Source organism: Mytilus californianus, unplaced genomic scaffold, assembly GCF_021869535.1.
Source record: "Mytilus californianus isolate M0D057914Y unplaced genomic scaffold, xbMytCali1.0.p SCAF_4, whole genome shotgun sequence".
NCBI classification, from domain to species: Eukaryota; Metazoa; Mollusca; class Bivalvia; order Mytilida; family Mytilidae; genus Mytilus; species Mytilus californianus.
In genome coordinates, this window is record NW_026262690.1 from 87,747,942 (window position 1) to 87,985,926 (window position 237,985).

The window sequence follows — 237,985 nt, forward strand, 5'->3', positions numbered from 1 at the left end:
AAAAACATTCAGTACTAATAAAAGTAACTTGCTAAATAAATTTTTTGGATGAAAATAATTAAACATTTCAAAGAGAATTTAGAATGTTTTGTTGCTTTTTTTTTATATATTTTATTAGTGTTTTTCCATGTTTGGTTCCTTGCTGCCTGAATCAACTTGACAGAAATAAATATATATATATATGACACGTTCTTATTTGTTAACAAACTTATGTTTCACTATGCAAATTGATGTTGCTTCATACGTTCGTATTCCACGTTGTTTGCCTTTTCTTTTTTTTAAATACGAATGAAAGAACCAATACAGATGGTTTTAATGTCGTTGGGTTAATGTCCGATTTTATTCATATTAAACTTTAATTATTATAATTGATAATGATAAAACTAGTCGTTGATGTTTATTTGGTCATCATTTTCTAGCTGCAAAATTACCTTTTATCATTATAGATTCCGTAATGCTTTCAAACGAGTTCGTCAAAACATTGCAATTTGTTAACCACGTCCTTAACAATGCAAATTCAGCCAATGACGTATTGGTATTTCCACTTTGGTATTCAAACAATGAAATTACTCATATAGTTCTTTAGATTCTGAAACAGCGAATTCGGTTGCTTTACAGGGTGATTTACATGTGTATATTGGTGTTACAACTCGGTCCACTCATTCAGAAACTGACAAAAGTCTGAAGGTAACTAAATTGCTGCATAAGAAAAAATCATTCTATGATATCAAATTATTCCTGGTATTTCTAAAGTTAGGGGTATTCAGTGTTTTGTTTTAACTCCTCCCATAGGTATCGCATGGCGTCATGAGATGAATGATAATTGTTATGTAATAAAGGATATTCGAAATAGACAAATATAAAGTTTTAGTTGTAATAAATACAAGAGCCACCTGATGACTTTTTGTGACCCTTTTTCTATCAATCCAGTGATATAAGATATGAAAGATACAAATTGAAGAAAGAAGATATAGATCACCATATTTCTACTTTAAAAGAATACAATCGGAATGTTTGCATTACACCGTTTATTTGAAATAACGGAAATAATTTTTTTTAAATACTGATCGCGCAATCTGATAGAGTCATTTCATGTCCAGACATATCATTTACAAAATTTTAATGAAAAATAATAAACAAATGGTGGTATACATTTATTCATCTCGATTGCTTAATTAAACGGTCACACTTCACTAGAGTTGAACGTATTTAATCGATTTAAATGAAAAATAGTACAGACATATGAATATAACCATACGCCATAGTGTCCTGTAAATTCTTTAGATTCACCCTATGTTCACTGACGAAGACATAACGTCTGTGAATATGGGACACCATGGCATCTAAACTCTGTTACCAAACAGCAACAGCAGCAGCAGCAATACCTTATCCGAAGCACCAACTGTTGCTCAACCCCTTTAATCACCATGAACAGCATACGAATTTCCATAACAGCAGTCATAGTATCGCTTATATCACAAGTACAACCTGCAGTAGCAGCAATAGCTCTTCTCTTGCAACAACAGCAATAATACCCTTTCCCGAGCAGTAGCAGTTACAGAAGCAATACACCTTTTTCCAGCAACAGCGGTAACAGTAGCAGCATCAACTATTTACATTTTGATCACACGTGAACATAAGACCTGCGAATATTGGCCACTGTGACGTCTTAACCCCAATCTGAGACAATTCCCATCGCATAAATCTATAAGGGAATTACCTCAGGAAGGCATAGCTTGTATAATATGCATTTTTGGGTCAAATGGAATGAAACATCTATAAAAGACTCCTTTTAATCAAAAACATTGGATTTAATGAAATATATATGATATATGTAATAGTTCCTACCGAAGGTCGGTGATTCTCTCCGAGCACTCCGGCTTCCTCTACCAATAAAAGCTAGTCGCCACAAAATAGCCAATAGTGCTGAAAGTGGCGTTAAAACACGAACAATCAAATCAAATCATATGTAAAGAATAGTAAAAACTTGAACAACAATTGTTTAAGGCCAAACTATGTCCACATAGTACAAGTTTCTATAAAGTTGAATATATAATATACAACAAAAATAATAATTTCAATGTGTTCAGGAGGACATTTGTTTTTTAAATTCGTATAAACTTACATAAATTTTTGAGATCTGTCCTGTTTGTAGAAGACATTATTTCAGGAAAGAGTATGCTATTTGGATTTCTATTTTAAACTTTTTTAATTTGTGCATTCATTCTTCCACAAAATGTAAACAACTACTAATATTTATCAATAATGGACTTTTGACGAGGTCAATACGTTAAATATGGACCTGTTCGGATTATATTGACCGAGGACGAAGGCCGAGCTTCAATATAATCTGACAGGTCCATATATAACGTATTGACTGAGTGAAAGTCCTTAATTTATATATTACATATGTTAATCATAGTGTAAGTTTGAAATTGATATTGACTCGATGTTGGACAGTTACTATTTTTAGTAACATGGAGTCAATAGCATTTCTAAAAAAAGTAACGTCGAGTCAATATGACAAAATAGTGAAAAAATACAAAATATATTTTGGAAAACACGTGACCAAATAAACCAAAGAGAGACAAGAAAAATCAAACCATATGTAATATACTGAAATTATCTTCAATGTCTAGATTACAAAATTTCCATTTTCTATTTCCTCGTTCTATATTGAACCATCTTCAAAGTTCAACTGGAAGTTAATTGATACATATACTAAATTTCTAAAATATTCTTCAAAACAAATAAACATTTCTTCAAAATACGGTTATTGAAGGCGTTTTGAATAGTCCCAAGCAATGTCTGTTTGAATTGATCATATACTTTCAGGTGATTTAAACAGGGAATGTTTATATTTTTATAAATGTTGAAACATTTGTTTCCTTTGTGTTCTAATTAGTTTATATTACTTTTAATGTATGTCAAAATTCTGACAATTGATACTTTCGACATTTTTGCACCTAAATGCTTAAATAATTTTATTGTCATTAAAAATTATCACATAAAAATAATACTTATAGTAATACTTAGATTACTTGAGGAAAATGTGTCGCCTTTAAAAGAAAAGCTTATATTTTAATAGATTAATGCTAAAATTTTATTATATTTCTTGAATGTTATGCAGTTACCATGAACCAGTCAGACTTTATCGCCCCAGTTCTTGGTGGGGTTCGTGTTGCTCAGTCTTTAGTTTTCTATGTTGTGTCTCTGTACTATTGTTTGTCTGTTTGTCTTTTTATTTTTAGCCATGGCGTTGTCAGATTATTTTTCGACTTATGAGTTTGAATGTCCCTCTGGTATCTTTCGCCTCTCTTTTACGTCAAATAAGTTATTTAGACAGAACTGCTCGATTTGACAACACTACAAATAACCCTTTGAAAATTCACAAACTGGTTTAGTAAAGCACACTGTAATAATGTTGATAATAGTTAATAATATATACAGGTTATATAAATTACAAAATAAAGCAATGTTACACAATAAGAAATTAAGGTAACATGATACCGAATGGCATATCTCCCGATTTCTAAAATTTTTGGCATACTTGTTCTTTTATTCGAGTTACATCGGAATATGAAATAAAAAATGGGGGTCACGATTTTTAATTTTTTGTAATTTTCATAAGAAAACGTCAATTTTGTCAACGAATTTACATAGTTATATAGGGAAAATGCCTTTTTTTACTTATTTTTTTAATTATTCACTGGATGGCTATGTTCTTATATACGGAGAAAGACTAAAAGCTAACATAATATCCAGGATTGTATACTGCATCCGTGCATGTATAGAAACGCATATGTCACCATCTTTGTTTTTTAGATAAATTGCTTCAAAGTTGACCGATATGCAAAGAATTTGACAGAAAAAGGGTGACTTTACTGAATACTGTATAACGTTATTTTTACTCAGAGGAAACGGGATCTGAATGGTGTTTGTTATTTTGTTTTCGTTTCCTCTGTCCGGTTTCGTAAATTTCCTATTAATTTCTACTGATTTAATTCTATTCCGGGTGAACATTAAGCTTATATAAAAATGAATCTTCAACTTAACCCTATCAAACTAGAGAAAGGTGATGCCACCGCTACTTCCATCCATGAATAAAGTGCTTCAAAAATTTGATTAAGTTAACAGTGATTTTTTAGTACAATTTAAATTGATTGATTGGTGGTTGCTTAACGTCCGGTGGCAAATATTTCATGCATGTTCAGGACGAAAAAATACAATTTGAAATAGTTGTGTTTAAAAGACAAAGTTAATGCAGCCATCAAGAAAGGTAAAACATTATGTTAGTTGTAAAGATAATAGAATCATGTGCAAAACAGTGTAGGCGAGACCATTGATTGGCACGCTAAAATATCCCATTGACTGGGTCAGATTAGGTGAACGTTCGTCTGTAACGCCCACAACTCACGACGTATTTATTATAAACATTTAAACTGTGGGGTTGCCAAAGGGTTTCAGTATATATACGAACTACAGTGCACAGTATATTATATACATATTTTATTTGCGATCATAAAATGTACGAAGTCGTCCATTACTATGTAAATTGGGTCGATTAAAAAAAAAGCTGAAAATGTTTCTGTTGCCAAGGGTTTTTCACAAGTATAGTAGTTAGCAGAAAATTTCACCAAACTATACATTTTACCTATTCAAAAACGTAAATGCAAATTCCACAAGGCTTGATCCAAATAGCCTTTTTATTGTCTAATAACTTGCAAGTACGAAAAAGACAGGACAGAAGTATATTTTGTCTATATGTTTTGTGTACGCACACTTTTTAAAGTTGATCATGCATTCGTTCTAAAATAAAATTTTGACCAGATAAAAGTTAAAAGATGACATAATTGGACATGCAACCGCTTTGACGTCCGAAAAAAAAGATAATAATCAACACATGCATTGTAACTTTTAAAGCCAGTTAAATCCTTTTTTTTTTTGTTGAAAGAACGTGCGATGTCATAAAAATTGATTATCAACACATAACGAAAACACAAGTAAAGAACGTTTACACTGAAATGCAGTCAAGTTTAGCGATTGATAATTCATTGATAACATTCTGGCGTATCACAAACAAACAACTTGTAACGTCTCACTTCATTGGCCGAAAGATTTAAATACAACAACAATTGTTGTGTGCACGTGAATTGACACAGGTGACCGACAATGGAATGTACTATGTTACTACGAACGTAAAAAACAATGATTTTTGGTCGAAATAATTAAATAAGTATTTTGTGAATTTCAAATAGTGGGGTCGAAATATTATACTAATAATTTGTGTTAAGTAATATTCTTTATGCATGCAGCACTTGTACCGCACTATGAAAAATATAAGGATAAAATAAAATACATGTGCCGCTTTTATACGGATGAATGTATGAACCACATTAATTTCTTTCATATTGACGCTAGGTTATTATCCAGACAATGTCGTAGTTACTTATAATAAGGATCTCATAATACTGATCCATTTCAAATTTATGATGGGTTGCACATTCCTCTTTTATTGTTTTCATGCTATAAAACGAAAATAAAGAAGCTAAGCGTTTGTTCTTCAGAAATGACGTGTCATAAACGAGCAAACTGTCCCCGAAAGATCGTACCATGTGTGCACGTGAATATAGATGTACTATGCAATGTACTATCATGGTCACCACGAAATTCAAATGAATTCAGTGAAGGCATGTTGGTGTAAAAAGGTTTGAAATGTTTCATCGGCGAAGATTTTATTTTTGCATGTGTTGAACTAAAAAATAAATAAATACTTGTGAGAAATGTCGTAGTTTATAAGGAACTATATAAATGTACTGTTTTCGATTTTGATTGGTTGAAAATTTATCCTTTAATTTCATACCGTAAGAATAGAGCTTTGCATAACATTGTTGAACAATCCGCCAAAGTAACGTGTGGCATGCGTGCGTATTAAAATGAAATACAAAATCATACATGTATGATAAACTTATAAACGAAATATTAAGAAATTAAGGATGACTACTGTAAAAGTATGTACAAAAATGGAGTCACCTTTTATCAATACATTTAGTGAATAACCACACTGTTTAAAACTGATTGTTTTCTATGCAACTATTCAAATATTTACAATATATAATTTTCAACCGAGGATAGCAAAACAGTTAATTATAAATTAAGAAAGTATATCGCTGGAGTTTATAAAGTACATTTCCTTCCACTGTGCCATGGTTTGCCATCTCCATTTTTTCTCTAAACAAAGCATGGCTGGTTACATGTTCTGAATTTACTTAGAATTTCGGGATTTTTTTTTTCAAAATCAAGTAAACTAAATCAGAAAAAAAATCACACTATCCTAAAACTTATGAAAGAATATGAATAATGAACATGACAGTTTATAACACAAACCCATTTACTATAAAAATCGAGCAATATCTTTAGTATGTAATTTGGTTATTTTTGTAGTTAAGTACGGTTTCATTTCAAGTACAACGTTAATTCATCAAGTCCATTGAATAAAAGATAAGGCAGGGTGAGCAACTTGACAAAAAAAAGGCAGGATGACGATTTATGTAAAAAATCAGGATTAACGAATAAATATAGTCAGGACCTAACAGACTGAAAAATAGAAAGACAGGACAGAGATAACAACTAAAAAAAATGAAGGACAAAATGTTTCATCCAAGTCCTTCACCCCCAATCAAAATAAAATGGTAGCTCCCTTAATCCAGGACCAATTGAGAGGAGACTGTTGAATTAAATATTTCGACGTGACTGTTAAGATTAAAGTTTAAAATTTTACATGCACATGTATAAAAGCTAGAATTGCCATGCGATAATCAAGAACACAATCATGTTCGGGAATACGACGATGGAAGTTTTTAACGACCTTGACCGGCTACGTGAATACTGATCAGTCCATTCAGCTTTATAGTACGTGTGTGTTCTATTTTCGCAGGTGTGAGGTCGAAGGTTTGAATTGACCAATGAAAACGATCGTTCCTTAACGAGTTAATCTAATAAAGTTTGTTTGACTGATTATGTTGCACGACCTTTCGCTAAGCTTGACCGCAGTTCAGTGTAAGTATTCAATATAAATCAAAACACAAAGGTTATTCCTGATTAGTTTTTCGAATTATTTTATTTAGGCGTTGAGACCCTTTGGTGACCTCACAGTTTAAATGTCTATAATAAATACGTCGTGAGTTTTGGCCGTTACAGACGAACGTTCACCTAATCTGACCCAGTCAATGGGATATTTTTGCGCGCCAATCAATGGTCTCGGCTACACTGTTATGCACATGATTCTAGATAAAATCAAAATCTTGATGAAATATATAATTTTATTCTTAATATAGTATACTCTGTATGGTGTAAACGTGTGAATTGTGTGTGTAATTAATCGGACAAACATTGCAAGCTGTATGCAAAATTTCACTTGAAAAGACAAAGTTCAACATTTCGTGGACAATTATACAATAAAAAATCCTGAGAATATAAATTATATGCACCCTCTATATAAGTAAAACACTCGGCGCAATATAAAAGTGCAAGCTTGAAATTGTACATGTAGAAGGAGTAAGCCGACTATGTACTCTGGTGCCTTTATATATTATCAAAATACCAAATTTAGCAACCTGTCATTTAAAAAAAAGCAAACAAAAAAAATCTTGACAATATGTGCACCTTTGGTATATATATATATACTAACACCAGGTACGTAATTTAAATTTGAAGCTTAAAAACTATAGTCCTAAGAAAAAAACCCGTATAAACCTTTAGCTATATACCAAATGAGGGACGGGCGGTCAAACGGACATGGGTAAAACAGTATGCTCCCGGCATTTTGTCGAGGGAGCAAAATATATATTAAGCGTATATGATGATGTTCAATTTTATCAGGCATTTGGTGACAAAATATCTTTTTGAATAAGCAGTTAATAATTGAATGTAATTGGGAAATCTCAAATGTAGCAATGTAAGCAAGCTAAAATCTACATCATTTTGTCTTTGATGGAAAGTTGTCTCATTGGCAATTATACTACATCTCATTATTTCATAATGGTTTGACACTTTCTTCTGAAATACAAGAAGTTTAAAGACTAACAAATATGTACTACGAGTCTGACATATGTTACTATTATAATTAATATCTGACTAATGTTGTGAACACGTGGTGTTATAATTTGATATATTTTATACTTGCTATAGTAAATATACTTATTAACTTTCAAATTCAAGGGAGCAAAGAATCTTTACTAAATCTACGAATTAGCATGAAAAAAAATACTCGTCCATCCTGCATTTGTCACGTGTTAATATCTAGATGTCTTTGGTTTTGTGTGTCGTTAATTGGCCAGTTGCTGTCTTATTGTATTTCCCACATCTCCATTTATGCACACAAAGAAATACCAACACTTTATTTAATATACATAAAATTGAGAATGGAAATGGGGAATGTGGCAAAGAGACAACAACCCGACCATAGAGCAGACAACAGGCGAAGGCCACCAATGGGTCTTCAATGCAGCGAGAAATTCCCGCACCCGGAGGCGTCCTTCAGCTGGCCCCTAAACAAATATGTATACTAGTTAAGTGATAATGGACGTCATACTAAACTCCAAATTATACACAAGAAACTAAAATTAAAAATGATACAAGACTAACAAAGGCCAGAGGCTCCTGACTTGGGACAGGCGCAAAAAATGCGGCGGGGTTAAACATGTTTTTTGAGATTTCAACCCTCCCCCTATACCTCTAGCCAATGTAGAAAAAACAAACGCACAACAGTACGCACAGTAAAACTCAGTTTAAGAGAAGTCCGAGTCCGATGTCAGAATAGGAAACAAAATGACAATAATACATAAATAACAACAGACTACTAGCAGTTACTGACATGCCAGCTCCAGACCTCAATTTAACTGATTGAAAGATTATGTCTTCATCATATGAATATCAGGCACAATCCCTCCTGTTAGGGGTTTAGTATTATACCATCATAAAATATATGAGAAGAACATAACCCGTGTCATGCCAACAACTGGTTTTAGAATAAATATGTTTAATTCCGATGCAAAGACCCTATAAGTGAATCAATATTAAAGCCAAAATATGCAATCTTTAATGACCTGACAACAGTATCGTAACTATATCCCTTCTTAATAAGTCTGTTTAAAGGTTTTGTTAGCTTTTGAGGTGAATATACTTGTATAGGTACTTGTTATTAAATCTCCTTAAAAGGTTGCATATACCCTCGGACTTTTTTCGACGCTCATGTCAGCAATGTGCCCCTCCCCAAAAAGACACCTTTGTTAATAGTTTGTGAGTCGTTTTGTCACACCACTTTATGAAATGGTACTTGTACATAATGTCCAACTCTCACAACAAAACTCATCCTTTCCTCTACACCCAAGCGTAAATTAACAGGAATCTAAAATCAAAATAATTTTAAAATCTCATTGGTTTTTTCAGTTTGTTAATATAGGTTAACCAAAATATCTCTTTGTAATTTGTTTGCGTTCGAAGCGATTTTCTGGGTTTACCTTCATCAAAGCACCGACTATTCATTTAATGTGGGGTCACATGTTTTTTAATGAATCGTGTGATTGTAAATTTCGAGAAATAATTTGTTACGAAATGGAATTGAAAAAAGTATGTAAGGGGATCTGAATGATTTGATTTTATTTCGTTCCACCGTGTTGACATCCCATATTTTCAAGCCTTTGTTACCTTTTTCCTCATTCCGATGTTGCAGTCCTGTGTAGACTGCGCTCATACGACTACAATGCTGGCAATTTATTTTTTACAAGCTTCCGAAACCATATCGGATTTCTTCTGTACAGTCCAATAATTTTCAGAAACTTGTAATACTTGGAACATAGGAAAAGTTGTCCGGCCAAATAACCAAGTTCAATTATTCTTCTTTGTGTATTTCATTCCAACTAACCATTGCTAGCAGCGTTTTTCGGCAACCATTTTAAAACTTATGGGTTTCTTAACGAAATTGCACTAATAGTGGCACAATTCCCCGTATTTTCACACATTATCTTGCGTTTCTATAATTTGGATTTCTACTTAAAATAAAATGCTCCGCAGGGCGCAGCTTGATACGACCGCAGAGGTCAAACCCTGAACAGTTGGGGCAAGTATGGACACAACATTCAAGCTTGATACAGCTCTGAATTTGGATTGTGATTAAATATTTGACACAGCATAGGTTTCTGACACAGAATGAATGTGGTCTAAGAACTTAAAAATTTTAAATTGGACATTCACCTATTATGGTCCAATATCCAAAATCTAAATAAATGGTTAGATTCAGCATATCAAAGAACCCCAAGAATTCAATTTTTGATGAAATCAAACAAAGTTTTATTTTAGACCCTTTTGACCTCAATGTGGACAAAGTTGATAAGGGGGCCCAAAAATCAAAAATCTAAATACATGGTTAGATTCAGCATATCAAAGAACCCCACATATTCAATTTTTGTTGAAATCAAACAAAGTTTAATTTTGGACCCCGATTTGGACCAACTTGAAAACTGGGCCCATAATCAAAAATCTAAATACATGTTTAGATTCAGCATATCAAAGAACCCTAAAAATTCAATTTTTGTTAAAATCAAACTAAGTTTAATTTTGGAACCTTTGGACCTTAATGTAGACCAATTTGAAAACGGAACCAAAAATTAAGAATCTAAATACACGGTTAGATTCGGCATATCAAAGAACCCCAATAATTCAATTTTTGATGAAATCAAACAAAGTTAAATTTTGGACCCTTTGGACCTCAATGTGGACCAATTTAAAAACGGGGCCCAAAATCCAAAAACTTAATACACGGTTAGATTCAGCATATTAAAGAACCCCAAGAATTCAAGAATAAAACCCCATTGAAATTGATCAAGAAATAAGCAATTTATACGAAGTATCTTCTTTTGCACAATACTGTGCAATTGAATATTTCTTGCTATTGCGCAATACTGTACAATTGACAATTTCTTGCTATTGCGCAATATTGTGCTATTGGATATTTCTTGCTATTGCGCAATACTGTGCAATTGAAGATTTCTTGCTATTGCGCAATACTGTGCAATTGAAGATTTCTTGCTATTGTGCAATACTGTGGAATTGAAAATTTCTTGCTATTGCACAATACTTATTATATAATAAATTACACATCCTGTTTGGTGTGTATCTCCTACCATATCATTATTATTTGCTTTTAAATATAAATCAGAAATAACCAACTTAAAATGGAAAATTTTAAAAGAAAAAAAAAAAGGAAAAAAAGAAAAAAAAAGAAACCCCCCCCCCCCCCCAAATTTTTTGAACCCCCTTATGATTCATCACCCCCAAACTCAATCCCAGCCTTCCCTTTGTGGTATGGTACCTTGCAGTACAATTTCAGAGAGATCCATACACAAGTTATTGTCTGGAAACTAGAAAAATGCTTATTTTTGGCCCCTTTTTGGCCCCCAATTCCTAAACGTTTAGGGCAATTACCCCCAAACTCAATTCCAGCTTTCCCTTTGTGATATGGAACCTTATAGTACAATTTCAGAAATATCCAAACACTTACACACAAGTTATTGTCATGAAACTAGAAAAATGCTTGTTTTTTGCCCCTTTTTTGGCCCCTAATTCCTAAAATTTTCAGGCAATTACCCCCAAAATCAATTACAGCCTTCCCTTTGTGATATGGAACCTTGTGGTACAATGTCAGAGAGATCCATACACTTACACACAAGTTATTGTCTGGAAGTTACAAACATGCTTATTTTTGGCCCCTTTTTGGCCCCTAATTCCTTAACTGTTGGTACCATAACCCCCAAAATCAATCCCAACCTTCCTTTCGTGGTATTGAACCTTATGGTAAAATTTTATGGAGATCCATTCACTTAAACTAAAGTTAGAGTACGAAAACCAATGTGTCTTCGGACGACGCCAGACGACGCCGGACGACGACGACGACGACGACGACGACGACGCCAACGTCATACCAATATACGACCAAAAAATTTTCAATTTTTGCGGTCGTATAAAAAAATCATCGGGGAAACGGCGTGCATCATAAATAAGAATTGTTGCAAAAAAACTCAACCAAGAATAAAAAAAACTCAGTCTATTCGGGATAAGAACATATAATATATAGATAAACCGTAAACATGCTTACTTACTAATAGATACAGAACATTTAAAACATATATAATTATGATTAAATGTAAAGAATGAAAAGAAGAAAGGGATAAAGACGATTGAAGCAATTAATGTCAAATAACAGGTTTTACGTTTGCCGTCAATTTCATGGATGTCGACAACAGCAGGAACGATAACTCGTGGCGCAACGTCATTCCGTATCATGTAACCTTAACGATTTAGCTTATAACGGAATCTGTGCCTTCTTTTTAGGAAAATACTTTTGCCTGATAATCATGATAATAGAGGGGGGAAATCGTAAGATAGTGGTAAAAGTCATTAATAATTTATTTTTGTTTTCTTAAGAAATTGACGTTCAGAACTGTCAACTTGTTAGGGACATTTTCCCAAGAGCTTTAGTCAGAAGAAAACAACTCCCACAAATTGACAATTCTAAATGTCCATCGACCAAGTAGGACGTAATAACTCATGTTAAACAATGAAGAAAATTAGGGAAGCAACCAGATTGTAACAACTATTAGATATCTGCAATGTGAGGAATTTTATATTAAAGCGACCAATCGAATGACATTGGATTTTCAAACAGGTGCACATGACTATCGGTATCGACTGGTGTAGGAAATTTAGGATTGTCACGAGGATAATAAAGATATATTTAATCAGAAATCGATAGATCTGTGAAACAACAATTTTTATTTTAAAATGCTTTCAATAAAATGAAAATTCGTTATGTACTCATATGACAAATTCAGTAAATACAGCCATTTTAGTTGATGTGAGGAAACAAATGAAGAACATCTATATTTCGTACGCAATAAATAAAAATGTTCCTAAATTCGATCAGTCCAAGTTTACCTTAACGGGACTCGGCTATGCTTTAAATGTCCATTCGATCATAAAGCTCTTCACGTATCCGGGTATTTATAAATCTTTGGCTTTCAATTGATTGGGTTTGGACGTTCTTATTGAAGGTCAGTCATGAAAAGAGATTCGGATGCACGAATTTTTAAAGTGTTATTTTCATTAGATAGTAGTAACTTTTAATCTAAAAAAAGATTCCTTTAATGTACATTCCAAACCTGTTCTATGTTAAGTTCTTTTCAGTATTTGAATCTTTCAATAAAGTGCAATTACTCTAGATTTTGGAGAGAAACACAAATATGATATGGCAAAGAAATTATCGGTGGAACATTCTTGCTAAAATAATTTGGTCAAAATCATTATTCAGTCAGAAGTTTTAAAGATATTCCCCCGCATATATAGCATTGGCCAATTTGTTTGACAAACCGAAATCCTAGGATCCGATTACAGATAGCAATATGTTGTATAGTGATGTTACTAAGTTACTTTGTAGACGTACAGTTCATAATGTTAATATAAAATCTTCTAACGATTATTATGACAAGACACGAAGAATTTCGATAAACAAGAAATAATTGATTACATTGTATCGCAATGATGTTGAAGATCTGTCATCGCAGAAACTTATTCAAATTGGTTATAACAATTAGGATATTTTTTCTTATTTTTTAAATCGCTATGTATAGTATTCAATCATTTAGATTGCACGCCGACGGCTTTAATCCAAAGTCAAGGTTTTTGTAGAAAAAAGCGTATATACTTATTTTGATTTCTTTACGGTAATGCTCAAAAACTGATATATGATTGAACATGATAAATGTAAATATATCGATGATCGATGATTTTATTTTTTATTAAATTCACACGTCACGTGACATCCGCGTGTAAATTTCTGGTAAATAATGACATATCTATTCCAAAAGGACAACACATATATAATAAATAAAGCTATTTTGGGCAGACAACTGCACGGACGCCCTTTAACGAGTTCAAATTGGTCAGACAAATTAATTATTAAACATATTGTCATAGTAATAAGTGGCCATTTTGTTCAGTCAAAATATGTTGATCCTTCCTTTCAAAGTCATATCGTATTGTTCGTGATTCTTGAAATATTCTTTATTTAATATGACGAAATATTTCCAGTTATGCTATAATAAGCTACAGCGAAAATAGATATATCAATAGTACATTGAAAAAAAATAATCCACTTTACTCTTTCAGATCACGATACAAGTGGTCTGAATATCCCGTCGTTTGAAGAATGTTATAAGGGTTAAGGTAATAATCATCTCTTTTCTGGTACGCATAGTCGTACTCTTTCTTGTCATTGTAATATGATGGAGGCTCGCAGCCCTCAAGATTACCAGAATGTTGTTTTGATAACGGAACGTGAGTATTATCGTTGTAGTAGCCAAATTTCTGGGGACTGACAACTGGACGGTTGATCGCCACGTCACTTTGCAGCAGATCTTCTGGTATCTCATCATAGAGGATTTGGTCAGTCTTATAAATAGGTACAATTTTAGAACTGCCCAAACGTTTGAAAACGAAGAACATTCCTACTATGAAAAGAAGTATGCAGGCAAAAGCAAGAGCGCCACCGCTACTATATATAATATAAACAACTCTTGTTTTTTCTTCCCTATTCTCTGAACTGTATAATACTACTGTGTCTATGTCTGAAAAATAAATGTACTTTAAAATCAGAAACTTCCTTATACTAGTCAGTATATATTAGAAATGGAGTTTTGGGAATAGCTACATATGTTGAATGTTGAAATAAAACGAGAATGTAAAAAATAAAAAAAATATTTACGGAATAAAAAACTGATTCAAATACAAAAACCTTTGATATAATTCCACTGTTTAAACATATTGATAGTTTAATCAATATTTGATTGGGTCAGACTATCCCACGTGTCATTGAACAAACCTTCATATTCCATTCTGAGGATCATATTCCCCTCTGAAATGTCGGGATTACTTCGTGCGACGTTACGCGCGGTTAATGTACATAACGTTTTGAACTTCTTATTCTTCTTAAAATAGCGATAGCAAAAATCATTATCATGTTCAAATTTATTTCAGACGATAAAACAAAAAGACTTATATTTAAATTTTGATCCTTACTGTTTATCAATGGGTATGTCGTGTTTAGTTTGACTTACAAAAACAAGCGGATAAGAAAAAAAAATGTATGCAAAATAATATTTAATGTATTGATAGTAAACAAAGCATAGGCAGTGGAATAAATCATTCATTTCCCTTTCCCTCGGGAGAGCCCTCGTGAAATATGAATATTCTTGGGTGAACAAATCTTCATATCTCCCTCCGGCACGGGAAATAAATGTATAATATCCTATAATTACATAAAAGGATTATAGGAATTTTGACCAATATAAGAGAAATAAGACTTATAATCGAAAACAAACAACAAGGAACAACACATGTTCATATTTTCAATGTGGCATTATATTAATGATAAAATAAGTCATATTTTGAAACTGTAGACGGCATGAATGTTTTTATTAACATTTATCTGATCTGTGCATTTCAAAATCCGGATTTGTCTATATAGTCTGAGTTAGTAGATATAAAACAACATGCCTTTATTATATTTAAAAAAAAAGATGGATATCTTCAAATGTTTTAGCCCACACGTGTTTGTATCCGTTGGATCTATTAGCATTAAAACATTTGGAATTCTAGGACCGATATTTGCTTCATCTTGACCTTAAAACAGCCAATTAACGTGGAAGTAGTATCATAATGTAGTACCTGATGTTCCCTCGTCAATGGCCGTAGAGGGTCGTTTTGTCGTTTGAATTTCTGTAGAGTATTGCGTCGTCTTCTCTTTTCTCTGGCCCGTGGTTACCAAAGCTTTTTTAAAACACGTTAAACAGTTAAACAAAAATGAGATGATAGAAATTTTGAAAGGATGGATCGTAGGAGAAGTTGACAAGGGCGTGTTAATTCTCAACTACTTCAGTAATTTCCAAAATGTATAGTAATCTAGTGTTCGAGTAATTGTTAATTAAAGTAAACGATATCAACTGAATACTTTAAATGAAAGCACATTTCTGAATCTGTTCATTTATGCAAATAGTTATCAAATTATATTCAGAATATATAATTTATTCAGAAATCTTTTGGCATTTTTGTGCCAGAGTTTTGCCAGAATGTTTGAAAGATAGATGAATATAAATTCACTATTTAGGAACACAGAACATGATTTATTTTTGTTTTGAACCTACATTTAAAGTACTATGAAATATCTGTAACTACCTTTGGACTTTTTGCTTCAAAAGTACGAGTTGAAATATTGATGCTAACTATTTCATTCAAGTTTGTTTTATTGAATTTTGTACAGTTTGGCTCATATTGGTACTTGCACAATAACCAAAATGACCATCAACATTAAATTTTTTCATAAAAATTCATAAAAAAGCAATATCAAAAAAGTTATTAACCTTATTTTTGGCAAAAGGTAATGATACTGCGTAGGACAAACTGCAAAACCATTTTTTTTCTCTCTACTTCCTTTGTGCCACTTAATTTTTCTGTCCAATTTATACAAATGTTAAATAATTTGTAATGTATGCATGCTCTTATATATTGTATTGTTAAATATGTTAAATGGAGAAGATTTCATACTTCTGTAACTTTGACTTGTGTCTCATCCAATTTGTGTTTATGCAAATAAGATATGTTTAAACCAAAAAAAAAAAACAAGTTTTACTCCTCCAAAGAAACAAACTAGATACATTGGGTTTCCGAAAATGTCCGATGTTTGTCGAAGTAGAGACGTCTGTTGTTCCTTTAAAATAATCACGTGGTAACTTATGATCAAGAATACAAACAGAAATGAAGATTACACACACATCGCATTTTACTTGATTTAATTAAGTTCAATAAACACATTTTACAAATTTAACACTTAGTATGTCTTATCTCAGCGACATGTAAATACATTATCATCACTGGAGCAACATTGCTTTGCTGGCATGCTTACACTTCCTGGCAACATGAATTTACCCCTGGTATTTGATGAGATAAATGCGACTCATTCGTTTAGTTTCTGTGTTGTGGCGTATGAACTAATTTTGGTCTTTACATATTTTTCTTATGTCCTTCGAAATCTCAAAATCTCATTATCCCCTTATCATCTTTTTTTTAAATATATATATGAATATGTTTGTTGTTTGTTCAGTGTTCTAATTTAATTTGCATATTCATGAACTCATTATATTGATCATACCTTTAACGAAACGGGTTTTCAATTTGCATCCCTCGACTCTATCACAAATTTGCTTCCCTGAACAAGTGCATTTGGAGTTGCAACGAACCCCGTATTGTCCATATGGACACTTATATGAACAGCTATTACCATATAAACCGGCTGGGCAATCTACAACATAGCACATAAAAGAATAGTTTAAAAAAAAGTATTTAAAGTCATGCGCATTCAAACATTAATGTATCAGATATCAATCCAACATCCGAAAATAGATATTGGAAATAAATATTAACTTCTATAGGCCATGTGATCTCGCTCTCTACTATTTTTATTTCAAAATTTCGGTATTAGTAGAATTCCGCTTAATTGACTATTTTTCCCTTCAATTTTTGCTTCACTTTTCCTAAAATCAGTCTTTACAAAATTAATTTAAAAAGTTAACTTATCACAACAAATTCATCTCAAGATAATGTCTTAAAAAGATCGTTGAACGAAATATTGCAGATTTACTACTCCAGGAATAAATTGCAAAAGCTGTATTTGGATAATCTTTTTCAGAATTTGGGGTCCTCAATGCTCTTTAACTTCGTACTTTATTTAGTCTTAAAACTACTTTAATTCGAGCGTCACTTAAGAGTCTTTTATATATGAAACGCGCGCCTGGTGTACAAAATTATTTAATGACAAAATGGTGTGCCTTTTCAACTTTTGTGGATTGCAATATTTACTGTTTTCCAACTTCTGACAGTAAAAATCAAAAGTTCAAAGGACATGCGTATGTAAAGTATGTTTCTTTTCGATAAAGATGAGAAATTTTATATTGTTCTTAGAACTTCCGTGGTCAATAGAGCATTCTCTGTTGGGTGTGACTGAGCCACCTATACCATTTCCTATTGCAAGGAAAATAGCTTGGATTACAGATGCGACTGTAGTTCATTTCTGAAGATGAAAAAATCAAACATAATTTTGTATGAATTTAAATGTACCATTAAACATCATTATCTTATTGCAGAACAATACATGGAGATGTTTTTTTTTTGTGCCTCTTCTTCCCAAAGAAAGATTTAAAGAATCTGTTACTTTTTGACAGATGTTCTAATTGACCTATTCCATTTGACAGATATAACATTTGACCTATTTAATATGTCATATATTACATTTGACCTGTTTCGTTTGACAGATATTACATTTGACCTTTTTCTTTTGACAGATATTACATTTGACCTATTCCATTTGACCGATACTCCATTTGACTTAAGGTTCCACTAAAGTCAAAATATAGGACACTTCATAAACATCTAAATTTTGCCTGTATTTTTCAACCTATAATGAGTAAAGTCCTAAACTATGAGAACATATGTTCATTTATAATAAACAAACTTAACATATACACACTGTGTAAATTCTAAATAAACTTGAAATTGTTATGTTGTGGCCAAACCGGTTCTTTGGGTGAACACTAAATTTTCAAAAAAATCTGGAGGCCTGCGAGACGACTTAATTTGTTTAAAATTGGAATGGACGAATACTGTTATATCTAATGCAGGGCAAGCTCATGTTGATTTTTCAGAAAATGTATTGATTTTTGAGTTTCAGTTAATTTCATATATCTAGGTGAACAAATATCGAAGGTGCAATACAGAAATTGGACAAATATGCCATTAAAACATATGCATGTGACAAATCAACACGAGCTTGACCTGCATTACATGTAACAGTATTCGTCCATACCAATTTTAAGCAAATTAATTTGTCTCGCTGGCCTTCAGATTTTTTTGAAAATTTAGTGTTCACCCCAAGAACCGGTTTGGCCACAGCATAACAATTTCAAGTTTATTTACAATTTACACAGTGTGTATATGTTAAGTATGTTTAAATGAACATATGTTCTCATAGTTTAGGACTTTACTCATTATAGGTTGAAAAATACAGGCAAAGTATAGATGTTTATGAAGTTTCCTATATTTTGACTTTAGTGGAACCTTAATATATTGTTTGACAGATATTACATTCGACCGATTGCATTTCACAGATATTCATTTTGACATATTCCATTGAAAGTTAGTCCATTTGACCTACTAGTATTTTGACAGATATTCCATTTGAGCTATCATTTTGACAGATATTCCATTTGAGCTATCATTTTGACAGATATTCCATTTGAGCTATCAATTTGACAGATATTCCATTTGAGCTATCAATTTGATAGATATTCCATTTGACCTAGACCATTTGACCTATTCTATTTGACAGATTTTCCATTTGACAATTCTATTTGTCAGATATTACATTTGACATATATTACATTTGACCTATTCCATTTGACCTGTTCCATTTGACCAATTTCATTTGAAAGGTATTCAATTTGAACTATTCCATTTGACAGATATACCATTTGACATACATTACATTTAACCAATTCATTTTGGCTGATATTGCATTTGACCTATTTCATTTGACAGATATTACATTAGACCTATTCTATTTGACCGACATTCCATTTGAGCTATCCATTTGATAGATATTTCATTTGACCTATTCCATTTGACATATCCTCTATGACAGATACATTTATTCCATTTAACCAATTCCTTTTGATTGATAAAGCATTTGACTTATTTCATTTTAAAGATATTTCATTTGACCCATTCCATTTGACAGATATTTTCGCAAATAAGAATAGGTGGGAGTTCTGCGCGAACTGGTGGGTGGTCAGGGATAGGCACAGAAAGACTCTCTTCAGCATGGTCATCACAATCACCCTCCTGGTCGTATTCGTTCTGAGAGAATCGCAGATTATAGTGGACATTCTATCTATCATAAATTCCATTTGACAGCTATTTCATTTGAACTATTCCATTTATCAGCTATTTCATTTGATCTATTCCATTTGACAGACATCTCATTTTAGATATTCTATTTGACAGCTTTGTGTATTATATCATTAGACCCATTCAATTTGATCTATTCTATTTGTCAAAAATCCTATTTGACAAATGTTCCATTTGACAGATTGTCCACTTGACAGATATTTCATTTGACAGATATCCCACTGACATATATTTCATTTGACCTATTCCATTTGACAGAAATTTCACATGACAGTTATTCAACACGACAGATATTCCAATAGACAGATATTCCACTTGACAGATATTCCATTTGACAGAAATTCCACATGACATATATTTCATTAGACAGATATTCTATTTGGCCTATTCCACTTGACAGATATTCAATTTAACAGAAACTCCATGTGACTGATAATCGACTTGACAGATATTCCACTTGACTGATATTCGATTGCTGGACAGATATTCCATTTGACTGATATTCGATTTGACAGATATTTCATTTGACTGATATTCGATTTGACAGATATTTCATTTGACAGGTATTCCACTTGCCAGATATCCCATTTGACTAATATTCGACTTGACAGATATTCCATTTGCCTGATATTCGACTTGACAGATATTCCATTTGACGGATATTCCACTTGAAAGATATTCCTTTCGATAGATTTTTCATTTGACTGATATTCTATTTGACAGATATTCCATCGAACATGGTTTAAAGTGGAATCTCTGTGAATTTTTAATCAATAACAAACAATAAAAACTAGAACAATCTAACACGAAAATGTGTAACCAATAATACAGAAAAGTCTTTCTGATATTTTTTAGATAATGAACTTTCAATGTTTTTTTTTTAAAACGGCACCTACATTCGACTTCTAACTTACAGGGTTTGGAGAGCTAATTTAGATGTAATTACTCTAGTACGTTTAAAAGGTAATGTATCAGTCATAAGAGTATGGATTGGGTCTTTAATTTCTGCATTCTTTAAATATCTAGGGCATTTTTCTTTATCTCTAAAGTTAACGCTTATTCTGTAAGATTATCATGGAAATGTTTTAGTATAGATTTTTCTTATAATTATGTATTTCTTTATTCTGTAGATCTTTCATTTCAGTAACCAGAATTTCATTACCTAATTCGTTTATTTGCCAGGGTTATTCGTTATACTTTTGCAACCCGTTTTATTCTCTTTTTAATTTTTTTTTTTGCTAATTTTTCTCTCTTCATTATATTTTTTAGATCATTATTCTATATCTGTAAACAACATCAAGACCCTCAGTCATATGAGATAAAAATATGATACTCGCAGACTAATCGTTTTCATGGTAGATTAAAATAATTTTTATTTCTCGGTTATAAATTGATTGACATTTCTTCTATCATGTCTATTGAGTTTCATTTCATGGAACGCGATAGAGCAATCAAATTATACTTTGATAAAAAAAAAAAGATATATTATAAGTTTTTAATGTGATGAAAATAAGATAAGGTAATTATCCTATCGTTTATTTTTACAATTCACAATAAGGTTTCATTACTGATTTAAAATGCCAGTCATACAATGTATAGGTCGACAGATATGATTCTTAGAATTACTATTCTTGGAATTGCATTTAAATTTTTTCAGACGAATTATTTCCCTTATACTTGTTATGCTGTTTTTATTGTTGAACACAAATAAATTGTTCAACTGGACGGAAAAACACGACATAAGACTTGGCATAAGTGTAAATTAAATGCACTGCGATATATGTCTCCACATGGCGATGTTACAAAAGAACATAGACAATAAAATCTCCGAACCTTCACATCTTGATCGATCTTTTGAAAGTATATATCCATAACAACATTCTATCCTGAAAAAAATATTAAAGATCAATATTGACAAGTCTTCTAATAAATTCAAATCGAAAGAGAAAGTTCACATCACGGTATTTGAGTGGTAGTTTATAAAATGATAAAATACTGGAAATATTAAACACATACGTAGAATATCCGCATGCATTCGACACAAAATGAATGTTTTATTTGTCACGTACATATATATATGTATGTATTCTAAACATCTGTGTCTAATTAATAAATTAACATTACCCTGTATCCGATTTGCAAGCATTCTTATCTGTTGTAGATAACTGATGAGAATCTTTTACATTTCCGTATATAAAAAGTAAAAATAAGGTGTGTCTATAATAAACACACATGTTTTCTTTTTTAAACTACACTGAATTGCTGATTGATTTTTGTTTTCCTGTTGCGAATATCAGAATGGAATTTCCATATATCATATACATTCAAACAAAAACTGAAAGTTAATTTCAAACCTGGATTGGTCGGAAATGAGATCTTTAAACTTTTATAGATATTTATATATATATATCTCGTTGAAATTTCGTGACATATCACTTCCCGGTTTACTTAAATTTTAGTGGTGAATAATATAATCAAAGTACTGAAGTACTGAACATCGGATGACCGCAAATTCTGGTGGATGGTCTCAGACAAAAATCATATCTCTATACCTGAAAATTAGGTTAAGGTACATAGATATATTTTTTTCTGAGACAAGTTCCTGTGTGGATGATGAATAAATGACAGGGAATTTAACCTCGCCGGAACATTAACCTGATATGCATTTAAACCCTTTCATGATTTGAATCATGGATATTTATTTTTTTAACCAAAAGTCCAACTGATTAGTTTTACTTAATATAGTACAATTTGTTTTAAAATCTTCCGTCATTCGTGCACTGAGAAAATCGGTGTATTGAAGTATTCTGCAATGTTTTGAAAAGGGTATTTTTAAGTGTGTATGTACATGTGTAAAATATATGTTAAGGACTACTTAACTTCAAAGAGGTCTGGGGTTTGTCTGGTTTTTTTTTAATATTTGTTTGAAAATTTTGTTTTTAACAGATGGACACAATTAAAAAAAAAAGGATTTTTAACAACATTACAATCAAACCATTTTTTCCCTTACCAAGTCAAACAGAATACTTTAGTAAAAAATGTGTACACACAAAACAAAAGTATTTTTTCATACTAGTATTAATTTGTATAACAGAATATTGTGTTGGCCAATGCTATCACAGTCGCTTGACTCTGAAAACTTTTTACCTATATACTTGTTATAGTAACGTCTATAGGTAAAAAGTGTCAGTCAATGCTATATATAAAATTATTTCAAATTTATTTATTTTTCCCTTTTGAATCATACTTTTTTATTCTTAAAAAACTATATCCCCTTTTTTAAAATTAATATGGGTGTTCCTTTTGACCAATGCATGTCAACTTTACATTATATAAAGTCCTTAATCGTTTTACACTCATAATAAAACATCGATATTTAGTTAGCTAGATACAATTTTTGAAAAAGAATAATTTGGGTGTTAATAGTGGTGTAAATGTTAAAACTTTTGGTATGTTTTTATTTGTATGTGTGACTGTGTGTTTTTTTCTCCGTGTTTTCTTCAATGCTGGCTGGTAGCTAGGATAAGAAGAATAAGCTTGACGCAAAACAAAGAGAGAAAAAAAATACGCGATATAATTAATTATATTCTTCTCCTTCTTTACACATACTGTATACCATCAAGCAAGTTGATAACTGGGGGTCTGGATGGAATTTACAGAATAGAGAAAAATGAGCAATACATATAAAGAATAGAGAGTAATGGGGTGCAAAAGTATAAAGAATAACTGTGGAAAATAAAAGAACTGGAAAATACAATACTGATTACAGAAATGAACGATGTGCAGAATAAAGAAATCACCAAATTACATAAAGTTCAATAGTACAGTAATTTTCTGGCGAATTTTACAGAATATGGGTTATTTGTAAAGATAAAGAAAAATTCCCTAAGAATTTAAAGATTGCAGAAATTAAGGACCCCATCCAGACCATCAGAATTAATAACTGTTAATTACTAAGTTATTGTGAACTATGAAAATATTCTGTATTATGATGCTAATTTTTATGCCCCCGCCGTTGGCAACGGGGGCATTAAGTGTTACCCTTGACCGTCTTTCCGTCCGTCCGTATATCCAGATAAGATATTTCATCAACATTTACAGAACTATTTCAATTGTGTATAAGTGCATATTATGACCTCATAACTAGGCGAACATGATATTTATTAGTTGTCATCAGATTTGAACTGACTTTCATTAACTGCGAGTACTCTTATATCGTTGCTATCTGTCTATTGTTTTTAAGTCAGCTGGTTTATTTTTTTTGCTTCGTACCGATCGTTTGAGTTAAGCCATTTGCAACTGATTTTACAGTTTGTTGTACTGTTACACCACTTTCACAGGTTAGGGTAGGATTGAACTCTTGCAAACATGGTTAACCCCACACATTCTCCAAGTGCATGTCTCAAGACAGGAGCCATTTTGTTTAGTGGTTGTCGTTGGTTGTTGTCTGTCATATTTGTTTTTTATTTATTGTTTTATCACAAATCAGGACTTTGGTTCTCTCGCTTGAATTGTTTTAGTAATACATTTTGTCATGTCGGTGCCTTTTATATCTTACAATACGGTATGTTTTTTTTTTGTCATTACAGTACCATTCAGTTGTTAACATCCTTGTTTTAAATTTGTTATCCTGTGGATGGTTGCCTCATTGACAATCATACCAATCTCCTTATGTTTATATTATACACGTATAACATTTTCGGTCATGTAAGACTTAACATACAAAATTGAGTTATTATTGTTTCTTGTTAAATGGATAGCGGCTTCAGATTTAGCAATAGACAGAAACCAAATAACAACAACAAACATTATTATAATTATAATAATGAGATATGTAGAACCAGAATGAATTTCCGATGGCATCTCAAAGAAATGTACCCTGCAAGGAGTAATACATGTATTAGTTTTCTGTTCGTATTTCATTTGTTCCGCGGTGATACGTGCCACGATTTCAGGCAAAATAAAAGACACAATAGCTCCATCTGAATAGTCGATCAGCTTCTTGAAGTATACCCTTTTCGTCTACCAACCTAAAAGTTTTACACACTAAGAGTATTTTTTTCAATCAGTTTTATTTATTCAACTATTTAAATATCAGGCTTGTCTTTATTGAAAATCTTTAACTAGTTGCTTCATAATAATTTTCAACCGGTATTATAAAATTTTTTCATGTATTTTTGTTAAGAATGTTGTGTAACGTAGATCCCATATACCCCTCTCCTTCTTTTCCAATGTTTTGGAAAAAGTTAGCATGGAACTTTGATTCAGATGAAATATCATTAATGTTTTCATATAAGCAGATGATATAAGCTCGAGAGAGGGACAAGGAACTGGTTTATTTGCATGATATTTGTTGCATTTTAAATAAATTTCTCTTCCAAATAGAAAACCCCCTTTAACTACCATTAAACTAGTGTTTGCCTATCCTGTCCGAGATTTGAGATTTTATCTCTAGATTTCAGCAATATAATTTTATGTACAACTGATGAACTACCTAACAATATTTACAAGTATATTTTTTTTACAAAAACTCCAATTAAAATCAGTAAGACTCCGAACTTCCATCATTTTACTTATTTTATTACATAATTTCCATCATCAAAGCATTAAGGATGTTATAAGTTTTATTTAACATTCAGGAAAAGAAGTAATATGGCATGGACGTATACTTGCAATTTTTTTTTATATAAATTCACCCTTCCTCTGTCATACATATCATATTCTGCAACTAATTTTTTTAATTCATATATTGAATGGTTCGTTAAAAATAAGTTAAATGCTATCTGTTACATGACGTAATATTTGAAAATAGATTCGATGGAAAACTATTTTGTTTTGATTACAATTTATATTTATGTTCAGGTTACATTCCCCAAACAAGTTCAAACCACAGTGACTATGAAAATTATTTCGAGTCTTTAAAAAAAATATTAAAGTAGTTTTACAAATAGAGAGAAAATTTTTATCATAAACTTGGTGGTATTGTCTGAACCCTGATTATAACAGTAAATGATAAGTATCTAAGAATAGGTGATTTAATGGGCTTTTTGACTTGTTTGACTCAAAATTGTTTCAGTGGTATTTATCATGCCATAATAAGTAAACATATTCTTTCCTCAGTTCTCTTTTTTTTATTATTACCGATGATTTTAACAATTTTTTTGACCATGCTCAAATAAAAGTGATAATGAAATGCATATGCAAGCAAGAAATATAATGTTCAACAATTTTTACTGGCTGGAAGTCACCAAAAGGTTGCAAGTGGTCAATTGAATAATCTAAAAGTTATAAAATTATTGATGCACTATCTATAGTGAAATGGGAAAACACACATTATTTTGAATATTATCTAAAACATAAATAATACGAAGAAAATGAATCACGTGAGTTAAAAGAAAAAATGTGATAGTTATACTAGAAAATAGAATTAGGAAACTAAAAACTGAACAGTATTGTGGCAATGCCCCCTCCTTGAGACACAAAAATTGCAATTTCCATTTGCCTACATACTATTGTAAGCCCCAAGGGTTGACAGGGGTACATGTATATAAAATGGTCAACAGGATTTTCACCATTCGGCTTTTAAGACTAAAGCTAAAGAGGGGCCTCCATTTTGCTGTGTTATTTGTATGAATATGCAGCTTTGTCCGGACTGAAATGAGAAGGTATGCATTGTGCAGGGAAAAGGTTATTCTCAGCTGTATGCATGTTTAATAGTGTTTGCAATAACTCTTTGAGGGGCCGTAGGTGACCCTTTAATTCTACGTCTATTCAATGTTTTTCTTTTTTTAAATTTCTGCCCTTCATACGTACAGATGAATAAAATTTGCAGAACCGACTGTCCTGAATATGCTTGAAATATTTGTCACTGGACGTTTAGTAAACAACAATAAATAAAGCATACTATTCTACATTTTGATACAACGAATAATGATATACTTAGTAAATACACATGACTAAAGGAAGAATCTTAACTAAAAGCACGAAGGCAAACCTTGCTAAAACAAATAGAAGTATGAACATCATAGAGAGAAAATCAATTTTTTAATAAGAAAAAAGGAATCCATGATTATAAATTAGGATATTTAACTTGAATTATAGCAAGGCCTCCATAGAACTATGGTGGGAAACCCCACAAGGCATCTTTCGTTCCAATGGAAATTTTAAGGACACATATCCAATCATACAAATCTGTATATATTTCAAACTATAATTTCGGAAATTAAACACAAGATTGATTGAGTATTGGTTGCTTAACGTCCAGTGGCTAATATTTCATGCATGTTCAGGACGAGGAATTAAAAGAATTAAACACAAGCATTTGTTATTAACTAAATGGTTTATAACACCAGTAAAAATATCTAACGTACATGTAAACACATCATGTATAGATTCTTATTTTCCAATATATGGTGGCCTCATGTATAGGCATAGCAAGATAATAAATTCAAGCTATTAGGGTCCAAGTTAACTGGCTGAAACCTTTCGACTACATGCTGTGTTTGAAAATTTTGAGCACTCCTCTTCCAAAAATATACGGCAATATATGATTTGCACAATTCATGGAACTTTCTAAAACTACGTTGAACCTCTCACCAGATCTTGCTACATGTATCAACAAAAAGAGGCACATAACCATTACAGACAAATTTGCGTTAAATAAAAGAAGATTGCTAAATTGAACAAGGATGTTCGGTCTTAATAATTGACGGATTCAACAAACACATGTTTGTTATAATAATTAATAAACACAATGAAAACAATGAAAACAATGAAAACAGGACACTTGTTAAATTCAAACCTTGAACTCATGCATACAAAGCGTGTTGTGTTTACTTCGTACTTTGTTTACTTCGTACTTTGTTTACTTCGTACTTTGATTACTTCGTACTTGTCTTTTTTTTCTTTTTCTTTACAAAGTGTGTCATATTATACTAAATGTCTTGCATATGTTAAATACCGAAGTAAATGAAGTTATCTACTTTACAATGTGTTAATATATACATGTTAAAATCCGAGGTAAATGAACGTTTTCTCGCACAGCGAAGAACCCTTATATGTCTGATTATGATTCGAACACAAGAATTATGGAAGAATAGAAATTAAATGCATAAAGATAAAACTGTATATTGAGTACTAAGTAGAAAAAGACACAGGGGATACCAAGGAAACAAACAAAAATCACAAGTCGACGAAAAACAACGATACTATGGCCAAAAAGAAAAATGAAAAAGCGATCACTATAACTTATTAAGACAAACAACATTCTAACAAAACACAACACGGAAAACTAAATTTGATTGAGCAACACTAACTCCACTGAAAAACCGGGGATGATATCATATGTCCAGGAAAGGTACATGTAAGCCGACCTAGCTCCCCTTGTGGCATCCACCGTGTTGAACATTGCAAGTAAACATTTCACATTCATGACGGAGGAATTTACTAAATGTGTAATAAGCAGAACAGAAATCCATCCCACACTTCAAAATTTCCCTGCTTTCTTTTTTTTCGGACTTTTACAAAAAATATATTCCAACGTACGTAGTGTCAATTTCTCACTTTAATGACTAAAACGGCTAAATTATATGTAAATATGTATCATAATGCTATCACTTTCCGAGGGGCTTTAGGAGTTTGATAATTCGGATATTTTGATATTAAAGGACTTTTAGGAGTTTGATAATGGTTTCCAGGAATTTGGTAATGAGTTTTATCATTATCTTGTACCACTTTTGTTGACCTAGGCACTTGATACTCATTCGTTGTATTTTTTGGCAGATCTGTTCCGGCGATTTTGTCTTGTTGTATCAAGACTTCGTTTGCAAGGTTGTTTTTGGTAGCGTTGTTTGGCAGTGTTGACGGCAAAATAGTTTTGTTTTGTTGCGTCGTCAAGTTTTCATCCACATTCACATGCATTTTAGTTTTATTGCTATTTGGCAGTGTTGACTGCAAACTAGAACTGTTTTGTTGCGTCGTGTTTTCGTTCACAGGAATGCTGTTCGGTAATGTTGGCGGGGAAATAATTCTGTTTTGTTTTGTCAAGTAACCATTGGCGGGAATACTATTTGTAGAGTTATCTGGCAATGTTTGTGTTAAATGCATCGGATTAACGCCGGTTGAGTCTTTGACCTGCGTAACACTGTGATTTGCTGTTTCAGTCATTAATTTTGTACCCGGGTGCTCAGTTTTTGGCGGTTCGCCAATGATCGGTGGTGGATTCAAATTATCATTTACAACTGAAACAGCGTATGGGACGACTGACATCCGATCAAATCGACTTGCTTCATGCGAATCTTGTCTGAAGTATGCCGTATTCCTCGACTGTCCGGGAGCACGTGACATCCTTCGTTTGTTTCCGCCATCAAATACATCCGAAATTCGTATGTTAAAATCATTATTACTAGCCATTCTGACCGGTTCTGGGGGTCGGGTCTTATGTCGTAGTCTACGCAAGACATGGCACATGATTATAAAGGCTACTGTCATGACAACGAGCATCGTAAAGGTCAATGCACCTATATAATATACGGTTATTGAGTACACATAGTCGGAAGACGTTGTACCTGAAAGAAGAATAAGATGAATGATAAAGTTGTAGATATATAGATTATGCCACTGCATCAAGTGTGATTCGATATGTATCCACTCAAGACAGTTAAAATTTCAAATTTAAAACGCGAGGCTCGCCGACCGCTTTAAATATTTAAAGTTTAACTGTCGAGAGTGAATAAATATCGTATTGCACGAGATTTGGTGGTGTAATCTGTTTCTCTAATGATTTTAAAATTTGGAAATCATCCCTTTAAAAATTTTACCAACGCAATCATGATTTGGTTGATCGGTATGTAATGCGTTTGTAGTTTTGACATAAATAACCACTAATATTTTCCAATTGCCGTAGCCATTATCCCGTCCTCTTTTTCCTGATTAAGACCTAATTTACACTTAAGATTATCCCTTGGTTGCCTCAAGTGCGGTAAAGCGTGGGTTGAATTGCCGGCCAGATAAAACAAGACTTTTAAATCGGTATGTGCTGCTTATCTGTCATTCACGTCACATTTAGAAGTAAGAGCAAAGGCTGTTCGGCTAACAAAAATATGTCACGGTAAGGTTACACATCTCCTGTGTCTGTACCAAATCAGGCTATCATGAACATTTGTTGTTGGTTGTATTTGATTTTCTTTGTACGTCTTGTTTTAGAGGAATACATGTTGGTGTGGTCTATTGTACTAGCTGTTCAATATTTTTGGTAACTCCTGTTATCCTTATTATGCATTGTCATATCAAATTAGCATGTTTTATACATCCTTGTATACCACATGTGGAGCAGGATCTGCTTACCCTTCCGGAGCACCTGAGATCAGTCCTTGGTTTTGAGTGGGGTTCGTGATGCTCAGTCTTTAGTTTTCTATGTTGTGTTTTGTGATCTGTTGTTTCTCTTTGATTTTTTCGTTTTATGCCATGGCGTTGTCAGTTTACTTTCGACTAATGAGTTCGAATGTCCTTTTGGTATATTTCGCCTCTCTTTTATATCTCTGTATATTAGTATATAAGCATGGAATATCTGCCTTGACATTTGGTATATTTCGTCTCTCTTTTATATCTTTGTATATAAGTATATAAGCATGGAATATCTGCCCTGACATTTGGTATATTTCGCCTCTCTTTTATAGTTCTGTATATTAGTATACAAGTATGGAATATCTTCCTTGGCATTATGCAGTCACCAATCAATCAGTCAGTAAGTTTAATATATATATTTAAAATGATCTTGAAGATTCTGTTAGCCTACTTATATTGAAGTCTGTGCTTGTAGAGATTGGTGGAAAATTTGTGATGTTATCGTCCGGTGTCGATATTTCCATGGCTACCTGTTAAATATGAATATATAATTTAGTGTTTAATTTAGTGTTTACATACATACATGTACAAATATTGAATGTTTAAATATTTACAGGAAAAAGTACTTGATACAATTAATTCAATAATTTCCTAGAACTTTAATTCTATTTTAATAGTATTATTGCGAACCCAATGAAAGTTTTCCACAGTGCCATCTCTATCTTGACCAGGTATTTAAACTTTTGCAAGTTCACCTGTCCTATTGAATGAATACAATAGCTATTTTTCTCTGTGTAGTTTATTCACTGGGACCTTTAAATTTCTTCTAAGAGAAATCTATCATTCATTGATTAAATTACCTGTGTAAAAAAAAATTCTTATATATAGACAAAAATACTTTTTTTATACTCATTAACTGCGTGTGATGATGTAGTTATTCAATATTAATAATATATTTTCATTCAGTTTAATATAAACATTGATTCAATCATAAAAATTTGATTTCTGACAAAACTTTCAACATTGTTCCTTTTAAAAAAAAATTTGTTTGACATGAATAAGAACTTGAAAATAATGATGTTTCAAATTAAGATCTTCTTAAATGTATTCTATAACTAAACAAAAAAAAATCAAATTTCAATAGGAACATTGATAAAACTTTTGTTAGAAATCAACTTTTTATGATTGAATCAATGTTTATATATGTCTCTGCTTCTATCAAATCCAACGCTTGCCACAAAATGTCGTCCGTCTTATACCCGTCCATATTGACAACTGTATACAAGGAGCATGATGTATTTTTTGTTTGTAATAAGAATACACGAAACAGTCAACCTTGACCTGCTGATCCATATTAGCACATGGTTTAACGGGAATATGCAAAACAACAACTTTGACATTTGTAAAATATACTCACTTGTCAAAGTTTGAACAAAGATAACAAAAGAAAGGTTTCTAGTGGGGTTTCATGTAATATAAAAATATTCTTATAAATCATGGTTTGATATTTTCAATAAATATGCTATCTTTTTTTTTTTGTTTTTTCATTTTATAATCAATGTTAACAAATATAGGGTTTAGAATAGGGTGTAAGTTAGTTATACACCTCAGGATACGGCCAACAAAAGTTTTATCAATGTTCCTATTGAAATTTGATTTTTTTTTGTTTAGTTATAGAATACATTTAAGAAGATCTTAATTTGAAACATCATTATTTTCAAGTTCTTATTCATGTCAAACAAATTTTTTTTTAAAAGGAACAATGTTGAAAGTTTTGTCAGAAATCAAATTTTTATGATTGAATCAATGTTTATATTAAACTGAATGAAAATATATTATTAATATTGAATAACTACATCATCACACGCAGTTAATGAGTATAAAAACAGTATTTTTGTCTATATATAAGAATTTTTTTTTACTCAGGTAATTTAATCAATGAATGATAGATTTCTCTTAGAAGAAATTTAAAGGTCCCAGAGAATAAACTACACAGAGAACAATAGCTATTGTATCTATTCAATAGGACAGGTGAACTTGCAAAAGTTTAAATACCTGGTCAAGATAGAGATGGCACTGTGGAAAACTTTCATTGGGTTCGCAATAACTAAGGTTAATATAGTGTCCTTCCTTCAAGGAAATTATATTTTTTGGCAACCATTTTGTTACATTTAATGAATATTTTCTTTCAGTTGAACTACAATGTATTATAATTAAATCATAAAATGTATATTCAATACAACAATTTTAAATTCATTCATTTGTTTTTGTTGAATTGAATTTATTGAAATTTCTCTATATTTCAGTTAGAGAAAACCTTTTTCTTGTGTCTATGTAGTAGAGTAGCTCCTTCTAACGTGTAGATTTTCAGTCCATATCCTTTATAGGATCAAATAGGATGATTAGATATTCGACAAATGTGCGGAACCAGTATTTTGAGAAGGGGGACTCTCAAAAGCCAACGTTGGGAGTGATAATTTAAAAAAAATATACTCATTTATCATATATGAACCCGAGCCACTTGTCCCCTCTAGTCCACCTCTGCGTCGATGAGACAGATCAGAATCTCCAGACCAACATACTTTTAATCAAATAAGACACAAACAAACAACATTTCCATGTTCTCAGAATTTCATTCATTTATAATTATTCTTTCTGTTTGTTTTTTCAATTTTTTTCATCATCTTTTCTAATTGTGGTTTTTTTTCCTTCACATTGTGTGTTATATCCTCTACTTACTACTACCTTAAGAGATTAAATCAACTTCGCATGCTCTGCTTAATTATTGTACTTGTTATATTATAAAAAGGAGAATTAAGCCTTAATAAGTTGGTAAACTTGTGTTCGATAATATATGTCTCTTTGAACAAATAAAATAGTTATAAACTAAACAATATATCATCAAAAGCGCTGTAAAAAGTATAACAAAAATACCGAACTCCAAAGTAAATTCAAAAGGGAGGAAGTCCATAAAAACTGACAAAGTCAAACGTAAAACTTTATTTTAAACCTGGTTTTAAAGCTAGCTAAACCTCCCGCTTGTATGACAGTTGTCTATACTGTTCCATTATATTAACAAATTTGGGTGAGCAACCAGAACAGACATAATAAGTGAATGAGACAATAATTGGGATCCTTCAGCCAAAACTGTGTAAACATACATTACATACAACACAAATGACAAAAAATTCAAACAGACCTGAACAAAATTTCAAAATAATTTTGTAATAATTTAAAAAATAAAACGTTCATGTACATACAGTATATAGTATACTCTTTCTCGATAAAGTACAAATTAAGTAAAATATAAAGACAAGCTAGGGTAAACAAAATGAAAACAAAACTGTAAAAACCTCTTGCTTCTGAATCGCACATCTGGACCCACCTGCACCAAGCCAAAAACCCGATGGCTTTAGATAGACAAAGATAAATGTAGGGGAAACAGTAAATTAAATAAAAAGATACACAACTTCAGCACCTATAACTCGAGACCACCTTGTATTATTTGTAGACTCTGAATATTTATCTCTTAGACACAAAATCCAACACAGACAAGTTGTAAATTTGAACAGAGAATATTGTGAATCAGCCATCGAAATCAAGACTTCATTTTTTAATTTTTTTATTATCTAATTATTTTTTTTTTTTGTTATTTGTTATTTTCTTATAGACATGATAAGACAAACCAGAAAAAAAGAAGAAGATAAGTGACCAATGACAACTTATGGCGTGGTTCCCGCCTTTGAACAGCCAAATTAGTGCTTAAATTTAACGAAATAAAGTACTGAAAATACTGTACAGAAATCATGCATTCTTACATGTATATTATTACGCTCAATTTCGGAGTATATTCCATATATATATAGCAATGTCATTAGTTTTTAATGACTTGTTTGGTCCAATACATTTGGTTGAAAATATCAAACAACCGGTATATCTGGAAAAAAACTACATTTCATTATCACCACCATTAAACCAAGCAATAACTGGAACTTCAAACATACAGCGACCGATATTTAAAAGGGAAGGATTGAGATATAATTAGATCGATTGATTGGTTTGTGTTTAATGGGTACTTTCAGCATTATTGGCTATTCCATAGAGGTCAGTTAATATTGCTGGAGTTTCCCGGAGAGAACCACCGACCTTCGGCAGGAAAATAAAAGACAATCCTTGTCAATTAAGGTTGGAGCGCACCTGTCACATGTAGGGTTCGAACTCTTAAACTCAGTATTGATAGACTAGTGATACAGTAGTTGAACTACTTGGATCACTCGGCCACCTAGATATAAATAAAAACTAGTTTAACTCACACATATGAGTAACCTTGTAGATAATTTACATTTGTTATGTCTCAATGGGTTTGCCATTGGGGGAGTTTGGTGTTGTAGGAAGATATTTTGATGGCTATTTTGTATTCATCTTTTAGAAAATAGAACACGATCATGTATTAACATTTTCTTTTTTAAACATGATAATACTTGTGTCGTTGGGTTGCTGTGTCACTTCATCTTCATCGTCAACAATTACCTTACATATATGATACAATGAACCGTTCATAAGATCATAAAAACTTCCAAAAGCCAGAATTGGACTGTAATAATTGCGATACTTTGATACTTTGATACTTTGTTAATTGTTGTTTCTGTATAATGGGACATGATATCATAATCATATTAAGGTCAGTACTTTGATTTGTGATTAAAAAAAATGAAAAAACAAAAAACAAAAAGCATACTTAATGAAAACACTCTTAAAGTTTAAATTATTTAAAAGTCTATTGCTAGTTTGTGTTGTTGGGTTTTTGTCTCACGGAAGTATATCCAACAACTATTATTTCATTTGAATTGTGTTTATGAACTTAGATTCAATATAAATAAAGCTACTTACAATACCAATACGGACAGAAATGATCACGTGTAATGTATAAGACCATTCAATTTTGATCAAAAGCCTACATTATTTCTGGTGAAGTTTAACTACAGGCAATATTAAGAGATACACATATAACAGATCATATATAAAGAAATGGTATTTATATAATATTTCAACAAGTTGTAAAAAGGTTTTGATGTAAGTGGTACTTGAAATTTAATTAACAAGTCGTTCATTTATAAACAAAATTAAGCATTAAGTATATCACGCTATCTTTTTTCATTTGATACGCACTTAGCTATGAAAAGAAATAGATATTCTGTTTCGAATACTGATGTATCAAATGGTTGTCAAAACGGAAGTACTTGGTGATGGTTTTCTATTCGAACTTCCGGTGTTTATGTAGATTGAATGCTACATCTGTATTCATTTTAGTTTTCTGTCTTGTGTCTTTCGTACTGTCTGTCCATCTTTTTCTATTGGATTGTCTTAATTTGACTTATTTTTCTCATTTCACCCTTGGTACTTTGTTTTATTTTTGAATTCCTACCCGTTGACTAACCTAGAAGACAGTTACAAGGACAATTTCAAAGAATGCTTGGAAGACGATTATTTGTCCATCTCCGTAGTAATACATTTACTTTGTGAATATGCTCATTACGTTGTGCAAAGATTTATTTTCACAAAAGCGCATAGGTCCACTTCATATAAAACTGAACTGATTAAAGTAAAGTGTCACAGATTCAATTGCATTCAATCAAATGGTCATTTTGATCCATCTCCTATTTCAAAAGCTTTTTCGTCCAGTCTTACTATATCTTTTCAATCACTTATAAGTTCATATGGTAAATATGTTTGTGTCATATTTTCAGCATACTTAAACAACAGCTACTGCATATTCAAAACATGACTAATCATTATAAGGAAACTATTGATAGGATCATTGCAATACCGTCATTTGGGCTATTTACATCTGCATGTAGGAGACATACCTATTCTGAGGTAGATGCATAACAATTTTGCTTTTTTCACAGATAACTTACTATTTATATGAATGGTAATTTGTTAAAATAACATAAATAGTTAGATATAGTGGTGCATATTTCCCAAAGATCTTCATGTTAAGGTCCCTTCAATATTATACGGGAGATGCTTTTTACCGGGTTTTCAAATCACTTGAGCTGATTGATTTTTTAATGAAAAAAATGCATTTTGTTTCAAATCTGATGCAAGGAAAACACTTTGAAAAAAAAACTGATTTACATAGAATCGACGTAAAATCGACAGAAACCATCAGTATTATTTGTTTGTCCTTCTAAACCAGTTCATAGACTTTCTGAAAAACTGATATGTTGTTGCCAGATAAATTTCCGTTCTATTAACATAAATAATTACAGGATCAACTAAACGAATTTTCATTCAAGGTTGAGGTTTTTGGATTTAAAAATAACGTTACGTTGAAATAAGAGCAGACTTGTAATGCCATAAAGCCGTTGATATATGGAAAAAATGATATAGTTGAATTATATTCATTATTTTTTTCCAATTTAGTTTAAATTCAACATAACTAGATTGAACACGTGTTTAAAAGTGTCGAATATTTGTTATATCGACATTTTCTGTTATATTGATATAAGAAGATGTGGTATGAAAGCCAATGAGACAACTCTCCATCCAAGTCAAAATTTATAAAAGTAAACCATTATAGGTCACAGTACGGTCTTCAACACGGAGCCTTGGCTCACACCGAACAGTAAGCTATAAAGGGCCCCAAAAAATAACTAGTGTAAAACCATTCAAACGGGAAAACCAACGGTCTAATCTATATAAAAAACGAGAAACGAGAAACACTTATGAACCACATCAACAAACGACAACTACTGAACATCAGATTCCTGACTTAGGACAGGTGCAAACAAATGCAGCGGGTTTAAACGTTTTAATGGTACCAAACCTTCACCCTTTTTCTGAAACAATAGTGTAACATCACAACATAGAAAGACACACTATAAAATATCAACTGAAATAGCTTAACTCAATCAAAGGACATATTAACACCATTGAACATACACTGAACAAATAAATTTGACCTATGACACAATGTAAATACAAAATAAATAAACTAAGGGAAGAATAATAAAAGTAACATGTTATATCGGTAAGAAATGTTAAACAATTAAAGAAAAACAAAATGCTCGAACAAAAATACCATCCATTTGCAATAACTTTAAACACAGGTAAATGAAAATAATTTTGTTGTTAGGTATACGTGTACAATACCAATAGAGAAAGAAAATATTTTTACAAAATAAATAATATTGATACAAAATAATATGTATATCATGACTTAAATATATATCTGAATTTCTTCGATTCACCCCCATAAAACGATATGTTTATATTATAATTAATTTGAAAAAAAAATATGAATAGTTGTCCATTCAATGGTCAATATGACTGAAAAGTGTTTTACTTAGAGAAAGCCATGAATTATTATTGTTTACTAATGAAAAGATGGAGAATAAGGACACAATAAACTGGTTAAAATGTAGTTCCAGACTTCTGTATAATTTTCTTGTAGCTATGAAGAATATGACGTTTCTTTATGCCTCTATTACAGGACCTACCTATTGTATTTTGTTATCGTCCTGAACATGTATGAAAGATTCTGACTCATTGCCTTCATGAATTCACCCGTTAAATGCTTTTAGGGAGCTACCATTTGATTTTTAGGGGGGGGGGGGGGGGGGGGGGATGAAAAATTTTGTCCTGCATTTTTTTTAGTTGTAATCTCTGTCCTGCCTTTTTATTTTTCACTCTATTCGGTCCTGCCTTTTTTTAAAAGTTTATCCTGACTTTTTTTTACCAAAATTGTCATCCTGACTTTTTTTTTTTGCAAGTGTCTCATCCTGCCTTTTTTTTTTACTCAAAACTCCTGTCCTGCCTATTTTTTTCAAATTTCATCCTAGACCCTCCATAAAAATCAAATGGTTACCCTTAGTTCGATATTCAAGAAATAGGAAAACGAAATATTTCACAATGATAATTTTGTTTGCTATACGTTCAGTTGGGAAAATATCAGCAAGTAACATCCCAAAATTGGCGGGACCGTACCAATTATGCGAAAAAGTTTGATTTATTATTAAAAAAAAAAGAAATATAAGACAAGATAACAAACATGATTGTCATATACGGACCTATTGAAGAGTTGGTTATTTTCTGTAAAGTATAAAGAGTGTGGCTTTTTTCTTACATGTGCTTATATTTGACTTTCCTACCTTGCCAAAAGTGATTGTGTATTACTTTGTTGCTTGATCATTAACTATCAAAAGTAACTTCAATCATCCCAAGTCTTATCGCTATAGATGTAAAATATCTCGATGGTAATACTAAGTAATATATCTCAGCTACCCTCAGTAGCTCTGGCTCTCACTTATAAAGTCATACTAGGGTTCTGCAGTACCACTTTTTACACAGATTAATGTCTACATACTGTCTGGCGAGCGAATTCATAATAAAAACGGCATTATATGACTTTTTAAAACAAGTTCTATTCAAGAACAAATAAATACGGATACTCGTCATTAAAAATTTCCCTATTTTTAATCCCCAGCTTCTTGTTCTGGGGATAGATTAATTCGAGAAAAAAAATTGAAAAGACGCAAGACTTCGTACAGTTTTAAAATCTATTCACAATTTATTAATAAACAGTTGTCGTTTGTTGCTTGACCAATAAAGTCCAACGATATCAAAGATCTTTTATTAGTAAAGGTTGTCATTATATAAATAACACATAGCTGAGAGGGTAATAGAGCAGATTGTAACTCCGAGAAAACATTGTCAACTGAGGCGAAGCCAAGGTTGACAATGTCTTTTCGAGGAGTAACAATCTGCTCTATCACCCTCTCAGATACATGTATGTGTTATTTAATTTATTATACTGAATGCTCTGTTATAACTGTCTATTAAATTTCAAATTCCATGTAATAAACTATGTCGTCTTGTACATAACAATCATCCGTATTTATTAAAGCGCACACTTAAGCAAGAGTCTGCGTGAAGGGTAATAGAGTATTTGCCATGGGATAGAGTAAATTGTCTCCCTCGTAAAAACCAATCAAAATCTGGCATTTTCACATGATGTATAATAAATTATAACAGATTTCAATTCAAAGTAAAACAAGACATAAAAGGGACATATTATGTCATTACAATAATTTTGTAGCTTTTGACCCTCTCAAGTCTGTAGAAAGATATAAAATAGTTGTGAATAAATGTTAAAAAATATGGCAAAAATAAATATTTCAAAATTCAAGAGTCTATCCTTAATTGAAGTAAATTATATGGCCTTCCAAATACCGTTTCGATTCCTAACATCACTGAAAAGACATTAATTGTCGAAATGCAGATATGGTGTACAAATTTTTGAACCTCATGTTTGCGGTATACCATCTTTTCCGCAAGTTTATTGTTTTCTGTTTGGTAATAAATTAATAATAAGATCTATTTTGTTAAATCTTGTGATCCGTTTATTTGGCAATCGCCAATGGCAGTAAGCAGGGTTTAAGAACATTAGTTGTTCGACCTGCTAGTCAAATGCGTTTTGTTAAAATATACTTTTTCACTCATTTGGTCTTTTGGAAAATGTTGTTTGTGCTGTATTTAGACCCCTCTACCAAGAAATTTGTTTTGCATGCAAACGTATAAAAATTGCGGTTTTTATCCCACGCAATCATAGGTTTGAACGTTGTTTTCAATTTAAACTTGTTTATATTTTTTCGTTTGGGCTTGTATTATATTTGCCTTCGGGTTTATATGATCCGTTCAACCTATTTTGACTCTTTAAAAATTCAAGAGTCTATCCTTAATTGAAGTAAATTATATGGCCTTCCAAATACCGTTTCGATTCCTAACATCACTGAAGAGACATTAATTGTCGAAATGCAGATATAGAGTACAAATTTTTGCACCTCATGTTTGCGGTATACCATCTTTTCCGCAAGTTTATTGCTTTCTGTTTGGTAATAAATTAATAATAAGATCTATTTTGTTACATCTTGTGATCCGTTTATTTGGCAATCGCCAATGGCAGTCAGCAGGGTTTAAGAACATCAGTTGTTGGACCTGCTAGTCAAATGCGTTTTGTTAAAATATACTTTTTCACTCATTTGGTCTTTTGGAAAATGTTGTTTGGCATTGGATTGTTTGAAAATGGATGTTTTCTAGAGGAAACACATACAAACACTATGATAATAAAACAGAAAGACATCTACATGTCAACATATAAACGCTCTCCCACGAAAGAATATGTTAATTCATCATGTTTAGCTTTGAAGGGTAAGTTAGATAAAGGCCTTAGTGAAATAGAATGAATTTTGTCGAACGTTTCGAAAGTGACGTTGGAATGTAAACCCGAAAAAGGCTTCAAAAACACTCTCAGGTGAAATTTTCCAAATCTTACGGATTTCAACGAAATTTAGTCTTGGGCAGTAATTGACAAACTATCTATTTTAGTCAGATACTGTATTTATCATAACATGTATTATAAGCATAATGTTGCAAGATTTTCTTGTTGAGGTGTGCGCTAGCGCTGTTTCCAGTTCTGAAAACGAACGGAAAGTCTCCTGTTTTCTTTGTGTTTGTTAGTAAATTGAATTTGAATTCATGCTAACTGTGTCGTATTGCTTTGAAAATGTTTCATTGTTATAACAGCCATCAACCAAATTTTTGAATTTTAAGCTCGATATACTAGTAATATTTTGGCCTTATCCAACTTACTCCTTATCCTTAGCCTTAACATGTTGATGAGTTGATTTATTGAGATTATCATGACGAGGGACCAGTATATTAACTTTATTAGGTCAATGCTTAAGATAAGTTTTTCTAGATCTCATCACTTCTCGTTTTAATTAGTTTTGAATGACAAAAGGTAGATACAAGATTGTTCAATATAAGTTTTAAGGATCATTTTGAAACGATGTGAGAAATCTTTTGAAAAATATTTTTGTGTTCTTTAATGTTTAAATTCTACTACGTTTCACACTCTATACACTTTTCGAGACCTACCATGAATGCAACAGATAAAGGCGGAAGTGGCCATACTTTTCTAACACAAAGAAATAATCAATGATCTAGGAAGAAGTAAATGAATATAATATCTTTTTGAAAAAAAAACCCAAACTAATCGATAAAAAGATACAAACGCAGATAATTGAGCAATTATTTCCCTTTTGTCGGTGTTTATACATTCCCCCACAGGCATTTGTCTCTGAAAAAATAAATGTAAATGGACAAAACCAGAGACAAGTGCCTGTGATTCCCCCAAATAAGAAACTGGAAAATCTCAAAATTGGTATTTGCCGTTTATTTTATTTTGTAATTTACAATGCTATCCTGCGTGGAAACAAACATTTTCAAATTTCATCAGCAATGAGACGGCTAGTTTTTTTTTAGAAAAGCTATTACTTGATAATGATATTCCAATTGATTTTATAATGATTTGTCAACCATCCACTTAGACATCGGATTTTATTACAAGCACATCATCGACTGAACCTGTCGACTGGTAATACTGTATATGTTCATACTTTCACTTATTCTTAGAATTCGAATAATATGCACTTAAATGATAAACAAAGATAAAAAAATAATATATAAAAAAAATATCTGCACTTACCATCACTAAACTCTGAATCAACATTTTAACGGAAACGGAATAAATTACGTATAATTTCAAACAAGGAAATTAGAAAGTTTAAAATGAAAACGAAAGGTCATCTTCTAAGTCAAGTGTAATTATTGATTATGAATACATAACGTTTTTAAATGATAATGTAGCCTAATGATATAAAACTTAAATAAAAAATTTCAGCACTTTGCAAATAAAATCGTAATATATTAATATGATATTTTTTTAATGAGAGGGCGGAAGCTGTTATATTTCATTGATATGCATATTAAACAGCATCGAATTTTAATACTATATATGGACTTCTTTCATCCGGTATATACGTAGTAAGAGCCATTCATGTTTATGGTCGTCCGTTTGGCATTTAGGGATGTATGAATACGCATCCAAGTTAGATCGGAATCTAAAGGATGGACTATATGTCTGCATATTGACAAAATCAACCCTTGCAACAACTCATAAGTGACTTTTGCAGGCCCCTTTTTTGCCGTATCAAAAATATATAGTTTTTTTTCAGATGCAGTCCAAATTTCCTGCCCTTCATCCCGGTCCATCTATCTGGTATGTTCTATCTATGTCGCGTCTGCGTTTACATTTGCTGTTTAGTTTGTTTTACGTCGAGTTTATCAAATTTTCAAAAATCTACAACCCAGCAATAAAGAAAAACGCACCTATAACATGAATATCTTGATCACGTGTCATAGTTGTTTGTCTTTCTTGTAAGTCAATTTTTCTTCTTTGGAGGAGCAGGATGTTGGTGAAGTTGGTATGTTTATAAGAAAATTTTGTGTTTTTGGTTTTTGAACATGTTTGAATTGTCTTTATTTAAAAAGTACCCGCCAAGAGGAGGAAGATCTATTGTTTAGGTAAAAACTAGCAGTAGCCCAGCAACACAAAGAAAAAAAACCAGATGACATCTAGAGGCATCATGCAGTCCTCAATAGTAAAGATATTTATATAGTATGTTAAGTTCTAAATCTTCCCTAGTCAAAAGAAGATAACTATCTCGTATACGCCAATGAGACAGCAACCAACAACAAAAAATTACTAAAAGTGTTAGTTGATACTAAATTCTGATAATAATAAAAAAAACTGAGATCATCTATATTTAATCTATTCGAGGCCTAGATATAAAGTTAGGCCAAGATTTCATGTCTAAGGCTACAATCTAAACAAGTACAGGTTTAGTAGTCAATCGGCAATCCTCGAATGAAACCGCTACTCTCCTAGATAAAGGAACGGAATCGGCGGAGCTTAGACGAGTTGTTTAGCAGTAAGTTTTCTCGAACATTTGCAGCAAATTAAAACTAGATCATATAATTTGATTTACACAAACAAATGAGTAACTTATAGTCCTATAATATATGAACTCGAGGGCATTATTTTCTATTTCTGTTAATTTCTGATATTTTCTTTTAATTATTTTGATATTTTCCTTTTTTATTTACCTTTTTTTTACTATCAATGTGCCACCCGAGAAGATTAGACGAGACATTTCATATCCCATATAGCTTATTCATTGGAACACATTAAACGACGACCAATCTTCGTTTAGACCCTCCCCACACCGGATATCCCGAACGGAAATCTGCGGAGGGATCCGAATCCCGAAGAGCAATAATATGCAACGCAAATGGTGGGTAAGTGAAATCTGGATCAGATTCCCACGGTGCATAATCCTCAGCTCCCGCCAGCCACTAAGTTTATCTTGCTCTCAAGCTATGGTGAACCATTTTAAAGATATAAGAAGACAAAATATAATTTTCAATGAGATAACTATCTTCCAGAGATTGAATGACACAGATGTTATCAACAATATGTCTCCGTACACAAAATCCATACCGCATAGCAAGCTATAAAAGGCCTTGACATGACAAAACCTAAAACAATTCAAACGAGTAAATATACGGCCTGATTTATGTATAAAACATTAAAGGAAAAACAAATACGATATACAGGAACAAACGATAAGCACTAAGTTATAGGCTTCTTACTTGGGACAGGCATACTAGTATACAGAATGTGGCGGGGTTAAACATGTTTGCAAGCGCTCAACCCTCCCCTTAATCTGCATTGACCAGTGATGGAACAGCACAAATAAAAGTTAAAATCAGTTAAAAATGGCTTGACTCACCAGATCAATACAAACTTAAAGCACACTAAACAACTAACAAAATGACAAAAAGTTCCTAACTGAGAATACTCGCACTAACTGAAAGCTAGTTCACAGCCAATAACAACTAATTCAAATATCCTGTATCCAAGACAACATATTAATCAGTACACCATATTTACGAATTGAAATGAGAAACAAATTCTGTGTATTGGACTTTTATATGAAATATGAATATAAGGAGATGAGGGGTTTACGTCAATTATACAGCAACCAAACGACACAATTAAGTAAGGGAGACGGATTTATATATATATTTTTTTGAATCCCTGTATTTCTATTGTATGTTTGTTATTTGTGGACTTTTGTTAAAAAATGTTTAAACTAAATGAAAGACCACCAGAGGTCAAAATACAGTAAGTATGGTTAGTAGGTACTAGTAGTAGTGAAGGTTTGGTACCATTAAAACGTTTAAACCCGCTGCATATTTTGTTTGCACCTGTCCTAAGTCAGGAATCTGATGTTCAGTAGTTGTCGTTTGTTGATGTGGTTCATAAGTGTTTCTCGTTTCTCGTTTTTTATATAGATTAGACCGTTGGTTTTCCCGTTTGAATGGTTTTACACTAGTAATTTTTGGGGCCCTTTATAGCTTACTGTTCGGTGTGAGCCAAGGCTCCGTGTTGAAGACCGTACTGTGACCTATAATGGTTTACTTTTATAAATTTTGACTTGGATGGAGAGTTGTCTCATTGGCACTCATACCACATCTTCTTATATCTACTTTTTACATCACAGTAAAAATCTTCTAGCATGCTTTTCACATTTGCTAAATGATAACAAATCGAGCGTTGAACGTTTGGCATTACACTGAATATTATAATGCTGGAAATAGTTCGTCTTATAAAACTTATTAAACTTACAGATGTCTTAATTTACCATCTCTTCCTAACATATCTTACTTTCGAATCTTTTGAAAATTAGAATATCCAGAAAATACTTGTAATATTTGCGACTGGACGTAAGGTGTTCGACTTTAAATGTCCCGAAAGTTGATAACCTGCATATTATTTAGTTTTGAAATGGAAACCATAGCCCAGGTTTGGTGTTGCGGACTTTACTTGGGTCAAAATAATTAAATAAAGTACTGCTGATTAATAAAAAAAACAACATTTTAGATCTGTACATATACATGTAGCAGCCGCAAATGTTCAAATCCTAAACACCTAACAAAGTTTGGTTTGAAATTCGTGCTTAGCCCACCTCTTTTCGGAAGAAATTTAAATTACATTAAGCGGAAATATTCAAAGCAAATTTCTTATTTTTGATTAATTAAAGATTACTTTTTTAAATTCCCAAAACGGACTTTTAATAAAAATCAATTTCATTTAAAGAAAGCAACAACATTCTAACAGAAAACCAATTAGTCGAGTATCATATTGGTATTCGATATTCGGTACTACATAGCGATACTCAGTACTCAGATACACGTAAACATCCTTCTTTTAAATTTTTTAAATGATCTGGACAAATGACACTCACGATTCTTATTATCTATAACAATTAGAGACAATGTACATGATTTGACCGTTTTAATGACATTATTAAAGTAAAATTTAGAATTTCTGACTCAAAACGTCCAAATCTGGACATTTATGTATGACACTTGTCATGGATTGTAATCGTAAACATGTAGAGACATATGACACTCTTCACTTTTATACAGATTCAAAAACATATAGGCAAATTTATGGAACTCAAATGTTATTTAATCAAGACCAAGTCCACGACGGGTACCACATACGGAGTATGATCTGCTTACCCTTCAAGAGCAGCTGTGATCAACCTCGATTTTTGGTGGGGTTCGTGTTCCTCAGTCTTTAGTTTTTTTTATGGTGTGTTGTGTACTGTTGTTTGTCTTTTCGTCGTTTTTCGTTTTTTGGTATGTCATTGGATTTCGTCTCTCTTTTAAAACATATGATGACGGTAAAAGAGAGAAAAGTTACAGAAATAAAGAGAAGCTATTGTGCTCGACAATTAATTAACAATAATGACACACAAAAAAAACGACAATTAATTAACAATAATGACACAAAAAAAAATATTGTTGCTACTAAATAATGATATTATATGCTATACATATTGATTTAGGGGATTTAAAATAAAAATTATTTTCTCCCTCGTTTCACTCCTCCGAAAATAAAGTTTTTCTTATGTAACTAGATATCGTAGAAAAAACCAAACACAGTATAAGGTTACAAGTGCGTTTGCTACAAGATCGCATTTAATATATTAACATATTTAACATATATAACATATCTATATATAATCAGACATACATAAATGCATACCCTATCTAATCTAAATATAGAAACCCGTTATGTAAACCATAGGACCGTAAAGAAATATGAATAATAGCTAAACTTACCACACATAGGTATCTGACAATATTCCCAACGTTTGGTTTTATAAGTTGTATGACACCATGGTTTTCCAGTATTGTCGGGATTTCTACAGTAATTATGTTCCGTCTTTAACTTGCTCAATCTGTGTTTTTGTGGATACTGCCGTTCCCAGTATTGACAGGTCCGCCCAGTTTGTATCTTATTAATTCGGCCAATGTAATCTTTACCCTTCGCAGATTTTCGACATTCTGAAATATATATACGTCATTTAGGTAGAGACCAACAACATAAACAAAACATCAAGAGGTCAATTGTCTTCAACAATACACCGATTTCATTAATATTTATAAATAATTATGTAAGTCTATTTATTTATATTTTTTAAACTTAGAATAGCCTTTTTCTATATATCACATTGTTATTTTGTCTTCTTTCGTTTTCGGTCAAAGGTTAAATCTGACATATAATCGAACACCAGTCCTTTCAATACCGAACAAATCTACAGTTTCTGTCGTTGTTCAGTGAATCATAGATAAATTCACCAGAGAATTTTGATGATCTTCATTTACACACACAAAACTATCAAAATGATGAAAAACGTAAAAAGAAGGCCGAAGATACCATAGGGACAATCAAATTTCGAAAAGAAACAGACTAAACCATGGCAAAAAAATAGAAAAAGTGAAGCAAGGACAAACAACAGTCTACAAAACACTGCATGGAAAACTATAGAATGAACAACACGAACACCAACAAAAAGGGGGGATGATCTCAAGTGTTCCGGAAGGGTAAGCAGATCCTGCTCCACATGTGGCATCCATCGTTTTGCTCATGAAGTAGATAACCACTGACAATGTTCTTGATAATAATATTCCATAAGTTACTAAATTGGCATTCGGTGTAAATATTTTGCTTCTGTAATTTACTACAGAAACTTTTTATAACACCGTGCCTTTAAATATTTTCAGACTCTATGCTTGAGGATTTTGATGGGGTTCAGAGAATAGAGAATAATGGGAAAACAGTGGGGGAAAAGTGCGGAATAAAGGACCAAATCAAACAAAGAATAGAGAAAAATGGACAAAAAAATAAAGAATAATAGAGGACTAATATATAAAGGATAGAGAATATCAGTCAATATAAATAAAGAATAGATAAAAATGATCTAAAAATTTTAAGATTGCAGTAAGGAATAACCACAACCCTTTTTACACCCATCGTGCTTGATTCAGACATAAAACTGCAGTTCTGTGATGAAACAAATCGACTGTAGCATTCCATATTTAAGCGCCTGTTCTTTTTTATGATATTAAAAAGGTTATATAAAATATAAATACAGAACCCCTGCAGCCTTTTTTTCTGTTATTTCATTCGTAATTGTGACAGTGTAATCAGGACAAAAGGACAGGTCGTTATGCCCAGCAGATAAACCATCAGAATGTCCTCTCTTTGTATTGGATTTGGAGTTGAAGAGTTGTAAATTTATATGCGATTAGAAAAACTTTGAATTTTTCGATATTCTAAGGATTTGTCTACCACAGGAATAAATTACCTCAGCTGTATTCGATGCAACCTTTCGGAATTTTGGGTCTTCAATGCTCCTCAACATCGTATTTTATTTGCATGGCCTATTTAAACTATTTTTGATTCGAGCGTCACTGATTTTGTAGACGAAACGCGCGTACGGCGTTCAAAATTTTAAGCCCGGTATTTATGATGAGTTTATGTGTATATGGAAAGACTGCAGACTATATCGTTACAATCCCTGACCTCTTCTATGCATGTGTACATAATTTTCTACAAAGCTCGAATTGACCATGCATGAACTTTCACTACTGGACGCTAATAAAATAAATCCAGATTATTGAATCAATCTTATAATGACCTGTTCGAAAGATGCACTTGCTTGGAGTTATTTCAAAGTGTTTAAGAATGAAGAAACTCTTTTGCATTAAGGAGGTTCGCTACTCAGTTTCAAAATATAAGCTTTTCATAACACTAGTATAAATTGATAGGGGATTATTAAAGGAAGCAAAAGAGCAACAGAAAAATATAGGTCAATGTGCTTGTTTTCGAGATATTAGCCATTGAAATTTTGGCGGGAAAATGTTCTCTCTTGATTTTTCATAGCCTTATCATTGAAAAGTTCAAGTTCTCAAAAACTATTAAAAAATAACAAAGATTTTATAAGACTTTTACAGATGGCTTATAATTATACATGTAAAAGATTTATAAAAAGAAAAATGGGGGTCAATGGGCAAATTTTTTTTAAGGCATTCACATGGATAAAACCAGGGGATTCCGAAAATCTGACAAAAATTCCAAAACATGACAAGCGAACATCCTTAAAGGTTTTATAATTAAAAAAGATAACGGATTTCTGTTTTAGTCGACATAGTTAAAAGTCCATCTTAAAGTATATATATTTTTATTTCTCAATAAACCATTTACATTGGAATGGTACAGAGAACACATAATATTAATAACAAATCAACATGTATGAGAGAGATGTCACAGTAACACACTAATGTTGATTGCAGGAACATATTGACATAGCGATACAACTTTTATTTGATTACATAAATGGTATTTATGTCTCTCCTACCGATAAGCAAAACCATATTGTTATGTCAAGTCCCGCAGTGTATGCCCGTTACAAAAGTTTCACGATGCAAAATCTACAATTTTGGAAATTAAACTAAAAAATTGACAAAATTATTTCCAACCATGTTCAGTTGTGGGCCACATTTTTTTATTATTTTGGTTTGATTTGTTATATAATGACATATTACGCAACATATTTCCTTTTTCACACTACAGCGGAAGTTGTTAAACAAACACTCCCTTTGTTTGTACAATTTGGACAATAATTTGACAAAATGTATTGTTGTGATCTCAAACATTAGTTATTGATCAAATAAAATGTCCGGTTTCAAAATGGCCAATCGTGAAATAAATCATTTTTAATAGGACAGTTTCTATATATTTAACAATTTTGGACAGAAACACTTTAGTTCTGATAATAATCATTTATTTTTATTCATCATCTGTGAACATTTTATTTCATGTAACTAAGTATATTTATTTTTGAGGTTTCCCCTTCTGAAAACATGGATTTTGCCATTTCTACATGTAAAGACGTTTATAGTTTTAGTGCTCAATTTCCCGTATTTAAACTACCACTTTAAACACTTCTTTGTCTAACCACGTAACTTGTGAATTAAAATAGATTCCATTTATTGAATTACAGTAGTAAATTACAATAAATTTCCTATAAGAATGTTTCAACTACTGTATCACTAGCCTGTCAAAGTTTCGAAGGTTGTGAGTTCGAACCCTGCACGTTGCAGTTGCGCTAAACTCTAATAAACTTAATTGACTAAGATTGTCAGTTTTCCTGTCGAAGGTCGGGGTTCTCTCCGAGCACTCCTGCTTCCTCCACCAATAAAACTGACCGCCACGTTATAGCCACTAGTGCTGAAATGGCGTTATGGCGTTAAACATCAACCAATCAATCAATCCGAGTGAGATATCCCACTTTGAATTGTTGTAAAGTTGATACCTACAAAGAAAGAGATAAATACTCACCGTCTACTTTTTTTGGTATGTTTGAAGCTCCTAAAAAAAACTAGCTCAACCATGCCACATGATAATGTCACAAATTTTCGAAACAAATTAAGTTGAACCAGAGACTATGACAGTGGCTTCAAAAGCTTGATTTTATATGATATGGACCTGTTTTGTTTTATATGATGTTGCCCCCTTCCTTCCACCCCGTGTATATAAAACATTTTTTTGTAATGAAAACGACGAAAAATTGAAAATCTATGAAAATAGAACTATCAACTTTTAGATCCTTTTTCAGGATTTTAAGCATATTTAAAGAATTATCTTATTATGATGTTATCTAACCATACAATAAGATTCCTCATCTCTTTTGTTGTTGGTATTCATTTTGGAAAGTAAGTTAATTACAATTATTGTATTTATTTTTCCCTGTAGATGTCCTTAATAATGTATGTTTTTTTAAGAAATAAAGCAATTTCGAATTCTACGATTTTTAATGAAAGAAGTATGCCATGAATTTTACATTTTGTTTTGACATACATTTTTGAATTGCAACTTATTGATTGATTGATTGATTGTTGATTCTCCACTGGCAATGGACTTAATTAAAGTCCTTTTTTCAGTTGGATAGTACTGCAGCTGTTTGATTCAAATTATACTGCAGACATGTGTCAAAGGTTTAATTAAAAAAATTCATCATGAGTTTCCGGGACTAAACTGAATAATATTCGTTCAACCATTATAGCAAACAAGACTTATCAAGTGAACATCTTGTTCAGTTACAATTAGTAACATGATTAACAATACAGTTAGCAGCTGAATTAAAATAAATATGATACTTCTTACATTTGTCTTATCAAATCAACTTGTTGTTATTTATACATCTAGTACACACTTATTGTCAATTTATCGAAACTAAACTAACATTCATGGCTCTACGATCTGTCGATACCTGTATCTTGGCAATGCACAAGGTCATGTTTATTTCTCTGACTGTTAATGACGTCTTTTTGAAATATTCAGCTTGAATACTTTTTCGAAAGACATGGTTATATTTGCCTTTGGAATTTTCCCATACTTTATTGTTTCATGAAAACAACTTACATAAGACAGTTTATATTATTAATAAGATAATTTTGGACGTGGAGGGAATGCTACCATGCCATTTTAGATGTATTAAAATATTAAAGCAATAATAATTAAAGTAATCCTATTAACGCTTTATTGTTTGCTGAAAGTACAGTCGCAATACTAATAACTAACACTAAATGTATAAAAACCAAGAAGAATTTAAAAAAAAAATTACATTATTATGTAGAAATAAGGCTTGACTCATAGAAAATTAAATTATTCATTTGAGTGCAACCTTATATTTTTAAGACGATAATGATATTTATAAAGTTTTGTTTTTAGTTTTTTTTAGCAATTCAGGTCCTGTTTGGATATAAAAGCTCTGATTCCTTGCTCGTTTTGGCTAAACTTTTTTGTCCTTTTTTTATTATAGCTTCTTCTTTTTAATAAGCTTTGGATTTTCAAAAATTTTGGCCTCGAGCATCACTGAATAAATATTTATCTGGTGCAGAAAAATTGGTACCGTTAATGTTATTAACTTATTATAGGTATCAAAATGTAAACACAAAAGTAAAACTTATGTTACATACGTTAACGCGGTGCAGATTGTGAAGAAAAGTGAATATTAATGCTCGAAATATCAGTTTTCTCTAAGAAAGAGGCAAAAGATACCAAAGTGACATTCAAACTCATAAGTTGAAAATAAACTGAAGCCATGGCTTAAAAAGGAAAAGACCAACAGAAAAACAACAGTATATATACAAAAAACTAAAGACTGAGCAACACGAACCCCTCCAAAAACTGGGGGTGATCTCAGGTGCTCCGGAAGGGTAAGCAGATCCTGCTCCATATGCTGGGTTAAACAATTATCATTTTCTGCCTCAAACATTTTATGTATGAAAAATATGTTTTTATTTTTATATAAAGATCGTATCTTATTAGCAATTTTTGATTTTGTTTAGGCTTTTATTGGCTCTGTATTTTTGACTTCACAATAATAAAAGAACACTAGAAACTACATTATCGTGCATTATATATTTTCTTTGTATACCTAATGTTTTTGTCAAGTTTTTGTCAAGTATCGTCATATGATGAACCTCAGAAGAATTCTCTTCGTAAGGTCTTTATAGAAATTGTGTGTTTAAGGTTCAATATTTCTAAATTACTGAGCGAACATTCTGCATAATTGAATGATCAAAATTCATACCCATCGTTCCTTATATCATGTTATATTTTATATTTGTGTAGTTATACATATGTGATGTTTTAATTAAATTACTACAATAGAGGTGACTTTTGAATTGAGGTTGAAAATGTACAAATGTAAGGGTATTACTTCAGTGGGACAAGAAAAAGGTTAGCTGACAAGACAGGTTCTCTCTTATTAGGGGATAATTTTATAGGCTGTTTAACTGTGTATATATATATATATATATATATATATATATGACGATTATATCTGTTATAGATATAGATAATTTTACTCAGAAATGTAATGGTCTGAATTTGATTTCATTATAAATTGTAATTTTATACTTTGAAGAAGAAGAAGAAGAAGAAGAAGAAGAAGAAGAAGAAGAAGAAGAAAAAAAGAAAGAAAACAGTAACAAACGAATAACATTCAACCACATTGATTTCAAAATGTAAACTTTATTTATCCGATTCCTGCAGTTGACCCTGTACCTTATCATGAACGGAGTTTATCATTGGAGAACAGCTTATGTACTTTACTCAGAAAAGTTTAATGTGCATAACGCACCTGACAGGCCACATTTGTGAAAAAATGAAATACGTTTTCGCCGAATATTTTTTTGATTAGTAATTTTTATTCAATATGCAAAATAATTTTTTTTTTAAATCTTATTTTCATGTTTCATCCTATCTTTCTTATTGATAACATAATCATATTTAAGTGAAACTTGGGAATTAAAAATAAAGACTTAACTATATGATTTTTACCATACTTAAAATCGTCGTGTCTGATGCATATATATCATATGTAATATACATGTGGGTCTGTGAGAAAATTGTACTGTTGTGTTTAGTAAATAATAATATATCTTCGAATTTTAGACGCCGTTGTGGCTGGCTCCTGAAGCACGAGAAGTAATAAATGAAGAAGGTGTGTATCATAACATCAAAAACATATCGCATATTACTTAAGATTTTGTTGTAGTTCAGTGTTTCTGTTGATCCGTTGTTTTCCTCTTATAGTTGATGTGTTTCCCTCGGTTTAAGTTTGTTACCCAGATTTTTTTTTTTGCTTAATCGAATTATGACTATTGAACAGCGGTATATTACTGTTGCCTTTATTCAAGGTTCCCTCATGCTTGATATGTTGTTCAAAATGCACACACGAATTCTTAATTTTCAATCAATATTCAAAACCCTTTTTTATAAATAAAAACTCTTCAAAGATACTTTATAACTCTTATTAGGGCCCCCGCCGAATGGCGGACGCCCTACAGTGATCAGTCTGTCCGTCCGTCCGTCTGTACGTCCGTCCGTCCGTCCGTCCGTCCTTAACAAATTGTGTCCGCTTTATATCTAGAGAACCGTTATGATTTCAAAGTTTATACTTGACATGTATATTAACCAACACCAGAGGGTGTGTCATAATGTATTGTTACAGGCGGGCGAGTAGGGGTCGTGTGTACTTTTAATTCAGTATTGATTATCGATAGTATTCCTCTGGATAGTCTTGTTTTGAGTGTAGTTGGTTGACTCCAGCATAATCATACATTAATGAATCCAGCGTAAAAGAATGACTTTTATTCTTGTCCGGTATGTATTTATCTCAATAAATAACTGATATAACAGCAATAACATAGTTAGTATAAATTAGAATAGTAAGATGCTGTCTGGCCTTCCGAACCCCAAATGTAACTTAATATATATCTTTTCAAGACTTTATTCTATCCATCATACGAGTTCAACAATGAGAAAATGAAACACACTTATTTCATTAAAATACGGAATTATATAATGTTGTCAACGTGGTGGGACATCGTATCTATACATCTTTAATAATTGTTATAATTTGCCAAAAACTACTAACAGAATTTGTAAACATTGAACTGGTTCCGCATCTTGTCTAATATGAAGCCACTTCCTGTTGAAGACCTGCGTAAGCGGGAATATTTGTAAAACGGTATTTGGTTCCTGGAAGTCTTTGAGTAAGATTTTGGTTCAATATTCCGAAAGATGTAAAAAGATTAATAATAGCTTAATATAGAACTTGAAATGCTATCGCATAGCTTAAGGTAAAATAGCTTTATATCGAAATGCATCCTGTACCTAGATAGCTTTGTTAACTTGAAGGTTTGTTTGGTTTTACGTTCTGTTCAGCTTGACAGCCAGATACGATATACCGAAGTGCTAGTGAGACGCTGTATTTATACTTGAGGGTGAAATATATATATGCGCGACTAACAGAACTGAAAATCTACTATAACTTTGAAGTACTAACGAAAACTCTGGCTCATGTCACAAAATGGCGTTATAAATCCATAAAAAAAGTTTGCCCATATTTCCAAAAGACAAGTGACATATTAAATATAAACCTTAAAATTCCATACTCGTAGCCTTATCACCCACGTTTCTATCTGACGTCATTGAAATCAGAAAATAGTTCCTTAACGGCGCTCGACAAAAACGTATCTAGTGTATATTATATCATATTATTCAGTACCCTAAACAATAAAAGGAAGGCCAGCAAGTAATTTGATTATATCTTAATAATACTTTTGTGTATATTATTGTAACTTTATAAAGAAGTACCGTTACCCGGAAGTGGCCATTCATTGGAATGGTAACTTCTAGTACGTAAACAAGCACTCGCCACGATGGAATTTAAAGGGAAAACTACACCAACGACGTGTCAAACAACTATCAGAATGAATGAATAGAGAGCAACAAACATGTTTTATAAACCCCTTACCCCCCAAAAGTGTGAAATTAATGTAGGCCCGTTAAAATCGTGATCAAAGTACCTGTTCACTGACAGTTGATTTTTACCGCTATGCTAACTTGATAATTTGATAGACGTTATGTTAAGTGTTATGATATCTGCTAAAAGTGGTACAAGTTATGAAAATATGCAATTTAATCTCCCTAAATTGAGTTTGCCAAAGTTGTCTTAGTGCATAAAAATCATCTAAGACCGTTATTTTTCAGGTTTTCAGATATTGGTCCAAATAAATTTTGAAATATAAAATGTGTTGTTTCTTTATGATAATTATTAAGACCCATTTATAACACTTTCCCCACCCAATAAAAAAAAAATTCTCCCGAATTCGATTTCATATCATATAAATATATATGAAATGAAATATAAGCATCAAAATACAAAAGAACAATAACAATATTAAAATTAAACAGTTCTAAGTCTCTCTGGATGATCTTTATCTTTAGTCTTCTGAACTGAGAGCCGTCGTCAATTACTATTAAATGTTCTTATACACTGGAAGGTTTCTAAAGTTAATTAAAATTTCATTTGTCCTTCTTTACATCTTCTGATAGTCTTAGAGGTACACGTTCTAATATTTTTACTAGGTGGTTTGGTGTTTTCGATCGAGTGGCAGGTTCCAACATAGTAACCAATTCCTGAGATTGATTGCCAGAAAGTTTACTCCTCCATGACTCAATGTACCATTTCTACCCTACACCATATCTCAGCTGATGACTCCTTCATTCTAAGATATGCGATGTTCCCTCTGGAGGATAAGTCTATCCTGGCCACTGAAAGTTCTGGAAGGTCCACTAGAGGCCAAGATGATTTGAATGATAAACATGGTAAGACCCAAGGGGTCATCCCCACCCCAAATCATTTGAATGTGTTCAAATATCTTGTTAATGTGGTCGAGATCCCCACCCCTAAACCATATATATTCTGGTTTTCATGCCAAGATGATTTGAATGACAAACGGGGTTAGTCCTCATGGGTCGTCCCAACCCCCTGCCATTTTAAAAAGTTCTAATATCTTGTAAGTGGTTAGGATCCCTACCCCTAAACCATATATATGCTGGTTTGTCATGCCAAGATGATTTAAATGATAAACATGGTCATCCCCACCCCCTGTCATTTGAATATGTTCAAATATCTTGTTAATGGTCGAGATCCCCACCCCTAAACCATATATATTCCTGTTTGTCATGTCATGAAGATTTAAATGATATATAGGAAAGGTCCCCAGGGGTTCCCCCACCCCGAATGTTATAATATCTTGTAAATGGTTGAGATCCCCATCCCTAAACCATATATATTCCTGTTCGTCATGTTCCAAAGATTTGAATAATATATAGGGTCAGTCCCCAGGGGTTCTCCCAATCCCAAATGTTCTAATATCTTGTAAATGGTCGAGATCCCAACCCCTAAACCATATATATTCCTGATCGTCATGTCACAAAGATTTGACTGATATATAGGGTCAGTCCCCAGGGGTCACCCCCACCCAAATGTTCTAATATCTTGTAAATGGTTGAGATCCCCACCCCTAAACCATATATATTCCTGTTCATCATTTGACATAGATTTGAATGACATGCAGGGTCAGTCCCTAGTCGTCACTAATGCATATCACTTTACTGGACTAAACCAATTTGTACTGGACTTTGCCCAATGTCAGGTGACCATAGGAATGACGAATTATGGGAGCTTCGTTTGGGAGACTTCGTAACAGCATCCTGTTACAATCATTTCTTGTTGTATACGTGTTGTATATCATTTTATGTCGGTTTTAAAGCCAATAATAGCCATATGTTATTTTATCATGTATGTTACCGACTTTAAATAAGATTTTTACTTATCTTGTTGATTAATTTTGTTAACCGGTACTATTTGAAGTTATCAATCGTCGTTTTCGTGTAGTCTATTTAGTATGCAATTCTGTGATGGTGACAGTTTCATTGTTTTTTTACACTTTTTTGTTTATTTTATTCGAATCATAATAATGTTAGTTTTTACTTAAGTAATTTTCTTGTCTGTTTGCCTTAGCTTGGTAAATATGTATGTTTACTTCTAGAAATGAAAAAAAAAATTCTTACAAAATCCTCTCAATTCATTAACAGTGTCAGAATATTCCTAAGAAAAAAAAAAAGAAAAAAAACTCATACCCCATCCATTACGTTTTCAAGTCATTCAGAAAACGATGGGGTAGTCGAATGAATTACTAAAATTGAAGTTTTCAAATATTTTGGACGACAAGAAAACGACTGGTTCGTGTAACATCCATTTCCATTTTGCCAAATAATAACCTCAGTGGCGGATCCCCCAAAAAAGGGGGGGGGGGGTCCAGGTGTTGGAACCCGCTTTTTTTTACGATTAATGCTTTTGAATGGAGACATATGAATTACTTAATTTGTATCCGCAAAACTATTTATATCTTTACTTTCAAAGAAATAGTGGTTTTGATTAACGATGTCCTTGTACACTTTTGGGGAAACTTCAAAATTTACAAGTCAAAATCACGATTTTGGTCTATCTTCAGGCATTTATAATTTAGATATGGAAACAAGCCATAATAGTTTGTTCTTATGTTGTCCTTTTCAACAATTGTCCCAGGTTAGGGGAGGGTTGGACGCCCGCTAACATGTTTAACCCCGCCAGATTCTGTATGTCTGATTGTATGTGCCTGTCCCAAGTCAGGAGCCTGTAATTCAGTGGTTGTCGTTTGTTGCTGTGTTACACATTTGCTTTTCGTTCATTATTTTGTACATAAATTAAGGCCGTTAGTTTTCTCGTTTGGATTATTACATTTGTCCGTTAGGGGCCTTTTAAATTGGCTATTCGGTATGGGCTTTGCTCTCATTGTTGAAGGCCGTACGATGACCTATAGTTTATTTCTGTGTTATTTGGTCTCTTGTGAATAGTTGTCTCATTGGCAATCATAGTACCATATCTTTTTATATAATAATATTGTAATAACCTTAAAGTAGATACTTGCATGGGCTCTGCTGCTATGGAATAAGTAAAGATTGAAATACTTTTTGAAAACGGTCATGATGTGAATCAAATTCTGGGGATACTGTCCCTACCTCTTACTATAATGCCTAATGACAGTTCTCAGGAAAACATAATTGACCGATGAATGGAAAGCCGATTACAGTATTATATTAGTTCCTTAATGTCATCTTAAAAAACAGGGACATTCCGGTGATAGGATGGGCGATTATTTTAGTACATAAATCATATTTTAAAACCCCTTCTAAACAATTTAAGGATCAAGGAGTGCTGTACAATATCATAATTGGAAGAGTCAGATTTGAAAAACTGTGAGCAGAGATCCCGAATGCATATACCACCGTTACTCTTATATTTGTGTAGATCTCGAAAATCGAAAACAAACTAAAGGTTTATACAAACAAAATTAATCAGGTGGCGAGGCGCACCATGCCAGTTTGATTGATTGATTGGTGTTGAACGCCAATTTCAATTCTATTTTGCTATTTCGTGGCGGTCAGTTTTTATTGATGGAGGAAGCCGGAGTTCCCGGAGAGAACAAACGACCATCAGTTGGAAAACTGACAATCCTAGTCAATTAAGATCGGAGTCGAGCGCACCTGTCACGTGCGGGATTCGAACTTACAACCTCAGTGTGGACTGGCTAGCACCATGTCAGAGAGTCATATAACATATAACATCTCTTTTTTTTCGCTTTCTACGTTTTAGGCATTTTTACTGTTATATTGAAATGCGAAGTCATAGCGGATATGGCCTTTTCCCGCCATGATTTCAGGGTGAAAGAAATGACTAAAAATGTGTACCATTACGCCATGAAGGTTGTTAAAGTATACATGTAATCATTTTAATGAAATGTGATGAAACAAAAGGCAAAATGTCAATTATTGCACAATATTCAATTGTATTGCATACACATGCATTGAGTATTCAAACTCTGAAAAAATTACCAAATCGGTAATCTTGAAACTCACAGTTTTAAGTTAACCGATATTCAAAATTTCATAATTTCTTACAAAATGTATACTTCATTTATACAAAATGGAGATTAACGTGGTTAATTTTACTAATTAAATCGTCAAAATAATTCGGTTCAGTCATTCAGTTCAATTCGCTAATTTTTCAAATTTTGCTACGGGAAAATATCGACTTCCGATAAGGAAAATTACTAAATTGAGATGTGCAAATATTAGATTTCCTGTAGAAACTGAAAGATGGGCCACGATGGGCCACGATAACTAAAGAGAAAAGAATTTGCAATCTTTGTAAAAACGGAATCTGGAATGAATTGTTTATTTATTCCAATGTGCATTTCCACCACTTGAACAACTTTGAAAAAATATGTACCTAGTTACTATAGTACAAATCCAAATGAGATAAAAATGAAAAATATGTTATCATTATGCCATGTTCGACTATACAAAAAAATCTGTCCTTGTTCCTGAAAAAAAATCTCAAAGTATTTTTTAGAAAAATCATGTTTCAGATTGTGCTTTTACAGCACTCAATAATTTGTTGAAACATGATATCATATTTTCGATCTGGGTGTATGTTCTCTGTATTTTTACAGTCTCGCCTGCCATCATTTATGTATATAATGTTTGTTTATTGTCCTCTTATACACTCAATGTGTCTGAGGTTAAATAAAGAATTTTGAACTTTGAACTTTGATAGACCTCGGGTTCATCAATCGATGTACATGTAAGATAGCGAAAATGATTCTTGGAAGATATTCTCATTCGGTGGTTTTGGAGACGTTACGAATGAAAAGTATATCTATGCAAAACGACTAATGTTTCTGACTGGCAATGTATTCATCAAAGTTGTACAAAAATCGAACATGTAAAAATGTTGTTTGTTTATAGTTGACACGTGTTTGGTTATTAAATTTATAGTAAGGTCGGTTCGATTTGGATATTGAGTTCATGCACGAGTCGAGTGAATTAAGTTGGTCATTCGAGCCATTGCAGTCAAAGTGAACAGTTGTATTTTGCCAAATAAATAATATAAAAATTTATATCGTTTATTTTAGATTTGTAGACCACTAGTATGAGGAAAACAGTACCAGCTGCTTAATTACGTTGTATTTACATGAACTTTCCACATTACAATACTCATAATAATATGAGCGCTTGTCTCTGCAAGTGGTGTCTCCCATGTGAGAGTTTGTGGTTATTTTATAAATATTTTATGTTCGTTTGAGTTTACGAATTAGAATTTAAGATTAAAAACACGCACATTACGCAATTGGATTGAAAAGGCATAAACAAATAATTATAATTTTCGACAGAAGTTCTGTTTTGGAACCCATTTTCAACCCATAAAACCGAACACACGTTGTAAAAATAGAAAATTGAAAGAGGCATAAAACTGACCTTTGAAAAGAATCTGAATACACTAACTTTAAAATCCTTTGCAATGAATGGCTAGATATGTCTTATTTTCGATGCAAAATATAGTTAGCATGCATTTTGTGTCCAGGATACACGTATATGTATGGGGTAAACAAATTAGTACAAATCTAGACACCGCGATAAATTTATATATAAATAGCGGACACAAGTGCACTCAAATCTATTTCCATATATTATTAAGAATTAAAGAAACAAAGGATACAGGCGGAAACAAATGGACACAAGGTTATTTCTATATAAAAATTATAGAGGCTACAAGGTTTATTTTTGTGGTTCAAAGAACAATGCCCCCTATTTTGGACATACAAAAAGGTGCAATAAAAGTATTCTCACCTCTGTGAAGAGTATTACGATATTAACAAACCGCCCACAAAAAGTAGTAAAAATTTTCCGAAAAGGGTCGCAATTACTCAAATAAGAAATCGTCAAGACAACTTCAGTCATGTTGACTTTTCTATTTATAGATCTTGCTAGTATTTTCTGCTTTTAAAGTTTCTATCTATTTTATTTTTCAAGATAAAAGGCAAAAATATATTAATGAAGATTTTCTCTATGTATAAGAGTTTTCAAGATAAAAACAGATGTGCATTTGACACCTATGTTCTATTGTAAGCCATGTCGACCATGTTGGTTGGACAGCACTCAACTAGATACCCCAATGAATAGTTTGGTCAAGTTTGGTTAAATTTGGCCTAACAGTTTCAGAGATATTTTTTTTCTAAAATTAACAACGACGCACACATTGATGAGAATAAATAAATAAGGTAACTAAGGGACACTCGTGTACTGTCAATGTCAAAACCATTTATGTGGACATTGACCTGTACTCGATGATCAATGAAACTGAACAAATTTCTAAGGATTGGATCAAGTGGTACTATAATCACCATCCAGAATGCAAAGAAATGTAGTTTTTAAGCAATCCCAAGGCAGGTCTTTTGAAGGTTAAATGTCAAAACCATATCGAAAGCAAACTAGACCTGTGTTCATTTCAAAAAATGAGAGCATGCAGTATTATCATAGAAAAGATGAAACCCATAATACAGGTGTAAAACCACCAAATTATAGTGCGTCACATCCAGTTGCATACGAAGAAGGTTCGAAAAAAAATATCCCCTTGAAATTGCCAGTTGAAGGAAATTTATCTAACATTTCATTGCAGTAAAAAAAAATTCCGAGTCATAAACATAGCATGGGGGTTTCAAAGCACCATTCTTTTTTTATTAGCTCACTTGGCCTTTTAGGCTAGGTGAGCTTTTCTCATCATTTGTCGTCCGTCCGTTCGTCTCAACTTTTTACATTTTGAACTTCTAAGGATCATTAATTGGAATGAAACCAAACATTGCATTGATATTCTTATGAGGTGCTGACCAAGTGTTGTTACTTTGAAGCTGATCCATCATCCAAGATGGCCACCAGTGGGGGACTTCGTTTAACATAGGACCATATGGACAATACATACCCTTACTGCAAAATCAGCCTTCTGGCGAACTGTTGCGACAGATCTTTGGCATAACCTTTGTACCAATAATAACAAATTAACATGCAAAAAATGTCTAAAATGACTTACAAAGAGATGATCAATGATGCATGGCTGTTTCAGGAACTAATTGAATCATATATAACTCGGACATCTATCATATATAACATCAGAAGTCCATTTCTAGTAATGGACTTCTGATAACATCCATTTACTTTTTACATGAAAACACCTACATTAAAACTTCCCTCCTTTTTCAAATTTAAAGAAGCAGGAAGTCTGAGTTTAGTGCAGGGAGCATGCTCAGTATGCTATAAAGTTTGCGGCGAAGTTCCAGCAAACTTTAGGACTACTTTAAAAAAAATTTACAAAATTCCTTCAATTTTAAGAAAGTTAAGTTTGCGGCAAACTTGCGGCAAACTTTTACATTTGTTTGCCGAAAGGTCACTGCTATCGGCGAACACTGGTGAACAACTTTCAGGTCTTATGGCGAACTCAAAAGATTGCCGCAAGTTTGCTGCAACCTTACCTCAGGGTTGCAGCAAAGTTTCTCTTTTCATAAGGGTACAAATGTTTTCTTTTAGAGAAACACTGAATGAAATGAAACCAAACATGACATGAATGTTCCTAATGAGGTGCTGACCAAGTGTTGTTACTTTGTAGCCAATCAATCATCCAAGATGATTGCAGCGGGGAACTTAGTTTAACAAAGGACCCTATGTGAAATACATACAAAAGTCTTCTTTTGAAGAACCACTGAATGTGATGAAACCAAACTTGGCATGAATGTTCCTTATGAGGTGCTGACTAAGTGTTGTTACTTTGTAGCAAATCCATCAACCAAGATGGCTGCAAATGGGGGACTTGCTACTTTGTTGCCGATTTACTGTTCAAGATGACCACCATGATTTTTGATTAAATTACGGGGCCAATATTAAACCAAACTTGGCCTCAATTATTATTAGGGTATCTGTTATGATTTTAATCTATTTTTACATGATTCCCACAATCAAAGTAGAACCAGGTGAGCGACACAGGATCGTCAGAGCCTCTGATTTGGTGTTTCTATAGAATATTTAGGAAACTTGAGGTTACATAAGCTTGAACACAGGACAAAAAGGGGAGAACATTTGATTGGTGAACTTCCAGTGATGGTAATCATCGTATATGCAACGACATGTTATTTGAAATTTTGTCTGTAGCCATACAGCTATAAAGAATAAAACTTGACTAAAGCCAAGTATTTCTTTATTTGGAACAAAGATAAATTTTTAGAAGAGTGCAAATTTAACAAAGACTAATTGGGGGAAAACAATTGTAATATCACACCTCTAAAAGTAACTAAGACAAAATCGAACTTGACCAGCATATTATTGTTGTTCAAGACATTAGGCAAATTGTAATTAATCAGAATGGAAAGCAAACTTGAGACAGGACAAAGGGATGGATGAACATGTGCATCACCATGGAAGGGGTTAATGAGCTGTAACATAGGTTTTGTTAAGGATTTGCAAATCCTTGGTTTATTTGCAAATCCTTGGTTTATTTGCAAATCCTTGGTTTCCTCAAAAAAATTTCATTTACGAATCTTTCCAAATACTTGGGCTTAAACAAAACAAATAATATATTCATATTGCCGATAACCTGGACATCGGATTTTATCTTTATTAAAACAATAAACATGCATACAAGGATAAGCATAAATACATAAAGAAAATCGTAGCAATTATAATTGATGAAATGCTCTTACATTGTATTTTATGTGAAATATCAAATAATGGCAAAAATTCTATCATCGACGACCTCGCTGACATGGAACAACCAACTAAAACGAGTTAACACGGCGAATTGAATTTAAAACTGAAAATGTAGTGGGGAAAATTTTTAAAAAATTCCAATATCTAATGCTAGGAAGATTGTCGAAGGAGGTATACATTGAACAGTTTTAAAGAAATCTTATTATTCAAAACAGACTGCTGGTTAGAAGTGTTGACTTATAAATTATTTTTCAATGTTATTCCTTGAAACGTGGGGAAATTTGATTCTAATGCATCATGATAATAAATACCAAAATGACACTTTCTAAACCTATCGTAACTACTTTTATGCCACTGTAGTACATCATCATAGTATTAGATGAAGACAAATCTGCATCATGAATAAGGTGTAATTAGAAAAATATTATTGTACAAAATACATGAAAGTATTGTTGATTCATTTTAATTTCCTGGATACCAGATCTCAGTGGGTCTGTTATAAAAAAAAAACCTTGATAACTGAAGATGTCCAGTACGGCCCTGTTTGCACCTTTTTGTGCGAGGCATACACAAATATTGATTGTAATACTAACAAACTCAATTCAATTAATTCAATATTTTATGAATGTATCATCTCTCGACAATCGATATTTATACATTGTAAAACAATACTAAATAAAATGAGCCATTCTTTACAGAATTATAAGAGACTATTAAAATGCATAGATATAATATATTAAACAATATGAAATAAAGTACTACATGTATTTACCATATATAAATTTTCTACGCCTTTTTAAAATCAAATAACAGGTTTTGGATCACACATGTATCATATTTACATCTGAGAATAAAAACACATATTTACATCTGAGAATAAAAACACTAACTTTTGGTTATTATCTAAAGTATTAAAATTTTCATTATAAGTTTCAGCAACATAATATAAATGGTTTCTAAAATCTTCATAAAGAGGACATCTTAATAAAACATGTGCTTCGTCTTCAATAAAACTATAACATATATGGCACACTCTAAAACAATATTTACATATTTCCCAGTTTAAATCCTTAGTGGAGCAACACCACATCTAAATTTGAGAAAAGCACTTCTGTGACTGAAATGTATTTTGACATTAAAAGTTTAACATTATTAGTGTCCATATTTTCAGGACACGATAAATGACTTCAGAGAAGGTTTTCCTTACTAAAAAGTTCGTTTTCAACACACTTATGCTTAATACTCATTCTATCAGCCCACTAATGAACTTTTGCATTTATCCGACTTGAGCTCATATTATTAAATCTACACCACAAACAAATAATACTTTTCCACTGCTTATCAAAAAAAGGTGGTATTTACTACATACTCATGCCAAATATAAACAACGCAAACATAATCTTAGTTTGCCGACCGACAGCCCGTCATGCTCGATGGACGCCAGATTGTATTATAAATATCCACAAATTCAATAAATCATTATTATTGCAATGCATATATAATTCAAAATCATACCATTCCTATGTATATATATTATCCCATGGAAGTAAAATATAATACTTCCATGATTATCCTAACCACACCAAAACCAATTTTTGACTAAATGCACCCCTTCATAGACAGTCAGGGCCGGCCAGGAACAACTAGAGATAAAAAAAAACGATATAATCGATCAAAAAGCTCTAGAAACCTGTGTCAGTGGATGCCAAGTGCGCAATCCTGTCTCCAGGGTCAGGTGCTCTGACCTACACCTTAACACATGTGTGTATTGGTAAATCAAAATGCAATACAAAAATAAAATTATCAACGTATATACATCAAAAATGCAAGGTGAGTGTTCACTCGTTTCACGACACATAGAAAGTGACCCTATGCTTTATTACCAGAAAGTACACCCATTAGTCACTATAAGTGACCCTATTATATATTCATACGACCTGTGCCCGTCAATACAATATTTTCCCGCTATACGAAATGCGGGAAAATACAATTATACCCAAGTCTCCAGTAACTGCAGCATTTAGTGCATATTTTTTTACTTCTAGAAAAAATCTACAGGCCCCATTATGTATGAAATTTATACAAGAATATGTCTTTACACCCCATATACCTTTTCATATTCTATTATAGGACAAACCAAACTTTCATATAATTTTACAAATACATCAAAAACAAACACCACCTAAAAGTTTACACTTGGCTATTACCATCCCTAAAGCTCTATTTGCTGAAGATGCAACGGCTTTTATAGTGATATTATAGTCTAAATGCTTGTTTAAAACGAGACCAAGATAAGTATCATTACTAGAAACTTAATAGTATGACCATTAAAATTAAAAATTACATCATATCTAGGTATAGATGGTGGTCTAAATTGTACAATGTTACTCTTGTTTGAATTAATTGTCAATACAATTGTCTTTAAATCATGTAGAAAAGGCATTTAAGAAAAGTTGTAAGCTCTTTTTCATTGTTTGCTATAAAAATGTCATCAGCATATAATAAAATACAGTTTTTCATCACCAATTTCTATTCCGCAGTCAAAGGACTTAAAAAATGTTACTCAATCATTAATATACAAGTTGAACAAAATGAGCGACAAGGGACATCCTTGTTTCAAGCCAGTGTTTACATCAAGCTAGTCTGTGAAATGACTGTTTATTCTTACAGAACATTTGTATAAATTGACTTAATAGCAGAACAAAAAGTCTGTGCAACACCAATTTATTTAGTTTATACCATAAAATATCTCTTTGTAGTGTCATAAGCCTTTTTAAATTCAATAAAGGTGCAAAAGATTGATTTAGGAAGTGTTTTTCTCACATCTATCAAATTAGTAAGAGTAGATAATTGGTCTATTGTACTGAAAAATTGCCGTAAACCATTCTGTTCCTCAACCAGTACATTGTTATCATCTACCCACTGAGCTAATCTATAGTTCAGTATATTACAGTACAATTTGTAAGACACTGATGCAAGGGCGATCCCTCTATAACAAAGGGGGGTCTCTGGCGTCTGACATGTTAGATTTAGGAATAGGATTTATAATACATCAATACTTTTAATAGGATATCAACAGGATTCATTAGACTATACTTAACGACACTATCTAATTAAGTGGATTAACCATGTTAGCTATCAGTGATTTTGCAGATCCATTTAACCAAAAGTTTTAATGAAGCAGAAATTTATATTTGAAATTTTATTTTCACTTGTGCTTAAATTTAGAACATAAATTAAGTTTGTCCAATTTTCAATTTCCATCCATCAAACTGTCAAATACAATTTAATTTTGATACAGTAAATTTCCAAAATAGATTTAAAAATTATAAATTATAAAGTTTAAATATTATATATTCACAGTTCAAATGTTCATGCACTAATATTGTTTCTTTTTCAATGACAATAAAATACCAAATGTATATCATTTCAGAATTACATTGACAGTTCCCTTTGAATGAAAAAAACCATATCCTGAAGACAGAAACCACTGATTCCTCTGTAGAAAAAAAAAGAAACACCTCAATAAGAACTACCTCAGCAACTCCAAAACCCACTATGTTAAATGTTAGTGAAGATATTACCATGCAAGCAAAATGTACTTCTGAAATGATAATTTGATATTTGCTTAGTCCACAACAAAACTTTTAAGATATACATTAAAGGGTGCATGAACTAAACCATAAGTTAAAGTAAATTTTGTTTGTGTTAATTTGAAATTGAATTTTTTAATTTAAATATATTAAACAAAACTGCATATACATTTTTCTTTTTATCTTACAAAAGCAATGATAGATATAACAGGAAAAAGTATTTCACAAAATTGGGTGTTCTGATTTGGTTACTCAAAAGATGATGCAAAAAGGAAAATACAGAATATTTACAGACTATTCTAATTTATTCATATGTAGATATGGTAACTTGTCAAATTTGAAGATAGTTTCTATTTTAAAATCTTATTCAAAGCTGGCATTATTTACAACCAACAAATGATCTTTTGGCTATACTATAATACAACTGAAGTTGCTGGCAAACCCAAACTATCTGATGTAAATACATTTTGAACTTGAATTTCAAACAATCTAAATAAAGACATATTGTTCCAATTACTTAATAAAATTTAAGGTAAATAAGTAAATATCGAAATTGACAATCTACTTCCTTTAATATGAATATTGAAAAAGAGGTTTACAATACATTCGTAATTATGAATGTTATATCATTGTAGACATATTGAGGGCACTTGGCAAATTCTCATCTGATATTTTGAACTTTAAAGAATTTATAAACTATAAATCTATAAACTATAATATTATTTATCCTCTAAAGAATTAAACTGTCTCTTCACGATTCTCCATGTAACATCTTCTGCTGCCATGCTGCACCTTATACTATTGAAATATCATATTGCTGCCATGCTGCACCTTCTACTACTGAAATATCATATAAGTAGCATCTGTAAAAAAAACAATTCAGAAAATTAATGTGATGCATGTTTTATGTCAAATCCTAAATTGGAGACTAGTATATTTACAATTACTTTACATTCTTATGAAAAATATACCTCAGTACAGTAAATATTTGAATAAAAGAAATGTTAGACAAATTTGTAATAAAATTTCAAACTGTTGTTCAAGGGGAAAACTGATTTTTGTTACCTAACACATATAAAAAGAGTTAAAAAGTACAATTATAATGACCAAATACTTACATGATATGTATCTTTGTGTGCTATGTACCATGAAAGCATCTTCATTGTCAAGGAGTGTAACATATCTAGTCTGTATCTAACAAAAACAAAAATTCTAAATCAGTATCAGCTTTAAATAGAGAATATTGATTGTTGCAATTAATTCAAAATTAATAAGATGCATTTTTATGACAAATCCTAATTTGAAGACAAGTATATAAACAATTTCTATACATTATCATTAAACTTATCTTCATAAGAGTATACATTTGAATAAAAGAAATTTTAAACCAATTTGTAATCAAATCTAATGTAAGCTGTTGTTCCAGGGAAAACTGATTTGTTACCTGAAAACCATATAAACATAGTTTAAGGAACAATTAAAAATACCAAATACTTACATGCTATGTATCCAGAGGAGTGATCAATCTACCATGAAACCATCTTCATTGTCTAGGAGTGTAACATATTTAGGCTGTATCTGAAAATATCAAAATCTAGTTTAAAATGTCATTTCCAATCTTAGATTATAGCTGAGTGCCGATTCCAAAAATATATGGTTTCTATACACTTTTGTCCGCAATAAGGGAGATAATTTGTTACTTTCGGTTTAAAAAATATTACTTCTGGTATAATGATGATAGGTTACTTAGACACGGATTCCAAAAATATATGGTTCTATATACTTTTACATAAATAAGTAAAGAAAATAGCTACTTCCGGTTCACACAAAGTCACTTCTGGTTGGCTTTTTCAAGGTCATATATCTTGCAACTAAATGCAAGAAGTCCTATGGCTCTATCGTTTATAAAAATAAAGTTAATGCTAGTCAAAATATAGAACGTCAAATTTACCTATGACCTTGACCTATATTTTAAAGTCATAAAGTAAGGACCTCAAATAAAAAACCCTAGGTCTATACTATATATGGTTAATGAGTAATATCACCATACAGCTAGTTTTAAATATGAGAGGGGAAGAAACTCCCATTTTATGTCAGGGTACGCGTTCAACCAAAAATCATGTGTTACGACAGTTTGCATATAACAATTTAGTAAAAATATTTTGTCAATATCTTATACGGCCTCTGATAAGAAATAAGCCAAAATAAAAATTTAGAAGATGACCTTGACCTAAATTTTCTTTAAGTTGACCAATGACCTCAAACCAAAACACCCTAGGTCTCTATCATTTATGGTTTACAAGTTACAAATACATATCACTTATTTCAAATACATAAGGGGGAATAACTCTCATATGGAGTCTTCGCAACGCTTCAGTCAAAATGAAACGTAACATCCAGGATATAACGAGTAATTTGAAAAAATAAATTAGTCGGTTTCTTCTAAGGTTGCGAAGAATAAGAAATATCAAGAAAAACAGTGTTCGGGGAGATAACTCTTACATAGAAAAGTATTCGGTTAAGCAGTGTCAGTTTCAAGAGCGTATAAACTGTTTGATATCATATACCAAATATCTAAGCGACATCTTGCAAAACAACCAAACAGTGAAGGAAAAAAATTAGGCGGAAGAAAAAACAAATTATAATAATCACAACAAAAGCATTAAGTCTTTTCACGGAAAAGTGGAAAGACTTTACCAGCTTCAAATAGAGACTATTGGCTGTTGCAATCAATTATAAATAAATGTCACTCATATTTTATGTCAAATCCTAAATTGGACTCGAAGTATATTTACAATTACTATGCATTCATGTTAAAATTTACTTCAATAGACTATAAATTTGAACAAAAAAAAAAATATGTACACTAATTTGAAATAAAATTTTATTTTAGCTGTTGTTCCAGGGAAAACTGATATTTATTACCCAACACATATAAAGTCTAAAGTACAATTGTAATGACTAAATACTTACATGTTAAACATCCTAATGTGCCATCTACCATGAAACCATCTACATTGTGTGGGAGTGGAACATATCTGGGCTGTATGTGTTACAAAAGAAAAAATTTAAATTAGCATCAGCTTTAGATAAAGAATATTTAATGGCTGTTGAAAAAATTAAAAAATTAATGTGATTCACGTTTTATGTTAAATCTTAAATTACGGACAATTAATTTACAATTACTCTTTCATTCTTATTAAAATATACCACATTTGAAATTCGAATAAAAGATATTTTAGACCAATTTGTAATAAAATTTTAAGCTATTGTTTCAGTGAAAACAGATTTTTATTGACTTCCAAATATTAACATAGTTTTAAGTACAATTGTAATTACCAAATACTTACATGTTGACTCTTCCTATGTGCCATGAATCCATCTTCTTCTGTCTAGGAGTGCAACATATTTAGGCTGTATCTTTAACAAAAACTATCACTTAATATCAGCTTGAGAGTCTATTTGCTGTTGCAATTTTTTCAGAATTTAATCTTTTGCATGTTGGACAAGAATATTTATAATTACTATACATTCCATTAAGAATATATTTCAATAGAATGTAAATTTGAAAAAAATATTTTTAGACCAATTTGTAATAAAGTTTCAAATTGGTTGATAATGAAATGGAGCCAGACAAAAAACTAAATACATTTCACCATAAACACAAGTTTTCATCATACTATGTAATCAGCTCTGTTGGGGGATCTGTTTTCACGAGATTAGCGCCCATTAAATTCATCAATGTTATATCAAAATCTAAAGTTTGCTCTCTGCAGAGGTCTGCTTTTACGAGACCCATTTTAACATAAAGCATCTTTTTGTCAAACTGTTCAGGAAAAAAATGGATTTTTATTACCTAACAAACATAAACATAGTTTTAAGAAAAATTGTAATGACCAAATACCTACATGTGCAACATCTTAATGTGCTATCTACAATGACAGCATCTTTCATGGTATAGGAGTGTTACATATTTAGGCTGTATAATCTGTAACAAAAACAAAAATTATAAATTAAGTTTCCGCTTTAAATCCAGACTTTTTGCTGTTGCAATCAATTCAGAAAATAATGTGATGCATGTTTTATGTTAAATCCCAAAAAGTATAAAAACAATTACTATACATTCTTATCAAAATATTCAGCATTAGAGTATAAATTTGAATGAAAGAAATTTTAGCCCAATTTGTTATAAAGCTTCAATCTGTGGTTTCAGAAAAAAACCAATTTTTATTACCTAACAAATATAAATATTGTTTTAAGAAAAAATTGTAATGACCAAATACCTACATGTGACTATTCCTAATGTGCATCTACAATGGAAGCATCTTTCATGGCATAGGAGTCTTACATATTTAGGCTATCTGCAACGAAAAAAAAAAAAATATACATTAATTTCAGCTTTTAATCCAGACTATTTGCTGTTGCAATCAATTCAGAACTTAATGTGATGCATGTTTTATGTCAAATCCTTCATTGGAGACAAGAATTTTTACAATCACCATACAAAACCAAGAGTTCCAAATGGTAAAGTTGAAATCATCACTTCGTGTTCCTTATGTCGTAACTACAATCCCATTCCCTTTTCACGAATGTGACCTACCGAATTAAGACTATTTACCAGCTTTGTTATAACATGAGCAACACGGCGGGTGCCACATGTGGAGCAGAATCTGCTTACCCTTCCGGAGCACCTGAGATCACACCCCGTTTTTGGTACGGTTCGTGTTGCTGTTGTGCCCCTATTTGTGACATGTTTACCTATTGTGTCGGTTTGTTTTGTTCACACATCACTGTCAATATAATGGAATTTGATGAGACTGTCATACAAGCGAGAAGTTTAGCTAACTTTAAAACCAGGTTTAATCCACCATTTTCTACATAAGAAAATGCCTGTACAAAGTCAGGAATATAACAGTTGTTATCCATTCATTTGATGTGTTTGAGCTTTTGCTTTTGCCATTTGATTAGGGCTTTCCGTTTTGAATTCTTATTAAAATATATCTCATTACAGTGAATATTTCAATAAATGAAATGTAGGACCAATTTGTAATAAAATTTCAAGCTGTTGTTCCAGGAAAAACTGATTTTTATTACCTAACAAATATAAACATAGTTTTTAAGAACAATTGTTATGAATAAATACTTACATGTGACTAATCCTAATATGCTATCTGCAATGGAAGCATCTTTCATGGTATAGGAGTCTTACATATTTAGGCTATCTGTAACAAAAACATATATTTGAAATTAGTTACAGCTTCAAAATTAAAGCTATTTGCTGTTGCAATCAATTCAAAAATTAATGTGATGCGTGTTTTATGTCAAATCCTAAATTGGAGACGTATATCTACAATACCTATACATTCTTATTAAAATATACTTCATTAGGATATAAATAAAAATAAAAGAAATTTTAAACCAATTTGTTATAAAGCTTCAATCTGTTGTTTCAGTGAAAACTGATTTTTAATGCCTAACAAATATAAACCTAGTTTAAAGAAAAAAATTGTAATGAATAAATACATACATGTAACTAATCCTAATGTGCTATATACAATGAAACCATCTCATTGTCGAAGAGTAATATATTTAGGCTGTATCTGTATAAAAAACAAAAATTGTAAATTAGTATCAGCTTTAAATAGGGAATATTTGCTATTGCAATCAATTCAGAAATTAATGTGATGCATGTTTTGTCAAATCCTAAATTTGAGACTTAGTATATTTACAATTACTTAACTTATTACAGTAAATATTTGAATAAAAGAAATATTAGACAAATTTGTAATAAAATTTTAAATGGTTGTTCAAGGGGAAAACTGATTTTTGTTACCTTCCACATATAAAAAGATATAAAAGTACAATTATAATGACCAAATACTTACATGATATGTATCTTCGTGTGCTATATACCATGAAAGCATCTTCATTGTCAAGGAGTGTAACATATCTAGTCTGTATCTAACAAAAACAAAAATTCGAAATCAGTATCAGCTTTAAATAGAGAATATTGATTGTTGCAATTAATTCAAAATTAATATGATTCGTTTTTTATGACAAATCCTAATTTGAAGACAAGTATATAAACAATTTCTATACATTATCATTAAACTTATCTTCATAAGAGTATAAATTTGAATAAAAGAAATTTAAAACCAATTTGTAATCAAATCTAATTTAAGCTGTTGTTCCAGGGAAAACTGATTTTTGTTACCTGCAAACCATATAAACATAGTTTAAGGAACAATTAAAAATACCAAATACTTACATGCTATGTCTCCAGATGAGTGATCAATCTACCATGAAACCATCTTCATTGTCTAGGAGTGTAACATATTTAGGCTGTATCTAAAAATATCAAAATCGAGTCTAAAATGTCATTTCCAGTCTTAGATTATAGTGAGTACCGATTCAAAAAAATATATGGTTTCTATACACTTTTGTCCGAAATAAGGGAGATAATTTGATACTTCCGGTTTAGAAAAATATTACTTCTTGTATAATATGATAGGTTACTTGACACGGATTCCAAAAATATATGGTTCTATATACTTTTACATTAAATAAGCACAAAAAATAGCTACTTCCGGTTCACACAAGGTCACTTCTGGTTGGCTTTTTCAAGGTCATATGGCTTGCAACCTAATGCAAGAAGTTCTTTGGCTCTATCATTTATAAAAATAAAGTTAATGCTAAGGTCAAAATCTAGAACGTCAAATTTACCTATGCCCTTGACCTATATTTCAAGTTCATAAAGGACCTCAAATAAAAAACCCTAGGTCTCTACTAAATATGGTTAATGAGTAATATCATCATACAACTAGCTTTAAATATGAGAGGGGAAGAAACTCCCATTTCATGTCAACGTACGCGTTCAACCAAAAATCATGTGTTACGACAGTTTGCATATAACAATTTAGTAAAAATATTTTGTCAATATCTTATACGGCCTCTGATAAGAAATAAGTCAAAATAAAAATTAAGAAGAGGACCTTGACCTAAATTTTCTTTAAGTTGACCAATGACCTCAAACCAAAACACCCTAGGTCTCTATCACTTATGGTTTACAAGTTACAAATACATATCACTTATTTCAAATACATAAGGGGGAATAACTCTCATATGGAGTCTTCGCAACGCTTCAGTCAAAATGAAACGTAACATCCAGGATATAACGAGTAATTTGAAAAAATAAATTAGTCGGTTTCTTCTAAGGTTGCGAAGAATAAGAAATATCAAGAAATACAGTGTTCGGGGAGATAACTCTTACATAGAAAAGTATTCGGTTAAGCAGTGTCAGTTTCAAGAGCGTATAAACTGTTTGATATCATATACCAAATATCTAAGCGACATCTTGCAAAACAACCAAACAGTGAAGGAAAAAAATTAGGCGGAAGAAAAAACAAATTATAATAATCACAACAAAAGCATTAAGTCTTTTCACGGAAAAGTGGAAAGACTTTACCAGCTTCAAATAGAGACTATTGGCTGTTGCAATCAATTATAAATAAATGTCACTCATATTTCATGTCAAATCCTAAATTGGACTCGAAGTATATTTACAATTACTACGCATTCATGTTAAAATTTACTTCAATAGACTATAAATTTGAACAAAAAAAAAAATATGTACACTAATTTGAAATAAAATTTTATTTTAGCTGTTGTTCCAGGGAAAACTGATATTTATTAACCAACACATATAAACAGTCTAAAGTACAATTGTAATGACTAAATACTTACATGTTAAACATCCTAATGTGCCATCTACCATGAAACCATCTACATTGTGTGGGAGTGGAACATATCTGGGCTGTATGTGTTACAAAAGAAAAAATTTAAATAAGCATCAGCTTTAGATAGAGAATATTTAATGGCTGTTGAAAAAATTAAAAAATTAATGTGATTCACGTTTTATGTTAAATCTTAAATTACGGACAATTAATTTACAATTACTCTTTCATTCTTATTAAAATATACCACATTTGAAATTCGAATAAAAGATATTTTAGACCAATTTGTAATAAAATTTTAAGCTATTGTTTCAGTGAAAACAGATTTTTATTGACTTCCAAATATTAACATAGTTTTAAGTACAATTGTAATTACCAAATACTTACATGTTGACTCTTCCTATGTGCCATGAATCCATCTTCTTCTGTCTAGGAGTGCAACATATTTAGGCTGTATCTTTAACAAAAACTATCACTTAATATCAGCTTGAGAGTCTATTTGCTGTTGCAATTTTTTCATAATTTAATCTTTTGCATGTTGGACAAGAATATTTATAATTACTATACATTCCATTAAGAATATATTTCAATAGAATGTAAATTTGAAAAAAATATTGTTTGTAATAAAGTTTCAAATTGGTTGATAATGAAATGGAGCCAGACAAAAAACTAAATACATTTCACCATAAACACAAGTTTTCATCATACTATGTAATCAGCTCTGTTGGGGGATCTGTTTTCACGAGATTAGCGCCCATTAAATTCATCAATGTTATATCAAAATCTAAAGTTTGCTCTCTGCAGAGGTCTGCTTTTACGAGACCCATTTTAACATAAAGCATCTTTTTGTCAAACTGTTCAGGAAAAAAATGGATTTTTATTACCTAACAAACATAAACATAGTTTTAAGAAAAATTGTAATGACCAAATACCTACATGTGCAACATCCTAATGTGCTATCTACAATGACAGCATCTTTCATGGTATAGGAGTGTTACATATTTAGGCTGTATAATCTGTAACAAAAACAAAAATTATAAATTAAGTTTCCGCTTTAAATCCAGACTTTTTGCTGTTGCAATCAATTCAGAAAATAATGTGATGCATGTTTTATGTTAAATCCCAAAAAGTATAAAAACAATTACTATACATTCTTATCAAAATATTCAGCATTAGAGTATAAATTTGAATGAAAGAAATTTTAGCCCAATTTGTTATAAAGCTTCAATCTGTGGTTTCAGAAAAAAACCAATTTTTATTACCTAACAAATATAAATATTGTTTTAAGAAAAAATTGTAATGACCAAATACCTACATGTGACTATTCCTAATGTGCATCTACAATGGAAGCATCTTTCATGGCATAGGAGTCTTACATATTTAGGCTATCTGCAACGAAAAAAAAAAAAATATACATTAATTTCAGCTTTTAATCCAGACTATTTGCTGTTGCAATCAATTCAGAACTTAATGTGATGCATGTTTTATGTCAAATCCTTCATTGGAGACAAGAATTTTTACAATCACCATACAAAACCAAGAGTTCCAAATGGTAAAGTTGAAATCATCACTTCGTGTTCCTTATGTCGTAACTACAATCCCATTCCCTTTTCACGAATGTGACCTACCGAATTAAGACTATTTACCAGCTTTGTTATAACATGAGCAACACGGCGGGTGCCACATGTGGAGCAGAATCTGCTTACCCTTCCGGAGCACCTGAGATCACACCCCGTTTTTGGTACGGTTCGTGTTGCTGTTGTGCCCCTATTTGTGACATGTTTACCTATTGTGTCGGTTTGTTTTGTTCACACATCACTGTCAATATAATGGAATTTGATGAGACTGTCATACAAGCGAGAAGTTTAGCTAACTTTAAAACCAGGTTTAATCCACCATTTTCTACATAAGAAAATGCCTGTACAAAGTCAGGAATATAACAGTTGTTATCCATTCATTTGATGTGTTTGAGCTTTTGCTTTTGCCATTTGATTAGGGCTTTCCGTTTTGAATTCTTATTAAAATATATCTCATTACAGTGAATATTTCAATAAATGAAATGTAGGACCAATTTGTAATAAAATTTCAAGCTGTTGTTCCAGGAAAAACTGATTTTTATTACCTAACAAATATAAACATAGTTTTTAAGAACAATTGTTATGAATAAATACTTACATGTGACTAATCCTAATATGCTATCTGCAATGGAAGCATCTTTCATGGTATAGGAGTCTTACATATTTAGGCTATCTGTAACAAAAACATATATTTGAAATTAGTTACAGCTTCAAAATTAAAGCTATTTGCTGTTGCAATCAATTCAAAAATTAATGTGATGCGTGTTTTATGTCAAATCCTAAATTGGAGACGTATATCTACAATACCTATACATTCTTATTAAAATATACTTCATTAGGATATAAATAAAAATAAAAGAAATTTTAAACCAATTTGTTATAAAGCTTCAATCTGTTGTTTCAGTGAAAACTGATTTTTAATGCCTAACAAATATAAACCTAGTTTAAAGAAAAAAATTGTAATGAATAAATACATACATGTAACTAATCCTAATGTGCTATATACAATGAAACCATCTCATTGTCGAAGAGTAATATATTTAGGATATATCTGTATGAAAAACAAAAATTGTAAATTAGTATCAGCTTTAAATAGGGAATATTTGCTATTGCAATCAATTCAGAAATTAATGTGATGCATGTTTTGTCAAATCCTAAATTTGAGACTTAGTATATTTACAATTACTTAACTTATTACAGTAAATATTTGAATAAAAGAAATATTAGACAAATTTGTAATAAAATTTTAAATGGTTGTTCAAGGGGAAAACTGATTTTTGTTACCTTCCACATATAAAAAGATATAAAAGTACAATTATAATGACCAAATACTTACATGATATGTATCTTCGTGTGCTATATACCATGAAAGCATCTTCATTGTCAAGGAGTGTAACATATCTAGTCTGTATCTAACAAAAACAAAAATTCGAAATCAGTATCAGCTTTAAATAGAGAATATTGATTGTTGCAATTAATTCAAAATTAATATGATTCGTTTTTTATGACAAATCCTAATTTGAAGACAAGTATATAAACAATTTCTATACATTATCATTAAACTTATCTTCATAAGAGTATAAATTTGAATAAAAGAAATTTAAAACCAATTTGTAATCAAATCTAATTTAAGCTGTTGTTCCAGGGAAAACTGATTTTTGTTACCTGCAAACCATATAAACATAGTTTAAGGAACAATTAAAAATACCAAATACTTACATGCTATGTCTCCAGATGAGTGATCAATCTACCATGAAACCATCTTCATTGTCTAGGAGTGTAACATATTTAGGCTGTATCTAAAAATATCAAAATCGAGTCTAAAATGTCATTTCCAGTCTTAGATTATAGTGAGTACCGATTCAAAAAAATATATGGTTTCTATACACTTTTGTCCGAAATAAGGGAGATAATTTGATACTTCCGGTTTAGAAAAATATTACTTCTTGTATAATATGATAGGTTACTTGACACGGATTCCAAAAATATATGGTTCTATATACTTTTACATTAAATAAGCACAAAAAATAGCTACTTCCGGTTCACACAAGGTCACTTCTGGTTGGCTTTTTCAAGGTCATATGGCTTGCAACCTAATGCAAGAAGTTCTTTGGCTCTATCATTTATAAAAATAAAGTTAATGCTAAGGTCAAAATCTAGAACGTCAAATTTACCTATGCCCTTGACCTATATTTCAAGTTCATAAAGGACCTCAAATAAAAAACCCTAGGTCTCTACTAAATATGGTTAATGAGTAATATCATCATACAACTAGCTTTAAATATGAGAGGGGAAGAAACTCCCATTTCATGTCAACGTACGCGTTCAACCAAAAATCATGTGTTACGACAGTTTGCATATAACAATTTAGTAAAAATATTTTGTCAATATCTTATACGGCCTCTGATAAGAAATAAGTCAAAATAAAAATTAAGAAGAGGACCTTGACCTAAATTTTCTTTAAGTTGACCAATGACCTCAAACCAAAACACCCTAGGTCTCTATCACTTATGGTTTACAAGTTACAAATACATATCACTTATTTCAAATACATAAGGGGGAATAACTCTCATATGGAGTCTTCGCAACGCTTCAGTCAAAATGAAACGTAACATCCAGGATATAACGAGTAATTTGAAAAAATAAATTAGTCGGTTTCTTCTAAGGTTGCGAAGAATAAGAAATATCAAGAAATACAGTGTTCGGGGAGATAACTCTTACATAGAAAAGTATTCGGTTAAGCAGTGTCAGTTTCAAGAGCGTATAAACTGTTTGATATCATATACCAAATATCTAAGCGACATCTTGCAAAACAACCAAACAGTGAAGGAAAAAAATTAGGCGGAAGAAAAAACAAATTATAATAATCACAACAAAAGCATTAAGTCTTTTCACGGAAAAGTGGAAAGACTTTACCAGCTTCAAATAGAGACTATTGGCTGTTGCAATCAATTATAAATAAATGTCACTCATATTTCATGTCAAATCCTAAATTGGACTCGAAGTATATTTACAATTACTACGCATTCATGTTAAAATTTACTTCAATAGACTATAAATTTGAACAAAAAAAAAAATATGTACACTAATTTGAAATAAAATTTTATTTTAGCTGTTGTTCCAGGGAAAACTGATATTTATTAACCAACACATATAAACAGTCTAAAGTACAATTGTAATGACTAAATACTTACATGTTAAACATCCTAATGTGCCATCTACCATGAAACCATCTACATTGTGTGGGAGTGGAACATATCTGGGCTGTATGTGTTACAAAAGAAAAAATTTAAATAAGCATCAGCTTTAGATAGAGAATATTTAATGGCTGTTGAAAAAATTAAAAAATTAATGTGATTCACGTTTTATGTTAAATCTTAAATTACGGACAATTAATTTACAATTACTCTTTCATTCTTATTAAAATATACCACATTTGAAATTCGAATAAAAGATATTTTAGACCAATTTGTAATAAAATTTTAAGCTATTGTTTCAGTGAAAACAGATTTTTATTGACTTCCAAATATTAACATAGTTTTAAGTACAATTGTAATTACCAAATACTTACATGTTGACTCTTCCTATGTGCCATGAATCCATCTTCTTCTGTCTAGGAGTGCAACATATTTAGGCTGTATCTTTAACAAAAACTATCACTTAATATCAGCTTGAGAGTCTATTTGCTGTTGCAATTTTTTCATAATTTAATCTTTTGCATGTTGGACAAGAATATTTATAATTACTATACATTCCATTAAGAATATATTTCAATAGAATGTAAATTTGAAAAAAATATTGTTTGTAATAAAGTTTCAAATTGGTTGATAATGAAATGGAGCCAGACAAAAAACTAAATACATTTCACCATAAACACAAGTTTTCATCATACTATGTAATCAGCTCTGTTGGGGGATCTGTTTTCACGAGATTAGCGCCCATTAAATTCATCAATGTTATATCAAAATCTAAAGTTTGCTCTCTGCAGAGGTCTGCTTTTACGAGACCCATTTTAACATAAAGCATCTTTTTGTCAAACTGTTCAGGAAAAAAATGGATTTTTATTACCTAACAAACATAAACATAGTTTCAAGAAAAATTGTAATGACCAAATACCTACATGTGCAACATCCTAATGTGCTATCTACAATGACAGCATCTTTCATGGTATAGGAGTGTTACATATTTAGGCTGTATAATCTGTAACAAAAACAAAAATTATAAATTAAGTTTCCGCTTTAAATCCAGACTTTTTGCTGTTGCAATCAATTCAGAAAATAATGTGATGCATGTTTTATGTTAAATCCCAAAAAGTATAAAAACAATTACTATACATTCTTATCAAAATATTCAGCATTAGAGTATAAATTTGAATGAAAGAAATTTTAGCCCAATTTGTTATAAAGCTTCAATCTGTGGTTTCAGAAAAAAACCAATTTTTATTACCTAACAAATATAAATATTGTTTTAAGAAAAAATTGTAATGACCAAATACCTACATGTGACTATTCCTAATGTGCATCTACAATGGAAGCATCTTTCATGGCATAGGAGTCTTACATATTTAGGCTATCTGCAACGAAAAAAAAAAAAATATACATTAATTTCAGCTTTTAATCCAGACTATTTGCTGTTGCAATCAATTCAGAACTTAATGTGATGCATGTTTTATGTCAAATCCTTCATTGGAGACAAGAATTTTTACAATCACCATACAAAACCAAGAGTTCCAAATGGTAAAGTTGAAATCATCACTTCGTGTTCCTTATGTCGTAACTACAATCCCATTCCCTTTTCACGAATGTGACCTACCGAATTAAGACTATTTACCAGCTTTGTTATAACATGAGCAACACGGCGGGTGCCACATGTGGAGCAGAATCTGCTTACCCTTCCGGAGCACCTGAGATCACACCCCGTTTTTGGTACGGTTCGTGTTGCTGTTGTGCCCCTATTTGTGACATGTTTACCTATTGTGTCGGTTTGTTTTGTTCACACATCACTGTCAATATAATGGAATTTGATGAGACTGTCATACAAGCGAGAAGTTTAGCTAACTTTAAAACCAGGTTTAATCCACCATTTTCTACATAAGAAAATGCCTGTACAAAGTCAGGAATATAACAGTTGTTATCCATTCATTTGATGTGTTTGAGCTTTTGCTTTTGCCATTTGATTAGGACTTTCCGTTTTGAATTCTTATTAAAATATATCTCATTACAGTGAATATTTCAATAAATGAAATGTAGGACCAATTTGTAATAAAATTTCAAGCTGTTGTTCCAGGAAAAACTGATTTTTATTACCTAACAAATATAAACATAGTTTTTAAGAACAATTGTTATGAATAAATACTTACATGTGACTAATCCTAATATGCTATCTGCAATGGAAGCATCTTTCATGGTATAGGAGTCTTACATATTTAGGCTATCTGTAACAAAAACATATATTTGAAATTAGTTACAGCTTCAAAATTAAAGCTATTTGCTGTTGCAATCAATTCAAAAATTAATGTGATGCGTGTTTTATGTCAAATCCTAAATTGGAGACGTATATCTACAATACCTATACATTCTTATTAAAATATACTTCATTAGGATATAAATAAAAATAAAAGAAATTTTAAACCAATTTGTTATAAAGCTTCAATCTGTTGTTTCAGTGAAAACTGATTTTTAATGCCTAACAAATATAAACCTAGTTTAAAGAAAAAAATTGTAATGAATAAATACATACATGTAACTAATCCTAATGTGCTATATACAATGAAACCATCTCATTGTCGAAGAGTAATATATTTAGGCTGTATCTGTATGAAAAACAAAAATTGTAAATTAGTATCAGCTTTAAATAGGGAATATTTGCTATTGCAATCAATTCAGAAATTAATGTGATGCATGTTTTGTCAAATCCTAAATTTGAGACTTAGTATATTTACAATTACTTAACTTATTACAGTAAATATTTGAATAAAAGAAATATTAGACAAATTTGTAATAAAATTTTAAATGGTTGTTCAAGGGGAAAACTGATTTTTGTTACCTTCCACATATAAAAAGATATAAAAGTACAATTATAATGACCAAATACTTACATGATATGTATCTTCGTGTGCTATATACCATGAAAGCATCTTCATTGTCAAGGAGTGTAACATATCTAGTCAGTATCTAACAAAAACAAAAATTCGAAATCAGTATCAGCTTTAAATAGAGAATATTGATTGTTGCAATTAATTCAAAATTAATATGATTCGTTTTTTATGACAAATCCTAATTTGAAGACAAGTATATAAACAATTTCTATACATTATCATTAAACTTATCTTCATAAGAGTATAAATTTGAATAAAAGAAATTTAAAACCAATTTGTAATCAAATCTGATTTAAGCTGTTGTTCCAGGGAAAACTGATTTTTGTTACCTGCAAACCATATAAACATAGTTTAAGGAACAATTAAAAATACCAAATACTTACATGCTATGTCTCCAGATGAGTGATCAATCTACCATGAAACCATCTTCATTGTCTAGGAGTGTAACATATTTAGGCTGTATCTAAAAATATCAAAATCGAGTCTAAAATGTCATTTCCAGTCTTAGATTATAGTGAGTACCGATTCAAAAAAATATATGGTTTCTATACACTTTTGTCCGAAATAAGGGAGATAATTTGATACTTCCGGTTTAGAAAAATATTACTTCTTGTATAATATGATAGGTTACTTGACACGGATTCCAAAAATATATGGTTCTATATACTTTTACATTAAATAAGCACAAAAAATAGCTACTTCCGGTTCACACAAGGTCACTTCTGGTTGGCTTTTTCAAGGTCATATGGCTTGCAACCTAATGCAAGAAGTTCTTTGGCTCTATCATTTATAAAAATAAAGTTAATGCTAAGGTCAAAATCTAGAACGTCAAATTTACCTATGCCCTTGACCTATATTTCAAGTTCATAAAGGACCTCAAATAAAAAACCCTAGGTCTCTACTAAATATGGTTAATGAGTAATATCATCATACAACTAGCTTTAAATATGAGAGGGGAAGAAACTCCCATTTCATGTCAACGTACGCGTTCAACCAAAAATCATGTGTTACGACAGTTTGCATATAACAATTTAGTAAAAATATTTTGTCAATATCTTATACGGCCTCTGATAAGAAATAAGTCAAAATAAAAATTAAGAAGAGGACCTTGACCTAAATTTTCTTTAAGTTGACCAATGACCTCAAACCAAAACACCCTAGGTCTCTATCACTTATGGTTTACAAGTTACAAATACATATCACTTATTTCAAATACATAAGGGGGAATAACTCTCATATGGAGTCTTCGCAACGCTTCAGTCAAAATGAAACGTAACATCCAGGATATAACGAGTAATTTGAAAAAATAAATTAGTCGGTTTCTTCTAAGGTTGCGAAGAATAAGAAATATCAAGAAATACAGTGTTCGGGGAGATAACTCTTACATAAAAAAGTATTCGGTTAAGCAGTGTCAGTTTCAAGAGCGTATAAACTGTTTGATATCATATACCAAATATCTAAGCGACATCTTGCAAAACAACCAAACAGTGAAGGAAAAAAATTAGGCGGAAGAAAAAACAAATTATAATAATCACAACAAAAGCATTAAGTCTTTTCACGGAAAAGTGGAAAGACTTTACCAGCTTCAAATAGAGACTATTGGCTGTTGCAATCAATTATAAATAAATGTCACTCATATTTCATGTCAAATCCTAAATTGGACTCGAAGTATATTTACAATTACTACGCATTCATGTTAAAATTTACTTCAATAGACTATAAATTTGAACAAAAAAAAAAATATGTACACTAATTTGAAATAAAATTTTATTTTAGCTGTTGTTCCAGGGAAAACTGATATTTATTAACCAACACATATAAACAGTCTAAAGTACAATTGTAATGACTAAATACTTACATGTTAAACATCCTAATGTGCCATCTACCATGAAACCATCTACATTGTGTGGGAGTGGAACATATCTGGGCTGTATGTGTTACAAAAGAAAAAATTTAAATAAGCATCAGCTTTAGATAGAGAATATTTAATGGCTGTTGAAAAAATTAAAAAATTAATGTGATTCACGTTTTATGTTAAATCTTAAATTACGGACAATTAATTTACAATTACTCTTTCATTCTTATTAAAATATACCACATTTGAAATTCGAATAAAAGATATTTTAGACCAATTTGTAATAAAATTTTAAGCTATTGTTTCAGTGAAAACAGATTTTTATTGACTTCCAAATATTAACATAGTTTTAAGTACAATTGTAATTACCAAATACTTACATGTTGACTCTTCCTATGTGCCATGAATCCATCTTCTTCTGTCTAGGAGTGCAACATATTTAGGCTGTATCTTTAACAAAAACTATCACTTAATATCAGCTTGAGAGTCTATTTGCTGTTGCAATTTTTTCATAATTTAATCTTTTGCATGTTGGACAAGAATATTTATAATTACTATACATTCCATTAAGAATATATTTCAATAGAATGTAAATTTGAAAAAAATATTTTTAGACCAATTTGTAATAAAGTTTCAAATTGGTTGATAATGAAATGGAGCCAGACAAAAAACTAAATACATTTCACCATAAACACAAGTTTTCATCATACTATGTAATCAGCTCTGTTGGGGGATCTGTTTTCACGAGATTAGCGCCCATTAAATTCATCAATGTTATATCAAAATCTAAAGTTTGCTCTCTGCAGAGGTCTGCTTTTACGAGACCCATTTTAACATAAAGCATCTTTTTGTCAAACTGTTCAGGAAAAAAATGGATTTTTATTACCTAACAAACATAAACATAGTTTCAAGAAAAATTGTAATGACCAAATACCTACATGTGCAACATCCTAATGTGCTATCTACAATGACAGCATCTTTCATGGTATAGGAGTGTTACATATTTAGGCTGTATAATCTGTAACAAAAACAAAAATTATAAATTAAGTTTCCGCTTTAAATCCAGACTTTTTGCTGTTGCAATCAATTCAGAAAATAATGTGATGCATGTTTTATGTTAAATCCCAAAAAGTATAAAAACAATTACTATACATTCTTATCAAAATATTCAGCATTAGAGTATAAATTTGAATGAAAGAAATTTTAGCCCAATTTGTTATAAAGCTTCAATCTGTGGTTTCAGAAAAAAACCAATTTTTATTACCTAACAAATATAAATATTGTTTTAAGAAAAAATTGTAATGACCAAATACCTACATGTGACTATTCCTAATGTGCATCTACAATGGAAGCATCTTTCATGGCATAGGAGTCTTACATATTTAGGCTATCTGCAACGAAAAAAAAAAAAATATACATTAATTTCAGCTTTTAATCCAGACTATTTGCTGTTGCAATCAATTCAGAACTTAATGTGATGCATGTTTTATGTCAAATCCTTCATTGGAGACAAGAATTTTTACAATCACCATACAAAACCAAGAGTTCCAAATGGTAAAGTTGAAATCATCACTTCGTGTTCCTTATGTCGTAACTACAATCCCATTCCCTTTTCACGAATGTGACCTACCGAATTAAGACTATTTACCAGCTTTGTTATAACATGAGCAACACGGCGGGTGCCACATGTGGAGCAGAATCTGCTTACCCTTCCGGAGCACCTGAGATCACACCCCGTTTTTGGTACGGTTCGTGTTGCTGTTGTGCCCCTATTTGTGACATGTTTACCTATTGTGTCGGTTTGTTTTGTTCACACATCACTGTCAATATAATGGAATTTGATGAGACTGTCATACAAGCGAGAAGTTTAGCTAACTTTAAAACCAGGTTTAATCCACCATTTTCTACATAAGAAAATGCCTGTACAAAGTCAGGAATATAACAGTTGTTATCCATTCATTTGATGTGTTTGAGCTTTTGCTTTTGCCATTTGATTAGGACTTTCCGTTTTGAATTCTTATTAAAATATATCTCATTACAGTGAATATTTCAATAAATGAAATGTAGGACCAATTTGTAATAAAATTTCAAGCTGTTGTTCCAGGAAAAACTGATTTTTATTACCTAACAAATATAAACATAGTTTTTAAGAACAATTGTTATGAATAAATACTTACATGTGACTAATCCTAATATGCTATCTGCAATGGAAGCATCTTTCATGGTATAGGAGTCTTACATATTTAGGCTATCTGTAACAAAAACATATATTTGAAATTAGTTACAGCTTCAAAATTAAAGCTATTTGCTGTTGCAATCAATTCAAAAATTAATGTGATGCGTGTTTTATGTCAAATCCTAAATTGGAGACGTATATCTACAATACCTATACATTCTTATTAAAATATACTTCATTAGGATATAAATAAAAATAAAAGAAATTTTAAACCAATTTGTTATAAAGCTTCAATCTGTTGTTTCAGTGAAAACTGATTTTTAATGCCTAACAAATATAAACCTAGTTTAAAGAAAAAAATTGTAATGAATAAATACATACATGTAACTAATCCTAATGTGCTATATACAATGAAACCATCTCATTGTCGAAGAGTAATATATTTAGGCTGTATCTGTATGAAAAACAAAAATTGTAAATTAGTATCAGCTTTAAATAGGGAATATTTGCTATTGCAATCAATTCAGAAATTAATGTGATGCATGTTTTGTCAAATCCTAAATTTGAGACTTAGTATATTTACAATTACTTAACTTATTACAGTAAATATTTGAATAAAAGAAATATTAGACAAATTTGTAATAAAATTTTAAATGGTTGTTCAAGGGGAAAACTGATTTTTGTTACCTTCCACATATAAAAAGATATAAAAGTACAATTATAATGACCAAATACTTACATGATATGTATCTTCGTGTGCTATATACCATGAAAGCATCTTCATTGTCAAGGAGTGTAACATATCTAGTCAGTATCTAACAAAAACAAAAATTCGAAATCAGTATCAGCTTTAAATAGAGAATATTGATTGTTGCAATTAATTCAAAATTAATATGATTCGTTTTTTATGACAAATCCTAATTTGAAGACAAGTATATAAACAATTTCTATACATTATCATTAAACTTATCTTCATAAGAGTATAAATTTGAATAAAAGAAATTTAAAACCAATTTGTAATCAAATCTGATTTAAGCTGTTGTTCCAGGGAAAACTGATTTTTGTTACCTGCAAACCATATAAACATAGTTTAAGGAACAATTAAAAATACCAAATACTTACATGCTATGTCTCCAGATGAGTGATCAATCTACCATGAAACCATCTTCATTGTCTAGGAGTGTAACATATTTAGGCTGTATCTAAAAATATCAAAATCGAGTCTAAAATGTCATTTCCAGTCTTAGATTATAGTGAGTACCGATTCAAAAAAATATATGGTTTCTATACACTTTTGTCCGAAATAAGGGAGATAATTTGATACTTCCGGTTTAGAAAAATATTACTTCTTGTATAATATGATAGGTTACTTGACACGGATTCCAAAAATATATGGTTCTATATACTTTTACATTAAATAAGCACAAAAAATAGCTACTTCCGGTTCACACAAGGTCACTTCTGGTTGGCTTTTTCAAGGTCATATGGCTTGCAACCTAATGCAAGAAGTTCTTTGGCTCTATCATTTATAAAAATAAAGTTAATGCTAAGGTCAAAATCTAGAACGTCAAATTTACCTATGCCCTTGACCTATATTTCAAGTTCATAAAGGACCTCAAATAAAAAACCCTAGGTCTCTACTAAATATGGTTAATGAGTAATATCATCATACAACTAGCTTTAAATATGAGAGGGGAAGAAACTCCCATTTCATGTCAACGTACGCGTTCAACCAAAAATCATGTGTTACGACAGTTTGCATATAACAATTTAGTAAAAATATTTTGTCAATATCTTATACGGCCTCTGATAAGAAATAAGTCAAAATAAAAATTAAGAAGAGGACCTTGACCTAAATTTTCTTTAAGTTGACCAATGACCTCAAACCAAAACACCCTAGGTCTCTATCACTTATGGTTTACAAGTTACAAATACATATCACTTATTTCAAATACATAAGGGGGAATAACTCTCATATGGAGTCTTCGCAACGCTTCAGTCAAAATGAAACGTAACATCCAGGATATAACGAGTAATTTGAAAAAATAAATTAGTCGGTTTCTTCTAAGGTTGCGAAGAATAAGAAATATCAAGAAATACAGTGTTCGGGGAGATAACTCTTACATAAAAAAGTATTCGGTTAAGCAGTGTCAGTTTCAAGAGCGTATAAACTGTTTGATATCATATACCAAATATCTAAGCGACATCTTGCAAAACAACCAAACAGTGAAGGAAAAAAATTAGGCGGAAGAAAAAACAAATTATAATAATCACAACAAAAGCATTAAGTCTTTTCACGGAAAAGTGGAAAGACTTTACCAGCTTCAAATAGAGACTATTGGCTGTTGCAATCAATTATAAATAAATGTCACTCATATTTCATGTCAAATCCTAAATTGGACTCGAAGTATATTTACAATTACTACGCATTCATGTTAAAATTTACTTCAATAGACTATAAATTTGAACAAAAAAAAAAATATGTACACTAATTTGAAATAAAATTTTATTTTAGCTGTTGTTCCAGGGAAAACTGATATTTATTAACCAACACATATAAACAGTCTAAAGTACAATTGTAATGACTAAATACTTACATGTTAAACATCCTAATGTGCCATCTACCATGAAACCATCTACATTGTGTGGGAGTGGAACATATCTGGGCTGTATGTGTTACAAAAGAAAAAATTTAAATAAGCATCAGCTTTAGATAGAGAATATTTAATGGCTGTTGAAAAAATTAAAAAATTAATGTGATTCACGTTTTATGTTAAATCTTAAATTACGGACAATTAATTTACAATTACTCTTTCATTCTTATTAAAATATACCACATTTGAAATTCGAATAAAAGATATTTTAGACCAATTTGTAATAAAATTTTAAGCTATTGTTTCAGTGAAAACAGATTTTTATTGACTTCCAAATATTAACATAGTTTTAAGTACAATTGTAATTACCAAATACTTACATGTTGACTCTTCCTATGTGCCATGAATCCATCTTCTTCTGTCTAGGAGTGCAACATATTTAGGCTGTATCTTTAACAAAAACTATCACTTAATATCAGCTTGAGAGTCTATTTGCTGTTGCAATTTTTTCATAATTTAATCTTTTGCATGTTGGACAAGAATATTTATAATTACTATACATTCCATTAAGAATATATTTCAATAGAATGTAAATTTGAAAAAAATATTTTTAGACCAATTTGTAATAAAGTTTCAAATTGGTTGATAATGAAATGGAGCCAGACAAAAAACTAAATACATTTCACCATAAACACAAGTTTTCATCATACTATGTAATCAGCTCTGTTGGGGGATCTGTTTTCACGAGATTAGCGCCCATTAAATTCATCAATGTTATATCAAAATCTAAAGTTTGCTCTCTGCAGAGGTCTGCTTTTACGAGACCCATTTTAACATAAAGCATCTTTTTGTCAAACTGTTCAGGAAAAAAATGGATTTTTATTACCTAACAAACATAAACATAGTTTTAAGAAAAATTGTAATGACCAAATACCTACATGTGCAACATCCTAATGTGCTATCTACAATGACAGCATCTTTCATGGTATAGGAGTGTTACATATTTAGGCTGTATAATCTGTAACAAAAACAAAAATTATAAATTAAGTTTCCGCTTTAAATCCAGACTTTTTGCTGTTGCAATCAATTCAGAAAATAATGTGATGCATGTTTTATGTTAAATCCCAAAAAGTATAAAAACAATTACTATACATTCTTATCAAAATATTCAGCATTAGAGTATAAATTTGAATGAAAGAAATTTTAGCCCAATTTGTTATAAAGCTTCAATCTGTGGTTTCAGAAAAAAACCAATTTTTATTACCTAACAAATATAAATATTGTTTTAAGAAAAAATTGTAATGACCAAATACCTACATGTGACTATTCCTAATGTGCATCTACAATGGAAGCATCTTTCATGGCATAGGAGTCTTACATATTTAGGCTATCTGCAACGAAAAAAAAAAAAATATACATTAATTTCAGCTTTTAATCCAGACTATTTGCTGTTGCAATCAATTCAGAACTTAATGTGATGCATGTTTTATGTCAAATCCTTCATTGGAGACAAGAATTTTTACAATCACCATACAAAACCAAGAGTTCCAAATGGTAAAGTTGAAATCATCACTTCGTGTTCCTTATGTCGTAACTACAATCCCATTCCCTTTTCACGAATGTGACCTACCGAATTAAGACTATTTACCAGCTTTGTTATAACATGAGCAACACGGCGGGTGCCACATGTGGAGCAGAATCTGCTTACCCTTCCGGAGCACCTGAGATCACACCCCGTTTTTGGTACGGTTCGTGTTGCTGTTGTGCCCCTATTTGTGACATGTTTACCTATTGTGTCGGTTTGTTTTGTTCACACATCACTGTCAATATAATGGAATTTGATGAGACTGTCATACAAGCGAGAAGTTTAGCTAACTTTAAAACCAGGTTTAATCCACCATTTTCTACATAAGAAAATGCCTGTACAAAGTCAGGAATATAACAGTTGTTATCCATTCATTTGATGTGTTTGAGCTTTTGCTTTTGCCATTTGATTAGGGCTTTCCGTTTTGAATTCTTATTAAAATATATCTCATTACAGTGAATATTTCAATAAATGAAATGTAGGACCAATTTGTAATAAAATTTCAAGCTGTTGTTCCAGGAAAAACTGATTTTTATTACCTAACAAATATAAACATAGTTTTTAAGAACAATTGTTATGAATAAATACTTACATGTGACTAATCCTAATATGCTATCTGCAATGGAAGCATCTTTCATGGTATAGGAGTCTTACATATTTAGGCTATCTGTAACAAAAACATATATTTGAAATTAGTTACAGCTTCAAAATTAAAGCTATTTGCTGTTGCAATCAATTCAAAAATTAATGTGATGCGTGTTTTATGTCAAATCCTAAATTGGAGACGTATATCTACAATACCTATACATTCTTATTAAAATATACTTCATTAGGATATAAATAAAAATAAAAGAAATTTTAAACCAATTTGTTATAAAGCTTCAATCTGTTGTTTCAGTGAAAACTGATTTTTAATGCCTAACAAATATAAACCTAGTTTAAAGAAAAAAATTGTAATGAATAAATACATACATGTAACTAATCCTAATGTGCTATATACAATGAAACCATCTCATTGTCGAAGAGTAATATATTTAGGCTGTATCTGTATGAAAAACAAAAATTGTAAATTAGTATCAGCTTTAAATAGGGAATATTTGCTATTGCAATCAATTCAGAAATTAATGTGATGCATGTTTTGTCAAATCCTAAATTTGAGACTTAGTATATTTACAATTACTTAACTTATTACAGTAAATATTTGAATAAAAGAAATATTAGACAAATTTGTAATAAAATTTTAAATGGTTGTTCAAGGGGAAAACTGATTTTTGTTACCTTCCACATATAAAAAGATATAAAAGTACAATTATAATGACCAAATACTTACATGATATGTATCTTCGTGTGCTATATACCATGAAAGCATCTTCATTGTCAAGGAGTGTAACATATCTAGTCAGTATCTAACAAAAACAAAAATTCGAAATCAGTATCAGCTTTAAATAGAGAATATTGATTGTTGCAATTAATTCAAAATTAATATGATTCGTTTTTTATGACAAATCCTAATTTGAAGACAAGTATATAAACAATTTCTATACATTATCATTAAACTTATCTTCATAAGAGTATAAATTTGAATAAAAGAAATTTAAAACCAATTTGTAATCAAATCTAATTTAAGCTGTTGTTCCAGGGAAAACTGATTTTTGTTACCTGCAAACCATATAAACATAGTTTAAGGAACAATTAAAAATACCAAATACTTACATGCTATGTCTCCAGATGAGTGATCAATCTACCATGAAACCATCTTCATTGTCTAGGAGTGTAACATATTTAGGCTGTATCTAAAAATATCAAAATCGAGTCTAAAATGTCATTTCCAGTCTTAGATTATAGTGAGTACCGATTCAAAAAAATATATGGTTTCTATACACTTTTGTCCGAAATAAGGGAGATAATTTGATACTTCCGGTTTAGAAAAATATTACTTCTTGTATAATATGATAGGTTACTTGACACGGATTCCAAAAATATATGGTTCTATATACTTTTACATTAAATAAGCACAAAAAATAGCTACTTCCGGTTCACACAAGGTCACTTCTGGTTGGCTTTTTCAAGGTCATATGGCTTGCAACCTAATGCAAGAAGTTCTTTGGCTCTATCATTTATAAAAATAAAGTTAATGCTAAGGTCAAAATCTAGAACGTCAAATTTACCTATGCCCTTGACCTATATTTCAAGTTCATAAAGGACCTCAAATAAAAAACCCTAGGTCTCTACTAAATATGGTTAATGAGTAATATCATCATACAACTAGCTTTAAATATGAGAGGGGAAGAAACTCCCATTTCATGTCAACGTACGCGTTCAACCAAAAATCATGTGTTACGACAGTTTGCATATAACAATTTAGTAAAAATATTTTGTCAATATCTTATACGGCCTCTGATAAGAAATAAGTCAAAATAAAAATTAAGAAGAGGACCTTGACCTAAATTTTCTTTAAGTTGACCAATGACCTCAAACCAAAACACCCTAGGTCTCTATCACTTATGGTTTACAAGTTACAAATACATATCACTTATTTCAAATACATAAGGGGGAATAACTCTCATATGGAGTCTTCGCAACGCTTCAGTCAAAATGAAACGTAACATCCAGGATATAACGAGTAATTTGAAAAAATAAATTAGTCGGTTTCTTCTAAGGTTGCGAAGAATAAGAAATATCAAGAAATACAGTGTTCGGGGAGATAACTCTTACATAGAAAAGTATTCGGTTAAGCAGTGTCAGTTTCAAGAGCGTATAAACTGTTTGATATCATATACCAAATATCTAAGCGACATCTTGCAAAACAACCAAACAGTGAAGGAAAAAAATTAGGCGGAAGAAAAAACAAATTATAATAATCACAACAAAAGCATTAAGTCTTTTCACGGAAAAGTGGAAAGACTTTACCAGCTTCAAATAGAGACTATTGGCTGTTGCAATCAATTATAAATAAATGTCACTCATATTTCATGTCAAATCCTAAATTGGACTCGAAGTATATTTACAATTACTACGCATTCATGTTAAAATTTACTTCAATAGACTATAAATTTGAACAAAAAAAAAAAATATGTACACTAATTTGAAATAAAATTTTATTTTAGCTGTTGTTCCAGGGAAAACTGATATTTATTAACCAACACATATAAACAGTCTAAAGTACAATTGTAATGACTAAATACTTACATGTTAAACATCCTAATGTGCCATCTACCATGAAACCATCTACATTGTGTGGGAGTGGAACATATCTGGGCTGTATGTGTTACAAAAGAAAAAATTTAAATAAGCATCAGCTTTAGATAGAGAATATTTAATGGCTGTTGAAAAAATTAAAAAATTAATGTGATTCACGTTTTATGTTAAATCTTAAATTACGGACAATTAATTTACAATTACTCTTTCATTCTTATTAAAATATACCACATTTGAAATTCGAATAAAAGATATTTTAGACCAATTTGTAATAAAATTTTAAGCTATTGTTTCAGTGAAAACAGATTTTTATTGACTTCCAAATATTAACATAGTTTTAAGTACAATTGTAATTACCAAATACTTACATGTTGACTCTTCCTATGTGCCATGAATCCATCTTCTTCTGTCTAGGAGTGCAACATATTTAGGCTGTATCTTTAACAAAAACTATCACTTAATATCAGCTTGAGAGTCTATTTGCTGTTGCAATTTTTTCATAATTTAATCTTTTGCATGTTGGACAAGAATATTTATAATTACTATACATTCCATTAAGAATATATTTCAATAGAATGTAAATTTGAAAAAAATATTGTTTGTAATAAAGTTTCAAATTGGTTGATAATGAAATGGAGCCAGACAAAAAACTAAATACATTTCACCATAAACACAAGTTTTCATCATACTATGTAATCAGCTCTGTTGGGGGATCTGTTTTCACGAGATTAGCGCCCATTAAATTCATCAATGTTATATCAAAATCTAAAGTTTGCTCTCTGCAGAGGTCTGCTTTTACGAGACCCATTTTAACATAAAGCATCTTTTTGTCAAACTGTTCAGGAAAAAAATGGATTTTTATTACCTAACAAACATAAACATAGTTTCAAGAAAAATTGTAATGACCAAATACCTACATGTGCAACATCCTAATGTGCTATCTACAATGACAGCATCTTTCATGGTATAGGAGTGTTACATATTTAGGCTGTATAATCTGTAACAAAAACAAAAATTATAAATTAAGTTTCCGCTTTAAATCCAGACTTTTTGCTGTTGCAATCAATTCAGAAAATAATGTGATGCATGTTTTATGTTAAATCCCAAAAAGTATAAAAACAATTACTATACATTCTTATCAAAATATTCAGCATTAGAGTATAAATTTGAATGAAAGAAATTTTAGCCCAATTTGTTATAAAGCTTCAATCTGTGGTTTCAGAAAAAAACCAATTTTTATTACCTAACAAATATAAATATTGTTTTAAGAAAAAATTGTAATGACCAAATACCTACATGTGACTATTCCTAATGTGCATCTACAATGGAAGCATCTTTCATGGCATAGGAGTCTTACATATTTAGGCTATCTGCAACGAAAAAAAAAAAATATACATTAATTTCAGCTTTTAATCCAGACTATTTGCTGTTGCAATCAATTCAGAACTTAATGTGATGCATGTTTTATGTCAAATCCTTCATTGGAGACAAGAATTTTTACAATCACCATACAAAACCAAGAGTTCCAAATGGTAAAGTTGAAATCATCACTTCGTGTTCCTTATGTCGTAACTACAATCCCATTCCCTTTTCACGAATGTGAACTACCGAATTAAGACTATTTACCAGCTTTGTTATAACATGAGCAACACGGCGGGTGCCACATGTGGAGCAGAATCTGCTTACCCTTCCGGAGCACCTGAGATCACACCCCGTTTTTGGTACGGTTCGTGTTGCTGTTGTGCCCCTATTTGTGACATGTTTACCTATTGTGTCGGTTTGTTTTGTTCACACATCACTGTCAATATAATGGAATTTGATGAGACTGTCATACAAGCGAGAAGTTTAGCTAACTTTAAAACCAGGTTTAATCCACCATTTTCTACATAAGAAAATGCCTGTACAAAGTCAGGAATATAACAGTTGTTATCCATTCATTTGATGTGTTTGAGCTTTTGCTTTTGCCATTTGATTAGGGCTTTCCGTTTTGAATTCTTATTAAAATATATCTCATTACAGTGAATATTTCAATAAATGAAATGTAGGACCAATTTGTAATAAAATTTCAAGCTGTTGTTCCAGGAAAAACTGATTTTTATTACCTAACAAATATAAACATAGTTTTTAAGAACAATTGTTATGAATAAATACTTACATGTGACTAATCCTAATATGCTATCTGCAATGGAAGCATCTTTCATGGTATAGGAGTCTTACATATTTAGGCTATCTGTAACAAAAACATATATTTGAAATTAGTTACAGCTTCAAAATTAAAGCTATTTGCTGTTGCAATCAATTCAAAAATTAATGTGATGCGTGTTTTATGTCAAATCCTAAATTGGAGACGTATATCTACAATACCTATACATTCTTATTAAAATATACTTCATTAGGATATAAATAAAAATAAAAGAAATTTTAAACCAATTTGTTATAAAGCTTCAATCTGTTGTTTCAGTGAAAACTGATTTTTAATGCCTAACAAATATAAACCTAGTTTAAAGAAAAAAAATTGTAATGAATAAATACATACATGTAACTAATCCTAATGTGCTATATACAATGAAACCATCTCATTGTCGAAGAGTAATATATTTAGGCTGTATCTGTATGAAAAACAAAAATTGTAAATTAGTATCAGCTTTAAATAGGGAATATTTGCTATTGCAATCAATTCAGAAATTAATGTGATGCATGTTTTGTCAAATCTTAAATTTGAGACTTAGTATATTTACAATTACTTAACTTATTACAGTAAATATTTGAATAAAAGAAATATTAGACAAATTTGTAATAAAATTTTAAATGGTTGTTCAAGGGGAAAACTGATTTTTGTTACCTTCCACATATAAAAAGATATAAAAGTACAATTATAATGACCAAATACTTACATGATATGTATCTTCGTGTGCTATATACCATGAAAGCATCTTCATTGTCAAGGAGTGTAACATATCTAGTCTGTATCTAACAAAAACAAAAATTCGAAATCAGTATCAGCTTTAAATAGAGAATATTGATTGTTGCAATTAATTCAAAATTAATATGATTCGTTTTTTATGACAAATCCTAATTTGAAGACAAGTATATAAACAATTTCTATACATTATCATTAAACTTATCTTCATAAGAGTATAAATTTGAATAAAAGAAATTTAAAACCAATTTGTAATCAAATCTAATTTAAGCTGTTGTTCCAGGGAAAACTGATTTTTGTTACCTGCAAACCATATAAACATAGTTTAAGGAACAATTAAAAATACCAAATACTTACATGCTATGTCTCCAGATGAGTGATCAATCTACCATGAAACCATCTTCATTGTCTAGGAGTGTAACATATTTAGGCTGTATCTAAAAATATCAAAATCGAGTCTAAAATGTCATTTCCAGTCTTAGATTATAGTGAGTACCGATTCAAAAAAATATACGGTTTCTATACACTTTTGTCCGAAATAAGGGAGATAATTTGATACTTCCGGTTTAGAAAAATATTACTTCTTGTATAATATGATAGGTTACTTGACACGGATTCCAAAAATATATGGTTCTATATACTTTTACATTAAATAAGCACAAAAAATAGCTACTTCCGGTTCACACAAGGTCACTTCTGGTTGGCTTTTTCAAGGTCATATGGCTTGCAGCCTAATGCAAGAAGTTCTTTGGCTCTATCATTTATAAAAATAAAGTTAATGCTAAGGTCAAAATCTAGAACGTCAAATTTACCTATGCCCTTGACCTATATTTCAAGTTCATAAAGGACCTCAAATAAAAAACCCTAGGTCTCTACTAAATATGGTTAATGAGTAATATCATCATACAACTAGCTTTAAATATGAGAGGAGAAGAAACTCCCATTTCATGTCAACGTACGCGTTCAACCAAAAATCATGTGTTACGACAGTTTGCATATAACAATTTAGTAAAAATATTTTGTCAATATCTTATACGGCCTCTGATAAGAAATAAGTCAAAATAAAAATTAAGAAGAGGACCTTGACCTAAATTTTCTTTAAGTTGACCAATGACCTCAAACCAAAACACCCTAGGTCTCTATCACTTATGGTTTACAAGTTACAAATACATATCACTTATTTCAAATACATAAGGGGGAATAACTCTCATATGGAGTCTTCGCAACGCTTCAGTCAAAATGAAACGTAACATCCAGGATATAACGAGTAATTTGAAAAAATAAATTAGTCGGTTTCTTCTAAGGTTGCGAAGAATAAGAAATATCAAGAAATACAGTGTTCGGGGAGATAACTCTTACATAGAAAATTATTCGGTTAAGCGGTGTCAGTTTCAAGAGCGTATAAACTGTTTGATATCATATACCAAATATCTAAGCGACATCTTGCAAAACAACCAAACAGTGAAGGAAAAAAATTAGGCGGAAGAAAAAACAAATTATAATAATCACAACAAAAGCATTAAGTCTTTTCACGGAAAAGTGGAAAGACTTTACCAGCTTCAAATAGAGACTATTGGCTGTTGCAATCAATTATAAATAAATGTCACTCATATTTCATGTCAAATCCTAAATTGGACTCGAAGTATATTTACAATTACTACGCATTCATGTTAAAATTTACTTCAATAGACTATAAATTTGAACAAAAAAAAAAATATGTACACTAATTTGAAATAAAATTTTATTTTAGCTGTTGTTCCAGGGAAAACTGATATTTATTAACCAACACATATAAACAGTCTAAAGTACAATTGTAATGACTAAATACTTACATGTTAAACATCCTAATGTGCCATCTACCATGAAACCATCTACATTGTGTGGGAGTGGAACATATCTGGGCTGTATGTGTTACAAAAGAAAAAATTTAAATAAGCATCAGCTTTAGATAGAGAATATTTAATGGCTGTTGAAAAAAATAAAAAATTAATGTGATTCACGTTTTATGTTAAATCTTAAATTACGGACAATTAATTTACAATTACTCTTTCATTCTTATTAAAATATACCACATTTGAAATTCGAATAAAAGATATTTTAGACCAATTTGTAATAAAATTTTAAGCTATTGTTTCAGTGAAAACAGATTTTTATTGACTTCCAAATATTAACATAGTTTTAAGTACAATTGTAATTACCAAATACTTACATGTTGACTCTTCCTATGTGCCATGAATCCATCTTCTTCTGTCTAGGAGTGCAACATATTTAGGCTGTATCTTTAACAAAAACTATCACTTAATATCAGCTTGAGAGTCTATTTGCTGTTGCAATTTTTTCATAATTTAATCTTTTGCATGTTGGACAAGAATATTTATAATTACTATACATTCCATTAAGAATATATTTCAATAGAATGTAAATTTGAAAAAAATATTTTTAGACCAATTTGTAATAAAGTTTCAAATTGGTTGATAATGAAATGGAGCCAGACAAAAAACTAAATACATTTCACCATAAACACAAGTTTTCATCATACTATGTAATCAGCTCTGTTGGGGGATCTGTTTTCACGAGATTAGCGCCCATTAAATTCATCAATGTTATATCAAAATCTAAAGTTTGCTCTCTGCAGAGGTCTGCTTTTACGAGACCCATTTTAACATAAAGCATCTTTTTGTCAAACTGTTCAGGAAAAAAATGGATTTTTATTACCTAACAAACATAAACATAGTTTTAAGAAAAATTGTAATGACCAAATACCTACATGTGCAACATCCTAATGTGCTATCTACAATGACAGCATCTTTCATGGTATAGGAGTGTTACATATTTAGGCTGTATAATCTGTAACAAAAACAAAAATTATAAATTAAGTTTCCGCTTTAAATCCAGACTTTTTGCTGTTGCAATCAATTCAGAAAATAATGTGATGCATGTTTTATGTTAAATCCCAAAAAGTATAAAAACAATTACTATACATTCTTATCAAAATATTCAGCATTAGAGTATAAATTTGAATGAAAGAAATTTTAGCCCAATTTGTTATAAAGCTTCAATCTGTTGTTTCAGAAAAAAAACAATTTTTATTACCTAACAAATATAAATATTGTTTTAAGAAAAAATTGTAATGACCAAATACCTACATGTGACTATTCCTAATGTGCATCTACAATGGAAGCATCTTTCATGGCATAGGAGTCTTACATATTTAGGCTATCTGCAACGAAAAAAAAAAAAAATATACATTAATTTCAGCTTTTAATCCAGACTATTTGCTGTTGCAATCAATTCAGAACTTAATGTGATGCATGTTTTATGTCAAATCCTTCATTGGAGACAAGAATTTTTACAATCACCATACAAAACCAAGAGTTCCAAATGGTAAAGTTGAAATCATCACTTCGTGTTCCTTATGTCGTAACTACAATCCCATTCCCTTTTCACGAATGTGACCTACCGAATTAAGACTATTTACCAGCTTTGTTATAACATGAGCAACACGGCGGGTGCCACATGTGGAGCAGAATCTGCTTACCCTTCCGGAGCACCTGAGATCACAACCCGTTTTTGGTACGGTTCGTGTTGCTGTTGTGCCCCTATTTGTGACATGTTTACCTATTGTGTCGGTTTGTTTTGTTCACACATCACTGTCAATATAATGGAATTTGATGAGACTGTCATACAAGCGAGAAGTTTAGCTAACTTTAAAACCAGGTTTAATCCACCATTTTCTACATAAGAAAATGCCTGTACAAAGTCAGGAATATAACAGTTGTTATCCATTCATTTGATGTGTTTGAGCTTTTGCTTTTGCCATTTGATTAGGGCTTTCCGTTTTGAATTCTTATTAAAATATATCTCATTACAGTGAATATTTCAATAAATGAAATGTAGGACCAATTTGTAATAAAATTTCAAGCTGTTGTTCCAGGAAAAACTGATTTTTATTACCTAACAAATATAAACATAGTTTTTAAGAACAATTGTTATGAATAAATACTTACATGTGACTAATCCTAATATGCTATCTGCAATGGAAGCATCTTTCATGGTATAGGAGTCTTACATATTTAGGCTATCTGTAACAAAAACATATATTTGAAATTAGTTACAGCTTCAAAATTAAAGCTATTTGCTGTTGCAATCAATTCAAAAATTAATGTGATGCGTGTTTTATGTCAAATCCTAAATTGGAGACGTATATCTACAATACCTATACATTCTTATTAAAATATACTTCATTAGGATATAAATAAAAATAAAAGAAATTTTAAACCAATTTGTTATAAAGCTTCAATCTGTTGTTTCAGTGAAAACTGATTTTTAATGCCTAACAAATATAAACCTAGTTTAAAGAAAAAAATTGTAATGAATAAATACATACATGTAACTAATCCTAATGTGCTATATACAATGAAACCATCTCATTGTCGAAGAGTAATATATTTAGGCTGTATCTGTATGAAAAACAAAAATTGTAAATTAGTATCAGCTTTAAATAGGGAATATTTGCTATTGCAATCAATTCAGAAATTAATGTGATGCATGTTTTGTCAAATCCTAAATTTGAGACTTAGTATATTTACAATTACTTAACTTATTACAGTAAATATTTGAATAAAAGAAATATTAGACAAATTTGTAATAAAATTTTAAATGGTTGTTCAAGGGGAAAACTGATTTTTGTTACCTTCCACATATAAAAAGATATAAAAGTACAATTATAATGACCAAATACTTACATGATATGTATCTTCGTGTGCTATATACCATGAAAGCATCTTCATTGTCAAGGAGTGTAACATATCTAGTCTGTATCTAACAAAAACAAAAATTCGAAATCAGTATCAGCTTTAAATAGAGAATATTGATTGTTGCAATTAATTCAAAATTAATATGATTCGTTTTTTATGACAAATCCTAATTTGAAGACAAGTATATAAACAATTTCTATACATTATCATTAAACTTATCTTCACAAGAGTATAAATTTGAATAAAAGAAATTTAAAACCAATTTGTAATCAAATCTAATTTAAGCTGTTGTTCCAGGGAAAACTGATTTTTGTTACCTGCAAACCATATAAACATAGTTTAAGGAACAATTAAAAATACCAAATACTTACATGCTATGTCTCCAGATGAGTGATCAATCTACCATGAAACCATCTTCATTGTCTAGGAGTGTAACATATTTAGGCTGTATCTAAAAATATCAAAATCGAGTCTAAAATGTCATTTCCAGTCTTAGATTATAGTGAGTACCGATTCAAAAAAATATATGGTTTCTATACACTTTTGTCCGAAATAAGGGAGATAATTTGATACTTCCGGTTTAGAAAAATATTACTTCTTGTATAATATGATAGGTTACTTGACACGGATTCCAAAAATATATGGTTCTATATACTTTTACATTAAATAAGCACAAAAAATAGCTACTTCCGGTTCACACAAGGTCACTTCTGGTTGGCTTTTTCAAGGTCATATGGCTTGCAACCTAATGCAAGAAGTTCTTTGGCTCTATCATTTATAAAAATAAAGTTAATGCTAAGGTCAAAATCTAGAACGTCAAATTTACCTATGCCCTTGACCTATATTTCAAGTTCATAAAGGACCTCAAATAAAAAACCCTAGGTCTCTACTAAATATGGTTAATGAGTAATATCATCATACAACTAGCTTTAAATATGAGAGGGGAAGAAACTCCCATTTCATGTCAACGTACGCGTTCAACCAAAAATCATGTGTTACGACAGTTTGCATATAACAATTTAGTAAAAATATTTTGTCAATATCTTATACGGCCTCTGATAAGAAATAAGTCAAAATAAAAATTAAGAAGAGGACCTTGACCTAAATTTTCTTTAAGTTGACCAATGACCTCAAACCAAAACACCCTAGGTCTCTATCACTTATGGTTTACAAGTTACAAATACATATCACTTATTTCAAATACATAAGGGGGAATAACTCTCATATGGAGTCTTCGCAACGCTTCAGTCAAAATGAAACGTAACATCCAGGATATAACGAGTAATTTGAAAAAATAAATTAGTCGGTTTCTTCTAAGGTTGCGAAGAATAAGAAATATCAAGAAATACAGTGTTTGGGGAGATAACTCTTACATAGAAAATTATTCGGTTAAGCGGTGTCAGTTTCAAGAGCGTATAAACTGTTTGATATCATATACCAAATATCTAAGCGACATCTTGCAAAACAACCAAACAGTGAAGGAAAAAAATTAGGCGGAAGAAAAAACAAATTATAATAATCACAACAAAAGCATTAAGTCTTTTCACGGAAAAGTGGAAAGACTTTACCAGCTTCAAATAGAGACTATTGGCTGTTGCAATCAATTATAAATAAATGTCACTCATATTTCATGTCAAATCCTAAATTGGACTCGAAGTATATTTACAATTACTACGCATTCATGTTAAAATTTACTTCAATAGACTATAAATTTGAACAAAAAAAAAAATATGTACACTAATTTGAAATAAAATTTTATTTTAGCTGTTGTTCCAGGGAAAACTGATATTTATTAACCAACACATATAAACAGTCTAAAGTACAATTGTAATGACTAAATACTTACATGTTAAACATCCTAATGTGCCATCTACCATGAAACCATCTACATTGTGTGGGAGTGGAACATATCTGGGCTGTATGTGTTACAAAAGAAAAAATTTAAATAAGCATCAGCTTTAGATAGAGAATATTTAATGGCTGTTGAAAAAAATAAAAAATTAATGTGATTCACGTTTTATGTTAAATCTTAAATTACGGACAATTAATTTACAATTACTCTTTCATTCTTATTAAAATATACCACATTTGAAATTCGAATAAAAGATATTTTAGACCAATTTGTAATAAAATTTTAAGCTATTGTTTCAGTGAAAACAGATTTTTATTGACTTCCAAATATTAACATAGTTTTAAGTACAATTGTAATTACCAAATACTTACATGTTGACTCTTCCTATGTGCCATGAATCCATCTTCTTCTGTCTAGGAGTGCAACATATTTAGGCTGTATCTTTAACAAAAACTATCACTTAATATCAGCTTGAGAGTCTATTTGCTGTTGCAATTTTTTCATAATTTAATCTTTTGCATGTTGGACAAGAATATTTATAATTACTATACATTCCATTAAGAATATATTTCAATAGAATGTAAATTTGAAAAAAATATTTTTAGACCAATTTGTAATAAAGTTTCAAATTGGTTGATAATGAAATGGAGCCAGACAAAAAACTAAATACATTTCACCATAAACACAAGTTTTCATCATACTATGTAATCAGTTCTGTTGGGGGATCTGTTTTCACGAGATTAGCGCCCATTAAATTCATCAATGTTATATCAAAATCTAAAGTTTGCTCTCTGCAGAGGTCTGCTTTTACGAGACCCATTTTAACATAAAGCATCTTTTTGTCAAACTGTTCAGGAAAAAAATGGATTTTTATTACCTAACAAACATAAACATAGTTTTAAGAAAAATTGTAATGACCAAATACCTACATGTGCAACATCCTAATGTGCTATCTACAATGACAGCATCTTTCATGGTATAGGAGTGTTACATATTTAGGCTGTATAATCTGTAACAAAAACAAAAATTATAAATTAAGTTTCCGCTTTAAATCCAGACTTTTTGCTGTTGCAATCAATTCAGAAAATAATGTGATGCATGTTTTATGTTAAATCCCAAAAAGTATAAAAACAATTACTATACATTCTTATCAAAATATTCAGCATTAGAGTATAAATTTGAATGAAAGAAATTTTAGCCCAATTTGTTATAAAGCTTCAATCTGTTGTTTCAGAAAAAAAACAATTTTTATTACCTAACAAATATAAATATTGTTTTAAGAAAAAATTGTAATGACCAAATACCTACATGTGACTATTCCTAATGTGCATCTACAATGGAAGCATCTTTCATGGCATAGGAGTCTTACATATTTAGGCTATCTGCAACGAAAAAAAAAAAAAATATACATTAATTTCAGCTTTTAATCCAGACTATTTGCTGTTGCAATCAATTCAGAACTTAATGTGATGCATGTTTTATGTCAAATCCTTCATTGGAGACAAGAATTTTTACAATCACCATACAAAACCAAGAGTTCCAAATGGTAAAGTTGAAATCATCACTTCGTGTTCCTTATGTCGTAACTACAATCCCATTCCCTTTTCACGAATGTGACCTACCGAATTAAGACTATTTACCAGCTTTGTTATAACATGAGCAACACGGCGGGTGCCACATGTGGAGCAGAATCTGCTTACCCTTCCGGAGCACCTGAGATCACACCCCGTTTTTGGTACGGTTCGTGTTGCTGTTGTGCCCCTATTTGTGACATGTTTACCTATTGTGTCGGTTTGTTTTGTTCACACATCACTGTCAATATAATGGAATTTGACGAGACTGTCATACAAGCGAGAAGTTTAGCTAACTTTAAAACCAGGTTTAATCCACCATTTTCTACATAAGAAAATGCCTGTACAAAGTCAGGAATATAACAGTTGTTATCCATTCATTTGATGTGTTTGAGCTTTTGCTTTTGCCATTTGATTAGGGCTTTCCGTTTTGAATTCTTATTAAAATATATCTCATTACAGTGAATATTTCAATAAATGAAATGTAGGACCAATTTGTAATAAAATTTCAAGCTGTTGTTCCAGGAAAAACTGATTTTTATTACCTAACAAATATAAACATAGTTTTTAAGAACAATTGTTATGAATAAATACTTACATGTGACTAATCCTAATATGCTATCTGCAATGGAAGCATCTTTCATGGTATAGGAGTCTTACATATTTAGGCTATCTGTAACAAAAACATATATTTGAAATTAGTTACAGCTTCAAAATTAAAGCTATTTGCTGTTGCAATCAATTCAAAAATTAATGTGATGCGTGTTTTATGTCAAATCCTAAATTGGAGACGTATATCTACAATACCTATACATTCTTATTAAAATATACTTCATTAGGATATAAATAAAAATAAAAGAAATTTTAAACCAATTTGTTATAAAGCTTCAATCTGTTGTTTCAGTGAAAACTGATTTTTAATGCCTAACAAATATAAACCTAGTTTAAAGAAAAAAATTGTAATGAATAAATACATACATGTAACTAATCCTAATGTGCTATATACAATGAAACCATCTCATTGTCGAAGAGTAATATATTTAGGCTGTATCTGTATGAAAAACAAAAATTGTAAATTAGTATCAGCTTTAAATAGGGAATATTTGCTATTGCAATCAATTCAGAAATTAATGTGATGCATGTTTTGTCAAATCCTAAATTTGAGACTTAGTATATTTACAATTACTTAACTTATTACAGTAAATATTTGAATAAAAGAAATATTAGACAAATTTGTAATAAAATTTTAAATGGTTGTTCAAGGGGAAAACTGATTTTTGTTACCTTCCACATATAAAAAGATATAAAAGTACAATTATAATGACCAAATACTTACATGATATGTATCTTCGTGTGCTATATACCATGAAAGCATCTTCATTGTCAAGGAGTGTAACATATCTAGTCTGTATCTAACAAAAACAAAAATTCGAAATCAGTATCAGCTTTAAATAGAGAATATTGATTGTTGCAATTAATTCAAAATTAATATGATTCGTTTTTTATGACAAATCCTAATTTGAAGACAAGTATATAAACAATTTCTATACATTATCATTAAACTTATCTTCACAAGAGTATAAATTTGAATAAAAGAAATTTAAAACCAATTTGTAATCAAATCTAATTTAAGCTGTTGTTCCAGGGAAAACTGATTTTTGTTACCTGCAAACCATATAAACATAGTTTAAGGAACAATTAAAAATACCAAATACTTACATGCTATGTCTCCAGATGAGTGATCAATCTACCATGAAACCATCTTCATTGTCTAGGAGTGTAACATATTTAGGCTGTATCTAAAAATATCAAAATCGAGTCTAAAATGTCATTTCCAGTCTTAGATTATAGTGAGTACCGATTCAAAAAAATATATGGTTTCTATACACTTTTGTCCGAAATAAGGGAGATAATTTGATACTTCCGGTTTAGAAAAATATTACTTCTTGTATAGTATGATAGGTTACTTGACACGGATTCCAAAAATATATGGTTCTATATACTTTTACATTAAATAAGCACAAAAAATAGCTACTTCCGGTTCACACAAGGTCACTTCTGGTTGGCTTTTTCAAGGTCATATGGCTTGCAACCTAATGCAAGAAGTTCTTTGGCTCTATCATTTATAAAAATAAAGTTAATGCTAAGGTCAAAATCTAGAACGTCAAATTTACCTATGCCCTTGACCTATATTTCAAGTTCATAAAGGACCTCAAATAAAAAACCCTAGGTCTCTACTAAATATGGTTAATGAGTAATATCATCATACAACTAGCTTTAAATATGAGAGGGGAAGAAACTCCCATTTCATGTCAACGTACGCGTTCAACCAAAAATCATGTGTTACGACAGTTTGCATATAACAATTTAGTAAAAATATTTTGTCAATATCTTATACGGCCTCTGATAAGAAATAAGTCAAAATAAAAATTAAGAAGAGGACCTTGACCTAAATTTTCTTTAAGTTGACCAATGACCTCAAACTAAAACACCCTAGGTCTCTATCACTTATGGTTTACAAGTTACAAATACATATCACTTATTTCAAATACATAAGGGGGAATAACTCTCATATGGAGTCTTCGCAACGCTTCAGTCAAAATGAAACGTAACATCCAGGATATAACGAGTAATTTGAAAAAATAAATTAGTCGGTTTCTTCTAAGGTTGCGAAGAATAAGAAATATCAAGAAATACAGTGTTCGGGGAGATAACTCTTACATAGAAAAGTATTCGGTTAAGCGGTGTCAGTTTCAAGAGCGTATAAACTGTTTGATATCATATACCAAATATCTAAGCGACATCTTGCAAAACAACCAAACAGTGAAGGAAAAAAATTAGGCGGAAGAAAAAACAAATTATAATAATCACAACAAAAGCATTAAGTCTTTTCACGGAAAAGTGGAAAGACTTTACCAGCTTCAAATAGAGACTATTGGCTGTTGCAATCAATTATAAATAAATGTCACTCATATTTCATGTCAAATCCTAAATTGGACTCGAAGTATATTTACAATTACTACGCATTCATGTTAAAATTTACTTCAATAGACTATAAATTTGAACAAAAAAAAAAATATGTACACTAATTTGAAATAAAATTTTATTTTAGCTGTTGTTCCAGGGAAAACTGATATTTATTAACCAACACATATAAACAGTCTAAAGTACAATTGTAATGACTAAATACTTACATGTTAAACATCCTAATGTGCCATCTACCATGAAACCATCTACATTGTGTGGGAGTGGAACATATCTGGGCTGTATGTGTTACAAAAGAAAAAATTTAAATAAGCATCAGCTTTAGATAGAGAATATTTAATGGCTGTTGAAAAAATTAAAAAATTAATGTGATTCACGTTTTATGTTAAATCTTAAATTACGGACAATTAATTTACAATTACTCTTTCATTCTGAAATAAAATTTTAAGCTATTGTTTCAGTGAAAACAGATTTTTATTGACTTCCAAATATTAACATAGTTTTAAGAACAATTGTAATTACCAAATACTTACATGTTGACTCTTCCTATGTGCCATGAATCCATCTTCTTCTGTCTAGGAGTGCAACATATTTAGGCTGTATCTTTAACAAAAACTATCACTTAATATCAGCTTGAGAGTCTATTTGCTGTTGCAATTTTTTCAGAATTTAATCTTTTGCATGTTGGACAAGAATATTTATAATTACTATACTTTCCATTAAGAATATATTTCAATAGAATGTAAATTTGAAGCAAATATTTTTAGACCAATTTGTAATAAAGTTTCAAATTGGTTGATAATGAAATGGAGCCAGACAAAAAACTAAATACATTTTACCATAAACACAAGTTTTCATCATACTATGTAATCAGCTCTGTTGGGGGATCTGTTTTCACCAGATAAGCGCCCATTAAATTCATCAATGTTATATCAAAATCTAAAGTTTGCTCTCTGCAGAGGTCTGCTTTTACGAGACCCATTTTAACATAAAGCATCTTTTTGTCAAACTGTTCAGGAAAAAAATGGATTTTTATTACCTAACAAACATAAACATAGTTTTAAGAAAAATTGTAATGACCAAATACCTACATGTGCAACATCCTAATGTGCTATCTACAATGACAGCATCTTTCATGGTATAGGAGTGTTACATATTTAGGCTGTATAATCTGTAACAAAAACAAAAATTATAAATTAAGTTTCCGCTTTAAATCCAGACTTTTTGCTGTTGCAATCAATTCAGAAAATAATGTGATGCATGTTTTATGTTAAATCCCAAAAAGTATAAAAACAATTACTATACATTCTTATTAAAATATTCAGCATTAAAGTATAAATTTGAATGAAAGAAATTTTAGCCCAATTTGTTATAAAGCTTCAATCTGTTGTTTCAGAAAAAAAACAATTTTTATTACCTAACAAATATAAATATTGTTTTAAGAAAAAATTGTAATGACCAAATACCTACATGTGACTATTCCTAATGTGCATCTACAATGGAAGCATCTTTCATGGCATAGGAGTCTTACATATTTAGGCTATCTGCAACGAAAACAAAAAAAAATATACATTAATGTCAGCTTTTAATCCAGACTATTTGCTGTTGCAATCAATTCAGAACTTAATGTGATGCATGTTTTATGTCAAATCCTTCATTGGAGACAAGAATTTTTACAATCACCATACAAAACCAAGAGTTCCAAATGGTAAAGTTGAAATCATCACTTCGTGTTCCTTATGTCGTAACTACAATCCCATTCCCTTTTCACGAATGTGACCTACTGAATTAGACTATTTACCAGCTTTGTTATAACATGAGCAACACGACGGGTGCCACATGTGAAGCAGAATCTGCTTACCCTTCCGGAGCACCTGAGATCACACCCCGTTTTTGGTGGGGTTCGTGTTGCTGTTGTACCCCTATTTGTGACATGTTTACCTATTGTGTCGGTTTGTTTTGTTCACACATCACTGTCAATATAATGGAATTTGATGAGACTGTCATACAAGCGAGAAGTTTAGCTAACTTTAAAACCAGGTTTAATCCACCATTTTCTACATAAGAAAATGCCTGTACAAAGTCAGGAATATAACAGTTGTTATCCATTCATTTGATGTGTTTGAGCTTTTGATTTTGCCATTTGATTAGGGCTTTCCGTTTTGAATTCTTATTAAAATATATCTCATTACAGTGAATATTTCAATAAATGAAATGTAGGACCAATTTGTAATGAAATTTCAAGCTGTTGTTCCAGGAAAAACTGATTTTTATTACCTAACAAATATAAACATAGTTTTTAAGAACAATTGTTATGAATAAATACTTACATGTGACTAATCCTAATATGCTATCTGCAATGGAAGCATCTTTCATGGTATAGGAGTCCTACATATTTAGGCTATCTGTAACAAAAACAAATATTTGAAATTAGTTACAGCTTCAAAATTAAAGCTATTTGCTGTTGCAATCAATTCAGAAATTAATGTGATGCATGTTTTATGTCAAATCCTAAATTGGAGACATATATCTACAATACCTATACATTCTTATTAAAATATACTTCATTAGGATATAAATAAAAATAAAAGAAATTTTAAACCAATTTGTTATAAAGCTTCAATCTGTTGTTTCAGTGAAAACTGATTTTTAATGCCTAACAAATATAAACCTAGTTTAAAGAAAAAAATTGTAATGAATAAATACATACATGTAACTAATCCTAATGTGCTATATACAATGAAACCATCTCATTGTCGAAGAGTAACATATTTAGGCTGTATCTGTATGAAAAACAAAAATTGTAAATTAGTATCAGCTTTAAATAGGGAATATTTGCTATTGCAATCAATTCAGAAATTAATGTGATGCATGTTTTGTCAAATCCTAAATTTGAGACTTAGTATATTTACAATTACTTAACTTATTACAGTAAATATTTGAATAAAAGAAATATTAGACAAATTTGTAATAAAATTTTAAATGGTTGTTCAAGGGGAAAACTGATTTTTGTTACCTTCCACATATAAAAAGATATAAAAGTACAATTATAATGACCAAATACTTACATGATATGTATCTTCGTGTGCTATATACCATGAAAGCATCTTCATTGTCAAGGAGTGTAACATATCTAGTCTGTATCTAACAAAAACAAAAATTCGAAATCAGTATCAGCTTTAAATAGAGAATATTGATTGTTGCAATTAATTCAAAATTAATATGATTCGTTTTTTATGACAAATCCTAATTTGAAGACAAGTATATAAACAATTTCATACATTATCATTAAACTTATCTTCATAAAGAGTATAAATTTGAATAAAAGAAATTTAAAACCAATTTGTAATCAAATCTAATTTAAGCTGTTGTTCCAGGGAAAACTGATTTTTGTTACCTGCAAACCATATAAACATAGTTTAAGGAACAATTAAAAATACCAAATACTTACATGCTATGTCTCCAGATGAGTGATCAATCTACCATGAAACCATCTTCATTGTCTAGGAGTGTAACATATTTAGGCTGTATCTAAAAATATCAAAATCGAGTCTAAAATGTCATTTCCAGTCTTAGATTATAGTGAGTACCGATTCAAAAAAATATATGGTTTCTATACACTTTTGTCCGAAATAAGGGAGATAATTTGATACTTCCGGTTTAGAAAAATATTACTTCTTGTATAATATGATAGGTTACTTGACACGGATTCCAAAAATATATGGTTCTATATACTTTTACATTAAATAAGCACAAAAAATAGCTACTTCCGGTTCACACAAGGTCACTTCTGGTTGGCTTTTTCAAGGTCATATGGCTTGCAACCTAATGCAAGAAGTTCTTTGGCTCTATCATTTATAAACATAAAGTTAATGCTAAGGTCAAAATCTAAAACGTCAAATTTACCTATGCCCTTGACCTATATTTCAAGTTCATAAAGTAAGGACCTCAAATAAAAAACCCTAGGTCTCTACTAAATACGGTTAATGAGTAATATCATCATACAACTAGCTTTAAATATGAGAGGGGAAGAAACTCCCATTTCATGTCAACGTACGCGTTCAACCAAAAATCATGTGTTACGACAGTTTGCATATAACAATCTAGTAAAAATATTTTGTCAATATCTTATACGGCCTCTGATAAGAAATAAGTCAAAATAAAAATTTAGAAGAGGACCTTGCAAGACCTTTGACCTTGACCTAAATTTTCTTTAAGTTGACCAATGACCTCAAACCAAAACACCCTAGGTCTCTATCACTTATGGTTTACAAGTTACAAATACATATCACTTATTTCAAATACATAAGGGGGAATAACTCTCATATGAAGTCTTCGCAACGCTTCAGCCAAAATGAAACGTAACATCCAGGATATAATGAATAATTTGAAATAATAAATTAGTCGGTTTCTTCTAAGGTTGCGAAGAATAAGAAATATCAAGAAAAAAGGTGTTCGGGGAGATAAGTATTCGGTTAAGCGGTGTCAGTTTCAAGAGTGTATAAACTCTTTGATATCATATACCAAATATCTAAGCGACATCTTGCAAAACAACCAAACAGTGAAGGAAAAAAATTAGGCGGAAGAAAAAACAAATTATAATAATCACAACAAAAGCATTAAGTCTTTTCACGGAAAAGTGGAAAGACTTTACCAGCTTCAAATAGAGACTATTGGCTGTTGCAATCAATCAATTATCAATAAATGTCACTCATATTTGATGTCAAATCCTAAATTGGACTCGAAGTATATTTACAATTACTACGCATTCATGTTAAAATTTACTTCAATAGACTATAAATTTGAACAAAAAAAAAATATGTACACTAATTTGAAATAAAATTTTATTTTAGCTGTTGTTCCAGGGAAAACTGATATTTATTACCCAACACATATAAACAGTCTAAAGTACAATTGTAATGACTAAATACTTACATGTTAAGCATCCTAATGTGCCATCTACCATGAAACCATCTACATTGTGTGGGAGTGGAACATATCTGGGCTGTATGTGTTACAAAAGAAAAATTTAAATTAGCATCAGCTTTAGATAAAGAACATTTAATGGCTGTTGAAAAAAATTAAAAAATTAATGTGATTCACGTTTTATGTTAAATCTTAGATTACGGACAATTAATTTACAATTACTCTTTCATTCTTATTAAAATATACCACATTTGAAATTCGAATAAAAGATATTTTAGACCAATTTGTAATAAAATTTTAAGCTATTGTTTCAGTGAAAACAGATTTTTATTGACTTCCAAATATTAACATAGTTTTAAGTACAATTGTAATTACCAAATACTTACATGTTGACTCTTCCTATGTGCCATGAATCCATCTTCTTCTGTCTAGGAGTGCAACATATTTAGGCTGTATCTTTAACAAAAACTATCACTTAATATCAGCTTGAGAGTCTATTTGCTGTTGCAATTTTTTCAGAATTTAATCTTTTGCATGTTGGACAAGAATATTTATAATTACTATACTTTCCATTAAGAATATATTTCATTAGAATGTAAATTTGAAGCAAATATTTTTAGACCAATTTGTAATAAAGTTTCAAATTGGTTGATAATGAAATGGAGCCAGACAAAAAACTAAATACATTTTACCATAAACACAAGTTTTCATCATACTATGTAATCAGCTCTGTTGGGGGATCTGTTTTCACCAGATTAGCGCCCATTAAATTCATCAATGTTATATCAAAATCTAAAGTTTGCTCTCTGCAGAGGTCTGCTTTTACGAGACCCATTTTAACATAAAGCATCTTTTTGTCAAACTGTTCAGGAAAAAAATGGATTTTTATTACCTAACAAACATAAACATAGTTTTAAGAAAAATTGTAATGACCAAATACCTACATGTGACTATTCCTAATGTGCATCTGCAATGGAAGCATCTTTCATGGCATAGGAGTCTTACATATTTAGGCTATCTGCAACGAAAACAAAAAAAAATATACATTAATTTCAGCTTTTAATCCAGACTATTTGCTGTTGCAATCAATTCAGAACTTAATGTGATGCATGTTTTATGTCAAATCCTTCATTGGAGACAAGAATTTTTACAATCACCATACAAAACCAAGAGTTCCAAATGGTAAAGTTGAAATCATCACTTCGTGTTCCTTATGTCGTAACTACAATCCCATTCCCTTTTCACGAATGTGACCTACTGAATTAGACTATTTACCAGCTTTGTTATAACATGAGCAACACGACGGGTGCCACATGTGGAGCAGAATCTGCTTACCCTTCCGGAGCACCTGAGATCACACCCCGTTTTTGGTGGGGTTCGTGTTGCTGTTGTACCCCTATTTGTGACATGTTTACCTATTGTGTCGGTTTGTTTTGTTCACACATCACTGTCAATATAATGGAATTTGATGAGACTGTCATACAAGCGAGAAGTTTAGCTAACTTTAAAACCAGGTTTAATCCACCATTTTCTACATAAGAGAATGCCTGTACAAAGTCAGGAATATAACAGTTGTTATCCATTCATTTGATGTGTTTGAGCTTTTGATTTTGCCATTTGATTAGGGCTTTCCGTTTTGAATTCTTATTAAAATATATCTCATTACAGTGAATATTTCAATAAATGAAATGTAGGACCAATTTGTAATAAAATTTCAAGCTGTTGTTCCAGGAAAAACTGATTTTTATTACCTAACAAATATAAACATAGTTTTTAAGAACAATTGTTATGAATAAATACTTACATGTGACTAATCCTAATATGCTATCTGCAATGGAAGCATCTTTCATGGTATAGGAGTCTTACATATTTAGGCTATCTGTAACAAAAACAAATATTTGAAATTAGTTACAGCTTCAAAATTAAAGCTATTTGCTGTTGCAATCAATTCAGAAATTAATGTGATGCATGTTTTATGTCAAATCCTAAATTGGAGACGTATATCTACAATACCTATACATTCTTATTAAAATATACTTCATTAGGATATAAATAAAAATAAAAGAAATTTTAAACCAATTTGTTATAAAGCTTCAATCTGTTGTTTCAGTGAAAACTGATTTTTAATGCCTAACAAATATAAACCTAGTTTAAAGAAAAAAATTGTAATGAATAAATACATACATGTAACTAATCCTAATGTGCTATATACAATGAAACCATCTCATTGTCGAAGAGTAACATATTTAGGCTGTATCTGTATGAAAAACAAAAATTGTAAATTAGTATCAGCTTTAAATAGGGAATATTTGCTATTGCAATCAATTCAGAAATTAATGTGATGCATGTTTTGTCAAATCCTAAATTTGAGACTTAGTATATTTACAATTACTTAACTTATTACAGTAAATATTTGAATAAAACAAATATTAGACAAATTTGTAATAAAATTTTAAATGGTTGTTCAAGGGGAAAACTGATTTTTGTTACCTTCCACATATAAAAAGATATAAAAGTACAATTATAATGACCAAATACTTACATGATATGTATCTTCGTGTGCTATATACCATGAAAGCATCTTCATTGTCAAGGAATGTAACATATCTAGTCTGTATCTAACAAAAACAAAAATTCTAAATCAGTATCAGCTTTAAATAGAGAATATTGATTGTTGCAATTAATTCAAAATTAATATGATTCGTTTTTTATGACAAATCCTAATTTGAAGACAAGTATATAAACAATTTCTATACATTATCATTAAACTTATCTTCATAAGAGTATAAATTTGAATAAAAGAAATTTAAAACCAATTTGTAATCAAATCTAATTTAAGCTGTTGTTCCAGGGAAAACTGATTTTTGTTACCTGCAAACCATATAAACATAGTTTAAGGAACAATTAAAAATACCAAATACTTACATGCTATGTCTCCAGATGAGTGATCAATCTACCATGAAACCATCTTCATTGTCTAGGAGTGTAAAATATTTAGGCTGTATCTAAAAATATCAAAATCGAGTCTAAAATGTCATTTCCAGTCTTAGATTATAGTGAGTACCGATTCAAAAAAATATATGGTTTCTATCAGGGCTTCCAAAATTTCCTGACGACAGCCGGACATTTTTCAAAGAAATATTTTTGACGGTCAATGATCAGCTGGATACTTAAATGTAACTGAGAGGATGCATAAATTGATATATGTGTAAAAATAATTAGTAGTGTTATATGCAATAAAATTATTTATAACTGTTTTGTTTTCTTCATTCTAAAAAAAAATAAAATATTATCCTCGGTATTGTGTCATTTTTCTGTGTATCGTAATACAGTAACCATCATTGCATCAATCAGCTTCAGTACCTGACTGTTCTCATGTTTTTGTTTCTGTTTATATAATCTATCTTCTCTCTGTGAGTACTAGTAACACTTTGTAAATTAAGGCCATCTTATTTGAAACTGTTGATGTTGGCTTTAATTGCAGTACAACTTGATCATCAATACACGTGATACTTTTCTTTTTGTGTATTGATTACCTGACAACGTGACTTTTACAACTGATGTGGTATTTATAGATAACATTGAGGAGGCCCAATGAAGGATATTGTTTTAAACGGTGTAAAATCTACTGAACAGTGATAACATTTATCTTTGTACGATTTAGAATTTTGATCGGAATCGTCACGTTTACGTTTGCCCATGATCGCAGATTTGTAAAGTTCAATTTGAGACAAAGTCTTTATAACAGTCGGAGATTGTCATGATTGGATATTATTCTTTATGATTTTAATTATAAAAACAGTTTTTAATATGAAAACAAGAATAGAGAACGCCCCCCTTATTTATTGGACAACTCAGCTTGGTATACCCAAGCGAAGCTATTCTCTGTGTTTTTCCTATATATTTTAGTAAATTTTCCCCTTGAGAGTACCCCAGTATTTAACACGATGTACAGTGTTAAATAAAATAATATATATCATACTTATTCATTTATAAATATCCTTATTTGAAGAATAACTTTTAAATATCAGGATACTTTTTTAAACTCAATGCTCATTTAAAATAATATCTATAAAGCGTAATTAAATAGGATGTTGTTCCATACATGCTTACATGTTTGACCTCGTTTACCTGATTACCTTTATGTACATTGTTATGCATCATTAATTCTATTGATAAAGACAAGCTAAGGACACCTCATCAAAGGTAACAAACCTGTAATCAGTGAATGATTTATGGCTTCAATATAACTTATTGAAGGGATAATTGTTTGACAGCTTGTTATTTAAATAAAAGAAAACGTGTTTTTTCTACTTTTTATTGATGTACACAAGCTGAAGACCAAGCCATACATTTATGTACCCAGAGGATTAGACTAACTGAGACACTTCAAAGTATCTGAAATATGCTGCTTCTGTTTTATTTAACCCAATTATGACCGAAATATCTTTGTGAAATAGATTGCCACAATTATAAACTAAAATGCCCAAACGGACATGCCCAAAGCCCCAAACGGACATTTTTATCGATCGATAGTTGGTAAAAATTGGAATGACCGTTTCATGAAAATGCCTTGAATAACAAAATGTGGCACACCAATTCTATTTGACCGTTTGAGGCTGAGAGCAGCCGGTCTTTTTATGAAAGTTTCGGTCAAGTCCGGAATATATGACCGTATTGGAAGCCCTGGTTTCTATACACTTTTGTCCGAAATAAGGGAGATAATTTGATACTTCCGGTTTAGAAAAATATTACTTCTTGTATAATATGATAGGTTACTTGACACGGATTCCAAAAATATATGGTTCACACAAGGTCACTTCTGGTTGGCTTTTTCAAGGTCATATGGCTTGCAACCTAATGCAAGAAGTTCTTTGGCTCTATCATTTATAAACATAAAGTTAATGCTAAGGTCAAAATCTAAAACGTCAAATTTACCTATGCCCTTGACCTATATTTCAAGTTCATAAAGTAAGGACCTCAAATAAAAAACCCTAGGTCTCTACTAAATATGGTTAATGAGTAATATCATCATACAACTAGCTTTAAATATGAGAGGGGAAGAAACTCCCATTTCATGTCAACGTACGCGTTCAACCAAAAATCATGTGTTACGACAGTTTGCATATAACAATTTAGTAAAAATATTTTGTCAATATCTTATACGGCCTCTGATAAGAAATAAGTCAAAATAAAAATTTAGAAGAGGACCTTGACCTTTGACCTTGACCTAAATTTTCTTTAAGTTGACCAATGACCTCAAACCAAAACACCCTAGGTCTCTATCACTTATGGTTTACAAGTTACAAATACATATCACTTATTTCAAATACATAAGGGGGAATAACTCTCATATGGAGTCTTCGCAACGCTTCAGCCAAAATGAAACGTAACATCCAGGATATAATGAATAATTTTGAAATAATAAATTAGTCGGTTTCTTCTAAGGTTGCGAAGAATAAGAAATATCAAGAAAAACAGTGTTCGGGGAGATAAGTATTCGGTTAAGCGGTGTCAGTTTCAAGAGTGTATAAACTCTTTGATATCATATACCAAATATCTAAGCGACATCTTGCAAAACAACCAAACAGTGAAGGAAAAAAATTAGGCGGAAGAAAAAACAAATTATAATAATCACAACAAAAGCATTAAGTCTTTTCACGGAAAAGTGGAAAGACTTTACCAGCTTCAAATAGAGACTATTGGCTGTTGCAATCAATCAATTATCAATAAATGTCACTCATATTTGATGTCAAATCCTAAATTGGACTCGAAGTATATTTACAATTACTACGCATTCATGTTAAAATTTACTTCAATAGACTATAAATTTGAACAAAAAAAAAATATGTACACTAATTTGAAATAAAATTTTATTTTAGCTGTTGTTCCAGGGAAAACTGATATTTATTACCCAACACATATAAACAGTCTAAAGTACAATTGTAATGACTAAATACTTACATGTTAAACATCCTAATGTGCCATCTACCATGAAACCATCTACATTGTGTGGGAGTGGAACATATCTGGGCTGTATGTGTTACAAAAGAAAAAATTTAAATTAGCATCAGCTTTAGATAAAGAACATTTAATGGCTGTTGAAAAAAATTAAAAAATTAATGTGATTCACGTTTTATGTTAAATCTTAAATTACGGACAATTAATTTACAATTACTCTTTCATTCTTATTAAAACATACCACATTTGAAATTCGAATAAAAGATATTTTAGACCAATTTGTAATAAAATTTTAAGCTATTGTTTCAGTGAAAACAGATTTTTATTGACTTCCAAATATTAACATAGTTTTAAGTACAATTGTAATTACCAAATACTTACATGTTGACTCTTCCTATGTGCCATGAATCCATCTTCTTCTGTCTAGGAGTGCAACATATTTAGGCTGTATCTTTAACAAAAACTATCACTTAATATCAGCTTGAGAGTCTATTTGCTGTTGCAATTTTTTCAGAATTTAATCTTTTGCATGTTGGACAAGAATATTTATAATTACTATACTTTCCATTAAGAATATATTTCATTAGAATGTAAATTTGAAGAAAATATTTTTAGACCAATTTGTAATAAAGTTTCAAATTGGTTGATAATGAAATGGAGCCAGACAAAAAACTAAATACATTTCACCATAAACACAAGTTTTCATCATACTATGTAATCAGCTCTGTTGGGGGATCTGTTTTCACGAGATTAGCGCCCATTAAATTCATCAATGTTATATCAAAATCTAAAGTTTGCTCTCTGCAGAGGTCTGCTTTTACGAGACCCATTTTAACATAAAGCATCTTTTTGTCAAACTGTTCAGGAAAAAAATGGATTTTTATTACCTAACAAACATAAACATAGTTTTAAGAAAAATTGTAATGACCAAATACCTACATGTGCAACATCCTAATGTGCTATCTACAATGACAGCATCTTTCATGGTATAGGAGTGTTACATATTTAGGCTGTATAATCTGTAACAAAAACAAAAATTATAAATTAAGTTTCCGCTTTAAATCCAGACTTTTTGCTGTTGCAATCAATTCAGAAAATAATGTGATGCATGTTTTATGTTAAATCCCAAAAAGTATAAAAACAATTACTATACATTCTTATTAAAATATTCAGCATTAAAGTATAAATTTGAATGAAAGAAATTTTAGCCCAATTTGTTATAAAGCTTCAATCTGTTGTTTCAGAAAAAAACCAATTTTTATTACCTAACAAATATAAATATTGTTTTAAGAAAAAATTGTAATGACCAAATACCTACATGTGACTATTCCTAATGTGCATCTGCAATGGAAGCATCTTTCATGGCATAGGAGTCTTACATATTTAGGCTATCTGCAACGAAAACAAAAAAAAATATACATTAATTTCAGCTTTTAATCCAGACTATTTGCTGTTGCAATCAATTCAGAACTTAATGTGATGCATGTTTTATGTCAAATCCTTCATTGGAGACAAGAATTTTTACAATCACCATACAAAACCAAGAATTCCAAATGGTAAAGTTGAAATCATCACTTCGTGTTCCTTATGTCGTAACTACAATCCCATTCCCTTTTCACGAATGTGACTTACTGAATTAGACTATTTACCAGCTTTGTTATAACATGAGCAACACGACGGGTGCCACATGTGGAGCAGAATCTGCTTACCCTTCCGGAGCACCTGAGATCACACCCCGTTTTTGGTGGGGTTCGTGTTGCTGTTGTACCCCTATTTGTGACATGTTTACCTATTGTGTCGCTTTGTTTTGTTCACACATCACTGTCAATATAATGGAATTTGATGAGACTGTCATACAAGCGAGAAGTTTAGCTAACTTTAAAACCAGGTTTAATCCACCATTTTCTACATAAGAAAATGCCTGTACAAAGTCAGGAATATAACAGTTGTTATCCATTCATTTGATGTGTTTGAGCTTTTGATTTTGCCATTTGATTAGGGCTTTCTGTTTTGAATTCTTATTAAAATATATCTCATTACAGTGAATATTTCAATAAATGAAATGTAGGACCAATTTGTAATAAAATTTCAAGCTGTTGTTCCAGGAAAAACTGATTTTTATTACCTAACAAATATAAACATAGTTTTTAAGAACAATTGTTATGAATAAATACTTACATGTGACTAATCCTAATATGCTATCTGCAATGGAAGCATCTTTCATGGTATAGGAGTCTTACATATTTAGGCTATCTGTAACAAAAACAAATATTTGAAATTAGTTACAGCTTCAAAATTAAAGCTATTTGGTGTTGCAATCAATTCAGAAATTAATGTGATGCATGTTTTATGTCAAATCCTAAATTGGAGACGTATATCTACAATACCTATACATTCTTATTAAAATATACTTCATTAGGATATAAATAAAAATAAAAGAAATTTTAAACCAATTTGTTATAAAGCTTCAATCTGTTGTTTCAGTGAAAACTGATTTTTAATGCCTAACAAATATAAACCTAGTTTAAAGAAAAAAATTGTAATGAATAAATACATACATGTAACTAATCCTAATGTGCTATATACAATGAAACCATCTCATTGTCGAAGAGTAACATATTTAGGCTGTATCTGTATGAAAAACAAAAATTGTAAATTAGTATCAGCTTTAAATAGGGAATATTTGCTATTGCAATCAATTCAGAAATTAATGTGATGCATGTTTTGTCAAATCCTAAATTTGAGACTTAGTATATTTACAATTACTTAACTTATTACAGTAAATATTTGAATAAAAGAAATATTAGACAAATTTGTAATAAAATTTTAAATGGTTGTTCAAGGGGAAAACTGATTTTTGTTACCTTCCACATATAAAAAGATATAAAAGTACAATTATAATGACCAAATACTTACATGATATGTATCTTCGTGTGCTATATACCATGAAAGCATCTTCATTGTCAAGGAATGTAACATATCTAGTCTGTATCTAACAAAAACAAAAATTCTAAATCAGTATCAGCTTTAAATAGAGAATATTGATTGTTGCAATTAATTCAAAATTAATATGATTCGTTTTTTATGACAAATCCTAATTTGAAGACAAGTATATAAACAATTTCTATACATTATCATTAAACTTATCTTCATAAGAGTATAAATTTGAATAAAAGAAATTTAAAACCAATTTGTAATCAAATCTAATTTAAGCTGTTGTTCCAGGGAAAACTGATTTTTGTTACCTGCAAACCATATAAACATAGTTTAAGGAACAATTAAAAATACCAAATACTTACATGCTATGTCTCCAGATGAGTGATCAACCTACCATGAAACCATCTTCATTGTCTAGGAGTGTAACATATTTAGGCTGTATCTAAAAATATCAAATTCGAGTCTAAAATGTCATTTCCAGTCTTAGATTATAGTGAGTACCGATTCAAAAAAATATATGGTTTCTATACACTTTTGTCCGAAATAAGGGAGATAATTTGATACTTCCGGTTTAGAAAAATATTACTTCTTGTATAATATGATAGGTTACTTGACACGGATTCCAAAAATATATGGTTCACACAAGGTCACTTCTGGTTGGCTTTTTCAAGGTCATATGGCTTGCAACCTAATGCAAGAAGTTCTTTGGCTCTATCATTTATAAACATAAAGTTAATGCTAAGGTCAAAATCTAAAACGTCAAATTTACCTATGCCCTTGACCTATATTTCAAGTTCATAAAGTAAGGACCTCAAATAAAAAACCCTAGGTCTCTACTAAATATGGTTAATGAGTAATATCATCATACAACTAGCTTTAAATATGAGAGGGGAAGAAACTCCCATTTCATGTCAACGTACGCGTTCAACCAAAAATCATGTTACGACAGTTTGCATATAACAATTTAGTAAAAATATTTTGTCAATATCTTATACGGCCTCTGATAAGAAATAAGTCAAAATAAAAATTTAGAAGAGGACCTTGACCTTTGACCTTGACCTAAATTTTCTTTAAGTTGACCAATGACCTCAAACCAAAACACCCTAGGTCTCCATCACTTATGGTTTACAAGTTACAAATACATATCACTTATTTCAAATACATAAGGGGGAATAACTCTCATATGGAGTCTTCGCAACGCTTCAGCCAAAATGAAACGTAACATCCAGGATATAATGAATAATTTGAAATAATAAATTAGTCGGTTTCTTCTAAGGTTGCGAAGAATAAGAAATATCAAGAAAAACAGTGTTCGGGGAGATAACTTTTACATAGAAAAGTATTCGGTTAAGCGGTGTCAGTTTCAAGAGCGTATAAACTGTTTGATATCATATACCAAATATCTAAGCGACATCTTGCAAAACAACCAAACAGTGAAGGAAAAAAATTAGGCGGAAGAAAAAACAAATTATAATAATCAGAACAAAAGCATTAAGTCTTTTCACGGAAAAGTGGAAAGACTTTACCAGCTTCAAATAGAGACTATTGGCTGTTGCAATCAATTATAAATAAATGTCACTCATATTTTATGTCAAATCCTAAATTGGACTCGAAGTATATTTACAATTACTACGCATTCATGTTAAAATTTACTTCAATAGACTATAAATTTGAACAAAAAAAAAATATGTACACTAATTTGAAATAAAATTTTATTTTAGCTGTTGTTCCAGGGAAAACTGATATTTATTACCCAACACATATAAACAGTCTAAAGTACAATTGTAATGACTAAATACTTACATGTTAAACATCCTAATGTGCCATCTACCATGAAACCATCTACATTGTGTGGGAGTGGAACATATCTGGGCTGTATGTGTTACAAAAAAAAAAATTTAAATTAGCATCAGCTTTAGATAGAGAATATTTAATGGCTGTTGAAAAAATTAAAAAATTAATGTGATTCACGTTTTATGTTAAATCTTAAATTACGGACAATTAATTTACAATTACTCTTTCATTCTTATTAAAATATACCACATTTGAAATTCGAATAAAAGATATTTTAGACCAATTTGTAATAAAATTTTAAGCTATTGTTTCAGTGAAAACAGATTTTTATTGACTTCCAAATATTAACATAGTTTTAAGTACAATTGTAATTACCAAATACTTACATGTTGACTCTTCCTATGTGCCATGAATCCATCTTCTTCTGTCTAGGAGTGCAACATATTTAGGCTGTATCTTTAACAAAAACTATCACTTAATATCAGCTTGAGAGTCTATTTGCTGTTGCAATTTTTTCAGAATTTAATCTTTTGCATGTTGGACAAGAATATTTATAATTACTATACATTCCATTAAGAATATATTTCATTAGAATGTAAATTTGAAGAAAATATTTTTAGACCAATTTGTAATAAAGTTTCAAATTGGTTGATAATGAAATGGAGCCAGACAAAAAACTAAATACATTTTACCATAAACACAAGTTTTCATCATACTATGTAATCAGTTCTGTTGGGGGATCTGTTTTCACCAGATAAGCGCCCATTAAATTCATCAATGTTATATCAAAATCTAAAGTTTGCTCTCTGCAGAGGTCTGCTTTTACGAGACCCATTTTAACATAAAGCATCTTTTTGTCAAACTGTTCAGGAAAAAAATGGATTTTTATTACCTAACAAACATAAACATAGTTTTAAGAAAAATTGTAATGACCAAATACCTACATGTGCAACATCCTAATGTGCTATCTACAATGACAGCATCTTTCATGGTATAGGAGTGTTACATATTTAGGCTGTATAATCTGTAACAAAAACAAAAATTATAAATTAAGTTTCCGCTTTAAATCCAGACTTTTTGCTGTTGCAATCAATTCAGAAAATAATGTGATGCATGTTTTATGTTAAATCCCAAAAAGTATAAAAACAATTACTATACATTCTTATTAAAATATTCAGCATTAGAGTATAAATTTGAATGAAAGAAATTTTAGCCCAATTTGTTATAAAGCTTCAATCTGTGGTTTCAGAAAAAAACCAATTTTTATTACCTAACAAATATAAATATTGTTTTAAGAAAAAATTGTAATGACCAAATACCTACATGTGACTATTCCTAATGTGCATCTGCAATGGAAGCATCTTTCATGGCATAGGAGTCTTACATATTTAGGCTATCTGCAACGAAAACAAAAAAAAATATACATTAATGTCAGCTTTTAATCCAGACTATTTGCTGTTGCAATCAATTCAGAACTTAATGTGATGCATGTTTTATGTCAAATCCTTCATTGGAGACAAGAATTTTTACAATCACCATACAAAACCAAGATTTCCAAATGGTAAAGTTGAAATCATCACTTCGTGTTCCTTATGTCGTAACTACAATCCCATTCCCTTTTCACGAATGTGACCTACCGAATTAGACTATTTACCAGCTTTGTTATAACATGAGCAACACGACGGGTGCAACATGTGGAGCAGAATCTGCTTACCCTTCCGGAGCACCTGAGATCACACCCCGTTTTTGGTGGGGTTCGTGTTGCTGTTGTACCCCTATTTGTGACATGTTTACCTATTGTGTCGGTTTGTTTTGTTCACACATCACTGTCAATATAATGGAATTTGATGAGACTGTCATACAAGCGAGAAGTTTAGCTAACTTTAAAACCAGGTTTAATCCACCATTTTCTACATAAGAAAATGCCTGTACAAAGTCAGGAATATAACAGTTGTTATCCATTCATTTGATGTGTTTGAGCTTTTGATTTTGCCATTTGATTAGGGCTTTCCGTTTTGAATTCTTATTAAAATATATCTCATTACAGTGAATATTTCAATAAATGAAATGTAGGACCAATTTGTAATAAAATTTCAAGCTGTTGTTCCAGGAAAAACTGATTTTTATTACCTAACAAATATAAACATAGTTTTTAAGAACAATTGTTATGAATAAATACTTACATGTGACTAATCCTAATATGCTATCTGCAATGGAAGCATCTTTCATGGTATAGGAGTCTTACATATTTAGGCTATCTGTAACAAAAACAAATATTTGAAATTAGTTACAGCTTCAAAATAAAAGCTATTTGCTGTTGCAATCAATTCAGAAATTAATGTGATGCATGTTTTATGTCAAATCCTAAATTGGAGACGTATATCTACAATACCTATACATTCTTATTAAAATATACTTCATTAGGATATAAATAAAAATAAAAGAAATTTTAAACCAATTTGTTATAAAGCTTCAATCTGTTGTTTCAGTGAAAACTGATTTTTAATGCCTAACAAATATAAACCTAGTTTAAAGAAAAAAATTGTAATGAATAAATACATACATGTAATTAATCCTAATGTGCTATATACAATGAAACCATCTCATTGTCGAAGAGTAACATATTTAGGCTGTATCTATATGAAAAACAAAAATTGTAAATTAGTATCAGCTTTAAAAAGGGAATATTTGCTATTGCAATCAATTCAGAAATTAATGTGATGCATGTTTTGTCAAATCCTAAATTTGAGACTTAGTATATTTACAATTACTTAACTTATTACAGTAAATATTTGAATAAAAGAAATATTAGACAAATTTGTAATAAATTTTAAATGGTTGTTCAAGGGGAAAACTGATTTTTGTTACCTTCCACATATAAAAAGATATAAAAGTACAATTATAATGACCAAATACTTACATGATATGTATCTTCGTGTGCTATATACCATGAAAGCATCTTCATTGTCAAGGAGTGTAACATATCTAGTCTGTATCTAACAAAAACAAAAATTCTAAATCAGTATCAGCTTTAAATAGAGAATATTGATTGTTGCAATTAATTCAAAATTAATATGATTCGTTTTTTATGACAAATCCTAATTTGAAGACAAGTATATAAACAATTTTTATACATTATCATTAAACTTATCTTCATAAGAGTATAAATTTGAATAAAAGAAATTTCAAACCAATTTGTAATCAAATATAATTTAAGCTGTTGTTCCAGGGAAAACTGATTTTTGTTACCTGCAAACCATATAAACATAGTTTAAGGAACAATTAAAAATACCAAATACTTACATGCTATGTCTCCAGATGAGTGATCAATCTACCATGAAACCATCTTCATTGTCTAGGAGTGTAACATATTTAGGCTGTATCTAAAAATATCAAAATCGAGTCTAAAATGTCATTTCCAGTCTTAGATTATAGTGAGTACCGATTCAAAAAAATATATGGTTTCTATACACTTTTGTCCGAAATAAGGGAGATAATTTGATACTTCCAGTTAAGTAAAATATTACTTCTTGTATAATATGATAGGTTACTTGACACGGATTCCAAAAATATATGGTTCTATATACTTTTACATTAAATAAGCACAAAAAATAGCTACTTCCGGTTCACACAAGGTCACTTAATTCTGGTTGGCTTTTTCAAGGTCATATGGCTTGCAACCTAATGCAAGAAGTTCTTTGGCTCTATCATTTATAAAAATAAAGTTAATGCTAAGGTCAAAATCTAGAACGTCAAATTTACCTATGCCCTTGACCTATATTTCAAGTTCATTAAGTAAGGACCTCAAATAAAAAACCCTAGGTCTCTACTAAATATGGTTAATGAGTAATATCATCATACAACTAGCTTTAAATATGAGAGGGGAAGAAACTCCCATTTCATGTCAACGTACGCGTTCAACCAAAAATCATGTGTTACGACAGTTTGCATATAACAATTTAGTAAAAATATTTTGTCAATATCTTATACGGCCTCTGATAAGAAATAAGTCAAAATAAAAATTTAGAAGAGGACCTTGACCTTTGACCTTGACCTAAATTTTCTTTAAGTTGACCAATGACCTCAAACCAAAACACCCTAGGTCTCTATCACTTATGGTTTACAAGTTACAAATACATATCACTTATTTCAAATACATAAGGGGGAATAACTCTCATATGGAGTCTTCGCAACGCTTCAGTCAAAATGAAACGTAACATCCAGGATATAACGAGTAATTTGAAAAAATAAATTAGTCGGTTTCTTCTAAGGTTGCGAAGAATAAGAAATATCAAGAAAAACAGTGTTCGGGGAGATAACTCTTACATAGAAAAGTATTCGGTTAAGCGGTGTCAGTTTCAAGAGCGTATAAACTGTTTGATATCATATACCAAATATCTAAGCGACATCTTGCAAAACAACCAAACAGTGAAGGAAAAAAATTAGGCGGAAGAAAAAACAAATTATAATAATCAGAACAAAAGCATTAAGTCTTTTCACGGAAAAGTGGAAAGACTTTACCAGCTTCAAATAGAGACTATTGGCTGTTGCAATCAATTATAAATAAATGTCACTCATATTTTATGTCAAATCCTAAATTGGACTCGAAGTATATTTACAATTACTACGCATTCATGTTAAAATTTACTTCAATAGACTATAAATTTGAACAAAAAAAAAATATGTTCACTAATTTGAAATAAAATTTTATTTTAGCTGTTGTTCCAGGGAAAACTGATATTTATTACCCAACACATATAAACAGTCTAAAGTACAATTGTAATGACTAAATACTTACATGTTAAACATCCTAATGTGTCATCTACCATGAAACCATCTACATTGTGTGGGAGTGGAACATATCTGGGCTGTATGTGTTACAAAAGAAAAAATTAAAATAAGAATCAGCTTTAGATAGAGAATGTTTAATGGCTGTTGAAAAAATTATAAAATTAATGTGATTCACGTTTTATGTTAAATCTTAAATTACGGACAATTAATTTACAATTACTCTTTCATTCTTATTAAAATATACCACATTTGAAATTCGAATAAAAGATATTTTAGACCAATTTGTAATAAAATTTTAAGCTATTGTTTCAGTGAAAACAGAGTTTTATTGACTTCCAAATATTAACATAGTTTTAAGTACAATTGTAATTACCAAATACTTACATGTTGACTCTTCCTATGTGCCATGAATCCATCTTCTTCTGTCTAGGAGTGCAACATATTTAGGCTGTATCTTTAACAAAAACTATCACTTAATATCAGCTTGAGAGTCTATTTGCTGTTGCAATTTTTTCAGAATTTAATCTTTTGCATGTTGGACAAGAATATTTATAATTACTATACATTCCATTAAGAATATATTTCATTAGAATGTAAATTTGAAGAAAATATTTTTAGACCAATTTGTAATAAAGTTTCAAATTGGTTGATAATGAAATGGAGCCAGACAAAAAACTAAATACATTTTACCATAAACACAAGTTTTCATCATACTATGTAATCAGCTCTGTTGGGGGATCTGTTTTCACGAGATTAGCACCCATTAAATTCATCAATGTTATATCAAAATCTAAAGTTTGCTCTCTGCAGAGGTCTGCTTTTAAGAGAGCCATTTTAACATAAAGCATCTTTTTGTCAAACTGTTCAGGAAAAAAATGGATTTTTTTATTACCTAACAAACATAAACATAGTTTTCAGAAAAATTGTAATGACCAAATACCTACATGTGCAACATCCTAATGTGCTATCTACAATGACAGCATCTTTCATGGTATAGGAGTGTTACATATTTAGGCTGTATAATCTGTAACAAAAACAAAAATTATAAATTAAGTTTCCGCTTTAAATCCAGACTTTTTGCTGTTGCAATCAATTCAGAAAATAATGTGATGCATGTTTTATGTTAAATCCCAAAAAGTATAAAAACAATTACTATACATTCTTATTAAAATATTCAGCATTAAAGTATAAATTTGAATGAAAGAAATTTTAGCCCAATTTGTTATAAAGCTTCAATCTGTTGTTTCAGAAAAAAAACAATTTTTATTACCTAACAAATATAAATATTGTTTTAAGAAAAAATTGTAATGACCAAATACCTACATGTGACTATTCCTAATGTGCATCTACAATGGAAGCATCTTTCATGGCATAGGAGTCTTACATATTTAGGCTATCTGCAACGAAAACAAAAAAAAATATACATTAATGTCAGCTTTTAATCCAGACTATTTGCTGTTGCAATCAATTCAGAACTTAATGTGATGCATGTTTTATGTCAAATCCTTCATTGGAGACAAGAATTTTTACAATCACCATACAAAACCAAGAGTTCCAAATGGTAAAGTTGAAATCATCACTTCGTGTTCCTTATGTCGTAACTACAATCCCATTCCCTTTTCACGAATGTGACCTACTGAATTAGACTATTTACCAGCTTTGTTATAACATGAGCAACACGACGGGTGCCACATGTGGAGCAGAATCTGCTTACCCTTCCGGAGCACCTGAGATCACACCCCGTTTTTGGTGGGGTTCGTGTTGCTGTTGTACCCCTATTTGTGACATGTTTACCTATTGTGTCGGTTTGTTTTGTTCACACATCACTGTCAATATAATGGAATTTGATGAGACTGTCATACAAGCGAGAAGTTTAGCTAACTTTAAAACCAGGTTTAATCCACCATTTTCTACATAAGAAAATGCCTGTACAAAGTCAGGAATATAACAGTTGTTATCCATTCATTTGATGTGTTTGAGCTTTTGATTTTGCCATTTGATTAGGGTTTTCCGTTTTGAATTCTTATTAAAATATATCTCATTACAGTGAATATTTCAATAAATGAAATGTAGGACCAATTTGTAATAAAATTTCAAGCTGTTGTTCCAGGAAAAACTGATTTTTATTACCTAACAAATATAAACATAGTTTTTAAGAACAATTGTTATGAATAAATACTTACATGTGACTAATCCTAATATGCTATCTGCAATGGAAGCATCTTTCATGGTATAGGAGTCTTACATATTTAGGCTATCTGTAACAAAAACAAATATTTGAAATTAGTTACAGCTTCAAAATAAAAGCTATTTGCTGTTGCAATCAATTCAGAAATTAATGTGATGCATGTTTTATGTCAAATCCTAAATTGGAGACGTATATCTACAATACCTATACATTCTTATTAAAATATACTTCATTAGGATATAAATAAAAATAAAAGAAATTTTAAACCAATTTGTTATAAAGCTTCAATCTGTTGTTTCAGTGAAAACTGATTTTTAATGCCTAACAAATATAAACCTAGTTTAAAGAAAAAAATTGTAATGAATAAATACATACATGTAACTAATCCTAATGTGCTATATACAATGAAACCATCTCATTGTCGAAGAGTAACATATTTAGGCTGTATCTGTATGAAAAACAAAAATTGTAAATTAGTATCAGCTTTAAAAAGGGAATATTTGCTATTGCAATCAATTCAGAAATTAATGTGATGCATGTTTTGTCAAATCCTAAATTTGAGACTTAGTATATTTACAATTACTTAACTTATTACAGTAAATATTTGAATAAAAGAAATATTAGACAAATTTGTAATAAATTTTAAATGGTTGTTCAAGGGGAAAACTGATTTTTGTTACCTTCCACATATAAAAAGATATAAAAGTACAATTATAATGACCAAATACTTACATGATATGTATCTTCGTGTGCTATATACCATGAAAGCATCTTCATTGTCAAGGAGTAACATATCTAGTCTGTATCTAACAAAAACAAAAATTCTAAATCAGTATCAGCTTTAAATAGAGAATATTGATTGTTGCAATTAATTCAAAATTAATATGATTCGTTTTTTATGACAAATCCTAATTTGAAGACAAGTATATAAACAATTTCTATACATTATCATTAAACTTATCTTCATAAGAGTATAAATTTGAATAAAAGAAATTTCAAACCAATTTGTAATCAAATCTAATTTAAGCTGTTGTTCCAGGGAAAACTGATTTTTGTTACCTGCAAACCATATAAACATAGTTTAAGGAACAATTAAAAATACCAAATACTTACATGCTATGTCTCCAGATGAGTGATCAATCTACCATGAAACCATCTTCATTGTCTAGGAGTGTAACATATTTAGGCTGTATCTAAAAATATCAAAATCGAGTCTAAAATGTCATTTCCAGTCTTAGATTATAGTGAGTACCGATTCAAAAAAATATATGGTTTCTATACACTTTTGTCCGAAATAAGGGAGATAATTTGATACTTCCAGTTAAGTAAAATATTACCTCTTGTATAATATGATAGGTTACTTGACACGGATTCCAAAAATATATGGTTCTATATACTTTTACATTAAATAAGCACAAAAAATAGCTACTTCCGGTTCACACAAGGTCACTTAATTCTGGTTGGCTTTTTCAAGGTCATATGGCTTGCAACCTAATGCAAGAAGTTCTTTGGCTCTATCATTTATAAAAATAAAGTTAATGCTAAGGTCAAAATCTAGAACGTCAAATTTACCTATGCCCTTGACCTATATTTCAAGTTCATTAAGTAAGGACCTCAAATAAAAAACCCTAGGTCTCTACTAAATATGGTTAATGAGTAATATCATCATACAACTAGCTTTAAATATGCACTGTGTCTAAACTACCCCGTCAAAAAATGTTTGGACTCGATAGTATCTAATGTCCGGTACGGTGACGGACAATCAACAGACAGAGAAAAGGTAGAATTTCTGTTTATTTATTTGTTATTTAATGACATTGAAGAATAAACATACACATATAACTATTTTCGATTGTGTGATGTAATATTTTCTACAACCGTTCTAGATTAATGGAGAAATAAGTAAAAAGGCACTCGAAAATGGTGAATTGAGTGAACATTGCTACGAGTTTGTTTAATTTCTCTTTAAATTGTGCACATTGTGCGGAAAGAAAAGTACGGAAAGAAAGATATTAACACAGAGATTGCATGGCTAGTCACTATGAGCACCTCAATATTTGCATTTCTGTGCATGGAACGAAATAAATGGGTCATGTTAAAATGGAAGGACCCTGTTTCGTCAATGTTGTTTATTACACAAGGACCCTGTTTTGTCTCAGTATAGGACCCGGTTTTGTTTTGTTTTGAAACCACAAATTTATGAAAAGCTACGTTAGCACGGATCTGGACATTGCCCATCGGAAGAAATTAAATATTAGAGTCAAAAAGATGTTATAAAGATGTTATTGCAATACAAATATGTGTTAAAATATATTTCAAACGGGAACTTTTCGAAATAGGGAGTAGACATTTTTGAATGCTATACGTATACCTTATTGATCTTATCTTCGAACTAAGTTTAAATGGAAATAAATACTTTATATCATGTACTTACATTAATTCCTTATGATAGAAAAAAGAAGATGTGGTGTGATTGCCAATGAGACAGCTCGTCACAAGAGATCAAATGACACAGAAATTAACAACTATTGGTCGCCGTACGGCCTTCAACAATGAACAAAGCTCGTACAACATAGTCAGCAATAAAGGCCCCCAAATGACAAGTGTAAAACAATTCAAACGAGGAAACTAACGGCCTAATTTATGTACAAAAAAATGAACGAAAAACAAATATGTAACACAGCAACAAACGACAACCACTGAAATACAGGCTCCTGGCTTGGAACAGGTAAATATATACAGAATGGGGCGGGGTTAAACATCTTAGCGGGATCCCAACCCTCCCCCTAACCTAGGAAATTGGTGTAACAGTACAACATAAGAACGAACTAATAAAATCAGTTGAAAAAGGCTTAAGTCATCAGATGGATACAAATAGAAATACATCTCAAAAATGTTTGTTTGTTTTCTATACTACTGTAATGATGTAAAAATAAGAAGATGTGGAATGATTGTGTTACCATATCAATTTATCAAAAGGGTAAGGATAGTATGCTTTACTGCACTATACGCTATGTTTACAAAATATTTACTCATTCGTTCATCCATTGACGGACAGTGAGAGAAAAAGCTCCGTTTTGAAGGCCGTACTTTGACCTATAATGGTTTACTTTTACAAATTGTGACTTGGATGGAGAGTTGTCTCATTGGCACTCATACCACATCTTCTTATATCTATTAGAACGTTTTGGATATCTCAATCAAAAAGGTTGCCTTTCGAACGTGTATTTTATGTCCGCTTCGAAATACACAAGTTCTAAACTTCCCCATTAGAAACAAAATAATTCTATCATGCCATGCTCTACGCTCATTTTAACATAGGTAGGCATTATATTTGTCAATATTTTATACCTTGCTAACGCTTGGTTTAAAAATTTTAACAAATATAATGCCTTCCTATGTTTAAATGAGCATTGAGCATGGCATGAAAGAATTATTTCTTTTTATAAATAAAAGTTGGTTTGCAACATTATAACGTCCAATATCTTCGTCTTCGTCTTCGTAGAACAACCTAATAGGCAATTTAGCCCGTGAAAAATGACAATGAGACAACTTTCCATCAGAGACCAAATGACGTATAAGTTAACAAATATAGAACACCGTATGGCATCCAACAATGAGAAACGTCCATACGGCATAGCAAGCTAAAAAAAAAAAGGCCCCGAAATGAAAACTGTAAAAAAAAACTAATGTGGAAACTAACGACCTAGATTTATGTACAAAATAAAAAACGAAAAACAAATACATGTATGATATATAGCAACAAAAGACAACAACCGATTTACAGGCTCCTTCGGTACTGGTACATACAGAATGGCGAGGTTGAACGTGTAAGCCCCCCCCCCACGCTCCCCCTCCAAAAAAAAAAAAAAAAAAAGTGGTATAACAGCACAACATATGAACAAACTATAAAATTCAGTGAGTTGAAAAAGGCTTAACTCATTTGATTACAGAGCCCTATAGTAAATATGGGATTGGCGGCTGTCTCTGTTTTTTCGTCTTTTTTTAAATTTTATGATGGTATACGATTTACTTACATTATATCAGTGGCGGATCCAGGGGAGTAGAGGGAGTACGCCGACCCCCCCTTTTTTGGTGGCTAGAAATAATTATTTTATCATGTTTTTACGATTTATATATGATTTTTTATTTAGCATAAAATCGTTAAAAAAAAGTTCCCCTTGCTACGCTCGGCGGTATAAAATCCGTTTATGAATACGTCCCTTTCAAAAATCATGGCCTCGGTCCGCCCTTGCATATTGACAATTTTAAACTTTACCAAATTGCTTAAATTGTAGAACATTTGTCAATTTACGATAATCATTATACAATGAAGAGATAAACCTATATATAATAGTTGTACTATATAGGGCAGTTGTTAACAACTTGATACTAGTGCATTAAAGAATTTGTTAATGTTAAAAAAAAAAAAAAAAAAGAGAGATGAAACATCGTTTATTTATATAAATTACTAATCAAATAATCATTATTGCAATTTCCGGATGGCCTAAGACTTTAATACTAATTTATACTTAGTATTATTATAACAAGGAGGGGTAAACAGATTTTTAACGCACTATTATTGTGATCCTTTGCGCCGCATGGAAATTCCTTTTCTTGGGCGATTCTGCATGCACATACATTTGTCTTATTCTCTTGCATTATAATGAACGTTTAGTTTCAGAATATTTATTTTCAAACGATTATACTGTCTTCCCTTTAAGTAGAGCGGAACACTAAGATAACCATCTTGTTGTCCCAAAAAATCACATATCAAATGTGCGTCCTTAAATTTTCAAGGCCGTACACTAATTAAGTTTGAACACTTAAATTTACATAGATGATATAAAAAAATCTAATTCCGTTTCAAAACCTTCATTTCTTTTTAATTTTTCCTTTTTTTTATACAAAACAAAATTAAAATTTGCTTTGTTCTAATATAGCAGGAGTTCAAGTGTTTAGGGATTCAAAAGGGTTATAAGTTATCCTCTGAAAGAAAATGTTTTTCAACGATCCCTCAAACTGCTGTTGAACGCCATATTTTAATTTTTGTCATGCGATTATGCATTATTTTCTATGACAAAACCGGGTCTGCTTTGTGAAATATAAGGACAAAACCAGGTCGTACACATTGACAAAACCGGGTGCTTCAATTTTGACATGACCCACTTCTTTCATTCCATGCACAGACATGCAAATATTGAGGCGATCATAGTGAAAAGTCTTGAAATCTCCGTGTTAATATCTTTCTTTCCGTACCTTTCTTTCCGTACAATGTGCTCAATTTAAAGAGAAATTAAACAAATTCGAGGCAGGGTTCACTCAATTCACCATTTTGATGTGCATTTTTACTTATTTCTCCATAAATCTAGAACGGTGGTAGAAAATATTACATCACACTATCGAAAATAGTTATATGTGTATGTATATTCTTCAATATCATTAAAACAACAAATAAATAAACAGAATTTCTACATTTCTCTGTCTGTTTATTGTCCGTCACCATACCGGACATTAGATACTATTGAGTCCAAACATTTTTCGCCGGGGTAGTTTAGATACAGTGATATGAGAGGGGAAGAAACTCCCATTTCATGTCAACGTACGCGTTCAACCAAAAATCATGTGTTACGACAGTTTGCATATAACAATTTAGTAAAAATATTTTGTCAATATCTTATACGGCCTCTGATAAGAAATAAGTCAAAATAAAAATTTAGAAGAGGACCTTGACCTAAATTTTCTTTAAGTTGACCAATGACCTCAAACCAAAACACCCTAGGTCTCTATCACTTATGGTTTACAAGTTACAAATACATATCACTTATTTCAAATACATAAGGGGGAATAACTCTCATATGGAGTCTTCGCAACGCTTCAGTCAAAATGAAACGTAACATCCAGGATATCACGAGTAATTTGAAAAAATAAATTAGTCGGTTTCTTCTAAGGTTGCGAAGAATAAGAAATATCAAGAAAAACAGTGTTCGGGGAGATAACTCTTACATAGAAAAGTATTCGGTTAAGCGGTGTCAGTTTCAAGAGCGTATAAACTGTTTGATATCATATACCAAATATCTAAGCGACATCTTGCAAAACAACCAAACAGTGAAGGAAAAAAATTAGGCGGAAGAAAAAACAAATTATAATAATCAGAACAAAAGCATTAAGTCTTTTCACGGAAAAGTGGAAAGACTTTACCAGCTTCAAATAGAGACTATTGGCTGTTGCAATCAATTATAAATAAATGTCACTCATATTTTATGTCAAATCCTAAATTGGACTCGAAGTATATTTACAATTACTACGCATTCATGTTAAAATTTACTTCAATAGACTATAAATTTGAACAAAAAAAAAATATGTACACTAATTTGAAATAAAATTTTATTTTAGCTGTTGTTCCAGGGAAAACTGATATGTATTACCCAACACATATAAACAGTCTAAAGTACAATTGTAATGACTAAATACTTACATGTTAAACATCCTAATGTGCCATCCACCATGAAACCATCTACATTGTGTGGGAGTGGAACATATCTGGGCTGTATGTGTTACAAAAAAAAAAAATTTAAATTAGCATCAGCTTTAGAGAATATTTAATGGCTGTTGAAAAAATTAAAAAATTAATGTGATTCACGTTTTATGTTAAATCTTAAATTACGGACAATTAATTTACAATTACTCTTTCATTCTTATTAAAATATACCACATTTGAAATTCAAATAAAAGATATTTTAGACCAATTTGTAATAAAATTTTAAGCTATTGTTTCAGTGAAAACAGATTTTTATTGACTTCCAAATATTAACATAGTTTTAAGTACAATTGTAATTACCAAATACTTACATGTTGACTCTTCCTATGTGCCATGAATCCATCTTCTTCTGTCTAGGAGTGCAACATATTTAGACTGTATCTTTAACAAAAACTATCACTTAATATCAGCTTGAGAGTCTATTTGCTGTTGCAATTTTTTCAGAATTTAATCTTTTGCATGTTGGACAAGAATATTTATAATTACTATACATTCCATTAAGAATATATTTCATTAGAATGTAAATTTGAAGAAAATATTTTTAGACCAATTTGTAATAAAGTTTCAAATTGGTTGATAATGAAATGGAGCCAGACAAAAAACTAAATACATTTCACCATAAACACAAGTTTTCATCATACTATGTAATCAGCTCTGTTGGGGGATCTGTTTTCACGAGATTAGCGCCCATTAAATTCATCAATGTTATATCAAAATCTAAAGTTTGCTCTCTGCAGAGGTCTGCTTTTACGAGACCCATTTTAACATAAAGCATCTTTTTGTCAAACTGTTCAGGAAAAAAATGGATTTTTATTACCTAACAAACATAAACATAGTTTTAAGAAAAATTGTAATGACCAAATACCTACATGTGCAACATCCTAATGTGCTATCTACAATGACAGCATCTTTCATGGTATAGGAGTGTTACATATTTAGGCTGTATAATCTGTAACAAAAACAAAAATTATAAATTAAGTTTCCGCTTTAAATCCAGACTTTTTGCTGTTGCAATCAATTCAGAAAATAATGTGATGCATGTTTTATGTTAAATCCCAAAAAGTATAAAAACAATTACTATACATTCTTATTAAAATATTCAGCATTAAAGTATAAATTTGAATGAAAGAAATTTTAGCCCAATTTGTTATAAAGCTTCAATCTGTTGTTTCAGAAAAAAACCAATTTTTATTACCTAACAAATATAAATATTGTTTTAAGAAAAAATTGTAATGACCAAATACCTACATGTGACTATTCCTAATGTGCATCTGCAATGGAAGCATCTTTCATGGCATAGGAGTCTTACATATTTAGGCTATCTGCAACGAAAAAAAAAAAAAATATACATTAATTTCAGCTTTTAATAAAGACTATTTGCTGATGCAATCAATTCAGAACTTAATGTGATGCATGTTTTATGTCAAATCCTTCATTGGAGACAAGAATTTTTACAACCACCATACAAAACCAAGAGTTCCAAATGGTAAAGTTGAAATCATCACTTCGTGTTCCTTATGTCGTAACTACAATCCCATTCCCTTTTCACGAATGTGACCTACTGAATTAAGACTATTTACGAGCTTTGTTATAACATGAGCAACACGACGGGTGCCACATGTGAAGCAGAATCTGCTTACCCTTCCGGAGCACCTGAGATCACACTCCGTTTTTGGTGGGGTTCGTGTTGCTGTTGTACCCCTATTTGTGACATGTTTACCTATTGTGTCGGTTTGTTTTGTTCACACATCACTGTCAATATAATGGAATTTGATGAGACTGTCATACAAGCGAGAAGTTTAGCTAACTTTAAAACCAGGTTTAATCCACCATTTTCTACATAAGAAAATGCCTGTACAAAGTCAGGAATATAACAGTTGTTATCCATTCATTTGATGTGTTTGAGCGTTTGATTTTGCCATTTGATTAGGGCTTTCCGTTTTGAATTCTTATTAAAATATATCTCATTACAGTGAATATTTCAATAAATGAAATGTAGGACCAATTTGTAATAAAATTTCAAGCTGTTGTTCCAGGAAAAACTGATTTTTATTACCTAACAAATATAAACATAGTTTTTAAGAACAATTGTTATGAATAAATACTTACATGTGACTAATCCTAATATGCTATCTGCAATGGAAGCATCTTTCATGGTACAGGAGTCTTACATATTTAGGCTATCTGTAACAAAAACAAATATTTGAAATTAGTTACAGCTTCAAAATTAAAGCTATTTGCTGTTGCAATCAATTCAGAAATTAATGTGATGCATGTTTTATGTCAAATCCTAAATTGGAGACGTATATCTACAATACCTATACATTCTTATTAAAATATACTTCATTAGGATATAAATAAAAATAAAAGAAATTTTAAACCAATTTGTTATAAAGCTTCAATCTGTTGTTTCAGTGAAAACTGATTTTTAATGCCTAACAAATATAAACCTAGTTTAAAGAAAAAAATTGTAATGAATAAATACATACATGTAACTAATCCTAATGTGCTATATACAATGAAACCATCTCATTGTCGAAGAGTAACATATTTAGGCTGTATCTGTATGAAAAACAAAAATTGTAAATTAGTATCAGCTTTAAATAGGGAATATTTGCTATTGCAATCAATTCAGAAATTAATGTGATGCATGTTTTGTCAAATCCTAAATTTGAGACTTAGTATATTTACAATTACTTAACTTATTACAGTAAATATTTGAATAAAAGAAATATTAGACAAATTTGTAATAAAATTTTAAATGGTTGTTCAAGGGGAAAACTGATTTTTGTTACCTTCCACATATAAAAAGATATAAAAGTACAATTATAATGACCAAATACTTACATGATATGTATCTTCGTGTGCTATATACCATGAAAGCATCTTCATTGTCAAGGAATGTAACATATCTAGTCTGTATCTAACAAAAACAAAAATTCTAAATCAGTATCAGCTTTAAATAGAGAATATTGATTGTTGCAATTAATTCAAAATTAATATGATTCGTTTTTTATGACAAATCCTAATTTGAAGACAAGTATATAAACAATTTCTATACATTATCATTAAACTTATCTTCATAAGAGTATAAATTTGAATAAAAGAAATTTAAAACCAATTTGTAATCAAATCTAATTTAAGCTGTTGTTCCAGGGAAAACTGATTTTTGTTACCTGCAAACCATATAAACATAGTTTAAGGAACAATTAAAAATACCAAATACTTACATGCTATGTCTCCAGATGAGTGATCAACCTACCATGAAACCATCTTCATTGTCTAGGAGTGTAACATATTTAGGCTGTATCTAAAAATATCAAATTCGAGTCTAAAATGTCATTTCCAGTCTTAGATTATAGTGAGTACCGATTCAAAAAAATATATGGTTTCTATACACTTTTGTCCGAAATAAGGGAGATAATTTGATACTTCCGGTTTAGAAAAATATTACTTCTTGTATAATATGATAGGTTACTTGACACGGATTCCAAAAATATATGGTTCACACAAGGTCACTTCTGGTTGGCTTTTTCAAGGTCATATGGCTTGCAACCTAATGCAAGAAGTTCTTTGGCTCTATCATTTATAAACATAAAGTTAATGCTAAGGTCAAAATCTAAAACGTCAAATTTACCTATGCCCTTGACCTATATTTCAAGTTCATAAAGTAAGGACCTCAAATAAAAAACCCTAGGTCTCTACTAAATATGGTTAATGAGTAATATCATCATACAACTAGCTTTAAATATGAGAGGGGAAGAAACTCCCATTTCATGTCAACGTACGCGTTCAACCAAAAATCGTGTTACGACAGTTTGCATATAACAATTTAGTAAAAATATTTTGTCAATATCTTATACGGCCTCTGATAAGAAATAAGTCAAAATAAAAATTTAGAAGAGGACCTTGACCTTTGACCTTGACCTAAATTTTCTTTAAGTTGACCAATGACCTCAAACCAAAACACCCTAGGTCTCCATCACTTATGGTTTACAAGTTACAAATACATATCACTTATTTCAAATACATAAGGGGGAATAACTCTCATATGGAGTCTTCGCAACGCTTCAGCCAAAATGAAACGTAACATCCAGGATATAATGAATAATTTGAAATAATAAATTAGTCGGTTTCTTCTAAGGTTGCGAAGAATAAGAAATATCAAGAAAAACAGTGTTCGGGGAGATAACTTTTACATAGAAAAGTATTCGGTTAAGCGGTGTCAGTTTCAAGAGCGTATAAACTGTTTGATATCATATACCAAATATCTAAGCGACATCTTGCAAAACAACCAAACAGTGAAGGAAAAAAATTAGGCGGAAGAAAAAACAAATTATAATAATCAGAACAAAAGCATTAAGTCTTTTCACGGAAAAGTGGAAAGACTTTACCAGCTTCAAATAGAGACTATTGGCTGTTGCAATCAATTATAAATAAATGTCACTCATATTTTATGTCAAATCCTAAATTGGACTCGAAGTATATTTACAATTACTACGCATTCATGTTAAAATTTACTTCAATAGACTATAAATTTGAACAAAAAAAAAATATGTACACTAATTTGAAATAAAATTTTATTTTAGCTGTTGTTCCAGGGAAAACTGATATTTATTACCCAACACATATAAACAGTCTAAAGTACAATTGTAATGACTAAATACTTACATGTTAAACATCCTAATGTGCCATCTACCATGAAACCATCTACATTGTGTGGGAGTGGAACATATCTGGGCTGTATGTGTTACAAAAAAAAAAATTTAAATTAGCATCAGCTTTAGATAGAGAATATTTAATGGCTGTTGAAAAAATTAAAAAATTAATGTGATTCACGTTTTATGTTAAATCTTAAATTACGGACAATTAATTTACAATTACTCTTTCATTCTTATTAAAATATACCACATTTGAAATTCGAATAAAAGATATTTTAGACCAATTTGTAATAAAATTTTAAGCTATTGTTTCAGTGAAAACAGATTTTTATTGACTTCCAAATATTAACATAGTTTTAAGTACAATTGTAATTACCAAATACTTACATGTTGACTCTTCCTATGTGCCATGAATCCATCTTCTTCTGTCTAGGAGTGCAACATATTTAGGCTGTATCTTTAACAAAAACTATCACTTAATATCAGCTTGAGAGTCTATTTGCTGTTGCAATTTTTTCAGAATTTAATCTTTTGCATGTTGGACAAGAATATTTATAATTACTATACATTCCATTAAGAATATATTTCATTAGAATGTAAATTTGAAGAAAATATTTTTAGACCAATTTGTAATAGTTTCAAATTGGTTGATAATGAAATGGAGCCAGACAAAAAACTAAATACATTTTACCATAAACACAAGTTTTCATCATACTATGTAATCAGTTCTGTTGGGGGATCTGTTTTCACCAGATAAGCGCCCATTAAATTCATCAATGTTATATCAAAATCTAAAGTTTGCTCTCTGCAGAGGTCTGCTTTTACGAGACCCATTTTAACATAAAGCATCTTTTTGTCAAACTGTTCAGGAAAAAAATGGATTTTTATTACCTAACAAACATAAACATAGTTTTAAGAAAAATTGTAATGACCAAATACCTACATGTGCAACATCCTAATGTGCTATCTACAATGACAGCATCTTTCATGGTATAGGAGTGTTACATATTTAGGCTGTATAATCTGTAACAAAAACAAAAATTATAAATTAAGTTTCCGCTTTAAATCCAGACTTTTTGCTGTTGCAATCAATTCAGAAAATAATGTGATGCATGTTTTATGTTAAATCCCAAAAAGTATAAAAACAATTACTATACATTCTTATTAAAATATTCAGCATTAAAGTATAAATTTGAATGAAAGAAATTTTAGCCCAATTTGTTATAAAGCTTCAATCTGTTGTTTCAGAAAAAAACCAATTTTTATTACCTAACAAATATAAATATTGTTTTAAGAAAAAATTGTAATGACCAAATACCTACATGTGACTATTCCTAATGTGCATCTGCAATGGAAGCATCTTTCATGGCATAGGAGTCTTACATATTTAGGCTATCTGCAACGAAAAAAAAAAAAAATATACATTAATTTCAGCTTTTAATAAAGACTATTTGCTGATGCAATCAATTCAGAACTTAATGTGATGCATGTTTTATGTCAAATCCTTCATTGGAGACAAGAATTTTTACAACCACCATACAAAACCAAGAGTTCCAAATGGTAAAGTTGAAATCATCACTTCGTGTTCCTTATGTCGTAACTACAATCCCATTCCCTTTTCACGAATGTGACCTACTGAATTAAGACTATTTACGAGCTTTGTTATAACATGAGCAACACGACGGGTGCCACATGTGAAGCAGAATCTGCTTACCCTTCCGGAGCACCTGAGATCACACTCCGTTTTTGGTGGGGTTCGTGTTGCTGTTGTACCCCTATTTGTGACATGTTTACCTATTGTGTCGGTTTGTTTTGTTCACACATCACTGTCAATATAATGGAATTTGATGAGACTGTCATACAAGCGAGAAGTTTAGCTAACTTTAAAACCAGGTTTAATCCACCATTTTCTACATAAGAAAATGCCTGTACAAAGTCAGGAATATAACAGTTGTTATCCATTCATTTGATGTGTTTGAGCGTTTGATTTTGCCATTTGATTAGGGCTTTCCGTTTTGAATTCTTATTAAAATATATCTCATTACAGTGAATATTTCAATAAATGAAATGTAGGACCAATTTGTAATAAAATTTCAAGCTGTTGTTCCAGGAAAAACTGATTTTTATTACCTAACAAATATAAACATAGTTTTTAAGAACAATTGTTATGAATAAATACTTACATGTGACTAATCCTAATATGCTATCTGCAATGGAAGCATCTTTCATGGTACAGGAGTCTTACATATTTAGGCTATCTGTAACAAAAACAAATATTTGAAATTAGTTACAGCTTCAAAATTAAAGCTATTTGCTGTTGCAATCAATTCAGAAATTAATGTGATGCATGTTTTATGTCAAATCCTAAATTGGAGACGTATATCTACAATACCTATACATTCTTATTAAAATATACTTCATTAGGATATAAATAAAAATAAAAGAAATTTTAAACCAATTTGTTATAAAGCTTCAATCTGTTGTTTCAGTGAAAACTGATTTTTAATGCCTAACAAATATAAACCTAGTTTAAAGAAAAAAATTGTAATGAATAAATACATACATGTAACTAATCCTAATGTGCTATATACAATGAAACCATCTCATTGTCGAAGAGTAACATATTTAGGCTGTATCTGTATGAAAAACAAAAATTGTAAATTAGTATCAGCTTTAAATAGGGAATATTTGCTATTGCAATCAATTCAGAAATTAATGTGATGCATGTTTTGTCAAATCCTAAATTTGAGACTTAGTATATTTACAATTACTTAACTTATTACAGTAAATATTTGAATAAAAGAAATATTAGACAAATTTGTAATAAAATTTTAAATGGTTGTTCAAGGGGAAAACTGATTTTTGTTACCTTCCACATATAAAAAGATATAAAAGTACAATTATAATGACCAAATACTTACATGATATGTATCTTCGTGTGCTATATACCATGAAAGCATCTTCAATGTCAAGGAATGTAACATATCTAGTCTGTATCTAACAAAAACAAAAATTCTAAATCAGTATCAGCTTTAAATAGAGAATATTGATTGTTGCAATTAATTCAAAATTAATATGATTCGTTTTTTATGACAAATCCTAATTTGAAGACAAGTATATAAACAATTTCTATACATTATCATTAAACTTATCTTCATAAGAGTATAAATTTGAATAAAAGAAATTTAAAACCAATTTGTAATCAAATCTAATTTAAGCTGTTGTTCCAGGGAAAACTGATTTTTGTTACCTGCAAACCATATAAACATAGTTTAAGGAACAATTAAAAATACCAAATACTTACATGCTATGTCTCCAGATGAGTGATCAACCTACCATGAAACCATCTTCATTGTCTAGGAGTGTAACATATTTAGGCTGTATCTAAAAATATCAAATTCGAGTCTAAAATGTCATTTCCAGTCTTAGATTATAGTGAGTAACGATTCAAAAAAATATATGGTTTCTATACACTTTTGTTCGAAATAAGGGAGATAATTTGATACTTCCGGTTTAGAAAAATATTACTTCTTGTATAATATGATAGGTTACTTGACACGGATTCCAAAAATATATGGTTCACACAAGGTCACTTCTGGTTGGCTTTTTCAAGGTCATATGGCTTGCAACCTAATGCAAGAAGTTCTTTGGCTCTATCATTTATAAACATAAAGTTAATGCTAAGGTCAAAATCTAAAACGTCAAATTTACCTATGCCCTTGACCTATATTTCAAGTTCATAAAGTAAGGACCTCAAATAAAAAACCCTAGGTCTCTACTAAATATGGTTAATGAGTAATATCATCATACAACTAGCTTTAAATATGAGAGGGGAAGAAACTCCCATTTCATGTCAACGTACGCGTTCAACCAAAAATCATGTGTTACGACAGTTTGCATATAACAATTTAGTAAAAATATTTTGTCAATATCTTATACGGCCTCTGATAAGAAATAAGTCAAAATAAAAATTTAGAAGAGGACCTTGACCTTTGACCTTGACCTAAATTTTCTTTAAGTTGACCAATGACCTCAAACCAAAACACCCTAGGTCTCCATCACTTATGGTTTACAAGTTACAAATACATATCACTTATTTCAAATACATAAGGGGGAATAACTCTCATATGGAGTCTTCGCAACGCTTCAGCCAAAATGAAACGTAACATCCAGGATATAATGAATAATTTGAAATAATAAATTAGTCGGTTTCTTCTAAGGTTGCGAAGAATAAGAAATATCAAGAAAAACAGTGTTCGGGGAGATAACTTTTACATAGAAAAGTATTCGGTTAAGCGGTGTCAGTTTCAAGAGCGTATAAACTGTTTGATATCATATACCAAATATCTAAGCGACATCTTGCAAAACAACCAAACAGTGAAGGAAAAAAATTAGGCGGAAGAAAAAACAAATTATAATAATCAGAACAAAAGCATTAAGTCTTTTCACGGAAAAGTGGAAAGACTTTACCAGCTTCAAATAGAGACTATTGGCTGTTGCAATCAATTATAAATAAATGTCACTCATATTTTATGTCAAATCCTAAATTGGACTCGAAGTATATTTACAATTACTACGCATTCATGTTAAAATTTACTTCAATAGACTATAAATTTGAACAAAAAAAAAATATGTACACTAATTTGAAATAAAATTTTATTTTAGCTGTTGTTCCAGGGAAAACTGATATTTATTACCCAACACATATAAACAGTCTAAAGTACAATTGTAATGACTAAATACTTACATGTTAAACATCCTAATGTGCCATCTACCATGAAACCATCTACATTGTGTGGGAGTGGAACATATCTGGGCTGTATGTGTTACAAAAAAAAAAATTTAAATTAGCATCAGCTTTAGATAGAGAATATTTAATGGCTGTTGAAAAAATTAAAAAATTAATGTGATTCACGTTTTATGTTAAATCTTAAATTACGGACAATTAATTTACAATTACTCTTTCATTCTTATTAAAATATACCACATTTGAAATTCGAATAAAAGATATTTTAGACCAATTTGTAATAAAATTTTAAGCTATTGTTTCAGTGAAAACAGATTTTTATTGACTTCCAAATATTAACATAGTTTTAAGTACAATTGTAATTACCAAATACTTACATGTTGACTCTTCCTATGTGCCATGAATCCATCTTCTTCTGTCTAGGAGTGCAACATATTTAGGCTGTATCTTTAACAAAAACTATCACTTAATATCAGCTTGAGAGTCTATTTGCTGTTGCAATTTTTTCAGAATTTAATCTTTTGCATGTTGGACAAGAATATTTATAATTACTATACATTCCATTAAGAATATATTTCATTAGAATGTAAATTTGAAGAAAATATTTTTAGACCAATTTGTAATAGTTTCAAATTGGTTGATAATGAAATGGAGCCAGACAAAAAACTAAATACATTTTACCATAAACACAAGTTTTCATCATACTATGTAATCAGTTCTGTTGGGGGATCTGTTTTCACCAGATAAGCGCCCATTAAATTCATCAATGTTATATCAAAATCTAAAGTTTGCTCTCTGCAGAGGTCTGCTTTTACGAGACCCATTTTAACATAAAGCATCTTTTTGTCAAACTGTTCAGGAAAAAAATGGATTTTTATTACCTAACAAACATAAACATAGTTTTAAGAAAAATTGTAATGACCAAATACCTACATGTGCAACATCCTAATGTGCTATCTACAATGACAGCATCTTTCATGGTATAGGAGTGTTACATATTTAGGCTGTATAATCTGTAACAAAAACAAAAATTATAAATTAAGTTTCCGCTTTAAATCCAGACTTTTTGCTGTTGCAATCAATTCAGAAAATAATGTGATGCATGTTTTATGTTAAATCCCAAAAAGTATAAAAACAATTACTATACATTCTTATTAAAATATTCAGCATTAGAGTATAAATTTGAATGAAAGAAATTTTAGCCCAATTTGTTATAAAGCTTCAATCTGTGGTTTCAGAAAAAAACCAATTTTTATTACCTAACAAATATAAATATTGTTTTAAGAAAAAATTGTAATGACCAAATACCTACATGTGACTATTCCTAATGTGCATCTGCAATGGAAGCATCTTTCATGGCATAGGAGTCTTACATATTTAGGCTATCTGCAACGAAAACAAAAAAAAATATACATTAATGTCAGCTTTTAATCCAGACTATTTGCTGTTGCAATCAATTCAGAACTTAATGTGATGCATGTTTTATGTCAAATCCTTCATTGGAGACAAGAATTTTTACAATCACCATACAAAACCAAGATTTCCAAATGGTAAAGTTGAAATCATCACTTCGTGTTCCTTATGTCGTAACTACAATCCCATTCCCTTTTCACGAATGTGACCTACCGAATTAGACTATTTACCAGCTTTGTTATAACATGAGCAACACGACGGGTGCAACATGTGGAGCAGAATCTGCTTACCCTTCCGGAGCACCTGAGATCACACCCCGTTTTTGGTGGGGTTCGTGTTGCTGTTGTACCCCTATTTGTGACATGTTTACCTATTGTGTCGGTTTGTTTTGTTCACACATCACTGTCAATATAATGGAATTTGATGAGACTGTCATACAAGCGAGAAGTTTAGCTAACTTTAAAGCCAGGTTTAATCCACCATTTTCTACATAAGAAAATGCCTGTACAAAGTCAGGAATATAACAGTTGTTATCCATTCATTTGATGTGTTTGAGCTTTTGATTTTGCCATTTGATTAGGGCTTTCCGTTTTGAATTCTTATTAAAATATATCTCATTACAGTGAATATTTCAATAAATGAAATGTAGGACCAATTTGTAATAAAATTTCAAGCTGTTGTTCCAGGAAAAACTGATTTTTATTACCTAACAATATAAACATAGTTTTTAAGAACAATTGTTATGAATAAATACTTACATGTGACTAATCCTAATATGCTATCTGCAATGGAAGCATCTTTCATGGTATAGGAGTCTTACATATTTAGGCTATCTGTAACAAAAACAAATATTTGAAATTAGTTACAGCTTCAAAATAAAAGCTATTTGCTGTTGCAATCAATTCAGAAATTAATGTGATGCATGTTTTATGTCAAATCCTAAATTGGAGACGTATATCTACAATACCTATACATTCTTATTAAAATATACTTCATTAGGATATAAATAAAAATAAAAGAAATTTTAAACCAATTTGTTATAAAGCTTCAATCTGTTGTTTCAGTGAAAACTGATTTTTAATGCCTAACAAATATAAACCTAGTTTAAAGAAAAAAATTGTAATGAATAAATACATACATGTAATTAATCCTAATGTGCTATATACAATGAAACCATCTCATTGTCGAAGAGTAACATATTTAGGCTGTATCTATATGAAAAACAAAAATTGTAAATTAGTATCAGCTTTAAAAAGGGAATATTTGCTATTGCAATCAATTCAGAAATTAATGTGATGCATGTTTTGTCAAATCCTAAATTTGAGACTTAGTATATTTACAATTACTTAACTTATTACAGTAAATATTTGAATAAAAGAAATATTAGACAAATTTGTAATAAATTTTAAATGGTTGTTCAAGGGGAAAACTGATTTTTGTTACCTTCCACATATAAAAAGATATAAAAGTACAATTATAATGACCAAATACTTACATGATATGTATCTTCGTGTGCTATATACCATGAAAGCATCTTCATTGTCAAGGAATGTAACATATCTAGTCTGTATCTAACAAAAACAAAAATTCTAAATCAGTATCAGCTTTAAATAGAGAATATTGATTGTTGCAATTAATTCAAAATTAATATGATTCGTTTTTTATGACAAATCCTAATTTGAAGACAAGTATATAAACAATTTCTATACATTATCATTAAACTTATCTTCATAAGAGTATAAATTTGAATAAAAGAAATTTAAAACCAATTTGTAATCAAATCTAATTTAAGCTGTTGTTCCAGGGAAAACTGATTTTTGTTACCTGCAAACCATATAAACATAGTTTAAGGAACAATTAAAAATACCAAATACTTACATGCTATGTCTCCAGATGAGTGATCAATCTACCATGAAACCATCTTCATTGTCTAGGAGTGTAACATATTTAGGCTGTATCTAAAAATATCAAAATCGAGTCTAAAATGTCATTTCCAGTCTTAGATTATAGTGAGTGCCGCAGTGTTCTCCCAAGGCCCTTAAAGGACGGCGATGTATAATTTTTCACCGTGGTGGTATCGTTCTTACCGCGATGTATAATTTTTCTTCGTGGTGCTAAAATTTTCAGTTAAAAAATCGTAAATCGGTAAAGTTTTAAACGACTTGTTAAATCTTTTCCATGCGGTATAAAATTCCAGGTGAAATTTGACCAGTACAAACCAGTTCAACACAGATTGTTTAAACCACGTGATCGATTTACCTTTATGAGGTTAACCTTTGTTGATTATATTTAATCGATGTAATTAACACTTTTGACATGATTCTTTTGTGTTTTAATTTAGAGATCATAACTTTATGATCAAAGATAACTATTTTAAGGCTTCACTCACCACCTGACAAGTCGGCAAATACTTTGTAAACAAACGGTGTTGACCTGATAGTTGTACACACGACGGTACATATTTTGTACATTATAAAGTTAGCTCAATACTTATATTATAGTTTTATATGTCTCTGATTAAACCATGGCCAAATTTATCTTTAATTATGACATAGTTATTGCATGATATTCCGGTTTCAAACTGTCAACAAGTAATTCAAAGGGGAAGGATCACATGACCCAGTTAGTTCACGTAGAATATTCAAGATTATTTACAATTAACTGCAATCTATTCTATTTTATAAATAAAATGCATGACTGTACCTTCAAACTGGATATATATATCCATATGATCATAAATGAATAACAGAAGTGATCTTGCAATTTTAATCCATAAGCACATGTTAAATCTATTTATATCTACTTCCTGTCATTTAGGCGGGAAAATAGGGAGACTTTGTTGTTGACATTGAATATGCTACTTATAGATCTATAGACCTAAGATAAATTTATAGATTTAGGAATTCTTTTTAAATGGATCATGATTTAGATTTCAGTGCAGTATTAAGTCTGTATCTATGTTTGATTATCACCAAAGACAAGAAAGGTTAATATTTACATGTTCATGAAATCTATGGCAAAATGTTTTAAAATTTATGAAAAATTTCTTTTTATTAAAATTTAAGATAGAAACTGGTTCAAATTATTACACAATTTTGTTCTTGTTAATTTTAAATCTCCTTATGACAGGAATCCTTTCACATACAACAACTTTCTTTCTAGAAACTAGAAAGTTTTTTAAATTGAACATTTTTGTTCTCTTTTGAATCTGGAAACAGTATATCTAACAATTTATATGTTCCTGTTTGAATGATATTTTATTTTTATTGATCATGGATTTTTTAAAAAATTTAATTACTTTAAATTTAGATGAATATTATGTAATGAATCATGTTTTATTTATTTTTAAAAATATTAAAAGTATACAAACTGTTTATTGATCTTTTTAACCAATAATATTCTGTTATAACACAGTACCACAGAATTAAAACTAAACAAGAGACATAAAAACTGCAATAACTAGAAATATAGTGACGCAACGCGACACAACTGATTGTATGAATCATTTCACCAAGCTGTTCACACGCGTTACCCTGGTGCTATCCAAAAATCCTGGGGAGAACACTGTGCCGATTCAAAAAAATATATGGTTTCTATCCACTTTCCGAAATAAGGGAGATAATTTGATACTTCCGGTTTAGAAAAATATAACTTCTTGTATAATATGATAGGTTACTTGACACGGATTCCAAAAATATATGGTTCTATATACTTTTACATTAAATAAGCACAAAAAATAGCTACTTCCGGTTCACACAAGGTCACTTCTGGTTGGCTTTTTCAAGGTCATATGGCTTGCAACCTAATGCAAGAAGTTCTTTGGCTCTATCATTTATAAAAATAAAGTTAATGCTAAGGTCAAAATCTAGAACGTCAAATTTACCTATGCCCTTGACCTATATTTCAAGTTCATAAAGTAAGGACCTCAAATAAAAAAAAACCTAGGTCTCTACTAAATATGGTTAATGAGTAATATCATCATACAACTAGTTTTAAATATGAGAGGGGAAGAAACTTTCATTTTATGTCAACGTACGCGTTCAACCAAAAATCATGTTTTACAACAGTTTGCATATAACAATTTAGTAAAAATATTTTGTCAATATCTTATACGGCCTCTGATAAGAAATAAGCCAAAATAAAAAATTTAGATGACCTTGACCTTTGACCTTGACCTAAATTTTCTTTAAGTTGACCAATGACCTCAAACCAAAACACCCTAGGTCTCTATCACTTATGGTTCACAAGTTACAAATACATATCACTTATTTCAAATACATAAGGGGGAATAACTCTCATATGGAGTCTTCGCAACGCTTCAGTCAAAATGAAACGTAACATCCAGGATATAACGAGTAATTTGAAAAAATAAATTAGTTTCTTCTAAGGTTGCGAAGAATAAGAAATATCAAGAAAAAGTGTTCGGGGAGATAACTCTTACATAGAAAAGTATTCGGTTAAGCGGTGTCAGTTTCAAGAGCGTATAAACTGTTTGATATCATATACCAAATATCTAAGCGACATCTTGCAAAACAACCAAACAGTGAAGGAAAAAAATTAGGTGGAAGAAAAAACAAATTATAATAATCAGAACAAAAGCATTAAGTCTTTTCACGGAAAAGTGGAAAGACTTTACCAGCTTCAAATAGAGACTATTGGCTGTTGCAATCAATTATAAATAAATGTCACTCATATTTTATGTCAAATCCTAAATTGGACTCGAAGTATATTTACAATTACTACGCATTCATGTTAAAATTTACTTCAATAGACTATAAATTTGAACAAAAAAAAAATATGTACACTAATTTGAAATAAAATTTTATTTTAGCTGTTGTTCCAGGGAAAACTAATATTTATTACCCAACACATATAAACAGTCTAAAGTACAATTGTAATGACTAAATACTTACATGTTAAACATCCTAATGTTCCATCTACCATGAAACCATCTACATTGTGTGGGAGTGGAACATATCTGGGCTGTATGTGTTACAAAAGAAAAAATTTAAATTAGCATCAGCTTTAGATAGAGAATATTTAATGGCTGTTGAAAAAATTAAAAAATTAATGTGATTCACGTTTTATGTTAAATCTTAAATTACGGACAATTAATTTACAATTACTCTTTCATTCTTATTAAAATATACCACATTTGAAATTCGAATAAAAGATATTTTAGACCAATTTGTAATAAAATTTTAAGCTATTGTTTCAGTGAAAACAGATTTTTATTGACTTCCAAATATTAACATAGTTTTAAGTACAATTGTAATTACCAAATACTTACATGTTGACTCTTCCTATGTGCCATGAATCCATCTTCTTCTGTCTAGGAGTGCAACATATTTAAGCTGTAAGCTTAACAAAAACTATCACTTAATATCAGCTTGAGAGTCTATTTGCTGTTGCAATTTTTTCAGAATTTAATCTTTTGCATGTTGGACAAGAATATTTATAATTACTATACATTCCACTAAGAATTTATTTCATTAGAGTCTAAATTGTAATGATCAAATACTTACATGTTGACTTGTCTAAGAGTGCAACATATTTAGGCTGTATCTTCAATAAAAATTATCAACTAATATCATCTTTAAATAATTAGAGACTATTTGCTGTTGAAATTTTTCAGAATTTAATCTTATTTTAAATCACTGGAAATAGAAAGAAGCCAATTATGAAAATCTATTTTGGTGCACCAGCCATGAGCCTTGATTATCAAATGTAAACAAATTGGTAAAAAATAGATTAAATACATTAAAATAAAATCTTCTATACACTTTCAATGAACAAACTCATTTATACTCTGGAGAAACTATAACAAGTCTTGGGTCAAAGTCATTCCAATGTTTTAATGCATGAACATTAATCAATGCAACTATCAAAAACATGATTTCATCATAAGACATCATTAAAGAGGTCAATAATGAAAAAGTTCTTTGAATGAGCTAGTTCCAGTGGTCCCTAGTCCCATTCAACTTGGATATTTTGTCACAAGTCTTCAGTCCAGGTGTAGTGTTTGTGCAATATATAGTATCTTAACAGAGTTGAGATGAGTAAAATTATTTTCAATCAAAATATTCTTTACAAGTTTGTAAAAATACATTACATTGTAATATATGGTCTATGATGTAGGATACACCTAGAAGTTAGTGTGCTTATAAGGATCCATGCTGTTACAATGTTTTGTTAAAAGAAATGGCATCCTACATCATAACCAGTTTTCTGAAAAATGAAAAAGTTATCTTTAATTGATGTAAACATGGCTATGGGTAATGTCATATTAGAAAAGTTTAAAATTTCTTCAAGTTATCATTTTAAAGAAATGCTGAAGAAGAAAAAAAAAAATTTCTATCAAAATTTTGTACGAAGAAACAAGATTAAGAAAAGGCATACACATAAAATAACTCATTGAAATAAATGTCTTATATATGCATATGGAAATAAATATAATTAAAAATAATTTAAACTAGTTTTAAATGTTTTATAATGGATATCCCCCATTTGAAACAACTTAACAGAAATAAGACGGGAAAAATATTTATTAAGGCAATTTTGTAATTTTATGCAAAACCAAATCATGAAAATTAAAGTTAGCTGACTTTGGATAAAACAATGATCAATGTTTCACACAAAGTAATAACATCAATGTGATTAGAGTTATCTCCCATTGATCTGGTCTGAACTTCATGAAAACGACTACCATTCACTTTTAAAAAATTTTGTCTTTTCAATAATTTTTTTCGATTCATGGTGATTAAGAACTTGAAATACTGAAGTATTTTTTCTTCAGTTAACACAATAACTTCAGTATCTTGTGATATGAATGGTGCAACAAAAAATTACTCACCATGTATAACTAGACTGTATTCTTACCACACTGTTTGGTTATTGCAGAGATAGCAGCATTACCTTTACATTGCCTACTCTAAACCTTAGGTTGTTCGAATTTTCTGCTAGTTATTGGATTTCTCTAAAATATCAAATTTGAATATATACAAATGTTGGAAAAGAATGGAAACTAAGCTTAATCCTGATTTCAACAATGATTTTGTTTACTAGACCATAAATTTAGATATGATCCAGCTAAACAAATGTAAGTGCAACCTCGACTGAGGGGCAGGGTCAAATAATCGATCTCCATAGAGATGAGATGTGCCAATGCTAATACAACTGCCTACAAAATATAATTGACCTACCACTTGTGGTTCCCAATGGATTGACCTAATCACAAACTAATACATTGTTGATGCCGTCTATGTCTTGCTTTTCAACTCCGTCTATGTCTTGCTTTTCAACTCCGTCAATGTGAGACAATAAAACTTACAAATACTAACATCTGCAAAAGTTCATATCATTTGACTAATGTTAAGGAAAACAGGATAAGACATTCAATGATTTTCAACTAACAATTGTCATCAATGTACAGATGCAAAGAGTTATTCTAAAATGCACACAAAGTTGAGCATGGGAGCACATAGGTCTATGGTTCACTGTAAAAGTGAAAACTTCCTAGCATTCAAACTGTAGGTGTTATCTGGAATAGCTATATACTCATAATGGGATTGACGGAAGGACTGAAAGGGGTAAGACAATTCCCCCCCCCCCCCTTTCAAATCTTCCTTTAATTGAAATCTCAAAGATGTAATTTAAATGCCATATTATATATCAGCTTGGTCTCATAAAGGAACACTGTCAAATCAAGTCATCTTTCCTTTCTGAGAATAAAAATAATAAAACTGTTATCACAGAGATATGTCTCACTTTTTTGTAATTTTAATAATGCAAATGTTGAAATTAAAATAGCAATACAGTAACTTTAACATGTAACTTATGCAAATATTCAAAGTCAATGAACCATGACTGAAGGTACATGGCTAAACAATCTCCATGGAATGAGTTGTGCCAATGCTAATACAACTGCATACCAAATACCATTGACTTATTATAAGTCATTCCCTTTAAACAAACCTAAACACAGACATTAACTTGTAAACTATGTAAAAGTTTAAAAGTCAATGAACCATGATCAGTGGTGGGGCTATATAATCTCCATGGAAACGATACTTGCAAATGCCAATAAATTTGCATACCAAATATCAATGACTTAACATTAGCAGTTCATCTTAAACTGATCTAATCACAAACTAATACATGTAAACTAAGCAAAAGTTTCAAAGTAAATAGACCATGACTGAGGGGGCGGGGCCAAATGTTCTTCATGGAAATGAGATGTGATAATGCTTATACAACTGAACACCAATTAACATTGGCCTACCACTAATGGTTCCGCTTGAACTGACCTAATCACAAACTAAATAAATTAATACATATAAACTTAGAAAATTTTTCAGTCTATAGACCATGACTAAGGGGGTGGAACCGAATAATCTCCATGGAAATGAGATATGCCCATGCTTATACAACTGCATACCAAATATCATTGACCTACCACTAGTGGTTCTCAATAAATTGACCTAATCACAAACTAATACATTTGTACATGTTAACTATGAAAAGTTTCAAAGTCAATAGACCTTGATTGAGGGGGGCTGGGCCAAATAATCATGGTAATGAGATGTGCCAATGCTAATACAACTGCATACCAAATATCATTGACCTACCACTAGTGGTTCACCATGAACTAGACCTAATCACAAACTAATTAAAACATTGTTGACGCCGCCGTTGCCGGAAACAGCATACCTATGTCTCGATTTTGACTCCGTCAAGGCGAGACAAAAATGGATAACTGATTTTCAACCATTTATCAAAATCCAAAGTCCTTAATTTCAGCAAAAATTTGCAGAACGGAATCAAACTTAAACTTGATCTGTAACTCATCATGGTTAACTCGCATACCAAAAATCAACATATAATATCTGAATGTGTTAAGAAAACAACAGGCTCTCAAGAGCCTGAATTGCTCACCTGTAATTTTTTCCTTAAATCTTCTCATCAATGATGGGGCACCTATGGCAAAACTTAGGCTGAGTGCACACAATCTTGAAATTGAAAGAGGCAGGTACCTGCGAGTTAACAGAAGAAAGGTTGTGCAAATTATGTCATAATAATAATATAGAAGACGAAAAACATTTAATCTTGCACTGTACAAAATATGAATCACAAAGAAATGTACTTATAAATATCAAAATTGTCCAATTTTAAAAATTATGACAAACAATCCAAAACTGAGGATGAATATATATCAAACTACTACTTAATAGCAAGTGTAGAAAAACACTTAGATTAATATCTTTTATTAATCAATCATTTGAATTAAGGAAAAATGTCCTGACAAATGAGTAATATGAACATTATGAAGCTATAACATACATTCAATGTATGTATGTCATTTAGCCTATTCTACATTAACCTATGTATATTTATATATATATATAACTGCAAATTTCATTGTTCGAAATGTGCCTATTAATATGCTATATAGTATTGCTTACTTGCTACATCACTACTATTTGTATACTAGTACGTTGTATGGGCTGTTGCCAATTATTGTAATTGAGTTTGTGCCAATAAAATATTTGTATTTGTATCTGTATTATTTTTCATTTTCAATATATATTAATGAGTGGCTAAGAAATGCCATTTAAATGTTCTTAGCATCTTAAAAGCAAACAAAAATCATTTTACCCCTATGTTCCATTATAGCCATAGTGGCTATGTTTCTCGACATACAAGGAAATAAAATACAAAATTCATACTAGATACTCCGAAACTCATTTAGCCCAAGTTTGTCTGAAATTGATTCAGCAGTTTCAAATGAGAAGATTTTTTTAAAGTAAGCAAACTAGATAAACAAATTGTGAAAAATTGTCTTTAAAGGGCAATAACTCCTTAGGAGGACTATTGACAATTTTGGTCTTATAAACTTATTTGTAGATCTTACTTCACTGAACATTTTTGCTGTTTACAGTTTATCTTTATCTACAATAATATTCAAGATAACCGAAAACTACAAAATGTCCTTAAAATCATCAATTCAGGGGCAATAACCTAACAAGAGTGCACACGCTGAAATGTCTCGCCTTCTTTACTAATCATTGATATTATGTTGATAGTCCTAAATATAAAGCTTTATTACAACTGTCACATAAACTTAACATTAACCAAGTAAACTAAACATTAACCAATGAACCATGAAAATGAGGTCAAGGTCAGATGAACCATGCTAGGCAGGCATGAACAGCTAACAATTCTTCCATACAACAAATATAGTTGACCTATTGCTTATAGTTTAAGAAAAACAGACCAAAACACAAAAACTTAACACTGAGCAATGAACCTTGAAAATGAGGTCAAGGTCAAATAAAACCTGCGTGACTGACATATAGATCATAAAATATTTCCATACACCAAATATAGTTGAACTTTTGCATATAGTAATAGAAAAAAAAACCAAAACTCAAAAACTTAACTTTGACCACTCATCCATGAAAATGAGGTCAAGGTCAGATGACACCTGCCAGCTAGACATGTACACCTTACAATCATTCCTTACACCAAATAAAGTAGACCTATTGCATACAGTATAAGAAAAACAGACCAAAACACAAAAACTTAACACTGAGCAATGAACCTTGAAAATGAGGTCAAGGTCAAATAAAACCTGTGTGACTGACATATAGATCATAAAATATTTCCATACACCAAATATAGTTGAACTATTGCATATAGTATTAGAAAAAAAGACCAAAACTCAAAAACTTAACTTTGACCACTGAACCATGAAAATGAGATCAAGGTCAGATGACACCTGCCAGCTAGACATGTACACCTTACAATCATTCCATACACCATTTATAGTTGACCTATTGCATATAGTATTAGAAAAAAAGACCAAAACTCAAAAACTTAACTTTGACCACTGAACCATGAAAATGAGGTCAAGGTCACATGACACCTACCAGTTGGACATGTACACCTTACAATCATTCCATATACCAAATATAGTAGACCTACTGCTTATAGTATCTGATATATGGACTTGACCACGAAAACTTAACCTGGTTCACTGATCCATGAAATGAGGTCGAGGTCAAATGAAAATTGTCTGACGGGCATGAGGACCTTGCAAGGTACGCACATACTAAATATAGTTATCCTATTACTCATAATAAGAAAGAAATTAACATTACAAAAAATGTTGACCTTTTTTTCAAGTAGTCACTGAACCATGAAAATGAGGTCAAGGACATTGGACATATGACAGACGGAAACTTCGTAACATAAGGCATCTATATACAAAGTATGAAGCATCCAGGTCATCTAGCATCTAAAATATAAACTTTTAAGAAGTTAGCTAACGCCGCAGCCGCCGGATCACTATCCCTGTGTCGAGCTTTCTGCGACAAAAGTCGCAGGCTCGACAAAAACCGGATACCCGATTTGGCTGATAATTTCAGGACAGGTGGAACGGGGACCCAGTTATTTGCCCCATTGAAACGCATTGAAAATCATAGTTAATAAATGGGGTGCTATTCGATTAATAATTTTGATAGCCACCTTGGGACTTCTGGTTCATGTTAGGCATTTGTTTTGAAGTTTCTAAGTACAATCTCAGTGCCTCATCATGACTGGCATTCCGTTGCAAAATTTTGTTTTGATTGACAACAGCTAGGGTCAGTCCGTCGACTTTCGGGGAAATTTTACTTTGCCATGGTATTTTGACCCATCCCCCCTTTTGCCATGGTATATTGAACCCCCTACTATAGACCTTTAGTTTCAAAAGTTCTGGCAATTCTAACTCTTGTACATAGTAATAATACTCGAATATGTAGTTTGTATGTAATTAACTTGCTTAAGAAAAGAAATTTTGAAAATTTTACTTTGATATGGTATTTTGACCCCAACCCCCCCTGCCATGGTATATTGAACCCCCTACTATAGACCTTAAGTTTGAAAAGTTCTGGCAATTCTAACTCTTGTATATAGTTATAATACTACAATATGTAGTTTGTATGTATTTAAATTGCTGGAAAAGATATTTTGGAAATTTTACTTTGCCATGGTTTTTTGACCCCCCTGTCATGGTTTATTGAACCCCTACAGTACTCTAGACCTTTAATTTCAAAAATTCTAGCAATTCTAACTCTTGTATATAGTTATGATACTACAATAAGAAGTTTGTATGTAATTCATTTACTTGAAAAGATGTTTTCAAAATTTTATTTAGCCATGGTATTTTGACAACCCTGCCATGTTATATTGACCCCCCCCCCCCCACTTTTACACCTTTAATTTCAAAAATTCAAGCAATTCTAACTCTTGTATATAGTTATAATACTCCAATAAGTAGTTTGTTTGTATTTAACTTGCTGGAAAAGATGTTTTGAAAATTTTATTTAGCCATGGTATTTTGACCCCCTGCCATGGTATATTGAACCCCCTCCTTTTTACACCTTTTAATTTCAAATAATTAAAGCCTTCAAGCTACAAGGTCTAGTAATAATGCTTCAATAAGTATTTTGAATGAAATTTTGTTGGTAAAGACTTCAGAGCACTTAGCTTATATACCAAACAAAGATATTTCTTTTAACCAATCATGGAAAATTGACCTCCCCTTGTATGAATGATTTTTAATCTATGATAAGCTTTAGAATAATGTATAATGTTCTAATAATCATCTAGAATGAAAAAATTCGTAAGGGTTCTGCGGAACCCAGTGTCTCGCCTACTTTTACTCTTAGTCGACAAAAATGGGGAAAAATTATTAAAAAATTTTAAAATTGTAAGAAGTTCTGTTCAAGTTTGGTAAAAATCCAAGAAGGTTTATGAATCTAATAAATGTTTTCAAAATTTTAACTGCAGACTGTACGCAATGTTAACTGGAATAAAACTAAGTCCATTTATAAGTAATATACGGAAAACAGGAAATAAATTTTTACAAAATTTTTCTTCTAGATACTAGCTTTTGATCATAAACAAGCTTCTGTCCAAGTGTGGTACAAGTCCAGGATAGTTTAAGAAAGTTATGAAAATTTGAAAAACTTTTAACCACGTAGTGAATGTTATGTTAACTGGCAGAAAAATTAAGTCCATATATGAGTAAAATACGGATAAACAGGATTTTTTTTTTAACAAAATTTCCATCTGGATACTATCTTATGATTATAAACAAGCTTCTGTCCAAGTTTGGTACAAATCTAAGATAGTTTAAGAAGGTTATTAAAATTTCAAAAACTTTAACCACAGAGTGAATATTTGTGGCCGCCGACGGAATGTAGGATTGCTATGTCTCACTTTTGCGATAAAAGTAGCAGGCTTAACAAAAAAACAGAGGGGTTCAATTTACCATGTAAATTTCATGCCATATAAAATTGAAATAGAAAAAGGAAGTCCCTGTAAACTGGGGTTAAAATGATGGGGGTCGCACCGATATTCTGACACCCCATTAGCCCTACACCCCATTGGTCCAACACCCCATTAGTCCGACACCCAACTGGTCCGACACCCCATTAGTCTGATGCCCCACAAAGGTTAATTACTGCTGTAATAGAAAATCTACTTTGTAGAATCGTTAACGTGGCATTTAAACTACTCTTTCTTATAAGTATATCACAGAAACAGATAGGGGGCCTCGGTGGCCAAGTGGTCTAAGTAGTTACTACTGTAATCACTAGCCAGTCAACACCAGAGCTCCAGATAAGCTGCGTATTTGCCTGATCACACAATATAAACTGTTATCACAGAGATATGTCTCGCCTTTTTGTAATTTTGATAATGCAAATGTTGAAATTAAAATAGCAATACTTTAACATGTAAGTAATGCAAATATTCAAAGTCGATGAACCATGACTGAAGGTACATGGCTAAACAATCTCCATGGAATGAGATGTGCCAATGCTAATACAACTGCATACCAAATACCATTGACTTATTATAAGTCATTCCCTTTAAACAAACCTAAACACAAACATTAACTTGTAAACTATGTAAAAGTTTAAAAGTCAATGAACCATGATCAGGGGTGGGGCTATATAATCTCCATGGAAACGATACTTGCAAATGCCAATAAATTTGCATACCAAATATCATTGACTTAACATTAGCAGTTCATCTTTAACTGATCTAATCACAAACTAATACATGTAAACTAAGCAAAAGTTTCAAAGTCAATAGACCATGACTGAGGGGGCAGGGCCAAATATTCTCCGTGGAAATGAGATGTGCTAATGCTTATACAACTGAACACCAATTAACATTGGCCTACCACTAATGGTTCCCCTTGAACTGACCTAATCACAAACTAATACATGTTAACTTAGCAAAATTTTCAAAGTCTATAGACCATGACTAAGGGGGCAGAGCCAAATAATCTCCATGGAAATGAGATGTGCCAATGCTTATACAACTGCATACCAAATATCATTGACCTACACCTAGTGGTTCCCCATAAATTGACCTAATCACAAACTAATACATGTAAACTATGAAAAGTTTCAAAGTCAATAGACCTTGACTGAGGGGGTGGGGCCAAATAATCTCCAAGGTAATGAGATGTGCCAATGCTAATACAACTGCATACCAAATATCATTGACCTACCACAAGTGGTTCACCATGAACTAGACCTAATCACAAACTAATACATTGTTGACGCCGTCGCCGGAAACAGCATACCTATGTCTCGCTTTTTGACTCCGTCAAGGCGAGACAAAAAATAATTAAAAACCCAATGCAATTGCCAATTGCAGGGTTCAGTAACCCAATTAATTCAAAGGAAAACCCAATTATATGCCAAAAACATGGGTTCTTAACACTTCTATTTGGTATCGTTTGCGTTATTTACCCTTTCTTGATTACAGTCGGCACATAAACCTATTTTTATAATATTTATAATTGGAAATGTCCTTTCGTTCTAAAAATAGAGCCCTGCATCAAGTAGCTGTAATGGGTCCCTGTTGGAATTTTCCGTTGCTCAAAAGGTACACGTGTTTATGAAAACATTTTGATCTTCTCAGCGTTGATCCAATTAGCGTGCGACATGCTGTCATATTTTTTCTAATTGCTCGGGATTTATCATAACATACAAAGAATTAAAACAAAAGTAAATGTCCGGTAAAAATATTGAATAGAAGCATGTTTTCGGCTTCTTTTTGATAGCTGAGGGAAAGTTATGATGATAAGACTCAGCTAGTGATTTTAGGAAGCGGCCATTGAACGCACGGGCGTGTTTGCGTACCATAACGAGAACATTGCTAGAGCGATAAATACGGGGTTCCGTCAAAAACGAAATCAGTTGGAAAAAGTGAAAGGCGAAATCAATTATGACATGATATGTAGTTTGAAAGCATCGGAAACCAAAAGTTCTGATAAGGGACAACTTAACCCAGATTTATGTAAATAGAATTAAACGAAAACAGTTTATATATTATTTTTTTCATTTTAGTTGATGAGTGAATACACATATCCGTTTTTTACGTCAATGCAGCTTGACACTTTCTTTGTTTTGGTCTAATTGTTCTAGATGTTTAAGATAGTTGTCTTATTGGCAAGTGCAGTATAATTTAACATTGTCATTTATTTACTTGATGTTGCAGAATTATTTGTAAATTTAAGTTGAATGTGGTCTCCGTCATTATAAACCACCCTATAAACCTCAAGGTTTTGGGGTATATCTTAAATCTGGGAACTACTTATTATTTTTATTAAAAAGTAGATCTGGCAAATAGATGAAAGGACTGGCAAAACTTTCTTACAGTACCTAAATTTCACATATATTACACAAAAATCTAAACACTTAGCCACACCTACCCCAACTATAATTAAACTGTAGGGTGATCATATGGGATCTAGAAAGGCAATAAGTTCCTGTCCAACTAGTGACACCAGCTGCAGTTTACATGAGTTTTGAGAAAATACAAAACTGACAGAACGTTTTAAACGGGACACAAATTAAATGTACAATTGCTTGTCAGTGAATAAACCAAATAAAACAGCTAGCACATATTCTACAAAGAAAGAAACACATTTGGGGTTGATATAATGTGATTATAACATGCCTAAATATTCAATATTGTGTTGATGAAAAAACCCAATACATTAAGGAGCTTGGTGGTGAAAAACCCAATTTGATATTTGCTTGAGGGGTGAATTGGAATTGATAATGCAATTAAAAAACTTTATCACCCAATTACATAAAAAAATGGTGGGTAAAAACCCCAATTTGTGAATTCTTATCTGGAGCTCTGCAACACTGAGGTTGTGAGTTCGAACCCCGCTCGTGCAGGTGCACTCGACGCCAATCTGAATTGACTAGGATTGTCAGTTTTCCTATCGAAGGTCATGGTTTTCTCCGGCTTCCTCCACCAATAAAAACAGGCCGCCACGAAATAGCCCAAAAGGGGTGCTTAAAAGTGGCGTTAAAACACCAAAAATCAAAATCAAATCAGAAACATATAATACCATACCACACATTTGGTATTAAAGAAATACCATGACCATATGCATACGAAGCAATCAAGAACCTTGCAAGTTTTGGTTAATTAATACAAGGTGTGTTTTATATGGGAACAAATGCTACAATGTACTAAAAAGGAAATGTAAAGATCAGTTATCAGCAGTGCAGTCTCTCATCCTAAAGAATATGAGGTTCATGTGATTTAGTCTCAGAAGCTGTCCAAACTGATAAAAGTGTCATTTTACCAAAGATCGAGGTACTATAATTTCCAAGCATTATTATTTCCATTCATCTTCACTGTACAAGAACTTAAGGTATGAAAACTTTCAAAACTGGGAGCTGCCAAATTGCTAATTGATAATAGATTCGAAAATTAGCAAGTTTAAAAGTTTGTTTGCAACATCGATAGAATTGTTCAATTGGTGATAATTGTTTCTATATAAAAAAAAGACTTTATTGAGGTCGAAACTTCGATAAAACGGATGAAATGTGCTGTACGTCATTATGAACTCATTGTTGAAGGCCGTACAGTGACCTATACATGTAGTTGTTAATTTCTGTGTCATTTGGTCTCTTGTGGAGAGTTAATTGTCTCATTGGAAATCATACCACATCTTCTTTTTTATATATATTGTATTGAATAGTCATGAAACATTTGCCACTGGACATTAAACAAATAAATACCAATCATGTACAAATAGCCAAGTGCATGACGTACTGTTTACATAAGCGATATTATTTGTAATTGCATATTCATAAAACAACAAACCTAGTTATTGCATTCGTGTTCTTTGTTGCCTCTTTAAAAACAACTTATCGGTGGTCTTTTAAACAGCACAAGCAATCATGCGACGATAAAAATAACTCTAGCAACCCACACCACTTCACTTGACATCGACACAGGAATGTACCAGTTTTCATTATTGCTATTTACCAGCACGTTTTTTGTTGCTGTGAACTCATATAATCAATTCCTTACAGAGAAGGTGCCAAACTTTACAAAGTTCTATTTGGTTTACCAGTTTTCCCACTGTCTTAAGAGTTCACGGAATTAATTTTAAATAAATCACTCTTCAATTAAGTACAAACATTGTTGCATAAAGAAAAAGTAAACTATGTTCTTATCAAAAGAATTATGTACATTCAGAACCAAGCATCACACATACAATCGTGTATAAAGCAGTAAAGCCTAATTGGAGCCTTAACTTAATTCTCTGCTTTGGGAGAGATACACAGCTGCATATCTTCATCTATACTATTAAACGAGAAGACTTCATTTTGTGTGTCGCTTATTCTCTTCCTTCCACAATAAATTAATCATCATGCCTCTGTGTCCTATAGGTACCAAAACCGTACCATGCATAGTCGCATTTATCATCCATTCTTATGATTATTCAGATTGAGTTATTTTGGGAGAAAAACGGAAACGAAAAGGCATCCGGATGTTGTTTCCGTCATCAGACTGACTTTTAAGTCATATATAAGATTTCCGGTTTTAAACTTTCACATGATTTTCATAAGAACTTGGAGAGAGGACACTTATTTTCGTGTTTATCGACATGTATACTATGATATATAAAGACTCTCTACATGTATATAATTATAGCAGTGATCGCTGTGGAGAAGAAACTTAGAATTGATATATAGTTAAAACAGAGACATTATACTGTCACATATAATATATATATTGAATTATATGTCTCTGGTTAAAAGCAAATACACTTTATTCATAATATACGTATGTTCATAGTATACAGCGGGCTTCAGATCACAATTAATTCCCTTTGTTCCTGGTCTTGGAATATAGTTCCCAATTATGATATGGGGTAATGCTTCCTATGTATTCTGTCTACTGTTTTCTTTGAAATGTTTACTATTTAAGGGGTCATATCAGTTGCATATATAAATAAGTAAATAGTTATCAAAGGTACCAGGATTATAATTTAATACGCCAGACGCGCGTTTCGTCTACATAAGACTCATCAGTGACGCTCAGATCAAAAAATTTATAAAGCCAAACAAGTACAAAGTTGAAGAGCATTGAGGACCTAAAATTCCAAAAAGTTGTGCCAAATACGGCTAAGGTAATCCATAGATGTAATATTACATGATGTCATCTATGGGTAATCTTTTCCTGGGATAAACATGTGGAAAAAATTTATTGTTGAAAGTGAAATTAGTGATTTGGCCAAAATGAAAGTAGGGTAGAAATTAGCCTTAGTCATTTATTCAAGATTCAAATCCTACCATTGGCAAGTTAATAGCTAGTGCTCTCAAAGAAAAAAGCACTGATGGAGTGTCCTAGAAGCATATTTTATTCGAATAATAATGGTCTAAAAGCAGTTCTATTTATTTCATGTTTGAAGCGGTGCAATTTAACTTGACTTTTACCAAAAAATGCATTGTAGCAAAGGGGAAGAATAATTGTGGTCTGAGACCATAACAGCGAAAATAATGGAATTTAACAGAAAGGAAACAAATAACGGACTTTTGAAAAAAGGCAGAGGGCTTTTGATACCTTTTCTGAAATTCTCCCGACATAAAATCTTTATAAAAATTCATCCTACAACAATTTACATACTTTAAACCAAGCTCTAAATCCCTGCAATTTCGCGGGTGTGTTCTAGTGTTAATAATTTGACAAAACTTCACAAAGTATATTTAGTTTAACAAAATGTTCACTACAGTTAGATTGATAGTCATGTTTTAGTCACACAAGACATGAGGTCCGCGTCTCTACCATTCTACATGTATGTGTTGTCCGGGTAAATATAACCCACTATTTTCACCAATGCATGTCTACCTACCTATTTTATATAAATTGCATTAACTGTTCTTAGTCATTTGATGGACAAAGCCAATTGAGTTTTAATATATATTTATATATAATGCACCTAATGATGAAGTGGGAATAGGAATATGGTCACTTTGGTCTTCTTCCGAAAGTTTGGCGTCGGTTTGGCTGTGCAGGATGTTTAATTTTCAACAATTGACAAAGTGGGGACGTCAAGTTTAAAGAGAGTGCCACTCTCTCTGCAGGTTAAGAATTATTTTGAGGACTCTTAAGGAAAACTAGTTTTAATAATGGGATTATCCTCTTGAAATAAAGATTATTTATTTATTTAAACATCAATCAATCAATTACTTTGAGGACTCTTAAGGAAGATTAGTTTTAATAATGGGATTATCCTCTTGAAATAAAGATTATTTATTTATTTATTTAAAAATCAATTATTATGTTAAATGAGCATGTCACCGGGCCTTTTAATTTAAAAAGATATAAGATATTCATGATATTGAACAATTATTCTGTGTCCAAACAATGGGGTGTCGGACTAGTGGGGCGTCGGACTATTGGGGTGTCGGACCAATGGGGCGTCGGAATAATGGCCCTTTTTTAACACCAGAAAACTGGGGTGATCCCTGAAAACAGGGAATACCCCACTTTTCCTGACGAGCCCAACCTGATGAAGGATTAATTATGTGCAGAGAGCATTGGCACTCTACATGAGGCATCAAATCATTGAAATATAATGTCCATATTCTGACTAAATGGCTGGGTACTTGTACATTTGACACAGTCAAACCGATGCCCCACTTTTGGCAAGTGTTTAACTCCCGGGTGAAAAAGCGAGAGAAGCTCTACTGAGATAGTCGAGTTTGGCACACCCTATTAGATAAAACAATTTTCTTTTCTATGGCATGTTATTTCAAATCGTTTTACACATTCATACCGGTCTACTCGAATCGAGAATCAGCCGAGTTCAGTCAATTCTTTGGTCAAACCAGAGACTTAATATAATAGGTAAAGATGCATGTTGAATGATGAAATCTTCTCTTATCTTTATTCACAAATGTATTTTTTATAAAGTGGTTACAAGTTTTCGATAGTCACCAAACTAAACTTGACATTCCGATACTGTGCCACACTTAAAACTTGATATTCATACTGCGTAACATATAAACTGTAGACATATGTTATTTATAAAGAAAGAATAAAACCTACCTTATAGATGAAATTTTCAAAAAAAACAATGTAATGTGTGTGAACAGCCGTTCAGTGTAACGTGTTTGCTAGAACATCAAAATGGATTCACCCGCAAGAAAACAATAGAAAATCCCGCCAATAGTAGCCAATGAAAAACAGAATGCATGTGGTGCAATGAACCGTGGAGGAAGGGGGTTTACCTTAATCTAATTAATTTATTTAATTGGCAAAAAAAATAAAAAATAGAGAAAAATGGGCAAACATAATAAAGAATAGAAGATAATCATGATAATGGAGTGCTAAAATATAAACTGAATAATTGGAAAAATTGGGAAAATTAAAGAATTGGATAAAAATATACCGATTACAGAAAACAGAGACATATAATATTGTATTATATGTCTCTGCAGAAAAGAACACGAATAACTGCAAAAATTAAAAAATTGGGTAAAAATATACTGATTACAGAAAAGAGAAAGTCCAGAATACAGTTATCAAGTAATTATAGTTTTAAAGATAAAGAATAATGAGCGAATGATTAAAAATGAGCGAAGAATACAAAATGAAGGACCCAGCTTATTCAGTGGCGGATCAGGAAATTTTCATAAGGGGAGCCCACTGACTGCCTAAGAGGAGGCCGGTCCAGTCATGCTTCCTTATATAGTCAACCAAATTTTTCTAACAAAAGGAGGGGGCCCGCTCGGAGTCCTCCTCTAAGTCCGTCCCTGTTATATATACCCTTGTAAAGGCTACTTTTTACAGTAAAACAAAAATTATCAAAAACACGAGATTAATATTGGAGAAGTGCTTCGAAATATAAATTTACACCATTTTTTGTTTACTAGAATAGACTGATTTTTTTTTTCTTTCATTACCACTGTTTATTAGATTTCGGTTGATTTTATATGGGCTTCTGTCGGAGTTACCGCCGTAAATTATAAAGAATCGAATGGAGCATGTATTTAGTTGCTCCGTCCTTGGAATACTTCAAAAAACCTATTATGAGCCAAGTGCAACCTCTGATAAAAAAAATAGTTGAACTTTTTATAAGGCAAGGAGAAAGAATATATTTTGTCCGCAGCAACACCAAAAATTTCACCAAAAAGAAGTTTCATAAAGAAAAAAACAGTTATAGCGTTTGTTGAACTTTTATATTTCATCACAGGGTTGTCAAAAGAAACAAATACTTAGTGTTCAAGTGTAACAGATAAATTAGTCCTAATAAATGTGTCTGGGCGGACAAATATTACCATTATAAAATGTCCATGGTTAAAGAATTTACTAGTATATTTAGTCGCGAGTCCGATGTCAGTAATTTATGTCCCAGACACATTTTCCTAAGAATTCATGTTCAGGTCATCAATATTTCAAGGTAAAAACGTCCATGTCCTTTATTTTACCCAGAAAATGTGAAATTAAATAAATCATTCACATGTTCACAATGGAGTTTTTAATTCTTATGTTTTTATGTTCTGTAACAGTTGTGCGACTTCGTCAAAAAGATCTCCCAATTACCCCAGCCAATTTGTACAATCGTAAAAATGGAAGCCATTATGCGGATGACGCGCTTCCAATTTAGCTCTTGAAAACCGACAAATTTATCCACATAGCCAGTGGCGGATCCAGAACTTTTATAAGGAATGGGGGCGCTGACTGACCTAAAAGGGGGGGGGGGGCCGCTCCAGTCATGCTTCAGTGATTCCCTATATAACCAACCAAATTTTTCCCACGAAAAGGGGGGGGGGGGCTGGATCCGCCTATGATAGCCCCATAACGACCCTTACATGCAAGTTGTATTTTAAAAGACATGTGTCTATCTATTAGCTTTTGAGCATCATTAAATGTACTTCTGCATTTAGTCAACTTAAAAATTATTGTCTAATCGGTTGTCAGGTGTAATTTTCGAAAGTTCGAAAACATTTAAAAAAATTCTAATTGAATATCTCGTGGAAAGGCAGACTAAAAAATTTCAAAGGTTGAAGACTAATAACCCTAGATAACTCACACATAAAATAAAGTTTTTTTTTAAGTCATACATTTCAAAAATCCACTTGAAAAGTCTGTCGTCAAGTACTTTAAGTAAAAATTTGTTATTCGAACACACCTACTCTGTATTTATGACTCATCGGAAAGGTATTTCACTTGACCCACATATTTCATTTTTTAGTACTGTAATTTTTTAATGATATTAAATCAACCTGTAGCCTAAAATATAAAACTAATAGAATATGATGCGAGATCATGTATCAAATATGTTTGCTTTATAAGTTTTCACGACAGAATGGTTAACTCAAACACGCCTGAAAATAGAAAGGTGCACTCGACTTTCTCTTTTTTTATGAAATTTTTGCCCCTTTTTAGGAATGTTTTTAAAAAAAAAAACTGTCGACGGGGGCAGAGAATCAAATAAAGGATATATTTTTCTGATGTTTCAGTCCCGTTGAAATCTCATTCGGGATTTCTTTTCCAAAACATGTGATACAAGTGGAAAATATCAATGAATTTTAAAAAATATTATAATCAAACTGGACTATGTGAAAAAATTGTGTAATAACAAGAAGTAGTTATTGAGATATATATATATATATATTTTAAATTTTTTAATAAGCAATCTGGCCAGTGTAATTAGACAAAATGTTTAAATTCTTAGATATGTATTTTTCAATCATTCATTACAAATAAGTTGATATAATATGTTTTTGTTAAAAAAAACTTAACTTTTAAAAATTTACAGCATGGTCAATTTGACACGAAAAAGCAACAAAATTTTATAAACTTTCTTATATCAACACGATCTATAATTCTTTTTTAAAGCTAGATTATTCAGATTGGTCCACTTCGTCTTCTATAGTCAAAGAATGAACAAAAGTTTAATTTTATAACTCTTGATTTTTTTTCATGATAATATCCCAAAAATGGGTAAAAATTGATGACAAATGGCGAAATCATAAAAATGAGGCATTTCAAATGGCCGAAGCAAAATAAGAAGTGCACCACCATATGATCTTTTCCTTCATCAATTACCTTTTTACAGTAACATAAATAAAAAAAATCAGGTAAAGAAAAAAGTCACAGATAAACACAGACGATGTGATTGCAGATTTCTCTTAATGTGTTGCTAATTTCATTTAGCAAGCTCTATCAATATCCACGTTTAATTTAAGATATATAAGCTTTTTAAATGTAGGAACATATACTAGTTTACTGAATTAGCATTAAAAAAGGGGGCAAAAGATACCAGAGGGACAGTCAAACTCATAGATCGAAAATTGAATGTAAATCTGATATTGTTTAAGGCAATTCCAAGAGCAGCTTTGTCAATACGATTATAATATAAAAAAGAAGATGTGGTATGATTGCCAATGAGACAACACCCCACAAGAGACTAAATGACACAGAAATTAACAACTATAGGTCACCGTACGGCCTTCAACAATGAGCAAAACCCATACCGCACAGTCAGCAGTTTACCTCAAGAGCTTGAATTTAAATAGTAATTGTACTAAAGTGGTCTAATTTTGGATGTTGAAAATGAGATAAGCACTGTTGAATGAATTAATGGGATCACTTCCAGGAGGAAGTGTTAATAGCAACAGCGCCTTATGTGTGTACCATATAAACCTGCATGAGTGTGGTGGTCTGAAACATCAACCAAATGGTAATGACAAAGAACTAACATGGATTGTCTGCTATATGAAAATATTATGGTCAAAGATATATAATTATATATATAAACGCCTAAAAAGTGTACACAACAACACCAATAACAAAAAAAGGAACTATAAATGTAATTATTTATAAATATTTCGGATAACAGATATCCTTCATCAGTAAATATGATTGTGATGTTGAATGAATCATATATCAGTCTACTTAGATTAAACTATACAAATCTTGAAATTTATACAATAAAAATGTCAAACCGAACATCAGGTAAGACGCTTGCACAATTCTAAATATGTGTTAAACACGACATAGGTTATATGACTAATTACAACAGAGAGTTCAAATATATGCTTTAAATAAAAATAATAATGTGCGATATGAACTAGCACAATTCTAAAGCTTTAACGGTGACGACAGTTATGATGTTACAAGAACGATTGCGTCAATAAGAATTCCAAATAAACAGCACTGAACGATCTAAATTTGTAAATATTTCAAATTTGACAACGGTAGAGTAGTTGCAACAGAGTCTGTGTATTTAAACATCGCAAACAAACGGCCGTTAAAATATATTAATAAATTTTGACTAAGGTTAACTAGTTGAACGTGGCTTGGTACTTTTACATCCCTCAAAAAATTAAGCAATTTAAATTGGTATATTCAACAGATTTATTTTAGAGATGAGTAAGGTAAAGAAATAGAAACAGAGACTGTAATAAAAAGTAATACAACCCAAATGTGAAGCACTGCATGGAGTCGAACTACATCTTTTCATTTATCCCATTTGGTGCCAAAGTTGTTAATTTTCTTATCCAAAATCTTTCCCGAGTGAGTCTATCCTCCCTAGACCAAGCAGAGTTGTGGTCAATGATTGTAATGGTCAGTCGATTGAGATCTGCCTTAGTGTGGCCAGGGGATCTCAAATGTCGACTGAGAGGGAGGTCTGGCTTGCATTGGTAGTCGCTACGATGACCGTTCATTCGTTTGTGAAACGGCTGTTCTGACTCGCCAACATACTGTTTACCACATTTACACTGTAGGAGATACACAACATTTGTAGTCTTGCAATTAACATTGCAAAATATGGTGTATTCTGTACCAGGGGAGTGACTGTTAAAAGTCTGGGTAACCAGTATTTGTTTGCAAGTCAGACATCGTTTGTTTCCGCAACCCTTGCAAGAGCCCACAGACGAAGAGCCTGCTTGAGAGGATAAATCAGCTCTCACCAGCAAGTCTTTAAGGCTTTTGGGCCTACGGAAAGCCAGTACAGGTGGCTCGGGAAAGATCTTGGATAGTTTAGGATGTTTTTCGATTTCTTTCCAATTTTCGCGGATTAGGTGAGATAAGTTGTCAAATTTAGGATGGTAAGTCAACACAAAAGGCACCCTCCTGTTGACCTTTTTGACTTTATATTGTAAAAGTTCATCTCGGCTGATGTTGTTAGCACGAGAAAAACCTTTATCAATGTCTTTTCTTTTGTAGCCTCGATGTTTTAGGTGACCGCGAAGTTCTTGTAGTCGTTTTTTTGCAATATCGTTGGTGGAGCAAATCCTTTTTATTCGTATGGCCTGGCTGTAGGGAATGCTCTTGGTGCAATGTTTAGGGTGACAACTCAAAGGAGATAGATATTGGTGTTTGTCTGTGGGCTTGCAATACAGATCTGTAAATATGTTTCCATCCCTCACTTGCGTTGTAGTGTCAAGAAATGTGATCTTAGAGTCAGAGATTTCATATGTGAATTTTATTGAGGGATGGGCATCGTTGGTATGTTGAATGAACAAATTTAGTTCTTGTTCAGTATTATCCCACTTCATGTCAATATCATCGATAAATCGGAACCAAGAGAGGGGTTGATAGAGAGAAGAATTGAGAATTCTCTGTTCTAATTTCCCCATAAAAATATTGGCATAAGACGGGGCCATCTTTGTTCCCATTGCTGTTCCATTAACTTGGAGAAAGTGTTCACCATTGAATGTGAAGTTATTGCATTGTAATACCAAAGTAAGAAGCTGGATGAGACATTCAGTCGGTGGATGTAAGGTGTTACGAGAGTTCCAGACTTCCCTACAGGCTTCAATACCATCGTCATGGGGGATGTTAGTATAGAGGGAGGTAACATCAAGCGAGACAAGGATCGTTTCAGGTGGGAGAGGGTTCAAAGATTCCATTTTCTTCAGATAATGTGTTGTGTCTTGTATATAGGATGGTAAATTTTCCACATGTGGTCTCAGATGAAAGTCAATAAATTCTGATATTTTCTCTGTAGGGTGGTCATTGGCGGAAACAATTGGTCTACCTGGATTATTGACTTTATGTATTTTGGGCAGAAGATAGAAACGCCCCGGCTTTGATTTTTCAGGTTTTAAATATTCAAATGTGTTTTCATCAATATGTCCCTCTTCACACATGTTTTTCAGGTTTGTGGTGATCTCTTTGTTGAATTGAGGGGTGGGGTCAGAGTCTAATTTCTTATAAAATCTCTCATCAGAGAGTTGACGTTCTGCCTCTTGAATGTAGTCACATTTGTCCATGACGACAACAGCGCTACCTTTATCTGCTGGTTTTATTATAATGTCGTCTCTGTTTTTAAGTAGCCGCACAGCTTCATTTTCTTCAGACGACAAATTGTTGAATGTTTGGGAAGAGGCAGTGGACAGATGTGTTACGTCGGATTTAATTTTGTCAATAATATGTTCTAAAGTAGCACATTTACTGGGTTTAGGAATCCATGAACTTTTTTTCCTGAATCTGGGAATATCGACATCCTCTTGGTCGTCATCTGAGTCGAGATCACTTGTGTCACTATCAGTGGTACTTTTTGTGGTGTCCTTAGAAAAATATTCCTTGATTCTGAGGGATCTTGCTAAATTGTCTAGGTCATCCTCCAAAAGTATAGAATCTATTTTGCCCGGCGTGGGACAAAAATTAAGACCTTTTGACAGTACCTTAGTCTCGGTCTCCGACAAAGCAACTGAAGACAAATTGACTACAGTGTTTGTAGAGTTCATGCAACTTTGTTTTTTTCTCCTGAATCGGCGATTCCGGGATTTTTTTCCGGTTATGATGGTACGATTGAGAGTTAAAGTGGTCTGCTCTCTTACAACAGTGTCTAAAAGTACGCCGTCTCGTTTAAATTTATTAATTTGTTTTTTGTGTAATTTCCGGGATTCAATGCGCAAGATGTCATGGAGGCGCTCGTTGATGGTGAGCAATTCAGGACCGGAAAGTTCTTGGCATGATTTGTTGTAAAGATGGTTATAACTAGTTTGTAAATTTAAATGTTTATGAGACGCTTCAGCGTGTAATAGATCCATCAATTTCACGGAACTACTGTGGAGAATATTATTCCATCTATCCATAAATCTGTTAGATTTTTCACCGGTGGTAAGGGGTGAAGCTTTCAAAATTAGCCCCATCGGGTTAATTATATATATATATATACTTACTAGTATATAAAGAAAAGCATTACCAAGTTCTTTATTTAATATATCTCATTGAATTAATTTAATAAAAGGTAATCAGCTTTAGCCTAAGAACTGTAAAAAAATGATCATGCATCATCTGTGTATGAATTAAAATATGTAGTGTCTGTGGGCGACTTTGATGGCAAGAGATAGCGTTTAGATAGACATGTCTAATCTGAAAGTATGTCTGTTGGTTTTTGTTAGTCGTTTGGGTTGCTTTCTCATTGACTTTAAAAACCTCAAATCTCTCTTTATTCATAAATATACTCTATAATTACAGATATATCAATGTTAAAGACGCTGTTTTCTGCTTCCGAAATGCTGACCTGTATTCAACTCATTTGAACAAAACTATAAAAATATTTAAAAAATATACCTCATGCCAAAAGAATATATAAATGTTTAGCTTTTAAGGTCCGCTAAACTCTATCAGTGATCTCTTGGTAGTAAGTTTGATCGCTTGCCAATGAAACCATCACTTATTATAAAATCTCCCCACTTCAAAAACATAAGAAGATGTTGTATGATTTCCATGAGAAAACTTTCCACAAGAGATAACAATGCTATGGGTGTGGATGTAAACAACTATAGTTCATCGTCAAAATATAAAACAAGTCAAACGAGAAACTCAAAGGCCTGATTAATGTAAAAACAATAAACGGAAAAACAAATATGACAGACAGCAAACAGTAACAACCAAGTAATAAAGGACCACTGACTTGTGATAATCATATTCAAAGTGTGCAGGGTTAACCCTGTTTGCGAGCACCATGACTCAACCCTCCAATAATCAGGAACAGTTTTTATTTAGGGGCCGGCTGAGGACCACCTCCTGGTGCGTGATTTTCTCGTTGCGTTGAAGACCCATTGGTTGACTTCGGCCGTTATCTGCTCTTGATCTGGTCGGGTTGTTGTCTCTTTGACATACAGTATTCCCTATTTCCATTCTCAACTTTATTTAAATAGCAAACAACGTAAGGACAAATTGTAAAACCCAGTTGGAAAGGGCTCAACTAAAAAAAAGCAGCACGGTGTATATAATAAATTAACAAAAAGACACTGAGTTCTCATAGCTAGTTCAAAGCTTAATAATTACAGTTGGTGAATAAATACTGTTAGCACCGACTAAAATATAAATAAGTACACATCCGATTAGTAACCAAAGTGAAAAGTGGATTCAGTGCTACAGTCAAACTTTAAGCTTTATTTATATGGTGTGTGAGTACTGAGATCGTCGCAAATTACATGAGTAGCTATTTGCTTCGAGGAGCCTGAAATTTTCGTTTGTGAAAAAATATTTAACATAAAATCATTTAACACTCATCATTCTTATTTTTTTATAAAATGTGGGATTCTAAATCTTAAAATGTTTTTTCCAAAGGGTAAATGAAAAAAGATATATTGTTTTCTTTCTAAAGTTGTGGAGAAAAAAATACAATAAAGACTTTGAATCTTGCAATAACATTTTTTTTTATAAAAAACAAAACATGTGTTTCTGGATCCCCACCCCCCCCCCCCCCCCCCCCAACAAAAAATATAAACTGTCAAGACTATGCCTTTAACATAGGGTCAGATTTCTTTCATATACCATGTGACTAAGTTGGTTACTCTAAATTAATTCAGTACAGTTTTCCATTTATAGGTTATTTGCCTACACTATTTTGGAGAATTAGATTCTTGGATTGTAAAATAGCAGAACACAATCTCGGTCTATATCTTTATTCAAATATACAAATTTTGAGACAGGAAAGTGATTCATTTGTAATATTATTCTTTTAAATTGAAATAATTATGTATTGTATTGTATTATTTCAACTGTTTTAAAAAATACAAAACATTTTTTGTATAATTTTTTTTTTTTTAAATTTGGCAAATAAAGGGAAGCAACTCATATAACCTTACTTTTACACAAAACATTTTGAGACAGGAAAGTGATTCATTTGTAATATTATTCTTTTAAATTGAAATAATTATGTATTGTATTGTATTATTTCAACTGTTTTAAAAAATACAAAACATTTTTTGTATAATTTTTTTTTTTTAAATTTGGCAAATAAAGGGAAGCAACTCATATAACCTTACTTTTACCACAAAACATTTTTATAAATTACACTACTTTCCGCAAAATACATTTTTGTATAGTTTTAGTATGTTGTTCATATATAGTAACAGGCTTGTTTTTCAGAGAAAACTTTGTGTTGCAGTTAGTTGCAGTATGTTCACTAAATTGACTAGACTATTATTTTTAACTGATGAATTTCTAGCCAGGACCTCTCTCAGCAGTACCAGGTCATCTTTTGGCTGGAATCGGACTTGGTTTTTTTCTGCTGCCAATGGTGAAGGACGTCATATTTGAAGTTTCTAAAAAGGAACACACATATTTCAAGAGTTACAAAAATTGTTGACCACCCGCCTTTTTCACTGAAATAAAATATATTTAAAGCACCAAAAGCGTGTCTTCTCCTTGATAATTTAATCCTGCAAGAGTATTTCAAGAGTCTTATAAATTTGCCTCTCATTCAATCGGAAAAGAAACAATTTGACACCATCGTTCATTTTTCACGCACCTGTTCATGCCCCCTCTTTTTTTAACAAACTGGAAATCAGTTAGTATACTTCTTGAAAATGAGTCTTATACTGTGGAACTATTCGTCAGCGAACATGTTAACTATAGGGTAACTATAAAATAATTTTAGAGGTTATTATAAAGTATTTTTTGATAACGGAAGGACCTTCAATATACCGCCATTTTCCGTCCACATTTGCCATTCCGTCCTGATGCCAACGAAACGTTTTAAAGGCTCAAAATACTTTTATTACTTCGGGTATATTCTCTTGTTCCTGTACATATCCATTGTATTGACGAATATCTGTGTTTTAAGAAAAAGAAGCCACAAATTCTTACCTCCGTGTAGCCGCCGCTTTACACGTTGCCCCTGACTTGTACGTTTCACCGCCAGGCAAAATCGATGACGTATTACGTTGGAAATCGGGGGGTTTCCCTAGCCACAAGTACACGCACACGTACAAGTTCCGATGCTAAACCTCTTACTCTAGATTGCTTAAAATCACGGGGGGGGGTCTCAACATTGGATTTTGGGTACAGTTGTGCAGCTGGGATTTAAAAACACCCCCATTCATATATTGAATAATTGTGAAATCCCTACCTATACATATATTTCACAGCGAAATCATAACCCATTCATATATTCATCAGCTCAAAAAGTACCTAAATATATCACAATTGGTCAATTACTACCTATTGATATATTTCCTCGGTAAAATTGCACCCCATTGATATATCTGACGTATCAAAAAAGGGACCCATTCCAGCGGCACATATGTATATACCTTCATATAGGAAGAGACCCCCCCCCCCCCCCGTGCTTAAAATTTTACTGACACACTTCATAGTTATATTAACCTAAAGATCTGTATACTTTTTGGTTTTGATTCAAAATTCTATTTTAGAGATATTGATTTTTTTTTTAAAAACGGGGGTTTTCACATGTCGCGCCGTATCTCAAAAACGATTTATGATTATTGCTTAAAATTTTACACACTTCTTAGATATATTAATCTAAAGATCTGTACACTTTTTGGTTTTGATTCAAAATTTTATTTTAGAGATATTGAGTTTTTTTGTAAAAAAAGGGGGTTTTCGCATGTCGCGCCGTATGTCAGAAACTATTTAAGCAATCATCATAAATCGTTTTTGAGATACGACGCTACATGTGAAAAACCCCTCCCCCTTTTTTTACAAAATACTCAATAACTCAAAAATAAAATTTTGAATCAATACCAAAAAGTATACAGTTCTTAAGATTAATATAACTAAGAAGTGTGTAAAGTTTTAAGCAATAATCATAAATTGTTTTTGAGATACGGCGCGACATGTGAAAAAAAACCCACACACACCTGTTTTAGTTACTAAGTCCTGTAACTCAAAAAGTTTTAATCTTATTTTCACCAAAAAGTATACAGATAGTTTGACAATCATAAGAAACAACTATGTTAAGTTTCATAAAATTTGGATAAGTCGTTCTCAAGTTTCGGTGCGACATGTTTACGCCGGACAGACAGACGGACAGACGGACAGACAGACAGACAGACGGACAGACAGACAGACGGACAGACGGCATTTGTATACCATAATACGTCCCGTCAAAATTTTGACGGACGTATAAAAACAGGTAAACAGATTCATCTGAAGTTTTCAGTGTTAATATATCTTGTGTGCTGATCATTTTTCTCATTTACACTTTTAATCTAGCTCTCATATTTTTACGATAGCGTTCAAAAACTGCAAATTTGATATTTGAGGGGCTATAACTATAATGAAGTTCGACGAATAGTTCTCCAATTTGAATGGTAGATGCATCTTGTATTGTTGATCCTTTTTTATATTAACCCTTTTAACCTACCTTATTTAAAGCCAACTACAGTAACTGCTAAACATTGGACAAACGTGACCTATATTATAGAGGCAATCACTATAAAACAAGTTGTTAGATTCTTCTCCAATATTCAGAGTGCATACATCTTGTCGTGCTCGTCATTTTTTGCAATTGCACTTTTAACCTAGCTCCTTTAGTTTTTGAAACAATGGCAAGGAAATGCCTATCAGTACTTCTCTGGTTACTGTTGTTTTCGAGATATTCGCCAAAATTATAGTTTGACCCCTATTTTCTGTTTTATTTTTAGACACAGCAGACATACTGGTTGATCAACCTGTACACAAATCACTAACCTAACTATATGGTTGACATACTAAAGTTTGAGCAGATATAATTTTAGTCCAATCCATTGAGCAGTTTCCGAAAAGAAAAATTTACTGGCGACGGACGGACGACAGACGCAAAGTGATAGCAAAATTTTTAGGGCCCATGAGCTAAAAACAGTTAAAATTTCGATTTTGATGGTTTTGAAATTTACTTTTTAATTGTTATTCTAATTAGTTACCTTAAATATGAGTATTTCTTTGAATTCTGGATGAAAATTTAAGTACCAGCTGATTAATCATTTAACAAAATATCACAGACCATATGTATGGTAAAACGTTATATTTTGTAGATTTTAACGTACTATGTACTACATAAAGTTTCAAGATTTATTCGCTTTAGATACATTTGAAATGATGACATAGAAATATTTCTAAATGTTGTGAAACATAAAAATACAGTTCCCATTTAATCTGAATATTGGATTTTTTTCATTTACCGTTACGGTCAGGTTACAGTAATTAGGCTATGTCACAGATTTTTGGTAAAATTTGGCATACAACTTTTGCTCGTTAAACTATGACTGAAAATCGACAAAAAATAATGCATTTATCTTTTTATTTTTTTATTATTTGAAATATTACCAATTGACAGGGGCGTTTCTAGGATATTTGAAAGAGGGGGCGTAGAATCAAATCTTCCGCCGAGCGGATCGAGGCGAAAATTTTTTTCGACCTTTTTTTTGCTTAAAAACATAAAATAATGATAAATTGCCATATTCAATACAATATTAGCAGATTACGATTATTTATTTTTTTTGAAAAAGGGGGGGGGGGGGGGCGTGCGCCCATTACGCCCTCACCTGGACCCGCCCCTGATTGAATTCTTTAAAAATAGGTACATGTTACATATGTTCACTTATTTAAAAAAAAATCAATCAGTAATATTTCAGAATATAAACGATAGAATTGCATCATTTTTTCGATTTTCAATAAAGTTCAATTAGCCAAAGTTGCATACAAAGATTTACCAAACTCTGTGCCATAGACCATTTACTGTTCCTTGACCTTAAGGAGTTGTGTTTGCAATTGGGATACAATGTAGTTGTTATCGCTAGATCAACACATTATAGTTGTCATAAATTTTCAAGACTCGATCTGATTTAGACACCTGTCTGTTATTGAATAGAGTACAATATTTTGCTCTTTAAACAGCTACTTGATGTTTTATTGTTAGGTTTCTGTTTCAGTGACGTAAACCAGAAATCCCCATTTATTCACATCTTAAATACTACATATAATAGAACTTTACATAAAAAATACAGTTTGAGCTCTGTTATATCAAGATGTCTTCAAAGTATAAAAGAATGTCTTCATGACAAAATAAAATAACAGAAGAGTATGAAAAGGTAGCTCCATGTTATATCAAAACGTCTTTATAGTATATAAATTTATCTTAGTGATATAGCAAATTGACAGAGTAGTATAGCCAAATATCGTAATAGTATAGAAAATTTAAATCATGTTATATCTCAACCCTTAGTGATATGATTATCGTTATCATAAGGCAGCTGTGACGTTCCATACTTTCACCTTTAAAGTGTCCACTGCAGCACTAAATTTTAAACGTATCTTCCATCCATTAATTAGGATCTACTTCAGGGGCCAGTATAATATGTCCCCCAAAACCGCTAGGCCACGAAGCTTCTCTATAAACACCTTGGTTTTTGGCATTGATCGATAAAAGTCACGCCAGAAGGTAAATATAGAACATCTTTTTTCGTATATTTGTTCTTCAATTTTTGCCTACAATTAAGTTATTTGTTTAATTCAAAATTGAAGTGTTCCTACCTAACAGAACAATTAATGAATTGTTTCTCACAAATCTTTTAACTACAGAACTGACAGTATGTCTCCTGTAAACAGATGTTATCTATTATAGTATTTCTTGAGAGTATTTATTAAATAGCTATTGTGTCTTGTTTATATAATATAAAAGAAAGGATATAGGGTATCCATCTATGACACAAAATGTATATTGTACAGCAAAAACACAAAAAGCAAAGGAACAGCGCTTTTATTGCTGTTCTTTATCTTACAGTCACAGTGAGACTATATAGCTTAGCAAATGAACAAAAATCGTTTTATGTTCAAAAACATTGCATATTATGTTTGTCATTGAAATTATGGTTCAGGAAAGGTCATTAACGTTCAAATTGAAATAAACAATGATATATTCTATTCTTCAAAGAAAAACAGTAAAAGTCAATGTTTCTGCTGTTTGTAAATGAAAATATCACTTTATGAATACATAAAATCGAACTGCTTTTCTGAATTAACCTTTAAATGCATACGATACAGTTACAGGGGAGGTAATGGCGTTGCTAACGTAGTATGTTATTTTTTCACGACGTCAAACTGTGATATATCGGGTTAAGATGCATGTTCGACTGACTTTTATCATTCAGACTGATTTAACATGAAAACGAGTACACGGACCCCTCTTTTTAAAAATGACATTTGGCTTGGTTAAGTATGAAGATAATATGTGCCAATTTTTCTGAACAAATCACCGATGAAATCTTTTTAAAATTAGATAAATATACAGCAAAAATGTCGTTCTTTGACTAAAGTTATGAACATGTGATAAAAATGAATAATTTCAACAGAATTGTTTCAAAAATTCAAAGCACATTGAGCAGATATTCCAGATGCTTTTGCAAAAATCCACTTGGGTTTATCTTTAAAAACAAAAAAGTTAGGTATGTTTTTCTAATTATAAAGGATAGAAATGTCCAAGAAACCGAAATTTCCAGTAAATGTCTACAATATCGACCTCATTTATCTCTAAAAGTAGCACATGAAGATAATTTTTATTACATATCTGAATTGACTAGGTGAAAAATAGCTTGTATGCAAACTTTCGTCAAAAATTCACCGTGGAATCAAAACTGTATCGTATACCCTTAATCCGGAACGTTAAAGCCGATTAAACGCGAAAACCAATGATGCACCAATGCGTCTATACAAGAGGAGAGGCGAAAGATACTAAAGGGATATTAAAACTCCTTAATCTAAATCGGTATTTCACATTCGAGGAAAATACGACCAAAAGGGAGAAAAAAAAAAGAAAAGCTAAATCCGTCTAAGATCAACTACGCATGAAGAATTTTAAGAAAGTATGTTATAGATCATGAAAATTCCGAAGCACAGACTACTGAGCTTATATTAATACCCTTCGGGATTACCAGTCAATCAGCAGCGGTATCGTATCGACAAAGTCAAAGGAATGCAAAAAAAAAGATACCTTCATGGAATTCAAATATATTTAATTTGCAACTTATTTATCTGATGATATCATTTTAACACGAAGAAACCAAGTCAAAATAAATAAACAGATCCGTTGTAAACGACAGCCTAACGCTTGTAAATGAAGGTCAAGGTTTCAACTGACAAAACATCATTTCTATTTGATTTGTAGTTGCTTAAATCTGGACCTTTTCACAAAATTTAACCAAAGAAATTTTGCGTGAAATGAAAGCTAATGCCAGTGACTGGTGGCAGCTCATTCTGTAAGACTTGTTGTTTCATAGACCTGCACATATCGTTACAAAATACCTTACGAGAAGTCGTGATCATTTCATTTTGCCATTTGATATAAGAGACTTTCCGTATTGAGTTTTCCATGGAGTTCGGTATTTTTGTTATTTTACTTTTTTCCATATACATGTAACTTCCGATAAATTCGATCGTAAGAGATTGCATGGAAAGAGTCGCGGGATCTTAACCACAGGGGGGAAAAAAAGAACGGACGAAAATATTTGTTCTGTCATCTTCTTAAAACGATGGGGACTAAGAGGTGTGATATCATTAACACATTCGTGGTATATAAGATGTTTCAGTCTAACGAAATTTAAACTTCTTGGCTCCCAAATGTACACCACATAAATAAAGAGGGTCTACATATTTGTCTTTTATGAAACATGTCAAGAAAAGAGAAAGAGAGAAAGTGAAAAAAAGACACAAGCCTATCCTTAACAGATGCGGATCCATGATTTTGCAAGAGGGGGCATCAAAAAAAGGCAACGTTAGGGATGGGACATTTAAAATTTCTATGCATTTATTTTATATGTAGCTCCATAAGGGGGCTCGGGACCGCCTAATTCCGCCCCTGCTTATTTCTTAAGCTTTCTCGATGAAAAATTGCTGCAAGTAAACATTGACATAGATAAATAGTATATTGTATTGTATGATATTTGCTATTATTTGAGTCCACAAAACAGACTCACGTGTAGCACTATTGTGGAACCTTTTAACTGCTGTAACAATATGTTTAAATCTTAACTCATATAATCAATTGATGAGTAGTATTGACAAATGGGGACGACATAAAAATGGGGACGACAAGTTAGCAGTTAAAAAAGTACAAGGAATAAATCATAATCATACTCACAATCAAAGAGACTTTATTTACGTATACTGTTTTCGTTCCTAATTTTTTTATGTAGCCTCTTTTCTGTGCATATAATCTGACCAGATATCTTACCAACACAAAGTCATGTTCCAAAGATAAACTATTTCACTACGATTATAAGGTAATACATATATGTAAACTGATCACAGTGTTCGATCAATGTAATTTTAATCACAATAGCCAATCCGATTCCTGACAATATATATTACACCAATTATATTATACAGTTGTAAGCTAAAAGCCAAACATATCTAATTCCCAAGCCCATCAATTGGAAGAAGAAATTCAGGGTACTGATGGATGCAGCTGCGGACTATGCCAGAAAATGTTTTAAGCGCGAGCCAGATGAACCACAACTGTACATTATATGAAAGGATGAAAGCCATTTGGTCATATATTCGGAAGCGCATTGAAAGTCTGACCATTTCAAGAAGCCCGAGGTTGTGTATGCTCTATCCCTACTTTACAACAAATATGTTGTTGTTCCAGCAATCAAAGCCTCGAACAAGATTGTTTTATATGCAAAAACTATTATGGAACGTCTCACTAAAGAACTTAGAATTCACAGCAAAACTTGAAATCCCACATATACCCCTACATCATTCACGAATGAGGAGATTTTAGAAAATCACTAATCCGTCCTTCTCTCCTTTGGTATTGACATAAAATAAGAACTATGAAAATCTCAAATCTTAATATTGTATACCCAAACTTTATACAAAAATCCTAATATAGATAAACGATATATAGCCTTGTCGTCAAGTTGTTCCACTAGACATCTTTCTAAAGTTCTTAATACCATTCTTTCTATAGTAAAAGGTGGCCCTCAGAAATATTGTGATGTTGTATTATATTCAACAAGCGGTGTCAATCAGATGTGGATTCTCAAAAATTCTTAAAATCTACTTCAAAATTTGCAATTACAATTTTTCAAATTTGTATTCATACGAAAATATGCGATTTTTCTACGCTTTACACAACTTTTCATCCTGCTCAATTAAAAGATCGACGATGTAGAAATGGGAAACGTAAATGCAAGAATGTCTTGTTTTAGGTCATGAAAAATCTTACTTTGTGAAGAACCACACTGATTCTAAAAACAAATACACCGAAGATGATATCATCAAAGTTCTGGACTCAACAATATACTTGTTGAGTTTATTGGCTTCATATTTTAGCAGACAGTCTGTATTCAACACGAAAATTATTATGCACCTCTATTGGCCGTTTGTTCTTAAACTCATATGAAGTAGAATTCGTACAGAACCTTCTCAAAGATAGAAAGAATAAACATTTTACAAACTTTTTTAATTTCAATATCAGATATATTGATTATGTTCTGTCACTCAATAACTCACACACCCGGTCTCGCACCTTTCGGAGTTCAGATGATTCGATCGGTTCAGGTCTGTTACCTTAATGTACTAGTCTCTTTCTAATCGATTTACGAGATTTAGTTGTATCATTTAAAAATATTTGTAAATTAATATCATCTGCATCAGGAACATAGAGTAAGAACTGAACTGCTCCAACAGAGCTCCGAGGAAGAACGACTGAAATAGTCACTTCATATTTTTTACGGTCACCATTACGATTTGGTTAACCGATATGGTGTGTCGGTGTCTCAACTCACTAGCGACACGTTTTCGCGGTCTTTAGATCTTTAGATAGCAATATAGTCGTCTGATCTGTAATTTTACCGATTGTGTCCATTTCCGGTTCGGAATGAGTATTAATTTGAATGGTGAACGATGGATGCATAGCACGAGACGTTTACTCTGTCAACACATCCAGTCTCGCTCCTTTTGGAGTTAAGTGATTCCCTTGGTTAAGGGTTGTTAACTTTATGTGTTACTTTCTAATCGACTTCCGAGATATGTTTGTAGCATTTAAACATATTTGTAATCACTTAATAGATATAATCCCCATCAGGAAAATGGAGTAAGTACTGATATAAAAGTTTTGTACATATTTTGTCTCTTCCTCTTCGTAAAAAACTGTCTGTACTGTGTACAGTTCCACCAATTTAAAGGGTGTAATCGTGTTCTTTGTCATGTAATTTTGTATTTATAAATGATCTACTTTTAACAGATAAAGGATTTCTTGCTTGTAATTTTGTACAATTTGAAAGTTAATTCAGTTCGTTATTTATTTGTTTTGTATGATATAAAGCTACCAACAATCATCATCATAGTTGTGTTCGTCTTCATTTTCCTACTTTTTTTGTTTGTATAATTTTGTTTGTCTTAATTTATTCAATTTACTGACTAGCATTGGAATTTCATTGTAGTGCATGTGACAATGCATTTATAACATTCAAAAGCCTTATTTAGCACACTCTTTTACCGAATATTAGTACTGATTTGAAGAATCCGAAACAGTGGTAACGTCCTCCCTGCTATGTTGTATGTGTCGTATAATGATAACTGAGAATATATAGTGTATACATAATTTTTGATATGTTGTTGTCAGTTGCATCATATTGAAATTCCTTGTAGTACGTCCATACAAATAGTCAGGGACTGAGTCAGTACATCCGACAAATACTTGTTGTTAATATGATGACGCCATCTTTAATGTAGTTTTCTTTTTTTTCTTTTTTTTGGGGGGGGGGGGGGGGGGGGGGGAGGGGGTAAGGGGGAGGGTTGTCTTAGAATCAAACCCTTTTTACTTGTACATGTATAATATATTTGCCTTTGTTTAAGTAATGGAACAAGTTACTAAAATGTACATTGCATCAACAGGTAGTATGGAACATCACTATGATCACCGAAAACACTTAGTCGTTTAGTTCGATCCTTATTATTATCAATAAACTACGATTAATAACAAAACAGGAACAAATCTTCTACAAGGGGAGAACCGTCAGTCCCTATCAATATATTATTTATAACATAAAGGTAATACTATGCTTTATTCAAAAAATGGAAAATGTGGAATGATGTCAATGAGAATTTTGTTATTTTAAGGTTCAAATGAGAATATCAGCGATTATTTTTATAGTGATTGAGTACATATAAAACGTGTAAAATAACAACATGGAAATAGAAAATTGCTGTTATAATGTAGTAAAATTTTACCATTAAATTGCAATGATATAATTAGAAGGAAAGGTCAACAAAGACACTCCTTGTATGAAAAATCGTTAAAACTTCGTGTTTTAATAACTCGTATACATAGATTTCAACCTTGTTTGCCAAAACTTTACTGGCAATAGGCATGTTTCACATGGCGGTAACCAAAATTCTGTTGTTTGCCTCTACTATTCTTCTTCATGGTAAGTCAAAATAGATACAAGTATAATTTTACTCGTTTAAATGTAATATAATGAAACACAAAAACTTATTTATGACTGGTCGTTGATTGACTTATCAATGATTGATTATTGATTGTTGCATGCTTAAAATCCAGTAGCAATCATTTCTGGACAAGAACAGATTATCAAATAATAATTTAATGGTAAATCCATACAGGATGTGCTCCTCATTAGCAGGAGGAAGTTACAGAAAAGAAGAAGGTAGGTTCTGCAAATTGGGAAGGCGGGGGTGAAAGCCGGGAAATTTGGACTGCCACTAGAAAAAGGATACGGACATGTATGAAAGGGAGATTCATTTAATTGATAAACTGTGTCTGTTGATAAATTTTGTTTTTTTTATTAGCTTTTCACCGTTGAATAATACGTCTACAGCTGTATACATTTTCCCTAATTTAAGTGTAATTGTACACTTTCTTAACGTGCGCGTAATAAATAAGAGTACAAATCACGAAGAGAAAAAAAGTAGGATAGATGCATATTTGGAAAGGAGTTTTTGTTCTCTATCTTAACGGAGAATCATCCTATCATAATTCAAAGAAGAATTATAAGGTGAGATTTGGATTGTTCTTTGGTACTGTTATATACTAATAATTGATTAAAAGGGCTTGACACTATTATTAATCCATAGCACCCGTCTTGTTGAAGAGCATTGGAAATAATTGAGAGCCATTGTAATAAAATATTGTAGAAAAAGGCTATAAAAAAGTCTTAAAGTTAAAGATCCTCTTCTATCAATTGAAAATTTAGAATATGGCTGCAATAGCATATCCGGTTTTGATATTACCCAATGAAAATATCTTTTGCATATCTAACTACATTTTTGATTTCAGTTGACTGTTTTGTAAGGGTGGATAACTATCAGAATTCCGTATACATACAAAAGAGATCGTATGATCCCTTTACACCAGCATCAAGTATTTATAAACCTTCCTGGAACCAGTGATCTACGATTATATGTCTGTCGATACTGAAACTGCGGTAGATGGTGTCGGGCAGAGAGGTCAAGTATCTTTAAACTATGTCAGATTACAATTATTAAATGAGGGCATATCTGCCCTGTTGTCAGATCAAAAAATTTACCAAACTTCCGGGAACCAGCGTGCTACAATGTGAAATTAAAATTAGGTTGAACTTTTCAGCACAAGACAGGATAAAGTATTATAGTTTTGACATGAAATGATTGTCTTTTTATTTGAACTTCAGAAATAAATTGCCATGAATGCTTCAAAATGCAGAATTTAAATTTAGAAATCAATGGGGCTATGCATTAGTGTTTTTTTTTATTCCTTCTAAGGATGGAGTGGTGGTTGAATGCATGACTATTTAACGTTCAGTGGCAAAAAGTACATGCATATTCAGAGAACATTTTAAGTTGGTATGCATATGACAGAATAACAATTTTTGCACAGAACCGACACATTTGGTCGGAATATAAACGTGTTACTTCACAAAGTGAATGTTAACGGGTAAAAGGCCACCTTGCCCAAGTCGACCAGTCTAAATTACGTGCTTGGCAATTATGAAGCACATACTAATTTTCAAGCCTGTGAACGTCAAAATCCTCGACCTCTCGCATGTAGCGAGCCAGGTGACAGTACTGTTTGTCCTGTTCTTATTTGCCATGGAAATTAACACAGTTTATATAGAGAATATGAATTTAATGTGTAATATAAAAATACATAGTTATAATAAGAGTATTTGAAAAACATGAACCTACCTATTTTTCCATGATACAATTTAAATTGCTTCAGTGTTTTACTTTAATTTTAAAGGACATTTAGTACAATTCTACAAGTACATGTATCGGAAAGACTATGTACCACTGTTCCCAATACCAAGTCTTAGATACTACTTCACAAACGAACAGGTAAGTATGATGAATAAGAAATTGAGGCAACATTTCTCAGCCGTTTACATACAAGTAGAGGTTTAGTAGTTATAAAGGCTGCAGGCATAACCCATCATTTTGTATAAATTTTAAACGAAAATACCTGTATCAAGTCAGGAATGTGATAGTTGTTTTCTTTCCGTTCCGTTGGTTAAGATAGTCGAGCGTTTGCTTTTGTTCGGTTTTAAGGGACTGCGCCCTTTTTTAGATTTACCTTGGAGGTCGGTATGTTTGTTAATACTTTTTCACGCTTAACATCTATTTGAATGAGATGGTTCAACCCACCATTTTTTTCTTAAAATGTCCTGTGCCAAGTTAGGAATAAGGCAGTTATCAAATAGTCCGTTTCAATGTTGGCGTTTGCTTTTGTTGCAGTTGAGTGTTTCTGTTGTTTCGTTTCCTCTTAAAGCTGATATGTTTCCCTCGGTTCTCCATTTATACTGTATACCTGACTTCAAAATTATTTTCATTTATCTGTGTGCATTATTCTATTTTGCGACATTTCTATCAATGTTATGGTTGACTTTCTGAAATTATTAAACATCTCATCCCTTTTTTATTGATTTTGTATTTACATTGTGTCATAGATCAAATTGATTCGTTCAGTGTATGTTCACTTGTGTTAATATGTCTTTTGATTGAATTAAGCCATTTCAATTAATATTTTATAGTGTGTCTTTCTATGTTGATGTTACACTATTGTTTCAAGTAAGGATGAAGGTTGGTACCTATTAAAACGTTTGGTTGCACTTGTCCTAAGTCAGGAACCTGATGTTCTGTAGTTGTCGTTTGTTGATGTGGTTCATAAGTGTTTCTCGTTTCTCGTTTATTATATAGATTAGACCGTTTGTTTTCCCGTTTGAATGGTGTTACACTAGTCATTTTTGAAGCCCTTTATATGTCGCTGTTCGGTGTGCGCCAAGGCTCTGCGTTTAAGATCGTACTTTGACCTATTATGGTTTACTTTTACAAATTGTGACATGGATGGAAAAATGTCTCATTGGCATTCATACTACATCTTCTTATATTTATCTTTTAAAATCAAATTATCCCAATTAAGCGGTTGATTTCAAAAGTTTAATGCCAACTTATCTGTTAATTGTCTGTCAAAAAGACAATGTAGAACAAAACAAGGAAAAATCCAGATGACTAATTGTATAGAATGCAAAAATATATTTTATGTTCAGCTTACCTGGCCCTGGGCCAGCATGACCTTTTTTTCATCACCTGGCGTCCGTCGTTAGACGTAGTCCTCTGAAACTACTGGGACAAAGCTAAAAAAAATTGGCCACACTCATGGATTAGTTATTTAGTTTAACTAAAAAAAAATTGTCCAAGAACCCCGCCTGCCTACAAATATGACCGAAATAGCTTAAGATAGAAAATACAAGGTATACATCAATTTTGTTAAGTATCTTGAAAACCGCGAAAGATAAAGAAAAGCAAAAATGTTCAGCATGATGATATCTATCTCCTGACTATCGACATCAAACTTCTGTCTGTTGACATCAACACTATCAGATGACTTATTGTCGGAGTTATTATCATTAAAATTATTATTTCGAAATATGACAGACAGACAGAAACTTTAAACTAAAAAGCGACCAGCAAAACAATAACTGCAAATAAGTCAACATGACAGAAATCTTCAGTGAACTCGTTATTGGAGTTATTGCCCTTTAATGATATTGTTTTCTTTTGCCAATTATCTGATATCTGTAAAAAATAAATAGAAACTTTAAAAAGGAAAAACAAAATTATATCAGCAGGGTAATTTCTACAAATATGTTAACGTGACTAAAATTGTCAGTTAACTCTTAATTGAGTACTAAAATTATTTTTTTTAATTTTTACTTAACAGCGGTCATTGTTGGAGATAGTTACATATACAGGTGAGAGACACATTTATTTTGTTTACACGCGTACTTCACTGTAAACAAACTAGTTTATGTTTAAACGTATGCCTTTTCAGACTTTCTTATGTCTTTTTTTATTATTTTTATTTTCAGTACTACCAGAATGTATCGAAAATCTTAATGGAACAGATGACAAACAACCCTGTCATTCGTGTGAGGACGTAAACCATTGGACAATCACATATTCTTTAAGTTCAAGTCAAATATGACATTTAATTATTTTTTTCTCTTACATCATCTGTCATGTATTTATACTGTAATCGAATACTTGATGCTTCCAATAAAGGTTACTTATTAATTAATAAATGATTTAATTTCTTACAAATACATAAAAAAACAATGGTTGCATTGTGTGTCCACGTCGCATTTTCGGGGTGTAGTACCTCATATTTTTATCAAATAGATGCATGTATGATGTTTTATTTATTAGAGTTTTGGAATCAACGCGTTAAAGCAATAAAGTGAAGAAAAAAAAACATAAAGCGAAGAGATAACCGGGGTTAAATATAAAAAAGAAGATGTGGTATGAATGCCAATGAGACAACTCTCCACAAGAGACCAAATGACACAGAAATTAACAACTATAGGTCACCGTACGGCCTTCAACAATGAGCAAAGCTCATACTGCACAGTCAGCAATAAAAGGCCCCGAAATGACAATGTAAAACAATTCAAACGAGAAAACTAACGGCCTAATTTATGTACAAAAAATGAACGAAAAACAAATACGTAACACATAAACAAACGACAACCACTGAATTACTGGCTCCTGACTTGGGACAGGCACATACATACAGAATGTTAAAGTTCATTTACTCTGAAACACTGTATAAAGAAATAAAAAAAAAATTGCACCGGCGAAATAAGACGAGGTTCCGGGGAATGGAACCATCCCTTTCTCTGGAACGATTGTTTTCAATCACATAAAATCCACTATGATAATACAAGCACCCTTTTAACAGACACACATATCTATACCTTCGGCTGTTTCTGCTCTTTGGTCGGGTTGTTGTCTCTTTGACACATTCCCCATTTCCATTCTCATTTTCTTTTATAGTCTGGATCAACACCTGTTTTTTTTCTTTTTGTAGTACATTGTATACTCTCTCAAGGATGTCTTTCTCAAAATCAAATAATATTCGATAATTTGACAACTATATTCAAAATATCAAAATATTATTCAGCGCATGGTGTATACCTTTTAAAATGAAATCAATAATTTGACATACATTTATACAATTTAATATTGCAAAAAGGGGGCCAAAATGTCAGTTAACCCAAAACTGTGGCCGAGTGTAGAATTTCAATTCATTTGAGTGAAACCTTTTCTCAAACAATTGACATTTTTTTAATCTAGAGGTCAGATAAAAATCAGATTCTTTTCACTCTATTTTTCAATAAAATTGAATTAAAAATTTCGAGAGTAAAATATGTTTCGAAAAATACTTATTTATTTAATCGCGACAACAATCAGATAGTGTTGCAGGAAGCGTCCGATTAACCCGTTCTCAATGTTGTTTCAATCTTGTATGTTGTCATTGACTTTACAAAAGTTGTCTTTCAGATATTCCTGGCATTTGTCATTGTAGATTTGTATACAAGTCCCAATCGCAAATGCTTAACTCTGTTTTCAATGATCAGAAAACTGATGCTTCATTGTTCTGGTTACTAAATACTTGTTATAGAACCTATAATTTATCAATAATTCTTAGCCTTTTAACTGGATTGTTTCGAATTCCAAATAAATAGTGCTTTTGAGAGGACTGATCTTGCTTTAACTTATTTTTGTTGTTGCTTTTTATATGTCCATCTATACCGGATTTGTAGTGCTGACTATGCGAAGTGGACAACCTGTTAAGTTTTAGTAATTTATAAGTAAATAATGTAATTATAAATTGGCATTAGAAGAAGTGGTAAGCCGATTTTGTGTGTGTGTGTATAGATATAAGAAGCTGTGGTATGAGTGCCAATGAGACAACTCTCCATCCAAGTCACAATTTTTAAGAGTAAACCATTATAGGTCAAAGTACGGTGTCGTTTGAGTAGTTATCGGTCATACAACTTTACTCAGTACTCGGAACACCAAATCTAGTATTTTTATTGGTTGATTTCTGAGTGCTCGAAAGTTTTATGACCGCAAGGCCTGGAGTCAAAAAAAAAAAAGAGGGGCGAAAGATACCAGAGGGGCATTCAAACTCATAGATCTAAAATAAACAGACAACGCCATGGCTAAAAAAGAAAAAGACAAACAGACAAATAATAGTACACAAGACACAACATAGAAAACTAAAGACGAAGCAACACGAACCCCAACAAAAACTGGGGGTGATCTCGGGTGTTTCGGAAGGGAAGGCAGATCCTGCTCCACATGTGGCACTCGTCGTGTTGCTCATGTTATTACAAACCCGGTAAATTGTCAAATTCGGTAGGTCACATTCGTGAAAAGGGAACGGGATTGTAGTTACGACATAAGGAACATATCCGATACCATCCGTGAAACGGATATTCCGTAACGGTCAACCAACTCGTGATGGCGTCCGTAAAATTTACAAAGGGATGATTTCAACTTCACCATTTGGAACTCTTGGTTTAATAGCTTCCTTGTGAGCAGCAATCCTCTATCAAGGAAATCATGATAGGAAACACAAGCCCTGGAATATCGTATCAAATGGGAGATATATACTCCGTATGCAGGCGCTGCTGGAATGTTGTTACATAGAAATGGAAAGTTCACAATTGGGAAGCTGAAATCATCTCTTTTGTCGTAAAGTTTTGTTTTCAACCGACCCTCATTGTCAATTTCTAGGTGTAAGTCAAGATATGAGGCAGACTTAACTGTATCTAATGTATCCTTTATCTCTAGTTCGATGGAATAGGTCATCAAATTTTGAATTATTTAGTGAGAGAACATCATCTATATAGCGGAAAGTAAAGTTAAAGAATATTGCTTACTTCTTTTCTCTCTTCCTAAGAAGTTCCTGTATGAAGTCAGCCTCATAAGAATAAAGGAGCAAATCGGCAAGAAGAGGGGCACAATTGGCTTCCATGGGAATGCCGATAATTTGTTGAAAAACACGTCCTCAAAACGTAACAAATATGTTGTCAATCAAGAAATCAAGCATCTTGATAATGTCAGTTTCAGAGAATTTTTTGTTTGAATCAGAGTGATTTTTTACAAAGTAGGATTTATCCCTCGCTAAGACAATATACTTGTATCTACGTTGGACATTCTTTTTTTAAATTATGAAACAAAGCAATACCAACTCTTTCAATTTTTCTTTTAGTTTGGAATTGGGAATACTTGTGTAAAGTGTAGAAAAATCAAATGTTTTAATACTATTGCAAGATGAAAGAGTCTTAGATTGTATGTACTCTAAAAGATCTTTGGAATTTTTAAGTATCCACATCTGATTCACGCCACCTCTAGAATAGACAGTTTCACAACAATTTTGAAGCCCCGCTTTGATAGCTGATAAAATTGATGTTAATAATTTAGAAAGAGGTTTCGTGGAGCACTTGGAAGAACCAGCAATATACCGTTGTTTGTAAGGACACTTATGTAGTTTAGGTATCCAATACAGTGATGGAAGATCCAGTTCTTCATCTTTGGTTGAAATTCCAAAAGAACATAGAACAGACCTATGATTATCCAGGATTTCCTCTTTAGTAAGTGTAGTGGGGGTATATGTTGAGTTTCCAAGTGAATTGTCAATACCTAATTCTTTTATCAAGCAGTTTATGTAATGAGATTTACACACATAAACATGTTGTTTGGGGTTTTATCTGCAATGACAACAACATATTTGTCATGGAGGTAGGACAAGTGTTTTGCAACATTTGAGTCTTAAAAGATTGACGTAGCATGGGTATTGATAGACCCATTCAGTTTCTTAATTCTGATTTGTAACAGCGACCTCACAGCCTTAATCCATTCGGAAAAAAATATCTACGTCTTCTTTCTCGCGTTTAACCCATTGCCTAGCATAATCCTCGACTGAATCCATCAGTATTTTGAAGTTGTGTTTCCAATTAATGAATTTAGGCTCACGATATTTCGGACCTTTGGATAACACGTTTCGCAGGGAAGTGTTATTGACAATGTTGAGGTCACCGGTAATAACGTTGCCAACCGGATTATATGTGAATTGGGAACTAGCACAGGCGCAATCAGGAGGTTTAGACTTGAAGTCGTCAATCCTGCAAAACTTGTTTGTAATTGAAAATTTTAGTTTTAGCAATTGTTTTAGTATAGGTATAAGAAATGATTGGTACAGAATGATCTTTAAAATAGGGAGTATTTTCGATTGAACTAATTTATGATGAATGATATTGCCTAAGTTGACGTCATCGAGACCTTTGTTGGCAAAGGAAAGTTTAAGAAAAGAACTTTGCTCTTTTTCATCTTTTCCAATGCGAACTGGTTTGAAAGGTCTGTGACTTGCAATGTCCGAAATGATAGCTGTAAGTTTGTATTGGTTTGAATGAGGGTTTGAAACAGTGGTTTCCAAACATAATTTGAACAGAGAATGAAGTTTTGAAAGGGGTAATGAATAAAGTTTCGTGCGAATGTGATGAATATCTAACGGCTTTTGTATAAATGGCAGCAAGTCATTAATAGAGACATCATGGAGAATTGGTTATGTATAATGACGATGACCATGACTGCGTTTACGTCGAGGAGTAGAGTTGGAAATATTTATCACAATCACCGAGCTACAGGAAGGACTAGATATAATACATATACCATCAATTTTGTCATTGCAACCATATGGTGTCGCAGTTCCCAATTGTCGAATCCAGTAGTCCTCTTTTTGTCTACGGAGAGGCGTTGCAAGATGAGGATTGTTAGTCCTGTGGTATATTTTTTCGATAATGCGAACTTTCATAGAAACGATTGAATGATCAGACTGATTAAAATGCTCGTAAAGACTGTCGCTTGCATTGTGGTTGATATCTGATATATGGCCTCACATACGTTTGTTTATCCTTCCTTTCGTTTCACCGACGTATACCAACTTGACTACGACAGGTTTAGGGGGAGGGTTTGGCGCCCACAAACATGTTTTACCCTGCCACATTCTGTATGTGCCTGTCCCAAGTCAGGAGCCTGTAATTCAGTGGTTGTCGTTTGTTGGTGTGTTACATATTTGTTTTTTGTTCATTAGTTTGTACATAAATAAGGCTGTTAGTTTTCTCGTTTGAATTGTTTTACATTTGTCATTTCGGGGCCTTTTATAGCTGACTATTTATGGGCTTTGCTCATTGTTAAAGGCCGTACGGTGAATTATAGTTGTTAATTTCAATTTCATTTGGTCTCTTGTGAAGAGTTGTCTCATTGGCAATCATACCACATCTTTTTCATATGCAGATTGAAAAGAACTTAAATTGATATTTGTCTGCATTTAAAATTAGTTAATGATCGTGTCTTCCTGTATTACTTATGTCGTTGCTGTATGATGGTCTGGATAGAGTTTACAGAATAGAGACTAATGGACAAAATGTCACGGCAGAATAAAGGAAGAAAAACAAATAATAGTGACAATTGAATAAATCGTGTGCTGAAATATAAAGAAAATACAATTAAGGAATACAGAAGTGAAGACACCCCCCCCCCCCCCCACCACCACCAAAAAAGAAGTCCAGAGCCTCCGGCCTGTATCAAATGTAAAAATCGGTATCATCATATCGGCCAAACAAGGACTTTCAGTTTGTTTTTATTAAGTATGAGCATTCTATTTAACGATATTTTTTCGTGATTGTATTGATTATATTGTTTTTATTGTTTGTATTGATTGTACTGTTGTTTTTGTTTTTAGTTTTAACTATGATACCAAATTACAAGAGTTATGGGCTTTACTGTACTGATTTTTTTATTGTACGGTCTTTTATTTAAAATGTCGACGGTTGAGATCTCAAAAACCAAGTTTAAGCTGACAACAGCTCATATGTGTATCAGAAAAGACGAATCTCGTCGCTGGTTAATATTTCACATGAAATCACAGCCAGTCATATATGAATTACTCTAAATTGCCCCGAATCTTGACATGCTACGAAAGGCTTAAACAGAGACTACTTATCTGACGTCTAGACCAAATTCCTTAAAGGTCACAACACAATGCACAGTAAAAAGATATAAGCAATGTTCTTGACCGATACATACATATGTTTTCATCAGGATAATCCACTTTTCACTGAATAAAGTATATTTTTTAGAAATCGTATAGTTTAGAAAATTTTTTAAAAATCACTTGTCAGGACTGATGCCTTACTAATAGAACTAATTGTTACAAAATGCTAGTCCATAGCCAAATTACTTCTAGTAATAAACTCTTGATCTTGGCTTCTCATTTAGAAAATAAGATTAAAAACAGTAATAAGATAACATTTGATGAATAAAACATGTTAATCAACACCCAACTTAGTTTGGAAAGGGATTTTGACTCTTAAGATGGGCAAGAACAGCATGAAGCTCACACAAAATCCAGCAGAAAGAAAAAAAGACACAAAGTACCGAAATAGGAGTATACTCGCAGTTACAAAATGCTAGATTGAAGTTAAATTAAAGTCAATAAAATAAAAACCAGGTTCTTCAAGGCTAAATAACTATGATTTTGGCTTTTTATTAAGAAAATAGAACCATAAAAAAATAAGAAAGAATAACAACAGTTCATCAACACACTTCTTTGCTTTTCTTCTGTCCTTTGATACACGATAAGGATCGAAAGAACCCACTGATTCTTGCAGCAAATGTGGTTTTCTTTCCGGCATTGTTGGTACTCATTGGCTGAATGTCTTTTGCGTCTTTTGGGGGATTTTCGTTCCCTTCATTCTTTTCAATGCTATCACAGCTGATTCTCTGTTCTGCGATTCTCTCTTCCTCTTTTTTTGTTTTGTTTTTCGTTACATAATTTTGTGTTTCTCCATCAACATCGATAGTTTGATCCTTTTTCTTCTTTTCGTCTTCGTCACTCTCTGTCTCTTCATTTGTTTTGACTATTTTGAAACCATTTTGTTTTTCCTGAACAACATCAATAGCTTGGACTTGTTTCTTCTTTTCGTCTTTTACTCTTTCTTTCTCGATCTTCTTCATTTCTGTAAGCATAAATACAGATGTTAAAATTTAATATTTTCCTAAAAGTTTTTAAACTCAATATAATGTTGGTTTTTTTTTTTTTGCATACAATTTTTGGCACGCATTCATCAGAAATGCGCGTATTTATGCATTTGGTCTAAGCGTCTTATTCTCTTTTTATTTAAAATATTAAGTAATGGTTCAAAATTCAAATATGTCAATTTTTTTTCAATGATTTTATACGTAAAAGGAACTCCAAATAAATCAATCAATGTCTATGAATTATATCATGAATAACGTCAGAACATGTATTACAGTGGAAATCCCAATTATAGACAAGAGATAGTACAGTTACAGATGTTATAGAAAATTACAAGATATAGACCTTAGTGTTGACCTTATACATGTAACATCTTGTGTGAAGTTCTTAGTACTTCATACTAATTGTAAATTTTATCAAATACCTATAAACATTTATAATTTAGAATATTCTAGTTTGAAAATTTGAAATATGATGATTGTATTAAAAAATCTATACATTTCTCTAATTGATTTTTTTTGTAATCATTGGGACGTGTTTGTTGAACAGAATATACTAGTCTATTCGCCCGGTCAACGGTGTCCATCTTAATTCGTTGAATCAGGACCAATCAGGATAAAACTGAAGATGAAATAAATACCCTTTTCCAACATCTTTTGTGCTTTTTTCTCTATCTTTTTCATCTGTTTTCTCCTCTTTTCTTCCTTCTTCCATGTTGACTTGACATCCTCTGTGTATTTTTTTGTACTCTTGTCGATTGCTTTGTATTTTGTTTGAACAATCTTTTCCTCTTCTTTAGCTTTTTTCTCTGTTATTTTTTCCTCTTTCATCATTTCTCTTCTCTTCTTCTTTTCGTCCTTGTTCGTTTCTGTGTCATCAATTGATCCTTTAAGTACAGAATTCTGGACTGGATCCTATAATAATTATACAGCATCTTTAAATACATGTATAACTGATAGTGAAAACGTTGCGAAAATTGTTGACAACTCCCTTAAGATATATTTCAAATTAGGTTAAAAACGAAGAGCTAATTATTATGACAAGTCGTTCTCGTAAAAACTATGTTTAAACCATTTCGAAAAAATTTACACACTGCCTCGGAGAACAAAAAACCCACGCACTGAGAATTGAAAATTACACTCTGAGATTTTAAAAAGACACACTGAGATGAAATTAAATGAAAAACACACACTGAGAATTGTTAATTACACATTGATCTTGCAGTCAGATGTGAGTATATTGGCACATTCTAGAGAGCCTTCATCTCACTGTGAATATGAAGAACAGCAATGAAAGCACTGTTCCACTGATACTATGTAAACATTGGATTCTTATTCTTATTAGCGTTAACATATACCCCATACTAATTTCCCCTTTTTTCGCTATTGTACCTTATTTACATGTCCGACTGCATTCTTCAATGGGTTCTCTCCAATTCTCTGCTCGTGAATCTTTGTTATTATCAATTCTAGAAATAAAAAAAAATAAAAATCCATAACTTGATTTTCTTTTAGATTTTTTAATCCCATGCATCATTTACATCAACTGACTTAAGAATCAAAAATATAAACTTTCATCTGACAAAATAGGATACCATATCTCCTTATTTTCGTTCAGAACTGTTATTCTCAGTGAAGAAAATCTGATAAACTTTCATAAAAGATACACAAACAAGAAACGTAGTATAGTGATAACTCGGCAAAAATATCAAAACAACATTACCCCTTCTTTGCTCTGTTGAGATATCCACACCCATTTCTGGCTTCATTTCTTCCTTATCCTCATCTTTTTCTGGTTTCTTCTCTTCCTTATTTTCTCTTTCTGTTGAAATAAATTAAATAAATATTCAAATGAGGAAAATCAGATATTTTATACATTATGATTAAAAAATATTCTAAAATTTTAAACGAACAAAAGAAGATGGTACATGAAATTATTCCCAATAGATTGTAAGAACAGAATCAGTTAAACCAAAGATTTGTATAGTAATATACAAATCTTTGGTTAAACCGTTTAAATTTTACGCTCTGGTTTGATGATCGAATAAAAATCTATTCGCGAATTTGAGCGACACATATTGTATACGACTCTTGTCTACCATTGTAGGCCTCTAGGGTATCATTCGTGTTACCCTCTCCACCCCCCCCCCCCCAAACCGCAGCCACCTAAATTTAAAAAACTAAAAAAAAAATGCTGACAATATTAAATGGACAATTCATCTGTTTATCCAACTATGAAGAAGAAAAAAATTGTTTTCATATGGTTAGATAACATTGCGTCTTTAACGATATTTTTTTTTAATGTTAAATGATTTTGGTTCGAAGTTAGAAGTGTAAGCATGGGGTAGAGACTTAATATATTTCTCTCTTTATCGTATCATTACTGACATACTTAATTCCATTTTCCAGACTGCCCTCTTTGCCCCAGCGGCATGTTTGTCTAGTATGTCTTCAAGCGAACACTCAAAAACAGCTGTACTCAAAATGGCCTCACAAAATCCAGACACAGCAAGACGTTCCTTTTCCTCTTCTTGAGTGGACATTGCCATTCTTAACCTATTAATTGTTAAAACAACTATTAGTTGAAAATGTATCATGAAATTCTTTGTAATACCCCCCTTTTTCCATTTTTTTAAATTTCAGAATCTGCTGAATCATGCAATCAAATATAGTTTCACATCATTTTTATAGATTATTCATAGTTTTACATGAAAATAAATATACATTGAAGAGAATATTTTAGGTGGGTTTAAATCATTGCATCGCTGATACAATCATGATAGAAATAAAACTGCATTCACCGAAGTGGTCGCTTCTGTTGTTATATTTTAGGTCTTTTCGGTTTTTGTTCTCAGTATCAACATTTTGTATTTCAAAACCTTTTGCCTGTAGTAATAATGCCATTTTTTAAACACATTTTGCAAATTTGGCGTTTTCAAGAAGTTTGGTCATAATTAAGATTGAATTTGACCTGCATTACAGGGCTAACAGTAACAAAGTTATACATATTAATTGTTGAGGCAACACGAATTCTTCATATACATTAAATCCTAAGAAATTTTTGCGTGTTAGATAAGCACCAGCGAAAAAATGTATTGTCTTGACTTGATACGAGATCATACCACGGTTTTTAGTTTCAAAGTTGTGTTTTCATGAATAACTGGATGAAAAACACATTACTTAAAAAAAAATGAAATAACATTACTCACGACAAGTGTCTTTCAATATTTCGAATCTTTCAAAAAGATGAACAGAAATAATTTTTAAACTTCTAAAAACTAACTCTGCTGCAATGTATTGCCGATACTTCGACAATAACGTTGGTATTGGAGATATTTATGACGTCGAAGTATGGTAACAGCGCAGCCGCAGTTTTCTCCGATTGTCTGTTATCTACCTTTCTAGTGTGATTACAGATAATAAGTTATAACGTGTTTGTTAATAAGTTATCATCGGTGGTTGTTAATTTATTGTGTGTTAATAAGTTTTTACCAGCGCTTGTTAAGTTATTGTGTGTTAATAAGTTTTCACCAGTATTTTTTGAGTCATTGTGTGTTAAGAATAAGTTGATTCCAGTGCTTGGTAAGTTATTGTGTACTAATAAGTTGTAACCAGTGTTTGTCATGAGTTCAACTTCTTACCATTGTCTGTCAATTAGTTGTTACCAGTGTTTTTCAATAAGTTGTACCCAGTGTTTGTCAATAAATTGTTAAGTGTTTGTCTATAAGTTGTTTCCTGGTCAGTGATTGTCAAAAAGTTGTTGCCAGTGTTTGTTAATAAGTTGTTACCCATGTTTGTCAATAAGTTGTTACCAGAGTCAGTCATACGTGTATGTCAATAAGTTGTTACATGTTTGTCAAAAAGTTGTTTTCAGTGTTTGTCAATATGACGTTACCAGTGTTTGTCAATAAATTGTAATCATTGTGTGTCAATAAGTTGTAACCAGAGCCAGTCAATATGTTGTAATCAGTGTACGTCAATAAGTTATTAGTCTACAATAATTTCTGCAGGACATTTGGGCTGTACGTATATGAAAATACGGACTTTCAAACAGAAAATGACCTATAAATCTAGATGTTCATATAAACTCACTTTGAATGCTATATTATTCCTCAGCTATTTAAAAAAAAAAAATGGCACAAAAAACTTTCATATTTGAAAAATTCACCGGGGGCCAAAATGCAAAACCAAACTACTAACTGTGTATTGCTACCATAGAATGTGCCGAGTTTTCCACAAGTTTGAGGGGTCCGTAAGATAATACTTGATACATCAAATGTTCTCACACGACGATAAGCAACTAATACAACAGTCAGTTAGTCTTATCAAATTTCCTACATCCGTGACAACAGTCGCAGTAAAACATGCAGTGAAATAATATTAATTTATGTAACCGGAGAGCATGATTCTACATACAAAATCACTTGTCTCCACCGGGACTCGAACACGGGACCTCAGTGTTACATGGCAGCGCGTTAACCGACTGAGCTAAAGAAGTACTTTCTTAGCTCAACCGCTTACGGCTGACTAAGTATCTACTACATTTACTAAGGGAAAAAATCCCGTCACACAAGGTTTGCAATAGGACTGAACATTTTTTTTATACAGACAACATTCGTCTTGCTATTCCAAAGTCTTAGATTCATTAATATTGAAGTAAGCCTGCATCATGTAATTTTATCAAATTTAAAAAACAAAATTATGACCATCACCGTTATTTCTTGCAATAGTCCCACGCATGTCATATCAAGCCAATGTGCATACAATATTGGACTCTGGGATCATTGGATAGGTATTAATCACACCGAAATGCGCATCTAGTGCAGTTAAATTAGTACCTTTGTTGTTATTAAGTTAGTATTTACTTAATTTTTGCAGTTTTCATGATAACATTTGTAGTGTGTATTTAAATTCTTGTTTTACCCTATTGTACCATAATTCATCACAACTCGGCCGATTCCTAGCGGATTCACCCGAGTATTGCCGATTGCCTACTCTACATGCACTTCGTCTGATACCGTAGACTGCTAACAATGACACTTAATCACATTTAGAATAATTACTTAATGCATCATTGTGTCGATTAAAGCTAATCATATTTTATTTTACTCATCTTTCCCATCACAGGTTAACACATAATCGTTGTCATAAAATTATATTTGTATCGGTGGCATATATTCGTCTAGTATGCGTAGAACCCTTTTTCCTACATATTGTTTTACAAAAATGTCTATGCTGTCATACCTTCATTCCAAAATAGTCTTAATTTTGGCTGGTGTTTAACTGGAAAAAATATAATTATCAAAACCCTCAAATATCAATATCTCGATATTCTGAATTATTGCGAACCTAATGAAAGTTTTCCACAGTGCCATCTCTATCTTGACCAGGTATTTAAACTTTTGCAAGTTCACCTGTCCTTTTGAATAAATACAATAGCTATTGTTCTCTGTGTAGTTTATTCTCTGGGACCTTTAAATTTCTTCTAAGAGAAATCTATCATTCATTGATTAAATTACCTGAGTATACAAAAATTCTTATATATAGACAAAAATACTTTTTTATACTCATAAATTGCGTGTGTTTCAATATTAATAATATATTTTCATTCAGTTTAATATAAACATTGATTCAATCATAAAAAGTTGATTTCTACCAAAAGTTTTATCAATGTTCCTATTGAAATTTGATTTTTTTTTGTCTAGTTATAGAATACATTTAAGAAGATCTTGATTTGAACATCATAATTTTCAAGTTTTTATTCATGTCAAACAAATTTTTTAATGTTGAAAGTTTTGTCAGAAATCAACTTTTTATGATTGAATCAATGTTTATATTAAACTGAATGAAAATATATTATTATTGCGAACCCAATGAAAGTTTTCCACAGTGCCATCTCTATCTTGACCAGGTATTTAAACTTTTGCAAGTTCACCTGTCCTATTGAATAAATACAATAGCTATTGTTCTCTGTGTAGTTTATTCTCTGGGACCTTTAAATTTCTTCTAAGAGAAATCTATCATTCATTGATTAAATTACCTGAGTAAAAAAAAATTCTTACATGTAGACAAAAATACTTTTTTTATACTCATTAATTGCGTGTGATGATGTAGTTATTCAATATTAATAATATTTTTTCATTCAGTTTAATATAAACATTGATTCAATCATAAAAAGTTAATTTCTGACAAAACTTTCAACATTGTTCCTTTTAAAAAAAAATTGTTTGACATGAATAAGAACTTGAAAATAATGATGTTTCAAATTAAGATCTTCTTAAATGTATTCTATAACCAAACAAAAAAAAAATCAAATTTCAATAGGAACATTGATAAAACTTTTTTTAGAAATCAACTTTTTATGATTGAATCAATGTTTATATTAAACTGAATGAAAATATATTATTAATATTGAATAAATACATCATCACACGCAATTAATGAGTATAAAAAAAGTATTTTTGTCTACATGTAAGAATTTTTTTTTACTCAGGTAATTTAATCAATGAATGATAGATTTCTCTTAGAAGAAATTTAAAGGTCCCAGAGAATAAACTACACAGAGAACAATAGCTATTGTATTTATTCAATAGGACAGGTGAACTTGCAAAAGTTTAAATACCTGGTCAAGATAGAGATGGCACTGTGGAAAACTTTCATTGGGTTCGCAATAATATAACATAAATCAACGCTAACATGTTTAACCCCGTCACATTCTGTATGTATGTTCCTGTCCCAAGTCAGGAGCCTGTAATTCAGTGGTTGTCGTTTGTTTATGTGTTACATATTTGTTTTTGGTTCAATTTTTGTACATAAATTAGGCCGTTAGTTTTCTCGTTTGAATTGTTTTACATTGTCATTTCGGGGCCTTTTATAGCTGACTGTGCGGTATGGGTTTTGCTCATTGTTGAAGGCCGTACGGTGACCTATAGTTGTTAATTTCTGTGTCATTTGGTCTCTTGTGGAGAGTTGTCTCATTGGCAATCATACCACATCTTCTTTTTTATATTTTATTAATGTTTCAACTTTGCATCACTGTTTACATTCAACCGATTGAAAATATATTATCAATCTTGAATAAATATAACATCACATGCAGTTTTGAGTATAAAACATGTATTTTCCTCTATTTACAAGATTTTTTTATTACTCAGGTAAATTAATCAATGAGTAATAGATTTCTCTTAGAAGAAATTTAAAGGTCCCAGTGAAAAAACTACACAGAGAAAAATAGCTATTGTATTTATTCAATAGGACAGGTGAACTTACAAAAGTTTAAATACCTGGTCAAGATAGAGATGGCACTGAGGAAAACTTTCATTGGGTTCGCAATAAGTAGATAGAAAGTTTTATGGAGGGTAAATAAAAACTCGCGTAGTCAGAATGTAGGTTCATTTCTTTAATTCAAAAATCTCTCTTGAATCTCGTGTCTGTCTCTCCATAGATTTTATCAATAAAACAATAGGGGTAACAGGGGTGGATCCAACCATTTTTAAAAGGGGGGAGGTTCCCAACCCAGGATAAAAGGGGGGGGGGGGGGTCCAACTATATGTTCCCATTCAAATGCATTGATCGTCCAATAAAAAGGGGGGTTCCAATCCCCGGACCCCCCCCCCCCCCCTGGATCCGCCACTGGGTAAATTCAGCAAAAAATATCCCATTGACTTTAATTAAATTGGTACATGGTTTACCATAAGAAATCACAAGTTTTCAGTGATCATTGTTGGATGGAAATCGACCTTATGCAAATGATCATTATCAAATGTAGTCATCTTTTGCACAAAAAAAAAAGAACATAGGGTCGTGCGGCATTTTTGGACCATTCACCTGTGACCTTGTTTACACACAATGTAGATTCGCACTAACTTCACTGACCTTATTACTTTTCATCCCTGTAATAAAAAAAAACAAAATAAGTGCAATCAACATTCAGTAGTATAGAATTGACAGTTCTCAACGTTCCCAGCGATTCAATGACCGCTAGTGAATTTAAAGGTATGCAAGTGATGGCTCCGATTCCTGTTGCAGCTGTACTGATTGCACTGGTTGTACAAATAACGTTTAGAACAGAACAGGTTCCTAATGCGACGGAAATCATCCTAATTAGTCTGATGTATGTTTTTAGAATTTGTGTGTTTTGAAGCACATCTTTCTCTGGAAGTTGTTCAAGGAATCGAATTTTATTTTTTTCAATACAAGCCTTGCTAGAGTACACGTCATCCATTTATTTAAAGTAGCATCCCCAACAGAGCGATTTTTTTGAAGGGACTCTTATGACCTAGAATTAACCCCTGACCATTATAAAACTGTTTAACATGTTTTGAATAGAGATCTGCTTCACAGGTAGAAGGGAGTTGACCTGGGTGAAATAAAACCTTTACCACGATCTTTTACACAGCACACATTACCTCCACGTATACAATAGAGACCGGAACCATTAGTTTTGCTCATGGCATCACTCCCTAAACCACTCAATGCACTCACTCTCAAAGCGGGGAGTAAACTCTTTGCTAACATGAAATGAGCTCTCATAGCTAAACCGGCTAACATAGGTAAGAATCCACCTTCCTTTTGTATGTTTTGTTTGAGCTGTTTTACACTCAAAAACCATACAAACTTTTTAACAGCTTGTGGATCTTTTGTATTTGTTTTTAATTATGCACTACTGTATAACATAATTCCTACATTTAATAAAACTGATAAGATTTAAATGTCAAGTAATGTAGTGCTGATGATCAGAATAAAATAAAAAAACGACATATTTAAGTTTTCAAATTACATTTAATAACATGTCGTTCATATGTAAACTTTTTATACTAATATACATTTATCATTTAAATATACTCTGCAAAAAAAGAAACGCATAATGGATTTTTAAGAATTTTAATTAGATATAAGAATATGTGGTATGAGTGCCAATGAGAAAACTCTCCATCCAAGTCACAATTTGCAAAAGTAAACCATTATAGGTCAAAGTACGGTCTACACCGAACAGCAAGCTCTAAAGGGCCCCAAAATGACTAGTGTAAAACCATTCAAACAGGAAAACCAACGGTCTAATCTAAATAAAAAACGAGAAACGAGAAACACTTATGAACGACATTAACAAACGACAACCACTGAACATTAGGTTCCTGACTTAGGACAGGTGCAAACAAATGCAGCGGGTTTAAACGTTTTAATAGGTACATGTACCAACCTTCACCCTTACCTGAAACAATAGTGTAACATCAATGATACATGTATTTTGAATGAAAATTTTACAATTACTAATAAAGATATTCACTCAATTGATTGAGAAGAGGACAGTCAATTCCTTCGAGATTGAGGAATAAAAGTCAATTTATCACAATACGAGTTACTTCCAGTGCCATTGACCGTTTCATTTGACCTTGTAAAATATATATTTTACATTTTGAAAAATTCATCCGAACTATGCGTTTTCTTTTTTTGAACAGCATATGTTTTAGTCAATAATTTGAGAGAATGTATATGAATACGTTTCAAATTGGACACAGAATGTAAAACAAATGTAGATTCTGTGGTTTTGTTTTAATTTGAACATGATTTCGAAGAAAAATTAAACTAACAGAATGACAGCTGATAAAAGAAGCTTTCAACGTTACACATTTTTAACGATTTTTATCATTGTCAAATATTATTTAGACCGTTATTATTAACAAAGACCTCATATAAAATGCTCGATTTTATTTTGAATTTAAATTTCTCATTAATAACAATTAAATTTTGTTTAGTCACACTTATATTTAGGTGTTCGGAGTCTAATGACGTTCGTACTATTTGAGTAGATTCTCATCAACTGTATCGATTACATCCTTGGCATTTCAATATTCGGCTTCGAACGTTCCTGATGGAAGTAGATACGAAAAAAGAGCTTCAGGCGCATGAAATATATAAAGTGAGCTGTGTCGGATAGAAATCGACCGTATGCAAGTGATTATCACTACATCTGTTAAACTATTTTAGGTTGAAAAAAATCCCTGTGCAAAGTCTGTAACTGAAAAAATGAGTTGATATAGGAATAAAATTGAGAATGGAAATGGGGAATATGTCAAAGAGACAACAACCCGACCAAAGAGCACACAAAACAGACCTAAATTCATCTTTTATTTCGTATTTGAACGTTCAAACATCAAATAAAGTCTCATGTATGTGCATTTATACTTGATGTATACGTGTGCTTGGATAATATCGATTTCTATCCGACTCAGCTCAAGTGTTGTTTTCATATTTTACAGCACTGGTTTGATACCGCTGCTGTGGACAATCAGTCCCTGGGAGTATTATCAGCTCAGTATTTAGTATTTCTGTGCTAACAAGATTTATAACAAACTTTCCAAAATTTATCTGTTAATAAATTTATAAATTATAGACAATGTAAAGTTTCAACACCCTCGATCAGGCAAAGTGCACCTTAGTCGGATTTAGCTATTTCTAGGTCCTTTTTTGGTCATAAAGCTCTTCGAATCTTTCGGTTCTTATACATCCTTGGCATTCAAATATTGTGCTTTGAGCGTTCCTGGTGAAGGTAAATTCAGAAAAGCGTTTCAGACACTAGAAATCTTTAAAGTGGTGTTTTAATTTGGAGCACTAATACATTTGTAGTGATTCCAATGCCGCTATTGGTAAGACGTCTGATTGAACATATTTCATGATTTTTTTTAAAGCTATCTCCTTGCATAGAAGTATGCTCCTTTAGGATAAGGGGAACTGTCCTCACTTACTATCTTTATCCAAAACTTGTGGTCTTTTACAGTAATGGCTGCTTCTAACCACTCTTTCTAGGAGCCGTGCTGCTGAAATTTTTCACATATTTAGACTGTACTTTTTTTAAGGGACTATAATTAAAACTATTTAATCACAAGATAGTTTGATAATCGCTTGTACATTGTGCCTATCATGTATAAGAAAAAGTCAATCATAAGTATATCAGAGAACTGCTTCAAAAATGAAATTTAACATAAAGCAGTGATCACAGTTAGAAGGATTTTTCCAGAGATGTGTCGTGCACATCGAAATTAATACTTTGATATATTTGACGCATATAAAACTATTTTCAGATGTTCTGATTTGGTATAAAAAATTATGCAGACAAATGTAATTGGGTTAAAAGTAGTTTTATATTATCCAAAGCATGTAAAATGATACGCATTTTTCTGATATGAATTATGATTTGGGTAAAAAATGTTCATAAAAATCCTAAAAAAGTTATTGAAAATGAACAAAAGGGTGTATAAATAAAAAAAAAAAGATGTGGTATGATTGCCAATGAGACATTTCTCCACAAGAGACCAAATGACACAGAAATTAACAACGATACGGCCACTAACCGTAAATCACTCTTGGCTATGAAGCCCCTATAGAACAACTAGCAATTTCACTTTTGAGGTCACATCATACCATGATGTTGCAGTGTTTTGTTACAACTCATTATTTGCTGAATTTTCAATGATTTGGTCAACTTTAATAAAAGATTGCAGAGTGGTCTAATTAGTTACTACTGTAATCACTAGCCAGTCAACACTGAGGTTGTGAGTTCGAACACCGCTCTCGACTCCAATCTTAATTGACTAGGATTGTCAGTTTTCATATCGAAGGTCGGTGGTTTTCTCCAGGCACTCCGGCTGCCTCCACCAATAAAAACTGGCCGCCACGAAATAGCCCAAAATCGGTGCTTAAAAGTGGCGTTAAAACACAAAAAATCAAAATCAAATCAATCTCAAAATAAAAGACCCATTTGCATTTAGAATGGAACAAGTTCGGAAAGATTGACAAGCCTCTCATTTTTATTTGTTCCTAAGCCTTATGCAAATAATTTTATATTCCGAGACAATGTATTTATATTTTTTTTATATTTTTTTTTTCAAGAAACGTTTTCGAATCTTAAAAATTTAATGAAAATATCTTTCTTGAATTTTGTTAGGTAGAAGCTATTTATGATTGAGGCTGGCAAAAACACGTGGCACTGGATGGCAATATGACAGTAATAAATGAATAGTAGAAAGGAGTTTAATTCCTATCTATGCCCGCAGATCACATTTGAGTGCGTGATAGATCAAAAACGGTTGATATATTTTTAAAGCCACACAAAAAGGTATATTTAATTTCTAGTATTATCAGTTACCAATCTCAAGATTTATTTTGGTAAAAATTATCACATATGACTCATCAAAAATCAAAAGAAATTATAATTCAATGAAAATGTATATTAAAGATAAACTAAGTAAACCTTAATTGTGTTAATAATAAATTGTTTTCATCTGACTTCTACTTCAGTACGGCTATCATTATGCCACAAAAAAAGTGCTCATGCCTTTATGAAAGTTTTAGAGGTAGTTTTTGACAATTTTAATTTATTTGAGGGAACACCTGTACCAATAAGCAGTTAGTTACACAAATGATTCAACTGCAACAATGGTACTAAGCGTGCTTGGTTTCTGAAGAACACTAGGGTTCAATTCTCAGTCTGGTTAAACCAAATAAAGACAACTTTTATAAATTGTTACTTGGATGGAGAGTTGTCTCATTGGCACTCATACCACATCTTCCTATATCTAATATCAGTATACCGCTGTTCAAAAGTCATCAATCGATTAAGAGAAAAACAAATCCGGCGGAGTACAAAATGTGTGCTCGAAACACTAAATCCAGTGTTTTGATTGGTTGGTTTCTGAGTCCGAGAATCGTACTCGAAAGTTTTATGACCGCAAGGCCGGGTTACAAACTAAAACCGAGATAAACACATCAACTATAAGAGGAAAACAACGGAACAACAAACACAATGTAGTATTTTAGACTTAGAAATTGGTACTTGCTTTTTAACAGCAAGTGTTTGAGTAGACCTCGTGTCAGAGTGGATTTCCTGTCTTAATGTTATCACTCTAAATAAATGCCCCACAAGGCACAGCTTAATACGACTTCAGATGTCAAAACCTGAACAGTTGATACAAGATTGGACACACATTTCAATCTTGATACAGCTCTGAATTTGGATTGAAATTAAATATTAGACACAGTATAGTTTCTGACACAAAATGAATATTGTCTAAGAACTTTAAAACTTGTAATTGGAACTTTACCTTTTATGGTCCAACATCCCAAATCTAAATACCTGGTTAGATTTTTAGCATAGCAAAGAACCCCATATATTCAATTTATGTTTAAATCAAACAAAGTTGAGTTTTGGACCCTTTGGACCCCAATAAGGACCAATCTTAAGTACACAGTGATTCAGTATATTAAAGAACCTCAAGAATTAAAACTTTAAATTAAACCCCATTGAAATAAGCAAAGAAATAAGCAATTTATTCAAATTATCTAAAAAATATTGTTTTGGCCCTTATTTCTAATCGGTTATTGCCATATCCTCACTTAATCAATCCCAACCTGCCTTTAATTGGTATGGAACCTTGTGGTACAATTTCATAGAGAGCAATAGACGTATACTCATGTTATTGTCTAGAAATCAGAACATTCCTGCTGGTAAAGCCAAAACCAAAGCAAACAATTTCAAAGCACTACACCTTGTTCCGTCATGACAAAAGCTGAAATGTTGCCAATTTTACGTTTAACAACTTCTTTATACATTGGATGTTTGATGTGTAACCGATTTTATAAAAGAATTAAGTGAAGCTTATTTGGCAAATAATTTGCGGTGTAACTGGAGACTTATTGACTATTTAGACAACATATCCTTATATTAAAGTAACGGTACTGGTTAAGTGTCAATACATTTCTTTCTATAAGTAAGTACTCAGATGAATCCTAAATTAGCTTGACCATTATCTGTACCATTATCTGTAATGCATAACAACAGTTTTTAAAGGGATGCAATCAATTGATGCACATAAGATAACACAAAGCCCACTGACAAAATTATACACAAATATTGTTAAAAAAAAATAACAGCTTTATCGGTTTTGTCACATGTCCGTCAAGTATGGAACGCCACAGCTGTCTTATGTGGAACTCTGATATTACTTTATGTTGTTTTATTATTACTTGATGATATTTTGTCTTTACTTAATATGGTTTTGACATTACGTAATGATGTTTTGATATAACTCAATATGGAATAGTCATTACTTAATGATATTTCGATATTACACGATATGGTTTCGTATTGACTTGATATAGTTTTGTCATTACTCAATATGGTTTTGTCATTATTACTCGATGTGGTTTCACCATTATTTAATGTGGTTGTGTCATTAGTCAATGTGGTTTTAACATTACTTGATGTGAATGTGACTTAACGTTATGTAGTTGTTTCATTACATGATGTGGTTTTGTTATTTCGTAATGATGATTTGCCTATTCTTTATATGGTTTTAACATTACGCAATGATGTTTCAAAATTTGACAATTTTACACTACATGATGTGTTTGTTTCATTATTTGATGTGGTCCTGTCATTCCTTGATGTGGTTATCCCATTACTTGATGAGGTAAAACCATGTGACCAATTCGGCAAAAAATATGTTCTATTTTTAAACAGATTTCAATATATTTTTTGTTTAATTTGCTTTGGATGGGTATCGCTATCCATTGAGTTAAAGTTCAAATTAAAGTTCGAGTGGTTGTTCAGAGTTATTTGGTATGAAAAGGGGAACGGCAGACAATGATAAGAAAAAAAGTATTAAAAAGTTTACAGTATTTCGGACATAATTGGGATATCCCCAAACCACTTGGTCCTGTTGTTTTTATCCTAAGTTCTCAAACGGAAACAGTATTTTTGTAATAAATTTGTAAAATATTCCGCGGAACCATGTGTCTCGCCTGATATTGCTGCTGTAAGTGTAAAAGCGTCATGTTGATCGTCTGTACATTTATCTATACATTTATCGGTAAAAAAAAAAAAAAAAAAATGTTTTTCTGTAGATGCTTTTTCTTGAAATTGAGGAATAACTCCTATACAAGTTTTAAAACACTTCATGGAGGTTTACAAATTTATCATGTCAAAACAGTTTAATTCGGTTTTATTTAACTAAAACAAAACTGTATGGTTTTCAACAATGAGCAAAACCCATACCCTATAGTAAGCTATAAAAGGTCCCGAAATGAAAAATGTAAAAAACTAGAAACCTAACGATCTATAGATAGATACATAGATATTTTATTCTCTAAAAAACTAAATACAAGTTTACAGAGAAACATACAATATAAATACAGGTACAATAGTCGAGGTAAACAAATACAGTATGATATTCTAAAAGTACAAAATTATGATGGCATACATGTTTAGTAACATGTATAATGAAAGGTTAAACCCAATAGAAATAAAAAAAAAAATGGAGATGGAGACGCCGACGCCGACGCCGACGCCACTATCGACGACGAAATATAGGTTTGTTGTGTCTCATTGCCGCTACATTGATGCCGCAGGCTCGACACAAATCAAAAGACTTGAACTTTATTGTTAACAAATGAAACACTTCAAACTAACTCACACTAAAGTTACAGGGAAACGGGGGGAGGGGGGCTCGGACTAAGCGACAAAGCATCAATACTATAAAATAAGAATTTTCCGATTTTTTTTTAGCGTAAATGATCATTTGAACTTATACGAATATCAATCTTTTATTTGTAATCAATTGAATTCCCTGATCTACCTCGCACTAATTGAAAAATAAACTTTTTGGAATATCTGTTTCACATGTGACGACGGACATGTTCCAGTGGTCGTAACCATAATACCGTCATCTTTTCCTTAAATGTAAACTACCAAATAAAACCAAATCACTGGGTTTGTACTTTCTCGAATAACACGACGGGTGCCTTTCTGGAGCATCCGAGATCACTCCGATGGATTTATATTACCAAGTCATACCGATCTATTGAATCAGCCAAATGAAACTGTTTTGTATGCCACCGCAACTGAAAATTGGGGGGCATATTGTTTTACCCCTGTTCGTCCGTCCGTCCGTCCGTCCGTCCGTTCGTCCCATTATGGGTATATAGTTATTCCGCATAACTCCTCCTACAGTTTGAATCCTAGGAAGTTTTCTCTTTACTGTCTGTTTGTACATATATTGAAGGTGTGCATGTGGTCAGGGTTTAATGTTTATTAATATTTGCTCTTTTGGGAACTTTGTAATTTTTTGGGAAATTTACTAGCATAAGAAGAGCGTTTCCAGATAACTCCTCCTAAGTTTGAATGCTAGGAAGTTTTCACTCTGCTGGCTGTTTGTACATATATTGAAGATGTGCATGTGGTTAGGGTTTTTATTTTTTTTATCTTTTGCTCTTTTGGGAGATAATTGAACTTTTTTTGTCATTTTTGGGGTATAAGCGGTTAAATGAGTTGAGTGCGGGGGCATCACTTTGTCTAGTTTACATTTTTTTCTCGTGTTGTGCTGTTACACATTGTTTATTTTTGTACGCATACCCCGGAGCCCTTTTTTCGGAAGCCCGAGCAAAAGTCCTTGTTCCGCGATAGAAAATTTAATTACGAACTCATATAAGATAGCTCGAATTTCAACTCATAATCTTAATTAATCTAAATGAGACTTAAATTCGAATCTTACTCAAACTCTACCTCAAAAAGTGACTCAAATTTAATGTTGTAACTAAAACTCTACCTTTAAATGTGACTCAAACTCGAAGTCCAACTCGAAACTCAGTGCTAACTAAAACTTTAATTCTAATAATGACTTGAATTCGAAATCGAAGACTAACTCAAAGTTTAACTCAAACAGTAACCCGAACTCGAATTCGATGGATGGCCACACTCATCCAAGGCACATGCAAAATGGAAATCTATCTAAAAATAGAACAGGTTTTTCCGAATTGGTCACGTGATTTGACCTCATCAAGTAATGGGATAACCACATCAAAGAATGACAGGACCACATCAAATAATGAAACAAACACATCATGTAGTGTAAAATTGTCAAATTTTGAAACATCATTACGTAATGTTAAAATATAAAGAATAGGCAAATCATCATTACAAAATAACAAAATCACATCATGTAATGAAACAACTACATAACGTTAAGTCACATTCACATCAAGTAATGTTAAAACCACATTGAGTAATGACACAACCACATTAAATAATGGTGAAACCACATCGATTAATGACAAAACCATATTAAGTAATGACAAAACTATATCAAGTCAATACGAAACCATATCGTGTAATATCGAAATATCATTAAGTAATGACTATTCCATATTGAGTTATATCAAAACATCATTACGTAATGTCAAAACCATATTAAGTAAAGACAAAATATCATCAAGTAATAATAAAACAACATAAAGTAATATCAGTGTTCCACATAAGACAACTGTGGCGTTCCATAGTCAAGTATATTGAGAATATTACCCTTTATCATTAACAAATATAAAAGCTTAAGAGTATTTCCTCACCTTAATTAAAAAAAAAATAGGGTTTAAGAGGATCATTTGATTAAATAAGATTTAATAACAGCTGTTCGATTGGATTACATGTATATGGAAGTTTTGTAGTTTTGACGGCTTGACTTATTTGTTAATATATAGTTGACCACATCAATTACAATTTATACATTACTATTGTTACATACATGCACTAGATAACTTTTTCGTTTGGCTTCGAATAAGCATTCTGGTACAGATTTTTTTCTTTTCAGAAACAGTAAGTACAGAGATAAAGAAACGGACATAACTCTTGTGAACCTCATGTTTTTTGTAAAAATACATTATAAAGAACACACAAAAAAAAAAAGAACTCGGTAATGAATGGTTTTGGACAAACTAATAAACTTTACTAAAAGAGTGACGAAAGATATCAGAGGGACATTCAAACTCATATGTCGAAAATAAACAGACAACATTATGGCTAAAAAAGAAAAAGACAAATAGACAAAGTAAACAATAGTACACAAAACACAACACAGAAAAATAAAGACTGAACAACACGAACCTTACCAAAACAAGGGTTGATCTCAGGTGCGCCAGAAGAGTAAGCTAATTCTGATCCACATGTGGCACCAGTTGTGTTGCTTGTGTTATTACAAACCCGGTTATAAGTCAAATTCGGTAGGTCATATCTGGGAAAAGGGTACGACATTGTGAAACGGATATTCCATAACGGTCAACCAACGCGTTATGGCGTCCGTAAAACTTACGAAGGGATGCCCTCAACTTCACCACTTAGAATTCTTGGTTTAATAGCTTCCTTGTGAGCAGCAACTCTCTATCAGGAAAATCATGATAGGAAATACAAGCCCGGGAAAATCATATTAACTGGGAGATTTATATTCTGAATGCAGGCGCTGCTGAAATATAATCAATTATTTTTTGTGTGTTAAATCTGTCTATAAAAGCACATGTATGTAATTATAAATGTGCATGTTTTGAAATAAAATATCGATATTTAGAAAACCTGTCTCTTTGTTTTGGGAAGTATGCACAATACAAATGTATTTCATTAAAAGAAATGGCACTAAACTAGTATAGTCGATTTCATGTTTATCTTTTGTCATTGCAGCTTCTTTATAGTTTGATAATTATTCATTTACAATATCAAACTTTAAGACAATTTTAATTTCATGTATTTCATTGGATATTTACATATTACGTAAAGATATTTATACAAATTAAATTGAGAATTTCTTATGTCATTTTGAGGTAAATTTAACAAAAATATTATTTAACACATGAACAGACTTTATAAGAGGATTTCTGTGCAACTATTAATCTTTGCATTCTTTGTATTTGCTGGATGACAATACATCAATTGACAGTTTCAATATCCATTACTGTTGCTACCGTTTGAACAAACACATACATACTCTTTGGTCGGGTTGTTGTCTCTATGAAACATTCCACATTTCTATTCTCAATTTTACAATGTTTATCTGATACGGCCCTTCAATACGGTTAAGATAGTTCTCTTGCAGTTAACTACGGTCTGTACAGTCTATGTTTCAACTGTTAAGTACTTGTCATTTGCCTATTCACATCTAGATTATACTGGACCGTCTGAAAAGCTAACGAAAAGTACTGAATTGACATCAAGCGATTTGTCTGAACAGTACTAAATTTACTGTAGTGAATAAATTTGATAATTGACTGAAAGACGGAACATTCTGAATAATTTTTTATCAAACTTTCCAGATAATGTTAATTACATAAATAAGATAAAAATGACCGTCGAGGACTACAGTTAATTTACTAGTTTCAGCATATAATAGAAGATGACACTTTTTTTTATTGTATTTGGATTGCTTTAGCTTGCTATATATAAAATACAGTAAAATAGGGATAGAAAATTTCGTTATCAGTACTGCTTTATAACAACCTACTACGATTATGCTTGAAAAAATCGATTACCATACATGTAAGTCACGTTTCCTTAGATACTATATCTCGAAATTGGAAATTGATAACGAAAACAAAATATCTAGAAGATAGTCGGAAGAATTAAATAAATAAATAAATAACTAAATAAATAATAATTATTTCAAGAGGATAATCACATTAGTTAAAACTAATCTTCCTGAGAGTCCTCAAAATAATAGTAACATATTTATAAAGTACATACAATATTATACTGATAAGTTATACACAATATATAGTTGTATATAGATATTAATGAAAAAGCATATTAATTTGCACAATTTATGAAAAATTTGTAACATTTTGTTTTGTAAAGATACAAGTGTATTACTCATCTTTATTTCATTTTGGTAAACTGTTCCATATTCGAGATCCAGAATATGTAAATGTTTTCTTCAAAAAATTTGTTTTTGGCTTTGAAAGATTTAATAGTTTTTCATCAGCTGAATGTAAATTGTAATTTGATTATTCCGTGATTAATCCAAGGGTTAAAACAAATCATAAGCACAGACTTCAGCAGATAATTCTTTTGGAGTATGATTTTACTAGTGGAAGTAATCATCGTTGACAGAAAATAATATTTATTTATGTCGGTGTTTGTTTATTTTCAGTATTACAGGTAGTTGTCGTTATCAACGTAACAAAATGTGTAAATATTTTTTTTTTATGATGTTTAAGTTCTTTTCAAAGTTATCATGGTATCTTTAGAATATTATTTCTTTTATACAGATTACATACTGTTGGTAGTCATCAAGTCTTGACTTTACTATTACCCGCCCAACTTAAAATGTGTTTCGAGTTATGAGTTTATAGTTAAAGTTTGTGAAAACACTTTGCGTTGGTGCCAGGTTTGAAATCAACTGTATTTCTCCTCTCTTATTCCCAGTTCTTCAATTCGAAAATCATAGTTATCGATGGTTTTCCAAACGAGAGGGTGTTTCTCAGCTACAATCTCATCAAAGGGCGAAAGCCCTGAGATAAGATGTGGCAGAAAAAAAAAAACATTCTCGAGTGTGAAAAACTATTGATAATCTGTGTACCGCTATTTTGCCTATGGCGTCGTTAATGTCAACATTGACAACGGCACAGGCGCTCTTAGTTTTTTTAGCGGTAATTTGCTATCTTAAGCGATACACTAAAATACATGTAATTGAACGGTATTGCAGGGAATGTTAACATAATACTATATGGATGTAAGAGAAAACGTTGTTATCCAGACTCCTTCAATATCACGAAATGCCATTTGATTTTAATGTAGCCATAACATACGACTGCTTGGTATATTTTGGGTGCCGCTATTTTCCATAGTGCTTGACGAAGTGAATCAAATCGATTTAAGAAACAAATAAAGGTATATAATAATTAGCGGATGTGGTATGATTGTCAAAGAGACAACTCTCCGCCAAATTACGTAGACGTTAACAACGAATTAGCGCCATATGACATTCAGCAATAAACAAAGCACATACCGCATAGTATGGTATAAAAGGCTTCGAAATGACTTATGTAAAACAATTCAAACAAAGAAAAGCTAACACCCTAATTTATGTACAAAACAATAAACACAGATCTGTGAGTACTCATACAAAATTATGTTTCTAAGACTAAAATATCTATCAATGTATATCCATATAGCGAACAAGTTGGGATACACAAGCATCATGAGGTAGTGCCAAATGAACATCCAAAAAAGCTGTTTTTGTAGAGTTTCTCGTGTAAAGCTGAAATATTTAAATCTAAGAAAGGACAGTTATTGCTGTTTATATTTGATTTCCCTTGGGTAAAATTCGGTAGTATATTTAGAAAATTTCTGATTATTTAACGTAAAAATATCATTAAGATAACAAATAAATGTTGTTGAATTTTTCAATTGAATGGAATTTAAACGGGTGTTTACTGAGTTTGGCCATACACTATGATCACGGACAGTGCAGACACAAGTCTGCTATTGAAAGAGCGCAAATAGTGTCCATAGCCATACCTTCAACATGTCCATAAACTTTTCTGCCGAAACGCAACACATGTTGTCAAGAAGAAAACAATCAGCTTTAATCGTCTCATCAGACCTCCGGTAAATATATATAGCATATTCATTACAAAAAAAGCTTTATATAAGTTGCAGCAAATATATTTGCAATCAGTTTTTTTTCAAACAACTATTTATTTAAATAGGAAAACTTGGGTTTGATAAAATTGTTTGAAGTGTAGTTAACAGAGTTGGACAATATACTTGTGTCTGAAATCGTTTTCGATAATTTGAGTGTAAAAGTTAAAACAGGACAACAAAAATCAAAAGAAAAATAAAATAAAAAAGGTAAAACCACCAGTTTATAAAAAAAAAAAACCCAAAAAACACCATCTTATGATTATACATTTTTATTCATTTTAAGCTATGTTGTGAACTCAAGGTAGAATATTTCGGTCATTGCACACATTTGTATTTTGAATGAATAAGATTATAATTGAGCAGAAGGTTGGTTCTCTATAGGTTTTTATACAATTGATAATTTAGTTTTATATTGTATGAACTTTGGGTTATCGCACTTAATTGTATTGATAAACTATATCAAATAAAGTAAAGAAGATGTTTCATTTATAAACTAATTGTATAAATATTTATATACTGTTAAAATGGATACTCAAACTATTTAGCCTTAACACCGGCAAATTATTAGTTCATATGACGGAATGATTGTAGTTAGTTATCAAAGGTACCAGGATTATAATTTAATACGCCAGACGCGCGTTTCGTCTACATAAGACTCATCAGTGACGCTCAGATCAAATTAGTTTGAAGCCAAACAAGTACAAAGTTGAAGAGCGTTGAGGACCCAAAGTTCCAAACAGTTGTGCCAAATACGGCTAAGGTAATCTATGCCTGGGATAAGAAAATTTGAAAAAAATGATCCTAGTTGGTTATCACTCGTCTTACAGGATAAAAATGGTGGTAAATGACTGTTTAACGTTCAGGGCAAATTAAATGGATACTCAGGACCAGAACATGTTAACATAACAAAAATATGAATATGAACTCTGCTTTGTAAAAAGTAAAATCACAAAAATACCGAACTCCGAGGAGACTGACACGCTGAGCTTGAACTGTTTACATGATAGCTAACACGATAACAGTTCGTAGAAAGACATGTCATCCTACTCGGCAACATTATCCAAATTTATTCCGACATGCCACGTGTTAACTGGGGAAAAATCCAAAACACATGTGCAAGGCTCTGGTAATCGAAGCCATGACCTCCCGCACACGATACTACAGAGGCTTTGTACAGGGAACAATCGTATTTGTCCATTCCAAAGAATGGTTTGCATATTGAACACAATCTACCAAACCCACTCCCCGAAGTTGTACACATCCGCAAAAGCTATTTCCGAAATTCCTTCTAAGGTTATCCCAATAGATTTCCACAAAAATAATAATATTAAAATTAAATCTTTACATATTTCATTATTAAGATATATGAAGAAACGTATAACAATTAAAGAACATCTTATAATTAATCTACTTTAAGTCTGAACTAAACGTTGGTCCACCTTTTCAGTAGGTACTTATCAAACGACTGAATAATAAATATATCGAATCTAAATACAAAATCCCATTGTACATGATAAAATGTTAAGAATTATAATGGTTTTTTTTTTAATATGCATTTATGATAATACGTTAAGTAGTATGTGTAAAAGAGAGGCGGAAGATACAAAAGGGATATTTAAACTCATTAGTCGAAGAAAAAATGGCATCGACAGGAATTTAACCCTTTGGTTTAATAGCTTTATTACTTGTATCTATCCCATCGAATTTGAAATAAAGGAAGTAATGGATACAACAGATACAGTTATTATGGTTAAGTCAGAATAATATCTTGGCTTACATCTATAAATAGATAATTAGTGTCGGTTGAGAACAAAACTTTATGATAAAAAGATGATTTCAGCTTCCCAATTGATAAATCAGCACCTGCATATGGAGTGTCTATCTCCCAGTTGATGGAGCTTTCATTTCCCATTAGTATTTCCTTGAATAGAGCTGATTCTTACAAAGAAGCTTTTGAACCAAAAGATGTTAGTAGTGAAGTTGAATTCGAACATTTTACGGACGCTATCACGAGTTTCTTTGCCGTTATGGCCACAAATGACGACGGATATGTTCCAAATGTCTTAACCACAATCACGTTCTCTTTTCATCGAATGTGACCTACAAATTGTAACTTATCACCGGGTTTGTACTTCCAAGATCTAGAGCAATACAACGGACGCCACATGTGGAGAAGGACCTGATTAACTTTCCGGAGCACCTGAGATAACCCTCGGTATTTGATTGGGTTCGTGTTGATCAGTCTTTTGTTTTTTTATGTTGTGTTTTGTATACTGGCGTTTGTCGTTTGATCGTATTTCGTTTTTAACCATGGAATTGTCAGTTTATTTTCGACTAATGAATTTGAATGTCCGTTTTGTATCTTATGCCTCTCTTTTTATAATCAGCAACCTTTTACAAATGAAATTAAAATAGTAAATGTAAGCTCTAAATTAACGTATAATTGTGGAGATGTATACTAATTATGCACATCCTGTTGAAATGCTGCTACATAAAAATGGAAAGTTCCCAATTGGGAATCTGATATTAATTTATTTTTCGTAAAGATTGACAATAGTTAATGTCAAATCCTAACACCAAGAAAATAAATGATTCGTATATGCAGATGGTGGTATTTTGGGGAATCGCAAATTATTCTATAAATTATTTTTTTTCAAAACCATATACGTTCATTGCATATTAAAATGATGAAAAAAATACCTCGGCATAAAACGCTAAACTTTAAGTTAATTTTAGGCATATAAGAATGAATATATTTTCCTTTTAGAGCAACTAATTAGGAATATCAAGAAAATATTTTATACGAAGCTTAATGATAGTTCAGAGCGAAAAGAATATTTTGATTGCGATGTAATGCTATACAAGAAACCGGAAACAACTGTGACGCAATGCATAGAAACCCATAGAAACATCTCCACAAGTGCCATAAGGGATGAAAGCGCTTGACTAAATGTTTATGTTAATTTTGATGTTTTTTTAAAAAATTTTCATATATACGTAATTGCTGCAAAGCTTTTTTAACATGGAAGTATTTTGACTCCATCTTGTTTTTTTATGAGGAATTTTACTTGTTACGTTTTCCGGTTTGTATTTTATTAAACTACGAGTATAAATATTTGCCTAGTGATTGCACATAAAATTCATTTGAACAAATAGCTAGGTTATATTAATACTTAAACATGTTTATGATATGCTACCAATAACCTTGTTCTCCACTCTTATGTTTTAATTGATAATAATCTGTTATGTTACTGGTTGTATTCAATTCTCTTTTTCAATAATTAGTGTTTTGTTTTCTTATACCTGTATATGTTTATCATGTAAACCAATATAGTAAGTAGAATTGGAGAGAATGGTAATGATATGATGTATGATAAACAAAGGAAATGATTATTTCTATTACTAAACATAAATGTTCAATTCATCCAATGAGAGCTGAGAAACCCAATTGTTTACGCAAACCAGTATTGTTAAAGATGACACAATCTTTTTTAAACAACTATTTGATATCATACATCCACCTACTTGCTCATTGTTCTATAGCCATGTAAAAAAAGGGAATTTAAGAAATACAATACGGTTTTTAACACATTATTGTTGAATAGTAGAGATGATCGATGACCTACAGTTATGTGTGTCATTTAGTTTTTCATATTGTTAAGTTTGTTTAATATTTTTATTATTGTAGTCAGTTATATTGATGATACTTAACAAAAATGTATCCTAGCTCTTTTCCGTGAAATCTAGAAAACATTAAGTATACTTAGAATATCGGAATATCAAGTTGAAATATTCAGAGTTATATTATTTATTCATGACGATTATTTATCAAAACCAATTAATCAAATTTTTAGAAAAACCGTCAATAAATTATAAATATCTGCCTCTTTCGTTAAATCTCAAATGATTCGGATTTTGTTTGCGCCCGAGATCAGAAAAAAAAAATGGGCTTAAGATACCATGAAAAAAAAATCAAAACTTAAAAGTCTTACAGAAATATACAATGTCATGGTAAAAACGAACGACAACGAAATGAAAAATTTGGACTGCTCCTGAAACTTGGAGTATGATGGTAAGAGCCGAACCCCTAAGAGAGCTCTTGTAAGGGTTTCATAACGTTAAGAGAGCAGGACAATCTCTCTTTACATGCGGTATCGGATTTAACGTCTCCATTTCAATAGGGCACGGCTTCATATTAATATCCCACACAGGCAAAGGGACGCACAGTGTAACAAGGGCTCTACAGCGGGGAAAGGGAAAAGTCCAATATAATCATAATTATTCTGTACGTATACCGTAGTCATCCCATGGGAGTCGCATAAGGATAAAAATTATAGGTAAAATATAAAAAAAAATCAAACGAATGCGATATAGAAAAAGAAGCCTTTATTTTATTTTTCTGATGACCTTGAATACATCAATATAATTAAATTATTTTGATGGACATTTTGTTCAAGATTTACAAAAAATGCATTTTTTATTGTTTTATACAGATGTAAATCAATGGGTAACTACGCAAAAACTATATTTTTAACTATTTGTATTATTATTGTTTTTTACTATGTCACGATTGGTATATGACGGAGATTAAACAGTCATATGGGCGCCCCGTTTTTAACAATCCAGCATGCAGAATTATTTAAGTTATCTAGAAAATGTTATGATTTTCAATAAAAATGGGTTACAATATTTTAAGAAAATCTAAATGTCTCTGCTGGTGGAGTTTAGTCTCCGAGGGTATAAACCATTTGTCAACAGATGGACGAAAGATACCAGAGGGACAGTCAAACTCATAGATCGAAAACAAACTGACAACGCCATTTCCAAAAATAAAAAGACAAACAGACAAATAATAGTACAGATGACACAACATAGAAAACTAAAGACTAAGCAACACGAACCCCACCAAAAACTGGGGGTGATCTCAGGTGCTCCGGAAGGGTAAGCAGATCCTGCTCCACATGTGGCATCCGTCGTGTTGCTTATGTTATTACAAATCCGGTAAATAGTCTAATTCAACAGCTCAGTCGTTTCCACATTTGTGTTGACATGTAATATTATTGATATGTTATTCTTTTGTAATATAATTGTTTATAAATGTTGAATTATTCAAAACACTTGGATGGTTCTACCCTCAAGCATATATTTTCCTAGTCATATTTGGCACATCTTTACAAAATGTTTGGTTTTGATGCTTTTCAGTATAGTATTTGATTTTTGCCTTCTAACTGTTTTGATTCGAGCACCAATAGTCAGTCTCACGAACACTAAAATTGCGTCTGGCGCACCAAAATATAAGCCTCGTACCGTTGGTGAGCCTTTTGTAAATTAATGTACATGATACGAATCAAAATGATAGTGAATGAAATTGGAACTGATTTTAATAATCAAGTAAACATAAATTCGTATCTTGTTTTTGCTAGATTTGGATCTTTTTTTGACATTGCAGGTTTTAAAAAATTACAAAATACATATATTAAGTAGAAATAGACAAATTGAAATCCATTAAACAAAAGAGATTTAATATAAAAAATATTGAAATTTGCATAAAGCATAATAGAAATCGGAATATGGTAAATAAAAACAAATACTAAAAAATTAATACTAAATTTGAATGACAATTTAACTAAAGAAAAAATGCCATATGTATCCCAACTTCATGTGTGCCATAGCCCTATAAGCATTTCTGAATGTCAGTTAATTGTTCATTATGGTTAAGAGTAGGTTTAGTTAAAGGCAGAATTGATCAAGTATGGTTCAGACGTAAGTCGAGAATAGTTCAGTCGCTATTAAATAGTAAAGAACTGGGAAAATAAAGATCAAGTACAACTTCCAACTGATTAGAATGGTAAAGTCTATTTTCGAGTAAAATTAATTCAAATTCAATGTGCCCAGTAAACTCAGTATAGTCGAGTACAGATACCGTCCATTTCAGACTTTAACTGGTTTTGTGGTGGTATCTTCCCAATACGAGTTAAACAACAGAACAAATTAATTGGCATTTAAGAGTCTCCGGGACAAGTTTGCAATTCCGCTGAGTGCAAAAGTTGTCACCTTAATTTTTGGAGGTAGGTCAAAATGAAGTTGATAACATGGTTGGTATTGGTTCCCTGATATTTTTCCTAAAATATTTGGCTCTATTACCACTGTTGAAAAAGTTATGCCCCTTTTTCTACAAATGTCCTCAGAGGAAAAGTTGTTTTCCTCAATGGAAATTAAATTTCCCTAATGGAAAAAGATTTTTCCTCAAGGGAAATTTTTTTCTTCCTCAAAGGAAAACCTTTCCCTGAGGAAATTTGCGGCATAAATTTTTCCTTTGAGGAAATTCTATTTCCTGTGAGGAAATTTGCTGCATCAAATTTTCCTTCGAGGAAATTCTTTTTCCTGTGAGGAAATTTTGTCAACTACCTATTCCTTTTAGAAAATTTTTGACAAACATTTTTCCTTGAGGGATCTAATTGTGTCTAATCAGATCATATAAAATAATTATACAAAGCTTTTAGAATTTTGTTTTAATATAATTATACATAAATATCAGTATCATCGCAACGCGTCTGTTATCTAAAAATTGCAAGGTAGCGGTATCTTGTATGTTTATCTTTGACCAGTAGTTCAACTGTGCTTTCTGTTTCCATAGCTGTGGATCATAATCATGCGTGTAATTATTATTGCCATAAGTATTTTAGTCAAATTAGGGGTACTTCTCTTTTCTTGATTATATTTACTCTTAAAAGGTTTTCAAGCGAAACAACTTCCGTCATTTTATATTACCATTATTGGAGCGTTTGGGTCTTCTTTTAGAATTATTGACACAAGTTCAAGGTCGTTTGCACATTTACTATTGTTATTTTTTACAATTATCGAAAGGGTACATGTCAACATGTTATTAACGTTTTTGTAAAATTTCTTTGCTAACGTTAACCGTTATGAAATAAAAGCAAAAAAAAATAGGTATTGCAAATTGTGTATCTCGATAAAAGGGAAGAAATGACTCTGAAACGAATTAAGTAACATATATGAAAGAAAGACAATGTTAATATAATGTTAAAATGTATATATTTTATATAGGGATATAAACGATGTATCTTTTCCAGTAGTATATTCATAAGGGATATGTGTTCGATATGATTAAATTTCTGTATAAGTATTTTAAGCACAGAAGTCACCAATGACGTTTGAGTTTAAAAGTATTATGACGGTCACTCTGTAAAACAGTATACTTAACCTTTTCCGATTCATAATAGACATTCCAGACTAAAAAATTCTTTAATTACCGCAAAGTAATGGTTCGCCGCTATAGGTGTTGAAGTTCGGTATTTATATTATTTTACTTTTTTCTCATATAATTACAGTTTATTTCGAGCTATGCTATTTTTCTTAATCTAATAAATCAAGACAACTTGTTATCTAACTGACAGTATGTCGATTCCATTTTGTCATGCGTTGATAATTCTAAAGTAGTTAATGTAAGTTTCTTCATATATTGAAAACATATTCCTATTATTATTCTTTTGCCAAGTTTGCTGCTGCTATGTTTTATATTTGTTGGATTGCAAGTATAGATGTTGTTAAGGTAATTTTCTAAAAGCGGTTCGTTCATAAAAAGTCATTTGTTATTGAAACCACGAGATGGTGATGGCATATTACAAGGTCTGTTGTGTGCAAATTTTGGGTCAGACATTACAGATTTGGTTATTAGGACTGTAAATGTATACATTCTATCCCAAACACAACAGTACAATTCAGAAAAAAAAATATTCATACGCTAATGGAAGGATTGTTAACTATGTCATATGCATGAAAGAGTACATTGTGTTATCGCTTAGTATAATATAAAAGCATTCCTTTCCAGTTCATTTTATAAAGAAGACAAGAGCAAAAACGTATACCAGTTAAAGAAGGACAATAACAAAGAAGAAATAAAAGCTGACAAACAAGCCACAAACTAACTATATACGAAAATCAGATTTTGAAAATAATATCCTCTTCTTTCAAACATTTTATGGATATCAATTATATCAATCACATACTTACTCATTGGACCATAGCTATATAGCTAAGGCAGAATAAAACACAAAACCCACAATATGATCACGCATACATAAATGTTGAATAGAAGAGACTTAAAGGTATGTGAGCCTTTTAGTTTTTCAATTTTTAAGCTTACAGTGTTGTATTGTTGGTATGAAGTTGTTTTGCTAATCGTTGTCAATTACGTTGAAAAACATACGTTAATTTAACGTTAATGTAGATCTTTTCTAAATAATAAGCCTTAACATTGTCATAAAATGAGCTTACTTTTAAGGCCTTTACCGAGAACGATGTTTTTTTTTTTTTTTTAGCTTTTTCACTTAAGGAGCGTCACACTCGCCAAACAACTGACTATCACACATCATGTTTTGAAGCAAGAAATGAATCTTTAATACATTTTTTTATAATTTACATATTATCCAGGCTTGGGCAGCTGTATTAATTTTTGATGCTACTGTTTGCCATTGGAGATTCTTTCAAACGAAGACTTGCTTCAAATGTAAAATAAGTTAAAAAGTACCCGTGTTGAAATAAAAATATGCATATAAGAAGCAGAATAATTCAATATCATACCAAAACAAACTATATTCTATGTCCAATTCTTTCAGTATGCTATGAAAGAGTCACCAACTACCTATTCTGAGTATGACATTTTACTGCTTTTGGTTTCATTGCAATAACCATTTTGTTAAACTTATCATGTGAAAAAAGGTGTTTTTCAGTTTCTTTATGTTTTTGTGCATTAATTAAAAAGTAGGCGTTGACTAAATGTATTCCTATCCGGCGGATCTGTATCATCTAATACATATTGGATTCATATTGCCTTTATCATAAAATGCTAATTTTACTTTTAGGTAGACTATGTGTATTTTTTGGGTTTATTCTTATTCATTTTAAATGTAATATTTACGAAAAACAATCTGTAATTAAATAGGTGTCCAACAAAAAAAAAAACAACACTGAACTTCCTAGTTCTAGTCGTTATCTCCATGATGATAAGATTGTTAACGAGAAGATGCAACTCAGAATCACGATTTTTGTATTGATTACCTTCGTTATTTTTAACACTTAGAAACAGAGTACATACGGGTATTTTTACATTGTTTCTTCACGTCGTCATACCGCAGAGGGTTAAGTTCAGTGATTTTGTCATGAACTGGTTCAGTTGGAAATAATTGTGTTTAGTCGTTTAAATGACAAACAATGAAACAATATAAACATTCTGATGTTTTGCTAATCTTCCGAAGATAATTTCAAGCTGACTGATAATTAACTATGTTTATTAGTATTAGTATAGTATATGATTAGTTAAATCAAATAATTAATAACTGGAAACAGGATAATTCTGGTGTATTTTAATTAAAAAGTTTGCTTACTCGTTTCGCAGGCATAAAACAAAACCAGATTGTTTTTCTGTCGGTTGTATAACATATTTCGTTATACCATACAACTGCCGTTAATTATTTGAAAAATAGCAGGTCTTAAACATAATTTAAGGTTACTGAAAATTAAGTGTCATGGTTGTTTACAGTAAATTTCTCGCTGTGTTGAAGACCTATTGGTGGCCTTGGGCTGTTTTCTGATAATATGTTAAATGCGTTTCAATAGTAATTTTCTTAAAAAATTGCTTCATTTATAATAATAGAAAAAAGAACGTTCTGCTTTGTGTCTATTGTTTTCATTTTAGTTGTTTTTGTGCCTCGTATCAATCTTTTGAGTTAAGCCAATTGCAATTTATTTTTGTCTCGCCTGCGACGTAATTCGCAATATGCGACACATATTTAACTATCCGGCTGCGGTGGCGGCGGTGTAAACTATTTGTATAAAGCTTTATATTTCAGAAGGCGTCAGACAGGGTTCACCTGACCTCATTTCATGGATCAGTGATCAAGGTTAAAGTTACGTGATTTGGTTCGTTTCTCAGGTGCTTTAAGTAGTAGGTCAACTGTATGTGGAGTATGTAATGATTGTATGGGGTACATGTCAGTCTGGCAGGTTTCATCTGACTTTGACCTCATTTTCATGGTTCATTGGTCAATGTTAAGTTTGTGTGTTTTGGTCTGTTTTTCAAGTACTATTAGCAATAGGTCAACTATATTTGGTGTATAGAATGATTGTAAGCTGTACATGTCTGTATAGCTGGTGTCATCTAACCTTGACTTCAGTTGCATGGTTCATTGGTCAATGTGAAACTTTCGTGTTTTGGTCTGTTTTTCAAATACTGTTAGTAATAGGCTAAGTCAACTATATCTGGTATATGGAATGATTGTAAGGTTTGCATGTCTGCCTAGTAGGTATCATCTGACCTTGACCTTATTTTCATGGTCCTTTAAACAATGTAAAGCTTTTGTGTTTTGGTCTATTTTTCAAATACCATAAGCAATAGGTGAAATATAACTGCGACAGTTGTTCTCTGACATGTAATAGATCTTGAAAATGTTAAGTTTATGTGGAACTTGTAGTAAAACCGTTATATGTAAGACTTTCGGCATAAAATCAACGGTCAGTAAAACAGGTGAGACATTTCAGCATGTGCACTCTTGTTACATTTTGTTCTGATAAATATAAGGAGATGTCGTAGGATTGCCAATGAGACAATGTACACAAAATTTCAAATTAAATGGATGTAAGCAATAATAGGTAACCGTACGGCCTTCAAAAATGAGAAAAACCCATAATGTATAGTCGGCTTTTAAAGGCCCCGATATGAAAAATGAGAAAACAAATTCAATTGAGAAAAAATATTATATTTAAATTTACCTGTGTACGTTATTTTATATAACAAAATTTTGTCAAAAGTTATTGACTTTGTTTTACATCTCCCTCCTTTATTCTCAATATTGTATTTATATTGTGTTATAGATCAAATTTATTCGTTCAGTGTATGTTTATTTGTTTTTTGTAATATGTCTTTTTAATTGAGTTAAGCCATTTCAATTAATATTTTATAGTGTGTCTTTCTATGTTGTAATATTACACTACTGTTCCAGGTTAGGGTGAAGGTTGGCGCCTGTTATAACGTTTAAACCCATTGCATTTATTTTGCACCTGTCCTAAGTCAGGAACCTGTTGTTTAGTGATTGTCGTTTGTTGATGTGGTTCATAAGTGTTTCTCGTTTTCTATATAAATTACTTACACACAATCTTATCAAGAAAAAGTTTTCATATTTAATTAAATGGTCTTTTGAAAAATCTCATTACAAATTTATTTGCTGTAATTCGTTTAAAGCCTTTTTCTGTAACAAAAAAGGAAAGTATGCTAGATACACTTACTGGAAATGTGAAGATATGATTGAAGCTTTAAATTTTCTCCTGGACAACATATATGTACGTTTCGGCGATAAAGTGTATCGACAAGTAGTAGGTATTCCTATGGGCACTAACTGCGCCCCTTTAATAGCAGATTTATTCCTGTATTGCTATGAATCTGAGTTTATGACCAAACTCAGTAAAGACACGTCATTGTTACATTTGGTTGATACATTCAACAATACCTTCCGTTATCTGGATGATATTTTTTCGTTAAATAATCCAAAGTTCTCTAAATATGCTACCGAAATTTACCAAAAAGAACTTACTTTAACTAAATCTAACATAAACAGCAGTAGTTGTCCTTTTCTAGATTTAGACATTTCAATCTCTAAAGGAAAACTCGATACTAAAATTTACGACAAAAGAGACGACTTTTCATTCCCTATTGTTAATTTTCCTTTTTTAGACGGCGATGTTCCTTTGGCTCCATCATACGGTGTTTATATATCCCAACTCGTTCGTTATGCTCGTGTGTGTAGTGATGTCATAGATTTTAACGAACGTAATCAATGCATCACTGGTAAATTATTAAGTCAGGGATTTTGTTACCATAAATTACGTAAAACTTTTACTAAATTCTTTCATAGATACAAAGATTTGATTAGTAAATTTGGCTGTACCTGTAGAAAACTGATTAAAAACGGTATTTCACATCCTAAATTTTACGGTAATATTGTACTTAAAGCGCGGAAAATACTATGTGATCCGTGTAAACTCATCGAACCTTTAAACAACTTATTAGTAAAGTTTGTAATTAGATCTTTGAATATAGTTTACATTGGCACAAATATCGATGTTGTCATCAGCAAATTAAAACATAACTAAATTTGTATTCTTTTCAAACGGGATGTATAAAGACACACCTACGTTCATTTTGATCTATAAAGAGGTTAACTCCTAACTATCCTTCTGCCTGTCGATACATTTATTTTTTGGCATTGCACAAGTCATGTCTTCTTTGACTGTCCATGACGTTAAAATACTAAATTCCTGGGATGTGTTTTAGTTGATTTTAGTCTATGATGCATGATTTTTTATTATTAATTGTTTTTGGCTTTTGACTAGCTGTCAGTAACTGCGAGTACTCTCAAATCGTACTTTCTTGTTTATTTGACCTGTTGATACTAATTGTAATGCTTTTTTTTGACTTATTCAGGGTTATATCGGGTCTATATACCAGCTTTGATAAGTGTTTGGTATTACTATAAATTTTCACTTCTTCGTACTATGAACATCAAAATTATTATTTTGTAAAAATATTTCCTTTCTCCATTTGAACTGTACACGTATACCTAACAACAATTATTTTCATTTACCTGTGTTTAAAGTAATTGCAAATGGCTGATACTTTTGTTCAAGCATATTGTTTTTCTTAAATTGTTTAACATTTCACAGCGGTATAACATGTTATTTTAATTATTCTTCCCTTAGTTTATTTATTTTGTATTTACATTGTATCATAGATCAAATTTATTTGTTCAGTGTATGTTCACTGGTGTTAATATGTCTTTTGATTGAGTTTAGCCATTTCCATTGATATTTTATAGTGTGTCTTTCTATGTTGTGATGTTACACTATTGTTTCAGACAAGGGTGAAGGTTGCGTACCATTAAAACGTTAAAACCCGCTGCAATTGTTTGCACCTGTCCTAAGTCAGGAATCTGATGTTCAGTAGTTGTCGTTTGTTGATGTGGTTCATAAGTGTTTCTCGTTGCTCGTTTTTTATATAGATTAGACCGTTGGTTTTCCTGTTTGAATGGTTTTACACTAGTAATTTTTTGGGCCCTTTATAGCTTGCTGTTCGGTGTGAACCAAGGCTCCGTGTTGAAGACGGTACTTTGACCTATAATGGTTTACTTTTATAAATTTTGACTTGGATGGAGAGTTTTCTCATTGGCACTCATACCACATCTTCTTATATTTATAGACCGATGGTTTTCCTGTTTGAATTGTTTTACACTAGTCAGTTTGGGGCCCTTTATAGCTTGCTGTTCGGTGTGAGCCAAGGCTCTGTGTTGAAGGCCGTACTTTGACCTATAATTGTTTACTTTTTACACATTGTGACTTGGCTGGAGAGTTGTCTCATTGGCACTCATACCACATCTTCTTATTTCTATATATGCATGAACCAACGACAACCACTAAACTACAGGCTCCTGACTTGGGACAGGCTTATAAAGAATGCGACGGATTAAACATGTTTGTATGTTTAATATAAAATGTTACAAATTACTGCGTCTGCAAACAATGTAGTAATTCAACTGTAAAAATATTGGACTCACACGAAATAGTAAAAGAGTTGTAAACGAAGGATACTCCTGTGAGTACGAATAAATGACATCGTTTATACAGAGGTAAGCAGTTTTAAAAAATGAATGAAGAGTTTGAAGGTAGAGCCATTTCGTTATATGTAGTAGCTGACATAATTGTGGCAGGCATGATACATACATGACGTGATTATATAATACGAATTGAAAATTGAGACAAATTAAAAAAAAAATATTCAAAAGGACAGCGTCTAAAATGAGTACAGTTAAAATAATGGATTTAAAAAATCATCCATGAAGGGAATTAGAGAGAAAGCCAGGGCGTTATGAACCATTTCAGCAGGAAGATTAAACAAGCATGTACGGGAGAAAGCAGCAACATTAACTAAAATATAGCGCAATGGTTCCAGAACCCTCCCCTAACCTTGTACAACTAGTATCAAACGACAACCATTGAACTACATGTTCCTAAATTGGGAGATACACATATATAATGTGGCAGGGTAAGACATGTTTGGAGGCTCACAACCCTCCCCTTTTCTTGAACAGTGGCGTATCAGCACATAAAAGAACAAAACTATTATATTCAGTTGAAAGGGCTTGATTCATTTGATCAATACAGAGCAAAACAATCAACTAACATGGACACTGAAGACACACAGATCCAATCTGAGAGTACTTGCATTTACCACCAATAACAACTAATAACAAACTCACAATGTCTGTTAATCCCGACAGAATCCATGCATCATCGACATGCAGAGAAATGATTATGGGTGAAACAGAAGCAAAACCTTCTTTTTTTTAATTTATTTCACCAAATGCAAGTTATGACTGTATAATTTATATCAGTCAGATTTTTCTAACAATTATGCTTACGCTCGAATTTTGTCAACGCAGGGTTACATAACATGTATACATATAGCAGGGTCGTAAACGATTTTTACTGAAAAAAAAATAATTCAACTTCCTGATAAATTACTCTGAAAAGAACGTTAATATGTTTTCCTGAATATTTTTCATTCGTATTTTAAATACGGAATGTATCATATATATATTGTACATGAAAAAACATTTCGACTGTTTTTTTTTAATTTAAGGTCAAGTCTCATTAATATACAACAAAAACTATATAAACAGACTTCGAAATCTTCTTGATACGCACAAAATGATTCATATACCTGCACAAACGACTCGATCTTATTTTGAAGGATATGATTGATTAAAAACATACAATGAATGCAATGTATTACCATTATCATTATTTTTCTTGTTATAACCTTGTTATTTTTAAATTAATGACATATGTAATTTTTCAAAGAATTAAAATATCTTTGTTCATTTGTTTAACAGAAATTCTTAAAAATATATATAAGCCATGTTCTGACATTTTCACTAAATAGACAAATCGAAAAATATTTTTAATATTTTTAACGCATCTTTTGAGATCTGTAATGACTTTAACCGGCGCTTTTTTTTTATTAAGTATTCGATTGTTAAGTCGATGAACAATAAAATATGTTTAAACTATTGTGTTTTTTTAAAGATTTTTACCTTCCTCAAAATAAAATTAATATAGAAAGGTTACAGACTTATACTAAATGAAATAAACAAAATGAAAATTGTATTATAAATAAACAGTGATTCTCAATTTTAAATGTTATAGAGCAAAACGTTGTATTAATATTATATTAACATTTTTATAACTATTTGTAAATTGAACATCAAGAAAATAAAAATTTATTGATGCATATCATGGCAGACTTTGATAACAGATTTTGTCAGTTTGTTGATTACAGTTCGTATTTCAGAATGAAGAATATGTCATTTCCAGCAGTGGTTGCTCTATTGATTATTGCATTGTCTACTGTCGTTGTCTCACAATGTCCCACCAACTGTACTTGTACAACAAACCATAATGGAGTCGATGTAGATTGCGATAACAAAGGATTAACGGTTATGCCAACAAACTTTCCAAGTAACTCATACCTCATGTAAATATCTATTAATATTCAGTCTTTTACCATTAGTAATTCAAAAGTCTGATGAGTTCACAATGATTATAATGTTTAAGACAATTCATTTAATACTAAATGGGCTTGCAAAAACTGTACGGCGAAGATACAAACAACCGTTGTTAAAAATGCTACACAAAACACTAAGTATAAATAAATAAGGATGTTATCAGAATCGAGGGCCGACCGCAGATGCAATTGGCAACAAAAGCTTTGCAATTTATTCATTTCTTTTTAATGCAGATTTCAAATTTTAAGGTAATACGAATATTTCAACATAAAAGTATAAACAAAAAGCTTTGTTTGTGGAGTATCTAGTAAACTCAGTAGCTTCTGTACATTTTTTTTGTTTAAGAACTTTTTTTAATATAACCCATTCAGTTATATTTGAATATCAGGAATCAGTCTCCACAAAAATATCATGAATATATATGTACAAAAGCTGAGAAGATGTAAATATGAAATAATACATGATATATAATATGTATAGTCAAAGAAGAATAGACAACATAATGACGACAGGTATATTTTGTTATGGAGAAGCAAGGGTTCGAATCCAGTTGTTAACATTATGAATTGACCATTATAAATAATTTTCCCAGTAAAATCGGTCAGTCGGCATTTCAATTTCAATATTTCTCAAAAGATCACATTTTGCAGTTTGTTTATCCATAGATGTTTTTGTAGTTTCGTCAATTGAACAAAATTGTAATCCCCTGGACGGTTGGCAATTTAATTTCAAAATTTCTCAAACGATCACTTATTGCAGCTCGGTTGCCGTAGTTTCGTCATTTGAACGCATTACGTCACATTTCACATAATTTTTCATTAAAATCTTTCGACAAATTCGATTATAAGGTTTAAACTTTATTCAAAACGTTCCAAAACATGTGCTTTCTTTATCATAATCCGCTCAATCGTGAACGTATTTGTATAAATTTAATAGACACTTAAACGTAAAATACGAAATCATTTAGTATCAAATTAAACAAGAGAGACAAATATATTTCGTACTGAGCAACTTAATAAAACAAAATGATAATTTCCTGCCTATTTGTTAAACAAAAACCAATCCGTAGATGAATCCGGATTGATTCTAAATTTATTATCCCCTTGTCACTTCCTTTTTTCACTAGTTAAAAAATCGAAAGTAAACGTGATCTACTTTTGATAAATTTAAAATAGACAGTCATTTTAATCGTTCGAAGAAAAAATGAATACCAAATATCGATTTAAACGTTTTTACAGGGATAGTGATTATGTTGTGAAATAATCGTTACAATTTCATTTATGCTGTGATTATTTTCTTCTTCTTCTTCAGTTTTCGAAAACCATCAACAAGAAGACGACATACTGATGTTTACTTTCCTGGTTCTAAAATAGAAGAACCCAACTTTTGTTGATCAGTATGTCCCCTAAAAATTACTGAAATTGTGAACTTAATTTCTGGATCCTTGTTCTAATCTTCATATTTAAGCACCAAAACAGTCAAATCATGCCATGAATGCCTACATTTGTAGCATGTTTAAGGCATTCAAAGATCCTGTTCCTTGAAGGACTTGGGCAAATGAATAGCTAGTTATATACGTCCATGGTCCATTACTGTTACCCAAAATAAGGTTTGATTTTCATCTCGCGTAAAAGTGGCTAAAGCCCTCAAAACGCCTTGCTGAAACTGTATAGTGGCAAGTATAGATGGTGTACTGTTTGTCTTTTTATTTTTGGCCATGGCGTTGTCAGTTTGTTTT

At 31.4% G+C, this 237,985-nt stretch overlaps 3 protein-coding genes and 4 long non-coding RNA genes across 24 annotated transcripts; 1 reads left to right on the forward strand and 6 right to left on the reverse strand.

Annotated features, from left to right (window-relative positions):
- Nucleotides 1-12,606: 12,606 nt before the first annotated feature.
- LOC127738846 (uncharacterized) lies at nucleotides 12,607-22,363 on the reverse strand. 2 transcript variants are annotated; one of them, XM_052250250.1, is made up of 5 exons: nucleotides 22,195-22,363; nucleotides 21,904-21,956; nucleotides 17,261-17,410; nucleotides 15,781-15,882; nucleotides 12,607-14,681 (listed from the first exon to the last, which is right to left on the reverse strand). In XM_052250250.1, exons 1-5 carry the CDS (start codon nucleotides 22,302-22,304, stop codon nucleotides 14,212-14,214), a joined length of 885 nt encoding a protein of 294 aa, XP_052106210.1. In that variant the 5' UTR covers nucleotides 22,305-22,363; the 3' UTR covers nucleotides 12,607-14,211. The 2 variants fall into 2 exon arrangements, with proteins under 2 accessions (XP_052106210.1, XP_052106211.1); XM_052250251.1 differs by lacking the exon at nucleotides 21,904-21,956.
- A 6,252-nt stretch (nucleotides 22,364-28,615) lies between these two features.
- LOC127738850 (uncharacterized) lies at nucleotides 28,616-42,068 on the reverse strand. Of its 3 annotated transcripts, none has more exons than XM_052250254.1 (3): nucleotides 41,966-42,068; nucleotides 30,866-30,944; nucleotides 28,616-29,636 (listed from the first exon to the last, which is right to left on the reverse strand). In XM_052250254.1, the coding sequence occupies exons 1-3, from the start codon at nucleotides 41,987-41,989 to the stop codon at nucleotides 28,672-28,674; spliced, it is 1,068 nt and encodes a 355-aa protein (XP_052106214.1). In that variant the 5' UTR covers nucleotides 41,990-42,068; the 3' UTR covers nucleotides 28,616-28,671. The 3 variants fall into 3 exon arrangements, with proteins under 3 accessions (XP_052106214.1, XP_052106217.1, XP_052106216.1); XM_052250257.1 differs by lacking the exon at nucleotides 41,966-42,068 and adding an exon at nucleotides 35,305-35,410; XM_052250256.1 differs by lacking the exon at nucleotides 41,966-42,068 and adding an exon at nucleotides 34,612-34,678.
- A 25,290-nt stretch (nucleotides 42,069-67,358) lies between these two features.
- On the reverse strand, nucleotides 67,359-127,232 carry LOC127738851 (uncharacterized). 12 transcript variants are annotated; one of them, XR_008000177.1, is made up of 12 exons: nucleotides 127,154-127,232; nucleotides 126,771-126,846; nucleotides 121,678-121,750; nucleotides 121,298-121,372; nucleotides 120,438-120,511; nucleotides 120,059-120,138; nucleotides 119,501-119,570; nucleotides 119,123-119,192; nucleotides 116,084-116,163; nucleotides 111,301-111,376; nucleotides 110,943-111,015; nucleotides 96,300-96,377 (listed from the first exon to the last, which is right to left on the reverse strand). It is a non-coding gene; the product is annotated as an uncharacterized LOC127738851 (long non-coding RNA). The 12 variants fall into 12 exon arrangements; XR_008000179.1 differs by lacking the exons at nucleotides 96,300-96,377; nucleotides 110,943-111,015; nucleotides 111,301-111,376; ... (5 more) ...; nucleotides 121,298-121,372; nucleotides 121,678-121,750 and adding exons at nucleotides 67,359-68,195; nucleotides 68,451-68,526; nucleotides 68,831-68,910; ... (4 more) ...; nucleotides 114,963-115,037; nucleotides 115,343-115,415; XR_008000180.1 differs by lacking the exons at nucleotides 96,300-96,377; nucleotides 110,943-111,015; nucleotides 111,301-111,376; ... (4 more) ...; nucleotides 120,438-120,511; nucleotides 121,298-121,372 and adding exons at nucleotides 67,359-68,195; nucleotides 68,451-68,526; nucleotides 68,831-68,910; ... (3 more) ...; nucleotides 114,103-114,176; nucleotides 114,963-115,037.
- A 14,825-nt stretch (nucleotides 127,233-142,057) lies between these two features.
- On the reverse strand, nucleotides 142,058-149,031 carry LOC127738852 (uncharacterized). Of its 4 annotated transcripts, XR_008000189.1 has the most exons (6): nucleotides 148,950-148,966; nucleotides 144,215-144,289; nucleotides 143,354-143,427; nucleotides 142,975-143,054; nucleotides 142,419-142,488; nucleotides 142,058-142,111 (listed from the first exon to the last, which is right to left on the reverse strand). It is a non-coding gene; the product is annotated as an uncharacterized LOC127738852 (long non-coding RNA). The 4 variants fall into 4 exon arrangements; XR_008000191.1 differs by lacking the exons at nucleotides 143,354-143,427; nucleotides 144,215-144,289 and adding an exon at nucleotides 148,091-148,164 and having other exon boundaries at nucleotides 148,950-149,031; XR_008000192.1 differs by lacking the exons at nucleotides 142,975-143,054; nucleotides 143,354-143,427; nucleotides 144,215-144,289 and adding exons at nucleotides 147,712-147,791; nucleotides 148,091-148,164 and having other exon boundaries at nucleotides 148,950-149,031.
- A 5,903-nt stretch (nucleotides 149,032-154,934) lies between these two features.
- LOC127738854 (uncharacterized) lies at nucleotides 154,935-168,839 on the reverse strand. Its single transcript, XR_008000193.1, has 3 exons — nucleotides 168,619-168,839; nucleotides 157,126-157,223; nucleotides 154,935-155,167 (listed from the first exon to the last, which is right to left on the reverse strand). It is a non-coding gene; the product is annotated as an uncharacterized LOC127738854 (long non-coding RNA).
- Nucleotides 168,840-188,050: 19,211 nt separating this feature from the next.
- On the forward strand, nucleotides 188,051-192,350 carry LOC127737020 (uncharacterized). The gene is made up of 4 exons (XR_007999266.1): nucleotides 188,051-188,201; nucleotides 189,071-189,240; nucleotides 190,013-190,107; nucleotides 192,138-192,350. It is a non-coding gene; the product is annotated as an uncharacterized LOC127737020 (long non-coding RNA).
- A 6,364-nt stretch (nucleotides 192,351-198,714) lies between these two features.
- On the reverse strand, nucleotides 198,715-200,518 carry LOC127737128 (uncharacterized). The gene is made up of 3 exons (XM_052247662.1): nucleotides 200,426-200,518; nucleotides 199,797-200,070; nucleotides 198,715-199,136 (listed from the first exon to the last, which is right to left on the reverse strand). Exons 1-3 carry the CDS (start codon nucleotides 200,516-200,518, stop codon nucleotides 198,715-198,717), a joined length of 789 nt encoding a protein of 262 aa, XP_052103622.1.
- Between the last annotated feature and the right edge of the window lie 37,467 nt (nucleotides 200,519-237,985).

Excerpts from the sequence above, each read along its gene's own strand:
- LOC127738850 (XM_052250254.1), bottom strand. The coding sequence starts at position 41,989 with ATGTTGATTCAGAGTTTAGTGATG. Across the intron at positions 30,945-41,965 it reads TGATTCAGAGTTTAGTGATG|GTAGCCATGGAAATATCGAC; the intron begins GTAAGTGCAGAT and ends CATATTTAACAG. Across the intron at positions 29,637-30,865 it reads AAGCACAGACTTCAATATAA|GTACAACGTCTTCCGACTAT; the intron begins GTAGGCTAACAG and ends TTCTTCTTTCAG.
- LOC127737128 (XM_052247662.1), bottom strand. The coding sequence starts at position 200,518 with ATGGGGTATATGTTAACGCTAATAAGAATAAGAATCCAATGTTTACAT. Across the intron at positions 200,071-200,425 it reads TGCTGTTCTTCATATTCACA|GATCCAGTCCAGAATTCTGT; the intron begins GTGAGATGAAGG and ends TAATTATTATAG. Across the intron at positions 199,137-199,796 it reads ACAAAAGATGTTGGAAAAGG|AAATGAAGAAGATCGAGAAA; the intron begins GTATTTATTTCA and ends TTATGCTTACAG.
- LOC127738846 (XM_052250250.1), bottom strand. The coding sequence starts at position 22,304 with ATGTGTGTTTATTATAGACACACCTTATTTTTACTTTTTATATACGGA. Across the intron at positions 21,957-22,194 it reads GCTTGCAAATCGGATACAGG|GATAGAATGTTGTTATGGAT; the intron begins GTAATGTTAATT and ends TATTTTTTTCAG. Across the intron at positions 17,411-21,903 it reads AGATCGATCAAGATGTGAAG|ATTGCCCAGCCGGTTTATAT; the intron begins GTTCGGAGATTT and ends GCTATGTTGTAG.